The 251,174-nt window shown below is 39.5% G+C and overlaps 3 protein-coding genes and 1 pseudogene across 4 annotated transcripts; 3 read left to right on the top strand and 1 right to left on the bottom strand.

The window, feature by feature from the left end:
* Positions 1–48,084: 48,084 nt before the first annotated feature.
* On the bottom strand, positions 48,085–190,487 carry LOC127647837 (tumor necrosis factor receptor superfamily member 16-like). Of its 2 annotated transcripts, XR_007971108.1 has the most exons (7): positions 190,245–190,487; positions 184,101–184,263; positions 162,774–163,136; positions 151,671–151,902; positions 149,183–149,385; positions 135,218–139,802; positions 48,085–48,465 (listed from the first exon to the last, which is right to left on the bottom strand). XR_007971108.1 is itself a non-coding variant. In XM_052132327.1 (6 exons), the coding sequence occupies exons 1-6, from the start codon at positions 190,278–190,280 to the stop codon at positions 139,750–139,752; spliced, it is 1,050 nt and encodes a 349-aa protein (XP_051988287.1). In that variant the 5' UTR covers positions 190,281–190,487; the 3' UTR covers positions 132,971–139,749. The 2 variants fall into 2 exon arrangements, 1 of the variants encoding a protein (XP_051988287.1); XM_052132327.1 differs by lacking the exon at positions 48,085–48,465 and having other exon boundaries at positions 132,971–139,802.
* A 30,238-nt stretch (positions 190,488–220,725) lies between these two features.
* Positions 220,726–226,180, top strand: LOC127647840 (migration and invasion enhancer 1-like; annotated as a pseudogene).
* A 669-nt stretch (positions 226,181–226,849) lies between these two features.
* On the top strand, positions 226,850–231,774 carry selenow2b (selenoprotein W, 2b). Its single transcript, XM_052132330.1, has 4 exons — positions 226,850–227,009; positions 227,592–227,689; positions 227,827–227,903; positions 230,176–231,774. Exons 1-4 carry the CDS (start codon positions 226,981–226,983, stop codon positions 230,254–230,256), a joined length of 285 nt encoding a protein of 94 aa, XP_051988290.1. The 5' UTR covers positions 226,850–226,980; the 3' UTR covers positions 230,257–231,774.
* Positions 231,775–235,566: 3,792 nt separating this feature from the next.
* Positions 235,567–247,481, top strand: LOC127647833 (band 3 anion exchange protein-like). The gene is made up of 20 exons (XM_052132318.1): positions 235,567–235,596; positions 235,733–235,788; positions 236,696–236,793; positions 236,908–236,954; positions 237,079–237,244; positions 237,918–238,053; positions 238,223–238,292; positions 238,562–238,604; positions 239,883–240,067; positions 240,268–240,469; positions 241,400–241,603; positions 242,300–242,448; positions 243,207–243,401; positions 243,528–243,776; positions 243,980–244,069; positions 244,291–244,457; positions 245,744–245,985; positions 246,115–246,284; positions 246,839–247,012; positions 247,380–247,481. Exons 1-20 carry the CDS (start codon positions 235,567–235,569, stop codon positions 247,431–247,433), a joined length of 2,727 nt encoding a protein of 908 aa, XP_051988278.1. The 3' UTR covers positions 247,434–247,481.
* Positions 247,482–251,174: the final 3,693 nt, after the last annotated feature.

The raw sequence follows: 251,174 nt of genomic DNA, 5'->3' as shown, positions 1-251,174 counted from the left end.
AGGTTCTTAGGATCTGTGCAGTTACTTTATTAAGGTTCCATTGGAACTATTTAAGTGGTTTAGAAAAGGTTTTGTCAGTGCAAAGCTGTAAGATTTTCTCTTCAGAGCTGAGTGGTCGCTATTTCATTGAGAAATAAACAAGCTGAATTCTCACGGCTTCCATTCACCTCTGCTGGATTCTGACTGCGCATTACAGCGGCTTCTCCCCCTCTCTGCACTGGTGCACTGCAGATATCGCTCCTGGGCGCTTCAGCAGAACAAACTAAATGTGTATATTCTAAAAGAGTATAATTCCTACAAGAGTATATTCTAAAAGAGTAGCACACATGGAAACTTATTTTTAAAGATGGATCTATTTAAAGATGCCTTTCCATCTGTGTGTTATTCCTGGTTGCGTTCGTTATCTCTTGCCTTCTGATGGCCGCGATCATTGTCTTTCATGCCTGGGCGCTGCCCAAGCGGAGACATCGTTCGTGGATGTGTCATGTTCTGGCAGTGAGAATGGCAAAATTGCGGTCGCGGCTTGCCTTCGTAAGAAAGCAAGCCACCCCAGTGGCTCCCCGCCTTGATCCTTCTACCTACGGGTTTGAGGCCAGTGCAGCTAGCACTGGGGGCAATTTGGGGCCCTCAATGGGACAACCTCTGCCGGGTAAATCTCCACGGACCTCCCATTCTCCAGCCCACTCATTTGCCCCGATCAGGCTTCCGGATGAGTGCGCTGGCTCATCTCAGAGTGAGTTTGATCTCTTGTCCCGGGCCAGCGAAGCTGATGAGCTCTCGAGCGCAGCATCAGAGAGCGGGCTCGTCCAGACGGATGCAAAAGCCTCTGCTGGGCTTCCCCTTTCTGGTGAGATCACCCAGTCACACGCTGATGCTAAAATGACAGACAGCAGACACAGATGTTGAGCGGACACAGAGGTCCCGTTCAAGATGCTGATGCAGCACGCATTCTAGCGAGCATCTGACATCAAGATTGGTTTGCGGTGGTAGACCTGAAGGATGCTTCATGCCGCTTGCCATCGAAGGTCAGGTGTACCAGTTAAAGATCCTCCCTTTCGGCCTGTGCCTGTCCGTTCGTGTCCTGAGATGGGCATGGGGCCACGGGACATATGGCATGGCTATCCGTGGGCCCACCCAGACTTGGTTCTCGGACCTCACGATCCTTGCATCAGCCCCCCCCCTCCCCCCCCCCCCGGAAAATTCCCCTGAGGAAGGACCTTCTTTTCAGGGATGGGGCACCATCTGGCACCCACAATCAGACCTCTGGAATCTCCACGTCTGACCCCTGGACGGGACGCAGAAGACCTTATTGGCCTACCACCCGCCATGGTAGACATGATCACTCAGATTAGGGCTCCCTCTATGAGGCGCCTGTATGCCTTGAAGTGGCGTCTGTATGCTAACTGGTGTTCTTCCCAACACGAAGACCCCCAGAGATGCACAGTCAGATTGGTGCTTTTCTTCCTGCTGGAGAGGCTGGAGGGGCAGCTGTCCCCCTCCACCTTGAAGGTGTATGTAGCCCTTATAGCCGTACACCATGACACAGTGGACGATAAGTCATTAAGGAAGCATGACATGATCATCAGGTTCCTGAGAGGCGCCTGGAGATTAAATGCTCAGTCCCTTATGGGACCCCTCTGTAGTCCTTCAAGGCCCATGGGGAGCACCTTTTGAGCCCTTAGAGTCAGCAGAGCTTAAGGCACTCTCTTTAAAGACTGCCCTCCTGACGGCACTCAATTCCATCAAAGGGGTAGGTGACCTGCAAGCGTTCTCTGTCAGCGAAACATGCCTGGAGTTCAGTCTGGGCTACTCTCACATGATCCTGAGACCCCGATCAGGCTATATGCCCAATGTTCCCACGACCCCATTCAGGGATCAGGTGGTGAACCTGAGGAGGAGGCAGACCCTGCCTTGACGTTGCTGAGTCCGGTGTGCGCTTTACGCATCTGTTTGGATCCCACGTAGATCTTTAGAGTCTCTGAGCAGCTCTTTGTCTGCTTTGGCGGAATGGAAGTGCTGTCTCCAAGCAGAGAATCGCCCACTGGATCATTGATGCCATAGCTATGGCACACCACGCCCAGCACATGCCGCCTCCCGCAGGGTTACGAGGCCATTTTATCAGGAGTGTGGCATACTCCTGGGCCCTGACCAGTGGCGCCTCTCTAACAGACATTTGCAGAGCAGCGGCCTGGGCAACACCCAACACTCTTGCAAGGTTCTACAATCTCTGGGTTGAGCCGGTTTCATCCTGTGTCTTAGCAGGAATGAACGGGTGAGTTCAGGACAGTCTGCCGGGTGTATCGCTTGCACATATTGCCTTTCACCTCTACTGAGCTGAAAACGTGCGCTGTTTACTCCCAGTAGTGTTCACAAGAAGTGTTCCCTGGATGACTTCCTCCTAGCCCTGTGGCAGACGAGTTTGAAGAGAAACTTGCTGCTGACTCAGTACCTGTGCTAACTAAGCCCTATACTGGGGTAGGTGCTCAGCATATTCTGGTTCCCTATAGGTAACCACATGCAACTTATATCTTCCGCTAAGTCATTTCCCTGTTGGTAAACTGTGTCTTCCTTAGGCCAAGGCCCCTCTGCCCCAGTAACCATGTTTGTAGAAACTCCTCCCCATTGGGTAGGACCTACCATGGGACTTCTTCACATGACAGACAGGGATCAGGGATCAGGTGGTGAACCTGAGGAGGAGGCAGACCCTGCCTTGACGTTGCTGAGTCCGGTGTGCGCTTTACGCATCTGTTTGGATCCCACGTAGATCTTTAGAGTACTGGTGGTCCCAGCCAGTTTACAAATTTTCTAACTTTTCAAGGAGAAAAACGAAAAGAAAAAAAAAGATGGAAAATGTACGACTGGGCTTGCCTGCCCCATTCTTTCTTTGGGCAGTTGACTTGTCCCCGAAGGACTGTTCGACACTCATTACAGCATTGGGGGAGATTACATGTCAGCCTGTTGTGCTGGCTACGAGGTACACAGTATTCTGCCCGTCTCACACCGCCAGTTCACGTAACACAGTCCAGCTAGTTGTGGCATTATTGTAGGGGACCCTAGTGTCCCTTCATTGACACAACGTCGAGTGAGCGACAGATAGGGAATGTCCTGGTTACTTCCATCCATCAGGGAAGTTAAGGAAGTAACCAGGACGTTTCTTTGGCTTTGTTTCTAGATGCTGGTGTAAAGGTCTTTGTTTTGTAACAGTTTTTTGATTATAGTCATTTGGAAAACAGAGTTAACAACTTGACATTCTCATTTTCCAGTCTTTCTTTCACCTTTTTTCAATCTGCAATTTTTCAGCTAGTGCTTGAACCTTCTCTTATTTGATCTCACACTACAATCTATCCATCTCACACTTCTGCAGATGGTGTTGAATTTGTTTGAGTAAAATTGCAGACCATCCATCTTTCATGGTGTTAGTCCTTAAACGCTGCTTTTTTTCCATAAGACCTTTTGATGTCAGCCAAGGCTCATAATCCATTCTCTGTGTGCTCAATGCAGTATTTTGATTTTGTATTTTTAAATATTCATTCAGATTATCCATCATCTGATCAATGGTCAAATTTGGAGGTTCTGTCCTATGCTTTAATATTGTTGTCCTCAGTCCTGAACCGTAACCATTGTTTTCTGTAGACTCAGCCATGGCAATAAAGGAGATGTGAACAGAAGGACATTAGAGACATTCAAGGTGCTTATTCAGCTATTTATTTGACGGATCAAACTGAGATACACAGACAATTCAAACATATATTTCCAAAATACAAAATTGTCATGTCCTGTATCAACTACGTCTAGTGAGCTCTTAATTTTCCAACAGCTCAAGATGTTATTCTCATTTTATATTTTTAGCCTATGTTTATTGTTCAGTTCTAATTCAGCAGTTAAGAAAACAAATGAACCACATTTAGGCTATTGTGCTTATCTGCTCACTTGTGAGAAATCACACTTATCAATACTTTCTGAATCCTAGTTCAGAAGGCTAAATAACTTGTTTCAGACTCTTTCTGTTTCTCTCAGCAGAAGTGCATGTGAACTTTAATTTGCAACAATTTTTGCTAATCTTCTTAACTGAAATTCACTTAAATTCAAGCCTAAACTTGACAGTGTTAACCTAATTAGCTTCTACAAACTCTGAAAGACTGGACCAAATTGTTAACAATTCCTACAGACTCCAAATAATGGACTAAGGTTAAAATAAACAGTTACTTTAATAAGCTCCTACAATCCTTAAATAAAGGACCAAATTGTTCTCTTTAAAAATTCCTACAGATTCCAAGGAAAGGACTAAGCTTAAAATCAACAATATTACTTTTATAAGCTCCAACAATCCTTAAAGAAAGGACCAAATCGTTCTTTTTAACAATTCCTACAGACTCCAAGGAATGGACTAAGCTCAAAATGAACAGTGTGTAGGGTATTTAGGGTTTGATGAATTTAAAAGCGATCAGTTACAGTGCCCACATTCTCACACCAATACATGTAGTGAATTTGGTATGATAAATGTACACTGCATGGGTTAAAGTGGTGTGTACCTTACCATTATTTGAAAGGGAAACAGTATGTATGAGCTAGGAATTAAATTAAAATATCCTTATTCTACATTACTATGTAAGGAAATTTATAATGGAATCAGTCACGTTGGACAACCATTATAAATTAGATAAATTACAAATAACTAGATTATTTGTCTGAATAACAATTCTCCTCCATTAAAATCGTAATATGAGGTCTCGTTGTATCAGCTCACAATTTCTACTGTAGGGAATTAGCTTTAATTCCCAGATGCAGTTGCAGGAGAAAGTCTTGATGGTTCCTCGATTCAATGGTGTTCAAGTTACATTAAAACTTGACATTAAAATGGCTTATGGAAAGACACAGCGTTTAAGTACTAATCAATTTCTTCTGCATTGAATGAAGAAGTTATGATGAACTGTGGTGTTCAATGACTCTATGGTCAAAGATGTTACACATGGCTTGAGGTGTTGAGGCCTGCCGACCTCGTGAGTCAGACCAATGAGAAATGTGCAATTTACAAGCGGGAAATGTTCCTTGTTTGGAAGCTGACTCATTTGCATGATTGGGGTAAGCTGTTCATTTGTGCCCTTTTATTCTCTGATTAATATAGCAAGCATACAATGCATGCTATCAGGATTTGAAATATCCCACTTTGCAGTGTGTCAAAAGGATTCATTTAATAGAAAACACTAATTGTACATTATCTGGTAGTTCTGTCATAAGACATGCATAGAACAGTATACAGTACAAAAAACACTATGCGAGACAGTAATGATAATATACACAATGTCCTGGGGATATACATGTTAATTAATGGAACAGTTTGTCTATAAATGAATGAAGAAAAGTCTGTTGTTGTTCTGACGTGTCTCTAGGCTTTTAGTCCATTTCTTATGGGGGTAAGATTGCTCTTGCATGCAGCTAACCCCCGCTTGGAATGTACTGTGGTCTGCTATTTTGCTGATAACGATCTCTGGGGGACCAGACAACACTGCTCGGTTAGACCTTTGCTTGTTACAATCTTGAGACATCTATTGGCTTATTCATTAAATGATGAATAAATGTGTGTCTGATTGATCCAGATGCTACAATTGTTACATTTATAAGCTCCTATAATCCTTAAAGAAAGGACTTAATCAATATTTTTAACAATTCCTACAGACTCCAAGGACAATACCAAGCTCAAAATTAACAGTATTACATTGTATATCATGACAACTTTACATAAAGTTACAGGTCTGCTTACTTAAGTGTGTTCTTTACGAGAGCCATTAAGTTTCACTCACCAAATTAAGATCTATTTGATAGAGTCCAGGTGTTACAAATATATTGTCCACAGTCTCAGTTTTGTTGATCTTCAACTTGAAACATCTGTAGACTCTCCAAGGTTTTTCTATTCACTTGATGAGTTGCAGTTGATCAGTTCTCTTCTTATTTGTGTCTTTTGTTGTAGTTTCTTCCTATCAATCTCTCCTGGCTGGCTTGCCAAATTGTTAGATCTTCTTGTATTTGGCTGACATGAAATCAGGTGTCTTGCCAATGTATCAGAGTTGTTCTAATAAATAAAGAAGAGTAAGCCATACCAAGTGCTTGTGGGGGAAAGAGTTTATTGATGTAACAATGTGTATATATATTAAAATACACATAGACTTTAATATTTCAGGATTAAAGCATGGCAAGTCAGTGATGCAATATTATTAAAAATCCAAGGGCACTTCTCATAAAGAGTAGGGGTGAAACCCCGGTGTCCTGGCAAAAATTCCCTGCTTTGGCCCTTATCTATCATGGCCCCCTAATAGTCTCCATCTCTGAATTGGCTACATCACTCTACTCTCCTCTCCACTATCTCCAGTGGCTGGTGTGTGGTGGGCGTTCTGGTGCACTATGGCTGCCGTCGCATCATCCAGGTTGATTCTGCACACTGTTGAGGAGATTCCCCCTATACTATATGAAGTGCTTTGAGTGCCTAGAAAAGCGCTATATAAATGTAAGGAATTTATATTATTACTATTGTGTTGAACTTGCATATGTAGAGAGAGTGAACATCTGATAGTTTAGATTTTTCATTTGATATTCCGACCCGGCCCCGCCTTCCTGGCCCTGGGAGGAGACAGGAGGGGAAGACAACAACAACAACAAAAAAACGAAATAGGCGAGGGAAAAGGCCAACACGGTGCGAAAGAGAGAGAGAGGAGAGAGAGAAAAAGCTCCAGGCGGTCGGGGTATCCAGTCCCCACTTGCCCCGCGGACGGTGGCCGCTCCCTGCATCCGGGCGGTCAGGCTACTCTGTCACCGGGCAGATGGCAGCGGCGCTCACCTGGGTGGACGGCAGTGTCGAGGACTCTGCAACGGGCATCCCTCCTCCTTCCCGGGCTTTCGGCACCAGTGTAAAAGGTTCAAAGAGGACACGAAGACAAGCCATTCCACTCAGGAAAGGTTCTTTTAATGTCCACTCAGTAGTGCTCACAACATTCTGTAACACAAAACTTCTCATAAACATATGTCAGGTAACTAAACAGTTCTCTCGACTCTTTGGACCACACCAACACTAGACTGACGTGTCTCTCTCTCTCGACTGGAGGCTCTGTGTCTGCTTTTTATGCCGCTCTCCTCGTGCTCACTGGAATTAGAGACAGGTGTTAATTTAGCTTAGGTGTAAGCGACCATACCGCTTTCCTCTCCCGGACGGGCGCTTGACCACGCCCCCACTGCCACAGTTAGTTAACCTAAGAAAGATAATTCTGATTTAATTTACAGTACTCACCCTCATGTTGTCTCAGTACCCATTCACCTTCATTGCTTCATTTTTCCATTCAATGAAAGTGAATGGTGACTGAGTATGCCATTCTGTCATCTCCTTTTGTGTTCTATAAAAGATAGAAAGTCATACAGGTTTGGAATAACCTGAGGGTGAGTACATGATGACATATTCTTCATTTTTGGGTGAACTATCCATTTAAAGCAGTGTGGTAGGCTAAGCACAGTGTAACAGAGGTCATTGTGCTCTTGCAGACTTTTCATAGAGAACAATATCATTGCTTACAGAGCTGAATTAAGTCATTTTTATTTGTGTAGCACTGTAAGGCTAGGTGCCAACCCAGCACATGCCCACATGGAAAAACAACACTCAAACTCTCTCACAAATTAGACCTACACCTAAGAAAACAAAAGGCATCACTGTGTGAAAAACCCAGCTTATCAAGCATTGTCCACCTGAGACATCCTGCCATCCACATTCTGCCCCACAAACTCCAGCTGTTCTCTCTCCCCCTGGTTACCCCCACAAGGCACACACAGACACACAAGATATATATGTGAAAATGTAACAAAGAAAACCAAGAAAACAAAGAATGTAACTAGGCATGTTTGATATCATTTAAGAGTTCTCTGTGCGACTGGTATAGTGTCTTTTTCATAGGTTTGTAAAACTTAATGACAACAAAGTTATAAGGTCTTTGCCAATTACTGAATAATTCTGGAGGTCTATCCCCCTCCTTGAAGGTTAAACCCCAGGAAGCCAAGAACCCATTCGCCCCCAAATTCTCATTGTTCAAAGGATAATAGTATTTGGTACACAATGTGTATTCTGTCTGGATATTTAAGGAAAGCTGGCCCAGAACTCAGGGTTCTCTGTAGTCAGATGATACCACACCTCAATGTGTGTAACTTTAATATAGGAATCTGCATTCAGATCTCCCATGCTTTGCAATTACATGTAGTTTTCTCAACTGCCAGATATGTTCTTTGACTTGTTTCTGTAACTTATGTTTTAAATCCTACCTTGCAAATAAATTGTTACTATTTGATTTATTCTGTATTCCTCCGAAATCATTTATATCAATACTGGGTCTTTAAAATAGGAGAAACCGCTCTGGAGGAACCGAGCAGGAGAATACCATTTTAAGAATCATTTATATAATAACTGAAGCTTTAATGTAGGAGGAAGCCACTTATAGACTATCAGTTTGAATCTCATTAGAAACTGATCAAAATGTAAATGAATAAAAGAGGATTCAGAATAATCAATAACTAAAAAGATTAAAATAAAAGAATGATCAGAAAGTAATTAGAGCCTAAATCTAAATTAGAGGTCAATTTAAAATTGGAGTCAGATTAATATAAAATTTGAGTCAGATAAAATGAATAATGGAATGAATTTGTAAAGTGTAAATTAAAAATAATTGCTTTACTTCAGCGCTCAGAAAAGACAGAACAATGCAGAGACCTTCAAGAGGCAAATCTATCTATTTTTAGCAGTTTGCCTGCATTCTTACAAGCGCCTTTCACAACACACATCGTTTCAAAGCAGCTTTACAGAAAATCATACATTAACAGAAAATGAAACTGTAATATCTAAAATGTCTTAGAGTCATCATTGTGTAGTTTGATAAAATACGATTATGAATTGTGTGTTGTGAATAATAATTGTATTTAGAAACCAAGTGAGCAAGCCGAAGGCGACTGTGGCAAGGAACACAAAACTCCAAAAGATGTTGGTTAATGGAGAAAAATAACCTTGGGAGAAACCAGGCTCACTGTGGGGCCAGTTCTCCTCTGGCTAACATCATGAATATAATGCCAATATTACTTAATTATGTATTGTAATATTTAGTGTTTGTTCATGTATTTCATGTTTTGTTTTTTTTGGTAAGATTAGTTACTGTTCATGTCATGTGTTCCGTAGTCATGTGATTTCTGTTTTCCTCCATGTTCATTTGTCTTGTGTTCATTGGTTTATTGTTTAATTATCTTGTGATCAGTTCTGTCTTTTCATTGGTTAACACGTCTTGTTCTCCCATGTCATGTATTTAAGCCTCATGTTCGCCATTATCCATTGTGAAGTATTGGTTGTGAATGTAGTTGTTTAAGTCAAGTCAAGTCAAGTCAAGCCATGTTCATGTTTAGTTCATGTATGCAGTTAGGGTTTTCACATATATAAATAAACTGCACTTGGGTTCTCCATCTTCACATTCATCTTTGTCATTGCCAACACCAACAGCTACGTTTCATGTATAGTGTAAGTCATGGTTTAAAATTATGAAGGGTAAGTGTTTAAACAAAGATTTTGTATGAACCGTAAGATTTACTAATATCTCTGAAGTATATCCTGGATTAACTGCAAAGGTTCACATAGATGCATTGTCCTGTGTTAGATGGCTGATGAAGGGTTTTGTTGGAAATTAATTGATAGTCTACGCATTCCATTATAAGAGTGTAGTCCATCATTAGACCGAGGTGATGCAGGCAGAGATCAGTGAGGTGCATCGCAGTTCAACCAACCGGTAATTTCGGTGAAGTCTATCCTAAATTCAAGGTTCAGGCAATGGCATATGATGTATTCCATGTCTTATGGTTGGAGTTGGCATCAGTTCATCCTCTGAAGTCCATCGTAATAGACTGAAGTGATGTTTGGCATTTAGTCATCATCACTCAGAGACACATAGCAGTGGAGTCCAACATGAAGCAGGAATGGAGCTGGATCCAGCTGGTTCTGGAGACCTCAGGATAGGAGTCCAGAGATTGAGACAGGGATACAAATAAAATAATATTGGCATATATGCATTACATTTATTGCAGAGTTCATGATCAGTGTTTCTGGTTCCAGCAGACCTAACTAAAGCAGCCTAATTGTGAGTTGAAGGATAAATTAGATGTATGCCAGGCTAAATAGATGAGTCTTTAGTCCAGATTTAAACTAATTGAGTGTGTCTGCATCTTAAACAGTGTTAAGAAGACTACCTCATAGTTCCTTTTCTGTCACTCACTCAACATTGTGTCGATGTAGTGACACTAGGGGTTGCCCTTGGGAGCCCCAGATACCTCTGATCTTTGAGAAAAGGCCAATGGGACTATGCATGCCACTTCCCCAGACATACAGGTATAAAAGGAGCTGGAATGAAACCACTCATTCAGTCTTTTTCTTCGGAGCAGAGCGGTTGTGTTTCAGCGAGCTGAATCTCTCCGCCGATCCATTCACCTTTACATATGCTGTTCGATTTATGCCACATTACAGTGGCTAAACCCCCTCTTGCACTGGTTGAGTGCAGAGAATGCCCCTTCAGCAGCCTAAAAGTGGATATTCATCCTCTAAAAGAGTAGCACTCATGGTGAGCGTGAGATGCTTTTCCATTTGTGTATATTTCCTGGTTGTGTTTGTTACTTCTCTAATTCCCATGACTGCGATTGCTGCTTCACGTGCTGGACACTGTCCACACATGGACAGCATTCATGGACGGGTCATGTTCTCACTGCGAGAGCATGATAATGGCAATGTTGGGGTCATGGCTTTCCCCAGGGAAAGCCACCCCAGCGTGTTTGAGGCCACGTCGGTTAGCAATGGGAGCGATTTGGGAATTTCAATGGGTGCCGCTCCATTGGGAAACCCCCCACAGACCTCCCATTCCCCAGTATGCTCATTTTCCCCAGCTAGTTCTGTGATGGGACCACCAGCAACGGAGAGCAGGCTGGTTCAGTCTGATGCCATGCTGGAGTGGAATCCTCCACTTACCCCTGAACCCTAGCGGCTCGATGACTGATTCTAAGGCTCCAAGCACCGCTCACAGACGTGCCCTGCCCCTCTACCTTTCTTCTCGAAAGTGCAAGATGAGCTCAAGCGATCGCGGTGGGCACCTTTTACTGCCCGTACCTGGTCTCGGAGCTTCTCTGCTCTCACTATCCTCAATGGTGGGGCTGCCAGGGGGTTCTCAGCGAATCCCCAGGTGGATAAGGCGATCGTGGTGCACCTGAACTCACACATAGAGCTTTATAAGCTCCGAGCAGCTCTTTGTCTGCTTTGGTGGACAGCGGAAAGGAAGCACTGTTTCCAAACAGAGGATCGCCCACTGGGTAATTGATCCCATCGCTATGGCATATTATGCCCAGGACATGCTGCCCCTCGCGGGGCTGGGTGCCCACTCTACCAGGGGTGTAGCAGCCTCCTGGGCTCTGACCAATGTCGCCTCTTTAGCAGAAATTAGTAGCAGGCTGGGAAACACTTAACACCTTTGTGAGGTTTTACAACCTCCTGGTTGAGCCGGTTTCATCCTGTGTGTTGTCAGGTATGAACAGGTAAGTTCTGGGACAGCTGGCCGGGTGTACTGCTTGCATATAGCACCTTTCCCCTCCCTTGAGGTGAAGACTTGTGCTTTTTCTCCCAGTCGCGTTCACAAAGGTGTGGACCCTGAATGTCCTTTCTCCTTAGCCCTGTGGCTGACGAGTTTTCGGAGAAACTCCACATGAGATGATTCCAACAGGGTTCGGTAAAACCATGTGATGTATTTCCACTCAAATGCCATCCCCTTTCCAGGAGGGGACATTCCCCGATGCAGACCCTATATGGCCCCTATATGAATGATTTTGTTCCTTTTGTGGAGAAAAAAGAGAAGAGGTCATGGCTGGGTCAGCCGGTCCTTATTTTTTGAGCAGCTGACTTGTCCCTGATGTGCAGGGGACCATTTGATGCCTACAAGAGCATTGGGGGAGGTTACATGACAGCCGGGTTCACTGGCTACGAGGCACACAGTGGTCTGCCAGTCTTGCACAGCCAGTCCACGTAACACAGTTCAGTTAGTCATGGCATTTTAAATAGGGACCCCTAGTGTCACTTCATCGACACAACTTTGAGTGAGTTACTGAATGGGAATGTCTCGGTCTCTCGGGAATGAGACGTTGTGCCCCTCCTGCCACAACACTAAACTACCTTCTGAAATGGCTGGGACCTTGTTTCGGCTCCTCAGCACAATGCCTGAATGAGTGGTTCATTCCAGTTCCTTTTAATACCCATATGTCCAGGGGAGTGGCATGCAAATTCCACTCGACAATTTCCATTGGCCTTTTCTCAAAGATCAGAGGTGTCTGGGCTCCCAAGGGTGACATCTAGTGTCAGTACATCGACACAACGTCTCATTCCCTCCATCAGGGAATGGAGGTTATGACAGTAACCGAGACATTTAGGAGCCAAATATGAAAAAGATCTACCTCCTTTTGTGGATTTTGATATTCTAAGAACTATTAACAGGCCATATTTTTTCGATCGTAATGATTGTAATAGAATATAGCATGGTTGAAGGTGACTTAATTACCGCAGAGCTAGACCATTCAAATCTTTGTACATATTTAACAGAATTGTAAAATGTATATGAAATTTAACAGGTAGCCAATGTAACAATGATAAAATGGGGCTAATATTATAATATTTATTGGTTCTAGTCAGCACTCTAGCTGCTGCATTTTGAACCAATTGAAATCTATTTATTGATCTTGCTGGACATCCTCTCAGAAATGCATTACAATAATCCTGTCTTGAGGTCATGAACGCATTAATTCATTTTTCGGCATCAGCAACAGAAAGCGTGTGTTGTAAATTAGCAATATTTCTTAAGTGTTATTGACAGATTCGACAGATGATCCTCAAAGGATTTGAGAATGACTAATTGTTATACTGACTTTCTCTTAAGATCTTTCACCATGAGTTTCACATACTATTTCAGACTTCTCTATTAATTGTTGCCTCTTCCAGTTATCTATCCAACAGATCATTGTTTTGGGCATTTGACTCACTGGAATGCTTAGATTCAGGTTTGGCAGAAGACAAAAATCATAGACAAAAAAGGGTACAATTGCACATCAATTAGTTTTCTGATATGTAGAATGCTGTTCAGATTTGTTAAAACCCAAGAGATACAAAATTCTTAAATTAATAATAATTTTACATTAGCTTTTTCAGTTGATTGGCCTATATACTATTCAGGATACATCATTGAAATTGTTTAAACAATTACACAGTCATTTTCACATCTCCACTTATCAGTCTTTCTGATGAAGACTGATGAATGATTTTAGTAATGACTATATTGTACTTCTAGATCAGTCCAGACAGTTTTGTCTTCTGCTAGTGGTGGGATGGGAAAATATAGCTTTAGGGATCAACTTTAAAAGGTGTGATGTGCATATAAAATCTCAGTGACGACTACCAGTTCCCTATTAATCAAAGAATCCCCCAGATGGCAGATGATGAACAACCCATCTAGCATGATTACACTAATTTATTTCACCATTAGAGGACGTAATTTAATAATGAAAATGTATCAGCTTTCTCCTCTTGGTCCATTATGCAACCCTTCCCTATCTTTCCTTGGCAGTTAAATTTTTTTGCTTTACTAAGCCTCCAGGTTTTCTTTTAATTCTTGAACTTTTTCAGCATTCTTATATCCCTGCCCTCTTCTGCCTTCCCTTTGGATCAAATATCCAATATAGGAAAAGGGTTAAATTGTTATGTGTTAAATGATTAATATAGAACATTTTATTTTCCACTAAAGACTTTCAAATGAACAAAAGTTTTAAAACAACATGGCTCCAATCTTTCTATTCATCAAGTTCCACAGCAACTCTGAGTGAGGCCCAAGAGTAATGACAACGATAACGTCTCCAATCAGTGCACGTATGTGTGAGAATAAGGAACTTTATTTACACAATCAGTACCCTTCTTCTCCTATTACCCACTGAGAACTTCTGGGCATCTATCTGAGAGACTGATTATCCATCTGAGAAGGTGTCCTCACCTCATGGTACCCCGCTTTGAATTCACCCGCATGGGATATGAACTTTGTTGCACCTCTGTGGCAAAGAAGGTTCAAGCTTTCTCAACCTTTGCCCACAAGTGAGATGGCTGTATATATACATTGATCAGCCACAAAATTAAAACCACCTGCCACATATTGTGTAGGTCCCCCTGTTGCCGCCAACCCACTTCTCAAAATAGCATTCTGAGATGCTATTCTTCTCACCACAGTTGTACAGATTGGATATAATTTTCTTTTCTCCCCTTTTCGTCCCAATTTGGAATGCCCAATTCCCAATGTGCTCTACTCCTAGAGGCGTAGTGAGCGTAGGACAAATCTCAGTTACCTCTGTGTCTGATGAACACCAATCCATGCATCTTATCACGTGGCTTGTTGAATGTGTTAACGGGAGACCTAGCACATGTGGAGGCTTCATGCTATTCTCTGCGGCATCCATGCACAACTCGCCACGAGCCCCACCGAGAGCAAGACCCACATTATTACGACCACGAAGAGGTTAACTCAACGTGACTCTACCCACCCTAGCAATGGGGCCAATAGGTTGCTTAGAAAGCCTGACTGAAGTCACTCAACATGCCCTGGATTCAAACTTGCGACTCCAGGTGTCAGCGTCTTTACTTGCTGAGCTACCCAGGCCCCCTAGAGCAGTTATCTGCATTACCATAGACTTTGTCAATTCCAACCAGTCTGGCCATTCTCTTTTGACCTCTTTCATTAACAAGGCATTTCCATAAACAGAACTGTCCCTCACTGGATGTTTTTTTTATTTTTGGCACCATTCTGAGTAAATACTAGAGACTACTGTGTGTGAAAATCCCAGGAGATCAGCATATACAGAAATACTCAAACCAGCACGTCTGACACCAACAATCATCCATGCGATTATCTAATCAGCCAATCGTGTGGCAGCAGTGCAATGCATAAAATCATGCCGATATGGGTCAGGATCTTCAGTTAATGTTCACATCAATCATCAGAATGGGGGGGAAAATTGTGATCTCAGTGAATTGGATTGTGGCATGATTGTTAGTGCCAGATGGGACAGTCTCTAGTCTCATGGGTTTCCAAACAGTCTCTAGAATTAACACAGAATATTGCCACAAAAAAAACATCCAGTGAGTGGTAGTTCTGTGGATGGAAATGCCTTGCTGATTGATGAGAGAGGTCAACAGAGAACGGCCAGACTAGTTCAAACTGACAGAGTCTACAGTAACTCAGATAACCTCTCTGTACAACTGTGGTGAGAAGAATAGCATCTCATAATTCTATGCTGAGATGCGGGTTGGGGTCGGTGTGTATATCTATATGAATAGTTTGGTGTGTATATCTATATGAATCCTTGCACCTATGATGTATTACTTGCAATTAATCCCTGCTGTGTGCCTCAGTATTCACAGTTTGATAAATTACATACAAGAAGTAAAAAAAAATGGTCTTGCTTAAATATTATTTCATAGCTTTAAGAGCATATCAACTAAGCCCTAATGCATCCAAAATTGTCAAAATTGACTAGAAAATTTGCAAATATGTCAAGATTTTCGCTGTTATTTGTTGATTTTCTATTTAGCACTTAAGCCCTCAACATCTGATACATAAGCTGCTTTCAAACACTTTGAAAAATGAAAGCCAACCATTCTGCTTCTTTTGATTGCATTGGAGTCATTGTGAATTAATCACACCATTGAATATACTTTGTACACACAGGCACTCAGCCACACACTGTTGGCTTCATATATCCACATTATTCCATTCATTCACTTCAAAGAATCACATAATTTCAAAGCAAAATAAAGCAACTTGCAGTGAACATTAAACATCTAAACCACTCACAGATTCTGTAGGCCAGCAGGTACTGTAACTCTCACACATTTGTTTATTTTCCCGCCTTAATCGCAATGGCAGCCATCTAGAGATCTGTTTGTTTTTATGGCACGTGAAATGAAAGGAACAAAAGTCCTTGACTCCAGAATTGGCGTCTGCTGAGACAGAAGAGAAATGAAAAGAAAAACCAATAGTGAAACTTGCTGGTGAAGATTGATATGGTACTGCTGAAGCTGGGTGGCCTGGGAGGCTTCAGAGGAACAGGACATCGAGTGAGTTCTTTTTGCAGATAGAGAGGAGATGTGTTTTCTAGACCTTGTTGAAGCACTAAAGAGTTTGTGTAGTTACTGAGCTAACTTTGCTCCTGGTGCTGGTGTGGGACTTGCACAGTCCCTTGATGATCTCCAGACGTGTGCTCTTAGGGAAATTACATCCGAAGTAAACTGTTTATCACGTCTCACAGGATTTTGTTGGAAAAGAAAACAATCTTAAATAACTGTGAACAGACAGAAGCAATGGACAACCATAAGCATCAGATTGGATAGTCAGACACACACATACTTGACATTAACTTTTTGGCTCACCGGCCACTATGGCTAGTGGTGTTTCAAAGTCACTGGCCACTCATCATTTTTATTAGCCAAAATTCCCCTCATCACAAAAACCCATTAAGGTAACAGGAAACTGTAACTGTAATGCATTTGTTTGGACATTTTATTTGAAGTGGAATGATTTGAGTTTAGCAGAATACATGCCTAATGATTTTGTTCAGACATTTATTTATTTTATCGAGAATAATATGAGCTTAGTAGAAAACAGACCTAATAAAGGCCTTTATTCTAAATTGTACTTGCCTTTATGAAAGTTTACAATTGCTCTTCCATTGTTGAACAGTGGCATTTCTAATAATGCCATTACCACTGGTATTACCATGGACGCCATGGTTAGGTCAGTGCAATAAATCAAGTAGAGTATTTATTATAAAAAAACTAAAAGAGTAAACACATTTGGAAAACTTTAAGTACAACTTTCAGGAATGTAATAAATCTTAAAGATTTGCCCAAATATATTTAGGCTAATACAAATCTATACCAGTTACCAGTTAGTTGTTACTGCAGTAAAAAAATATGTGGTTGCCAGAAATTCACTGTAAAAAATATGGTAGCCATGCTTCAGGCTTTACGGGATGTAAATTTGATGCCTGTATTTTTTAGGGTGCATTAAAGTTTATATTATTAAATTATATACATTTGATACTTTAACCTTCTTAAACTGTAAAAATCTGCTTTTCATTTTATAATGTATTGTTACACATCATAGTATTTACAGAATGGCACATGATAACAAGAAGTTCATCAGTAGTTGCCTTTCCAAAAGCAATGACCAATAAACAAGTAGAGACTGTGCTCAGTGTCACTCACACAAACCCTAAACACCATCAGGATAACATGTGTGAAATTAAAATAATGTAATACATATTAACTAAACTACAACAAATATAACACAGAACACCCCAATGTAGATAAGTGATATTAAAAATAATAAGAAACAACTATTCCCATAAAATATAATGAAATGTGATGGGTAACGCACTGAATTTTGGGAATGCCTGATTATTGTTTTTATTTTTTGTAATGTAAATATAACAATAATTTACTATAAAAGTACATACCATTAATTAAATGGTAAAATCATACTTTTTACATTGTACTGTAAAATTACATGTATTGTCTTTTTAAATATATTATAATTTTTTACTGAATATTTTAAGGTAACTGCCCGTTTACCATTTAAAATGTTTTACTGTAGTATTTTTACAGTTTTTACCATTAATATTAAAATATTTTTTACAGCGTATGGTTTTGTTCAACAAGCACCATTTAAGCACAAGGAACAACTTTCCTGTTATATACAGTTTCCCCTTCTGTCACTCACTTGACATTGTGTCGAATGTAGTGACACAAGGGGTCTTTCTTGAGAGCCTCATGTACCTCTGAACTTGAGAAAAGGCCAATGAGAAATTGGCAGACAGAATTTGCATGTCCCGCCCCCGGATATATGGGTATAAACGGAAGCGGGTGTGCGTCTGTCAGTCAGATTTTTTCAAGCAAGCTGAAGTTACTACTGTTCCACTCACCTCTATTGGCAAAGCACTACTGTTGGATCTATGGCACGTTACCCGTGGCTTTCTCCCTTTCTGCGCGCTGTGCAGTCCATGCCCCTGGGCTCTTCGACAGCGCTTCTAGAGTATTTTCCCTCTAAAAGAGTTTGTTTTCACTCACAAAAAGAGCAATACACAGCATGCGTTGAAAGTCCTTTTCAGGACGCGTCTTTTTAAAGATGCCTTTCCGCCTCTGTGTATTTCCTGGATGTGGTCAATATCTGTCCAAGATTGACGGTCATAGACGCTACCTCATGTGCCTGGGTAGCTGTCACACTGAGGCAGCGTTTGTGGATGGTTCATGTACTCACTGCGAGAACATGACCATGGCAGCATTGTGGTCGCGGCTTTCATTTATCAAAGTGAATGCCACCTCGGCCTCCCCACACGTCGCTCCTTCTTCCCACTGGATTGAGGACGACCCGGCTGGTGATGGAGGCGATTTGGGGATTGTAGCGGGCTCACGGCCAGCCGCGTTCTCCCCTGAGCACCTGGAATTGGATGATGACGTCGACGCAGCATCGGAGAGCATTCAGGCGTCTGACGCAAAGGACTCAACTTGGCTGCCACCTTCGGGTTGGCCCACCCAGTCTGATGCCGACGCGCAGATGGCCGACATGCTTGCCCGGGCTGCCGTGAGCGTGGGCTTGGATTGGAACCCTCTGTCCTCCCCACAGCATTCAAGGCTTGACAACTGGTACCTCTGGTCAGGGTGCCATTCCCAGCCAATCCACACACCCCCACCCCCCTGCTACCTTTTTCCCAGAAGTGTATGAGGAGCTGACGAGGTCGTGGAGGGCACGTTTTACTGCCCGGAACCGACCTACTCACTCATCCGTTCTCACTACCCTTGACAGTGGGGCGGCCCACGGGTACACGGAGGACCCCCAGGTGGACAGAGCGGTTGCAATCCACCTGTGCCCCGAGAATGCTGCCTCCTGGTGGGATCGCCCGGTACTCCCCTACAAGGCCTGTAGGATGATGTCGTCGCTGGCCTCAAAAGCCTACAGCTCCACCGGACATGCCTCTTCCACCATGCATGCTATGGCTCTCCTGCAAGTCCACCAAGCTAAAGCACTTAAAGAACTGCACTTGGGTAGTCCCGACCCCGATGTGCTGAAGGAACTGCGCTCTGCCACCGACCTTGCTCTCAGAGTCACGAAGGTCACAGTGTGGGCACTCGGGCAGGCGAAGGCCTCCCTCATGGTCCAGGAATGCCACCTTTTGCTGAAGATGGTTGAGATAAACGATGTTGACAAGGCCCGCTTTCTCAATGCCCCTGTCTCAATGCTAAAGAGGCAGACGGAGAAATCAAAGCCACGGCGTTGCCCCAGCGCAGCCTGTGCCCCGCCTACCCACCGAGGGCATCCCCCTGTGTCCAAACAACAGGCAGCTCAACGCCCCAGTGTGTGCCATTCTCACGGTGCCCCGGCATCACAATCCTACAGTCCCGGATCCCTGGACGTTCCCTGCCGGGTGCCCGGAGCAAGGTTAGTGCTTTGAGTCTTTTCTCAGCACCCAAGCCTTAGGACATGATTTCGCCTCCCAACGTGTTATTACCTGCTCCCCCAATGCGAATCTCCACCCGGTACATACAAAAATTAAAATTCTATAGCCCAAAAAAAATGCGGTGGGTTGCAGCCAATCTTGGACTTGCGAGTTTTCAACCGGGCTTTACACAAACTCCCGTTCAAAATTCTCTCACAGAAACAGATTTTAACCTGTGTTCGGCATCAAGATTGGTTCACGCAGTAGACCTGAAGGACGCGCCCTTCCACATTCGACATCGACCCATCCTACGGTTCGCGTTCGACGGCCAGGCGTATCAGTACAAGGTCCTCCCCTTCGGCCTGTCCCTGTCCCCTCGCATCGTCACGAAAGTGGGCATCCGCATACTCAACTACCTCGATGACTGGCTCATTCTAGCGCACTCTCGAGAGTTACTATGCCCTCACAGGGACCAGGTACTCAGGCACCTCAGCCATCTAGGGCTTCAGGCCAACTGGGAAAAGAGCAAGCTTGCGTCGGTTCAGAGCACCTCTTTTCTCGGTATGGAGTTAGATTCAATCTAAATGACAACACGCCTCACGAATGAGCGCGTCCAGTCGATGCTCAAGTGCCTCGCTCTCTTCGATCCTGGCACAGCAGTTCCTCTAAAACAGTTCCAGAGGCTACTGGGGCATATGATATCCTCTGCCGCGGTCGCGCCGCTCGGATTGATGCATATGAGACCGCTTCAGCACTGGCTTCAGACTCGAGTCCAGAGATGGGCATGCCGCCATTGCTCATACCATGTTTTAATCACCCCATCCTGCCTTCAGACTTTCAACCCTTGGACAGACCACTGTTTTCTGTGGACTAGAGTCCTCCTACAGCAGGTGTCCAGAAGTGTCGTGGTCACCACAGACGCCTCTCAATGGGGTTGGGGTGCCGTGTGCAATGGGCACTCCTGGATAGGGCCCCGGCTGCATTGGCATCTCTGGGGGTCTTCGCATTGGGAAGAACACAGCTTAGTGATCAGACACCACTTCAGGGCTTACAGACGCCTCGTAGAGGGAGCCCTGGCCTGAGTGATTGTGTCTACCACTGTAGGAGGTAGGCCACTTAAGTCTACCACATCCCATCCAAGGGCCAGACATGGAGGTTCCAGAGGTCTGGTCACAGGTGCCAGATGGTGCCCCGTCCCTGAGAAAGAAGGTCCTTTAGGACACAGCATCAGAAAGCCAATGTCTGGTGGAATGTGCAGCTCATTTAAAAGCTAAAAACAGAAATAACATCATGTCTTTCATAAGCTATCCTATGTTGAGTACTGCATATGGAGATATAAAATATAAACATTACACTACATTGTTTCAAATACAGTAGAAATGATAACAGCTTGCATGCACCTCTATTCCTTCATCTCACACAATAATTATGTTAGAGCATATTTTGTTCATTTTGCTGTCAGTAGGCTGATGTTTTGTGCTTGGCATTTTAAGTGCGGCAGTGGTGGCTCAGTGGTTGAGGCTCAGGGTTACTGACCAGAAGGTCGGGGGTTCAAGCCCCAGCACCACCAAAATGCCACTGTTGGGCCCTTGAGCAAGGCACTTAACTCCAGGTTGCTCCGGGGGGATTGTCCCTGTAATAAGTGCACTGTAAGTCGCTTTGGATAAAAGCGTCTGCCAAATCCATAAATATAAATATAAATTTTAGTCATGTGGTGGTTTGTTTATGATTAAGAGTCTATGTGCTTCTTAAAGATAATGCAGCAGATTAGATACAGTTAAATAAATCTAGATTACAGCAACACTGAGTATGTACTGAATTACATCTGCATACTTCTACAGATCCACCACAAAGTGTCAAGTCTGTTACTAAAACGTTTACCTTCTCCATCAGTGCAAAATTACCAGCAGATCACGCTGTTCCTTGGACTTTTCACAGAGCATGAGTTTCCAAACATAAACACACATACAGTAGAGGGCATGATTATGGAGCTATCACATAACATTAAGATTTAAAGGGAGAAAAAGCACTAAAAAAATACCAGCCAAATATCAGAAGTTATTTGATATATAATATGCTGTTGAGCAGGAACGATTCAATGTAAAATGGCTATTTCAGACAGATAAATACAGTGAACATCAATATATACAGTATCAACTTAATAGTACAGTAAGTAGTTTGTAATATACAACCGTAATGCATATGGGGTATTATTTCCTCTGGGTTGTGATATTTGGTCCTGGTCTGTCCTTGCCTCCACACTGACTCTTTCATGATATCGGATTCAGTTTTAATGTGCTATATTGGCAACACACATAATAACACACATTTGGCAAATAACATAAAATAGTTGCACTGGGCAAAAAAGAACAGTGCAAAATATTAAACTAAACCCTCTCTCTCTTTTTCCAAACCCTCCAGATCTGCTTCATGACTATTTGAGTTATTGGTTATGTCAGCGGTTGCTCTGTTTGGATGTCAATGGCAATGTGGCATATATGATTTCATGAAGCTTATTGACTTTAAAACCCTCAGATGGCACTTATCTGAAAAGTGGTTGACTTTAGGAAGGAAAAGGTCAGGTGATATAACCTTTTAAAATCAGCATTTGGTTGCCATAGACATGTGTGTTCTCATAAGTCAAGCTGTGATCACATCAACCTATCCTACTAAAATCTATTTCTGTCTACCTATCCATGTGAAATGTTAGCATTTCAAACATACACAGACACCCTCTTCTGACCTTTGACCTTTAAACTCTCTCACTTGAGTAGACAGGCTATAGAGGTTTAGTCTCTTGTTAGCTGTGTATACTCAGAACCTATTGACACTGACCATCTGGTTTTGATCAGGAAATATGGCTTTTAACAGTTTAAATAATTGCTCTAGCGTCTAATTTTCTGTCTGGGTTTTTACTCTAACTTTCTCTTTGAGGAGAATGGAGACACCTGTCTCATATGTTGTGCTTGACCTTCAAACCCCTGTTACTTTTACTTGTACCTCTAAGCTCTGAAAGACACACACATGCACACACCTTGCTTTATGATACTGACAAACAAACTGTTAATCTGTAAATTTACCCTGGGTAAGTACATACACAAAAACATAGATGTTTACTATTTATAAAATATTTAATGTGACACCAATTAACAACAAGCTCCAATTTGTATTAACTTTAAACATCTGTGCTAACAATAGATGGCTTAGATTAGATATTGCAAACGTTGAAGAGGTAATTTAGAGAACATTATAAACAGCGCTTTCGATCAGAAAACCTTTTGGAATACATAATGACCCAATGACTCCAATGCAAAACATATAATTATTGGAGTCTAGAAATGCAAAGTATTTCCATCAGTTTCACACAGTTTTTTTTTATTGCCATTAAATAACCCTTAATTAACCTTAATTGACCTGTGATGTCTTTAATTGCCAAAGTCAGATATTTCCTGTAAGTCTTGTGGTGGACTGAGGATGTGGGTGTCTCGTTTCACTGTGACGGCTTGTTTAAATTGGTGAGACTTTAACCTCAATCTATTAATTTAAGAATGCAGGGAATTAAAGCTGCTTTATTGGCTGTTGGTGACATTTTATTTATTTGGACCATTAATAGCAACAAGAATACTCAACTTTTTAGAATCAAATAAACACCACTAATATCCTAAGTCAGGAATCAATTTGAGGATAAGATGGAAGATCAAATGTCAAAAATTAAGACCAGTCCCGCATTGCTATTTTCATGTACAGTATGTATTAAAGAGGACAAACAGGAAATAAATTAGATCTAAACTGAATCAAAATGTAAATAGCAAGCAAACATAATCAAACTAATTGTGTCTCCAAATTTTAATTAAGAAAACGTGCCTTGTTAAATGGGTAGCAAAAGTGATTCTTGTAAGTGGCTGTAGTACAAAAGGGTACAGATGACCCCGGGCCCAAGGCCCATGTGGGCCCATGCAAATGTCTGTGGTTGACATTTAATGGGATCAAACAATTTACTTACTGACTTATATCACCGAAAATAGAGTGTAAATGTATTTACATGATAAATACATTAATTGTTATCATTAAAATACATTTCCCCTTGTAATCTGATTCTGATCCCCATCCCCCTGCTGTTATTGTGGAAATGGTGCGGTCGAAACACCAGGCCAATCAGATGTGCGGGACACAGACGATGTGCATTGTGCAGCTAATGTAAAGCGGGGACTGAGTAGAGAGTCAAAATGCCTCACCATCTATCTAATGAAAAAAAATAAACATAGCAATTTTCCTGCCACGTAGGCAGTAGGGCTGTAACTGTTTCAAGGTTTCACTATATACATCGGTTTTAAAATGGATGGTTATTATACCGTTGAAATCTTCTCATTGACGGTATTGCATGAAGATTAAGACAGATTGTTTTCAGAACTTTTATAAAATCCTAATCAGTTTAATTAAGACAGAATCTGCAACATTTACACATCATCATATAAACTTGTCTAGATAAAATAAATCTTCAAAATGCGCCTTTCTCATGTTGCGTTAGACTGTTACTCAATTTTAAATGTGACATGCTGGTGTCACGAGCGCATCATTCAGACATGTCCGGGCGAGACTGAACCTTTATTTCCGCTGTCTGGAATTACTTGTAAAAGACCCACGAAGCACCATTAATGTTGATGGCTACCCAGTCTGTAAAGTTTACTGCAAAAATGATCGGCTCAGGCGGGAAACACTTCAAACCTTAAGCACTTCCGTGAGCACCATCCCACAGAATTTGCGGAGATGAATGTGTGTGGAAATACCGTACACGGGATAATAAATTATAGCCGTTTCATAAAAACACAAGATTCAATGTAGTTTTACATGATTTGTAATGACTAGTTTAGCTACATTTATGTTTATGCTTTCTGTCACATTCACAAATGCAGTAAATGGATTTAAACCCTCGTTCAACTTTACGATGTGCCAAATTGTTTGTTCTTTTGCAAGTGCAGCGCAATAGCAGGCCAATGTGTTTGATAATATTAATAATATGTTTTATTTGTAAAACATTGTACTAAATAAGGTTTACAAAATGCATGGTTTTGGTGTTCAGGAAATTGACATTGACCATATGAATGCAAGGAATTGACAGTGAAATTTTGGCAGAAATTGTCAGTATTGGACAAAATGCCAATAAATAAACTGCACATGAATAATGTATTTTCAGTAGGTATTGTAGAATTGAACTACATCACAAATGCAACAAATTACTGAATGCATGCAAAAGCATATTTGAAGTGTTAACCTGGGGAATAATCATTACAAATGATTACAATTCAATTTAATAAATAATAAAATAACAATAATAATTATAATCATCTGAATACTTCACATGTTTCCTTTTCTTTTTTTTACCTTGTTGGATTAATAGAGTGCCCTGATGTTCAAGATCAAAAGTTAAACGATTAAAGTTGAAGAAATCCCAAATAAAGTTCAAGAATTGGTTATAACCGAAATATTTATCTGTGTGTTTATCAGAAATAGCCTATTTTATATCAGAATATTGAAATGCTTTTAATATTATCAATGCACATAAATACTGTGAAACCGTAATACCGTGGTAATTTTTGAGACGGTTATCATATACCGTTACACCCCTATTAGGCAGCAAAGATGGTGACAGGTCCACCAGCACTTGACCCACATGTGCACAGTTTGATTGACATCAAACACAGCCCCTTGATGACAGATTTCCCTGCTTTCTTCTCAGCCATTGGATACAATTATTTTATTGACATTTTAGATTTGTTTCCAGTGAGATATTGAGTTTATACAGTGACTTTGCTGTTGTAAACATTACTGTTACTACTCTAGAAACAACATTCTTTAAAATAATAATATAGTTTTAGCAATTATTTTGTAAAAAAAAAAAAAATCATTAACAGTAAGACAACGATCTTTATTAGAATATTTGTTTTTTGTATCCAGGTTGGCAATGAGCATGTACAAGCACTTGGCACAGTTTAGTAAAATACCACCACGCCCTCCCCTCCCCAATTGGGATGGGAGGGCCTAATTTGCAAAATGTTGTCCCCCTGTCCATAAATCCTGATTGAGTCCCTGCATACAATATTGGATCTTCCACATCCAACATTATTCTCATGAAGGGGTCAGCAACCACCAATTCTTCCTTATTGATCCTGAATGCATCAGCATTGATTAATGACTATTGATTTCAGGAAGTGGGAGAGAGCTCAATAAATTAAGTCATGTTGTTTTGGCAGGTGTACAATAGAAGTGGCCTTTATGACAGCTGTGTATTCGAATATGCATGAGTTAGCTCTCTGGACAGACCATTAGTGATTTCTGCTTTACGGTGCATAAAAAACCTGATCATCTAATTATGATCAAAGTAACTTATTGATTGCTTGAGTGGGCTAGAAGAGCAATAAAGGAGTCGCCCCCGCCCCCAATTCTGTCTATTCCACCAGCTAACACTGATTGATTAGGTGAAGTTGAGGCACTCCCTAACTAATGACTAAATTTAGCCCTTTATGGTGGGGCTCACCAGACCAGAGGGCCCCAGTGATTAACCTAAAGACCAAGGCCACTAAGAGCTGTACCAGGAACATGCTGAAGCAGTGGGTGTCTAGAAACTAATATTACACATATTTAATCCATATTTACAAATCAATAATGGCTATTCTGTGTTAAGCACCCAGTCATTATGAAATAATAACAGAGAGTAGAATAGATATTATTATTATTATTCCTAAACTCCAGAAGATGCTCTTATTCTAGTAAATACAGTATATAGCTAACAATAAGTGTAAGAAGTGGGAAAGTCCGCCAAATTTTGTGCTGTTCCTGGATGTGTGTAGCACCAGTCACCGCACACCATTCTGAAGGTTCCCAACATAAGCAATCCTTTCTGCCTGTCGGTCAGTAGTGTGTCTGGATGGGTTTCTTTATCCAGAGGTTAGGCCTAAAGCAATCATCACTGTGTGGCCAATTTAGAGGCTCTGTGTTAAGGCTAAGGAGTCCTGTCTGTCTCCACACTGATGCTAGAGGTCTCCAGGTATCCAGAATTCTTTGTGTTGAGGGAAAAAAGCACCCTAGCAGCTCTTAGATCAGCAGTATTTCTCTGTTTGATCGGAACTCCCGGCACTGACAGATGACTCTGAGACTAGAGCTGCCTGTCAACCCACACTAATCCATTCGTCCAAGTGGAAGAGAGAGGAAGCATTGTGTTTAGAAACTGAGAGAGTATTATGCTGAATACATAACTGTACATTTGTTGGATACATAGCTGTACATTTGTAATTTCTGAAAGTTAGTGAATTTTTCTCCCCAATCATGCGTCTGTCTAATAATTTCATTTGAGTTGGCAGTAAATTTAGCATGGATTGCAACAGATTTCCAGTTAGGGAATCATGAATGTGATGTTGAACTTTTAATGATTATTTATCAAAGCGTTTTATCATAGTATTTAAAACATCATTATTGTACAGTATTGCACAATTACTGTAGGTCTATAGCACTCTGTCATCTACGTGTACATGTATATATATATATATATATATATATATATATATATATATATATATATATATATATCGGTCACTCTTTTAATAGATAACAATTCTTAAATTAGGCTACAGCAAATTATCTGTGATTACTCTAGGCCTCTATGATTACTCTGGGATTACACAATTTATGAAGAATTTGTAACAAATGTCTTTTATCTTCTTTTTGATGTTCAAAGTTGGCTGAAACTGAGATGTTTTATATCTGCAATGTTTGTTACCTCCTACCCTTTAAAATGAGTTACTGTGACTCATAGTCTTAGTCACCCCCATGTTTTAATTAAATCTTCACCACTGCATGGATATTAGACATATGAGAAATTACAGAGCGAAAGCTGGGAGAAATAGAAAGAAAATCAGAGTGTGGCCCTTTGGGGATGAATATGAGTGTTTTTGGAAATTATCCCAGCCAAAGATAATCTGATCTGTCTATTCTCAGTACTGAAATCTTCATATTTCAGGGACAGTGAGAATTCTCCAGCTTTTTGTCCTCAATAACCAAAGAACTATTGTACTTTACACATGATAAAAAGTAAAAAGTTGTGTTATAAAGGAAATTTGCCCACACACATCCGTGTGTGCATGTTCACCTACATGTGTGTACATGTACATTTTTGTGTGTACAAGTCAACTGTGTAATTTTTTCAGCATTCATAGAAAAAAAAGGTTCTACATAGATCTATCGCTCACTTCATATTTGGAACCCATAAAATATGGTTCTATCAAAAACCTATTTAATTCTTTGAACCAGGTAAATAGGTTCTATACAGAACATTTTAGGGGTCCCCAACATGGAATGGTCACATATGTTTTTTGTTTAGTTTTTAACTTTTTTTGTTTAATTGCCAGAAGAATATTTAATGGATATGAGAATTCAATAGTTCATGTACTATCACTAAGAGAGTGAAATAACCATAGAAAAAAACATTTAATTATTATTTAGTCAAGCACGTTAATAGATTGTATTTACAATAACACAGTTCATAATGCAATAGTTAGAAACATTTTATTAAATCTACAGGTTTGTAAAAAAAAAAAAAAGCTAATTAGTAGTAATATTCAAAATCATGAACATTAAATAATTTAACATAAACCATATGTTAAAATTATAAACATAAGTAATATTAGGTACAAAGATCTGAAGGCGGATGCTTAAATGTTTTAAATTAGTTTTGCAGACAAAAATATAATTGTGCCAACATATTAATTTATTTAATTATAAAACTAACATTCAATTAAAAAAAAAAGTTTTTAAAATGTATGACTTGGACCAAATAATAAAGAAAAGCAGCCAATAAGTGCCCATCATAGATGGGAATTCCTTCAAAACTGTTTTAAAAGCATCTCAGGGGCCCGGTTTTTCAAAAGGTTTAATCCGGATAAAATTGATCCGGATTTAGTAATCCTTTTTTTTGCGATCCGTGATCACGTAATCCATCTTACTTTTGAGCCAGTTTTTCAAAGCAACATCGGATTGGATCAATCTGATCCGGATAGGAACTTTTCAGGATCACCAAATCTGGATAACCAGTGCTCAAACAGGATAGGAAATCACAATGTAGAACTATAGATATGTAAAGAGCAACAAGTAGAATAGCCAGTGTGGGGTCAATATAAGTTTATTTTTATTTGAAATGAAAACACACACATTTAAAAAAACTAAAAACAAGAAAAACCCCACCCCATCCTCTTCCAGCAGTCCGGCTCATCTGAGACCTACAACACAAACACTGTACATTGAGGATATTTATAACAAGTTTCAAATATAGATGTATTGAATGAAAAAAAAGACTTAATGTCAAATACTCCACAATAGTTTCAGACTTCCTCATCTGATGTGGAGAGACCAGCTTGTCTGAGCGTAGCCTTTAGGAGGCGGATCTCAAGTCTGGCCTTGGTTTGCTGCAGTTTGGTCAGAGTCAGTTGTTCCTCTGCCAGACGAAGCTGTGCTTCTGCCCTTTCAGTCTCTTTTTGCAGAAGTGCCTTGTAATCATCATCTTTGTTTGATGAAGGGTGCTTCAAGCCTTTCCTCTGAGATCCTGCGGCAACTACCACTGGCTCAACCAATGAGGATCCAGCTTCTTCCACAGGAACAGAGCTGAGATTCAATATAAATACGCTCTCTGGATCAGCCTCAGGAGGAACTGGCAGATTCTCCTCCTCCTCCTCAATCCAAGGCTCGCCATCCCCTACAACACCTTGAATACCATGGAGAGCTTGCGACTTCTCACCTCCAATGATGTCGAGGACCACATCTGTGTAATCTCCCCTCTTAAATGGCTTGTTGCCTGTTTGTGGGTTTTTGGCTTCAGCATTGTCCTTTGTTGCCCTGGCCTTAAGATTCTTCCACCGCAATTTGATTTGGTCTGTGGTCCTCCTCTGGCCAGAAACTATGGCATTAACATTTTCTGTGATTAAAATCCAAACATCATTTTTCTTTTTGTTGGTATCCTTAGCAGAATTAAAACTTCCCACTATTGTTCCATAATGGCACCGGACACCCTCTAGTAGTGCATTGGTTTCAGCAGCAGTGAAGTTACAGCTTCTTGAGTCCATGGTTCCGTTGCTTTACTATAGTGAACATTGTTCATCAATTATAGGCCTTGGGTCCAATTGCCTCAATTGAACACAAGCCAAAACTGATCAGTTGTAATAGGTGTGTTTGAAAAGACCAACTACACAGCCATATAAATCAGCCTTTCTCAGAGGATTCACAGAGAGACAGTGAAATGGCAGGTGTTGTCCACCGCCACCACCACTTTGCCAGGAGAGGGTACCGTCAAAGGGTGTATGTTGAACGTACCAAGCCACTGGAGCAGTACACCACTGAGGAGCAGTATGTCCGGTTTCGCTTTGGGAAGGCTGATATAGAGTACCTTGTGAACCTTCTCAGGCCAAAACTCTTAAGTTCTTAAGAGGCGCTTTGCATGCCTTAACTACCTGAGATCGGAACCACAGAAAGCATGCAACATAACCCTTGCCTGTATTGTCCTGCACAACATCGCTACTAAGCGCAATGTCCCTCTCTGTGCTGACAATGATGCACCTGAGCCCCTTGGAGACCCTAACCAACTTCCTGCATTCTGCCAGAACGAGCAAACAGGACGTGCAACAAGGGACGCAATAGTTAGACACTATTTCTGATTTGGATTTGTTTTGGATTTCAAAAATCAGTGATTGCCATTCTTTGCATTTTTTTGGTTATTCTGTAATCATTGCATGCATCACTAATAAATATTCTAAAAACAAAAATATTTTCGATTGTGATGAATATATATATCAATTAGTGACAGAATAAAATGTATTGTTTTTGGTCAATTTTGACAGCTGTTTGGGGATTATTTTATGAGGCCAAACTCTTTCTATTTTGCTGTAGGCCTATACTGAAAGGCTGAATACGTTAAAGCCTACCTAATCACTGTAGCCTGATGGATGAACAAATAAAATTAAAACCTTATGAATAAATAGGATATCTTGTAAGATACTGCATGATCCAAATATAGTATTATTTGATACATTTTTAAAGTTTTCATTACATTTTGGGCATGAAATCCACGCTGAATCCACCCTTCTGATGGGATCAGTTTAATCCAGATTTTTTTGGATCAAAGTGATCCAAATCCTACAAAAACGTTCTGAAAAACCCAAACTAAAGGTTTGATCCGGATCAAAACCAAGATTGGATTACGTGATCTAATCCGATTATGTAATCCGTTTTTTCTTGTGAAAAACCCATTTTCAAGATTTGATCCAATCCGTTCTCCAAAATCCTAGTGGATTACTTTTGAAAAACCGGGCCAGGGTGATTCCTCAAGAAATTGGTTGAGAAAATGTCAAGAGTACATGTCTGCAAATTCTAGGCAAAGAGTGATTACTTTGAAGATGCTAAAATATAACATAGTTTTGATTTATTTTGGATTTTGTTTAGTCACAACTTAATTCCCATATTTCCATTTATGCGATACCATAGTTTTGATGACTTTACTATTATTCTAAAATGTGAAAAATTATAATAAAGAATAATTGTTTCAAAACTTTTGACCAGTAGTGTGTATACAATTTGTTAAACAATTTTAGCTCTGGGGCAGATAGATTTATGAAAGATGAGCAAGATTAGGTTGGGGTGGGTGTGCTAAGTGAGAGAAGCATTTCATAAACATGTTGATAGTATGCAGAGTTATTAAAAACTGAAAGAAATTACATCTTAAAACTTTTAAGAAGATGAAGAGTGTTGTGTTTTCTCTTTATGAAGATGGTCATACAGCCTCCACTCTACAAGCATATTACCCACGAAGAAAATTCTTGTCCTAGTCCAAATTCTTTTATGGTTGACAGTATGTATGTCCATTCTACCTGATGACTGGTTTGACATGCACCCCCTTACTTCTATATGCAATATTCATAAGCCTACAAACATTTAAGAAAGAAAAATTTCCAGGAACTAAAGCTGTTTGAGCTTCATGTTTGATGGAGCCAATTCATTTATCTTGGTAAATATTTTAAGGTCATTACCAAGAAGAGCAATGGGTTCGTGGAAGGATTGGTTCTGTCCTTGTCTTTTTTTCAAATACAATCAATGCAATATTTGCTGAGTAAAGTGAATCTGGTAATTTATTATTTTCAGTAGAATTGTTGAACAGCCTTAACAGCAGAGGGGCAATTTGAACAGAGAATGTCTTATAAAACTCTATACAGAAGCCATCCGGACTTGCTGCTTTCCATTGGGAAAGCTCTTGATTGCTGTAAGGACTTCCTCTAATTTAATATCTGAATTAAAACTTTCTCTAGCTTTATCACTTATGTTAGGGAGTCCAAGAGTATGGAGAATCATTGTAACACCTGACTCATCCCCTTTATTTTGAGAGGTGTATAAATATACTTGATTTATATCTGTTGGTTTAATGTTGTCTTTTAATAATGGTTCCCAGACTTTGACCTGATGGAATTGATGGCTCTGCTTGGTTGTAAGTTGACAAGCTAGTAAACTGCTGGGTTTGTTTCCTAATGCAAAATTTTTCCACCTAACCTTTAGTAAAAGGTGCTAATTTGACTAGACAAAATGGTGTTATATTCATATTTCAGCTTAATAAGTTTGAACTAGACATGGTGAGTTTAAATCGTTGTTCCAAATCTGAAAGCTGGTTCTCAATTTCAGATGGTCTTTTGTCCCTTTGTTTCTTTAGTTCAGCTTGAAATGCTATAACATGTCCTTTCATGACCACTTTGAAAGCCTCACATATAGTCAAATCCGTCACATCGCCTCTATCATTTAGGGTAAGGTAATCCGTTATATAAGCAGAACATTTCTCTTTAAAATTTCTTTCATTTAACAGTGTAGGGTTAAAACTGCATGCATATGGAGGTCTTTCTATTTCAAAATCCACTGATATAGAAACTGGGCAGTGGTCCAAAATTAAAATAGTATGATATTTAGAAGATAAAATCATTGAGGTCAATTTGGAATCAATAATAAAGTAGTCAATTCTGGTACATGAGTCACGAACCTTTGAAAAAAACGAGTAATCTTTGTCAGTCGGGTGGTGAAGTCTCTACTGAGTTAGAAGATGGGGATGTCGGGGAGTGGCTATCCATAAAATTATCAAGAATACAATTAAAATCTCCCCCTATGATGAGATGAGTAGTGGCTATGTCAGGTTTTATGTTAAAAACAAACAGAAAAAAACGTGGGCCATCAAGGTTGGGAGCATACAGGTTCAGGAATGTAACATGCTTTTCCAAGAAAGTACCAGTCACAATCACATACCTTCCATTAGCATCACTTTTAGTAGATAAATTCTGAAATGGAAAGTTTTTGCATATTAAAATTTGTTGAGAAAGTGGAGTGATACATTTGGCCTACCCACTTGCATCTGAGTCTATGAGCATTATAATGTTTAATGTTAGTTTCTTGCAAAAACATTATGTCTGCATGTAAAGATTTAAAATGGGAAAATACTTTGTATCTTTTAACCATATTATTTAAGCCATGCACATTCCAGCTCAAGATATTCAAATGCTTCTTAAAGGAGCTCATCCATGTACTGCGTTTAACATATGATAGGGTGATCGTAGACATACTGCATATAATTTAAGCATTGTAAGATAAACAGTACAAAAAATACACACAAAAAAAAACATAACACAATAAGAAACTGGCAAAGCATTCCCCCAATAAGATCGCTTCCTCAACAAGCGAATCTCAAAAACCCCCATTCCAACTTCAGGTGATCACTCAAAGCACCGGGAAACAAAAGAAAATGAAAAATAACAGCTAACTTATCTGTAATTCAAAACAGTCACCTGCAGCTAAATACTCACTCTCAGTAAACTTCAGTATTAAAAGAAATACTTTCAACTGCCGAGCAGTTCTTGAATTCTGGATAGCCCAGGTCTATACGACAAACCAAGTCTGAGTATTCATAGTTCGCACAATCTACCCTGCTTTAGATGTGGGCAATTCACTCCTTCCAAGGTGTGCCCCACTGCGCTTCACCGTACCTCATGTTGAGAGGTTGGCAATGTAAGTCTCAGCCTCCTGTGGACACAAGAATATTTTCTTTGTCTTCCCATGAGTGAAGATGAGTCACACAGGGTACAGGAGGCCATATTTTATTCATTTAGCTCTTAACTTCTCCCTTGTACCATCAAACTGCTTGCGTTGGTTGGAAATCTCTGCTGGAAAATCCTGGAAGATGCTAACATGATTTTCACCATAGGAGAGAAGACTCTGGTTGCGGGCAAGATGTAGAATTTCCATTTTTACACCATCATGGTGAATTCTGGCAATTATAATGCACTGCATGTTGCTTCCAGGGGTTCTAACACGGTGCGCACGATCAACTTTTACCCTGCGAGGGAAGTTGGTTTCCCCCAGCGAAGGCAATAGTTCAGATACAAAGCATGTGGAGTTACCTTTCTCGATGTGTTCAGGCAGGCCTTCTATCTTCGTAATCTGTCTTCGAGGTCCTTTAAATCCATTATCTTGGTCTTTAGTGGCATATTTTCCTGTGTTAGAGTAGAACAGATCTGTTCAAGATGAGAAACGCGTCTCTCATAGTCAGTGCTGGCCTCTTCTAGGTCAGCAATACAGGACACGTTAGCAACTAGTGTGGCCTGCACTCCTGCCAAGGAAGCCTCCAGATCATTGAATTGCACATTCATGGATGCGTCCATTTTCCTGACTAGCCGTGAGGATTGCTTAAGGTGAGATCTCATCTTCATCATATGAAATTTGGACAGTTTCAGCGTTCCTGGTCTCAGAAATCAAACTAGCTTGACCGCTAGCATAAAACTCCACTGGGGTTGTGCACAGTGGAGACTCTTCCATGTCTCCAGCAGCTAAAAGTGAAACCTTTTTACCAGCCTTCTTAGATTTAATCATTGTCCAGACCTTAGCGGTTGTTTACAGGAACAAGCAGTGACAAGAACTGACAAGGAGTTTGGTCAAAATAAATTTAAATAACAAAATGAATCAACAAAGTAATGTATGTATTTCTTTTACCAGGGTAACGTCTAAGGCTTTCAGCTCAAATTACTTTTTCATTGAAATTTAAAATTGGATGCTTGCTACGTATCATACACATACGTAGGCTACACGCATGCTCACATAAAGCCATTTTCAGCCTAAAAAAAAGTTTATTCTTAACATAACCCCAAATAACCTTTTTTCCTTAGAGTGTTTTGCAGAATTGCAAACATTTTCATACAGGTTTCCCGAACACTCCTCCATCTTACATTGGTCGCCAAACAAGCAGTCCTGCCCCAAATGCATGCAATTTTTTGCACCAATGTTGCTGTCCGGGCTGGTCAGGTTGCTCACACAAACCTTGGAAAGTTTGAAAGTGACACCTTGTTTATATTCTTCCGAATACTAATACTAGAAAAAACACCTTTTTCAAGTAAGCCTAGTGAAATTGATCTAGTTCAAATTAAGCTACATAAACATTAATTTTAGTTGAAGCCTCAATAAAGTCACCTAACATTTCATTGGACCTTGAGCTCTGAACTTGTAAGGACCTGAGAGATCTCGTTTGAGGTGTTTCACTCATTGAGAGGCAACAGAACATTTCCATTATATATAAAAAAGCATTTTTGACCTCTCTTCTCAAAAGTGAATAAAATTACTCATGAATGGCCCTTCCTTGATGTTCCTTTTCCACCTTTTAAATGGCTTTTTGTTGTGGGTTTTTTTATTCTCTTGTAACTGTTTTTTTTGTTTGACACTATAGAGCCTGTTTCTCCCTGTGCAAGATAACTGCCCCAAGAGAGTATCAACACGATTGGCTGTTTTGGCTAACCTTTGCACTGAAGTTTTATTCTCATTGGCAGCTCAGCATCACCCTGTCTCCCCTTATCGCCCTGTGAGTTTGAGAGAAGAGCCAATCATACTTGGCCCCTATGTTATGATTTTATTAAATACAGACAGACAGACAGACAGAGAGAGAAAGCCGTAGTGATATACTTTTCAGCTGTTGATTGGTTACACATGTTTGGGGTTTGGCTTTGGGAAATAAGGTTGAAGTGAATTGATCCCAAAATTCTGGCTGCTAAACCCTTTCTTCTGGTTTCTCTTTCTATTCTATGCACTTTTTATCTGTTCCTTTCCCCCTCTCTTTCATAAATCTTCAAACCACCAAGACCCACGTTCACACTCTAAAGTACTCCAAAGTAAAGGACTAAATTGGTATAACTTTCATAAGATCCTGTCTCTATGGACCATACTACTGTGCTAACATCTCAATATTTCTACCAGCGAATGCTGCTTCGCCTTGGGCTCTTGGACCTCCCAGGCCCTGGTGTGTAATTTATGAAGCAGTATTTAGACATAGATCAATATCATGTTCTTTATGATGACGTAAAGTTGACCTGTGCTCTGATGAGGAAAGGTAATTTATCAACATTTGTAGGGCAGAAACTTGTTGAACATGGATGTTGGAGTCAGTCAGATGTCTTCTGTCCTCTTCTTCATTGCCAATTTCCTCTAATGCTTTTGATGTGTGTTTACTGTAATTTTGCAGAATAAAAAAACTAAAAACATCAGCCCCCCCGTAACAGAAGAAATTGTGGCTGAATGTGGTGCATAAATAACTTCAGATGAGTTCCCCCGTGTGTGAGGTGTATGAGGTTGCAGGGACAAGAAGAAAAAGGAGTTTGGTGGTTAGTCAGTTTATTTTTCCTAGAGGTGAATGAGAGGCTGAGACCTTGTGTTGAAGATCTGAGGGAAAATCCAATGAATCAGCCAGTACAGCTAAATTAACATAACACACAAACAATGGACCATGCATTTTTCATGGAGACAATTTATCTCACACACGTACACGAATATGCATGCATGCACAGTGCTAGGCTAGAATTGTTTATCATGAACTATGGGTATTTATTTTGGACTTGTGGATTACTAAAATGCTGTCTAAAGGGGGCTAGGTTTATAGCTAGGACATTAATGGCCCCTCTAAATAAAACCAATGCCTCATTTAAGCTTTAGCTCAATGTACTGAGAAATCAAAGTTGTCAAAATGTGTTTTGCAGTTGTCTTTTGGTTATTGTAGGTGTGATTTATTTGTCCTCCTGTCTAACTGCACATTAATTATATGTGAGAAAAAAAAATCAACTTTACACGCCATTTGAACTGGGACTCTTCACTCTCAAAACAAAAATCTTACCTCTAGACCTTAATCCTGATCCTAAGGACCCATAGCACTTTCTACATTACTACTTTCTCCACTTACTACCTGCTTCAAATCATCAGTTTGTTAGAAGAGGCACCCTGAACTGAACTAGGTGTCTTAGATAAGGTAAACATCCAAAATATGCAGTTATATGCATCCCCAATACCAAAGCTGCATCTGAATTCCCGTACTGGCAGAGTATGTACTGGATTTGATGAAGAAAGTACTTCTCTTCAATCAAGTTATTTAGGTATGCAGATATGAATAGAGTCTCTGACATACTTCACACAAGTATGTGGGAATTATCCTGTGACACGAAAGTATGAGGGAGTAAGAACAACTGTTAAAATGGTTTACTTTGGTTTTGCTAACAATTGTATTTCACAAGGAATAACTTTCTTGTTATACATAGCATATAGAGTTCTTCCGCCATTCTAAATTCAGTGTTTTGGATTTGACGTCTCTTCAGCTCCTGTAGCATTATGGAATAGTAAAGAGTCCAGTGGATGCACACTTCAAGTCAAGTCAAGTCAAGTGGTTTTTATTGTCGTTTCAACCATATACAGTTAGTACAGTACACAGCAAAACGAGACAACGTTCCTCCAGGACCATGGTGCTACATAAAAACAACAAAGGACCAACACAGGACCACATGAGACAGCACAATGAAATAAAATACCTATATAAAATACCTATATATACCTATATAAAGTGCACATGCAAACATGTGCAAAGTACGGGACAGTACAACAAATGTCTGACAATGAACAGGACAATAGACACAGTGCAGCGCCGACCAGTACACAGTAGTGCAAAAAGATGACAGTTTCTCAAAACGTAAACATAACATACTATGAGATAGCGTTCTATGCACATAGCAGTTATTGAGGTAGCAGACAGTTATAAAGTGACAGTAATTAAAGTGCAACTCAGGACACATGTGTGTGTGTCAAACCAGTCTCTGAGTATTGAGGAGTCTGATGGCTTGGGGGAAGAAGCTGTTACACAGTCTGGCTGTGAGGGCCCGAATGCTTCGGTACCTCTTGCCAGATGGCAGGAGGGTAAAAAGTTTGTGTGAGGGGTGTGTAGGGTCATCCACATTGCTGGTTGCTTTGCGGATACAGTGTTTTTTGTAAATGTCTTTGATGGAGGGAAGACCCCAATGATCTTCTCAGCTGTCCTCACTATCCTCTGCAGGGCTTTGCGGTCCGAAACGGTGCAAGTCCCAAATCAGGCAGTGATGCAGCTGCTCAGGATGCTCTCAATAGTCCCTCTATGGAATGTAGTGAGGATGGGGGGTGGGAGATGTGCTTTCCTCAGCCTTCGAAGAAAGTAGAGACGCTGCTTTCTTGGTGATAGAGCTGGTGTTGAGGGACCAAGTGAGGTTCTCCGCCAGGTGAACACCAAGGAATTTGGTGCTCTTGACGATCTCCACAGAGGAGCCGTCGATGTTCAGCGGAGTGTGTTCACCTTGTGCTCTCCTAAAGTCAACAACCATCTCTTTTGTTTTGTCGACATATAGGGACAGGTTGTTGGCTCTACACCAGTTCGTCAGCCGCTGAACCTCCTCTCTGTATGCTGACTCGTCGTTCTTGCTGATGAGACCCACCACGGTCGTGTCATTGGCGAACTTGATGATGTGGTTCGAGCTGTGCATTGCTGCACAGTCGTGAGTCAGCAGAGTGAACAGCAGTGGACTGAGCACACAGCCCTGGGGGGCCCCAGTGCTCAGTGTGGTGGTGGTGGAGATGCTGTTCCCGATCTGGACTGACTGAGGTCTCCCAGTCAGGAAGTCCAGGATCCAGTTGCAGAGGGAGGTGTCCAGGCCCAGCAGGTTCAGCTTTCCAATCAGGTGCTGAGGAATGATTGTGTTGAATGCTGAGCTGAAATCTATGAACAGCATTCGAACGTATGAGTCCTTATTGTATAGGTGGGTGAGGGCCAGATGGAGGGTTGTGGCGATGGCATCGTCCGTTGAATGGTTTGGACGATACGCAAACTGCAGTGGGTCTAGTGAGGGGGGCAGCTGGGTCTTAATGTGCCTCATGACGAGCCTCTCGAAGCACTTCATGATGATAGGTGTAAGTGCGACGGGACGGTAGTCGTTGAGGCAGGACACTGAAGACTTCTTTGGCATGGGGATGATGGTGGTGGCCTTGAAGCACGTTGGAACGACGGCGCTGCTCAGAGAGATGTTGAAGATGTCAGTAAGAACATCTGCTAGCTGGTCTGCACATCCTCTGAGCACTCTGCCAGGAATGTTGTCTGGTCCAGCAGCCTTCCGTGGGTTGACTCTACGTAGAGTTTTCCTCACATCTGCCGTGGTAAGACAGAGCACCTGGTCGTTGGGAGGAGGAGTGGTCTTCCTCGCCACAACGTTGTTCTGCACTTCAAACCTAGCGTAGAAGTCGTTCAGCGCATCTGGAAGGGAAGCATCTTTGTCACAGGCAACTGATGTTGTCCTGTAGTTGGTGATGGCCTGGATGCCCTGCCACATGCGCCGCATGTCACCGCTGTCCTGGCAGTGACTGTGGATTCTCTGGGCGTGTATCTGATTGCCCGTGACAGTTTGGCCCTAGCTGTTCTTAGGGCTGCCTTATCGCCTGCTCTGAAGGCGGAGTCTCGGGACCTCAGCAGCGTGCGCACCTCCGCAGTCATCCATGGCTTCTGGTTGGAGCGTGTGATGATGGTCTTGGAGAAAGTGACATCATCAATGCACTTGCTGATGTAGCTGGTCACTGATGCTGTGTATTCCTCCAAGTTGGTAGAATCACCATATGTTGCAGCCTCCCTGAACATGTGCCAGTCAGTACACTCAAAACAGTCCTGAAGAGCAGAGATGGCTCCTGCTGGCCAGGTTTTCACCTGCTTCTGAAGCGGTTTTGTGCGTCTGACAAGCGGTCTGTATGCTGGAATTAACATAACAGAGATGTGGTCTGAGTAGCCGAGGTGGGGCCGATGTTTGTGTAAACAAGATCAAGCACGTTCACCCCTCTCGTTGCAAAGTCCACATACTGATGGAATTTAGGGAGCACTGTCTTGAGATTCGCATGGTTGAAATCTCCGGCGACAATAAACAGTCCGTCGGGGTGAGTGTTCTGCAGTTCGCTCATAGCCCCATACAGTTCACAGAGCGCTTCCTTAGCGTTAGCGCTGGGGGGAATGTAAACTCCGGTTATGTAAACAGTGGTGAATTCTCGTGGTAGATAAAAAGGTCTGCATCTAACAGTCACAAGCTCCAACAGCGATGAACAGTAACTAGAGACTAGCATAGAGTTCTTGCACCATTCCTTGTTGATGTAAACACACAAGCCACCACCGCGAGTCTTACCGCAGAGAGCTGTATTTCTGTCGGCACGAAACGAGGCGAATGGAGGCATCCGGAACTCTGTCACTGAGCCACGTCTCCGTGAAAACAAAGACGCAGCAATCTCTAAACTCACTCTGCGTAGCCTGCTGGAGTCGGATATAGTCCAGTTTATTGTCCAGGGAGCAAACATTTGAGAGCAGGATAGATGGGAGAGCCGGCCGGCTAGGGTTTGTTTTTAGCCTAGCATGGATCCCCGCCCTCTTGCCGCGCTTCCGCTTTCTCGCACACCGCTTACGACGTCCTCTCCCCCGGCCACCGGCATCAGGCGATGCTGAGGACTGGAGGCCTGGTCTCCGCAGCAAGCCGAGTACGCGTAGCGCCTCCTGCAGGTCATCATGCAGCTTGGTTTTTGCATGAGTCTTATATTTTAGTAGTGTCTGGCAATGGTAGACACGAACACCGGTTGCTCCGATGTCCATGTGCTGCAAAAGTCGGGCTTTTTTAACAAAAATAGCACCATTGTGGATCCGGAGTGGCCGCTGCGTGCTACCGCGCCGCCATCTTGGATGTATACTTCAGAATCTCACCGGATGTTGTAGGTTTTTTTAGCGACTGTTTCATGAATACTGAGATTTAGACACAGAGGTGGGACCAAGTCATTGTTTTCCAAGTCACATGTAAGTCTCAAGTCATTGCATTAAAGTCTCGAGTCAAGTCCCAAGTCAAGGCAGGCAGGTCCCAAGTCAAGTCCCAAGTCAAGGCAGGCAAGTCCAAGTCAATTTACAAGCCCTCAACTTTTAGCTTCAAGTCTTAAACAAGTCATTAGTGCGCTTTGCGCAAATTAGTAACAGAGTATTAATTACTATAGTAAATGTATACTAATTTTATCTAGAAGTTTCTAATTTATAATCTCATTTTATCTTCTTTTTTTTTATCGATATCAACCTGTAAAGACCAAAGAGGGTAATAAAGATGATACATGGATCTTATCTTTGGACACACATTAAGGCAAACCAAACTTTTACTCTAAACACGTAGTGAAAGTATGGAGGACAAAACATGCAAAAATAATAAATAAATACATAAATAAATAAATGTAATAATAAGAAAATAAATAAAGGAATAAATGTCTGATAAAACAAATATAATTAGTTTTTAATGAAAGTTATTCCTGAATTTATTTTTGAATGACTTTTTTTCCTTTATTTATTTTCTCTTTTTATTTTTATTCTTTAAAACATTTTTTATTCTTTCATTTGTTTTAGTTTTTTTAATTATTTATTTATGCATTCATTTATTTTTATATTTATTTATTCCCACATGTATTTATTTCTATATTTAAATATTCACACATTTATTTATTTTTGTATTTATTCTTACATTTCTGTCTCTTGTATGATAATGATGTGGGCGGGTCCTGCTTACCATTGGCTTATTGTAAAAACATAAGAGCTTAAGTCAATCCAAGATTTATTGGTTATACTACAATCACAAAATAAATGCGGAGCTGTTTCTTCAACAAATCCACAAAATGAGCAAGTTTCATAAATGATATGATTTAACCTTGTCCTTTTCTTTTTTTTTCTGTGTATATAACTTCATATTTTGATGTCTGCAAATCCATAATATTGTTTTCTGTTGTTTTGATTGTTCATTGTAAAAGAGACAACCATGCTTCATTTCCCTGATCGTTTATGTATGTATACATCTGCAATAAAAAATAAAAAAAATCTATAGCTAGAGTTGCGCGACATGCGAATTAAGTCGATAATCACGCATCAAATAACTATGTTTCATTTAGAGTAGAGGTGCTTATTGATGGTTTAGGAGAGCTGTGTCCGGTATGAATGTCTTAGCACATCCTGGATTGTTAAACTCTCTGCAAAACTTTTCCCTGCATATTCAAAATCTGTGTGAGTTAAAGTGTGCTAATGTGGGACGTCCATCTGCTTCCAATAAGTACTATTGAGCTCTCAACCAATGATGCACTGGAGCTCCGCAAGGACCGCCTCCCTCATTTCCATGTTGCACACAGTAAAGTAGAAATAAATACATGTATAAATATATATGGGAATATATAAATATGGAAATAAATATATGTGGGAATAAATAAATATGCAAAATAAATTAACACAAATAAAAAAATATGCAAAATAAATGAATAAATAACTAAAAGCTAAAAAGAATAAAAATAAAGTTAAAAATTAATATAGAAAATAATAAAAGGAATAAAGTCATACAATAATAAATTCAGGGATAACTTTAATTAAAAACTAATTATATTTGTTTTATCAAGACATTTATTCCTTTATTTATTTTTTTATTATTACATTTATTAATTTATTATTTATGCAGGTTTGGGCCTCCATATGAAAGGACGCTGAACGTGCTGAACTGGTGAATGAAATCTGAAATATTACCAGGCAGTGGCTAATTGCAGACATTTAAGTTGCATATATGAGTTATATACTGTAAAGGGCTGCGAACAGAGTAAATGATCGGTTTTGTGATTTTTAAAGAACCATAACCAATATAATTAAATAAATATAGCTAAACGCATGACAGAGGACCAGTGCGTCCGCAAATGAATAAATGTGTTTACATGCACGTTCTAACCAGTTATGCTCAAAAAGCACCAACATGTGTGTGGTCATGCAGTTCCTTTATCGAGGTCATACAACAGCGTGATAAAACACTGGGTAGATTTAGTCCATTACACCAATTGCTATAACACGTTAAACGCTACTGACCGCAGTAAAACAATAGTTTGCGGTTCGATATGCAGACTTTGTTAGCCTGTAAATCTGCCATGTGCTGCCATAGACATGTATGTTACTGAACCATAGCTGACGTAAATTAGTTAACAACTTACCTCTGTTGTGGATTTTCAGATGCCTCACCAAATTGGACGTTGTCGATGAGGTGTCTGTAATTTTGGAACCACAGGTTCTACATGTTGAAATCCTTCTGTTGCCTTTAACGCTGTATTCAATATATCCCAATTATATAACCTTTGGAATCATTTTTGCTGTGTCCTTGTCCTTAAATGCGCGCCGCGGTCTTTAAACTTGGTCCAGCTTTCGTGGAAGCTGATTGGTGATTGGTTGAATAAGGAGCGTTGACATGCAGATTTGTAAATCAAATTAATCATTTATTTGGGAAATTAATTGTTGATTTACTGCACATTTTTAATTATACAACTCTTATCTTTGGTTTTAAAAAGTATAAGTATTTCCAAGTCAGATGGCTGAAGTCCAAGTCAAGTTGCAAGTCATTGTTGTCAAAGTCTAAGTCCAGTCACAAGTCTTTTTTGATTCTGTCGAGTCGAGTCGCGAGTCATCAAATTAGTGACTCGATTCCGAGTCAAGTCCAAGTCACGCGACTCGAGTCCACACCTCTGTTTAGACATGTACTTAATTGGCATTCTGCTTTTGGCATACATTAAGTGGGGAAGTGGATCCGGGGCAGGATTATGAATAACTGTTATATACAAACTGATTGGGGATGGTGCTTGTCACTAATGAAGCTAAATAGAACAGGGTTGATTTCAGGGAACATGAACTTTCAGATCAACATGTAGATTCTGCATGTGATCATGCTGGCCTTACATTACCCATTCATTTCAATTATGGGGGATATTTTGACCCCTTGTGTGTTTAGTTTTGATATATTTTGGCTAATTTGATCATGTTTTCAGCTACCAGTAGACTAACATGTAGTTCTCTTAGCTGTGTCAAACATCATTTGCCATAATCAAATCCATTCTGCCAAATTTTACCCACAAATAGTGCAGAAAATGTGGGGAAATTGATGTAGATTCCGTCTTGGCCCATATGACAATTTCCAGTCATGTAATGCACAGAATTATAACTGCAAATCAAACCACACATTCATAATGAAAATACCACACAGCATGTAATTCTGTATGTGTCTTTGACAGGGACATGTGGGCACTTTCTTGTAGCAGGTTTAGTCTGATCTTTGGTCAGATGACACAGGTGCTTCAGATTAGTTCTTGACCCATCCATCTCAAAGCCCCATAAAAGACAAACATCAATTTCTTCTAATAATCACACTCTTCCTTTTGAACTGTTGATCTGTCCATCCTTACTTTGATGTGTTTGAAACAGTTGCTGTAGCTTGGGGAAATAGAGAAAGAAATTCCTCATTCCTCTGTGAAGATTAAAAACACTAAATGAGATCAGATCTTGCCTCAAAATGTTGAATCTTACCTTGAGGGGCCAAAAAAAGTGTTCTGTCATTAAATCTACCTCCCCTTCTCCTACTCACATGGCTTTCTACTTATTCTTCCAAGGGATACAAAAGGAGATGTAAGGCATGATGTTACGGACTGACACGCTCATTCACTTTCATTACATCTTTTTTTTTCCCATACAATGAAAGTCAGTCCCTGATATTCTGTCTAACATCTCCCTTTGTGATTCACAGAAGAATAAAAGTCTCACGGGTTTGGATCAACATGAGAATTAATTTTTTTTTTGTGAACTAATCCTTTCATATTAACTTCTCCTATGCTCCCTCTCTTTTTTAGTATTTTATTTCTCTCATAGCTGCTTTCTCATCTTTCTAATTTGGTACAATAAAAGTCCATCTTTCTCTCTCTCTCTCTCTCTCTCTCTCTCTCTCTCTCTCTCTCTCTCTCTGACTCATATGTCTAGAGGATGCCCGCTTATTGAGGGGTAGGTGGCTGCTGGTCTTAGAATAGGGTTTGAGTCATATATTGCTGCTGGCACCCTGTGACAACGGGCACCAGTTCCTCTTCATCACCACATGACAGAGACACAGGCGCTGGGTCAGTTACCATCGGCAACAGCTGTGTGAGCAGCACAGGCTCAGCTGCTTTATCATAATCACAGCAGTTAAGAAACATCAGTGTGCATTCGCTGGTGTGGGTGTCTTTAACAGGTCATGAATGCTACATCATGTGTGTGCTTAAAGGGACACTGCATCCAAAAATGAAAATTCTGTCATCTAGTCATCCTCGTGTTGCTTGAATATGTATGATGATGCTCCCTATAACCATGTGCATTTGTGATCTGTTTATGTTACATGTATCACATAAATCTATCAGAAAGAGACAGATGTTTGAGGACAGATGTACAAGTACACGTCGCAGAGAAAGGGACAGATGTTTGTTTGCTTAATTGTTTGTTGAGTTAAGGCAGATGTTCTTACACAAACACCAAAACACCTATGTTGGTAATCCCCAGTGTAGGTTGAGTTTTATGGTAATTTAATGGCACATTTATTTGAAGTGATGTAAACAGAGTGGCAGGGGAAGTTCTGCTCAATGTCACACTCCTAATGAGCAGTAAGGAGAGGTGACTGTCAATAGCAAATGTCAGCACCATTAATGGGGGCTTCATGTGGAATCAAACACTGTCCTGTTTTAGTTTTCATTTCTTCACACACTCATACAGATAACATACTGTATAATCTTTCACTCCCCATCTTTAATGGACAACTACAAACACAAAAATACATTATTAAGAAATTCCAATTGTTCTGTTGGTATTTATATATGTTTGTGTAAGGCCATGTCCACACTAATACATTTTCATTTGAAAACACATTGATTTTGCTATGTTTCATCCACACTGAAGCATGCTCTTATACTGAAAACAGAGGCAGTGTCCACACTAATACAATTTTGTTTGAAAACCAAACATTGTAGTTTAATATCACGTTTCCATAATTTGAAAAACAATGATGTTAGGAACATGAAAACTGAGTTTTCAGATAAAAAAAACATTTGTGTGGATGTTGCCAGAGACATTTGAAAACACTCTCCGATACCACTTACTTTAGAAAACGACGGTGTTAGGAAGCGGAAACGTTCTGGTTACTTCCGTAACCTCCGTTCCCTAATGGAGGGAACAAGACGTTGTGTCGATGAAGTGACACTAGGGGTCACTCTTGGGAGACTTGTCTGCCTCGGGGGCTAGGAGGAAGTCATCCAGGGAACACATCTTGTGAACACTACTGGGAGTCAACAGCACACATCTTCAGATCATTGGAGGTAAAAGGTGTTATGTGCAAGCGATAAACCCGGCCAAATGTCCCGGACTTACCTGTTCCTTCCTGCTAAGAACACGGGTGAAACTTGCTCAACCCGGAGAACCTTGCAAAGGTTTTGGGTGTTGCCCAGCCCGCTGCTCTGCAAATGTCTGTTAGACATTTGAAAACACTCTCTGGCACCACTTACTTTAGAAAACGATGGTGTTAGGAAGCGGAAACGTCCTGGTTACTTCCGTAACCTCCGTTCCCTAATGGAGGGATCAAGACGTTGTGTCGATGAAGTGATACTAGGGGTCACTCTTGGGAGCCCGAGACACCTCTGATCTTTGATAAAAGGCCAATGGGAATTGGCGAGTAGTATTTGCATGCCACTCCCCCACACATACGGGTATAAAGGAGCTGGCGTGGGAGCCGCTCATTCAGGTTGTGATGAAGAGCCATTCACAAGGTCTCAGCCATTTCAGCGGGTAGTCCAGCATTGTGGCAGGAGGGACACAACGTCTTGTTCCCTCCATGTTCCCACACAATGTCGAGTGACTTAAAGATGGGGAAACTGAGTTTCCAACTAAAAACTTTTTAATGTGTTTTTTTTCCATTCTAGAAGGCAGGATCAATGGTGGAAAAGAGGCTCTTGAATGACGGCTAATTATATTGAAATGTCTAGAATCTAAATCTGAAATGGAATGAAATGAAGCAAAACCAAAAAATACATTAATTAATTTAAAGCACCTGCAACTTTCTTGTTTGTTTATTAAATCTAAAGTGTAATGTTTGCAACACTAGTGAAACAAAATTTATTTATTTAATTCAATTATTGTGTTATTGTGTTGGGCTGGACAGGCCCCTAAAATAAACAGATAAACGTTTGATAGCACCACAGTGTTCACACTTTGTGTTGAATCAGCTTACAAATGGTTTACTTACGGTATATTTGTCTCTGCATATTAATATGAGATATTTTAACTTAAAAAATTGCACACATCAACTTTAAATATTTTGGCTAATTTGATAATGCTTTCAGCTACCAACAGTGATACTTTCAACAATTTCAACCAATTTTATCATATTTAAATCAATTCCATAGATTTCTCCAATAATTAGTACAGAAAATGTGAAATTATACCTTCAGTCATGAGATGTGCACCATTATAACTTTTTATAGTTATAATGAGATTTTTCTTGTTGCAGGCTTAGTCTGATTAAGTAAATAAGTAAAAAATGGTGGCACTCTTTGCTCATGTTTTGACATTCTACAGATGTCTATTTGATAACTACAAAGTCACTGATGGAAAGGCAAGGAGAGAACACAATACATTTCTCTCGCAAAATAAAATCACACTCATAAAAAAAGGGGGAAAGGCCCTTTTATATATGTTTACATTTACATTGATTCATAGGTTTATGTGAGTGGGAATCTAACCGAGAGTAGCTCTGCACTGATGACTGTGCTGTGGTGGCCACTAACCACACTCCGGGTGACCACACCTGGCCATTATCTCCTTCCCTGCGTTCTGAGGCCGGGTGCCTGTGATGGCGGCCTTAATGGTTCTCTCTCTCTCTCTCTCTCTCTCTCTCTCTCTCACACACACACACACACACACACACACACACACACACAAACACATACACACTTAGGCATGTCAGTTTAAGTTCATATCTTCTCCCATCACTGTAGGCCAGGCAGTAATTTCATAAAAGTGGATTTTTAAAAAGATGCTTTTAAGAGAACACCAGTCCGGCCTCTCAACAGGCAGGCTGCAGTTTAAGGTGTGGGTTGTCTACAGTATGAGTGATTAATGGCATGGAGGGGTGCCTTCCTGTAATAATTACCGCCCACACATTCACACACATTCTGCAATATGCATGACCCGTATAGTGCTTAGTGTATTGAGTATCTGTGTGTGTGTGTGTGTGTGTGTGTGTGTGTGTGTGTGTGTGTGTGAGCGTGTATTTATCACTTTGTGGGGACCAAATGTCCCCATAAGGATAGTAAAACCCGAAATTTTTGACCTTGTGGGGACATTTTGTTGGTCCCCATGAGGAAAACAGCTTATAAATCATACTAAATTATGTTTTTTGAAAAGGTAAAAATGCAGAAGGTTTTCTGTGAGGGTTAGGTTTAGGGGTAGGGTTAGGTTTAGGGAATAGAATATAAAGTTTGTACAGAATAAAAACCATTATGTCTATGGAAAGTCCCCATAAAACATGGAAACACAACGTGTGTGTGTGTGTGTGTGTGTGTGTGTGTGTGTGTGTGTGTGAGCGTGTATTTATCACTTTGTGGGGACCAAATGTCCCCATAAGGATAGTAAAACCCGAAATTTTTGACCTTGTGGGGACATTTTGTTGGTCCCTATGAGGAAAACAGCTTATAAATCATACTAAATTATGTTTTTTGAAAATGTAAAAATGCAGAAAGTTTTCTGTGAGGGTTAGGTTTAGGGGTAGGGTTAGGTTTAGGGGATAGAATATAAAGTTTGTACAGTATAAAAACCATTATGTCTATGGAAAGTCCCCATAAAACATGGAAACACAACATGTGTGTGTGTGTGTGTGTGTGTGTGTGTGTGTGTGTGTGTGTGTGTGTGTGTGTGTGTGTGTGTGTGTGTGTGTGTGTGTGTGTTTGGATCAGAAAAATCTGGACTCCAGATGTATGAGCAGCTGGTTATTTAGATCTATTGATCTGTTGATCTCAAACTATCTCTATTACCCGAGTACTTCAGAGTAGCAGTCCCTTTCTCTCCATCTCTCTACTTTTACTCAACTGAACTGTTTGCAACCATGAAATTTCCAATTTGTTCTAATCTTTCTGAAGATTCTTGTGCACTTACATTATGTATTTAAGGTGAAGTTCATAGTACCACTTCTGAAATGTCCAGTTTAGACCAAGTGTGCCGCACAAGCCCTCAAAAGTGAAGCCAAAACGTCTCGATCGCCCCCCCGGTGACTGGTCCTAGTATAGGTCATAAACCCCGCCTCCCCATGTTATTCAACGAGACGTGAGACAATTAAATTACACTTCACAGTGTATCTATTTTTTCCAAAGATAGTTTCTGTCATTTACTGTAGTTTCTGTCACGTTGATGTAATTTCAAGTGTTTGTTTTCAAAATAAGTTTGTTTTTAGTTAGTTATTTGATGCTAGAAAAACGGTGCTGTGACATCATGATTGACAGCTGTGATTGACAGGTTCTCTGAGCGAAGTAGTCACTGAAGCACCAACTGACTTTTTTTCCGGATCTTTGGAGGACTGAGGAGATTGGAGCTTTAAATTTAATATCTAAATTTCTATAATTAATTATTTCACACCGTCATAAGTCAAAAGTCAAAAGTGCAGGGGCGTGTTCTTGGGACTGATTCAGCGAGAGTGAGGGCGGGGCCTTGATTTTGCGGCTTTACTTCCTGCTTACTACTGCGCAGGTCTGGTCCCGAAATCGCAACTGCGCAGACTCTGGCGGGACACTGGCGGCTTCAGTTCTCACCAATGGAAAAGAGCGAAGGGGCGTCGTCCATCTATTTAACAATCTATGTTTTAGACCATGGTAGTCCAGGATGGTTTATGCTGGTCTTCCATATGGATGAGCACAGCCATGATGTCAACCTTCAAAAAATGCTGGTTAAACAGCATAGTCTTTCTAGTGATGCTGGTTCACCAAGAAAGTCTTGCTGGTTAAGTTAGTTTAGAAGCATGGTGGGGACACAACAAACACACATTATACTTTACACTGGTGATCAATAATGCTGTTCTTTTCAACAGGGAAAGAAGTCCAACAGCTTAGGTACCAGGGGTCTTCTCTTGTCCCCTAACTGTGCAGTCAGGGTGAAAGGAGTTGGATGGCTATTCAAGTGAAAAGAGATGACCTACGGAAGTTCTCGAATGATGGGCCACAACCCAAAATGTATGTCGCAGACAGGAGAGATAAACAATACTAAATGAACATAATTAACTGCAACTAACTATATAATTGTGTATCGTTGTGATAGCAAAATAAATAAGCTTATTAACTTTTGAAAAAGAGGTAAATGAGTCCAATCAAAGTAGGCTATTTTGGTGCTAATTCTTTTGCAGATGGCTTAACTTGTCCTCATCCATGAAAACCATGTACAAAACTAAAGTAATAAAAAAGTAAAGCAAAAATATATAAATAAAATGTAATTAAATAAAAATACGACCCAGAATAAAAACATATTAAAGAAAGCATGAAAGAATTTAAATTCATTAAAAATTTAGACATTTGTTTTACATTTGATTTAAAGCAAATGTTTCTTAACTTTTGTAAATTAAACAATTTTGTGTCTTAAAGTAAAATAAATAAATAAATGTTTGAGTCGCCACTAGGGCTGGTAATAAAACAACCTTGATATATATATATATATATATAAAAAGAACTTGATAATGATTATAACCTTTTGAGTAATTATCTATATTTAGCTTATATTCTATCTAGAAGTGTGTGTTGTTAATAATTAATGTGGTTTGGCAAAGTTATACACACAACAACTAACTGAATTACAGTCATGAAATCAGATGGTAAGGAGGAATTAGCTGGCCTGCTCACATAAACTGAAAACTGTTTATGTGACAGTAGGTCTAGGTAGCCACTGGCCAGCTAATTCTTCCTTACCATCTGATTTCATGACTGTAATTCAGAGGCTAGGTAGCCGCTAGCTAGCAAGCTATGTGGCTAATATGGTATCATTGTGTACTGAACAAGACAGCACTGACATAGCAACACAGCTATCGACTGAACACAAGAACATCTTTCGACATCAGCACCATTGCTGTATATTTATGTACTGTTAAAAAAATGTATGATCCATAGTGCAGTCATGTCCGCATCTTTTTGCCACATGCAAGAAAGTCTTTCAGTGAACGTAATGACTTTTATATTTATATTTATATTTATGCATTTGGCAGACACTTTTATCCATAGCGACTTACAGAGCCCTTATTACAGGGACAATCCCCCCGGAGCAACCTGGAGTTAAGTGCCTTGCTCAAGGACACAATGTTGGTGGCTGTGGGGATCGAACCAGCGACCTTCTGATAACCAGTTTAGTGCTTTAGACCACCAGACCACCACCACTCAAAAAGCAGGAAGAAGAATATTGTCAGAAAATTAAAATGAATGTTCATGAGGAGAGTCAAACATACATTTAAGATGATGAAATTGAGGCCACACACCTTCTGTATGTTTAAATCCTAAACAGAGGATACTTCTTGAAATTCAAATTGAAAGGTAGCTTCCACTGAGTTTACTTGTAAACAAAAAAAGTTGTTAACATTCATGCTTGATGTCTAACAAACATATGTAATGCATTTCACACAATGAGGAAAGCCTTTCCATTGAAATGCCTGTGTCTCTGCCCCTACATTTATGTAATAGAGAGTAACAGTTTATTATCTGAGTGTGCATCATAACTTCATTGTATTACAAATGCCCCCAAAAATATTAAAGCATAAAAGATGATAGAGCACAATGTAAAAATAACTCTGTTACTAATGCATTTTCTTCCCTATTAATTGTATTAAATGTATATTGAGATAAATGTCGACATCGGATGATATGAAACATTTTCATAATATTTTTGCCCATATCGCCCAGCCCTGGTCACCACTTAATGTCCAATTAAATACAGTAACTGGGACCTGAAGTAAAAGCAAATGAGAACCATTAAAGCAGGGGTGGGGAACCTTTCCTATTATGGACATTCAAGTATTTACAAGATTATTTGCGGGCCATACAGTTGCTTGCAATTTCTGATTGTGGGTTGAAATTAAAGTATGCACACATTCCAAAAACTATATTTTGCGTTGTTATTGTTTAAAATAATTTTTCATAATTATTATTTCGTATTTTATTTTACAGTTAATGGAATCAAGGCCATTTTTTTATTTTTGCTTTTCAAATGATTTCTCGAATGGCTTTGTGGGCCAGGTGAAATGGTCTTGCGGGCATTATACGGCCCTGAGGCTGGATGTTCCCCACCCTTGACATAAAGGAACACTTTAGAATGTAAGACTTCAAAATAAGTAATAATAATAAAGTTGTTAGTGATACTTGTATGTGCTCCCAGAAATTATTTTTCAAGTCTAATTTCTCATATCAATTCATGGTCATCCAAATTGTATCACTTCTCAGATTTTCAGATTTTTCTGATAATTTTACATGAAGCTATTGCTTTATTGTCCCAAAGGCCAGATTTTTTTCCAGTCACACAGACTAAAAGGTTATGTGAAGTTATATGAGAAACAATACTAATCCAAGCCCTCCCAAAGGGAATTACATGACTCAAAGTGTGTGGCCCAAAGTTCCGAGAAAAAAAACCACTTGGAGGGCAACATGTAAAGAGTAATTTTCTCTAGAGGGTGACGGCACTCACACAATAAACATTAACAGTTCTATCAGTTCTATCAAATTATTAAAAAAACAAGTTTGTACCATTGATTTGATATTGGTCTGTAAACAGCAGAGTGTGGTCGTTGTCCCAGGTGAACAAAAGGTTTAAACAGAGGTGGCTTGACACAAGGGGTTGGCTGTAAATGTCACAATATTCTCATATTCTTGGAAATAAATGTTCACAGATGCTTATGTGAGGGAATTTAGAGGCAGACAAAAGAACCACACCCAAACAGGGGTGCAAAACCTTTTTTGAGGGGGGTATGAGTTTTGAGTTTTTTGGGGAACAGTGTGAAAGGCTCAATGAATATAAAGTGAAGGCCAGAATCTTTATTGAACAGGAATATTTAGGACACGTAATAACAACTTTAATGTTTATGTGCATGTAATTTACAAGGTTGGGTCAATTACTGGAAATATAAATATATGTAAACATATTTTTATTACATTTTGAATATACATATAGTCATGATTAGCTTAGACCAGAGCATCGCCTCTTGTTGGGCACGCCACCCCAGGGGGGCGCTACAGCATGTCAGGGGAGGTGCAGAGAGTGGGAAAATTTTTTATTAAATAATAATAATAATATATATATATATATATATATATATATATATATATATATATATGTGTGTGTCAACCTTTATGTGTCGATTGTCAGGAGATTTTAGCTTATGACAGCATGCGACCTGCTAAACTCCGCAGACACTTTGACATCAAGCATATTGAGGTAGCGGGATAACCTCCTGAGTTTTTCCAAAGAAAACTTTAAGCCTTTCAAGGTCAGAAAAAAGTTGTCTGAGAATTTATCAAATTAAATGTAAAGGCCACTGAAGCTTCGTATCATGCTGCACTGCGTATTTCTATGGCGGGCACAGCATATAACATTGGAGAGATATTGATTCTGCCGGCAGCCAAAGATATGTGTTCCTTGATGGTATAAGAGGCCCACTGTGACTTTGAAAACCCTTGGCTTAGACAATCAAGAATCCAGCTACCAAAATACAGCTTAAGCTTTTTTCAGTTTTCTCGTTAACCTTTCTCTATAAACTGCATATTCTGCATTTTACGTATTTGTGCCCCCAACTAATTGATGTTGAGTGTATTTGTTATTAGTTGTATATTTAAGTGTTGGGATGATCCAGTTTAATGGTGTCTTTATAATATCTCTCTTGTCACAAAGAGTAACAAAGAAAGCTTAAATTGTTGGCATACAATTAACATCTGTTAGTGAGGGTCAGCTATAGCATCAGGCTGGATAATCAATTAGTTCAGTTCAGGGTTTACCTTATAGAAACCAGTGAATCTCATGCTACATTAAACATATGCATTTATTACTGTAGTTTCACATGAAAAGACATGGCTGAGCTCGCTTTGGAAACACCTCAGTTGGTCTTAATTGCAGGTCCTCTTAGGAAGCTCTCAGCACTGTTGTGCTTTTGGGAAATTCAGTACAGATGGTTTCCTCTTAGTTGCTCTAACCCAATCAGACACGCTCCATTTGGATAATTTAGGCAGCCAAACTCAAGTGCAGGACAAAGCTAATTTCACACACCAGCCAATGACAGATGGGGGTGATGTTGAGGTCACAGGAAATCATAGGGTGAGGTGAGCAAAATTAGGTGACCCCCAGTGAGTGATAATTGAATAATTGTGATTGAAACAGTATTCTGAGCAGCGACGGGTAATAAACTATAATACAACCTGGTTTACAAAGGTTGTACAATTTCTGTTCATTTAATATCATCATTGTTACATCATTTTTGGTGTAAAAATTGGCTGTACGTGTGGTCTTGTGTCAGCGCTCAAATAATGCATTCTTAATCATTATTATTATTTAAAATGTACATGTAAAAATTGTTACTTACCTCTTGGGTAAACCACGAGGTTCATGCTTCAAATGTATGCACACCCAGACATGGAGCGAATCATTTGACATACTGTCTTTAAACCAATCAAGGAATGTAACTCCTCTATGGCACTTTGTACAGTTGTTTGACTTCTGTCATGTGCCTGATGGTAACATGTTTGATCTGTACCTAGAGCTGCTCCCTGATGTGCCTTTTCATCCTATGTGGTCTTATACAGTAAATGCAAACACTTACAAGGCATTGCTCAATGCATTTCAAACTTTCTGAAGCATGAAATCTTTAAAGGCATTTGTAAGGAGTGAACCTGCATGTGGTGGTGTCAAAATGAAACGTGTTTACATGTTTAAGTAATGCAAAAACTCTACATTATACATGGTTTCTAGAGGGGATTTTGTTTTACATGAATATCAGAGATTTTTTAAACTGGTCTGTTTGTCATGTTGAAATATTATGCATTGTATCTTAGCACCAGTGTTGGGGAAACTACTTTGAAGCTACAAGCTTGTCAAGTACATTGATCTGGTGAATCTTTTTTATTTATTTTTTTAATGGTTTTTCCTCAACTTTTACATTTTTTTTACATTTACTTTATGTATTTAGCTGATGCTTTTATCCAAAGCAACTTACAGTGCAGTGCATTCATGTACTTTTTTTTTTTTATCACTTTGTGTGTTCCCTGAGAAGCGTACACATGACCCTGTTGTGTTGTAAGTGTCATGCTCTACCAGTTAAGCTACAGGAAAAGGATTCAGTTACTTTCACGTCCCCTAGTTGGATTTTTATTAAAATAAAACAGATTTACTTTTTTTTCTCTTTGTTTTATGAAGGTCTCATTAAAGCTGGCTTGGGGAAATTTTATACCAGGCCTACATTATTTATTTATTTATTTTTCCAAAAGCCTTTTATGTATAAAATTAGCTATTTTAGCCTTGACCAAGACTTTCAACATTACAATACTGTATGACTATCCATTATTAATTATTAAATGTCAAAAAAAAAAAATCATGACCAAACAATTTTGCCCCTAATATACAGTGTGTGTGTATATATATATATATATATATATATATATATATATATATATACATAAGTGTGGTGGTGGGGGCATGGTTGAGCACTGGTTTGTGAATGGAGAGTGAGTTTGAGAGATGAGAGTGGTAAGGATTTACACCTGGAATGAATTATCTCTAACAGCTGTTTTCTATTTCAGTGAGAGCTGGAGAGGGATAAGAGTGAGCCAGACCGCCAGAGAGGGAGAGAGAAAAAGCATGCAGCTGTTTATGTTGGTTATGGTTATGGTTTTGGTGTGCTTGCGATAGACAATGAAGCGTGTTCAATAAAAAAATAAAATAAACAAAAACACACATTGGAATGTTTAAACAGCTCCTGCTTCCTCCTTGCTTTGAGTGACCTAGATCTTGCCTCAATAGGTTAGAAGTTAGTGTACTTTTTAACCAAGCCAACAAAAGTGAAGGTTGAGATAGATAAATATGAGACACTGATATTTGAGAAAAGTAAAGAAAATATGAGGTAAATATCACTTGTAAGCAGAATGTTTTACTGGGTGTCATCACCACTCGAGCTGTAATTCTGAAACTATTATTATTCAAATATAATTGCATTGTGTGCATTTAGGATACATAAAATGTTAGTTATGAAATTAGTCTAAGCAAATCTGCCATTTTATTTAAAAAATGTTTAAAAAAAATGTAATTTTCATCACTGTCATTTCCACCACAGAATTCTGTTAAACATAATGCAGAATTTGAGATGTGGTGGAAATTACACTGGTGGGAATTTCCACTTTCAGAAAAAGAGAGTGATCTCCTGTGGTATATGCACATACAGTAAACAAGTTGGCATGTTGTTTCCAGGAGATCCAGGACCGTAGAACTGGCCACATTTTGACGACTCACTAACAAGCAGCATTTCCAAGCTATCCGGTAGCACTTTTCATCAGCAGTGTGGGAGACCTGGGTTTGGCGTTGAAAACTGAAAGTAATCACATCTGCATGGTCAGTGAGGAGTGTCATTTAAAGGTTGCATTTTTCCCACTTTTACCAACCCCAACATCTCTAAACCTGCAACTCTAAAGCATTAATAATATTAATGAGGGGAAAGATGTTTGTATCGTGGTAGAATATAATTCAGGTGGCAGAAAAGCTGTCTGTTGCAGCTAAAGCATGAGTCTGCCTACCGCTTTTGAACTGAATAATTATGTCAGACGCAAGCATGACTCCCCAAGAAATCCCTACCAAAAATGTATAGTAGTTATATATATATTTTTTATCATTTTTTTTAAACTTAAATGAGTTGTAAGACAAGATCATTATATTATCTGTAATACATTAATGCCTGGCACATCAGTCCACATGTTGAATTCATTTAAGGCATATATGTGTTAATATGCTCCTCTGGATTTTTAAGAAAATATTGTCTGCCACAGAACACTTACATGCCTGTCAACTGAGATTGAAATATTATTCAGGAGCATTTCTTAGAAAAACAATTCTACTTGTCTGTTTTTTTTTCTTTCTTTCTTTACTTGACCTTATGCCCTTATCGTTCCTGGGAGGTATTAGAGCATAAAACCACTTTTGTATGATTTGAAACATGGATACTGAATCCCTCAGTTCTAAAGGTGCATGAATGATTGGAGTGGACATCACTGAAATGTCCGTCCCTCAAACAATCAGCAGGAATGGTGACATGGTTTTACCATGTCTTTTCTCTGGTTTTATCTTCTCTCTGTCAGTTAGAAAGATAGTGCTACCCTGTCTGTATGAGAAAAACAGTACCCGGCTGGGGAAAGAACTGCTTAAACCAGCCATGGATGTTTTACTGGTCTTAGCTGTCTCCCAGCCTGGCCAACTGCCCAAGCCCCCCTCTAAAACTCCTTTAGACCAGCAAATCATCTTCCACTGCTTTAATATGTTTATTTACATTTTATTTTTGTATTTTGTTCTAGCATGGTAGTCCAACGTTAGTCATGATTTTCAGCATATGGGATGCCTCTCCTCTTCTCTGTCCCACATTTATCATTCTCTTTTTCTGTTTTTCCTAAATCCCTTGAACAAATTTGAGCGAGGGTGTCCGTTTACCTTGTAGTTGTGAACAAAATGGAGAGGTCAACAAGGTCAATTTAGAGTTGTTTGCAAACGTACATCCAATCAGAAAGTGAGTCATTGGGCGGAAGCAGGAAGCAGTGGCTAGTTTTTCACCTGAATTTGTTTTTGATGGCTCTGAGAGGAGAAGGATTAGACTGGGAAAGGTTTGTTTGTGTTATGCCTTAAATGTCCTGCTCTCTACAATCAAATAATTAGCTCCTGAGTCTATCAATCTAGACATCAGTCAGCCAGTTGTAGGGTCAACTAAACGAATTACAGCTAAATTGGGCCACCCTTCAGGCTATTTTCTCTGCCAACATCTGTGAGAGGTAAAAGATGAGATTAGACCTTGGGAAGAGCTTGTTTGTTGAATAGAAGAGTCTTGATTAAAACAAGCAAACGGTACAACTACTGTAATTCGTCTCACATAATGCCATAGTGTGCGGGAGAACTTAGCTATTATTTAGCCATTATTTTATCCTAACACAAAGTTGTTTGTTTTACCTAAACTTTTTGGGCACCTGTTCCTGGTTTCATTTCAAGTGTTAATGAGTGATTTCAGGTCTTGAGAGATGGAGTGTGGCTGAAATGTGGAGGTCATGATATATTTCCACACTGTGGAGCTATTATTTCAACATGATTGAGGAGGGGGAAGAAATACTATGAGATAAAGTAGGAGGTCTGGTGTTTATTTGAATGAATATCATCAAGAAAAAATGTAATTGCACCTGTGAACTTCTTTGACTCTCATGAAAGAAATAGTTCAAACAAAAATGTCAATTATAGCATCATTTACTCACCCACATGTTGTTCCAAACCTGTATGACTTAAAACACAAAAGGAGAACATAAGAGGAGGAATTCTGAACAATGTACTGAAAGGAGACTGGAGCTTTCAAGCTTCACAAAGGATATAAATGCACACGCACACACACACACACACACACACACACACACACACACACACACACACATACGCACACACACGCGCACACACACAAATGTTAGTGCAGCTATCATTATGAGTACTCTCAATAGACATAATTTTATACTCTATTAACTATACATTTTATCCCCTAACCCTAAACCTAACCCTCACAAAAAATGTTCTCCATTTTAAACATCTAAACATCGTTTAGTGTGTTTTTTAGAGATTTAAATTATGGGGACACTAGAAATGTCCTCATAAACCAAAATTATAGCATGTTACCCTTGTAATTACCAGTCTGTCACCTAAAAAAAGTCCTCGTAAACAACTTAAACCTGCCCACACACACACACACACCAAAAAAATAGGATTTGTGCTATATTCCAGTTCTTGTATCAAATTATAGCTTTGTGTGAAAAAAAGACAAATGTAAGTCATTATTCTCTGAAAATCTTGTGTGGAGGTCGGCCTGATGGGGCGTGCGAGGGATAAAGGTGGCCGGTGACGACGGTTTGAGAGAGAGAGAATTACGGGCATGTCCGTCATGTGTGTGTTTATGTTTGTGCTTTTTGTTTTGAGTTTAATTAAACATTATTTATATTGACAAACCGGTTCTCGCCTCCTCTTTGCCCATCTGAATCTTAGTGTGTTTATGAGAGAAGTTGCGATGTACAATTTGTGTGTTCTTTTCAAAGCTTGAAACTCCAGTTCCCATTCATTGTATGGAAAAGAATGACCAGTATATTATTCAGAATTTCTCCTTTTGTGTTTAACAGGAGAAAGTAATTCAAACAGGTTTGAAACAACATGTAATTATGTGTCCATCGTTTCATTTACAGAAATCTGTAGTTTGTAATTGCAAGATTATGTACTGTAATCCTGGTCTTCAGATATGACTGATACTGTAGCTCAAGCTCTTTTCAAGTGAATCCAAGCCAAGAGAGCAGAGTGAAAACATTGTAATGTAAGATAATAGCATAATATGATAGAAATATCATTCTGAAGAAAGCATTCCCCAGACATACAGTATACATGATCATGAAACAATAAGCCATCATTCTATACATTAAGCAAATTTTGCATATGCTCTGCAGAGTCTGAGCCCAAAATGTTATTCCTCTAAAGAAGTTTTTTTTTTTTTTGAAGAGAAAACATGGTCCGTATTAAAATCAAATTTTTCATATCTGACAAAAAATGAGGTCACAAGTTAATCAATTCCTCATATGTAGATTTATTGCCAACCCTCACCCTTCCTCTCTTCGTTTTTTTTTTTTCTCTCAATCCATCATACTTTCACTGTACCCTCATGGCTGGCATCTCTCAAATACACCTACTAATGATTTACACAAGACGCTGACACTACAAAATACACATGCTACTTAGTGTGTCTTTGTTTTTACAGGGTTAAATCTTGTAAGTTCTCATCCACTTATACACACACACACACTACAAAAATATCCTGCCTGCTTGTTGAGGGGTATTTCCTTATGGGTGTACAACAACATATCAACCGTATTGGATCCTATAAGATTTAATGTTTCAACAATAGTCCCTAAAGTGTCAGGTACAGTTTCACAGATGGCCACATTTGATTTTACCATAAAGTACAAGCCTCCACAGGTGGGAAAATGTACCCCAGAGGTCCAAATTCTGCATTATACCACACCGAGTCTTTAATGGCTCTCAAGGATTAAAGTTTAGTTTAGTTTTGTTTAGTTTAGTTTAAAAACCTGTCATTTTGAAGTCTTGTTACATAGATGTGGATGTCACATTTTTATTTTTGTAATCTTGAAATCATCAGTTACGTATTTCAGCAAAAACCTCATCTTTTTGGGGAGGTATGTCAGGAAGGAATGGATATTATGAACAGAGATTTGGGTTTTGAAATTCCGATCCATTTCTTTAATGGCCTTATTCCGGAGAGCACCCTAACTCATCCTAATGGAGTTTCAAAAGGGAGCCCTCTTGCAGTAATCTTAGTCTTGTGGTAACTGATGGATTTAGGCTGTCATCACATCTGCACAGACCGAAAAGAGCCGTGTGGTTTTGAGGGAACATTATGGTCCCCCTGTGATTATGAGAAATGAGGTAGAGGTGATCTGTGTCCTTTAAGAATGGAAAATACACACTCTGAAAATGCACAATGCTTCTCTTCTCTAAAGGTAGGGGGAGACCAAGAGTGTTGTCACAAGATGATGGTTGTAGCACCATCAGTTAAACCAATTAGAAATTAGCTACAGAGGTGAAATCACATCCATGCATGCCCACCACCCTCCTGGGTTGACAAGATCATTTGTAAGATTATGAAAAATATAAAGAATTTACAGAACAAAATAGATGGCACAACAATTATTTTGAAAAATCTAATTTGATTACCACTATAATTTAATGCTCAAATTCAAAAACGTCCATGTTTCTATAAGTGTAACAACCCAAACTGGTAATGGGATCAGTTGTAAGAACAGCATTTTTTGTATTCAACACAAATTTATAGTGTTGAATTTGTAGCCAATAAATGTGGAAATATTTTATCAAAGTTTGAGGCACATACCAAGAAAAAAACAAAATAAAAACCCCATTGAGCTACAACGCTTCCCAGTCACCCGTACAAACACAGCAAACATGAAAATTCCAGTTAATTTAAAGAAGTAGATTAACATATTTCTGTTTTCTACTATGTCTCTTACATTTTTCTGTCAATAGCTTTCAAAGGAACTCATATTCCAAAAGACGTTGCTGACATGTCTTTGTAACTGTTCACCCGTAGACCAAAATGCAGAGAAGGCAAATCTAATTGCTATTGATCAACATCATGCAGCCACTACCGTTTATTATGTTTTCTTAGTCTTGCTGTTGATTTGTGCTGAGGTTCTTTGTCTCCTTGACCCACTGTCATCCCCAAAGAGTCCATCATTCAGACTTTGGAAAAAGAGACCACTGCAGAGTAGAGATAGAGAGAGAACTTTTGATGGATGAGCCGAGAGAGAAAAGTGAAGGAGCTTATGTTTTTATAGATGCTGTGGAGCATCCACACACATCTGCTGGAGAGCATGTGGATCATGTGTCCCTGTTTGGCTGGAAGTCTGCTCTCTGTTGAAGAACTGTGACACATTTTTGAGGGTTTTGTGGGTCACTTAAGATATTAGTGCTGGATACTTAAATGTCAGCTGGTACCATTCTGCTAAAACTATTGCCACTGTTGTTGAAGTAACCCTCACCCTCTGCTGTGACCCCTCTATTAGCCTGTGGGCAGTTTGATGTGACTGTGGAGAGGTTTGAAATATACTGACGCAATTCTGCGAATATGTATTGATCATAGAGGCCCTGTTCCAAAAGCTCGGCAGCATCCTAACTGAAATGTAACCTTGTAAGTGACTGATTTTGAACACTTGATATAGGCAGCAACTTCCTCATTGATTTCAGTAGAGTTTGGAATTAGCATGTTGCTAATCTTATGATACAATATTGTAAAAAATAAAACAGAAAATAAATGTTACACACAGATATTGTGACTAAAAATATTTCTTTTATTTTAGTGATTTGTGTTTATTTATTTGTTTGTTTGTTTGTTTGTTAGTATGTGTTGAATTAATTCAAATCTTCAATTTAATCAACACCTCGTCCAACATCTTTTTGTTTTTTTTATTTATTTGAGCTCATTGGACTACATTATGAATTGACTATTCCTGCAAAAGTATAGATGCAATGTTGCTTAAGAATTTGGCTAAAAGAAGGTATCTTAAAAGGCAGCATAATGTTGACTACCTTTTCAACGTCTTTGCATCAAGAGTGATTTATAATCAGTGCTGCATAGGAATGGATTACATGTGATCTGGATTATGTATCAAATTACAAAAATCAAGTACAAGTAAATTAAATTTAATTTGTAAATACTCATAATCGGACTACTGTTACTTGTTAATAGATTACATGATTACATATTAACAAGGCAAAGGCAGTAAATTGTAAATTATTTATTGATCATCCTAATTCTTGTACATTTTTTATTCTAAATCTTCACACCGCTGATATATGTTCAATAAATCCAAAGTATTTTCAGAAGAGAGGGGGAGGGTTGTGTGTATTGCAATCAGAACTGATCCTCGCTAATAGCCAGCTAAGTGAAGGTGGAGCGGTCAACCTCAGCATTTAACCACTAGATCTTTAGAGATAATTTCATTTTTAAGTTTCATTTATAAACTGTGCCTTCAAATTATTAATATCCTGTCAACTGCGAAGGATTCTACATCAAATCTAAAGAAGTGTTTAGATGTACTGTATGTTTGCATGTTTTTTTAACTTTACATTGCAAATCTAACCAACTCAAACTCATTCTTTCAATTATTATTTGAATTATCACTCTATGTGTAATATAACCATGTGTCACAGAGTCTTTGTTATGGTTTTGTCCATGAAACGCATCAAAATGCACGAATACACGTCATTTCACATTCAATTGTATTAGCGCCCTAAAGGTATTTTTAGTTTCTTAAATTGCTTTTGTAGTCAGCTTCAAAAGTGTATTTGAATACACTTTTGGTGTAGTGATAACTTGCTGATTCGCAAATATAACTGGTCTGATCTTTTACCACTGGATGCCGTTTGTAAATGGCGAAATTGCATGACCACATTTGTGTTAACGTGCCCCGGGGTCCTGTCCATAATTTTAGAAACTCCAATAACAAATGCCTGTTAAACTGAAACATATTTGAATCTGTCATTGATGGAGGGCTTAGGCCTCTGTAGGTTTTGGAAAAGAGCTAGTTTTCATGACTGAAATGTTCCTCAGACTGCATAATATAGTGAAGAATGGACATGAATAATAATTTTCTCTTAAACATGTGTAAACAAAGGATGATCTAACAATATTTTTCTAAGTTGACACTTTCTTTACTTAAAATTCAAATGGACGCTGTGTACTGAACCCTTGCAATGAACCATACAAATTTTCTGCAACATACACCTGCATTTAGGCATTGTAAGTTGTCATGCATCATTACAAATTTTCTGAAAGTACATATATTAGGAAAGAGTGATCTGGACCACATATTTCCCACAATAAAACGTTTTTTCGCCTTGATCTTCTCAAATGGTATCCTCTAATTAAAGGAGACAAGAGGTGTTGTGTGATTTATTTATTTTCAAGATTTGAGCTGGTTTCCAACACTTCCTTCCCTGATGGGATTTTATATCAACATGACATCAACATATTTCTCGAGGTTGGCAGGTGGTTGACATTGCATGTGCACAGACTCTGTGCTATGTTAACATGGCAATGGAATGGGATTAAATTAGTGGTTTTATTACTTTTACTTAAAGGAAATTAAAAGAAGTGACCTCTAGAGTGAAAGTTTGGCTCTGTTCATTTTTTTATTCTTTGCCTTGTTTGCCATGTGACAAATGTAAACTTAGATATGAAAGATACAGAGAGAGTGGTCTATACATCTCTGTATAGATCAACTTAAGCATGAGATCCACAAATTTAGTTCTGAAAATGTCTAGAAAAGAGAAAAAACATTATTTATTACCATAGACCTGGACCAATGTAATTTGTTTTTGCGACATTCCCACAATGTTGCCATAAAACAGCGGTATGATTTATTTTTATTTTTTTATATTATCAATTTTAACATTATTGGGAGCTCGTCCAGGATCTGAACCCAGGACCTCTTGCACTTAAATCATACCCTTATACCACTGCAATAAGCAAATTCTAACATGCACAAACACAATAGCACCAGCACTAAAATAATTTTCAACATCTGTGCAATTGGTTATTAATATCCTGGACAAGCCCCCAATAATGTTAAGATCCCTGATGGATTAGACAATCCTTGTTTGCCTCTGAAAAAATTATTACATTTTGATAAAAGACAAAAATTTCCACTGATGCTGACACCGATGCTGTCACTGGCAATTGCGGTTTGAAGCTCAGTTTAGAAAAAAAATGGTCTGGTTTCACTGGAGGTTTTGAGTTCTGAAAGTTACAATATTTTCATAGTACAATGAACTCTATTATCTGAAAAGATCAAGGATAATTTGATTTCTCATTATGTGACCCCTTTAAAAACAGGACAATAGATCTTTTGTATACTTCAAATGAGGATCACAGCTGACACACCATACACATCTAATCAGAAAAGCTCAAACGATTTATCACAACGAGGGTTATTCTGCTGTCAGAATACTCTTGACTCTTGAGGACCGCTGTGGTCCCGATGGGTTAAATGGAGGGAGAGAGAAGATGTACTTTTACTAGAGTGACTACAAGATGTCAAACCGCAGATATCTCTGACACGACAGTAATGCATGCCAGGGGCAAAATGTCATTCAGCATTTCATTTTGCAGAGACTTCTTTCTCTTCAGACTGCATTAGTGGACAGTACAACTTTTAGTTGAAATATCAAATGGAGACTGCATTCAAACAAATGAAAAAGTGAAAGGCTCATGTGATTGGCATTTTCGCCTCAGGGACCCTCCCTTTCTGGAGACAAATTAGATTTTGGTCATTTAATGTCCTCATCTTCTCTATCTCTTTCCATCCCTTTTGTTTCTTTTCCTAAGAAACAAAAGGATCTGGCTCGGCTGGATTCATATCAGCGATAATAAGCCATTAGAGGAATAAAAAACAAATAATGGTTTGAAACAAATTTTGTTCTTTTGAGGAAGCAGAGAATTAAGTGCAAATTATGTTTCAGTCCTGGGTTAATTTATATTGCATCTAGCAGTCCATGCTAAGAGCATGCTGTGCTGGTCAGGGTGGTCTGATCTCTTGTTTGTTTCTTTTTTGTATGTGTATTGTGGTAACTGGTCATGACCAGGATGATCTGATGATAGGGTGCACCAGGAATTTCTGTGTGTGGTATTCGGTTTGTTGGCTGGTTATTTAAACTATCCTAAATATGTATCTGCAACTCATACTAGTGAAAACTAGGCACCTCATCTTTCCAGTCAACCCTGCTGTTGAGCACAACATCACTGATCAGCTAGGTTCATCTACAATAACACTTTCCAAAATGGTCAGAAATCTAGTGGTAACTATTGTCAACAAACTTAATTTTGCCGACCACATCTCAAAGACTTTAGATTTATAGGTATGTTTATATGCTGACTTAAAATTATTCTATTAAGATGGATTCACGTCACATCACGATCTGGTGTTTGTTGAAGCAAGGGCAGAGAAGTGTAGATCATGCTGAGAGGGGATTCATGTGTATATGTCTAAATGCCCACTGTGTCGCCAGAAGAAATATTTTTCTTCTTGTGTTACAGAAATAAACACAACACATAATAATATATATATATATATATATATATATATATATATATATATATATATATATATATATATATATATATATACATATATATGCAGCTTGGAAAATTCAAGAAAAATATGTTAAATCTTTAGACAATTGGAGGTGCACCTGTGGATTTATTTTAAGGCCTGCCTTCAAAGTCAGTGCCTCTTTGCTTGACTTCATCAAAAGGAAATCAGCCAAGACCTCAGAAAAAAAACTGTGGACCTCCACAATACTGGTTCATCCTTGGGAGTAATTTCCATATGCCCAAAGTTACCACGTTTTTCTGTACAAACAATAGTATGCAAGTATAAACCACGCAGCCATCATATCGCCGATATGATGGAAAGAGATGCGTTATGTCTCCTCGAGATGAACGTATTTTGGTGCGAAAAGTGTAAATCAATCACAAAACAACAGCAAAGGACCTTGTAAAGATTATGGAGGAAACAGGTAGATAAGTATCTATATCCACAGTAAAACGAGTCCTATATTGACATCACCTGAAAGGCTGCTCAGCAAAGGAGAAACAACATGGGGAACAAAATTTTTTTGGAGAAATGTCCTCTGGTCTAATGAAACAAAAAGTTAACTGTTTGGCCATAATGACCATCGTAGGAAAAAGGCAGAGGCTGCAAGCCGAAGAACACCATCCCAACTGTGAAGCATGAGGGTGGCAGAATCATGTTGTGGGGGTGCTTTGCAGCAGGAGGGACTGTTGCACTTTGCAAAATAGATGGACATCAGCCAGGAAGTTAAAGCTTGGTCGCAAATTGGTCTTCCAAATGGATAATGACCCTAAGCATACTTCCAAAATTGTGGCAAAATGGCTTAAGGACAACAAAGTCAAGGTATTGGTGTGGCCAGTGATGTAAAGTAATGAATTACAACTACTCACGTTACTGTAATTTAGTAATTTTTCACAGAAATTGTACTTTAAGTAATTTAAATATTGTTGATTTTTCCTTTTAATTGAGTACATTTTAAGTACTGTAACTGTACTTTTAATGCACTATTTTCCCACCGTCTGTGTTTGCAACTTCCCTGTCCTGATTTTATTTGTATCTATCAACATGATTGGCTCAAACACATTTTCAACACCTGAACAGCACGGCCACACCTGAAAAGGCCAATTGCCTGACTGTGTCGTGTTAGTTTAACTTGCTCAAGCCAGATATCATCATTAATCCTGCCTCTAATTTGAAGAAACATATCAAGGTAAATTTCATATTTATTCTTACTAGATTCTCTGTCGAAAATGTAGCCTGTAATTTAGCTATCTATCACTGAGATTATTGGGTTGATTTGAGAGATTAAGGCAATGTTATCAATAGGGCTGGGTGATAAAACAATCTTGATGTTTATCTGAAAAAGGGAGATGTCCTCGATATCGATGATAAACTTTTGAGTAATTTTTTATACTTGGTGTTCTACATCTAGAACAGGGGTGTTCACTACATCGATCACAATAGCAAGGCAACCACTGGTTGATCTACAGTAGATACAATTTATAAGATTGACTTTTTATTTCCTGATGTCTGTAGCTGCGTGCTGTTTGATTGACAGATGGTAATCTGTCTATGTGCTTATGCGGATACCTGCCTAAATGATCAAATACTCTTTATAATTACGCCAATGCCCGTCTTGGTGAGGCATTAGTGTAAACACAGTCGGTTTTCTCTAAAGTGAATGTAAACAATGAGACAAAATGCTTATTTGTATCAAAATGTCAGACTTGAAGTGTACATGTATGCAAATTGAGCACTGTCTAGTATGTATGTCATATAAAGGCTATTAATCAAACAACAAAATCAAGGAAACAAGAAAACCATACACTACTTTTGCTTGAATTGAGTAGCTTTAAAAGTATTAATGTAATAGAATAATAGTGAAATTTGTAATAACAATATTTTTTTAATAATATTGTTAGTTTTTTTTAATAATACTGACCCATGAAGTAGCGATTTTGTTATTTGTATAATAAATTACCAGGAAATTAAAGATGATAAAATAATTATGCTTAGCTATTATCATGTTTTTTCTAATGCCTGATAGAAAAGTATCAACATTTGCAGAGCAATACTTCAGGTAGAATATTCCACCGGTCACAAACTTAAGAAAATTGTGCATCATGCATCAGAATGAGAACACAAATATTTCTGGACTTAAAAGATACAAGAACTAAATCAATGTTGAACATTGTATCTCAAAAGGAGGACAATATGCACCCCCACATGAGCTACTTAAAGAAATAGTTCACTCAAAAATTAAAATTCTCTTATCATTTACTCACCCTCATGCCATCCCAGATGCGTTTGACTTTCTTTTATCGGTAGAATACAAATTAAGATTTTTAGAAGAATATTTCAGATCTGTAGGTCCATACAATTCAAGTGAATGGATGCCAAAATGTTGATTCTCAAAAAAGCACATAAAGAAATGAAATGAAAGAAATTACCTAACCCTAAAAGCTGAATTAAATAATTCTCTCTAGTATTATTCTGACAATTCACATTCTTAAATTAAAGTAGTGATCCTAACTGACCAAAGACAGACGGTGATTAAATGTCAGGAATTGTGGAAAAATTTTGAGTTTAAATGTGTTTGGCTAAGGTGTGTGTACAATTCTGACTTCAACTATACTGTATGTTATGATTTTAAAATACAACAAAGTTTTGTCTTTCCCTTTAGAGGCTTGGACTTTGTTCCTGTGAGACATTACAGTTGTGTATCATTTCCTGATGCCCTCCTCGGGCTGAAGGACAGAGAATGGCCCTCACACAGCAGAGAGTTGGCATCTCCTGCACATGTAACAAAGACATCTGGCAGAGGCACAAAATGAATATTTAGTCTCAGTAATGGATCTAAGCCGTGATATAATAGTGCACTGCAGCTATTGACCTGATACTCCTTCTCTTGCACCCCTCTTCTTTTCCCTCTCGGAGGCAACGGTGCATTCAGATGCTACTGCAACCTGATCCACCCTGACTTCTATTGACCCTGATGTGCAGACATCTCTTTTCTTTTCTCTCCCCTCCTGTCCTTCACTCCTTTCTTCCATGTTGCTCGTGTTTCAGCAGAAGTATGGAGGGCCTATTGATCCCATCCCTTTAAGTGTTGCCATAAATTTCACCCTCATTATGAAGAGTGACCTAGGTTCCCTCCCTTTCCTCATCATTCATGTCAAATGCTAAGATTGCCCAGCTAGCATCCATGTAAGCCCATCTCACACTCTTCCCCACCTCTCGCTCGTACTTGATAACCATGGTGTATGTAGCTGCAAGTGCCTTTGAGTGCCTTTAGGAGCTGGATTGGGTTTTCTTTAATGTAGTTATGATCGTATGCCGCATTTGTTTTTTTTTTCACCGCTAATGCTGTTAGCCATTGCCGGAGTGGCATTGCGCACTACTCGGCAGAGGCTTCCGAGAGTTTATGGAGGGTGAGGGGAGGAATAAGAGCTGATTTATAACTGAGATAGCTCAACATATTGATAAAGAGAGCAAGGAATATAACAGAAATGGACTTTAAGTATTTTCACATTTGAGCTGGTTGGCATTTTGCCTAGCTGAAATGACCGCAATAGTTGGTCACTGTGTTTTGGGCGCTGGTCCCCAGCATGGGATGCTGGTGCCAAGGATTCTTGACAAAACCACCCTGGACCAGCATGGAAATTTATGATGGGTCTAAGATGGTTTTTTTTTTTTCAGCAGGGTGGATATACTCTAACAAATATCTGTTGTTATGCCAAACTCGTATCAATAAAGTTGTATAACCTGCATGTTAGCTAATTGAACAAAGCATGCTTAAATGTGATATGAACTGCTTGAAAGCTAATGCACTGTCCTCAGAAAACTTTTAAATTGATTATCCATTAAAATATACTGGATGTATCTGATTACCAGATTACCAGTTATGTGCTTAGACCACTACACCACCACCACTTCCATCTCTATGTTAACGTTACCTAGAGTTGCAGTTTGTTGTTGCTGTTCAATAGCAGAAGAGAAGCTATTACTGTCTGAGGCAAGGCTCTAGTGAGCATGCATAAATGTCACATTCTTTGGATTTTCCAGGCAATATAGGAGTTTACCTCACTGTAGTTTCCTGTAATTCTGCTTTCCAAATCTGGTAATGTAAAATGGGTAAATTAATGCAATACGGTTAATGTATTGCAGTCAGCTTTAACTCTGTTTTAAAAATCATGTATATCACAAATGTTTTCACTGTTACTTGTAAGGACTTGCAGTTATGAAGACCATAATAATAATTATGCCAAAAAAATAAAAGTATTTGTGATAATAATTTGGTTACACTTTCATACTTATTTACTTTTATACAGTTTTACTTAGACTTTTCAAATTTTTGTATGTGTTTTTGATAATCCAGCAGTGATGATCTGAATGGTAATGTAATTATGGATACAGAAGTCTGGACATGTGGGATATATGAAAGCTTCAGCATTGGTTAAACCCTTTGAGACACTCCTTACACTGACACACACACACACACACACACACACACACACACACACACACACACACACACACACACACACATATTTCATCAAGCAGTTAGCTGATTAAAGGTGCCTCCCTCCTGTTTACGTTTGTAAATTAAATGAATACAGCAGGGCTGCATTCAAATGCACTTTAAAATAGTGACCCCATGGCCTCATGGGAGTTGTAGTTAATTATATATCTGATTTATAGTGCATGTTCAAGAGATCAAAACATATATTTTTTGCACCTTGGCAGAATGCAAGTACAAAATGGAAATCCTAGTGCAGCATTTTGAAAATCTTGCATTTAATTAGTCCACCTAAGATGTTTCTGTGTAGGGATGAAAAGACACACCTGCCGGCTCACTGAAAAGCATTAGCACAGCTCTCGTAGACTAAACACACCTCTCAGGTTTCATTAAGCATTCCCTAATAACTTATTTAAAATTCCTGCCTGGCATAGCATTCCAGAGAGCTGTAAACATTTATAGTCAAGCTATTGTCTGAGAGGTGCAGATCATTTTTATTGGACACCGTGGCTTTGTTAATGACCAGCTGTCACAGTTTCACGTCGAAAAAGTAGATTTTGAGGTTTTTATGCAGTCTATTCTGAATTTAATGTTTGCCAATCATGATATGCTGTTTTAGCCCATGAATGCTTTAGTTAAACATTATCTGTAACTGAACAGACCCCTTAAATTCCAATCCAAATGTATTTTTAGTGATAACATATAAACCTTTGATCACAAATTCCCTGTAAAGTATACACTACCCACAATCCCGTAGCAAGATGCCTTGGATCAGAAATGTTGCTATGAACATGAAGACGAGTATCATGGCAAGCTGGGTTGTGCTGAGTTTTTGTTCGATTAGCTAGCTACCTAGCTTTCTACATTCTTCATATTAATATACAATATTATAATAATATGATAATACGAGGACACAACCTATATTGATCCCTTTCACATAAATCATGAGTAAAACTTCAGATTATCAGACTATTATTTTAGGGGTTAGGTGCTATTTTATGGCAATGCTATTTTATGACATCAAATAACTTTTTATTTGACACAAGAGTGCTGCGCTTGCAACACAAATGACCCATGAGCATGCGTGTCGAAATGCGCACCACAAAGTGAAGTGGTTACTATATGAGTAAATCATGACCTTACCTATTAAAGCTGAGGTACCAAAAATGGATCCAAGGTATAAAAAATAAAGGGACAACAAATGGCCATCCACTGCAGCCACAGCCATAATTTCATTAAGGCCTCTATATTGTCCCCTCCATCTGTTTTCTTTTGCAACAACACGGAGCTCAGGGCAAGGGGAAATGTCAAAGCATTTATTCACCAGCTTTTAGTGTGTGTGTGTGTGTGTGCGCGCGTGCGTGTGTGTGTGTGTGTGTGTGTGTGTGTGTGTATGTGTCCGTCCACCCTCCATGTCTAGCAAACATGCCACAATTGTCTCTTTACTAGACAGTGCCTCTCTTCACTGAAAATTCCCCTTAATTTGTGAGGTCAGGAGCGAGGGAGTGAGTTGGACAGTTCACCGTTGAGAAAGAATGAACAGAAGAATGACTGGAAGGATAGAGCCCAATGCCGTAATGTAAGACAGAAAGCTTATTGGTATTTGATGCGCCCAGGTGGCTAGGAGAGACATATAAAGAAAGTAAGACAAAAAGGGCAAGAAAATATGAGGTGGGAGACAGAGATTGTTGGCTACTGATTCCCAAACAGTGTTAAGGTGATGTGTGTATTTTCTTTGCCTCTAATGACACCAAATTTCGAGTTGCAAAAATGGTGACTTCTTTTTTGAACAGTTTTTCCAAGTCAAGTCTAGTCAAGTAAATTTTATTTGTATAGCACCTTTCACAACACACATCATTTCAAAGCAGCTTTACAGAAGATCAGCATTAACAGACGATAACACTGTAATGTCTATAAAGTCGATGAATCATCATTGTGCAATTTAGATAAAATACGATTCTTAATCGTGTTTAAAAATAATTAAATAATAATTGTATTAATAACCCCAGTGAGTAAGCTGTAGGCGACTGTGGCAAGGAACACAAAACTCCATAAGATGTTGATTAATGGAGAAAAATAACCTTGGGAGAAACCAAACTCACTGTGGGGGCCAGTTCCCCTCTGGCTAACATTATGAATGTAATGTAAATATTACTTATGTATAGTTAAAATCATGGTTTAAAATGATTAAACTAAGTAAGGGTTAAGGGTCAGTGTTTAAACATCGATTTTGTTTGAACTGTAAGATTAATGACTAATGTCTTTGAAGTCCATCCTGGATTAATTGCAGAAGTTCACATAGATGCAATTGTCCTTGTTAATTGGCTGATGAAGGCTTTTGTTGGCAATTGTTAGTCTATGCATTCCATTTCAAAATCGTAGTCCATCAATAGACCGAGGTGATGCAGGTTGGAGTTGGCATCAGTTCATCCTCTGAAGTCCATCATAATAGACTGAAGTAATGTTTGGCTGGCACCGACTGCATTTAGTCATCATCATTCAGCAACATGTAGCAGTGGAGTCCAACATGAAGCAGGAATGGTGCTGGATCCAGCCGGTTCTGGTGACCTCAGGATAGGAGTCCCGAGGTTGAGACAGGGAAACAAATAAAAAGATGTAAGCATAGATGCCATTAAATTTTTTGCAGAGTTAGAGATCATGATCACGGTTTCTGGTTCCGGCAGACCCAGTTAAAGCAGCCTAATTGTGGGTTGGAGGATAAATTAGGTGTATGCCTGTCGAAATAGATGAGTCTTTAGTCTAGACTTAAACTGAGAGAGTGTGTCTGCATCTCGAACAGTGTTTGGGAGACTATTCCATAGTTTAGGAGCCAAATATGAAAAGTATCTACCCCCTTTTGTGGATTTTGATATTCTAGGAACTACAGTATTAACAGGCCAGAATTTTGTGATCTTAATGAACGTGATGGTCCGGGTATCTGACGCGAAAGACACCTTGGGCTGCCACCTTCGGGCCAGCATGGCCAGCGGAAAGGAAACGCTGTCTCCAAACAGAGGCTTTCCCACTGGGTAGTCGACGCCATTTCATTGGCCTATCACACCCAGGCCGTGCCCCCCTTGCGGGTCCGAGCTCACTCCACAAGGAGTGTTGCGTCCTCATGGGCACTGGCCAGGGGTACCTCCCTGGCAGACATTTGTAGACCTTTGCGAGATATTACAATCTCAGGGTTGAGTCAGTTTCATCCTGTGTTTTCACCAGTAGAACTCGGTAACACGCTGATGGTCTGGCCGGGTGAATCGCTTGCATATAGCGCCCTTTCCCTTGGTTGAAGTAAAATTGTGTGTCTTTTTTCCCAGGAGATTCCACTCCTCGAATCCCTGGTCGATTCCTCCCTAGCCCTCATGGGTCCGCAGTTCAGCAGAGGAACTTGCCGACCCAATCCACTGCGGGTACTCAATCTACGCTGTACTGGAATAGGTGCTCCACAGGATGAGGACTCCTACTCGGACTCCCCCTTTGTGTATTCTCCGCGATACGGTCCCCTTACAAAGCGGACCCGTGTTTTCCTTAGGCAGTTCCGGCTGCCCTCCCGTCGCCATGTTGTAGCAACTCCCCCTCGCTGGGGCTGGATCTACCACCGCGCAACTCCCACGTGTAGCCTAAAAACACATGTGATGTATTCACCACTTTACCTTCCCGCCGGGTAGGTGTGGTCTCTGCAGGGTCTTTTCCCCCTGAAAGAATAGGAAATTGGGTAAGACCCCCTTCCCTCGATGCATGTAAGGGCCCCAGCCATCTATTGCTCTATGCGAGAAAAATAGAGAGAAAAGAGGCCCAGCCAGGCTTGGCCCGTTCCCAGGTTGGCAAGCGTCGCCTTGTTCCCCTGTCTAGGGTAACCAGAAGGACTCCAACGACTTTTTTGGGGCATTGGGGAAGGGTACATGCAGTCTGATACAGCCGGTCGTCTTGGCACATGAAACACCTGCCCGCTCCTGTGTCAGCAGAACACGTACATGGCTCAGCGCATGGCGTGATTTAAATTGGACCCCTAGTGTCACTTCTTCGACACAGAGTCGAAGAGAGCGACAGACGGGGAACGTCTAGATGGAGAGAATGAGACATTGTGTCTTCCCGGCCACATCGCTGAGCCGAGCCGCTGTAGTGGCCGGACCATTTCTGGCTCCTCAGAAAAATCCTTAATGAACTCTAGTATCTAGTATGTCCGGGGCGGGGTATGCAAATACTAGCTGCCAACTTATCATTGGCCTTTTTTCATAGATCAGATGTATATTTGGTGCTGAAGAGAGACCCCTAGTGTTGCTTCTCTGACACAACGTCTTGTTCCCTCCATCAGGGAACGGAGGTTACATTCGTAACCTAGACGTTACTTGTTGTGTCTGTTTTTCACCCACATTATTGATTTTGTTTAAAGTGACTTAATTAATAATAATGCTATATATAATGATATCTAATGTAATATGAATTAAAAGGAACACATCAGAATTGTGTCTTATTGATGGGACTGTGTAGGTACATAACAAAGACAAAAATGGTTGGGAAACACTAGTGTATGCAATGGGGGGGCGATATAAAGAAAGAAAAGGAACACACACATACATGCCTCCTTACTCTCTATGGCCCATAGTAAATTTAACAGAGGTTTTTATAGCCCCCAATCCTTTGGGCGATGTCAGCCCTTCAAAAGACTGATTTTATTTTATATAATATTCCTCTTAGAACTGGGCAGGGCAATTATGACCAGCCTTTCACACATAATAAATGCAGACAGGCAGATGTTTAGTGCTAACTACAGCCAACAAACACACCTCTTGCAATCTCCCACTCAGTCTCTATTTCTGTGCTGTGTTCATCACAGACTCTGCTGCAGGCGCTCCCATCCTACAAGTGTCTTGAAAGGCCTGGGGTTGAAATATTGGGTTGAATAGACTTTGTCTATTCATATATCATATATTTGATCTAATTCGGAGTTACAGTTTTCTACCTGGTGTAAATAGCATCTGCTACACGGTGCAGCTATTTGCACCCTAATAGTCTGGTGAAACCACAGAAATATACGTCAAACTAGACAATAGGTGTCACTGCAGTGACTTGGGGTGTAAAGACGGTGTGAAATGTGTAGTGTTGTCCCAGCGACCCTGGTTTTATTCTGCCTTTTGTTTTAAATAGATAAAAATGTATATCAATGTTGATTTCGTTGAAGTGATTTGGTCATTGTGAATGTCGAGGAGTGCAGAGAAGGGTTTGATCCAGAGGCGGGGTCTGTCGATCGCACTAATTTCTGCGGCTCGGAGTGTGTAGATTGCATCCCTGTATTACTAGAGTAATATTGTAGTAACCATGTTTGTTTGGCAGAAACCATTGTTTTAATGCAATTAACCATGATGTTACTAATATGTTAATATAATAACCATGGTTATTTTGTGGTTACTGTAAATTTAAAACAAAATCTTTATGCATTTGTAAACCATACTTCTCTTCTGGTCACGTGATCTCCTGGGACAAGGAGCACCCTAGAGCACCTCTAATACAACAGATAAATGCCATTAAGGAACATGGACGGGATGAAAAGGTCTAAGCCTGAAATTAGAGACAAGACAATGTCTGCTGACAGAGACTCCATTGATAAGCACATGATCAGTTGCTATAGTGGCAACACAGAATGCAATTTAAGTTTTGCCGTGTCAACCCCGGTCACAAAACGCTCCTTCAAAAATTCCAGAACTGTATCGACAGGGCAGTGAACTGGATTTTCACTTCGCACTGTACACCAAGAAGCAAAAATACGCAACTTGAATGTATAGATCCTCCTTGGTGATGGAGCTCTAGCATTTAGAATGGTATCAAACACCAGTGGGGGATAGCCCATCATTCAAAAGAGCACCCTGTTGAAGGGCCACACCCATAACTTCCAATAGTCCGGCGTATTGTGCCAAAGGTCACTTCCCTAAAGACTTGCCGTCCACTGTGTCGTGTTGTGCAGCTATGGCAGCTACGAACACCTTCAAGGTGGAGGGGGACAGCCGTCCCTCCAACTTCTCCTGCAGAAAGGAAAGCACTCAGCCGACTGCACATTTCTGGGGGTCTTTGTGTCAAGAAGAACACCACTTAGCGAACCGACGCCACTTCAAGGCATACAGGTGCCTCATAGTGGGGGCCCTAGCATGAGTGATGGTGTCTACCATGGCAGATGGTAGGCCACTGAGGTCTTCCGCATCCCGTCCAGGGGCCAGACATGGAGGTTCCAGAGGTCTGGTTGTGGGTACCAGAAGATCCTTCCTCAGGGAAATTTGCCAGGGAGGGGCTGAAGCGAGGGGCATGAGGTCCGAGAACCAAGTCTGGGTGAGGTAGTAGGGAGCCACTAGGGTGACCTGCTCCTCGTCCTCCCTAACCTTGCACAGGGCCTGTGTTATTAGGCTCACTGGGGGGAAGGCATACTTGCGTAGTCCAGGAGGCCAGTTGTGTGCCAACGCGTCTATGCCGACGGCGCCGGTCAGTGCGTACCAGAGCAGGCAATGTGTGGAGTCTCCACTCTCCTTTGCGGGTGACCTGTTGTGACAGTGCGTCCACCGTGGTGTTGTGGTAATCCAAGATGTGAGTGGCTCACAGCGATTTGAGGTGCTGCTGACTCCAGAGGAGGAGACGGTGGGCAAGTTGTGACATGCGAGGGGAGCGTAACCCACCTTGGGTTAATAAGAGGTTGAATTTGCCCTTGGGTGGCTTGCTTTCTTACGAAAGTGAGCCACGACTGCAACATTACCATTGCAATGAGGACATGATGCATCCACGAAAGATGTCACGGTGTGGGCAGCGCCCAGGCATGAAAGACAGCAATCGTGGCCTACAGAAGGTGAGAGGTATCGACCGCAACCAGGAATAAAACACAATCGAAAAGGCATCTTTAAAAAGATGTGTCTTGAAAAAGACGTTCTGATGTGTGCCGTTATTTTAGAATATACTCTTTGTGAGGGAAAATGGTCTTTTAGAATATACTCTTAAGATCTGCTGAAGCGCCCAGGGGTGATCTCTGCAGTGCACCCATGTAGAGAGGGGAGAAAGCCACTGTAATGCGCAGAGAGGATCCAGCAGAGGTGAGGGATGAAATCGTTTGACTCAGCTTGAACCATCGACCGTTCTGCCCCGAAGAGAAAATCTAATGAGCGGTATGCATATCCCCTCCTTTTATACCCATATGTCCGGGGGAGAGGCATGCAAATATCACTGGCCAGTTCCCATTGGCCTTTGTCTCAGGCTCTCAAGAGTGACCCCCTAGTGTCACTACATTGATACAATGTTGAATGAGAGTGACAGATAGAATAGATATTTTATGCAATATTTTAATATTGCTTTTGTATCTCCGTAAAATGTGTAATTTCTCCATTAAACAGTTTAACCATGAATAGAACTTGCTTTAAATAAATGTGAAGGAAAACACTCACTCATTTATTCATTCTCATTATGGTGAATGCTACAGAATAGCGAACAATTTCAGACTGTGCTGAAGGGAACTAACCAGTTTATTACAGTCACCTCTGATTGGTCAGTGACACGCAGCAGCCATGAAAAACATTATCTTTCGCAGTGTGTGCCACAAAAAGTCCTGCATGAAAAAGCTATTTAATTCTCATGAACAGGCTTGACAAATGGAGGTGTCTCTGTTTAGCCACCTGGCTCCTCTTTCCCTATCCCAAAATGAATAGGGAACTCACTGTTACCAAATCCCTTGTTACTGCCTTTACATGCTTTCACAAATCAGGCTCTATCTAATACTAGTGAATTTGCATGAACCCAGACTGCGTGTTTGCTGGAAACAGCTATTAAAAGAGAGGAGTACTATTTTTCACCTTCCCAAATCATGGACTTAATAAGGGTTGGCAGGAAAACAAACTGCTGTGAAAAAAATTCACAAATCAGACTGGTCAAGATGAGAGTGGTTTCAGTTCCCTGTCTGTCACTCACTCGACTTTGTATCGATGTAGTGACACTAGGGGTTCGCTCTTGAGAGCCCCAATCACCTTTATTCAGAAAAGACCAATGAAAATTGCTGAGTGGAATTTGCATGCCGCTTTCCACCCCGGACATAAGGGTATAAAAGCAGATGGTGTGCAGCACTCATTCAGACTTGTTCTTCGGAGCCGAGAGCATTTGTGTGTTTGTCTCGTCACCTTCCTGTCTTCACATATCAAGGTGCATATTAGCGGTCACCCTCGCACGGTCGAGGGTTGTGCTTCCCCTGGGCGATTCGGCGAGTGTAAAAGAGTATAATCTAAAAGAGTATGTTTCCTCTAAAAGAGCTTAATTGGCATCTTTTTAAAGTGCATTTATGCCCGCAGGGTACAGCCACCTGGAGGATCCGACCAAGGCTCCCTTCCAAAGTTTCTTAGGCATTAGTTGCAAAGACTTACAATGCCATGGCTATCCGGCACATCCACCAGGCCAAGGCACTTAAAGATCTGGACGAGGGTAGGACCTTATGGTTTATGCAAGAACAACACACCACGATCGACCTCGCCCTACGGGCAACGAAAGTCACTGCGCACGCTTGGGCTAAACGATGTCCACCTTGGAGGTCCAAGAGTGGCACCTTTGGCTCAACCTTGAGGAGATGTGTGACGCCGAGATGTTTTGCTTTGTCTATGTGCCCATCTCCCAAGGGGGGCTCTTTGGCAACAATGTTGAGGACTTTGTCCATCAGTTCTCGATGGTGAAGAAACAGACGGAGGCCACACATTCTGCTTCAGCACGACTCAGCCGACTACAGGCCTCCGAAATCCCATGCCCCATCTGCCTCTCGCCAGGGCCATCCTGCTGCCCGTATGCCAAACTCTGAGAAGAAGATCTTCCCACAGGAAGGCGGCACCACCTGCCCATCAACCGGCCACCAAGAACCCCAGACTTGCTTCAGCACCTTGACCAACTGGGCTTCAGGTCAACTGGGAAAAGAGCAGGCTATCCCCTGCGCAGTGTATCTCTTTTCTCAGTATGGAGTTGGACTCGGTCACCATGATGGCATGCTTTATGAACGAGCCTGCACAGTCGTTGCTAACTGCTAGAAAACCTTCAGACAGAAGAAAAAATTTCAGAGGCTCCTGGGGCACATGGCATCCTCGGTGGTGATACTTCCCCTTGGGGTGATGCATATGAGACCACTCCAGCACTGGCTACAGACTCAAGTCCCGAGGTGGGCATAGCGCTACGGCACCCAGCGTGTGACTATCATGCCACGGTGCCGCCAAACTTTCAGCCCTTGGTCAGATCTGCCATTTTTATGCGCGGGGTAGTCAGTTCCCTTAGAGCAGGTCTCTAGGTGCGTCGTGTACTCTTACGTCACATGTCGCAACTCGCCCACCACCACCTCCTTTGTAGCAATGAAGTCCCTGTGAGCCACTCACCTCCCAGGTGTCCTCAACCATGCTCCCCTTGGCGTGGATGCCTTGGTGCACTGCTGGCCTTGGGGGCTGTGCAAGTACACATTTCCCCCAGTGAGCCTCGTTGCACAAACATGGTGCAGGGAGGATGGCCAGCAAGTCCTGATGGTACCGCAGTACTAGCCCAAATGGTATTGGTTCTCAGACCTGATGCTCCTGAAAGTAGCCCCTCCGCAGGGCATTCCCCTGAGACAGGACCTTCTCACTTAGGAGCAGGGCATGCTCCGGCACCCACGGCCAGACCTCTAACCACCACGTCTGGCTCCTGGATGGGACGGTGATAGACATGATCACTCAGGCCAGTGCCCCCTCTTCGAGGAGGCTGTACACACTGAAGTGGCGTCTCTTTGCAAACTGCTCCTAGCAGCTCTTTGTCTGATTTAGAGGACATCAGAAGGGGAAAGCTGTCTCCAAACAGTGGTTGGCCCATTGGATTGTGGATTCCATCTCCTTGGCTTACCAATCACAAGACATGCTGTGCCCCTTGGGAGTCCAGCCACACTCCACTAGAGGTGTTGCATCCTCCTGGGCACTAGCGAAGGGCGACTCTCTAACAGACATATGCACAGCAACAAGTTTCAGTTTGGTTGGGCAGCCAGTCGGTTGCTTGCATTTGAGCCTTTCCCCTTTGAAGGGGATTGCATTTTGTTGTCTTTGTACTTGTACTCTGCAAAATGAAAATAAAGTTAAATCTAATCAAAAAAAAATTACGTTGATAATGTGTGCTATCATGTCCACAACAGTTCCCCGTAACTGGTGAACACTGGCTGCCTCTTTCATTTCTTAAGCACTATTCGTGATGAACTTGCCGGAGGAGTAACGCCGCCAGGCCCAGTACTCGTGGTATGCCCCTTTTCAGGTGAGCCTGCGCTCTTGTGCTCAGTGCTCCATACATGGTGATTCCGTCTCGATAATCCTGTATGATTTGTTTCCACTGTTCGGTTTCCCCTCAGGTGGACCCTGTGTTACGCCCTTACTAGGGAGTAACAATGAAGGAGGAAGAAACGTTTACGGCGGTTACAATACTCTCTTTATTTTATACATTCATCATGACATAGACTGTCTCTCAAGCTCTCGCAATACGCCGCAACGCCGATCAACATCTCGGTCCTGGCCAGGGATCGATGTGACAGAATGGAACGCCCGTGAGGACGCCAAACAGGAAGCTTTTATTGACAGGCACCCCTGTGCACCGGTGCACCCAATCCACCTGATTACTCCCTCAGCTCCGCAGCGCACCTGTAGGAGGAGCAAAACACACCCAGACACGGCAAAAACCACAATACTAAGTATACAGCCGTAACACTCCCCCCCTTAAGAAAAGGAAACTAATATGTTTCTGCCAACAACAAGCATTCATAACCGCACTAACAAATATAATTTAAGTATAGGCCTATACATACACAATAACAACAACATTCCTTACCCCCGTGAATAAAGTAATAAATAGAAAAAACAAACCTGTTAACTCTTCATCCAAGGCACAACCTAAGAAATGTTCTACAAGGGTGCCCTAGACAATGCATCGGCCACTATATTTTCTGAGCCCTTCAAATGCCTAACATCTAAATGAAAGGGCTGAAGAAAGAGGCACCAACGCATCAGCCGTTGATTTGGATTTTTAAGAGAATGTAAAAATGTAAGCGGATTATGATCACTATAAACTATTACCGCTGAACTGTTCCCACCTACATACACTTCAAAATGTTGGAGTGCTAAAATTAACGCAAGGGCCTCCTTTTCAATTGTGGAGTAGTTCCTTTGATGACTATTGAACTTCCGCGAGAAAAAACAAACCGGCCGCTCAATACCCGCATCATCCTCTTGAATTAACACCGCCCCTGCTCCCTCTTTACTGGCATCTACCTGAATTTTAAAAGTTTTCTGCAGCTGAGGTGCCATTAGGACAGGTGTCGTAGTTAACAACGATTTTACTGCTTCAAAGGCATTCTGACAAGACTCAGACCAAACAAACAAAGCTTTGCCTTTCAATAGGTCCGTTAAAGGAGCAACAACCGTAGAAAAATTCCTACAAAAACAGCGGTAGAACCCCACCAGACCTAGAAAGCTCATTAACTCCTTTTTAGTGTTCGGAACAGGATATTCATCTATTGCTCTCACCTTCTCCCTCACTGGACGCACCTGTCCTTGCCCCACTACCTTACCGAGATACGTAACTGTCGCTCCTGAAAATTCGCACTTAGCAAGATTCAGTGTAAGATGTGCTTGAGAAAGACGGACCAAAAGTAACCGTAAACGCTTAAGATGTTCTGACCATGTATCACTTACCACGATCGTATCATCCAAATAAACAGTCACGCCTTTCAATCCCGCAATTACTCTATTCATCATTCTTTGAAACGTCGCCGGTGCGTTTCGAAGACCGAAGCTCATAACCCGGTAAGAAAATAATCCGTTAGGTGTTATAAACGAGGAAACTTCGCGCGCACGCTCTGTCAACGGAATCTGCCAATAGCCTTTAAGTAAATCTAATTTTGTCACAAATTTCGCGGCACCGACCTGATCGACACAGTCCTCCATTCTCGGCAGAGGAAAGGAGTCTGGTCTTGTAACAGAATTCAGTTTCCTGTAATCTGTGCAAAAACGGAACGTACCATCAGACTTTTTTACCAGCAAACACGGCGAAGACCAGCTGGAAAATGAAGGCTCGGCTAATCCGTTATCCAGCAAATACTGGACTTCCTTCTCTAAAACCTCTCGCTTATTCAGTGGAACCCTGTAAGAACGCTGACGGATAGGAGCAGCCTCGCCCACCTCTATATCATGCTCTAACTGTGTCGTTTGGGTTGGAACATCCGAAAACAGCTCCGGGAACTCAGAAAGCAAACTAATCAATTCTCGACTTTGCGTCTTGTCTAAATGTTTAAGATTAGAAGACATATTTTTCAACGTTTCAGAATTATTTAAACGACCCAGTAACACGCCGTCATCAGGAGACTCTAATTCGTCCACAGACATACTCATCATGACCTGTGGAGCACCTGACTGAGGGGAGCTGTCCACTAGCACCACAGGCGCCACTGGCACTGAGACTGGTCGGTTTCGCTGATAATAAGGCTTAAGGTGATTTACGTGACAGACTTGGGATCTTTTCCTTCGATCTGGCGTAAGAATCGTGTAATTATCCATGGCCCCACAATGTATTATCTCATACGGCCCAGTATATTTAGCTTGGAAAGGGGAATCTATTACAGGCAGAAGCGCGATGACCTGATCTCCTACACTAAATTTCCAATGTTCAGTGTAACGGTCAAACAACTTTTTCATTTTCCCTTGAGTTCTATTTAGACCTTTCCCAGCTAACTCCCCAGCTAAGGAAAGCCGACGACGAAAACCCAGCACGTACTCTGAAAAATGTATCGGTGGTTCTGACTCAATCCATTGATCACGTAAAACAGCTAATAATCCACGTACTTTATGTGCAAAAACCAGCTCGTTAGGGCTAAACCCAATACTCTGCTGGGTGACTTCCCTGGCTGCTAACATCAACCATGGAAGACCCTCTTCCCAGTCCCGCTGCATTTCCAAACAGTAGGCTCTCAATAGTGATTTTAACGTGGAATGAAAACGTTCGAGTGCCCCTTGACTCTGGGCGTGATACACTGTTGACAAATTGTGTTTAATACCCAGCTCGAACAACACCTCCGCAAACAATTTCGAAGTAAAATTACTTCCTCGGTCCGATTGGATAATTTTCGGTAACCCAAAAATAGACACGAACTGAGTGGTGAGCGCCTTCACAATCGATTTTGTATTTATCAAGCGCAACGGGTACGCAGCTGGATAACGCGTAACTTGACACATCACGGTCAACAGGTACTCACTTCCAGCTTTCGAACGAGGAAGAGGACCGACGCAATCAATAATAAGGTGTTCAAACGGTTGACATACAACCAGAATTGGACGCAGAGGAGCCGGTTTTAACGACTGGTTCGGTTTGCAGGTAAGTTGACAAGTATGACAGGTCTTAATAAAACTGGCAACGTCCTTTTTAATACGAGGCCAGTAAAAGTAACGCAGAATTCTGTCATACGTTTTCTGTACCCCAGCATAACCGGCGAGCTGATCGTGAGCCATTTTCAACACTAACGAACAAAACTTTACTGGTATCACGACTTGAATGACAGAATCTCCCATACCATCAACAGCATGCGGGGACCACTTTCTCAGTAGAACATTCTGTTCAATAAAATAGCCTTGCGCTCTATCACGAATTTCGGTGCCGTCAACAACCTGTTCAAATTGTGGTTTTAATGTCTCATCATTCTGCTGTTCTGAAGATAACTCTTCCCGAGAAACCACAATGGGATAATCACTCAAAACGAAACAGGCTTCAGCGTCACTGATTTTACCTTCAACCCTTGGTTGAGCACAAGAACGAGTCACTGCACATGCGACGAACACTTCTGGATACTGTCGCGCACTGTCATCCGGACCACCAGTACAGGACGGTGCCTCAGTCACAACCAGAGAGGGCGATTGATTAACCCAAACGCGTCCGCCGGCTAAGTTATTTCCGAGAATCAGTGAAACACCATCAACAGGTAGAATAGGGCGTATACCTAGATCAACTACTCCATGCACTAGTTCACAGGTTAAATCAACTTTATGCAGGGGTACGGATAATGTATTAAGCCCAATGCCACGAATCAAAAGCGAGCTACCAGTGTGCGACTCAGTTGAAAAGGGCAACACCGACTCCAAAATAAACGACTCGGATGACCCCGTGTCCCGGAGAATCTTTACTGCTACTTTCTCAACACCACCTGGAAGCGACACAAAACCATTAGAAATAAATGGTTCAAATAACTGCTGGTGATTCTCTACATTCTTGGGTGCTACCACTGGTATTCCTTCCAAAGTACCGGCCTGATTTACAGAAACTGAAGTAGCCAGGACAGCAGGCTTCGCAGAATGGGCGTGTCTAACACATTTTGACTTAAGCACTGGACAATTTGACTTCCAATGTCCTTTACCCAGACAGTAGTTACAGCTATCAACGTCACTTAAATTTTTTTTTCTTAAAAAACGCCTGGCTGTACCCACAGGGACAACGGAAAAATTTCCCGTGTATGAACCTGATGTTGATTGAATTCATTAACACGGGGCTTATGAATAAGTTCCCAGTCATCAACCAGCAGTGCAGCTTCTGACGCAGTTTTAAGCTGACGCTCCGCCACATAAGTGGCTATCATCTCGGGAAGTGTATTTCTGTATTGTTCAAATAAAATCAACTCTCTCAGCTTATCCACTGTTGTACTATCTGCCGCTGTACACCACCGATCAAACTGCACGGTCAACTCTCTTACGAATTCAACATTTGTTTCATTCACCTTTCGCTGTAACGTACGGAACTTTTGTCGATAACTCTCTGGCACACGCTCATTAATTTTTAACACTGCCTTAATGGCTTCATAATTCTGGCTGTCAGCATCAGATAGCGTAGAATAGGCTTGTTGGTCTTTATCTGTTAAAACGCATTGAAGTAACATAGCACGTTCAACATCACTCCATTTATACGCTACTGCGACTCGCTCAAATAGGAGAAAAAAAATCTCCACCTCAGCCTCATTAAACGGCGGTACTAATCGTAAATTATGAGCCACACTCAATTTAGTCGAATCCGTATCAAAACCTCCCATTGGCTTACCTTCTTCGTGTAATTCTAGTCGACGCCTTTCAATCTGTAAACGCTGTTGCTCTACCTGTTGCCGGCTCTCCTCCAATTCTAACTCCAAACGTACCTTGTCACATTCCAAGCGACGCTTCTCACACTCAATATCACGTTGTATCATCAACAACTCTTTCTGTTGCTCAAATGAAAGTGTGCTTAAAGCAGACAACGGAAGAGTAGTTGGAACAGGCGTACTTACGGCAGGCAACGCAGCTGACCCCGGTAATTTAGATTTTTTTCTCAAGATTTCAAGGTCACACAGCGCAGTCTCAATGATTAACTTAATTCCGTCCTTTGACCTTTTTTGATTATACGTTAGCTCGATTTTATAATGCGCAGCTAGCTCCAGCAATTGCTCTTTGGTCATTTCCTCTAACAATTCCTTGTTTGAGAAAATGTTTCAATCACATCGGTAGCCATAATTAACAATAATCACGCTTACAAAACGCTCGCTTAACAAATATCAAAGTGGTTTTTTTTTTTTTTTTTTTTTTTTTTTTTACATGACAAATCAGAATTTATTTAAAGAAACTAAATCATCCAATTAAACTAACTCAACCCTAGTCTTCAGTTGGCCCAAGACCGGGTACTTACGCACTAAATCCCGCAAGTTTGGGAAGACGACCAATTGCCGAGTCGCCCCCCAAACCTCGGATGTGCCCCCGAGACAACTGCTCTAAGCCCCAAGCCAACCAAAAATAACAAACTAAAATAAAAAACTACGTGCCCAAAGACACGCACTGAACCTACCCGGAAGGTTTGTTCTTCAAATACCCCCAACAAATTATGTTCTAGAACCTAACTAATTAATGAAGCGTTCCAATTTTTCAATTCACAAATAATCGGATAATATACAAATATTCAAATATCAATTCAAAATTATCCTACCTTTTACCCTCCTTCAAAACAACGTTCTCTTTTTTTTTTTTTTTTTAAATCATTCGCACGAATCCAAACACCAATTTAGCTGGACGAGCCCCCAATTGTTACGCCCTTACTAGGGAGTAACAATGAAGGAGGAAGAAACGTTTACGGCGGTTACAATACTCTCTTTATTTTATACATTCTTCATGACAAAGACTGTCTCTCAAGCTCTCGCAATACGCCGCAACGCCGATCAACATCTCGGTCCTGGCCAGGGGTCGATGTGACAGAATGGAACGCCCGTGAGGACGCCAAACAGGAAGCTTTTATTGACAGGCACCCCTGTGCACCGGTGCACCCAATCCACCTGATTACTCCCTCAGCTCCGCAGCGCACCTGTAGGAGGAGCAAAACACACCCAGACACGGCAAAAACCACAATACAAAGTATACAGCCGTAACACCTTGTGTTTCCCTTCAACAGAGCTTCGCTATGCCTCAGCCACTGTTGCTGTGTACCCTCTCCATAGATAGATTTCAAATGTGAACTTCCCCGTATGTCTGGGGCGGAGTGTGACATGCAAATTCTATTCACCAATTTTAATTAGCGTTTTCTGAATAAAGCAAAAAAGATTGGGGTTCTTAAGAGCGAACCCCTAGTGTCACTACATCAGGGAACAGAGGTTACATCTGTAACTAAGAAATTTTCTAGGTTTCAACTTTGGAGCTATTTGGATTAGAAAATTAAAAGTGGTAAAATTTAAATAACTGATTGCAGAAAGGAGGATGATGTCATCCGAATTCACAAATCATTAAGATAAAATGCAGTATTAATTCCATGTCTACCGCAGAGCATGGCAAATTTGTAGCCAAATGAAGTCTGAATTTCAATCCGCAAATTATCTTTACTGTGGCCTTTACATGCTACTAATAGACAGTTTGTACTTTTATGACCCTGCTGAGCCTGCTCCATTAATACTTGCATCGTATCTACCTGCACATGACATTTCATCTGTAATCACTGGTTTCAGATTTCACCATGCATCATTTTTAGGTAGAGAATCGTAATCGAATCGAATTGTTGTCTGAGCGAATCATCACACCCCTAGTTCGCTCCCCAGAGCAAGCTGTAGGGGGAAACTGAACCATACTCTGGTTGTCGGTCATTCGACTCATCCCGATACTGACCGAAGGGCAAATAGGGGAGAAACAGATACATTTATAAGATCTAATTTCGTTCACTGAATGGGTGCTTACCCTTCGTTACACAGCAAGTCATCAGGCTCATGTGTAGACACAAATTTATTGTACACTTATTTATATTACGTGTGCCCCAAGACCCTTGGTCATGGAGGCAGGAGCAAGCTGAAAATATTCCATGCTCATTCACTAGCTCAAATTACAGAGGAAACTGAGCTTAATTGGTGTACTGAAAAACAAGTTAGACACTAATTCGGAGGAAACAACGTGTAGTACTTGCTTTTGCACACTGGATAGTAATTTTGTTTAGAGTGCTCAACATAATAATTTTTTTATGGTATTCACACAAAACGTGGGGGAAGCCTTTGCTAACCTTGATTCATTGAAGGAGGCACAAAGTCCATTTTCTATCACCTTCACAAACAAAAGCATCGCCTTGACCAACTCGTTTCCCAGCACGAGACTTGGAGGTCATCGAGGGAAAGTCCAAACATTGCTAGTGAACTCAAAGGCATTCCTTTTTGCAATGTGCTTGGTTGAACTGCATAGTGTACATTTAACTGCTGTCTGAAAAGAGTGATATCCATGCCGCCATCGAAAAAACGAGCAGAGATAGCACGTGTCTCTTTTCTTGCCAGAACGCCTGCGTGATCCATGAAACAGGTGAAAGAAAAAAAAGTGAGTTAAAATACCTTGCATCTCCTGAAAGAATAATGGCACTGAAGAAGCACTCTGCGCATTGGTTCGCCATCACTCAGATGAGGAATATTCTCTTAATCCAGCCCCCTTGTTCTGTGGCCATGCATGAGTTCATCCTCTCTGCAGTTTGTATCAAATGGGGAGGGGAGAGAGAGAGAGGCAGAGGCCACGCTTCCATTGTATTCTTGGCATTCTCCAAGAATGACACAGAAAAATCCAATAGGGACAAAGAGACCCATTTTATTTCCTCACCTCCCAACAACAACTCTCTTACAGGGTTTTTTAATAGTGAATACTCATGGTGTGTATGGTCTTTTGTGTGCATTGTTCATAAAAAAAATGGCCACCGAACTAGGCCCCAGTGTATGTCCGATGAGACTAGGGCGACAAACACAAGGAGGATTCCAGTGTCCATTCGCACTCCTATCCTCTCAGGCACCAAGTCAAAAACCCAAATGTCTCCAGCACATGGCACAAATCTGGAGGCCATAGAACTGGAACAAGTGGGGATAATACTTTGTTTTGAGAAATTGCGAGCCTCGACAAAGTGCTGTTGTCCTCGTCGGTCCCTTGTAATGTTTGGAAAAAAACACAATGAAATTGCTCTGATATTTACGCCGTGGCAATGATGTCCTTACGTGTTTTTCACTCAAAAGGGAGAAAAATAATCCTTGCTTCAACGTGAGTTGCTAGAAACTAACATGGAATTAGACAGTTTGTACACTGAAGAACAGAAAATCAGACTCAATGTTATGAAAGCACGCTCCTTTATGAAGCCTGCGACATAGCTCCCTATGGGGCATCGATTGAGCGCCATCAACCAATAAACTGGTGTGATTGTATAAGGGCTTCAGACCATGTGACACTCGGACTGTGTCACATAGCAATCATTCGCAGATGCCGTGTTCGGTGGTCAAGTTCTCCGAAAGGGAACCATGTTAGTCAAAGAAGGTCATTTTAACAGGGAGAGGTTTGCCTTTGCCTAGTCTAGTTCTGGGAGTTAAGTTCTTTGGCTGTGGTTTGAGAAGGCTCATCTGGATAGGATTACAGTATATAAACAAAGGTAACAATGATGGTGAATCTAAGGCCCATTTCGATAATGTATGTGTATGTGAATAATGACAAGCATACCTGACTTGAGATGAAGAACACCAGGTAAGAACCTCTGCAAACATAAGTGGGACAATTTATAACTCAACACATCTGCAAATCAACAGCCCCTATCCCATAATTTATACATTGAAATGCACACTCTACACTAACACCTGCTAGCCTAAAAGGAGATCAAGGGTTCTTGCATTGTTCAAAGAGGAAGACCAAGACTAAAGAGCAAAGCTCATAGACAGATGGTAGATGGGTTTCTTTCCAATCTATGCACATTACAGAGTCCCACCTGTTGTGCATATATGCTCACACCCAAACACGCACAAAGAGAAATGTCATGGTAATCAATGGCTTCAGCTATCAAGCAACAGGTGCAAGGTCTTGACCCCTGATAAACACAAATGGACAAACACACACACACACATTGAGTCCTAACAAGACTCCTAATTGTGACCCATGATGTCACAAACTATCTGCAATTCTAAAATGTGTAATCGTCTAATTATTTCATTATGTCAAAGAATGTAATCACAGCTAAAGGGCAATTTTTGGCATGACAGGCAATGTTTTTTAATGTCATATTGTAAATCAGTGTGTTTTTTCTTGTTCTTCCATGAAAACGTCTAGGTTACGTATGTAACCTCCGTTCCCCGATGGAGGGAACGAGACGTTGTGTCAGAGAAGTGACACTAGGGGTCTCTCTTGAGCGCTGATTTTCACCTCTGGACTATGAAAAAAGGCCAATGAGAGTTGGCAACCAGTATTTACATGTCCCGCCCCCGGACATACGGGTATTTAAGCGGCGCAAATACGGGAGTTCATTCAGGATTTTTCTGAGGAGAAAAAGACCCTGCGGAGGCCACGCCTACCCGAGAGGGGAGGCAAGTTTAAGTGGCAAAACCATCAGAGGCCTGCTTAGGGCCTGTGTGGAAAAGTTGGTGCGGTGGTGGATCCAACCTCATAGAGGGGGGAACATACAGCACGGCAACCAAGGCAGCCATGACTGCCTAAGGGAAACACGGGGGTCCGCTCGCCAGAGGGACAGAACCGTGGTGTTACACATAGGGGGAGTCCTAAGGAGGCCTTACCTGTGTAGCACCTATACCAGTACAGGGTAGCTTGCGGTACCCGCAGTGGCTTGGGTCAGCGAGTTCCTCCGCTGAACTGCGACCCACGAGGGCTAGGGAGGAATCGACCAGTGTCCCAAACCTGAGATCTCCTGGGAATGAAGGCGCACTGTTTCCCCTGGTTAGGGGGAAGGGCACTAGGTGCAAGCGATTCACCCGGTCAGATCGTGGGCGTGCTACCGAGTTCTACGGGCTCGGTACCTGAGAAAACACTGGACGATACTGACTCAACTCGGAGATTGTAGAATCTCGCAAAAGTGTTAGGTGTTGCCCAGCCCGCTGCTCTACAAATGTCTGCTAGGGCAGTGCCCCTAGCCAGTGCCAATGAGGATGCAACACTCCTGGTGGAGTGAGCTCGGACCTGCAAGGGGGGGCACGACCTGGGTGTGTAGCTCTAGGCAGTTGATGTGCCAGCGTAGCGGGCCTCGGTTCCACCGGCCTGCGGCAGCGTGCCCGTTGCATACGGTGCCCCAACCCAATTTGGAGGTGTCGGTTGTGACCAGAACACTTCGGGACACCTGCTGCAAGGGTACTCCTGCCCTTAGAAAGCAGAGGTCTGTCCAGGGTTTGAAGGTTTGGCGGCAGGCAGAGGTAACTTTTATGTTGTGCGTGCCGTGGCGCCATGCTCGTCTTGGGACTCGAGTCCGGAGCCAGTGCTGAAGTGGTCTCTTATGCATCAACCCCAGCGGCGCGGCCGCCGCGGAGGATGCCATATGCCCCAGGAGCTGTTGGAAACATTTTAGCGGGACCATGGCACCTGGCTTGAAGGAAGCGAGGCATTTCAGCACTGACTGAGCACGCTCGTTGGAGAGACGTGCTGTCATTGGGACTGAGTCTAACTCCAGACCGAGAAAAGAGATGCTCTGGACCGGGGAGAGCTTGCTCTTTTCCCAGTTGACCTGAAACCCCAAACGGCTGAGGTGGCTGAGCACCTGGTCTCTGTGTGTGCATAGTAACTCTCGGGAGTGGGCCAGTATGAGCCAGTCGTCGAGGTAATTGAGTATGCGTATGCCGGCTTCTCGGAGCGGGGCAAGAGCTGCCTCTGCGACTTTCATGAAGACGCGAGGGGACAGAGACAGGCCGAAGGGGAGGACATTGTACTGATACGCCTGGCCGTCGAACGCGAACCTTAGGAAGGGTCGATGTCGAGGGCGAATTGAGACGTGGAAGTACGCATCCTTCAGGTCTACCGCTGCGAACCAATCTAGATGCCGGACGCCAGATAGAATTTGATTGTGGGTAAGCATTTTGAACGGGAGTTTGGACAAGGTCCGACTGAAAACTCGCAGGTCCAAGATCGGTCGTAAGCTGCCACCTTTCTTGGGTACAACGAAGTAAGGGCTGTAGAAACCCTTCTTCGTTTCGGTTGGAGGGACAGGCTCTATCGCGTCCTTTAATAGAAGGGAGGCGATTTCTTCGCGCAGGGAATGAGCATGTTGGCTGTGTACTGCGGAAAAATGTACGCCCACGAAGGGGGGCGGAGACCTGGCAAACTGAATTGCGTAACCGAGTCGAATAGTCCGGACGGGTGGGCAGTGAAAGCCACGCCTCTAAACTCCGTGCTAGGGGCACCAAGGGGACGGGTTTTTTGGACGTACCCGGCGGGGCTTCGCAGCAGTGCGGAACAGGTAACGCGGCGTCGGGAGGCAACGTGGCGTCCCGAGGCTCTGGTGCTGTGAATAAACTCAAAGCACTTACCTTGCGCCACGCATCCGGCAGGGGGCGGGTTCGTGACTGAGGAGGAGGTCTGATGCTGGCGTCCTCTGGACTCGTCTGAACCGGCTGGCAGGGAAACAGTCGTAGGGCTGAAAGCGGGGACACCGCGTCCATGGAGCCGGGACTGTTGAGGCCTGAAAGCAGAGTGCCCTGAGAACGGCATTTGCGGGCCAGGTGACCCCAGAGACAACAAGGAAATAGCTCTATAGAGTGTAAAGAATTTAACAAAAAATTCTCCTCCTGGCCCTCCACCGGGGAACAGAGTGGTCTTACCAGCTCCGGAGCTAACGTCTCGGTCTCTGGGTCTGTCATCTCAGGAGCGCCTGGGAGCCTTCTGGGTCCTCAAGGGGGTCCGTGAGACGATGGGCGTCCAACTTCTGCGGGGAGCTCAACGCTGGGGCTGAGAGCTGGGCCCACTCACTTGTTAGTTGAGGCGGAGCACCACTTTCTTTCTTTCTTGAAAGCCGCAGGAGGATGCCCTCGGCGAGCAGACAGGGCATGGCCCCTGGCGGCAGGTTTGCGGCAGGGCAGGATGCTTTTTTTGCTTGAAAATAGCCTTCGTCTGTTTCTTCACCACTGAGGACTGCTGGGTGAAGTCGTCAAATGGTGTCGCCGAATGGACGGAGCTGGGAGATGGGGGCGTTTGAGAAAGCGTGCTTTGTCTGCCTCCCGTACTGCCTGTCCATCGTTGCGTTTCTGGACCACGGAGTGGCCATCGCCTGTTTGAGTGCAGTTCCTGCAGCACGTCAAGAACAGGACCACACAAGTGCAGATTTTGAAGTGCCCTGGCCCGGTGGACTTGCAGGAGGGGGCCATGGCGTGCAGGGGGGAGCGGTCTGGGACCGTTCTACCACCAAGGGTAGCGAGAGCGGAGGAGCGAGGAAGCTCTGGGCTTGCTCAGCTCGTCATGCACGTCCGGGAAGGAATCCGGGGGGGGGGGGTGCGGCTGTGAGCGGCGCACATGCCCGCGGAACCAATTAAGCCCGGGGAAGCATAGCGGACCTTCTTGCGTCAGGCTCAGACTGGGCGGAGACCCGAAGGTATCCAATGCCGGGGAGCTCGATGGACCAGACGGTAGGCTGTTAAGCGGACCGCACTAATCCCGAGCTCAGGGGAAGCAGGCAAGCGTGCCGGGGAGGTGGGAGGTTTTCAAGGGGATTTACCCGGCGAAAGCGTCCCGTTATTCTCCCCAGATCATTCTCCATCGCCCGCGGCACCTGCCTCAATCCCGTAGGAAGGAGGCGAGGCGCGGGGGGCGGCTGAAATGGCTTTTTCTCACTACAAGAAAAAGCCTACGACCGCAATGCTGTCATTGCTATGTTCTCGTACTGAAAACGCTGCCTGCGTGTGATCGCAACCCAGGAATGCAAGGCAGTTTTTATGGCCGTCAGAGGTGGGGAGAATCAACGCATCCAGAAACTACACAAAGGCGGAAAATTGTCTTTAAAAAGACGCGTCCTGAGAAGGACGTTCAACGTCGCTGTGTTTTGCTCTTTTAGAGCGAAATTCACTCTTTTAGAATAACTCTTTCGAGTTGTCTGTGCTGTCGAAGCGCCCAGGGGCAAGAATGCACAGCCGTGCACGAATGAGAAAGCCGCTGTTATGTGCCGTCAGATCTAACAGCATGCAGAGCATCAGAGGATTAAACAGGAACTGGGTGTGTAACTCGCAGCAGACTGCATGCACGACCATCGGCTCTGAAGAAATTTTCTGAATGAACTCCCGCATTTGCGCCTCTTAAATACCCGTATGTCCGGGGGCGGGACATGCAAATACTGGTTGCCAACTCTCATTGGCCTTTTTTCATAGTCCAGAGGTGAATATCAGCGCTCAAGAGAGACCCCTAGTGTCGCTTCTCTGACACAACGTGGAGAGAGCGACAGAAGGGGAACATTGAAACATCCTTAAAACAAGATGCATTTATTGAGAAGCAAAATCTATTTGTTAAACTCTGTATTAAATCTATTTGTCAAGTATTCCCAAGTATCTGTGCAGCACCATTGCATCTAATGCAAATGACCTGCAGAGTCATTTAAATTAATTTGTAACTCTACTCACCTCTAAGGTCATTTACACATTATGCTGCATGTCAGGGTTTGGAAAAATGTATTAATTAATTATTATCATTATTATTATTTATTTCTTTTTTCAGTTAAACACTAATGCTATTCCAAAGCAATATCAAGACTATAATGTGTGTGGGAAGGGCTGCATTTACAGAAACAGATAAAGCATGGATTGCCTGACTATACCTTTCATTGATATGTTTACCTGTATTGCTTGCATTAAAAGGAGATAATATAGCATGGGACTAGAAACAGTCCCTCTCACAAATATTACACTGCTTTCAGCTGCGTGGCCATATATCATATACTGTCCTAACTCTTTAACGCACATTTCTATGTACATATTTTAATAATTCAGCCTGGCATGAGTTTAAGTGCTCCTGTGGCCTTGGATTGAGGCCTTTGTGTGTGATAATTAGGTCAGGCACTTATCTGAATGACCAGGCAAGCTTTATGCTTTGTTTTTTGATCCATCAAGGCCCATCCGGTGCATTAAGTTATAGATGGATGACTACTCCTTTATGTGGTGTATAAAATAGCTTAGCTAGAGAATAAGAGAGAGATGTGCTCTCTGTGAGGTATGGGGTTTCAGAACAGACCACAGCACACTTCAAAATAACTCTCAGGCTGCTCAGCAAAAGATAAAGAGAGACTAAACGTCCCATGAGGCAAAAACAGGTCGAACCGGTTATTTGACACACAGTCGTCATTATGTGGCATAAAGTGTTAAAATAATTAAGTTACAGAATTGAAAAAAAAATAAGTTTCATGTTTCATTTATGTGGAGTTGAGCTGACAGCAAAGAATTAATTTCAGCTACAGTATGCATTTTCGAGATTATGACATTACAATGGATACAATGGCACTGATGGGTGTCCTCTAAATGTGAGAAAAAGTTGTGTAATTTCTTTGGCACGAAATGAAAATGGCAAAAATACTGTTTTCAAACACTGTATTTCAAAAATTCAGCTTGACTGTCTAATAAATTGAGAAGTTTCAAATTTTCTGTCAGATTGCAACAAAAGGATCCAAATGCAAAGGTAACTCAAATCAAAGTCTTTTAATTGTCAACAACAAAGGAAGTCAATAGTGGATAACACAGAACTGGAACTCAAATGATGCTCCCCAGGAAGACAGCTACACAGAGGATACTTTGTCAGGAGAGGAAACGTGGAGCAGAAAGTTCACTTGAACAGAAGGTACTGGTCCTTGTAGAAAGTAGCTGGAGCAGAGAAGCCTTGTAGAACTCACCACAGCAGATAACAGGAAACACTAAGACGAGCGCAGCTACACATGACAAGACGTGGTGAGTATCTGCTGACAGATGAGAGAGCATTACACAAAACATAACACACACAATAATCCGACACAGAACAGAGAGAGCAAACACCAGAAGTAGACAGAGTAATCAGACAAGACTAGAAACAGGTGTCACTGCAAATCAGCGCGAGCGCTGATTGAGATGATCAACAGGTGATGACAGAGTGCAAACATGTAAGTGTGTGTGTGCTGGTGTGTGAGTGAGATGAGTGTGTGAATGAGTGTGTGTAGTGAGAGAGAAACAACCCAGATCCTGACATTTTCATACAACAGGTCAATGCTGACAGCCTCTCAGTTTTTGGAGGTTTTAGGTACAGTACTACAAAAGTTTTAGGTACTTGGGAAAAATGTTGCATAGTGAGGATGTCTTCAAAAATAATGGCATAAATTGTTTTCATTTATCAATTAATGTCATACAAAGTCCAGTTAACATAATAAAAAAGCTAAAATCAATATTCGGTGTGGCCACCTTTGCCTTTAAAACAGCCCCAATTCTCCTAGATACACCTGGACACAGTTTTTCTTGGTTGTTGGCAGATAAGATGATCTTAGCTTCTTGGAGAATTTGCCACAGTGATTTTATCTATTATTTCCTATTGACACACTAAATTTCCTATTGACACACTAAAGCTGAAAATATAAATAACCATATTAAGACAAATGTTTTTGTGAAGTATCTTATGTGCCTAAAACTTTTGCACAGTACTGTGTGTGTGTGTGTGTGTGTGTGTGTGTGTGTGTGTGTGTGTGTGTGTGTGTATGTATATATATATATATATATAGAGAGAGAGAGAGAGAGAGAGAGAGAGAGAGAGTGATGGATGGATAGATAAAATACAACATAGAAGCTTGATTAAAATAAGTTTGTTTTACCTCTATGGTGACAAATATGAAAAATCTGCATAGAATCTGAATTTAATTTTAGCCCTCAGTAACTGCAGTATTGATTTCAACTGTGTGTACAAAGACTGTCAGAACAGGAGTACTGGTATTGGATCCGTCTTTGCCTTACATTTCCTAATTAGAGCAATTTTATAAACAGTGGGTCTTAATTCTTAATCATCAGAGTACAACAGCTAATTTTTAAGGTGTAAATTGTAGAAAAGCCATCCCCTGAAGATCTGTAGTGCTCTTCAAGTTTGTTGTTTCTTGACTGAAATGTAGTTAGGCAAAATAAATGTTGTTGGTTGAAGAAGGGATCATCATTACCCTTGATCCAATTAAATACTGTATTGAGGGAGCTGACATTATGAGAAACAGTCTCCAATAGTCTATTAGTTTCCACAATTACACAAGCCACTTCAGACTAGAAACAAACTCCTTGATTGGACAAATGAATCGATGGTCTGCTTCGTTGTCAATTCGTTTACTGTTGATCCGTTTACTCTTGTCTCTCGAGGTCAGCGGTAGGGTAATGCATTGTAAATATTTACTGCATATATGATGACTGTCTTATGTTATTGAGTCTGACAGCTGTTTACAGGAAGTAAGCTTTGAAGCATTGAAACAACATAGCCAAGGAGACCTAAAAAGTAGAACACAGACTTAATGTAATGCCAAACCAGAATGATAAGTGCCTTTAGCTAAACTCAAGAAACAAAACTTTAATGTGAGGTTTAGAAGAAATATAAATGGATATATAAATATAAATAAGATATATAAATGTAGGCAAGTGGAGAAATTTTATGTAGTTTAACTCTAGTCATAAATTGATGTGGCCCCTTTAAGAGTTTTGCATTACCTGCTTTACAGTACTCTCTCATGTAGAGACGTGAAAACAAATGTTATGCAAGAGAGCTCTTGGGTTTTTTTCATCGTTTGATATTTCTTTGGGATGCATATGGATTGCATGTGTGGAGTTTGACCACGTTTGGCATACATGCAAGGAACTGGCCTCTATCATTCCTGTGTCACATTTTCATAATTCCTTATATTTCAGTTTCTGAATTTTCTTTATTTATTTTTTATATATATATTCAATATACAGTATATATATATATATATATATATATATATATATATATATATATATATATATACTGTTTTCTTTTCAGCTCTTTTTTTTCCACACAGCTGACAGAATAAAACCACAAAAATATATTTTTGTATCCTGTGTTGTTTCTTTACAACCACTGGCTACATTAATCAGATGACAGAGACAGGAAGAGAAAAATATACCCAAAAGTTTGGTACCACAAAGTCCCAATGCTAGTCCTATATGCCTAAATCTGGAAAGGAATGTTGTTCCACGACCAACAAGGAAATAGATCCATGAGCATGTCCTGCACAGCAAAATCTAAGCTTTGTCTCAACATTAAATGATGTTGGACTTGACTTAGATCTGAAAAGTCACCAGAGTACTTTGAGGCAGAGCAATATTTTGAAAGCTAACATTTAAAAACTACACACTTCAACAGAATGTATGCCACTGACATACAGTACTGTGCAAATGTTTTAGGCACATAAGATGCTTCACAAAAACATTTGTCTTTTGATGTTTATTTATGTTTGTGTCAACAGAAAACTCCCAAACATTTCTTTGGCAAATAGAATAGAATAGAACAGAAGAACAGGGAGCCCTGCATCAGATGGCATTATCACCACAGAGCCCCCACTGAATACTGAGTCAATCTGAGATTACAAGAAGAGACAGAAGCATTTGAGAGAACCTAAATATATAGAAGAACTGTGGCAAATTCTCCAAGAATCTTGGAACATCCTGTCTGCCAACAACCAAGAAAAACTGTGTCCAGGTGTTCCTAGGGGAATTGGGGCTGTTATGAAGGCAAAGGTGGCCAAATATTGACTGAACGTTTTTATATTTACTGGACTTTGTATGACGTTAATTTATAAATGAAAACAATTTATGGCATTATTTTTGAAGACATCCTCACTATGCAACATTTTTCTCAAGTGCCTAAATCTTTTGCACAACATTGTACCTAAAAACGACCAAAAACTGGGAGGCTGTCAGCATTGACCTGCTGTATGAAACTTTGAAACTTCTCACTTTATTAGGCAGTCAATTTTTTAAATAGCCTACATAAAAACACTTCAGCTTTCAAATAGGACAGTAAAGTTTTAATTTACTGTTGTTAAAAAAAAAATTCTGCTTATTTGTAATACACTTTGAATTTCAATCTTGTATCAAAGGTGATCAATAATTGAAAAAGCTTTTTTATTATTATTATTTTTCATGGGTTTGGCAGCACAAGGGTCATCAGGTATTCGTTATTGATTGCCTGGTGGTCTCTAATGGAACTGTGGTTCATTGCTTTGAGTTTAGAAATGCTCAGATTAGTGTTACTTATAAAACTCTGGAGACAGCGATTATACTGCAAATATACACAAAAACTCATATACACACATACATTTGTGATGTTTGTGGTTTTTATATTGGAATCATTTATTGAAACACAGTATAAATCAAACTCACATTGTCATTATGTCAGTTACCTTAGTGGTGATTTGTTGTCTGCATGCCAGTGTCTGTGCAATACAGTGGTACTATAATGATGTTTGGTAGAGTAATACACATGTAATTAGGTTGAGAGGCATGTAGTAAAATGTGTGCATGTGAGTGACAGTGATGTGTGGTGTGTTAACAACATTTTGTTTGTGTGTGTGTGTGTGTGTGTGTGTGTGTGTGTGTGTGGTTTTAAGGGGTTTTTATTAGTGCTAGAGTACAGGTCTTTCTTTCTGGCAACCTGGTTCTGATTCTCAGTAATTCAACACAGAGACATACTCGTCTACTGTACAGAGGAAGCTTTGACTCTCTCAACCCGTTTTTTCCTCAAACATACAAATGTCACTCAGATGTCATACATGTCTCTGTCTATGTATCTATGCCTCTGTCAAGTCATAACATCCAGTGATCCACATCACATGTTTTCATTTCAGCACATATTTTTCTTGTCTGAAAACAATTTAGAATTCAAAAGGGAAATTGTTCCAGTCACCTACCAATAAAAACCTTTAGGGCCTATTTACACTTGGCCACTTCATGTGTTTTTACTGATCGGATTGCTATCCGATTAAAAAAGCTCATTCCATTTACCTTTGGTAAATTTGTCATTCCATTTATCAGTGTGTATCTGTCAAATAGATATAAATCCGATCTTGAATTCCCATGCTATATGCAAATAAAACAGATTTCACTTCTGTGATTATGCTACTTCCGGGCAGTGAATTTAAAAGATGTACTATATTATTTGATTCCAAGTGACTCCAGCACGCATATATCTGTGTATGGGCATGTTGTGTGTTTTTCCCCTTGGGGCTTGTCGTAGGTAAGACGCATCATACACGTCTGCTGCGCTCATTGTCAGTGTTTCGTTTCAGTTTCATCAGTGATCTGCATCAAATAAATTAGGAAACAAGTACTGTCTCTCCTACAACACATTCATTTCTTTCTTTATTATATTTACTGCTTGACCTAGCCCTATGCAAATATTCGGTGGCAGCTGTTATGTTTCAAATTGTTTCTATGCTGATGCAGCACTGTTGGGGTGGAGCAGGTTTACATATGTGGCTTGAACAGCCAGATGCATTTACACTTGTCCAATTTTCATCTGGAATGCATCTCAAACCACCTCCTGAAGTTGTTTGAGAGATCGGATTGCAATATGTCTCAAATGCATTTCGGAGGACATTTACACCTGTATTTTTTTTTTATTTTTTTTTTTATCGGATTGCTATCCAATCACTGAAAACGCATGAAGTGGCCAAGTGTAAACAGGCCCTTAGATCTTAGGAGGTATTTACACTTGGACACTTCATGTGTTTTTGCTGATCGGATTGCTATCCTATAACGAAAAGACCAAGTTTAAATGCCTTCCAAGATTGATTTGAGATTAATATAATTCTGATCACTCAAACCACCTCCACAAAGCACCTAACAGCTGCAACTGAGTACTTGCATAGGGATCTCGTCGCACAATTCATAATAACAATACATTTTTTCTTCAATTATTTGATGCAGATCACTGAAAAAAAACTGAAACTAAACACTGAAAATGTGCACAGCTGGCGTGCATGACATTTTAACTGCAAGAAGTCTCAAAGGGAATAATACAGGGCACGCGCACAAACACAGATATTTGTTTTCAAGTAAATACCACCATAGAGTTTTATATGATGCAATTAAGTTATAATATCAGTATTATAATTATTTAATTATATTTTGTTGGATATTTCTTTCCTTTTTTTATGTTTAACCCCTTAAAAATTTTAATTGCAAAAGATAATACAACCTTAATGTCTCAAGAATATAATAATTCCCAGTCTTTTTAATTTTCAATTCATAAGTTGCACATCTGACCACAGCAATAAAATACAGTAGTAAGTATTCCACATGTTCTTAGTGCATCATCACTTTCTACTGCAGCTTTTTGAATTTATGTTGTCATTAATGACATACAAAGGACAGTCGTATAGTATGAAGGCCGGTTTATACTTCTGTGTTAAACCTATGGTGTAGGGAAGCTTCCACGTAGTGACCAACGCGGTGGTTTGCGTGTGTTGATGTTCTGTGAGTACACAGCCAAAATGCTAGTGTATTGAGAGATATTGCCTTAATTTCTGAAATAATTATATATTTAAAAAATAAACAAAAGAAATGTAATTTGAGGATTCAAAAGTATTCAATTATAGCAGTGTTGATCAATGTATCTGAATATGCTGAGATTTACTGTAGGTACATATCATTTATCATGCATTTTTATCATAGAGAGAAAATAACAGTCTGTCAATAATAATAAATATGTTGGCATACTTTTTTTTCATACTCTATGTTGAAAAAAAAAACAAATCTTCAAATGAATTTTTATAATTTTGAAAACAACTTGACCAGCACAAAATGGGTGTTGTTTTAAAGCTTAGGCAACTGACATGATAATGCATATATTCAATATAACCAACTCGGAACAGGTGCTTTTTAATTTGCTGACAAATAAGAAGTGTTCTGTTTTCATAACTTGTGAACACATGATTACTTTACTGAACACCATACTGTCAAACATTCAGTATGTTCAAAACATCACACAGATCATTGTGTGCGCTAACAATCTTGTGATGTAGGGGCGTATACATTTTACTTGACATTATTATCTTTACTTAAATAAAAGTATTTGGGGAGCCCCTAAAGTCTACTTTTAATTTCTTATGGGGGGTCCCGGATCAGTTCAAGCACAGCTTGTAAATTCATGAAACATAACAGAATATAAAAACAGCAGATTTTCCCGATTAAAACAATGCTCCCAAGTCTAAATACCAGTGGCAAATTCTCAGGGCCTGCAAAGCCTTCTCTTCCGGCCTTGCATGCAAAATAAATAAATCATTTTCATCCTTTTATTCTCAATCACCTTATAGCTTATGTATTTTAATCGCTTTCCACTCTTAATTAATCTACAAAAAAATAGAGAAAAACAAAAAGTTTATCCAGTCAGAATTTATTCTTGAAGCTTACAAGTAAAGTGTGGCAACTGTTTCACAAATCGCATACCCAAAGCAGAACGTGAGTCTGAGCTCCACTCCATCAGGCCTTCAGAATTTCCACAGAATCCTTCAACAGTGCAAATGAATGGGCAACTTAAGTCAGATTGACAGATTCATCAGCCAATCAGTTTTATTTATTTGTTATTGGTGGGTGTGATCTTTAGGATATGTCCTGGTCGAGGCCTTCTAACTGGCCTTGAGTGATGCAATCACGCTTTAAGTAATGTACATAATTTGAAAGCGAGCGCAAGATCTTGCTGATGAGTTAGTTGTCATCGCTGCTGTTATTGCCATTGATAAATAGATCCTTGTGGATTTACAAACACGAGATGTTCTGCGTGATTGTGCAATTGATTAGTTTATTAAACAGGAAAGGAGGGTTGATTTTCACTTCAAGTAAATTGGTAAGTGCTGTTTGCATTGTTATAGCAACATCATGAGTTTTCTAAGTGTAAATTAGGCTGCTGTGCTGTGCAGTGTCGGATCAATTTTTGAAAAGTAGTGCTGCATTTAATTCAACATGGAAAGTCTGATTACAATTTCCTAATTGGAAAAGTGCAATGGAATTCATCTTGAAGTCATAATTACAACTTGTAGACCAGTGCAGAAATTCTCAACACCGAGGTGCAGGGGCATGATGTCAGACAAACATGCTGACACTCAGGGAGATATGCAAAGTAAGTGAAAAATATTCCCTTTATTAAGTAATATCGATAAATGAGTTCATTTCCACATTACATGATATTAAAGCTTGTTTAACAAAAGCCTGCAGAAACAGGTGTATAAAACATTATAATCTCTTTTGATAGTTGTACAACTGAAGCACAAATGCAAGTGTTGCAGCATTGTTTATCAGAACCCCTGCTAAGCTATCAGGAGTATTGCAGTTTTGTTTCCTTAAATGTCATCTTCCGAATATTGGGGAATGGAATGAAATTATGGTCGGAGATATCAAGAAGGAATATCCCACATCCAACTTGAATGGAAATGAAATGTGTACCCTGACAAAATCGCAAATATTATTAGATAGATTTTTCCAGATATTATAGACCTCCTTTGTAGATTCATATGAAAAAATATGATTTTTGAATTTCTGTTCAGGAGACATTCATTTCATTAAACCATCCATCCATCTTAAACCGCTTATCCGAAGTCATGTCACAGGGGCAGCAGCTCCAGCAGGCACCAAACTTCCCTATCTCGAGCCACATTAACCAGCTCTGACTGAACCCAAGGCGTTCTCAGGCCAGTGTGGAGATGTAATCTCTCCACCTAGTCCTGGGTCTTCCCGAGGCCTCATGCCAGCTGGATGTGCCTGAAACATTTCCCTAGGGAGGCACCCAAGGGGGCATCCTTACCAGATGCCCAAACCACCTCAACTGGCTCCTTTCAACGCAAAGGAGCAGCGGCTCTACTCCAAGCTCCTCACGGATGACTGAGCTCCTCATCCTATCTCTAGGAAGAAGCCTGCCACCCTTCTGAGGAAACCCATTTCGACTGCTTGTATTTGCGACCTAGTTCTTTTGGTCATGACCCAGCCTTCATGACCATAAGTGAGGGTAGGAATGAAAATTGACCGGTAAATCGAGAGCTTTGCCTTCTGGCTCAGCTCTCTTTTCGTGATAACGTTGCGATAGAACGAGTGCAATACCACCCCCTATTCTCCAGCCAATCTCCCACTCCATTGTCCCCTCACTCGTGAACAAGACCAGAGGTACTTGAACTCACTTGGGGCAATACATCATTCCTTTCCCGGGGTATGCACTCCTTCAGGTTCCTGCTGAGAACCATGGCCTCAGATTTAGAGGTGCTAATCCTCATCCCAGCCGCTTCACACTCGACTGCCAAGCGATCCAGTGAGAGCTGAAGGTCATGGGCCAGTGAAGACACGAAGACCACATCATCTGCAAAAAGCAGCGCTGAGATCCCCAGCCCACTGAACCGCGCCCCATCCCCACCCCGACTATGCCTCGATATCCAGTCCATGAATATCACAAACAGGATTGGTGACAAAGCGCAGCCCTGGGGGAGACCAACCCCCACATGGAACAAACTCGACTTTGTGACGAGGACCCGGACACAGCTCTTGCTTTGTATGTAGAGGGATTGGATCGCTCTAAGAAGGGACCCCCCCCCCCCACCCTGTACTCCTGCAGCATATCCCACAGTTTCACCCATGGGACCTGGTCATATGCCTTCTCCAGATCCACAAAACACATGCAGACCGGATGGGCATACTCCCAGGCCCCCTCCAGGATCCTTGCGAGAGTAAAGATCTGGTCCATCAGTCCACGGCCAGGACGGAAACCGTATTTTTCCTCTTCAATCCGAGGTTTGACAATCGGCCAAACCCTCCTCTCCAGCACCTTGGAGTAAACTTTACCAGGGAGGCTGAGAAGTGTGATGTCCCTGTAGTTGGCACACACTCTCTGGTCCCCCTTTTTGAAGAGGGGAACCACCACCCCATTCTGCCACTTCTTGGGCACTGTCTCAGACTTCCAAGCAATGTTGAAGGGGCGTGTCATCCATGACACCCCCTCCACATCCAAAGCTTTCAGCATTTCTGGTTGGATCTCGTCAATCCCCAGGGCTATGCCACTGCAGAGATGTTTGACTACCTCAGTGACCTCCCCCAGGGAAATTGAATCCTCCGGCTCTGCGTCTAGCATAGAGGGCGTGTTGTGATTTAGGAGTTCTTCAAAATGTTCCTTCCACCGTCCCGGTTGAGGTCAACAGCGTCCCATCTTTGCTGTATACAGCTTGGATGGTTCCCCAATTCCCCCTCCTAAGGTGGCAGACGGTTTTCTAGAAGAATTTTGTTGCGGACCGAAAGTCCTTCTCCATGGCTTCTCCGAACTTTTCCCACACTGACATGTGGAATGTGGCTGTGGTGGAGGTCATGCATAAAAGGGTAAATAATAATTATAATAATATTAACAATTAGAAGGAAACAAAGTTTTTTATAGCATTTTCTGCAATTTTGTTGCATACAAATTTACTGTAAGTACTTTGAAGCATATTTTAGCTAAATATATAAACATACACAAGCATATAAGAGTTTTTTCTCTCTCTCTTTTTCTGGAATAATTGAATAATGTCCTGCACTTGCTATCATCAGCTAGCAGCAGGAAGGCATGATAAATAATGAGCAGGCTGTAGGTTAATGTTTAGTTAGCACAATACAGTATGAGGATTACTGTGAGGTTTGGATGGAAGGCTGATCTGAGGTGAAGAGATTCTTATCTTGGCTTAGTGACTTTGGCTGATGTCTTATTTTAAGGTTTACACTGGAAAATACACAAACACAAGTTTTATTAAAGTGAAAAATAATGGTTTTGGTCAGGCTATAGTGAGGCTGAAATACAAGTGATAATCTTTATAGAAATCAACAGTTCTAATTCATCATCGATTCCAATTTAGATTGTGACCACATATTCTACACAAATTACACACTCAGTTTTAGTCTGTTAGTTTTAGTCTTGTGTGAAACTACTGTAAATAATTGCAAATAATGGATTTTTAATTAGGACTGTTCCAAAAGGGAGCATTGCATGTATCATTTGCAGAGAAGGCAATCCCAGAATGCACTGCAGTAAAATCCATCCAAAATGGCAGATGCAGCAATTAAAATATACTCAGTATCAAAATTAGGGGAAAAACATTTTCTAATATAATTAAAAATGTATTACTTTACCAATTATTTCTATTCCATGTATAGATATGCTTGGATTAAATTATCACAATGTTATCTAAGCAGCATGATATGATTTACAGTATATTGAAATCAACTGCTACTCGAGTCTTGTGCACTTTTGTAACCTTCAGGTGAAGTGGAAAATATCATTAATATGTGTTCCAAGCACATGAATGATCAAGCGAATACATATTTACAATAAGGAAATGTGGAATTCTAGATGAGACTGGAGTTGTGATGTTGAAAGGGGCGTATTGTCATGAAAGATGATGCAAAGCAAAGATTTTGAAAGTTATTAAAATATCAGTGATTTATTTAAATAATATAAATGTATTAAATGAATGCTTATAATCAACTAATGTAAAATTAACCACACATGCTCCATTGTTTATTTAATGCAAATGAATTAATAATTTGTAAGATTCCATGCATTAATAAACAATATAGGTTATGTATTGGCTGATCCACTGTTGTTTGAATTATTCAGGTTTTTATTTTTTATTCTGACTTTTATGCCTGACATATCGTAATAATGAATGCCCAACTTGGTCATATGTGTTTCCCAGGTGCAGCTGAAGGCAGCATCTGTTCAAGGCGATCTTTATGTACTGTATGAGGCACATTGTTGCAGCCTATGTAGAGAGGTCCAAATCAGTTACTTATGAGCCTAAATTTGAAATCGGATGCTGTTGTAGACAGGCAGCTCATTAGGTTTTGGAACACCACTGAAACATGGCCATTGAGATTACACATATCTTTACTGCATTACCACGGCCTCTTGTTACAGCCTTGAACATCACCTCTTGGCTGCACTGTCAAACCTTGTTAACATATTAACAGTTCGTTAACTTTCACGCTTTGTTAATGCAGTTCATAAATGTGTGGGTTTGGTCCGCAGTTGTGTTTAGCGCCTTGAAGGGTAGGTCTGACGTTATGTCCAGATGGGGATCTTTAGGTTTCACAGGCCTGTGTTGTAGGAGCAGCCCAAGGGGCACAGGGGTGGAAGCACCAAGCTCCAGTAACATGTTAGCAAAACAGCAGCTGAAAATAGACGAGGCCTATAACTCTCACAGATGTGACGATAGCCAGTTAAAGGGAAACGTCTCACAAGAGACAGAGAGTGGAATGGCAAGAAAACTAAACGAGTGGTTGTAAAGTTGACAGAGACTGAAGAGAAAGATCATATGAAAAGTATAGACTGGTAATTGGTTTAACATTGTGTTCTAAGCATAATATTTCTATATTTAATATGCAACAGACATTCATTCTCAAGTACATTTTTAAGATTATAATTAGTATTATATGTTTCTGCTTTATATATGCTAGACACTTCAACATAAAAATAATTAATATATGTATCGGTTGAAAATAAAAAATCTCTTATAGAGATAGGATAGAATAATCGCAGCAAAGGAAAGCTTAAATAGGACAACCAAACATTGCATTGTGGAAATAGCACACAATAATACAGATTACATTGATTCTCTCCCTTCTTTCTCTTTCCCACACCTTGCCTTGTATTACTAGCTGTCAGACACTTTCCCAGACTGGTGCTGATTGATGACCTCATCAGGGAATTAACATGACACTCTCAATGTGAAGTTTTCAAACTGTGCCAAACTTATAGTCCTTCTATTTCAGACAGGCCCCATGTCTCCTTGTGAATTTTTTATCCCATCTCTTTCCTTTTCCTTGCCTCCTGTGTCTCCTACTATCTTTTAACCACACTCTGTACCTTTAAAGTATTAAAATAGTGCTCTGTTAATATTTCAGTATTTTATCTCATAATGTCATTCATTATCCCACATTTGCATTGTTTTAAACAGATTTTATAACCATTTTAACCCTTTAAATGTTGTCTAAACCATTATTTTAAGATGAAATATTTTTCCATATAGTATTTCTAGTGAAACAGTGAGGGTTCAGATTTAAGGTCTATACTTGTAATCAACATATTTTATTTTACTGCAACAAATATGTGAAAGGAATAGTTGACCCAAAAATGTAAATGCTGTTGTTATTTATTCACCCTAATGTCACTCCAAACATGGACTTTCTGCCTTGAAACGCAAAAGGAGAAATGATTAGATGTACTGGCCACTCTTTTACATAAAGTGAACTGTAGGGGATTCACAATTATTAAATTTGACTGATAATTTGACATCAATTATGATGATGAATTTTCTATTTTGGGGCTACCAATACTGTCTAAGCAACTGTTGCCCCGCTGCCATTACTCTGATACACGTTTGCTATTTTCCAATGACAGCCTGTGGAAGTAATGTGTGTTTGAGTACATTTAAGTGGGATTATATATCAAAACAATAAAAATAAGACACCTTGTTGCCGGTCATTTGAAGAAGTGACACAAGCAAACCAGGATACTCGCAGTGTTTTTCTATCTTTTTTAAAACAATCTTAAATAAATCTGGAGAAGAACATTTTATGGATTCAACTGTGTCAGCCCTCGTTCCCAAATGTACATACATCATTTGCAACAACGGGGGGGGGGGGTTGTCTCTTTTGGGCTGACTGCGAACCGTGGTGCGACAGAGAGAGAGAGTGTTTACCAATTTTGCATTCACACATTTGTAAATATTTTATATTATATTTTTTAATGAGAAAAACAATATATTAGTTATATTATAATATAATATAATTAGGGCTGTCAATTGATTAAAAATTGTAATCGAATTAATTACATTAGATTACATTACAAGAGATCGCCATAACCTCCTTGGTCCGTATCAGGAAAGTCATAAAGATTGAACTTACTATACCATGGGAAGAGGGACTGGAGGCAGCCTATGAGAGGAAAAAGTTAAAATATGCTGATCTGGCCGCAGAGTGCAGGAAAAATGGATGGAGGGCTACCACTTACCCTGTGGAGGTCGGGTTTCAAGGGTTTATTGGAACATCAGTGCAGTACCTGTTGAAAAACATTGGTATCTTTGGATTAGCATTGAAGAAGTCTCTGAAGGAAATGGCAGAAGAAGCAGGAAAAGGGAGCTTCTGGCTATGGTTAAAAAGGAAGGATGAAAAGTGGGGTGTGCAGAAGCGAGAAAGTAGGAATAGGGAACATTTGTGATATGTGGTGAGGTAGCATGTAGAAGAGGGAAGGGGTGGTGAGGAATTATTGTAGTTGTATATTGAACCCCGGTTGTATGGTATGTCTAGACAAGAAAGCAGGGATGTCTTGATGGGAAATCAAGAATGAAAGGCACTCGAAATGATCCGGTGTCCAGCTGTGGGGGGAGGCAAGTTGTCATCCTGACCACGACCCACCCACCAGGAGATGTTCCGGGATTAATGGGGCAAAACATCCATGATAGGTGGCTACCGGCTGATGACACTGTAGCTGGTCAACTGAAGGCACCGGCGGAGGTGCAACAGGCAGTAATGCCCAGCATGTTTAGACATCTACCTGTGCATCTGCACTAATTTCAACACTTTCACACATTACATTATTTGAACGCTCATAGATTAAACACACAACCCCTTATTTCTAAGGAAGCAGAACCTTTGAGAATTTGTTTCATCATTTTATCGCTCCACAGAAATAAAATAAGTGTGCATGTGTATGAGCACTCTATGACCAGAAATATTTGCCATAACACAATCATTTAAAGTGAACAACTTGCTATCACTATCAAAGCTTATATTTGTTCATTTATATTTTCGCGGGAGTTTGCCGCAAACCCCTGCTGACTGTGCGTGCATCAGAACACTTGATAAGCACTTCATGTGCTCTTCCAGACAGGAGCTGCTCTGGTTGAGATCTGTGGTGCAGCTGAGTGATGCTCGGAGTTCAAGACACAAATGAATTTAATGAAGGCGTTTAAATATTTGCTTAAAATTCCATTATTTGGGCATTTAAAAAGGTGTTTGGAATTTGAAGTGCACAATAATCACGATTATCTCAAATAACCGCAGTTAGATCAAATATCCACGATCGGACGATTATTTAATAATCGCATCAGGCCTAGTAAACAGGGTTTCAGCCTCTTGAGTTCCAAAAACGGCACCATAAAAGTAGTTAATTATTTACTGATTCTCCTCCCATCCACCAGATCTCAGAAATAGACTACAAAAGTCGCAAATACTACAAAAATGCATTGATGCCATTTGATGCAATTTGCGAGTGTAAAATAGGCTATATTATGCTTTATAAACAGTATATAGAGGTAATTATAAGAACTCTGAATGAAAGTTTATGAGGTTTCTCTTCCTTGTTCATTCCAATGGATCTACTTGTGTACAAGATAGTCTTTTCCCACCATATTCCATTTCCTAACACCTGTCTTTCTTTATATTCACTCTCTCTTTCCCATACACACACAAGAACATGTGGTGGGCAGATTGTGTGTATCATCTCAGATGAATGTAAGAGTAAAATAATGTACTAAGTATAATAAAAGATGGTGTGATTTGACTTCTGACCTTTTTACCTTCACATTTAATAGACAAGTGCGAATTCACTGTATTAACACCTTTTCTCAATAATAATTATTAGCCCAAAATGTACTTTTTTAGCAACAACAGGACTTAAAGTCACTATATTCAACAGTTGAGATTAAGATTTGAATTACACAGATGGACACTAACCTTTATTAATTTTTATAGAATCTTTCATTCTATGCATGATGCAGGACTGGTCTAGAGAAGAAATGCACATTACACTTTGATTTCTTCTTGTATGAAACAAATGGTATTTTTATTACTTTTGTATGGACATACATTTTGATCACAAAGACTTTTCTGCTAAAAATCTGCTATTATTATAATTATTTTATTATTTTACATAAACCCATCCTTAAATGGCAAGGAAAAGCAAAATAAACTGTGATTATTCAGTCAGGCTGACCCTTCCTATACTGTAGTAGGCGGTTCATGGCCACAATAAGATGCATTGGGGACCAGACTTTAGGTAGAATGTCAAAGGTGTGGCTGTGCGAGACTACACTACATGCAGTATAAATGGCAGATGATATGAGGTTGAGGTTGTGATGCAATGATTTCTCTGAGCTCTGCCAAAGAGCATGAGAGGTTTTCTTTTTATCTACTTCAAATATATTGCAGGGTATCGATTATACTCCCATTAGAAACATTTATTTTATCAGTCATATGATGTTAAGGGAAACAGAATGGTTACATATTTCCTTTCCTAGTAAAGTGATTGTATATAACATGACTGTTGAGAAATTTCTCTGTTCATGTTTACATGCCGTTTGATTGTAGTTAATTTAAACCTAAGCTAAATTGCCTTTACATTTCTTTTACAACACAACTTGTTAATGAGCCAACATTTGCGAAATTGCTGCTGTACATTGTCTTTTTCCAAACAATAAAAGCTTGTTGTGTATACCGTGTCGTTCTGAGCTATAGGCAGAATTATGCTGTAAACATACTGTGTATGTAGGTTTAATTGACTGCAGCCCTCACTGGGTTGTGCTGATGTTGATGATGCAGGGCTTTTTTATAGAGACTCGCTGATGACATTTAGGAAGGAGTGTGAGCTATGGGGTTTCATGAAAGCTATAGTGTACTGTTACCAAAATGCATTCTGAGTTTCAAAATAGTGAATACTGTCACAGCCGGGGCATCAGGGTTTGGCTGGTTAGCTTCAGCAGTTAGTCTCTCCTGGGAGATGCAGTAACAACAATATTGCACAGACAAAAAAAACAAAAAAATTCCATTGACACAATTTTTATTTTATTTTTTGCAGGCAACATATAAATCCATAAATCCTAAATATTTCATTATATTCTAGTAGATATTTCACATTTTCTGGAGGGCTTTTAAAAGTGTGACATTGACTTGTTTAGTCCCACACCAAACTCACGCCAATGGTTGAGCAAATTCTGTTATGTCCAGCCCAATCAGGCCACTCAAAAATAAATAAATTAAATTAAATGCTATTGGGTTTTGTGCAATTCCTGTCTCTCTTTTCTGTCCTGTCATGTAATTGCATTAAACAGCCCATAAATGAATTAAATGCTTTTTGTGCTGTTAAAGAATAGGTAAATGGAAATACACTTTAATACAAGCATTAAACTGAAACACTACAAACTGAATTAGTTTCTTCTGAATTAAGCTCTGATCTTGGCCCTATTGATATCCAGCCGTCCTTTTGGATCTCATGAAGTGCCACTAAATTGAGCTCGCCCTCCCCAAACTCATGCCATTGGTTGAACCAGTGCTGTTATGTTTGGCACAGCCAGGCCATTAAAATTAAACAGACTGCAATTCTGTTTTGTGCGATTCTTGCATCCCTTTACTATCTTGTCGTTTGAATGCATAAAAAACATAAATTAAATAAAAGGTTCCTGCTTTGTTAGATAAATGGAAATAAACTATAATGAATGCATGAAATTGAAACATCATGGTTCTCCTAAATTAGGCTATGATAGTGGCATTTAGTGAATTATCTAATGCACTTTATTTCAAACGCCCTATTGATATTCAGCTGTCCTTGTGGAGCATGTGAAGTGCCACCAATATGTTGGTTTTAAATTTGTTTAATGGCACTTGTAAATGTCGCTGCTCTTGTATGAGCCCTGTGTCACAGACTGTGAAGGAGGTGTTTTTGTCCTCTGTGACAGCTCAAGGACCTGTGGGAGCTCATTTTTAACTATTCATAAAACAATACACACGGAGTCTACTGCAATTAGAAAGCACTAAATAGACTTCAATAGCACTTACAGGGTCATGGACTCACTCTAAAGAGAACAAATCAGATGGGTACTCTGTTTATTGTGTTTCATTTTTCTTTTAAATGTCATCTCTAAATAATGCAGACATTTAAATTAAGGTGCATCATCATAAGTACACCATTATTTTAATTTCGACAGCATTGTGGTTGTGCTGTGTTCCCTGTGCTCTCCTGCTTGTGATATGAGCGTTCGTCTACAAAAAATCAGCACTCAGTAGAGACTCAGAGGGTTTTGTGATCAATTAAAGAGAACCCCTATCACATTTACATTTACATAATGGATAATTCACTTTAGGTACAGATCGCTTTCAGACAGAAAAAATGAGTAGAATTGTCGTTAGAAAGTGGTGGTTCTGTTAAAGGAATAATTCACCTAAAAATGAAAATGATGTCTGTGGCATTATTTACTCACCCTTACTTTTTTCGAAACCCGTTTGACATTCTTGTTGTCGTGAAACACAAAAGGTTATTTTTTAAAATAATAATCAGGTTTCTCTTTTCCACATAATGAAAGTTAACAGGAGCTATGGCTGCCCAGCCCCGGAATGACAAAAAGCAGCATAAAAGTGTCATGAATGTGGTCCGTATCAGTTGTGCACTATATTTCATTCTTTTGAAGCTACTGATATAATCTGTTAGTCATCTCTACCCTGTGTTCAACAAAAAAAAGAAAGTCATATAGTTTGGGAATTATATCAGGGTGAGTAAATGATGATAGATTTTTCATTTGTCGGTGAACTACTCCTTTTAATACAAAGCAATTAAAATGTTTATTACAGTATAATTATAAAGTGCTTCAAAGCTGAGCACAGCATTTTTCAACAATTTATTAATCTTTATCCACTTAAAGGGTAAGTTCACCCAACAGTTAAAACTGTTTCAGTATTTACTCACCCTCATGAAATTTCAGGTGTGTATGACTTTCTATCTTCACCAAAACACATTTGAAGAAAACTTGAAAAATATCTAAGCTCAGTAGGTCCTTAAAATGCAAGTGGATGGTGATCAGACTTTTGAAGCTCCAAAAATCATAATTGTCATCTGTACGACACAGGCTGTGAAATAAATGTCTACTAAAATGACATGATCACTTCTGGTGCAAAAAAAGATCAATATTTAAGTACTTTTTAACTATAATCCATCGCTTCTGGTCAGCAGAAGTATGCGCGTGTGACATAATCGTGTTGGCACGTTCACACGAGAACTGACACACATGCGTCATGGCTGGAAGAGCAGCTCTGTTTACAAGTGAGAAGGAAGAATACTGTACAGAAGCTTAGTTGGTTTTGGTTTAGATCTGTATTTTATCTCACAATGGTGCATTTGTGTGCTCATCCTCGATGGCTCAACTGAGTGGAGAACATGAGATTACCTTAACATGGCAATACGAATGCGTCATACTAGAGACCATGTGAACTCAGCACTCTATTGAATGCGTATACTGCTGCTGACCGGAAGAAATGGTTTATAAAAAAGTTCTTAAATATTGATCTTATTCACACCAAAAGCAATCGTATTACTTTAGAAGACATTCATTTAACCGCTGGAGTTGTATGGATGAAGTTTATGCTGACTGTCTGTGATTCTTGGAGCTTCATAGGTCTTAAAACCATCAGCTTGCATTTTAGTGAGTAAATGATGAGTGAATTGTCATGTTTTGGAACATCCCTTTGAACTATCCCTTTAAAGTACAGACCCATTAAAAAACATATTTTGTTGATAATTTCTGTTAGATAAGGCTGCGTAATTTTGTATTTAAAAAAAACGTTAATATTTTTATGAAAATCAAAATTAAAGTTATTATCTTCCATTGAGTGTGTTTACATCTTCACCAATATATTGATAACTTCCAAAAATCAGCTTTTTTAAAGAAATCTGAAACACAAGAAAACAGTTTACATAAGACTTGAAATTATAGGGTTATTCTTTGCTTTTAATATAAAAGTGTAAACAGGGATGCACACAACACTTTCACACATTGTATAAGCCGTAACATGTGTTTACATGCAACGCAAATTAAGTTAATAAACGTAAGTTCGGGAGGAGCATGCCCATCTAACCTTCCAATTAATTAACAGTATATATAAAGCAACCTCTTACCTTGTCATAATGCCAGTTCTCCCAGCATGGACCTTTCCACAATGGCACCATGTCTGACATACTGGAAGTCCAGCTCTTTCCTTCGGATGATGAACTCTCGAATCCGCCAGATTCATCGCAAACCACACCGGTTTCTCCCTCCTTCATTCAAGGATCACATTCACCAGCCAAACTTACAGGACGACTAACTCATCTCATACCATCCCAGCACAACAAAGACTGCTCAAGATGACCACGCTCCCCGCCTCCTTCGTGATCTCCTCAAAATACAATCGCTCCTCATGTGCCTACATTGCAAACACCATCAACATCGCAATCATGTCTTTCTCCAACCGAAACACTTTCAATTCCTCCCATGGCAAATTGCTCCATTAATGACCTTCATCAAGCCCTCTGTAATCATCCATTTCACATGAAGAGCCACTTAAGTGCAACTATATAAGCTTTATTCATAAACAAACGAAACATGTTTCACACAGTCTTTCAAGAAATCTTTACATGGAATCCAAGTAAACCAAGTGCCTCTCTACATCTTCTTAAGCCCCAACTTAACTCTTCATCAGCCGGTAGGAGTCGAAGTAGCTGCCAGCGATTCCTTATCCACCACTCTAACCGGCCGGCAGACTACAGCGGCCACATGCAATAGTTCTGCCCCCACTTTGTCACTAACAATCATATTCAGCCCTCTCTTCTGTTCCCCCGTTCTATTTAAATCCATGCGTTTCCAAGGCAGACTTAAATCCAACATCATCCTCACAAATAGCTTTCACTAATTTCATTCCTTCTACCACATCAAACCAACCAACCCCAAGAGCAGGACGAAGCACGAGGCTACCTCCTTCTTTTCCCTCTCTTCCTGTTCTATCTGTTAATGCAAACCAAACCGTCCACGGAGCGGACCAGAGTGTGAGGCTACCTCCGCAAATGGTCCCGCCCCCTTCTTTTCCACCTCACTCTTTTCCTTCTGTTACTGCTAACCAAAGCATCAATGAGCTGACCTTTCGATGAGGCTTCCTCAGCAAATTATTCCCTCAAGGAATCCTATCGCTCTCTGAACTGTGGACCTATTACTATTAACCTTAAAAACGTTAAAGAGAAGTGAACTTTTTCACATCAGCCCGATTGGAATAGCTACAAGAAAAGTTTCTGGGGAGAAACGTCTAATCATAGATCTCTCCACCCCCCACAGCAGCCCTCATCCGAGCATTAACAGTCTCATTCCTCTTGACGAATTTTCCCTTCACTACCACAACATAGACCAAATGATGGGGCGGCTGTGGCTCAGGTGGCAGAGCGAGTCGGCTGCCAACCGCAGTGTTGGTGGTTCGATTCTCAGCCCACACGACTCCACATGCCGAAGTGTCATTGGGCAAGGCACTGAACCCCAAATTGCTCCCAATGGCAGGCTAGCACCTCGCATGGCAGCTCTGCCGCCATTGGTGTGTGAATGTGTGTATGTGAATCGGTGATTAGGACACAATGTAAAGCACTTTGGTAACCTCTAAGGTTAAAAAAGTGCTATATAAGTGCAGACCAATTACCAAAATATTTTTTTAAAAACACCGGTTACGGAGCCTGGTTAGAAAAAGTGGACATAACCTCAGCCTTTAAAATCATGCCCATTCACCCACATTTTTGCCATCTGTTCGGAATTCGTTGGTGGGAAAAAAGTTATTTTTCAGTCCACTTGACATTTGGCTGCAACCTTTGGATTGATTTACAATATGCAGCACTTTGCTGGATTTTGCCAAAAAAAATCTCCTCCTTGACGATTTTCTCACCATTTCCCCAAGAGTCCATCTGTCCTTGGAAAAAAACAGCAGGCCCGTCTACATCTCTAGATTTCATCTGCATTATCCTTGACTCCTCAAAATTCCAAGCTTCCTTTCCCAAAGACAAAACAGATAGGATAATTGCTATTGCCTCACAACTTCTGGAATCAACACATTGTAGCAAAGGTGACCTACTCTCACTGCTGGGCCACTTAAACGTTGCCATCCAGATAGTGCCCCAAGGACGCCCTTTTAAATCCCACTTACTGTCTCTCGCCTCTTGTCCCAGGCCTTGACGATCATCTGTCCCTAAGCTCCTCCTGCTGTGCTGATCTAAATCTTTGGATCATGATTCTCTAACAATGGAATGGGCTGATTTTCTTCTACATTGACATCCTGTCATGCCCCTCTGATATCCCCCTCTTTACTGAGCCGCTCCCTTTGTGGGTTTCGGAGGTTATTACAAAGGACACTGGTTCGCTTCAACTTGGCCTCCCAAGTTCCTTTTTCCCACCCCCTCTGCCAATTCCTCAGCCCTATACAGGCTTTACCCCAATGTCATCACTGCTCATTTATGAGGGCAAGAATGGTCCTCTAAGAGCATCATATTCCATTGCGACAATATGCCCACCAACCAATGCGTCAACAAATGCCATTCAAAAATCATACCCCATTTGAGATTACTTATTTGGTTATCAGCATGTAGTCAATTCATCATTGAAGCTGAAAACATTCCAGGTCATAAAAAACAAATTTCTGATGCTTTGTCTTGTTCTCCTTTTCAGAAATTCTAAGCATTGGCCCCAGATGCAGACCAGACTCCAATCCCAGAACCTCCCAATTCAGAGTAAATATTCCTGGAACTCATAATTTAAACTTCTGAATTCCCTAACCTTAGACTCCATCATTAATGCTGTTTCCCCTCTCAAATCATACTGGACTGCATGGGGAGCATTTGAGCAATTCCACCTGGCCTACAATCATCCTTTTCCTGAATTTTTCTAAATCTCAAAATTCTCATTCATCACTTACTTAAGCCAAGTGAAATCTATCCAACCCGGTACCATCAGAGTTTACCTTAGTGGCATCCAATTTTTCTTCAAATCAATTTTTGGCCAGCAATGCCCTGCTATAATAAATCTGCAGATCTCCTTCCAAATCAAAGGAATTAAAAATATTAAACCAGCTCGACCTGACTCGAGACAGCCCATAACAATTGATATCCTTGCAAAATGAATGACTTTCCTTCGTTCTGGACAATTCCCCCCTGACACCGCAAGAACACTAGACACCATGTTCATCCTAGTGTTCTTTGGATTCCTCAGAATTTCCAAACTAACCACTAATTCCAAATTTGATCCAGCCATCCATACAACTTTCTCCAACCTCCAAATATTAGACCATGATACAATCCGCTTTGTCAAATGTAGTAGAACTGATCAATTGAAAATGGGCTATTTTGTCAACATTTTCAATTTGTCTACCCCAATCCATCCATATCAATTCTTGTCCATCTTCTTGTCTTTCAGAAGTACCCAAATATCCTCTCCTCAAGCCCCCCTTTTCATAAACAAAAAACATAGCCCAGTATCAAGACACTGGTTCCAGAAAAACCTAAAATATGTCCTCACCCACTCTATGGGTTTTCCAGTCCATATGTTTTCCTCACTCTCCTTCCATATCAGAGCTGCAACCACTGCTGCACAGAAAGGTTTTCCGGATCACCAAATTAAACATTTTGGGAGATGGTCCTCAAATGCCTTCAATTCATACATCAGAACTGACCTTGCAGACCAAACAAACACACCTAGGCCTCACCTCCTTTTAAGTAATATATAATTATGCTTCCAAATCATGTTTTCACACAGGCCAAAACATAAACAGAAATTCCAGCCCAGAATGGAAACTTCAAAGTAGAATATACTGGCTGTAGGTAGCATTGTTATTGGAGAAGCCAGTATTTCAACTTAGCATGTTTCCTGATTCTCTAATGACATTTCAATCATAGTCATTTTATGATTTATTACAGTAAAAAATTACATATAGCACCTTTAAACCAGTTAAATAAACATAGCTCAAGAATAGATGATTTGACCAATCCATATTCTTTCGTTTCACATGAATAAGCCTTTCTTTCAAACAGCTACAGCCAATGATTGGCACAAATAAAAGTATTATGAGATGAATAATAACTTGCCATAAATTTACATATCTCATATAAATATTGATTATGTCAGCAGGGACAATGCAACTCCAGCTGAATAGAACAGTTTAAGCAAAGCTGACCATACACATTGAATTTAAGGCAGAAATGGAAGTGTAACGTAGTGCACCGTAGTTCTAGCGGGAAGACTAGCAGCTGTACATCATCACTTCATTAGCGGGGTAATTCCTAGCCAATCGCATGGAAGCCATTGCTTTATAAGTCTGCTCACAATCTATCACATTGCTGTTTCAGTGCGCTAAAACACAGGCAACCTCCGCCACCCCACCACCACCAGCTGAGCCCTGTCCCGCACGGGGTAGGCTCCTCGCCCCTGCCTCCTATCTCCGGCAGGATATGACGGTTCCGGGCACAACTTCCTCGGACCGCCGGACGGGGCCTACGCCAAAGAGAGAGACATTACCTTGTTTTACATTTATCAAATAAATGGCATCTTAAACCTCACTCAAGCCTGCGTGTCTTCCCGATAGAACAGGTATGCCAAGATCAGACCTTATCAAGGGGGAGATTGGAAAGGAATACCTCTGCTTCCACACAGCACACATTCTCCCATCAAAAAAGCCCTGTGAAGTCATACTTTATGCCAATGTCTCCTAGACTACACTACATGTTCGTGATTTCTAAAACTTGCACTTAAGCACTTTAATCTGCTTTAAGATGCTCTCTTCTTTCTTTCTTTCTTTCTTTCTTTCTTTCTTTCTTTCTTTCTTTCTTTCTTTGTCTTACTGTAAGACCTGTAAAACTTTCTAACTTAAAGCATTTAAAAGTATTTAAAATTTTCAAACAAGGTATTGTCAAACCATCATTACAGTTTGTCTCAACAAACTTTATGTATCTAGTTTAATTAGTACTTTTGTACCACACAAAATATCTTCTTTTTTAATGAAGCCATTTAACTATTAAGTTATTTTTTGTAATGTGGGGCACATTTTCAATTGTAGCAATGAATAGTATAATAAATGTTTTTAAAACCTTTTTAAACTTATTTTCTTTAAATGAATGACATCTTAAGTAAGCATATGTTGGTTAAATTCAATAAATACTAATTTTGAAATATCAGTAAAAATATAACCATTATTGTTAAGTTTACTTTTCAAAATCAGCAAAGATTTCACATCAAAAAGATGAGTGCATCACAATGAAGGTAGACATTTAAGAAATTATATTACATGGTCTTCTACTTCCAAGAGCATGGAATCTTTCACCAGGAGGCAGAAGAAATCTACCGCATTGCATACAACAAGGTTTTCAGCTAAGTTTAGATCATGTTGATGATGTAGAATGTATCAAATATGATATGCATCATAGGGTTAAAGAGTGGCTCAACATTTTTTTAAATTTGAAACAGTAATGCAAAAGGTTTCTATAACAGGGATGGGGGCCCACATAATTACAGGGCCCTTTTTAGGGGGTCTTGTATAAGCTGTGGGACCCACATATTCAAGCGTATATTAAACATTTGTTTTCAAAGTTGATAGGCTACGAGACCGTACAGCCCAGCTTTCCAATTTGTGCAAGCATGTTAAATGCTTGTGGAGGTGCATTAGGTCCCAATGCAAGATAACTGAAATAGCCAATGAAAAACAACGCTTTTAGAATAAATGCGCCACGGGCCACATAAAACCATGTGGAGGGCCGGATCCGGCCAGCGGGCCTTAAGTTGCCCAGGTCTGGTATACATTATAAAAATTGTATTGTATATTCTGGCTCAACCAACAGCATTTGTTCCATAATTTTGATTACCACAAAAATGTTTCTCCCTTTTCTTTAATAAAGGAAAGATATGAGTTACAGTGAGGCACTTACAATGGAAGTGAATGGGGCCAATCCATAAACATTAAAATTCTTCCTTTGCAAGTGCCTCAATGTAACTTTTAAAAGAAAAGGAGGGATGGGTCAAAATTATTTATTTATTTTTGTTGTAGGTTCTCATTGTAACACAGATTCTGTTAATTAAGTTTAACTTGTATTCAACTCTGAATATTCCTTTAAGTTTCCAAAAACCTTTTCGGGCTGCTGTTGATCTATGTTTAATTTTAATGATTTGGTTGATTATTTTATCCAAAGCAACTTACAGTGTATTCAAGTTTTATATTTTCTCAGTGTGTTTTCCCTAGGAATGGGGCCCATGACCATGGCGAATCAATATTGATAATACATTCATATCTACAGTATATCTATATCATCTATTTCTATATCTAGATGATGAATATATCGATTAGACTGATCTATATATATATATATATATATATATATATATATATATATATATATAGTTATACATATATTCCTCTGTGTCTTTACAGAGATGAAGAGAAGCCAAGAAACAGTGTGTTTGAGTGTGTTCATCATGTGCTAGGCGGTGCTTACTCGAACAGATGGTGGAATCGTGTCATAGCAATCCCTTTTTAAATGTCCGCCAGTGGAATGCTATGTCTGAGACAATGACAGAGTAATAGCCTGCTGTGTGTGTGTGTGGCCATCTGAGTGTGGGTGGGCAGAGACTATGTTAGCATGCAGGTTCTGTATTAGTTTATGCAGCTCTGCTAACATGCTGTAAGTGTGATACAAATAGAGGGATAGTGATGAACTGTATGTATTTCCCTCCATCTGTCTCTTTTTTTCCACACACTCTCTCCTTGTTCTTTCACTTTTCAACTCATGTCTTCTCTTTCTTCAGATGGTGGTCCTGACCCATTTCTCTTGAGGGGCAGCAGGTGGGTGTGTGTGTGTGTGTGTGTGTGTGTGTGTGTGAAAGAGATTTTGGGTATTGATTTGTAGATGTGTTAATGGTGAGTTGAATTTCTTGTCTCTATTCCAAAGAATAGAGGTGAATTTCATGCAACCATAATTTCATGCAATACCAGTGAGCCAATTTTAACTCACGTTATAAATGCTTAAAAAATGTCATGCTCCAGAATCAAATTTACAAGTATAGAGATTAAAAGGTGTTGTGTATTCATTACTGTAATGTCTTTACTTATGTCAATTTCCTGATAATTTTAATGTAAAAAGAATGGTGCTACTGCGAGTGATGTCTTACCCAGTGTTCTGCGGGTCTTCATGCGCACCCAGTGCATTGTTTGATACTTCTGATTTCTCTGTTGTTTATCACTTTATGGAATATTTAAACTTAAATTCATCCTAAAGCTTTATAATGTATGATTAATCAACCTATGCATATATATATATATATATATATATATATATATATATATATATATATATGTATACATGTCACGAACCCCGCTCCCTCGTTCCGCCCCCTCGAGCTTCCTCACTCGTTTTGCTCCCTCGGGCTTCCACGCCCGTTTTGCTCGCTCGAGCTTGCACGCTCGTTTTTGCTCCTACGAGCTCACATGCTCGTACACTATCTCCCCCTCGGGCTCACATGCCCGCTCCCAATCGCCAGAACATTATGTACACCTGCACTCGTCTCAATCACTCCTTTATTCGTTACACCTGCACCGCTCGTTAGTTCCCCTATTTATATCACAGCACATTCGTTTCACACCCGTTGGTTATTGTATTTAGTTTCCCGTGTCTTTGCCCCCCGCTAGTCTCGTCTAGTTCTGAACTCCTCTAGTTTACCCCTTAGCCTGCCAGCTCTTGTGTTCCCCTAGCTCCCCTGTTTAGTGTTACTCGTTGTTCTCTTTCTGATTAAAGATCCAAGATGGCGGCGCGGTAGCACGCAGCGGCCACTCCGGATCCACAATGGTGCTATTTTTGTTAAAAAAGCCCGACTTTTGCAACACATGGACATCGGAGCAACCAGTGTTCGTGTCTACCATCGCCAGACACTACTCAAATATAAGACTCATGCAAAAACCAAGCTGCATGATGACCTTCAGGAGGCGCTACGCGTACTCGGCTTGCTGCGGAGACCAGGCCTCCAGCCCTCGGCGTCGCCTGATGCCGGTGGCCGGGGAGAGGACGTCGTAAGCGGTGTGCGAGAAAGCGGAAGCGCGGAAAGAGGGCGGGGGTCCATGCTAGGCTAAAAACAAACCCTAGCCGGCCGGCTCTCCCGTCTATCCTGCTCTCAAATGTTTGCTCCCTGGACAATAAACTGGACTATATCCGACTCCAGCAGGCTACGCAGCGTGAGTTTAGAGACTGCTGCGTCTTTGTTTTCACGGAGACGTGGCTCAGCGACAGAGTTCCGGATGCCGCCATTCAGCTAGACGGGCTCGCCTCGTTTCGTGCCGACAGAAATACAGCTCTCTGCGGTAAGACTCGCGGTGGTGGCTTGTGTGTTTACATCAACACGGAATGGTGCAAGAACTCTATGCTAGTCTCTAGTTACTGTTCATCGCTGTTGGAGCTTGTGACTGTTAGATGCAGACCTTTTTATCTACCACGGGAATTCACCACTGTTTGCATAACCAGAGTTTACATTCCCCCCAGCGCTAAGGCTAAGGAAGCGCTCTGTGAACTGTATGGGGCTATGAGCGAACTGCAGAACGCTCACCCCGACGGACTGTTTATTGTCGCCGGAGATTTCAACCATGCAAATCTCAAGACAGTGCTCCCTAAATTCCATCAGTATGTGGACTTTGCAACGAGAGGGGCGAACGCGCTTGATCTTGTTTACACAAACATCCCAGGCGCGTACCGGGCGGAGCCCCGCCCCCACCTCGGCTACTCAGACCACATCTCTGTTATGTAAATTCCAGCATACAGACCGCTCGTCAGACGCACAAAACCGCTTCAGAAGCAGGTGAAAACCTGGCCAGCAGGAGCCATCTCTGCTCTTCAGGACTGTTTTGAGTGTACTGACTGGCACATGTTCAGGGAGGCTGCAACATATGGCGATTCTACCAACTTGGAGGAATACACAGCATCAGTGACCAGCTACATCAGCAAGTGCATTGATGATGTCACTTTCTCCAAGACCATCACCACACGCTCCAACCAGAAGCCGTGGATGACTGCGGAGGTGCGCACGCTGCTGAGGTCCCGAGACTCCGCCTTCAGAGCAGGCGATAAGGCAGCCCTAAGAACAGCTAGGGCCAAACTGTCACGGGCAATCAGAGAGGCAAAGCGCGCACACGCCCAGAGAATCCACAGTCACTTCCAGGACAGCGGTGACACGCGGCGCATGTGGCAGGGCATCCAGGCCATCACCAACTACCTGACAACATCAGACAAAGATGCCTCCCTTCCAGATGCGCTGAACGACTTCTACGCTCGGTTTGAAGTGCAGAACGACATGATGGCGAGGAAGTCCACCCCTCCTCCTAACGACCAGGTGCTCTGTCTTACCACGGCAGATGTGAGGAAAACTCTACGTAGAGTCAACCCACGGAAGGCTGCTGGACCAGACAACATTCCTGGCAGAGTGCTCAGAGGATGTGCAGACCAGCTAGCAGATGTTCTTACCGACATCTTCAACATCTCTCTGAGCAGCGCCGTTGTTCCAACGTGCTTCAAGGCCACCACCATCATCCCCATGCCAAAGAAGTCTTCAGTGTCCTGCCTCAACGACTACCGTCCCGTCGCACTTACACCCATCATCATGAAGTGCTTCGAGAGGCTCGTCATGAGGCAGATTAAGACCTAGCTGCCCCCTCACTAGACCCACTGCAGTTTGCGTATCGTTCAAACCGTTCAACGGACGATGCCATCACCACAACCCTCCATCTGGCCCTCACCCACCTAGACAATAAGGACTCATACGTTCGAATGCTGTTCATAGATTTCAGCTCAGCATTCAACACAATCATTCCCCAGCACCTGATTGGAAAGCTGAACCTGCTGGGCCTGGACACCTCCCTCTGCAACTGGATCCTGGACTTCCTGACTGGGAGACCTCAGTCAGTCCGGATCGGGAACAGCATCTCCACCACCACCACACTGAGCACTGGGGCCCCCCAGGGCTGTGTGCTCAGTCCACTGCTGTTCACTCTGCTGACTCACGACTGTGCAGCAATGCACAGCTCGAATCACATCATCAAGTTCGCCGATGACACGACCGTGGTGGGTCTCATCAGCAAGAACAACGAGTCAGCATACAGAGAGGAGGTGCAGCGGCTGACGAACTGGTGTAGAGCCAACAACCTGTCCCTGAATGTCGACAAAACAAAAGAGATGGTTGTTGACTTTAGGAGAGCACAAGGTGAACACACTCCGCTGAACATCGACGGCTCCTCTGTGGAGATCGTCAAGAGCACCAAATTCCTTGGTGTTCACCTGGCGGAGAACCTCACCTGGTCCCTCAACACCAGCTCTATCACCAAGAAAGCCCAGCAGCGTCTCTACTTTCTTCGAAGGCTGAGGAAAGCACATCTCCCAACCCCCATCCTCACTACATTCTATAGAGGGACTATTGAGAGCATCCTGAGCAGCTGCATCACTGCCTGGTTTGGGACTTGCCCCGTTTCGGACCGCAAAACCCTGCAGAGGATAGTGAGGACAGCTGAGAAGATCATTGGGGTCTCTCTTCCCTCCATCAAAGACATTTACAAAAAACACTGTATCCGCAAAGCAACCAGCATTGTGGACGACCCCACACACCCCTCACACAAACTCTTTACCCTCCTCCCGTCTGGCAAGAGGTACCGAAGCATTCGGGCCCTCACGGCCAGACTGTGTAACAGCTTCTTCCCCCAAGCCATCAGACTTCTCAATACTCAGAGACTGGTTTGACACACACGTGTCCTGAGTTGCACTTTAATAACTGTCACTTTATAACTGTCTGCTACCTCAATAACTGCTATGTGCATAGAACATTATCTCATAGTATGTTATGTTTACATTTTTAGAAACTGTCATCTTTTTGCACTACTGAGTACTGGTCGGCGCTGCACTGTCTATTGTCCTGTTCATTGTCAGTAATTTGTTGTACTGTCCTGTACTTTTTGCACATGTTTGCACGTGCACTTTATATAGGTATATATAGGTAGTTTATATAGGTATTTTATTTCGTTGTGTAGTCTCATGTGGTCCTATGTTGGTCCTTTGTTGTTTTTATGTAGCACCATGGTCCTGGAGGAACGTTGTCTCGTTTTGCTGTGTACTGTACTAACTGTATATGGTTGAAACGACAATAAAAACCACTTGACTTGACTTGACTTGACTTGATTACCCCGGCTTTGACCCCACGCTTTCCTCGACCTCTCTCATTGGATTTGCCCCTTGTTTATATCTTGATTCCCTGGCTTTTGACCTATCGCTCACCCTGACCATTCTTCATCTGGATTTTCCTTGCTGTACTTTTGCCTGCCTGCAATAAAACGCAGTTTTGACTTACATTGTGACTGTCTCTTCTTGTACGGGTTACAATATATATGTATATATATATATATATGCATGCATGTTTTTAAATACTACTTTTATAAAAATATATATTTTATTTTGTTATGATTTAGATAATTGATTATTCTCTTTTATTTTGTTTAAGTTGCGAGTCGTTTAAAACGTGGAGCTGATTGGTTTGACATCCTCTTAATTTTCAAAGCGGTGACTGCCTGGGAGGCAGGAAACCAGGTTATCCGGGAGATCGGAGCAGAGATTCTTGGAACGGATTGATTGAGTTGGGGGAGAAAAGATGGATTTCTGAGAAAGTCAGGCAATGTTCATGAACTGGATGCACTTTAATACTTTACATACATTTTATTTTTTATATGTCAGTGCTCACATTGTGACAGTAATTGACTGTGAATTTACTGGAGCAGTTTTGCTGCATGTCAGAAGTTTTTGGAATGTGTTGCTAAGCAAGTTTAAGCTAGTTTAAGTTTTTATATAAGTAAATATAATGCTTATGTGCTCCTTTCCCCTTGTGATAGTGTTAAACTGACAATTTTATAAATGTTTAAGACCAACTGTTATTTGCTTTACATAAAGTTCACTATGGGTTAATTGCCACCCACCTGGCTTTATTCAATAAGTTAATTAAACTTACTTCTAATTGTTTTTAAAAAAGTATATTGAACTTATTTTTTTTTTAGTAAAACTGTAATAAATAGCATATGTACATTTTATATTAGTTACATTAAAGTGTAATAAAAAATACTTACGTTTAATGAAGGTTATGTTTGCATAACTGCACATAAAGTTCAGTAAATGGTCATCAGACTATATTACATGATGTGCATTTATGATGATGTAATACTGAAGCGTTAGGTGCTCATTAATTAATGACATGCAGAAGTAGGAAACTCTTTAATAAATTCTTCAAAATTGTCTACTTAAAAAAACACTTTATAGGTTGCTAATGATGGTAGCTCATTACAAAAATGTTCACAGTTGTCCACTTTACATTAAGGTACATTTTCATAGCTTATTAATGTTAGTAAGTCATTAATTAATGGTTTACAGTTGTTCCCTTTACATTAAAGTACACATTTATACCTTATTAATTTTAGCAAGTCATAAATGAATGGTTGGTATGTCATTAGTTGATTTTCACAGGTGTTCACTTTACAATAAGGTACACGTAAATAGCTTATTAATGTTAGTAAGTTTATTAATTAGTGTTGAGGTACTCGAGTTTGGACTCAGACTTGAGTCTGACAAAAAAATAACGTAGCATAGGATGACCATACATCCTCTTTTTCCCCAGACATGTCCTCTTTTTCAGACCTGAAAAAAGCATCCAGCTGAGATTTCAAAATTTCCTCTAAATGTCCAGGATTTGGTTTTGTCTTCATATTGATGTGCTCTCTACAGTTAGTACTATCATACATTCTGTGTATTTGATACTGTGCATCAGTTTTCGCATGTATATGTCCTTACGTGGGATTATTCTGGCTGAGAGCAGCACCGCACAGCACAATCTCTGTGTGTTACCTGTAAAGCTGGCACTTGTGTTTAAATGGCAAAAAAGTCTGAAAATACAATGAAGAACACAAGTGAGGGGAGTTATTATCCTATTATCCATACTGAATTATAATGTGAAAAGAACGAATAAAACATTTGATCTTAACTTTAGGGAAGTAGGCTACACATGGACACAGCTGGAGGACTGAAAAGTGTGACGTGTAGTAGAAAACAAATCTGATCTTTTCTGTGGGCATTATTAAATGTTTAAATATTACAATTTATTAAATGTATTGAACATATGAAATATATGTAATTAATTACATTACATGTATTTCACCCGTAATTTTAGATAAAACTAAACAAATTGAAAATGAGCAGAAAAAACTAAATAAAAGTTTGAAATAGTAATAACTCTGGTTGTAATGACTAACGCAGCTTTCACTTTCTTTAGTCTATGTATGAGTGGAGGGGAAAAGCAACAAATAACTGAAATGTCAACAGAATGCAATAAGCACAGTTTTTAGTTGTGAAGATTAAAATAAGTTTAAAATATTGATGTTGAGTTTAAGATTACAATTTGTATTCAGATTCATGAACAAATTCATTCTGACTCAACTCAGACTCGGCCTGTTACGGACTTGGTCTTGAGTCCGTCTCGGCCCATGTTGGACTCGGACTCAATTGTTTAAAGACTCGGTCTTAACTCAGACTCGACTAAGGTGGACTTGAACCCAACACTATTATTATTATTGATACGTCATTAATAAATGGTTCACAGGTGTCCACTTTACATTAAGGTACATTTTCCCCAGCTTGTGTTGGTAAGTCATTAATACAATGAATGTATTATACATTTTTCCTGTGGATGAGCATGAAGACCTGAAAGGTGTTTGGCTGAGGCATTCTTTTATCACCAACTTGACAAGCAAAGTGACATGAGTCAAGATATTAGAGTAATGCGTATATTAACATCACCTTTTATTCTCCCAATTATAGTCTATTTTTGCCGTATCATGACATAAACAATGAATTATGACCTTTCATGATATTAATTAAAATAAGAATGAATAGGATATTTGGCAGGTATTGCGTGAAATTCACCCTTTTTATTCATGTTGTTATAACTGCACATAAATTATTTATAACATATTTGTAGATGAGTTATTAGTCATTAATAAACCCTGTAAAGTGTTACCTATTATTTTCTCTACTTTCTTCTTCCCTTATCCGTTATCCAACCCTACACACACACACACACACACACGCAATCGCACTCACACACACACACACTTTTCCCTCATTGATAATGGCAATAGTTTGTCTGAGTGTGTCTGTGCCCTTGTCTGTGACATATATCTTGTCTATGAGACCAAGTGCTCAAGATTCAGTGATGACATTCTTTGCTTGTCAAAATGAACGTAATTCAACATCAGTAATGTCCCTTTTTATGACAACATTTAATCTTTTAATCTCTTTGTCTCCTGTATTTTTTGCTGTCTCATGGTGCCTATTACGTTTATGAAGGTTAAGGACAAGAATGGGATTAATTATTCTAATAGTGACTACATTTTGCTGTCGTAAAGGGTTTGCTTGGCTAAACTAATTAAAAGTGAATGCAGTGACAGTGTAGCTTATCTCTTACAACCTGCTGCTCATCACTGTCTATAAGCCTGCTGACAACTATCAGTGGGTAAAGCCTCTGATGTAGAGGATTTGTAAAGGCCTCATTCTCGTACAAGCATTGTACTGTCAAGCGATTATCACAAGCAGTGGTGATGTGGTTGAGTAGATGGTGTGTGAGTATGTGGTTATTAAAGCTGGGAAATTTAACTTGTTCATTTCTGCGATTAATATTTTTTGCTAAACGTGTTAAAACATTATTCATTTGTGCTATTGTGCTATTAATGCAGTAACATTTTCTATTCTTCCTTTATGTCACGCGATTGGAGAAAGGTGCCCGGAGTTGTCCTGAGTTGTCCCCAACACCTTTGTGCAATTGGCGAAACTTCAATGATGTTTTCCCCAATTTCTGTTGCAAAAATATATATATATATTGTCAGTAGGTACACACATAACTGAACAGAGCAGTGAACACTTAATCATTACACTCGAGGTATGTCCCAGGCATAATATAAATTGCACCAACAAATGCATTTTTTGACAAAACTAAAATTTTAGGACAAAAAAGTAACTCTCCACAATTACACTTCACAATTTCTTAATGCATAAGGTAGCCAACAAGTGGCCAACTTACATAGGAAGTCTTTCAATACTGTTTAAAAGCATCCGCAGAGGATATCTTATGAAGTTGATGGAGAGAAGAGTATGTTAAGCTGGTATCAAGACAAATGGTGCTACTTTGACAACATGATTACACGGCTCGTCGGCATGTTGTTTCCATGAGTTACAGTAACCTAGAATCAGCCACATTATGCTGACTCACTGACAAGCGGCATCTCCTATTAGACATTTTTGCATCAGCTCCAGTGTGTTTACTCTCCCTTGTGCTGCGACCAGAAGTGCATTGCGTCAGAAGCAAGGGGGACCCTGTTTTGGATCCCGCATTGAAACAAAAAAGTAATTGTGTTTGTTTAATCAGTGACGAGTGCCATTTTGAGGTTGCATTTTTCCCACAAACATTACATTTTGACTCTCATGGTTAGGTTTAGGTTTGTGGTTCAGTTGGGGGGAGGGGGGGTTAAAGTTGATAAAGTATGCATTCCTCTTCACTGCCGGTACAGCTGAAAAGGCACCCCTCCTGGTGAAATGAACACTAGAGGCGCTACAACTGTGTTGTGTTCACTTTCACTCAAATCATGAATTAAATGGCTGATTATGACTTTATAAATACTTGTTTTTCTTTCAGTTACTCAGACTCTGCTATTTTATGACATCGACACACATTTTTCTTTTGATAAATGATATATTTGATATAATACTTGTATTACAGACCCACCTACATACAGTATATACACTTATTCCAACATAAATAGCTTGTGTGGTAGCTCACCTGACAGAGCTTTGGGCTCAGGATTGGAGAACTGTGGTTCAAATCCAGCCATGAACTCAAGCTGACATGTGACACAGCAGAGTCATAAATGCAGCACAAAATGATTTGCATTTCCACTAACAGTATTAACACTAATGGTTTAGACATTGATTAGGTAAGGATGTATTTTTAACGTCTCATTTATATTTTAAAACACTATTGGTTAAGTTCTGGAAAACGTTCTAGGTTAGGGAGGTACGTTTTAAAAACATCCATCTAAAATTCACCTTAAAACCTAATTTACTTGCTTTTGGTGCCCCCAGCTGGACATTTCACTGGAAAAATGCAGCCAAAAATGTTATACAGCACATAGATTTTGAATTGCAAAAATCTTGTCATGTTCACATACATTTAATGAGTAAAATTACATTTAAAGTCAAACTGAGCTCATACGTGCCTAATAACACTTATTGCTATGGCTACTGGGGGCAGTGTTTCACATTTCGTTAATCACAGATATATTTTAGCTACGCAAAACTCAACCTACTGTTTCCGACTTTACTTTTGAGATCAGTCTGACTTTGTAGATGCCGAAATATAACATTTGAATGTTTTGACTTTTTTTTTAAATGTTTGGTCACTAAATAATCCCCATAATTCCCCTGGTGTTACTCCATAGTTTTGATGACTTTTACTATTATTTTAAATTGTTGAAAATAATAATAATAAAGAATGAATATGTGTGTTCAAACTTTGACTGGTAGTTTAAGACAACATCCATGTGTGAAGGTAACTCAATCTCATAAAATTCGCTTTAATGCATACGATTTGGGTCACACGAAAACTTACAACTTTTAGACCAATTTAGACCAAACATATTCTTACCTTGGATCATTGTAAACACTGATATTTCCTTTTTTCCATGTAACACAATACATGGCAAACCTAACAAGAACTTATAACACCTTACCCTGACCCTAAACATCAAAAAAGCCTTGTTTTGTGACACAGATGAAAGATAAACATCTGGGTTTTGAATGTGTGTTTGTGAGATTTTGAGATACTTCTGGGTTTTGAACGTGCGATCGTGAGATTTTTCAAAATTTTAACACCTGACCCAAACCCCATACTTACCCCTAAATCATAAAGTAGAACACCTTACCCTGTTTTTAATTGGAAAATAAATGTTGTGTACCACAGAAAAAAAGGAGATTAGGGTTTAGATGATGGAAACAAGGAAAGCATATGTGACTGGTTGTTGTAAAAGTCGTACATTGTGATGAGGCAGGCAAGGAATAAGGATCTAAATGCAGCTTTATTAAACTGAAAAACAAACAAGTTAACTTGGAGCAAAAGGAAAAGCAAAACACTGGGAACGGAGCACAGAACATGAAACCAAAACATGCTAGAACTGACACAGAAAACAGGGAAACCAAGGGCTTAAATACACAAGGGAACAAACAAGGGAACGAGGAACACCTGGGGAAACAATCAGGGAATGAGAAATAATCAGGGAGAACCAATCAAGGAATTAAACTACAAAAGTACTACAAAACTAACAGGAAACAGGAACTAAACAAGATTTTAAACATAAAAGTACAAAAACAAAAGACAACAGTCCCTCGGATGACCCTTCACCCTCTCGTATGAATTACTGTGAATTGTGATAAGACTGTGTTAATAAGAATTGGTATGTACCCACAATTTACAAAAGGAACAGTTCTTTTTTTTAAATCTTTGTAATAAAAAGTGTTTCATTGGTTTTCAGAGTAAATTCGAGCAGCGTTACTATTGCAGTGTGTCAAAGACTGGTTCTAATGAAGCATATGGATGTGCTTTACTCTGTGGTTTGGCAAATACTTGGTCCAAACATATTTTGTGGTCTGTGCTTTTCTGCCCACTCCCCACTTTTTCTGCATTTTTGACAGAATTAAAAACATGTTCTCACATCCCATAGACATGAAGTGATATATATATTTGGAAATGTGACAGGCAAGTCAATCAGTTAATGGCTGTGCATCTGGCATTGTTTCTATTTATTTGCTGCCTGTACATTAAAAGAACAACACAAGATTGAAATTCCAATATATGCTGCAAAAAGCCAATAAAGTGCTGCTGTGCAATTCTTCATGCTTGCTAAACATTCACCGCACAGAAAATGTCATATTCTTTTACACATGGAATCTGATGCACTGCCCGTGTTGTTACTGGGATGCAGATCTTAAGGGATTTATTTTGGTTCATTTATAATGGCTAGGTCTGGATTTGGGGCTAATATTGCCCAAGAAGCCTCTTAGGGGCATATAGAGGTTGAACCACTAAATGTTAATCATGGATTCCTGGAGCTTGGTGTCTACCTGATTCATGTTTCCCAGGGTATTCACATGACAAATCAAAACAAAGTCTTAAAATTTCATTATAGATATTTTCCCTTGAGAAATAGTCATGCTCACCCTGTAGTCAGAACATTGGATGCTATAAGGTTCTCTTTCAATAGTATATCCCTTCTGGAACCATCAGAATTTAGATGAGAAACAAAGTTTGGGCACTTGTCCGCTGGTCAGGCTGGAAAAAACAGTTTAATTATCTTAAACCAGCCAAGACCAGCAAACCAGGCTGGTTTAAGCTTTATTTATTTATCTATTTATTTTCAGCAGGGCATTTATTATTTTTGCAATTCCATTTTTTGTTGATAGTGACACAGAAATGATGTAATTCAGCTTTAAATGATGGAAAGCAGACCATGTCTTTGCAGTCATATTTGGTTTTTATTTAATAGAATTCTAAATGCTTTCAGCTCTTGTTTACATTAATTGTACTGACATAAATCCAGGAAACAATTTACACAATGCATTGTACAGCATGGATTATGTACAGATAACATTCAGCTCTATAGAAGGGATTGGCTGAACAAGGGAAGTTAGTTTTCAAAATCATGTATGTGGATATTCTTCCCAACATCTCTTAAATGTGATATAGTCTCTATCATGACTAATAGTAATGTACAATCACTTTCCATCCATATCAACACATTTGTAAAACACATCTATCAAATATTGCCACTTTTTAAGCTAATAGTTTTGTAAATTAGACAGAGTTAAATGCATAGAATGATCCGATGTGCATTAAAAGTGACATTATATGATATATTTAGTGTTTTTTGGGGGGGTCATATATTCCCCTAATGGTACTGGTGTAATATACAGTATGTCTATTTAAATTTTAGGCAGTTCTCGAAAACACAGAGCGATTGATAATATTCACCTGGATGTATGGATAATGATGACTTGTAATTATAACATCAACATTTTCTCACCAAGATAGAATAACAAAATGAAAATTAATAATAAAAAACTATCACATACGATTAACACAGAGCACACAGGAAAAATAGTGAAATAATACATGAAATCAAACTTTTTAAACATACGTAACTCAAAGACACCTGATATAGTCCACAGGCACTTTTTGGTGATCAACACTATTTGAGTGTTAATATTCAATCCTTTTTAAGTGCTACGAAAGTAAGTGGTCTCTATAAAATACTGCAATTTGAAATGAAAAGGAAAAAAATACTCTGTTAAAATAAAAAAATAAAACATTTAAAAAAAATGTACTAAAGTAGAAATGAAGAAAGAATGGGAGAAAAGAGTGAAGAATTTATTTAGCATGTGACTATATTGCTAACAAAATTTGTGTTTTAATTAAATTTTCTGGCTGACAATAAAGCTAGTATTAATAAAGCTGCTGTTATTTATGGAGACGTTGGCACAATCCAGGGAACTGAATCAAGAACCAATCCTTTCTCTTTTTGAATCGATGCTCACTGATTGATTATTTGATGCCCTATAGATGCCAATCTCAAATTGTGGGGGTTAAATGATAAATGGCTCACCCTCATACAATTTATCAGAACACATTAGAACAAACAATCATTTGACCATTCTATGAAAATATAGTCACATTTCCAATATATATTATTTATAAGTACACCACCCCACCCCCTGAGAAGCATCAATCACTGCGATTTCTTTCGTATTGCTGTGACAACACCTCTCTATTTGACGTTTGCCAACTTTTCTGCTCTGTGTTAAGAAACAAGCATGGGATAGAGACAACCCAATCTTTTCTTGGCACATTCCCACAGATAGAGAGTGAGAAAGTGAAAGAGAACTTATCTTGATCTCATCAGGTTCTTTCAAGTAGTCTAATCTCAGAGCAAACATCAGTGAGGTGCCCCACAAGAGATGTTGAACCCATAAAACACATTACACACTAGCATGCAAGCAACACCAGAAGCCAATGATATGCTTCACAGCATGGTTTAATGGAAAGCAAAGTGCCAGGGGAGATGCACGCTACTAAAGTGTTATAAAAGGTGATGAAGCTGACAAGCTTTCTTCCAAAAAGCCGGAGGCAAACTTATTCCACAGACCCATACATCAAACCAGAAGCTAATGCATGACTTCTAGTAGGCACTATAATAGTGGCTTAAGCCACAAACAGCTCTGTGGACAGGAATAATGAAGAATAAATGTATTCTTAAATGAAAGATTTGTCAGATGAAAAAGTGATTTCTTGTAGATGTATAATTAATATTGAACAGTGGTTCTCTACTGGTGTGTCGCAACCAAAAACATTTTATTGAACCCAGTAAGGTTGGACGGTGAGTCCCAGAATGGAGATGCAGAGCTCTAGGGAAAGAAAGCTGATCAGGACAGCACCCCAGGAGAGTGAACTGAGCATGGGGAAGAGAAACTGAAAGCTTCAGGGGTAATTACGACCTGCCTGACAGGAATGTCTCACTAATGCCTCTCATGTTTATTCCAGAGCCTGGCAGTAAGCACATTAGGAATGCAAAGAAAGACAGTCCATTAGTTGCTGTGTGTGTGTGTGTGTGTGTGTGTGTGTGTGTGTGTGTGTGTGTGTGTGTGTGAGCGTGTATTTATCACTTTGTGGGGACCAAATGTCCCCATAAGGATAGTAAAACCCGAAATTTTTGACCTTGTGGGGACATTTTGTCGGTCCCCATGAGGAAAACAGCTTATAAATCATACTAAATTATGTTTTTTGAAAATGTAAAAATGCAGAATGTTTTCTGTGAGGGTTAGGTTTAGGGGTTGGGTTAGGTTTAGGGGATAGAATATAAAGTTTGTACAGTATAAAAACCATTATGTCTATGGAAAGTCCCCATAAAACATGGAAACACAACATGAGTGTGTGTGTGTGTGTGTGTGTGTGTGTGCGTGTGTGCGTGTGTGCGTGCGTGTGTTTGTTTGCATGCGCACACTGTGAAATCCCTCGGCGTTAGGTCCCTAGTGTCTGTTTACTAGCGTAATATCCTAGTGAATGGACAGAAAACAGGAAGTAATTAAGTAATTTTAGTGGCTCAGGCTTTTAGTTGACATGTTTGTGAGTCCAAATTAATCAACATTTAGAAAATGTGGTAAAATTTGCTTTGGCAAGTAAATCACCAGAGGCTGGTAGATTTATAAGGAACTACAACATAATATCTTATGTCTGAAAGAATGATTGTCTCACCCTTGTTGATCTAAGTGACATAAGCGATTCATATTAAAGACATACAAACTTTTACTACAGGAAATCTGTTACGACTTCTGTCTTTTCTTCTTTTGGTCCCACTGAATTAGGTGTGTTTAACTACAATTTACTAGCATTAAAGTACATACAAAAATTTACACTGCCTTGTGATCTGGGATTGCTTCAATTAGTCAAGCCTAGGCTCAGCAACATTATGCCGCAATAAAATTAAGTCAGCTAACTACCTGAATGTACTGAATGACCAGGTTAACCCATCAATGAATTTTTTTCTTCCCTGACGCATGGGCATATTCCAGGACGACAAAGCCCAGATCCTTTGGGCTTAAATTGTGAAAGAATGGTTCAGGGAGCATGAGGAATCATTTTCACACATGAATTGACCACAACAGACTCCTGACCTTAACTCCATTGAAAGTCTTTGGGATGTGCTAGAGACGACTTTAGGAGTGCTTCTACTCTCCCATCATCAATAAAAAATCTTGGCCAAAAATGTATGCAACTCTGGATGGAAATAAATGTTGTGACATTGCATAAGGTTGTCGAGACAATGCTACAATGAATGTGCACTGTAATCAAAGATAAAGGCAGTCCAATGAAATATTAGAGTATGCAATTTTTGTTTGGGCCAGGCAGTGTATTTATTGTGTAACCACATGTTTTTTTTTTTTTGCTAAATTCTCACAAGATTCAAATTTTCTGTTACTGAGGTTGAGGTGCGGGTAAGTTTAGGTGTAGGGGTGGGGTTTACGGTAAAGATTGGGTTAGGGGTAAGGTTAACAGTGTCCATTTATACATGCACTTAAAAAAAAAACTGTTTATTCTAGGTTTTGCAGAAACCGCTTTCTTTATCCCTAACACATATCCCGTAACATCCCGTAAAGAGAATACAACTTAATGTGCCCATGTAAACACATAAGCAGCATTGTAACATGCATGAACAGACCATCAAAACAAGCGTCATAGGATGGAGCCCAACAAAAAGTCAAAACAGTTGAAAGAATAAAATATGTCTTGGAGTAAAGTGGAAAAGGCACATACACAGTAAACTATACACAATAATACACACAAATGTAAAATATGGGCTGTCTCTAACGTTTGCGTATGTATGCTCATACATTGGTGGAATCACGGATGGAAAACCCCACTATTGCAGCGCAATTCCCTTGCAGGTTGCGATAACAAAAATAAGATAAGATAAGATAACAAACACAGCAACCTCTTTGGAATATCTGGATATGAAGCATAGCAACGGACAATAAAATAGTGAAGTCCTATTCAGATGCCATGTTTATTATTTGCACAAGTGCACAAGGAAGTTATGTTGCAGTAAAGACAGCTGCTTCAAGCCGCATGTCTATGGGAGTAAAGAGAAAGCCGCTAAAACAGCTCATCTAAACGCATGCACCAATTCTGAGCCTCAAGCAGCTTTCTCACAATAAACCGTTTTCTGGTGTCCATGTAAACATGGTCAGTGTAAATATAGATGTAATTAAATGCATGTACTTTAAATGTTAGTACAATGCAACAACACATACAGTATGTATGTCATAAGTACATTCTATCAAATGATTAAGAACACAGGCTAGTAGTTAAAACACCTCATATAAAGTGGGTCCCAACTCTTTTTAGTTTTACTTTAATGGAAAATGTAATTTATAGAAGTTTTAAAAATTTTTTGGTTCTCAAAAAGCCCATGTTGCAACACCTATGTGGAATATTCCTCGCATAAAGCCACTGAAACTAATTTACTCGATTGCAACATAATCATAATTACAACAGTGTCGTTTCTCAGAGAGATGGTGACTAGCTTGTATATGATGCTGCGAGTGACTTAATGACCAGCGCTGTTTGTCGCTAATATGCAAGGGGAAAAATAATAATACAGTTGTCATGAAAACAAAAGATATCTATATTTCATAATACAGAATTGCAGTTTAATTGCCAGTAAGAAATGTTTTATGGACGGTACATTTTCTCTATTTACTCTACATTGGCAGGTGTTACAAAAAGTTAATTTTGGACACCGCTAGTATGATTAGACAAATTTACTTCAATGCAAATCTCACTAACACTCCTTTCTTCTGTTAAGACGATGACAAGTCTGCCCTGAAATATGTCCAGTTTGGGTCAGTGACATAACCTGATGGCACGGCTCACTCTATTCTGCAGATTCTCATAACATACAGCACGCAGTGAACATGACCACTTCCAGCATTTGACAGCTGATATGGCGTTGTAATTCAAACCAAATTATGGCATCTGATGCACATACTGTACACCACATGTCCGGCCCTTAGCTTTATGGAATGAATCATTTAGCCAAGACTGAACTGAACAGAGACTGTAAGAGTTAGTGACAAAAAGAAAGAAAACCAAGAGAGGATGAATCATCAAGAACCAGAGATGTCGATGGACTTTGATCATTCCAGTGGTGGTGAAAAAAAAAAAAAAAAAGTTTAAAATATAATGGGTAAATCCAAGTAAATCCAAAATCAAACATCAGGAATGGCCCATTTGTTCTTCCTGATGTTTTTGTGACTAAGGTTGGAAATCAAGAACTGGTTCTGCATAAGATCCCGTCTCGATCACTGTATGGCTAAATAAATAGTTTATAATAATAGTTGTGAGTTGTGAGCTTGTGGGATGAATTTAATGCGATGAGAGAGAAAGACTGTGTGCCGCTGTTTGCGAACAACAACAAACATAAAGCATGCCCAGTGAAGTCTAATGCATGAATAAATGACTTTTATGGGCTGGTTCTTTTAAATGAAACTTATGACTATTTGTTTGTGTACTTCAGGCTTGTGAAACTTAAATCAGCATAAATAATGTCTGGTTTGTCAAATGACAGTGATTAGTTATAGTTTCAGATATGATATAATATACCAGTAAGATTTGCTACAAAAATTTTTTGTATTTGATTAGTACTTTTGTTCAGAATATAGTTCTGAAAGACCATTGAATCGTTAATGGAATCATTTAAGAACTGGAATATAAATTAGGACAAACCAAATTTCTGAATTAACGGTGGGACAAAAACATGGTGGTTACATGTAGGAGTACATGACAGCTTTCAAATAGTTATTTAACTCTTTCAGGTTCTTTCAGTTTTTGTCTGTTTGTCCCAGTCTATCTCAGTATTTCAGTTTTGGTTCCTCTTTGCATTTTGAATCAGGTTTTTAAAAATAGAACATCTAGGCAATGAGCAGAGGAAGCCAGGGAATATGACACGCTATGTGTGTGTTTGTGAGGTTTAATAGAGAAAGGGCTGTCACAGAGAGTGTTAAAGAAAAGAAAGGAAAGGAGAGCTATGTTTAGATCTGAGTCATTATATTAGTAAAGGTCAGCAAATGTCACAGTCGTGAGTTGTTGCCTATAAACGGCAACAACCGGGTCAAATTCAGATGAAAAAAGAGCTTTGATGTTAGAGACAAAATCTATTAATACTTCAAAGATAAGGCAAAAAAGAAAACCATATTGAATCAGGCAGAAAGCCCCAAATGGAGGAACAGTGGTGCGGTTGCTAATTTGCGTGATAACCTTGAAACCCTTGTCCGCCGTCCAGTCGTGAAGAGATTCAAATTTCATGTCATGAGGTTACGTCAAACATTTGAGAAACCCAGTTTGAAACATTCACAGTTTGTTGAGGTTTGAACTGGGTATTCGCTATACATTATGCTGCGAACTTGCTTTGGGCTAATGGGCTTACATTTATTTAAAGTAGCTACTTTAGGCCATAGTCTGATTGTTGATGTTAAGACAGGTCCATTCACGCTGATGACCCAACACATCAGCAAACTGTTCATGCTGGGTTCAGAAGTATTCAAAGTCTCAGCCTCCCTTGCCAAACACCCATCATGGCTTCACTCCTCCATTCTCCTTCGTGATCTTCTGCACCCTTTGTTCCCTTTACTCCAAATTTTCACTCCTCCTTCATCGTCATAATGATGACGTAACGCCCTGTTCCTCACTCATTAGGCCTGAGGTGGGGGGGAGTCAGGCTGAGCCCCCCCATCCACTCTCACCACTAGAGACAAAAAGAGAAAAAGACTTTAGTATTTCATGTTTGAAGTATTGTTTGGTAGCAGAGTTTTGCTTCCTATTTACATTCCACAATAACAGGGTGTACCATCTGAATAGGTTATTCAAAAGTACAGGACAAGAAGTGGGCTTGTGGGGCTTAAAGGGATAGTTCACCCAAAATTTCTCTCATTATTTACTCACCCTCATGATATCCCAGTTGTGTATGACTTTTTCTTCACCAGAACACATTTGAAGAAAAATAGAAAAATATCTCAGCTCAGTAGGTCCTTAAAATGCAAGTGATTGGAGATTTCTCCTTTGAAGCTCCAAAAATCAAAGACAGTCATCATAAACGTCATCCATACGATAGCAGGAGTTAAATTTATGTCTTCTAAAGCGATACGATCACAAGAACACATTTGAAGAAAAATAGAAAAATATCTCAGCTCAGTAGGTCCTTAAAATGCAAGTAAATTGAGATTTCTCATTTGAAGTTGCAGAAATCGCAGACAATCAGAATAAACGTCACAGATAAGACACCAGCAGTTAAATTTATGTATTCTAAAATGATACAATCACTTTTGGTTTGAAAAAAGATATTTAAGTACTTTTTAACTTAATTAACATAATCCAATTTGAGGGTAAGGTTCACAAGAGGGTGGAGTCCGAGCGGTCTCTTGTAGATACAGATCTAAACCAAAACCAAACAAATTACTCTACAGAATTCCTCCTCACATGTATACAGCGCTGATCTTCCGGCTATGTCGCACATGCTTCAGTTCTCGAGTGTTTCAAATGGCAATGCAATTACGTCACATGCGCATACAGCTTTTATAGTTAAAATAGTATTTAAATATTTATCTTTTTCACACCAAAAGCAATCTTGTCACTAGAAGACATTCATTTAAAATACATACATTTATGCTGACTGTCTGTGATTTTTGGAGCTTCAAAAGTGTAATCTCCATTCATTTGCATTTTAAGGATCTACTGAGCTGAGATATTTATAAAAAAATAAAAAAATAATTTTTCAAATGTGTTCTGGTGAAGAAAGAAAGTCATACATGCCTGGACAAGGGTGAGTAAATGATGAGAGAATATTCATTTTTGGGTGAATTATCCCTTTAAACAGAGATATTATTATGGGATGAGACTGTCCACTCGTATCCTGGGGGGAATCGTAATGGTACATATGGTGGCTATTGTCTCATCTTAAAGATAAAAGAACCATTCAGATTTTTTATTTTTTAATTAGCTTGTGTTCACTAAAAAGTTTACATGCCTGGTAATTGTTGTCACTTTTAAACCCAATAAGAGCTGTTCTATACTTCAGACATAGTCATGAAGGCCAGATTTTTGATTATCAGAAAAAGTTATTAAATATTATTATTGCAATATTGGCATAGTGTAGCTTATTCTGTGACAGTGTTCTGCAGACTACACTGAAGAAATGTAACCTGTTTTTTTACATCATGCTCAAAGTTTCCCTTCATCCAAAAGTAATAAGTACCAATTGTTTCATATCAATAACTCAGAATATACAGTTAAGCTTGTTAAATTTGTTGACTTTAAAACACATACTCTGGCCTTTTGTGCATTGCGCAATTATTATGGAATGTTGGCATGAACTTTGCAAACTTAAAAAAGGAGAAATCTTAAGCCAACTTCAGGTCAGAAACACTTTTGCTTTGTGTTGAATTTCAATAACAACATGAGAATTAAAGTTTATTTTTGACTTACTAAGCATGTCCAAAGATCAGATGTCTCCAAGCCATTTTCAATAAACAATGTTTCTTTAATTTATTTTCTGTTCTTTACAGACTGCTGTGAATTAAAACCTAAATATTAACTTAAATCAAACCAGGCCGTATTCTCCCGCATTTCTAGCCCCATGTCGGAGCATGCATACTGCCCACCAGGTCACATTCGTGACCCAAATTTTTATCACGGGCATCTGTTCATCCCACCTACTGCACATACAAATTCTCATAAGTCTTGCAGTAATTTCTTACAGCAAATATAAAATTAAAAAGTTAAAATTGTTTTCAAGAGATTTAATAGAAATTAATAAATATAATTTTATAAAAAAAAGTCATTTGGGACAAAATAAAAAAAAATAAAAAAATAACTAAAGCAAAGTTTTTACATAAGTAACATGCAGCTTCCATTTTATCCACTCAAAGGCAAACAGGCCCCCCTGGAGCTCTGAGCACCCTGATCCCCTCTGCCAGCCCTAACTGCAATCACTACTACATTCAGCCTGAGACACAAATGCTTCATTTTCCCACTAACTCTTCAATCTGTTGTCAATTGTGGGCTGCCATGGAAACAGTTCCGGAATGCTTCAAGTAGGCTTTTAGTTCTGAGGTACCGCTTTGTGTCTGGACCAATTCAGAGCTGTGCCATTTTGTGCAATAAAAAAAGAAAAAAAAGAAAAAAGAAAACTTTTTTTTTTTCTTGTCATGACATCATAGCTGCCTGCAGAGACGATTCTAGCCACACCCACCCACTGGATAAAACAAAAGTGTACTGCATAATTAGACAGCAACGTTTAGGTCCAAATTTTGTGTATTCGCTTGTACAGTTGAGAGGTGCCAAGGACAGTCAATGGAAAAGCTGGGATTTGAACCAAATAAAGTAGACTATGCATAGCATTAACATACATTTAAAGCAGGCTACTTAGAAGTCCTGAAAAACATGTTTTAGTTCATCTTAATCTTAATCATGCCAAATTGTCTTATAGTAATTTGTTTTAAAAATATTAACATTTGCTTACTAGAGTTTTTGCACTTAAGTGCATTTTTAAAGGAATGCTCCAGGTTAAATACAACTCAAACTTTCTATGGCATGCTGTTGATTATCACAGGAAAAAAAGTCTTGACTCTCAGATTTTAAAAACAAGCTGAAACTGTGTTTATAGTAATGCATTTTACAATGTAAGTCTATGGGGTGAGGCATGCCACTGGAATAAGTATCGAAACATTTTGAAAGTATAGCTACAATATTTAAATATTACATGTTTACATGATACCAATGTGATAAAATTGCTAACCAACCATGTTTGTTAGATTGCTCCTATCATTGATATTTAAAGTCAGTAAACTTTTCGGATGATGCATGCATGGATACCAGAATGAGATGTTTTGGAACTATCCGCAAAGTACTGTTGACAAAGTGCGAAATCTACCCATAGGAATCATGTCAGTAATGCATAACCACAAGTGCATCTGCTATAGTACCACCACTAAAAGGACAACAAACAACATCTTTACTGCTCAGATAATACATTTAACTGAACAATTAATATAAAGTATTTAAAGTAGGATTAAGTGCTTTAGAAATGGCAAGCTGCACATTTCTGCTTTTAAACCCTCTAAAATTCTTTGCCACATTGACTTCCACCATGTTACTGTAAATGCCAATATAGTCAACTTATTGTCAGTGGTAATTGACAGCATGCCTCAGATCGTGTTGATGGCACTTAACTTGGATTAAGCAGAACAGAAAAAGTCTCTCATGAGAAGGTCCTTATTGACCTTTATTGGGGAGGAGTGCACACTTTCTATCATTCCATGGATGAAAATATTACACTCTTCATCCCTTGGGGGTTGTCCTACATTTTCATGTATCCTCAGCGGGGGATGGAGTATTTTGAAATCACATTATTTTGGCCTGCCGAGGATAGTTCTGATCAAGCCGTACCATTGAGCAGAGAAAGAAACATATGGAGGGTGAGTGAGAAAATGGCATATCTCCTACTACTGTGGTTACGGTTCAGCGATAACTGCACACAATATGGAAAAGGCACATAAACAATTGACAATGTCTCTGTCACTTTCACTTTTTGTAAAGACAAAAACTCCCACATATGGGAAAAAACTCTAATGTGAATAGTAATGTGAATTACTCAAATGTGAATAGTAAGAAGGGCAGAGAAAATAAAGCAAAAGTGAAAGAGAGGGTGAGATATTAAATCAGTAATTAGTCCAGCAATTTGCATCAGTTTGACCTATTCAGGCCGATTTGCAGAACAGGTGCTAACATCATGTGGGCATTATCACACTAATGGTAATCAACCAATCATAGTGACACTTGAGGCGTTGCCTCCTCTAATGTGACTTTTTGAATGTATTTCACTGCCTCATTCTAAAATTTGTGGTGTCGCTGATGGACAGTGTTCCTTGAGTTAATACATATTTTGCACTCTATTTGATCTCATATTTCATTTTATTTGCCTTATTTTATATTTGTTCTGTTGGTTAATTTGGCATCATGATTTTTTGTGGAGGCACTGTCTTCCTTGCCTTCTTGGATAGAACAACATGATTACACAGGAAATCGACATATTGCTTCCGAAAGTTAAAGTACCCTAAAATCATCCCTGTTAAGACGAATTACTGACTAAGTGTCATCCCCCATCAGAATTTTTTGTTTGTTTGTATGTGTTTTTGTTTCAGGTATGATCTCTTTTCCGTCTTGCACGAGTAACCTACGAGACACGGGTCCTGGTCCCATGGGAACCATGAAGTAGTTCACTTAAGCATTGGAGAGTGCGATTCAGAGGTTGCATTTTCACTCTGAAATAAAATTGGGCTTATACTCCACTGATGGTTAGGGTTGGGGTTTCGGTTAGGGCATATAATTAATAAAGTGTGCATACTCGTTGACTATATAACAACATTTACAACCAAAAAATAGGACTGTCGATTTAATGTTTAAATTTAGTGTGATTATTTATAAAAAAAGAAATTATGCGCTAAAAACATTTACGCAATTAATCATGTATGTAAATTCCGCAATATAAGTACAGATTTTCCTACCATACGATCAGTTCAAGCTCAATTGTCAACTGTAGGTAAGCAATTTTTGTATTGTCTAATCAATGCTTTATTCATCCTCAATAATGCAATTTTTTCAAACTGAATTTAAACCCATATAATAGATTTATTATATGCCCTACATATTATATTTATAAATATTTGAATTATTATTCATTATGTTTATGAATTATCTTTATTTGGGTGCCTTTCTCAGCTAAAAATGATGTATGTGATTAATTAATTGGCATGTCATGTAATTAATGCGATTACAAATTGTAATCGATTGACAGCCTTACTATAAATACAAATGGTTTTTTTGCGCCACTTTGTGGACTTTTCACTCATAATCATGAGTTGCTCACACATTTAAAGGGATAGTTTATAGTTTTGATCTGTATGACTTTATTTGTGACAAAAAAATCTTTATTTGTGTTCCGTAGAAGAAAGAATGTCAAACACATCTTAGATGGCATGAGGGTGAGTAAATGATGAGAGAATTTAAATTTGTTGGTGAACTGACCCTTTAACAACACTTCCAGCATAGGCCACTGTGGGCAGTGATTAATTTTTCGATAAGCACGCACCGATTTCAGTAGCAAAACTTTTGACTGCTGTTGCCAAATTTAAAGTGTAATCAGGATGAAAATGCCCAACATGACAATGGCAGAAATGTAAAGAGAGGAAAAAAAAGAGAGAAGGGAGAGCATAAGCAAGAAAAAGAGAAAAAAAATAAGCTGACGTTCTGCAATGAGATGCTCGTTGGGAACGCCTCCTAAACAACAGACAGTGGATATTTGTCACCCCTAATTGACAGCAACGGACAAGTGAGACCAATGACTCCAAATAAAGCAAGAAGCAGATACAGTATGTACAGACAAGAACTGATGATTTTACAGCTTTAATATTGAACATATTCACTGGTCTCTTGAGTGATTTAACAAGATTGCCCCATTAGCCATCCAGCTATTCCATCCTAAAAATACAAAAACACACATCCTGGCCTGGGCCTCTGTGAGGTGTTGAGTTGAGGGTCTGCATCACATTCCTGACACTCTGTGTTTTTATGTTTTCTTTACAAAGGTTGCATCTCCTCCCCTCCAAAACACATCAACATTCACCACCTATCTTCTATAATGCATTGCTTTTCCCTCACAAGCACATGATAAGCCTCATTTCCAAACCCCAAGACTGCCTGTTCTTCTCCCTAGTCCAAATGGCGACTGGTACTCAGTAGTCTAGCCATTACTTAAACACTGTGTGCGTATATGCCTATAGGTTGATTTGTTGATTTATTTACTTGGAAATTCTTTATACTTCTTTTATATAAAGTTTATAATAATAAAAACGCTCTCCTCTCCCAGGACAAGTCAGCAAATCCGATGTCAGCAGCAAACCTACAATATGATTGGCAGGCAGAAAGGTCAGATTCTTTTTGGCTGTTTAGAGACTTAAACTGTCACAGTGACAGGTGTGATTTCTCACGACACTTATTTCAATGATATCTGTCAGGTGGCAGGGACATATTCAGCATGGTATTACAAAACCATCGCTTACAGCAGCTTTACTCTGTGTCCATGAAAAAGATCCAAAGTGAAGTTAACATAATGCCCTTGGCCCAAAGAACCATTTACAATAAATGCAAATGAAAATGCTGCTATTTATTTATTCATTAAGAAGGTGCATTTATCCTGAGTGATTCACTCAGGCCAGTACTCATTTTCTCTCTCTCTCTCTCTCTCTCTCTCTCTCTCTCTCTCTCTCTCACACACACACACACACACACAGATAGAGAGAGAGAGAGAGAGAGAGAGAGAGAGAGAAACACAGGACTAATATTAAGGACAAAACATTTAATATTTGGCATTTTTATATTTGATTAACAGTTCTCTGACTGTTGATTTTTGCAATTTGAGTCCGAATTTTTACCACCACCCACTTACACAGGAAGAGACTGCTTGACCCACTTGTAAAACAAACAACTACAGTTTGCTTTGTTTTTTGTAAACATGTCATTTAGGGACAGGTATAAATTAAATTGATATACTGCAATAATAGACCATCTTCCAAAAAAACTCATCCCAATAATGGCTTTCCAGTCTCCGCAAACAGTTGTTCAGATGAAACTAAAATAGAATGTGTAGAATTTTTGTCAAAAGTAAAAAGTCTGACTATTTCAGACAAAGATATACAGTACAGTTATCTATATCTAGTTCAGTGGCTACTAAGTGCCTTAAACCAAACTCCATATAATGGTCTTAGCTTCCATTCTTATAAAAAGGTAATTAATAATGTATGATATAATTTGCCATCCTATAGATCCTTTTCTCTAAAGCTCAGCTTGCGATTTTCTAATTGGAGCTTTTCTGATTTTGGCATTGGCGTTCCAGCTTTGTGTGCCTTACTTAATTTCATAATTGTATATTGCTTATGAACTTTGAAAATGCTTGTGTAGCTCATTAGTGGTTGGTCATTCAAAAGGTTATACCAAGCATTCTCTTATTGGATAACAATTAATGTGCTGCTTCTAATTGGGTAAAGACAACTCATCACACACAATTTTACACTTCAATTATAGATTTCGCCCCATTATTTAGGCTCTAGATTTATTTCTGATTTCAAGGTGCAATGTGAACAAAATTACACTCTATTTGTTTTGTTGCCATGTGTTGCCCAACACAGCAACATTGGCTCAAAAAATTGTGTAAGTTTAAGGTGGGACTATCTGTTTTCCGAACAATGGAGGAGTGTTTGGTAAATCTGTTTGGAAACAATACTGATCATTTTTACATTTCTGTTTGGTGCAGTTAGTGACATACTGTACCTTTAAATGCATTCTCTGTGCTGAATCGACTGAATACTTTCCCTTGACTGCATATGTAAAAGCACTTTTTTGTATGTTTAGTGCTCTTCAAACTGAGATTTCAAACACTGTAGCAGGTTAAGTCAACCTGCCCACTTTTGTTTATCCCATTATCCTGCCCCAATGGCGTCAGTCACTTGTGAGGGTACTACAAAACTGTAATCTCTGTTTCATGGCTTTTTAAATATTATTGAACAGCACACTGGCGTCACACAGATTTCTCAGGAATGTATGAAAGCACTTCTTTGGTTTATTTTTAAAGTTTGTGTGAGTGTGTGTCTATGGGTGTGAGTGTGTGTGCACGTGTTCTCGACTTGTGTGTTCCTTTCAAGATCTGAATGATAAAACAGTTCAGTCATGTCTACACCAAGCCTTACATGGAAATGACAAGTGTATAAGATAGTGAGGTGTAAAAGGAAGATATGAGAGTGAAGTCAAGTCATTTTTATTTGTATAGTGCTTATCATAACACACATTGTTTCAAAGCAGCTTTACAGGAAATCATGCATTATCAAAAAAATTTAAACTATAATATCTGAGGGGGGAGAGAGAGAGAGAGAGAGAGAGAGAGAGAGAGAGAGAGAGAGAGAGAGAGAGATATGGATGAATACAAATGATCTACATATGAGGAGTGAGAAGTAATGGAGGACTGCATTGTTAGTGACCAGCCACACCGATGTTTCATCCTGGGTTGAGCACCATCCAAAATTGAATTTAGAATGCTTTTTAGATTCCAATTAACTTTGAATTGACGTCAAACTGTGGTAGAAAATACTATGCAGAGTTGTCATTCTAATTTGAATTGAAGGAAGTAGATTAACGTGGAATGTGATTCACAGAAATTTGTCTAACTGCTGTAAGTTTAGTTTTTAATAATATATGGGGTATTTCCAGAAATATTACAGTAGTTATTATTGATCGTTTACATTTTTCTTTAATATGCCCAACCATTTGCACTTATGCGTTTTAGAGATGCATATATCAAAAGAGACTTACATTACCTTCAAGATATACAGTTATATCAGTTTGTGTGTTCCCTGGAAATCAAACCCATTACCATGGCATTGCTAGCATCATGCTCTACCAGTTGAGCTAAACCTGAACACCATATCAACATTAGTTTATAATGCCATTTTAAATGCCACCTAAGAAAATGTATATTTAAATGTATAGATTTAATTATGTTTAATAAAATAACTTGTGGACTATAGTTGAAGAACCCTCGAATTCCCAGAATATTCTAATTTACACATTATATTCTATAATCAATATATACAAATTTAGAAAACTTTATTTTGTGTGTGGAAACAAAAATAAGACGGAAAATGACACTTTGTTTAATGAAGCGTCTGAATGTACAAATTCACTTTAATACTGTATAATACTATAATACTATAATATAATATAGCCAATGATTCTTACTTGAGAGAGAGCGAGAGTGGACATTTTAGTAGAGAGTGTTTGATTGTTACATTTAGTTAAATTTGTTTTAAAGATGAAGTGTCAGAGTGACCTAACTAGGCTGGACATAACAACATTTGGGATGAGGCTACCTGTTTGTCCAAGCGATGTCCAAGAAACTTGTCAAACACAATACTCAGAATTTCTTATTTTTCAGTTCAGTTTGGTTCTAGTAATGATGCAGGAATTGCACAATTCAACTTTAAGAATTTTCCCAGATGTGTCTTTATCCAATGAGCTTACCGATCTGCTCTGCCGCATGCAGCTGTGTGTGGGCCTGTGCCTGTATCTGTGTCTGCGACTGCGCTTGCTGCTCCTGCAGACTCTGGCTGTCCACTGAGATACCACTGTCACTGTGCAGCTTCTCTCCCTCGGGAGACGGCGTCTGATTGGCTGTCGCTGCTCGATTATTAGCTGCCTGTTTATTCTGCTTGTAGCTATTCAACCTAAGAGACACACACAGAAATGCATGCAGTACAAATACAATTAATGATTGCATTTAATTAAAGTATTATAAGTTTTCCATTTTAACAACAAACACATTTGGTTGGTTGGCCAAGTGGACAAGAATATTGTTTAGGCGTAGAGTTAGGGTTAGTCTGTAGAAAATAACTTAATCTAACACAGAAGTTTATGATAAGTCCAAATTGAGTGTGTGTGTGTGTGAGCGTGTATTTATCACTTTGTGGGGACCAAATGTCCCCATAAGGATAGTAAAACCCAAAATTTTTGACCTTGTGGGGACATTTTGTCAGTCCCCAAGAGGAAAACAGCTTATAAATCATACTAAATTATGTTTTTTGAAAATGTAAAAATGCAGAATGTTTTCTGTGAGGGTTAGGTTTAGGGGTAGGGTTAGGTTTAGGGGATAGAATATAAAGTTTGTACAGTATAAAAACCATTATGTCTATGGAGAGTCCCCATAAAACATGGAAACACTACGTGTGTGTGTGTGTGTGTGTGCGCGCGCGTGCGCGTGCGTGCGCGTTACTGATAACCAATAAGAAATATCTCTGCAGGTCAATCATTTTGCACATTCAAGACATTGGATAGGCTGACTTTAATTTATGGGCAGGATTTTGAAGAGATGCCTTTTGGTTGAAATTTGTAAAATGGCGAAGCCAGAAAAATGGCTGAAATCGTCAATGACACCTTAAAAGGTGCACTCATGGGGTGGCTGTTGCTCGGGTGGTAGAGCAGGTTGTCCACTAATCGCAGGGTTGGTGGTTCCCGGCCCACACAACTCCACATACCGAAATGTTCTTGGGCAAGACATTGAACCCCAAGTTGCTCCCAATGGGAGGCTAGTGCCTTGCATTAGTCGCCTCACAATCAGCCGCATTCTCCCTTGAGCCCCTGGACTTGGATGATGACATCGCCGCTGCATCGGAGAGCGTCCAGGCATCTGAAGCAGAAGACTCTACTGGGCTGACGCCTTCGGGCCAGCCCGCCCAGTCTGAGGTGGACGCACAGATGGCCGACAAGCTTGCCCGGGCTGCCGTGAGCGTGGGCTGTGACTGGAACCTGCGGTCCTCCCCACAGCCTTCGCGGCTTGATGACTGGTACCTTGGGCAGCCCCGCTGCCCCGGCCGCCGTGCTTGTAGAGTCCCCCCTCATTAGGCTGGACCAACCACCACGCCATTTCCCACGTACGGCTTCACAACCCTCGAGGTTTATTTGCCACATGTTACCTCCCCCTAGACTGGGCAGGATGTGGCCTCCGCAGGGTCTTCTCCCCCTGAAAGAATAGGACCGGGAAAGACTGCCTTCCCCGACGCATTTCATAGCGTTAAGATAGCCCCAAACGCTTCACATCCTATGTGAGAGACATAGTGAGAGAGAATGCCGCGGCTGCTGGGCTTGCTCCCATGCTAGCCCCTAAGGGGTGCGGGGAACCTAAGGTCTGTATGTGATGTCTCTTTTGGGGCGTTGGGGAGGACTACGTGCAGCCGACACAATTGCCTCTAGCACGCAGTAGCCTGCTTGCACCTGTCTCGACAGTTCACGTAACACTGTCAGTGCGTGGCGTTTTTATATGGGACCCCCTTGTGTCACTTCATTCGACACAACATCGAGTGAGTGACAGAAGGGGAACGTCATGGTTACTGTTGTAACCTCTGTTCCCCGAGGGAAGGAACAAGATGTAATGTAAATGGCTGTATCTTATTTTCGGCTACTCAGTGCAAAATCCTGACTGGTACTCACTGCCCCGCTTCCCTTTATACCCGTATATCCGGGGCGGGGCGTGCAAATTCTATCTGCCAACTTGACATTGGCCTTTTCTCAGGTTCAGAGGTATGTTTGGCGTCCCAGGAAGACCCCTTGTTTCACTTCATTCGACACAACGTCTCGTTCCTTCCCTCAGGGAACGGAGGTTACAACAGTAACCATGATGTTATTTTTGCAATTTTGTTTCATGGCAAAGAAATTACATACTTCAGCTTTAAATGTCAACGAGGCCGTAATCCACGGTTTATTTATTTTTTTCACCTTTTGAATGATGAATCACATCAGTCTCCCTACACTCTCAAACTACTTACAAGCTGCGTAAATCTGAATGTTAAGCAATTCACTTAAAGCATATTAAATTGTATACTTATAATGAATGACTTTCAGTCAGTAGTTTTACAATGTACCATCCTTTACAATGAAATAAAGTAACTTAAGAACAGAGTCTTGTGTTTGTTAAGCTTTGCCCTTACATTTTTTTACTTTTGCATTATTCACTCACCTCTTAAAGATGATATATGCCAAAAGGCCAACCACAACTGCTGCCAGGATGGAGCAGTATATTGGGATCAGGTTCTCATTGAGGCCACTGCTGATGAAGTGAGGGGAGCTGGGTTTGGGTGTGGTGGTGTCCCCTCCAGGGCTGGGGCTCCACAAATCATCCAGATCACTGAAAGGTGGATTAGAATCACTCAGAGAGGCAGTGGTGGAAGGATAGGTGGGGGCAAATGGATCTAGAATAAAGAAAGAGAAAGACAGCAAGTACATAAGTTTCAAGTACATTGAGCAACTCTTATACAACAGTTAGTTCTGGCCCTCTGATCTGATTAGACATGGAGTGTTCAAAGAGTACTGATATTTAGTATAACAGCTCTGGGACACTTCACAGTTTGTATCACTCCGCTTGCCTGTGTTCCTGATAGACTGTGTATTGCTGTGTCTAAATAGAATCCTCACTCTTATTATATGTATACACAGTAGTTCAATGGTAATGGAATAATGAAGTGAACCTTATGGGACAGTCACTTGAAGCTGTGAAACTGACCAATAGCTGTCTGGATGGTGTTATGATATATTGCCCTTTGCACCCACTTACAGCACTGTCTTTTTATCTGTCTTCCTCTCTGTACTGATTTGATGCATAATTTATACAGAGACAGAGTGTGTTTTCGAAAGTCTCTGTTAGAAAAAAAAAGCATTAGTGTGGTTCTTTCTCAAGAAAAGATTAAAGAATGTTGTGGAGCTCATTATGAATAATTTCTTTCATGGCTGTAAAAAATGGACTGGACAGGAGGTCTTGATTTTACCATGAATATCTAGAATATTTTATATCCTCATCAAAACAAAGATTTCAGAATGTCAGTATGCATGACTGATTGACTAACAATGAAACCATAAGCTTCGGTTTGAAACTTTCACAACACATGATGTAAAAGAAGCTACAGCAATAGGAGGAAATACAGCTGAAGGTGCTGTTTATAAAAATAGCAACCAATAGTCCTGATTTACACGGATGACATGTTCAGGATTTAAAAACTGCTTTGGAAGCAGGAAGCTCACCTTTGATTTGGTGAATGTGAACCAGTGTTGAAAAATGCATTGCTTTTGCTTCTGTTTATAGTCTCTGAAGTGGCTCTAAAATATGAGTCGTGTTTGAATAATCAAGTCATAATGAAAGTAATTTTGGCATGGGCTATTTAACAGCTAATTAAGAAAGATTGTTTCCTAACATGGTTTGCAGACAGGGTTGGATAATTATGCAAATACACATTTACCTAAATGTATCTAAATTATCTAAATATAATATCATAGACGTTATTTGTTTTTATAAAAAGCTAATTCAAAATATGATAGATTATCCCTAATTCAAACCCTTACTAATGCTACTACTAAGGAAACTTCTTAGAATAAAATAAAAAATTATATTGACTTTATTTATGAATCATTTAAACAAATGAGGACATTTTCAAATGTACCTAAATTAGGTTTTGTCAGATTTAGCTCACTTTTGTGGACAAAACTATAGCTAACACACACACACACACACACACACACACAAAATATCTCCTTATCTTTGGAATAGTTTTCAAACATGTGGGCATCTGAAGACTTGTGCAGGCAGTCCTCTTTATTTTTTCTTTCTTTATCAGTACCTTTCACTTGCTGTCTCTCCCTTAGTACACATCAGTCTTTTCAAGCCCCCCCCCCCCACACACACACACTCTTCCCTCTTTCTGGAAGGAAACGTTCACTCTCAAATTCTGGTTTATTTTATATATTCTGATTGAGTGTGCAACAACAGTTAAAAGATTTCTGAAAGCAGACTCTTTTTCTTTTTCTGTCTCTTTGAATTAGAGAAAGGGTATGTGAAATCAAGATATATGGATGTGTTTTCAGCCTGACCGAACTTAAAACCTGAGTGTAAATGAGTCCTCACTTTTATTGGGCTGAGATGGCAAAACGCAGCCAAGCCAGAGGTTAACAATTTTAAATTCTTCTCTTTTATTTCAGCCATTTTCTTTCTTAACCGGGCATTTCAGGATGACATGCCAAGTGTAAAGTGCTTATTAACCCTCAGCAGGGCACCTTCATTAATGAGGAGTCTTTATTCTCAGCCTCTCACAGTTCTGTTTTTTGGAATGGATTTAAATGCTGATCTGGCAACCCATTTAAAATGTATTATAATAGTTCTCTTTATCTAACTGAAAACACTCTTGAAAGACTGCATTTGTCACACACACATCAACCCTTATTCTCTCCTCGTATGAGTGTGTGTGTGTGTGTGTGTGTGTGTGTGTGTGTGTGTGTGTGTGTGTGTGTGTGTGTGTGTGTGTTAGAGTGTGCAACAGACAGACAGGAAGGAGGCGATAAGAGCCTGATGGGTGTGTGTGTGTGTGTGTGTGTGTGTGTGTGTGTGTGTGTGTGTGTGTGTGTGTGTGTGTGTGTGTGTGTGTGTGTGTGTGTGTACAGATGAATGCGGCTAAATGAACAGAGGCTTTGCAGTTAAGTGCTCTGATTATCTGCATTAATTACACTAACAGGAGGCATTAAAACATGCATACACATAAACTGTAAACACAAGCATACACATTATTACTCTGTCTTAAACAGGGATGTGTGTTTTAAACGATATATAAAAATACTTTTTTGAGACCATTTGATTAGCCCATTGCTGTGTGTATACATGCATGTGTTTATGTATGTGTCTGTGATGTTATGTTTACATCATAAGCGAACAATGTGACAAATCTAGAACATTCCCGCTATAATTAACAAAGCCGTCCACGTAGTTGATGAGCAACTCTAGAAAACTTCAATGTTCCTGATATGATATGATATGACATATGATACAAAAAAGCCATCCACACTGCGAACGAGTGACTCGACAAAACTAGAATGTTACCAATATAATCAACAAATTGTCTACACTGAGAACGTGCAACTCGACAAAACTAGATTATTCCCAATGTATTCAACAAAGCTGCATACACTGCAAACGAGCGACTTGACAAACTACAACATTTCTGGTATTATCAATAAGCTTTCAAAACTCCGAACGAGCAATTTGACAAAACTTTAACGTGTCCGTTATAGTCAACAAAGCCATTCACACGGCGAATAAGCTACTCTATAAAACTAGATTGTTCCCTTTATAATTAATGAAGATGTCTATACTGCAAACAAAGGGACTCAAGATGACAAAAATTCTGAATGTTCTGATTACGTTTAAGAAAATCACAAAGAAACGAATTAAACACGTTAACTTTGGCCCTACTTAATACATTTTGTGTTCATGATATACAATCACCGACCATTTTATTAGGAACACCTGTACACCTACTTATTCATGCAATTACCTACAGGTATCAGACAATCTTGTGGCAGCAGTGCAGTGCATAAAATACTACAGATATGGGTCATGAGCTTCAGTTAATGTTCACATCAACCATCAGAATGGGGAAAAATTAGTATCTCAGTAATTTCGACCGTGAATTGATTGTTGGTGCCAGATGGGCTGGTTTGAGTATTTCTGTGACTGCTGATCTCCTGGGATGTTTACGCACAACAGTCTCTAGAGTTTACTCAGAATTGTGCCAAAAACAAAAAAACATCCAGTGAGCGGCAGTTTTGCAGATGGAAATGCCTTGTTGATGAGAGAGGTAAATGGAGAATGGCCTGACTGGTTTGACAGAAAGGCTACAGTAACTCAGATAACCTCTCATTACAATTGCAGTGAGTAGAATAATATCTCAAAATGCACAACTGGCACCAAAAATCATGCCATGGTTGAAATCACTGAGATCACATTATTCTCCATTCTGATGGTTGATGTTCAAGAGAGACCCGTACCTGCATGACTTTATGCATTGCACTGCTGCCACACAATTGGCTAATTAGATAATCACATGAATAAACAGATGTAGAGGTGTACCTAAATTGATCATTGAGTGTAATAAATCCATTGAAAAACTTTAAAGTGGAGCTTTGGTGATGATGACGATTTTGCTTTTGAGTGAACCTGGGGTGGGGTTTCTTTCTTTAGGGACCGGCCGATTGAAAACCTGGAGTGGATTTGGAGCGGAGTGAACAGAATGCTTTGAGCAGAGAGAGGAAATTGCTGTTGTACCCACTCCACTCACCCACTCTGCTGTGCATCTGTGTGTATCAGTGAGAGTGTGTGATGTGATAGCTGTGATAGAGGTCACAAATTGAAACCCGAGTGTAAGAAACTCCAGCAGTCTTATTGATCCAACAAAGGAAAGAGCCCAGCACACACTCTCTCTCTCTCTCTTTACACACACACACACACACACACACACACACACACACACACGCACAGACACATGCCACTTAAATCTGTATTTGGCTGCAGGAAGTGATTCACCATGCTGCATGGACCACCAGTAAGGAGAGACTTGTCATTCTGTCATGTGTGCCAGTGACTCCAACTGTGGTCATTTTTATGAAAGAGCTTGCTTTTAATAAGTCCCTCTCATCAAAGGGCACATAGATGACTGGCCCACAGAGAGATAGACATGAAAGGGTCAGAAATACACAGACAGAGAGCGAGATGGCAAGAAAGAGGCTGTAAAGGTCACATATAAGGTCATTTTAAGGATGATGATGTGGCACTCACAGAGGGTGGTCTCTGGCTGGTGTGTGTGTGTGTGTGTGTGTGTGTGTGTGTGTGTGTGTGTGTGTGTGTGTGTGTGTGTGTGTGTGTGTGTGTGTGTGTAGGTTTGGGTGGATTACGGGGACCATTTTTAGGGTACAAACTGGTAATTACAAGTGTATTATAATATAAATGTGGCTTATGGGGACATTTCTAGTGTTCCCATAATTCAAAATGCTAAACTATGTTTTTTTTTTTTTTTTCAAATGTAAAAATGCAGAATGTTTTTTGTGAGGGTTAGGTTTAAGGGTAGGGGTAGTGTTAGGGAATATAATCTATAGTTCATATAGCATAAAAATCATTATGTCTATGTCAGAAGGATAGCCTCACCAACATGTGTGTGTGTGTGCACGCGTGCACGTGTGTGTGTGTGTGATGCTGCAGAACAAGGATTCTCTGTGCTAACTAAGCATACAAAAATGTTATTGAATGTTATAGTGAGAGTGGAAACATGTAGGTACATCCAACGCTTCTGCAACAGTTGTCAGATCAAGGCAAAAAGCATTAACATATAGCTAAATAAAGTAGATCTGCACACAAAAAAAAAACAAAAGTTTCAATCTAAATGATTTTCGTCAGGCCTGATGATGATGATTTTCATCATGGCAAACAGGCCTGATGAAAATCATTGCTGTTAATCAATAAAAGGGAATAATATAACAGTATGCGGATCTACTTTTTTTGGTTAATGTTATAATGGCAAACAATAGCCAGAACACTAAGCATTAAAAAAATATTTTTGCAGGTTGTTAAGTTTACTTAACTAAAGCAGTACAATTCTTAAACTTTTTGTCACAACTTGATTTAATTGCGTTCTATCCAATTAATTAAATCCAATGTGTAAAATGTAGCTTTGCTTACTCTATTTGAGTTAGGACTACGTGAATACATTTTGTAGCATTGATGAAACTGAGCATGCGATTTCCATTTCCAAGCTTGCTTTGCATGGGACTGGATGGGGTGAACAAATGTTGAAATATAAGGTGCTTTCCAAACCGCACATTCTACACTATTCTATAGTGCGAGTAGTATGTTAATACTGAAAATACAGCAAAAAGAAGTGTGTTTTAAGTACCCGGATGGTGCACTTTTTCAACCGTCAAAACACAGTGTGGAATGTTGGACACTTCATGCACTTAGCGCAAGTGGCTTGCCGTACATAGTGGAAGGGGCAGAGTTACCTAACTGCACTGCTGGTCTTACAAAACAATTGTAAATAATGAAGAATGTAGCAGTTAGCAAAACTTACAAATGTGAGTTGAGTGCTTTACCATCACCCCACACGGAGTGAATATATACATTGTTTAAGGTACAAGAATTGAACTGAGGATGGCTAACACGCTAAAGCTAGCAGCAACACATCGCATGCAATTGAAACGTCACTTCCATCGGCTGTTAAACGGCAAACTCTTCCAAATGTTAAGTGTGTTAATTTCTCATTTCTTCTGTGTGGTAAAAAACATTAAGTGTTCCATTTGGGAAAATACTACACTTTAAAAACTCAGACACTACATTGCTGAGTGCACAGTATATAGTTCCCCTTCTGTCACTCACTCGACACTGTGTCAATGATACCTGGCGGATCACCCGGCGCTCCCCTACAGAGCCTGTAGGACTACGTCGTCTCCGGCGAACAAAGCCTACAGTGCCTGCATGTCATGGCCATTCTGCAGGTACACCAGGCCAGGAATGCCACCTGTGGTCCAGGAATGCCACCTGTGTCTGAATCTGGTCGAGATGAGGGATGCCGACAAAGCTCGCTATCTCAACGCCCCCATCTCCCAGATTGGACTTTTCGACGACACGTTCGGGACTTTGCCCAGCAGTTCTCGGCAGTTAAGAAGCAGACGGAGGCCATCCAGCACATCTTTCCCCAGCGCGGCTCAAGATCCTGCCGCCGGGATCCACAAGCGCCGTTGTCACAGCCACCGGACACCGAGCACCCGCAGCCAGGGCCCAGTAAACATGGCCTCCCCGCCTTCGCACACCCGGCTGCCCACCTATGGCCCACCAGTTGTGACGAGTCTCGAGGACGGCCCAAGAGGCTCTCCTCCTCAGACGCAGACAGTTTCACTGTCCTTACACTTGCTCACCTGGCATTTAATAGGCCCAATGATTAATAAAGTAAATCAGAAATTTGTAGGACCATTCTCCCCAGAAGTATAACTCTGTGGCTCTATCAAAACCGTTGGCTCAACCAATAGCGTCTGTTTGATTCCGGAGGATCTGTTTTTCGACCAAAGGCAGAGGGGTGAGTTGTCAGGAAGCATGTTCGAAAACATTCTTCTTTCATTTTGCTTTTAGTTTTTTTGGTGATGCTAGTGGCAAAGAAATTATACACAGCACCTTTACGTTAGTATCATCACTACTTTTAGTTAGTTACTCCTCAACACTGCCAATAGATCTTAGTTCTTTTCCCATTTTGTCTCCTTTATCCGTACTCTTGAGATATTTTGTCTCTCCTGCGCTCTTCTCTCCTTTCCTCTCAGGACAGAAGTTGATGAGATCAAAGGCATATGTGTGCTGGAGCTGCTGCCAATGAAGCTGAACGAATGTGTGCGAAAGTGTGTGTAAGTGACAACACTTGCAGATGCTTTATGATTTAAGGGTTCCATCTGCACATATATCTCTCATCTTCTTGTGGCACACACACATTACATTAGGCACACTGCGAGTCAATAAACTGCTGTTCATCCACCCATTTTCAGGACATGGATAAGCAGAACACTCTACGCTTTAACCAACATTCCCTCAAAACACTGGCGACATTGTCACTGATGGCCCAATCAAAATTCAGCTAAAAGTCCTTAATAGTTAAGTCTGACTTTTCTCTGTGTTAATATACTTCTCAAATCTCCAATCACATTGCAAGGCTATAACTACTAATCAAAAGTTTAGATGTTCTGAAGTTATGTTTCTCATGATCCTGCTTACATGACTGAAATAAATTCTGCCTTGGTATGAACTTTAAAAAAATATATTTTTTAACAAAAATTATATTTTGAAATGGATAAGATGGACTAAAGCAGACAATAAGGGGCCAACTTTTTAGGCATCCCAGTTGGATACCTCATGAAGCTGGTTGAGAAAATGCCAAGATTGTAGACTTGTAATCCATACAAAGGGTGGCTACTTTAAAGAATCTGAAATATAAGATCTATGTATAAGATAAAATATATTGAACTCTGTGTAGTGTACTTCAGAGAATTACAGTCTCTCACGTGACAAATGCACATCACTGACTGAAATAAAATCTGCCCTTCACACTCCAGACACACTCTTTCTCACAATCTCAAAAACACACACAATGTGCTGACACCAAAACTCAAAATAACACAATGTGCTGACACCAAAACCCAAACTAACACATCCACAAAAGCTTCCACAGCAGCAGAAGGCATAATGGCCCTCATACACACACACACACACAGCCCGAGGCATTAGACATCAGATGGACCCACCGTTCAAGTGGTAGCATACTAATCCAATGACACGCCATATTACATGCCCTCTCCAGCCATGGAAACAGTGCTTCCTCTGTGTGTGTGTGTGTGTGTGTGTGTGTGTGTGTGTGTGTGTGTGTGTGTGTGTGTGTGTGTGTGTGTGTGTGTGTGTGTGTGTGTGTGTGTGAGTGTGTTAATTAGGTACAAAAAAGGGCTATCATTTCACTTGCTTTCTACTGAGGGCACAGCGTTCCTTAGCTCACCACTGATAGGATGCAACTGTTAAGGCTAGTTCTCACTGCCTCTACAAACACCAACACCCATCGGTTGTTGAGCGGTTGTTGGGTTTTATTAGATCAATGTTGTCTATGCTTGTTGGTGTTTTAAAGAGATCAAGAAATCATAGGCATTTCAGAGCTCGCTCCCGTGAGCGACGATCGCAATATTTGAATTATCAAAGACGCGATTTGAGAGAAATGCTGACGCGTCGCCGATGTCAGCGAGATATCTACTGTCAGTGATTTTATTAGAATAGGAAACAGCAAAATGTCCCTCTGTGACAGCTCTGGGCTCTGTAAAGAGCAAAAAAAGAATGGGAACTGTTATTTATCAAAAAGCCAGAGGACTTTTTAGTATTTGGTTTTAATGACATTAGGTATGAAGAAAGGGGGCATTCTAATTCAGTGGTAAAGTCTGGTGGAAGTTAGTAAACATGGCTTATAGCGCATTTAACCAAGCTCTAACAGAGATCTGTTTCTCAAATGTAGGGGCATCTTTTTTTTAGGTGGGGGGTTAATGAAAAGAATAGATTTTGATGGAGAACGTAACACCAAATCTAGAATAAATCATGTTAACCAAATGGTGTGCATGTGTTAAGCGTGTGTTTTTGCGTGTGTCAGTAGGTTTAACCTTTTTGACTATTGTGACCTCTATAACTACAGGGCCATGCATAGAACATCAACACTTTAACCACTAAACTGCAAGGCCACTAGCAGAAAATGCGGACACATGTGGAAATGTGTTGATGCATGTGTATTTATCAGTTTTTTTTTAATCATTTTTTTAAGGCACTTATAATTGGCAAAGTTTAAACTCTTTCTTTAGCGCAGCGGTTGACTGCTGTCCTTCCATTCAGGACGAATTAGCATTTACAACTCAAATGCGATATGGTCACATGTTTTTTCGACCACATTCGTATGTGGTTTTTAAGATCTGATCACAAAACATTTTTGACCCCGGTTGGACCTGTATTTAGTGCTGACCACATGTGATCAAATCACCTGAAAAGCATCCTAAAACCAGATGTAAAGGGGTCTAAAGGAACGATTTCCTTAAAGATGATGTGTGTACTTTTGTAAAAAAAAACTTTTGTATACCATCTTAAAGTGGCACTATGTAAGCTTTTTTGGGTTAAAAATGAACAAATTGCCATTATTGAGTACATAAACAATCAGGGTTCAAAACAATGTCCTTACTTTACCCCTATTCACAACGGTAAGCCTATAAAACTGATTTGTATTTTGAGCTGTCGAGTTCGATTTAGCATGAAATCACTGCCTTATGACGTTCATCTTTGCGTCATTACGTCATGTCCGCACACACAGGAAGGAAGTGCCGGCTGTCTCGTGTTCCAGCTGGAGAAACAAACTACACTGTTCAGCTCTGTTCACACTCACAGTTCAGGACAGCATTGCACCAGTCTAGATGGATGTTTATCTGTTATCCATTTGGCGAAGTTGTTTACCTGCTATAATGCTTGGATATGTTTTCTGGTAGGGTTGTTGAAGCTAATATTACTTGTCATGCTTTTATGAATTGAACATTACTCGTGTGTTAACGGATCTATGTTGTCCGGTGAAGTTACTGTGACATGTTTAATATGTATAACTTCTGAAATTGACTTCTTGTAATTGTTATATATTGAATATTTAAGCATATTATTTTTATGTTTAATAAAGTATATTTTATCCTCATCATTACTGAATCCTCATTTTATATTAAAATGTGATGGTGTTATTGTTTGCATTGCATGGACATGTTATTGTAATAACTGAGGCTGGAAAATATAGTATAAAAAAAATAAAGTCTTCTATTGAACTTGTATCAGTCATATCATGAGTTGAACCTCTTAAACTTTAAAGAAGATAAAACACTTGAATAATCATATTAAGATCTACTTAAGAGAGGAGAGTAAATATGTAAATAAGAGTGTTTTTTATCTTCATCAAAGCAAATCATATTTCCGTTTCAAATGTTTAATCGTATAACGTAATATCAACATGAAAATTGCAGGTTTTGACTCCGGCTCCAGCCATGATCACGCACAGTCAATGTCCAGGTGGCTCAATTTGGGAGATTCATTCACCAGACTGACATAATGTATTTTTTCACAAATTGCTTGCAATTTTAAGTTTCAACCACAGATGTCAATAGAGAGCACAAAGTTATGTATTTCAGCTTTAAAATGCAGTCAACTAATCCATTTGTATGTTGATTTCACCTAAAATTGCAACACTGTGGCTTTGTGCCGCTATCAAAACAATGTCTGAGTGGCCCTTCCAGCCTGACACAGAAACATTAGCTCAACCAATGGTGTAAGGTTGGGGTGGAACTATATGTGTGTACAACTAATGAAAAATGGGGATAGCTTTATGTTTAAAAGTGATTAATTTTGCAATTACGTTTGGTGACGCTAGTGGCACAGATATAGCACTTGTGTGTAATATTTTGTACGTCTATATGACTATTTTTCATTGAAGAACATTTCTTACTCTTCTAATAAAAGTTTTCCCCTGCTGGCATCTACAGGAGCATCCCTACAGTCCTTGTGCTAAAATACTAATGGTCAGACCTCTCATGGAAACACCTGCATTCTGTTTCATTCGTTGTTCCGTGTCTAGGTTTTTTAACATGTTCTGTGCGAACAGACACTTAGAATGTATGTTTGCCATTTTTTGGTTAGATGTGTGTGTTTGTGTGATTCTCTCACCATGACAGATTGCGTCTACATAGGGTGTGCAATTTCTGATCAGAGTCTCTGTCTGCACCTCGCAGATGGTGCAGGGTAGGCAGGGGTCCAGGGAGCTCTCCTGATCCGAGAAGGTGTCATCTATACACTCCTCACAGATCGTGTCGTGGTCGTAGTCGCAGCGCATCATCACCCCCTGACCGCGCGGACACACAGTGCAGGGCTCACACTGGCTCGACAGAACATTTAGGAAATAGCCATAGTTGCACACGCACACAGCATCATTAGAGTCAGTACAGGGCGTCTGCATACGCATGAGACCTGTGCATTCATGGCATGTCTGGCACCTCTCTGTGTGACTGTAGAGCACAGAGAACGTCTCACCTGGAGAAACAAAGAAATAATCAGAATGGCAAAATAATTTCAACCTGCCAAAAAAAGTTATACGGCTTTGATAAAACAAGAGACTGAGTAAATGATGACAGAATCTTAATTTTTGAGTGAACTGTGCTTTTGGAGTAACTGACAAATGGTAAGGAAGGGACTAGTTAAAATAAAGAGGACAAAAATTACTAATGAAGGAAAGGAATCAAAGCACAGACAAACACAGAGAGAAGAAAAAAATGAAAAATGGTTTCTATTAAAATAACATCTTAAAGCCAGCTTAAGATGTTTTTTTAAGGTCTTAGCTGGTCTCTCAGCTTTTTTAGGCTAGAGGGTTATTAGCTTATTGGGCAGGTATACCAGCTAGACCAGCTAGAACCAACTACTGTAAGCTTAGTTTGATTTAAGCTGTGTTTTTCAGCATGGGAATAGGAGGGCTGTGCTTTAGACATCGGTAAAAAGGTTAACGACATTGACTGGATTGTGTTATAGAGGTCTGTGTTTGTGTGTGTGTGCTCTTTTATTTATCTGTATTTGGCACTGATTCCAGAGTACAGTCAAAACAAGTCATTGCAGGGATTACTGTATACACACTGAATCTGAATCTTATTTGAATTGCTCTTGGCTCAAAACTAATGCTCAAAACCTTCCAGATTTTATAATTACTGTGTAGTCCACAGGTGAGATGGCGAAAATCGAATGAATGCGTTCATGACCTCAAGACTAGACTATGTAATGTATTACTGCCAGGAGGTCCTGCAAGTTCAATAAATAAACTTCAGTTGGTTCAAAATTGTTAGCAGCCAGAGTGCTGTCTAGAACCAAGAAATATGATCATAATAGCCCATTTTATCATCGTTACATTGGCTATCTGTTCAATTTCGTGTTCATTTTAAAATTCTGTTAAATACGTACAAAGCTTTGAATGGTCTAGCTCCAGAGTACTTAAGTGACCGTCTATTATGCTATATTCCGTCATGTTTATTACCATGTAGAGTCCCTGTAGCTTTACTGGTAAAGCATGGCACTAGCAACACCAAGGTCATGGGTTTAGTTCCCAAGGAACACACAAACTGATAAAAATTAATACTTTGAATGCACTGTAAGTTGCTTTGGATAAAAGCGTCTACCAAATGCATTGATGTAAATGGTACAAGGTTTGGCTGGTTGACATGTGTAGTTAGCCCCTGCTGGTAGATGCCATAACTACACCATTATATGGGCAACATATTATTTCTCCATTGGTTGCCATTAAAGGTGGCCATGAATCGTGATAAAATTACATTTTGGCAAGCAACACATAAATAGCTACATTTTCATTATATTTCAGTAGATGTTGTGCCAGTACTTGTTTTGTAGGGCTCTTAAAATCATATAATGGACTTATATTTTCCCCTGTCTGCTGCCCAAGTTTGTCAGGACTTGTCATGTACTTTCTGGGCTGCCATTGAATGAGATAGGAATGCTGAGGGATAGCTTTTAAAATTGCCCTTTTTTTTCACCTGTAGTTTATCGACTGTATGGAAAGGCGAGAGAGGACAGGAAATGATGGAGAGAAGAGGAGGGAACAGGATCAGCAAATGACATAAGCCAGATTCGACTTTGCATCACCATTTTGAACTCCAGCTCAAAGTCTCTGAGCATATGCTCCTCTAGTCATGGCTCCAACTTGTTATTTTATAGTGAATTTAATAGGACTTTTGTCTTTTTGTCTTTGCTTTTTTTCTCTGATTTGTCTTTTTTTCCTTCCAAGAACTTTTACTAGGTTTGGAATGGAATAGGCCTAATGCTTTTTTAATACTGAATACTTTGCAATATTGTATAGTATGTATATTACTTTTATTGTAAAAAAAAATTGCATTTGCAACAGTAAACAATAATCATCAATAATGGCTGAGTTCGGAATGGCATAATACCATAGTAATCATACTATTTCTGCCAGATATAGCTATGGCAGAATTAATGTGAGTAGTAATGTGACAATGTTTCAAACAGCATGCTATTCTGTTAACATGTGATCTCAGTATGTTTGTCCCAAGTGTCATCCAATTCAGTGTTTCCCAAACTTTTTTCTGCCACGGGCACGGCACACTTTTTAAGACTAAAAAATTTTACGGCACACCATTATCCCACATAGGCTAACCCCGTCGTCAATATTGTACCTTTTCAAGGACTTGTCCATATTTTTATCATTGTCTGTAATTTTGATGGACAGGGTTGTAAATATTCCATCATAATCTATTATTACCTGTCATTTTAATGTTCATATTTTAATGATAATAAGACATTTAATAGCTTTTATTTTTGTTCACATTTTCATTTTTAATCATGAACTTACAGGACGAATATATAGTAGATTCTACATTTATTTATTTATGAAGAAAACAGATGAACAACAGAGACACCACACGAAGCAGATGAATGCTTTTTTCCCCCACAGTGACAGCGGAGGCAACTAAAACACGACATATGAACAACGCAATATTACAAAAAAACTAATCCGATTAAAATGTGAACAAAACACATAAAATATGAACTGAACAGAACTCAATCAACAAGTCAAATCTTCCTCCTGGTCCGCATCGACTTGTGTGCTCGCCTGTGCGTAATCAAACGCATCAAGGGAGACTGATGTAATTGTCTTTAGACGACTTCTCGTGGCAGTTTAATAGTTCTGGAGGCTGAACTCGGCGTCAAGTGCCGCATTGTCCTCCACATGACAAGAGTTGGGAAAGAGGGGCAATTTTATGAGTTTGCCATGTAAAAAGCGGGAAGTGTGCACAGTAAACATTGAAAACATGTATTTGGAAGAGAGAAAAAGCTTGCAGTTGCTTTGATAGTAGAAAGTAATAAAATGACTCATTTATGTTTAGGTCAAAGTGTTTTCTTGGTGAATTTAAATTAGTTCAGTAACTGGGGTCTCTGATATTCGGAAGGGATAAGGTATTATTTCATTAAAAGAAATTATGAGACATTCAATGACTCTTCACAAATTTGGACAGTTTTTTTATATTTCTTGTTGCTCTCAAAGACATTATTGGTGAAGCAAAAATGTGAGTGTGAAAAACACTTTGGTGTAAAGTCACTTTATAGACTTCAATGTATTCTGCAGCGCTGATGCAAGTCAAGTGAAAGTCCCTTAACGTGTATAAATATCACTCACTTCTGCACATTAATCATTGCTCTTCACAATCACAAAAGTGACCGATTATGGTTTCAAAACGGCGAAATTCTCCAAAAGGTGAGGAGTTTAGATCCCAGATTTTTTAATTTTTTATGCATTTATTTATTTGGTGGAATTTTATAATTTTCCACGGCACACCTGACAGCCTTTCACGGCACACTAGTGTGCCGCGGCACAGTGGTTGGGAAACACTGATTCAATTAGCTTCTCAGAAATCAAAATGTACATTTTCTGTGAAAATGTCTTGACTCTTAGTAATAATTCATACAATGATCAAAAAGAGATGTTAAAATTTGCGGCTGATATTACTTCTGGATCATCAATCAAACAAGAAATGCAAATGTTATTCAACTGCTTTGTCGGATACAATATTCCAGCATTTTTCACTTTGTCAAATGAAGTAGGTAATCCAGGTATTCTGTGTATACAGAAAATGTGCATGCTGTGCACAGGATACACACTATCTGCAGCTATATGGTAGTATGTTACTTTGACTTACCGGTAGCTCTTGAAAATGTATCTCTTAATAAATAAAAATGCTCTGTTTGGGTTTACAGTAGATCTTTTCTCAAGATGTTGTCCTTTGAGAGAGTTTGAGCTGCCATAGGAAAATAAAACATTAATTTCACATGCATTTTAGAATATATTTGGAATATTATATAGAAAGCTATAAATTATTCAGTAGGTTTGTTTGTGGTGAGTTCCGGTGAACTCGGGTTTGGGAAACAGAATGTGTTAAACAGGCATTTTTGATAACATGAAGTTTGAAGGGTTTAAAATTCACTCCCTTGATTATTTTTTTTAACAGAAGAGGAGTTAGCAAGCAGTAGTGTAGTCTAGGGCATATGCAGACATATGCCGTATGCCCACCTATCTTTCTTAGGATTTGACATATGCCTACCTAAAATAAGTGGATATGTATGGCCGCCAGAACAACGAGTAGGCTTTTGACTTAGAACTTTTTTAATCTACTAATTAACACTTTTCAAAACTCCCTTGGTTCTTAGATTGTTCTCGTGAGAAACAGACTCCAGTAATCTCACACGTATCTCCTAAACAATGTCTCAATCTGTGCTAATATTCACTAAAAACAGTCAAAGATTTCAATCACATTCACAATCTTCAGGCAAAATATCTTTTAGTATGTCACTGTCAATTGTCCCATATGGGTCTATTATTATTTCTTCTAAGGAATTATAGTAGAAGAAAGTGGCGAGAAAGCTGATAGATTAATTAGAGTTCTCACAATCATAGAAAACCTGGAAATATAAAGGGATTTTGAATTGTAATTTCAAAGCCTGGAAAAATCAAGCAAATTAAATCTTAAAACCTTATGGAAATTGCATTAGTGAATATGCTGTAAATGTACTTGTCAGCCTGATCTCATTAAAATTATGTTACCGTGGCAAAATTTTTACCAAACAAAATTACGTGCTTTATTACACGTTTTGCTGCAGTTTCCCAGTAAAATGTCCAGCGGGCCTATACAGCAACAACGACTTGTATTCCCTTTCACATAAATCAAGTAAAAAGGCTGATTATCAGTTCATAAACTCTTACCTTTCAACCTGTTTCTCACACAATGCTATCTTATGATATCAAAACACTCTTCCTAGAGCAAGACTTGTAAGGCGATACATTTTAACATCTGCATTACATAACCAAATACATTTACAAGCTTGTTCGAAGTAATCAAACTGTGCAGTAGCTCAACTGATCAAGCATTGTGTTTTTGATGCAAAGGACTAGAGTACAAGTCCTGAGGAGCAACACATGAGCTATAAATGTCATAGAAACACCACAAAATGATGTGGTTGCTTCAGCTATTGTGTTTTTCATCTTACATTTGCTTTATATGACACACCTAAGTTTATGTTTAGGGTAGGGAGATAGGTTTTGTTTATTTACAGTAACATTCGATAGAGCATTAACCTTAAAAACCTCATCTGTCTAGAAGAAAATTGAACTTGATTGTAGCGCCACAAAGTGGACATTTCACCACGGAACTGCCACCATACATGTAAGAAACCACATAACATATTTAAACAAACACAGAGAGACATCTAAATAAACAAACACAGAGAGAGAGAGAGAGAGAGAGAGAGAGAGAGAGAGAGAGAGAGAGAGTGAGTGAGTGAGTGAGTGAGTGAGTGAGTGAGTGAGTGAGGTTATTTAAACAGCAAAAAGAGTCAGGGGATCCAATAAAGAGAGAGAGAGAGAGAGAGAGAGAGAGAGAGAGAGAGAGAGAGAGAGAGAGAGAGAGAAACACAGGATTCTGTGGAAAACAGCTGATGAATAAAAGGAGAACAGCAGGACACTGTTAGAGCTCCATGGAAATTTTCAATATAATTGTCATTTTAAGACCATTTTATGCCACTGTTATAATGATAATATAATAGCACAATAAAGCAAGTACACCCTTTCAAAGAGCAATTAACTTTTAATTCTTAATAATATTCAGTCATTGGAATTGGAACGTCAAAAGAAGACCCCTCTCAATCTCCCAAAAAAACTGGATAGGATGGTTATGTTTTAGATGAGCTTTTAGGTTAGTTGTATTGCCACTTTTCGTTGTTACTGTTTTTAAACAAAATCGACATACCGGCTTGTTCACGTTAATGGGCTCTCCACTCTCATTCGGCATAGAGCCAAAAATGTTCCCACACCGGAGCTGTGGAATGCGGCTTTGAAACCAAGTCCATTTGGACTTATTCTGCCAAACTTTCTGGTTGGAATGATGCAGTCATCGGGAAAAACACCTATTAGCCTCGAGTAACATGTTATCTTCACCTGCCACTGTCCGTTCTGTGTGTGTGGAAGAGCTGCCTGAGCCCATCTTGTATTACCATATATAGCCTACATAAAAATGAATGGTTATTTGTTTTATTTTTGTAGTATAATGTGCTTTTCTGAGTAAAGTGAATTTGTTTTCCTACTTAGAAATATAAATTGAAATGATTTGATATCACGGAAAAAGGCACCACCGACAGCAGTAAAAGGCACAAAAAAAAGACATTTGATTTAATTAAGGGACACAGTTGTCCAGCATCTGTATTTTCACAAAGTTTAATTGCATAAATGATATTGAAAAGTATAGCCTATATACAGTATATAGCCTATATATTTCTACAGAAATCTGTTCCATGGATGTTCTGCTAAATTTATTGGAAGAAATAAAAATTGATACAAAAAGATTGTTGACACATAAGCATAGAGCTTAAAAACAGTTGTGGCCCAGATAAATTGGTCTTGAAGAATTTGATGCGATGTGTTTGAATTTGAGTTTGTATTAAAAGCTCTTTTGATTGCTAAATGAGACTTTGGAATCTTGGCTAATCTGAGCACAACATGAGACATTAAACAAGTGAGACACTTTGATGGAAAAACTCAAAGTTGGAGACACAATTGAGATATTAAAGTTATCACATTTGTGATTTCTCTTTCCTACAGGGAGACAAAAATCTGAATGTGACCCATAAGCAGGGGCGGAGTACTGAAAAATCATACTCAAGTAGAAGTACTGTTTGTTCCCAAAAGATTTCGTGTGAGTAGAGTAAAAGTAGCTGTCCTAAAAACTACTCAAGTAAGAGTAAAAAGTAGCTCATTTAAAAGTACTCATGAGTAGTGATTATTGAGTACCGAGTTGCAAATCATATGCCTCATTATAATAAACACTGTATGTCAACTTTTAAAATACATCTCTTATCTATAATAAACACTACATGAATCATGAAATCATATAAAATCATGAATGAGACATGATAACAGAAATGAAAAGATTAAAAAGTTATTTTCAATACACTGATCACCATTTTAAATCGTAATGTATGAAACAATAACATTAAAATCAGTTTATGTGTATTTCCGTTAATGCCGACAGAGCGTTAATTGTTGTGTGTAAAACATGTTCAAACAATGCAAGGAATGCAAAAAAATGCTAAATAAGCAGGTCATGTCCTGCACAATAGAGGAGGCAGAGCAGGCATGGGAAAAGTTGTTTGGTACAGGGGCAACATGAGGGGCTCATTTGGTCCATACAATAAAAGTGAATTGGTGCTAAAATATTGAAGCTCCACAAATTCAATTAAATTACAACTCTAGCCACGGCTTTAGACGAGGCGACCCCTCTGGTAGAGTGAGCCCTGATACCTACTGACGAAGCTTGACCGCGTGCCTCGTAGGCCAGGGCAATAGTGCTCCTTACCCAATGCGACATAGTCTGCTTGGTGGTGGCCGCCCCCCTGTTGCGGCCCCCATGGCAAACAAATAGATGCCCTGACTTACGCCCCTGGCTAGTGTGGTGGACATAAGTCTGAAGGGCATGGACTGGACAAAGTCTGTGAAGTCTTTCCTGCACCGGCGTTGTAAACGGTGGGGAGCAGAAGGCTTCGAGAGTGACGAGAAAGGAAACTTAGGCAGGTAGTCAGGATGAGGGTGAAAAATTGCTTTAGACATTCCTGGTGTAAAATCTAAGCAGGCTGGCAAGACAGACAGAGCCTGTAGATCCCCAATTCTTTTTAGAGAAGTAATTGCCATAAGAAAAACTATCTTGAGAGTCAGAAGTTTATCAGACGCTGACTCTAGAGGTTCGAAGGGGGTCTCAACCAGACCCTCAAGGACTATTGCTAAGTCCCATGAAGGGATCCTGGTCCTAGCAGGAGGTCTCAGTTGCATGGCTCCATGAAGGAAGCGAGCGAGCAGAGGATGTCTCCCCAATGGCACCCCGTCAATCAAGGGGTGGCAAGCCGATAGAGTGGCCACGTAAACCCTGAGAGTGGTGGGGCATGTGCCTGCTGACAATTTTTCCTGCAGAAAGTCCAGAACTGAAGCAATCTGGCAGTTAACTGGATCTGCATTATGTGCACTGCACCATCTTTCAAAGACACCCCATTTCTTGGCGTAACTTCTTCTAGTAGAGGGAGCCCTAGCACTTAGAATGGTCTCGATAACTTCAGGTGAAAGCCCAGTGTCCCTCAGTTGGTACCATTCAGGGGCCAAACATAAAGGTTCAACAGCTCGGGCTGGGGATTAAATATTGTCCCCTGCACCTGAGACAGAAGATCCCTCCTGTCCGGAATCGCCCAAGGTGAGCCGTCGAGGAGAGACATTATCTCCGAGAACCATACCCTATTCGAGAGAGCTCGTCATGGAGGTCATCAATGAAAGGAAGGGACTGATGAGGCGTTCCCTTCCTTTGGCCACCAGACAGAAATCTGTTCTCCAACTTGGAGCATTTGGGGGTCTCTTGTTCGCGTGGCCAGTCTAATTGAAGCCTGGCCACTGCACGAGTAATCACCTCGAGTATTTCCGCCGATAATTTATTATCATGCCCAGAATGCTCGGAGGTGGGTAACCCGAAGTCCGCAGACTCAAGAGATTCATGGTCCCCCTCATGAACTGAAGAGGCGCTGGAGCGCACTTCAGGATCACAGGAAGGATCAGCTTGATCTGGGGTGAGAGCGAGTGACAGGGACAGACCCGTCTCTCGCTCCTCAGCCAGATCCATATGATAGCCCCACGATGGAAGTGTCGGCGCTGACTCTCGGAAGTAAGCAAGACGAGTACGAAGCATTTTGACTGAGAACAGATTGCAATGCTCGCAGAAAAGAGAAAGGTTACTGCGCACTGCCTAACAAAATCTAACTCCTAACAGAGGAATGTAGAAAGTTTCTGAAAGGCTCATGAAGCACACACATACAGAGTGATCTGAAGACAAAAGATCTGACGATGCACCTGTGACGCATCTATTTATAGTCCTGCTACAGGTGTATCCAATGATGTCACCAGCAGAGGCTATAAATTCTAGTTAATTTCATTGATGTGTTGCACACATATTTACAGCTAGTCACACCTAAAGTTGTTCACAAAGCACTAAGTCAGCGCACCATCAAAGTGTAGCTTTTTGACAGGGAACACAAAACTCCATAAAATGTTGGTTAATGGGAGAAAAATAACCTTGGGAGAAACCAGACTCACTGTGGGGGCCAGTTCTCCTCTCGATAACATTATGAATATAATGACGTTATTACTTATGTATAGTTCAGGTCATGGTTTAAAATTATTAAACTAAGTAAGTGTTAAGGGTCAGTGTTTAAACATAGATAGACTCAAACACAAATCACATAAATCAGCATAAAAGTAGTCTAATCCATGTGCCTCCAGCGGTTTAATCTATGTCTTCAGGAGTGATATGATAGATGTGGTGATAAACAGATCAATATTTAATTCATTTTTTACTATTAATTCTCCTCCCTGCTCAGTCAATTTATAGATTTAAATATTGATCTTTTTCTCTCCAACACCTGTCATACCAATTCTGAAGTCATGGATTAAACCACTGGAGTTGTATGTATTACTTTTATGATGCTTTTATGTGCTTTTTGGAGTTTCAACATTTTTGGCACCCCTTCACTGAAATATTCTTCTAAAAATCTTAATTTGTGTTCTGAAGAAAGAAAGCCATAGACAGATGTCATGATGGTGAGTAAATTATAAGAGAATTTTCAATTATTTCTTTAAGTAGCACATGGGGGGTCACATTGTCCTCCTTTTGAGATACAATGTTCAACATTGATTTAGTTCTTGTATCTTTTAAGCCCAGAAATATTTGTGTTCTCATTCTAATGCATGATGCACAATTTTCTGAAATTTGTGACTGGTGGAATATTCTGCTGAAGTATTGCTCTGTAAATGTTGATACTTTTCTATCAGGCATTAGAAAAAGCATGATAGAGGCTAAGCATAATTATAAATAATTTTATCTCTAATTTCCTGGTAAATTATTATACCAATTAACACACTCTCTACATCAGGGGTCAGTGTTTAAAAAAAATATTATTATTAAAAATGTCACTGTTTTATTCTATTACATTAATACTTTTAAAGCTACTCAAGTTATTCAGCCAAAAGCAGAGAGTGTTTTTCTCGTTTCCTTGTATTGTATTTATTCCTTTATATGACATAGCCTACTAGACAGTGCTCAGTTCGGTTTCATGTACACTTTAAGTCAAACATTTTGATGCAATACGTTTTTTGTCCCACTGTTTAAATTCACTTTAGACCAAGATTGGCTGAATTATAAAGTGTATATGATCATTTAGGCGTGTAACCGCATTCATGCTCAAACAGTGGCCGCTGTCAATCAAACAGCGCACAGCTACAGACACAAGGAAATAAAAAGTCAATCTTTTATATTTCATCTAGATCAACCAACCAGTGGTGCTCTTGCTATCACTATTGATGTAATAAACACCCCTGTTCTAGATGTAGAACATAGGCTAAATATAGAAAACTACTTAAAAGTTTGATCGAGGACATCTCTCTTTTTCCAATAAACATCTAGATAATTTTATCGCACAGCCCTATTGATAACATTGCATTAATATCTCACAGCAGCCCAGTAATATCAGTGATAGAATCTACATTATAGACACACAGAATCTAGTAAGCAGAAATATTAAATTTACCTCAATATGTTTCTTCAAATTAGAGGCAGGATTAATGCTGATATCTGGCTTGAGCAAGTTAAACTCACATGACACGATCAAGCAATTGGCCTTTTCACTGCGAAAAGCCCTTTCAGGTGCTGCTGTGATGTTCAGGTGTTGAACTGTGCTTGAGGCATTCTCCACAGTTGGTCTGATGGTCTCCAGATCTGCAGCTGCTATTCAAGTTTCTTATGCGGGATTTGATTTGACAGGAGTCACTCTCCCAGATCAAAATAAAATCAGGACAAGGAAGTAGCAAACAATGACGGTGGGAATATAGTGCAGTAAAAGTAGTTACAGAACTTAAAATATACTCAAGTACAAGTAAAAGTATAAAAAAAGGTAGACTACTTAAAAAAGTAAAATTCTTGGGAATGTTAACTAAAGTAGTTAATTACAGTAACGTGAGTATTTGTAATTTGTTACTTTACACCCCTGCCCATAAGTAGGATCTGAATAAGGAAGAAGAGGAAACTGCATCACAGCAGAATGTTGACATTGATCTGGTGCATATTAATATATTGTTTTACCAATATTTCAGGTCACATTTTCAGCCAGATGTGAAAAGATTTGAAGCTGGGCATGCATATCTGTTCACGCCTATAGTTGGCCTAGGGGTGAGGTGTTCACCTTATGCCTAACTTTGGACAGAAGCTCTCCTTGATGTCTAATTAACAGTGAATAACACTTGACATTCTGCTCTTGTCATGTTTGCTCTTGTTTCACAGGTAATGTGAAAGCTAATGTCTTGGTTACCTGATTCATGGCATTTGAGATGTACAAAACAACTTCTCAAACATGCTGATCCATCTATCTTTCCACAAACCAGTCAGCAATAACAAAGATACCGCTACTATTTATTAGGATATGTCCTCTAGGATGATAAATTCATCTTTGTCAATTAAAGTGTTTTAATGCTGTGGGTACAAAATGCTCTTAAACACCTTAAATTTAATGTACTACCACCCTGTAAAACCTTCCTTTATACACACAAACACACACGTTTGCTTCTAAATGGGGCCATCCCATAGACTTCTATAGTTTTTATATAAAGCTAAACTAACCTTACCCACATCATAACCCTAAACAATTTTTGTTTTTACAGTATAAACATATATACTTTTAACAGTATATTTAATTTATTCATGGTCAAAGGGAGATTTTGTCAGATTAAGCTAACTTTTTTTGGACTTACATGCTCTGTAAATTATGTTTATTCTAAGAGCTAAGCATAGACTGGTCTCTAATGGTCTATGGGAAGACAGGGTAAACACATGGATAATGTGTTGACATGTGAATTGACACTTTCACAGCTCACCCTGGCCTTTCATGCCAGGGTGAGCTCTGAAAGAGTCAACTTCCTCAAACATCCCTTTCAACTCATCTGTTTGTTATCTCTCTATTACTCTTTTCTTTCTCTCTCTCTCTCTCTCTCTCTCTCTCTCTCTCTCTCTCTCTCTCTCTCTCTCTCTCTTCCCTTTCTCCTTCATTAATTATTAATGAAAAGATATGACCTCATTCTGTGGCGGAGATTTCAAAGGTCAATCCATTTGTCGCCCAACTGTAAGAAACATTCAATTTCTTCCAACTTCCAGGGTTACATTTATCTATGGAATATTTCTACAGTATATATACTTCCAAAAATGAACAATCCTAATATAGATGGTCAGAAAACAGAATAATGATGTGGATAAAACTCACTAAAATGCTGCCTTCAGAATTCTACCCAAAAATCAGTAATTACAAAATGGATGTAGCCTTTGTGACATGTTGAAGACCATTTTGCAGCTACATTGCCTATAGGTACTGCATACAAATGCACAGAGATTTATTAATTGATTTTAGATTTTTGGCCAGTTGTATATTTGAAATGTAAAAAATATTCTGGGGATATATTTCATATTAAGGATACATTTATTGAAAAGATGTTCCTTTATATAGGCTACTATACTATGCTTGTTATGATTCTATCCTGATCCCTCCACATGTTTTATTATTTTTTTCTGAATTATCTTATTTTCCAGGCTGATCTCACAGTGAAATCAGAAAGAGTAGGTTGATTTTTCTTTATGTAAAATCGGTCTGTGATTACCAAAATTTTAAACACTGCCCCCAGTGGCCAAAGCGGTAAGTGTGAGCTCAAGGGAAAGGTGCATTGTCCACGGAGGGGCACCAAAAACGAGTTGTGAAGTGAGTTGTTTTCAGCTGTACAGGGTGTACAAACCCCAAACCTAAACCTCATCTGTGGAGTAAAATGTAATGTTACAGGAGAAAATGAAACATCTGAATCTCGTCAATGATTAAGTGAACGTGATTCCTAGTTCCTGGTTTTATTGTGGGATCCAAACCTGGGTCTCTTACGCTGCTGACGCAACGTGCTTCAAGTCACAAGGAAGGTAAACATACTGGAGCCGTTGCAAAAATGTCTGAACATAGATGCCACTTGTCAGTGAGTCACCATAATGTGGCCGATCCTAGGGTACAGCAACTCTCGGAAACAACATGCCGGCCATTTTTGTGATCATGTTGTATTTTCACTTATTTTGGTGAGGCAAGTCAATTATTTTGAGGTTGTTTTTTCAGACTAGGTCACTTGTTTCTCTTGCAAAATCTGGCAACATTGCAACTGATGTATCAACCACCCTTAACACAGAGTACACTTATTTACAAAAGAAAGTTATTAACCTTTCTTACATTTCGCTCTCACCAGTTACTATTTGGAAAGGAGGCTGTGAAATGCAGGAATGAAAAAATGCTGTTTATGCACAGAACACACCAAAATGAAAAACATTTTATTTTCAATCCATGGTTTTATGCACTACAATTAGCTGGAAAGAAATATTGGCTGATATAATCATTCAAACATTTCCATTTTACTTTAGCGCATAAAATAAAAAATGTGCCTCTGAACTGCCGCAAGTAGTCGCAAGTTCGAATCCATGGCGTGCTGAGTGACTCTAGTCAGGCTTCCTAAGCAACCAATTGGCCCAGTTGCTAGAGTGGGTAGAGTCACGTTGGGTTAACCTCCTCGTGGTCGCTATAATGTGTGGTTCTCGCACTTGGTGGGGCGTGTGGTGAGTTCTGCTGTGGAGAATAGCATGAGCCTCCACACGTGCTATGTCTCCGCGGTAAAGCGCTCAACAAGCCACATGATAAGATGCGCGGATTGACGTCTCAGATGCAGGGGAAACTGAGATTTATCCTTCGCAACCCGGATTGAGTCACTACGCCACCACGAGGACTTAGAGTGCATTGGGAATTGGGCATACAAAATTGGGGAGAAAAGGGGAGAACCCCAACACAAGAAATATGAAGCCTGTGTTAGGACCGTTTGGTTACGTATGTAACCTCCGTTCCCCGAGGGAGGGAACGACACGTTGTGTCGGAGAAGTGACACTAGGGGTCTCTCTTGAGCGCTGATATTCACCTCTGACCTATTGAAAAGGGCCAATGGGAGTTGGCAGTCAGTATTTGCATACCCCGCCCCCGGACATACGGGTATTTAGGCGGGGCAAATACGGAAGTTTAGTCAGGATTTTTCTGAGGAGCCGGAATGGTCCGGCCACAACAGTGGCTCGGTTCAGTGACATGGCGGAGGAAAGACACAACATGTCGTTCCCTCCCTCGGGAGCGGAGGTTACATCGTAACCAAGCGTTCCCCTTCTGTCGCTCTCTCCACGTTGTGTCGGAGAAGCGACACTAGAGGACCCATTCCAATCTTGCCATGTGCTGAACCATGTACGTGAACCGCCCGATACAGAGGCGGGCAGGGATTTCATCCAGTGCAGCGCATCGTCTGTACCTGGCTGCACGTACCCTTCCCCAATGCCCCATAAGAACATCGGAGTCCTTCTAGTTACCCTGGGAGGGAACAAGGCGATGTTTGCCAACATGGGAGCGGGCCAGCCTGGCTGGGCCTCTTTTCTCTCTATGTTTCTCGCATAGAGCAATCACGGCCGGGGCCCTTACACGCATATAGGGAAGGGATCTTACCCAGACCCTCGCGGAGACCACACCTGCCCTTTTTCTTGGGGAGGAAAAGTGGTAGACACGTCACTACGGCCGTCTTAGGGCTCGTGTGGAAAGTATGGTGCGGTGGTAGATCCAGCCTCGAAAGGGGAGTTGCTACAGCAGGGCTGACGGGGCAGCTGTAACTGCCTAAGGGAGACACGGGGTCCTTCGTAGGGGACAGAACCGTGGAATTACACACAGGGGAGTCCGAGCAGGAGGCCTTACCTGTGGAGCACCTATACCAGTACAGGGTAGCCATCAGGGTACCCGCGGTGGCTGGGTTGGCGAGTTCCTCCACTGAACCGCTGGACCCAGAGGGCTGGGGAGGAATCGACCAGGGGCCCGACTTCGGAGTGGAGCGCCCTGGGAAGAAGGCGCACTACTTTACCTTGGCGTCAGGAAAAGGGCTGGGTGCAAGCGATCCACCCGGCCGGTCGGTCTCACGTGTTACCGAGTTCTCACGGGCTCGGACCTGACAAAACACGAGGCGCTAACCGACTCAATCGCGGAGGTTGTAAAACCTCACAAAGGTGTTGGGTGTTGCCCAACCAGCGGCTCTACAGATGTCTGCTAGGGAGGTGCCCTTGGCCAGTGCCCACGAGGATGCAACACCCCTTGTTGAGTGAGCTCGGACCGCAAGGGTAGGTGCACGGACTGGGTGTGATAAGCCAGTGTGATGGCGTCGACAACCCAGTGGGTGAGCCTCTGTTTGGAGGCGGCATTCCCTTTCTGCCGTCCCCAAAGCAGACAAAGAGCTGCTCAGAGCGTCTAGTGCTCTGTGTGCGGTCCAGGTAAATGCGTGGGGTGCGCACTGGACACAGCAACGAAAGGGCTGGGTCTGCCTCCTCCGGGAAGCGCTTGCAGGTTCACTACCTGATCTCGGAATGGTGTGGTAGGAACCTTGGGCACATAGCCCGGTCGGTGGTCTTAGGATCACAGGCGTATCTGCCGGACCGAACTCCAGGCAAGTGTAGCTGACAGAGAACGCTTGCAGGTCCCGACCCTCTTGATGGAGGCGGCGCGATCAGCAGGGCCGTCTTAAGAGAGAGGGCCCTGAGTCCAACTGATTCGAGCGGCTCGAAGGGAGGTCTCTGGAGTCCTGCCAAGACTACCGAGAGATCCCAGGAGGGAACTAGGCCTGGCCGGGAGGGATTCAACCTCCAGACGCCTCTCAGGAACCTGAGGATCAGGTCGTGCTTACCCAAAGACTTGCCGTCTACAGGATGCGTGGTGGGTGGCGATAGCGGCAACATACACCTACATCCGAGTGGGCCGTGAGGCGAGCTGCTATCGCCGCGAGCGTGGACGGAGACCAGCGAGCGTGTCGGGGAACGGGAGGTTCGAGGGGGGTTAACTGCACCCGCTGCCGCCCCCAAATCGCCCCCAGCGCCAACCGCACCGTCCTCAATCCCGTGGGAAGAAGGAGCAATGCGGGGTGCAGCTGGGGTGGCTTGCTTTCTGTTGAAGGCAAGCCGCGACCGCAACGTGGTCATGGTCATGTTCTCACAGTGAGAACATGAACCATCCTAACGCCGCCTCGGTGTGATCGCGCCCAAACACACGAGACAGCGCCTGTGGCCGTCTGAAGCGGAGAGCACTCTACCGCATCCAGGAACGACACAGGGGCGGAAAGGCATCTTGAAAAAGACGCGTCCTTAAAAGGACATTCAACGCCGCTGTGTTTGCTCTTTTAGAGGAAATTACTCTTTTAGTAAAAACTCTTTTAATACACAGTGTGTGTATGTGTCTGCGCAGTCGAAGCACTCAGGGGCAACAATGCACGCCGTGCAATGAGAAGGAGAAAGCCGCTGTTGTGCGCCATCAAGATCCAACAGCATGCAGATCATCAGAGGAAAACAGGAACGTTTGAGTGGTGTGTAACTCGCAGCAAACTGCACACAGACCATCAGCTCCAAAGAAATTTTCTGACTAAACTTCCGTATTTGCCCCGCTTAAATACCCGTATGTCCGGGGGCGGGGTATGCAAATACTGACTGCCAACTCCCATTGGCCCTTTTCAATAGGTCAGAGGTGAATATCGGCACTCAAGAGAGACCCCTAGTGTCGCTTCTCCGATACAACGTGGAGAGAGCGACAGAAGAGGAACATTCAGTTTTTTCTAGTGTGACATTATTTTTATGTCAGTTAACCATATTTTCCCAACAAAAATTTTACCGCAATGGGTCTGGACATTTTACTTATGACATTATTTTCAATGGTGATCCTAATTAGATTCTAATCACTCTAATACAAACCCTTTTTACTGTATTACATTTTAAAACTTCAGCTACATCAACATAAATTTGAAGGCAGTAAAACAAACACTACAATAGTGTATAAATACTTTATGAGAAAGGGGTAAATTGTAATGAAAATATTTTCACAATGCAAAAAATCTTTACTTGTCCTAAAGTAGTTTCCATTTTATTTTATAATGTATGCAATTTCTTCTTTCTTTCTTTTGATTTTCGGATGAAATATGACCTGGGCAGGTCTTGACAGGTTCCATGAGATTTGCCAGATCATGTATATGTTGAACATCATGAGGTAGGTTGCTGACCTTCGCTGATTACGATAAGAACAATGTCTGACGGTGTTTATGTTTTGTGTTTACTGTAATATCCTCATCCCTGAGTGGGCCACCTGCAATCTGATCTCTGTTTTCCCTTGTTTATGAGTTTATTTCAAACATTTCCTCTTTGTAGTGAGCAAAAAACTGTTATGACGTTTGTACTTAGCTTTTGCATGGTCCATGTTTAAAAGAGATGGAGCGAATGCCTGGCAGGTGATCACATGGATACACCTGATTGATAATAAACACATAAACTGCAAGTGCCCACCCGCACACACATGCTCTGCTGATTGTGTGTTTGTTTATATAACAAAATGGCTTATTTTAAATTGATAACACGATGGTTGGCATAATCAGGTGGTTAAACGGGAAAAAGTCTCAAGCTGCCTTGTGCAGTGTGTCTTATTGTGATGTCATTAGCCAAAGTCTGGGCCTTTTTATCCCTTCGAAAATACCAACAAATCAACCAGGTGCACAAAATCTTTTTATATTTTATTTCTAAGCTGGTTTTCTGCTTGGCTGTCACTTGCTGGAGGAGAATTGTAACTATGGATGTTTGCCTATTTTTTGCTGGCACATTTTAAAAGATTTTGTAAAGCAACTTAATACAGAATGGATGGAGGAAAATGTCTATTGCGTAATGCACGTATTCACCTATAATCACAACCACATCAGTGTATCAGTGTTCTGTTTTCACAATTTAGTTGTTCTTTATACATAACAGCTGCTTCTTTTTTTATACAGTCAACGTAATAAATCAAAGCTGCTTGGAATGGTAGAACGGCTGCAAAGACTAATAAAAACAGTGATGGCTCCAGTTCTGAATTCTGCTTAAATGTTCAGTTGCATTAACCAGTCTCTATTGGGTGACTAAAAGCTATATTAGACCATCTGGATAAGTTAGAGTATATGATGTTGCCTGTGCTTAAATGCATCATTATCTAATGCTGTTATTTCCCAAATCCCCATCAGTCATTTGTCAGCTCTGTCTAAAACAGCACTCTACTTCTAGCGCTGCTCCTACAATACATACATATATTACTACCACAATATGTACATTGCACAGATTAACCTTTTTATATATATATATATATATATATATATATATATATATATATATATATATATATATATATATATATAATTATAATTATTATTAATATTGTATTTTATTAATGACTTATTTCATGATAAACTATACAGGGCACATTTCACCACAAAATCAAAGAATTAAAATTAGCCATTTTAACGTTTTATTCTTTTTTGATGTATTTCACATTATTTTCAATGGTGATTCACTTTAGATTCGTATTACAGTAATAATACAGTATTTTCATTTATTATATTAAACTAAAAACACTGGGATACAATGGGGTTTACGTTTAAATCAGCATGGAATTAAATCATTACAACAAATACTACCAAAACATATACTTTACAATTGAAATAACATTATTTAACATAATTATATAGCAATATTTTCTCCCCCATTACAGTCATAAGAAATGGGCGTTTAATTGTCTTGAAAATGTCACAGTGCAAAATAATTGTACTAAAAATAAGCATTTTCTTTTAGAGGTGAAATATAAGTGGGATGTGTCGATTCACCAGTACGTTTTTACTAGGAATCAAACTCATGACCATGGCATTGCTGACACCATTCTCTACCAATTAAAAAAACAGATCAAGAGCCATCCGTGAGCTATCAGGCTGTTCTAGAGTCAGGATTAAGAAGCCATCTTCATTAATTATTCAAATTGTTCAATGGAAGGTCCCACATTATATTTGGTGTCTTTAACTACTATGCACTTATGCATTTGATAAAATGCACTTATTGTGTGCAAATGTGTAGTCGCATTTAATTACATTTGTAGTTACACTGTTAACCTTACCCCTAACCCAACCCTTACCCTAAAACCTAACTCTAACCCACTCCCTCCTGAACCTACTTGTACCTCAACCTCAGTTCCAGCCAATGTGAATCTTATGAGAAATGTAGTTACATAATAAATACATTGCATTTTATGTACAAAGTATTTCAAGACACCTAATATTAAGTGTGACCCAATGGAAAGTAGTGTCAGTCAGTGTATGTGTGTACTGTATGTGTGTCTGTAAAAAAAAGACGTTGGCCTGACTTGTGATGAAATGGCGGGTAGGACAGTAGCTGAGATGGTGAGAGGTTTGTGTCATTCAGTTTGCCATGAAAGTGTGTGTGTGAGGAAAGAAGTAAGGAAGAAGTGAGAACAACATACAGCTAAATATTGCAATGGTTGCTGATGTATGCTTGTGTCTAGACTGTGTAAGGGATGAGGGGGGCGATGATGCATGAAAGAGGCGTTGTGTCTATTCCGCACGATAAAAGGGAACAGAGGACAAGCACAAAGATCAAAAAATTAGTTTTTAAGAGTAAACATGAAGCACAGTTTTTGTTGATTCTGTTGTTGTTTTTGACACTAAAAAATTCATGCGGACAACTTTTCTAATACACGATTCACCCTGTTTATTTTTATCCCTAACCCATTGAAAAAACAAAATGCACCCAGTTAGGTTATTGAAGTTAAGTGTCCTGTCCTGAAATATAAGACATCCTCTATTTCAGGCATGTCGTCCTAAGAGCTTCTGAGAGCTGAAGAGGACCAGTCATTAAACTTACTGTGAGCCAAAAGTAGGATAGAGAGCCCCTTTCGGAAACACTCACAACAAAAAGCAAGAACTGCTATAGAACAAGTGAAAAAACTCTCTTGTCATTTTCTAATGGGTCAGTGGACAGTTTCTAAATGTGTTGTGGTAAATGGAAAGTGTTCTTTATTTTTAATACTGTAGTTCTGATGTTTTATTTTTAATGGTTGTGGTCAGGGGCATAAGAATGATTTGAAAAGTGCGTGGGAGAGGACACATTATAAACCTTATCAGCCTGGCTCTTGAATATTAATTAGATGTATTTATGTTCAGCCAGTAGTCATAACTGATTTGCTGAATGGAAAGTGGGCACTTCTAGCCATGTTAGGATGTTCGCCTGCCAATTTTACATTTTGCGCAGACTTTTGTTTGGTCTTAAAGCTCTAATTTTTCTTGGCCAGCTTCAGTTTTTTATTCTTAAGAGTGACGAAGCAAATCAAAGCTCATAAAATATCTTGATCATTGCCCAAAAAATAGAAGGAACAAATGAAGTGGAGGGATATGCCCCCCCATATAAAACAGTTGCAGCACCCCTGGATATGGTAAAGAGGACTTGTGAATAAGTATTTGGGTGTCTGTCGATTTCTCTCTCTCTCTCTTGCTATTTCTGGTTTTCAGTATAACTTCTTAGAAGCTATGAAGCAGATATGAGAACATTTGGCTCAAATTAAAGCATAAAACACACAAACGGGAGCTCCCATACCATAACCAGATAATTGCTAAATTACTCTCAGGTTTCAGGCTGCTCCTTGCTTATGTTTGTGTTTGAGAAAGAATGAGAGAGAGAGAGAGAGAGAGAGAGAGAGAGAGAGAGAGAGAGAGTATAATTGTGTTAATAAGTATATGTGTGAAAGCTGGTGTTTTTGATGGTGTGAAGATTTGAGTGTGCTTGTGAAATTTTGTATGTACCCCCGTGTGTCTGGACCTTCATACATGTGGGAGGCTATGAGTCTTGTGAGGCTATGAGTTTGCATGTGTATGTGCACGGATTTGTTCTTATGTGCGTGTCTATTAGAGGCTAAACTTACTGTCTAAGCATTGAACGCACTCAGTCTGGGTGGCCCCACACTCCTTGACCACCCCATCTCCTGGTGGACACTGTATACAGCATTCCCCACTGTTCGTGTACTGGCCCGATTCACACTCCTCCTCTACGGCCCGCTCCAGTTTAGAGCTAAACACAAGACCCAGCTAAGAAAGAAAGAAAGAAAGAAAATTACATGACATCATTATTCATTTATGGCATCTCTCTTGGGGCCCACAGAGAGTCCTCTATGACCCTTAAGCCCTGGACATATTTTGATGTTAATACATTCATTACAGTTCTTGCAAGGCAACACTGTATTTAATTTTTTCTTAATTCATCTTTTACTTCTCCGCAATGTGTGCTGCAATTAATTCAGCTCGAACTGCTTGGCATATTCAATTTTAATTATATTTATAAAGATTTTAAGCTCTTATATAAATGTTTTGGATAATTTCTTAGGTGTCTTAGACGAATGTCTAAGGTGTGCTATTTTAGGTCAACATAAACTCTATACTATTTTAAAGAAATGTAAGAATAAAGTTTATAAATAATGTTAAAAACAAGACGCGTGCTGAGTGTCATGCCAACAGAAATGCAGCTCTGATGAGACATTTTATTGGCATAGAACCAAAGCATAACACCTAAGCCTACCCAACATGATCACAAGGAATATCGCCATGTTGTTTCCAAAAGTTAATGTATCCTGAAATCAACCCCATTCATGTGAATTACTGAACCAGGAAGTAATCACCTTTAGATAAGCAATGGTGAGCATGTCAGAATTCTAATATTTATTATTATTTTTATTTTTGTTTTTATTATTGTTATTATTAATAACAACAACCCAGCTGGTGGCACCCTTGGTGACTGCCTAGTGCACCTTTTTCTAAAAATGGGCCAGCTTTTGTTGTCTCACTATGGATATTTCATCCCACAGCTGCCAAGTGCCAATATGTTCAAAAACACTTCCAGCTTTGGCCACTGGGGGCAGTGGTTAAAATTTTGGTAAGCACAGACCAATTTCAGCCGAAGAATTTTGAAACTACTGTTGACAAATTAATATTGTGATCAGTTTGGCTGACCCTAAACAAATCAAAGTACTGTTATTTACATCTGTGCATTTGGAAGATGCTTTTATCCAAAAATATTTTTGTGCATTCATTAGTATGTGTATTCCTTAGGAATCGATCCCATGACCTTGACGTGCTAGCACCATGCTCTGCTGCTTGAGCTACAGGAACTCAATATTTCCTTCAGGAAATACAAATCTTTCTCTTGCATAAATATGGAAAGATTGCACAAAGATAAATCATGTTAGAAACGTTACATCTTAATTGCTCCGCTTAGCCTCCTTTTGCATAGTCTTTGAACTCATTCTGTCCATGTTTGATGCACATGGTGACCACATTTAGTTAACAGCTGCATCCATATATTGTGCTGATTGCACCGCACTGGTGTGTCCAAATGCTGCTGTGTTTAACAAGATAAGATGGGTGGTTGGAGTTCTACATATGTCGATAGTATGTCCAGCTGCATCTCTCGTACTGTCACAAGTACGATAACACATACTTATCACATTGAGGTCTCACAGAGCGGGGTCTTACATACAAACCCTCTCTACCCAAGACATCTATTAACCTTACCCTGACTATACACACACACACACACACACACACACACACACACACACACACACACAAACTCGTCCACTTATCATATGTGTAATAATTTAAATGCATATGTGACGAGGAGGAGGGTGGGGCCGGGCCGTGAGTGTGCATCCCGTCCCCAAATTGGGCTAATCAACCGATGATAGGGATAAAGACGAACCAGATGTAGCAGTTCGGTAGAGAGAGAGCCACACGCAGCTGCCAATTGTGTGTTTATGTTTGTGTCTTTTGGTTTAAATTAAATATTACCAAGATGGTTCATTGGTGCTGAAACCCAGGAAGGAGGAGGGATACGCTGTCATGGAGTCCTCGCCACTGCCGTCTGCCCAAAGGAACATACGCGGCCATCCGCTGAGGGACGGAGGAGTCACTGCCGGCCACCTGGAGCGGTGGAGCCACTGCCAGGGGGATAGGGACACGCCAGAACACGGAGGGGCATTCCATCCACCAGGGGTCGGAGGACTCACTGCTGTCCACCCAGGGAGGAGCATCTGTTGTATGCCAAAGGGTGGAGGAGTGGTCGAGGACCAGGCGACGGCATGTCTGGGAACCGGCTAACTATTATTTTTTCTCTCTCTCATTTCTCACACTGTCACTCCGCCTCGCTCTTTAACTCTCCCCTTTTCCCTCCCCTTGTCTCCTTGTAAAGAAGCAGAAATTACTTGGAGAAAAGTGTAACACTTCAGCAAAATAAAAGCACTATTCCCTGAATTAAATAAATACAGAACTAACAAAACAAAAACAAATAATTCTTTAACACGTTTCTTAACGCGTTTTTTTTTTCTTTACATTTATCATGCATTTTCTTTACCACTTTATTTTAATTTCTATTTTATTTTTAATAAATGTACTTTAAATGTCTGTAAACTTCTTTAGTTATGATTCACACTACTAAAAAAATAAATTATAAGTATAAGTATTTTTGGGACATTTTAATCCAAATCAGCAGATACAGTTGGATACAATTACAGAATGTTTGTCATGTTTGTGCATTTTCCATAGGGAACTTGCAAGCGCGATATATTATCAGCCTATATCAACTTTCCAAATTAGGTTAAGAGGAGAAAGATGTATTATAACCCACCTTTTTTCCCCCCAAATGTGAATGGAGAAGTTTGTTATTTTTTGGGCCACAAGTCAACACTGAATATTTGCTACGATGTGTATCGTACAGTCTGATATAATGTTGCACAGTGTTCTATGGCGAGATCAATGTGTTCATATCGTACAGTCTGACAAGCAACAATCTTAAAGGACTGTAAGAATCCTACAGTGTATAGTGGGCTTAATATAGCTGTGAATAGAAGCACAGATTCATTATTTAACCTAGGTGGATTCCAGAGTGTTTCAAAAGACATTCATAAACAAGCGTGCACACACACGGTAATTAAACTCCCTGCACATTTTTCTCATTGCATTCATTAATGAATTAGCATACTCTCTCAATCTCTCTCTGTCTCTCTCTCTGTTTCCCTCGCTCTACCTCTCTCTTTCACACACACATCCTTTAATAGAAATCATAGTAGGCCTACATTACAAGGTTTTTTTAGATATGAAACAATAACACACAATTTAGGCAGGTCAACACCATCTTAACTTGCCATATTCAAAGTAATGAGGGAAACCCCACTGATAACATCCACATTTTCACCTCACATTCCACATTTTATCCATCTTCCTCACTCATCCCTCTCTCTTGTCTCTGTGCCCTTTCCACCCTCCTCCTCCTCCCCTCATCCACATCCTCTCTCGTTTTCATTCAGAAACAGATGCACCGGTACAGCGGCCAACTCGCCCCCTAATTTACTCTCTCTCTCTCTCTCTCTCTCTCTCTCTCTCTAACACTCTCTCTCTTCTTCAAACCCTGGCTGTCTTCCTTTCTCTTTTTTCCTCACTCAATTTGCATTCGCTTGAGTAAGCGTGCCACTGAGTTAACTTGGCAGGCTTTAATGGACTTGCCAGTATAAATGCCCAATGCTTAACACATCTGAGTGTGTGTGTGTGTGTGTGTGTGTGTGTGTGTGTGTGTGTGTGTGTGTGTGTGTGTGTGTGTGTGTGTGTGTGTGTGTTCAATTAAGTGTAAGCTTTGCAACAAGGCCTTACCACTGTGTGCCGTTAAGTGATTTGCACCTATCCGTAAAACACTGTTATGCACCCCATCCAGTTGACAATCAAATGAACTGCTCTCCTCTCTATAAATTGCCAGACATCTAAATATGCATACTTCCCTAATGCAAAGTATGGCAAAAGCAGTATGTCAATTAGGAAGTCTCTGAATCCTCAGTACTCATTAAACAGAGCGCAACCACTATCCACAGTTTTCCTGACCAACCACTGGGTGACGCAGTAATGATTGTGATTGCTGTTGAACTGTTTTCTGGTCGCTATAAGAAGTAATGCAAAAACTACCGAAATGAGCAATCCAGATGGAGAGCAACAACCATATTAAGTGTTAGTTGGAGTAAAAATGAGTTTAGACTCAACTTGTGCAGTTGTTGGTTGTCATAACATATCAAGGTTGTTAATGGTATCAACGTAACTTACATCAATCCTTCGTTACATCTACACACTCAGGTGAGTGTAAAGTATCACACTATACTTTTTATTGAGCCATTTTTACAAATGTACAAAACATCACATTATCCACTGTGAGTGAAAACACTGGAGACAGGAAAATGAAAACAGCCTTCCGTTATGAATTGTGGGAAACTTTTGTTTTCAGGAAAAAGCTCACAGGAGCTGAAAAACAGGACAAGATATCATATTCATAATGCTGAATTTAAAAAAAACAGTGGAGAACTGTAAGTTGGTCAGCTCTTTTTAACTGCAAGTGCTAAAAATACACCAAGAAAGTTGTTCCTTGTGGTTAAATTGTACTGGTTTATCAAAACCAAAGTAAATCATTTCCGCCATTGTTGTTGTTAATATAATATATATAGGTCAGTGGACGATGCCCACGTTCACGAATGAAGTACACGTATGTCTGTGAATGTACTTTATTAACGGTCGAGAAGTTATCAAATGCAGTATAAACTCTAACAGCACACAAATCACCAGGGCACATAGAGACTGCTGAGCTTGAATACAAGGAAAGATGAAGCCTCTACAAGTCATCACCTATTTAACCACCAATTAGGTTGTTTCTGGCCCCTTCAGATCGCAGTAGGCACTGAGTATCACAGTGCCATCAGGCAGCTGTCAGCTCGCGGCTCCAGACGGAGCACTGCTGGCTCATGTGTCTATGGAGATTCTTCACAGACTCTGTGCACCTGGATCAAATTCAATTGCCAACGCCGTTTGCCATTTTGCAAATCAGATCACTGAAAAGAGGTCACGGCGTAATTGTGTTTAGTCAAGAGCGTCTGCATGTTTAAATTGATTTGGTCCATGTTACACGAGACTGGAGGTGGGGCGGGTCACGAAGGGCTCATGGTGCAGGGGACCCTGAGGGTCACATCCTCACGCACTTTCGGTGCGTCTCCCTGGGCATAAGGCACATCATGGCAAGTTTCCAGTGAAATACCACAGTTAATTTCAACAATATGTAATACATTTATATTGGCAACCACTGTCATCAATAAATGAACAAATAAATAGCCTACAAAACAAATGACAGAAAGATTCTGAAAGCTTCTTAAAAAGTTTGAAACTGATCACATAATGATGTATTATGGTTTTGTATAAGAAGCCTAACAATAATGGTATTTTGACCCAAAAATATTTTTTTTACCATTTACCATTATTTTAGTGTAGTGTTCATGTGAATGTGTATAAATGAGAAATGACAAGCTACTAATTAATATGTAATTATTTTGTGAACTGCTTAAACTTACACACTGTGACTACTTTAGTAGACTTATTAATAATAGGCCTATATAGTAAATACTAAATAAATACTAAGAAGAAATTTAGTCATTCAAATGCTATGTTGCATGGTAAAATTTGGTAGGAATTATGATGAATCTTGCACATTGACCATGACATGATATAGTCTGTTTACACTCACAAAACGTCATAACTAAACTGCAATTTTAATTAAGCCGGTCTAACTGGAATTCAACAAGCTTGAAAATAGTATGTTCAGTTATGGCAGCGCATATCTTGGGGCACAAAGTTGGTTATAGTTGTGTTCACAATTCTGTGAATTGATTTATAAGAGTAATAGATTAATGTAAATAAAATTGTAATAGACGAAAAAGTTAAAGTAACGCAAAATAAACGTGACACCTGTTCTCCACAAACCGGGCAGCTGAGATTAGTCATCACTTCCACCCGACCGAATACTGAAAACAAGTTCTGTTGTATCCGCAGGCGCACCACAGATCCGCATTACGATTAACGAAGCATCGCGCACGCTGAACCGGTTCACCTGGTGTATATTCACCTGCATGCTCACAGAAATCCAGCAAGAACAGTGATTGATCACATTAGATGTCTAATCAGAACTGGAATGCAAACATCCCATCGAGACTTACCGCTCCACAAATCAAGATCCACACCAAGGTGTCCATGTCTGATATTTTTCTTCCCTCTTAAAGTGTAAGTGTGTAAGTGTAAGTCATGAAGTGAAGATCAGCACTCCGACAGTTCATAGTAAGTCCATGTGGGTGCTCCTTTCGTTCATAGCTGATGGTTGGGACCTTAGGATTCGGCAGGTGATCTCCGATGCGCGCCTGGACTGTCCTGTATACTGTCCTTCACTCCGCACTCAGCGCTGTCCGGCAGTGCACTGCGGAGGAGAGAGTCGTGCACGCAGGGATGAGGGGGCACGAATGCTTGCCAACTCCACCCCCACCCCACCCCCATCAGCACCCCTCTCTCTCTCTCTCTCTCTCTCTCTCTCTCTCTCTCTCTCGCTCTCCCTTTCTATATCTTCCTTTCTATATCTCTATCTCCAAGAGGATATACAGGCAGTAGACTGAACAGGCTGGTTTGATTTAATCCAACTTAGACTAGTTCTTTTTTTCTTTTCTTTTCTTTTCTTCTCTTTTCTTTTCTTTTCTTCTCTTCTCTTTTCTTTCTTTTTTCTGCAATATGCCAGTATATATGCAATGGCACACTACCACCTAACACACTGTATTTTCATGATTAAATATTACATGTATTAAAGAGTAAAGCAAATTTTACAGCAAAAGCCCTTTTAAAATTATTTAAAAATAAATAAGGAAATAAATCATTTGAGTGAATGAGTGGAATGGGCATGACGTCACGGGACTGGTGTAATCAAACAGACGCCACAGGAGGGCGACTGCAGCTAGTGAGTCACCGCCGCGCGCGTGTGAGAAATGAGGCGTGATAATGCCACAGACGGTGAAGTGCCAGGGATGAGGGGTTTTTACGATTTTTTCCTTTTTCACTTCCATTCTTCCGAAATTCTTTCTGGTCTATGTTTATGAAAAATGTATTTGGCATTTTAAATGCCATGTGTGTACATGAGTGTTTATAAAGGTAGACACCAACCCTTCTCTTTATGTTCTGTACAGCTCAGTTCTGTTCAATCAGCACATATCAACCCAACTCGCTCTGTTATAAAATACTGTTGTGACTTTTAAAATGTGGTCAAAATGGCTTTTCACTCTATTTAGCTCTCTAAACAGGACAACCATGTTCTTAGGACATGTGTACTGTAGCTTATGAGAGCTGTGCAATTCAATTCTGTGCATGTAGGCCTATTTATGCATAAATAATGTTAGTCTGTGAAGTTTTACATTTCTGACAGAAAGTGCTGAGGATGAGAAGCGATGATCTTTTGTGCTGATATAAGCTTATAGGGTAACCTAGATCTGTAACATCAGCTCACCAATCCATTAAAGCAGTGCAGGACATTTCTTAAAGTGGTCTGCCAATAGTAAGACTCACAAAGACTGCTGACTGGCATCAACTGACGTCTTAAGATCAAATGACACTGGAATAAGGCTTTTGGAACTGATGATCTATTTCACTGATGGGAATTTATGACAATTCTAAGGATTCCAGATATCTCTAAATCAGATATTAAAGGGATAGTTGAGAGTTGAATGACAATTCAGTTATTCAGTGTCAGATCAAGTTTTGAAAAGTAACCGCAAAATTTGAATCGCAGATATTATTAGAGAGCTTTTTCTTGGTATTAGACCTCCTTGGTTCTGGCTTTCATGTGTGGACCTGTTTTTAAAATGTCAATTGGTATTATTAGTTGATAGCCAAGAAATGTATGACTGCACTCGGTGTCTTATTTATTGTGAAACTGTGTTTTCTTAATGGTATGAATTGCACTGAAGGCCTAGACTTAAATGTACGAGCCACGGCTGCATTCAACTTTCATGCATCTTTTTTTGTTCTTTTATATTCAGTGAAACTGAACGGTGAGGCGCACCTTCTGCCAAGCATATTTTGTGTTAAATAGAAAAAAAAGAAAGGTCTTTTGGTCTTTTATCTGATATGCATACACTTTTGTTTCAAATACATTTTCTTTAGTCTTGTAATCCATCTCGGAGCTGGTTGGTTCTGATTACCAACCAGCTTTTTATTAAAGAAGCTTTTGAAATCCCTATGAAAAAAAATCATGGGGAAAATACTTTTAACAAATGGACTGTAACAAATGGGCTGCATTGTTGCAATCTATAGTCAAGTGGTTTTTATTCCAATCCAATTGGAATGCATTAAGTCATCTTCCTTATAGTGTCAATCAGCAGCTCTGCATGTATTTTAGCATCTGTCAGGCTGTAGATAGTGAGTGTACTGAAATCTTATGGTGTGTGTTACATTAGGTCTGGGATCATATAGCCGGTCGGAAGCTGTTCTTCATTGATCCATTCGTCTATCAATAAGCCCATATCCTACATTCTCAAAGGCGACACTCCCCCTCAACTTGCACGCACAGTCTTGAATTAACTCACTCCCTGAAATGAAGGCATACCAGAAAGAGCTTCATGATCGATGGATAACGGGCGAGTAGTCAGGAAAGATCAGCCTCTTTTTTTTTTACCAATTAAATTAATTCAGCCTGGATAATTAATCCAGACAGGATAAAATGAAATCTGCCTGGATAAATTGATGTTCCATTGAGTTACATTGGTTAGAGATGTATTTAAATGTCATTAATGTTGCATTCATTAGGCTGCTATGGAAAATGTTAATACTTTATAATTACTCTAATTCATAAACTAATACATACATAATAGTCAATAAACTTTTAAGCATTGTATAGCTAATATGAGTGGAGTAATGTTCAAGTTAACACGTTATCTTGTATTACCATATAGAGCCTACATAAAACTTAATGCTTGTTTGTTTTATTTGTGTACAATAATGTGCTTTTCTGTGTATAGTGAAATTGATTTCCTGCTTAGAAATATAAATTAATATGATCTGATACCACAATAAAAAAGGCACCAATGACAGCAGTAAAAGGCTGGAAAAAATTACATCTGAAATAATTACAGGATAACTCCGTTAGCATATGTGAATAGCATCAAAAACTAGCATGGGTGCAAAAACATATAGTATTTTCACAAAGTTTAATTGCATAAGTTAAATTTAAATGTCTCTGTGTGTGTGTGTGTGTGTGTGTGTGTGTATATATATATATATATATATATATATATATACACTACTGATCAAATGTTTTGAAATACACTAATTTCTCACATTTTAGAATAATAGTAAAGTCACCAAACTATGGAATAACATAAATGGAAATATGGGAATTATGTTGTGACTAAACAAAATCCAAAATAAATAAAAACTGTGTTATATTTTAGCATCTTCAAAGTAGTCACCCTTTGCCTAGAATTTGCAGACATGTACTCTTGACATTTTCTCAACCAACATCTTGAGGAATCACCCTGAGGTGCTTTTTAAACAGTACTGAAAGAGTTCCCATCTATGTTGGGCACTTAATGGCAGGAATGCTTTTGCATCAGACGCTGGAAATATCTCGCCCCTTACTGAAACGGAACATATCATTGTTTAGCAAATACCCAATCACGTCTGAAATGAACATTCTGATTGGTGGATGCTTAGTCGGACTGTCTGTCTTGCCAGTGCCGTCAGTTGCACTCCCGCAGCTCAATGCACATTTAGAGAGAATCTCTGTACACTTTGAAAAAATATATATAGTACTGTGCAGGTTTTAGGCACTTGTATATTGCATTGTGAGGATGTCTTCAAAAATAATGCCATAAACAGATTTCACTGTTGCAATCATACAAAGTCCAGGAAACATAAAAAAGCTAAATCAATATTCGGTGTGACCACCTTTGCCTTCAAAACAGCACTGATTCTAGGTACACCTGGTACACAGTTTTTTGGTTGTTGGCCAATAGGATGTTCCAAGCTTCTTGGCCACAGTCCTTATATCTATTTCGGCTGTCTAAGTTGCTTCGTCTCTTTATGTAATCTCAGACTGACACAATGTTCAGTGGGGGGATTTGTGGGGGACATGACATCTGTTGCAGGGCTCCCTGTTCTTCTATTCTAATCTTTTCTATTTGCAAAATAATGTTTGGGAGTCTAAAATTAATTTTTCCTATTGACACAATAAAGCTGAAGATATAGCTTTAGTAGAACCTCTAGAATCTCCACGTCTGGCCCCTGGACGGGACGCGGAAGACTTAAGCGGTCTACCACCTGCAGTTGTAGACACGATCAACCAAGCCAGAGCTCCCTCTACCAGGCAGATTTTCGCCCTCAAGTGGCGTCTGTTCGCAAATTGGTGCTCTTCCAGATCTGAAGACCCATAGAGATGCGCAGTTCAGTCAATGCTTTCATTCCAGCAGGAGAGGCTGGAGGGGAGGCTGTTCCCCAGGGCCTTTTTCCCCTGAAAGAATAGGAACGGAAAAGGATGCCTTCCCCGACGCATCTATAGTGTTAAGATAACACCAGCCGCTTTTTAACTTTATGACGAGAAACATAGAGACAGAGAAAAGGCTGGCTCCCATACAGGTCATGTCGCTGTTCCTGTACAGGTACTGAAAACCTAAGAGCGGTCACTAAAATCGGCACAACGTCTCATTCCTTCCATCTGGGAACGGAAGTTACAACAGTAACCATAACGTTATTTAAGGCTGGCATATGCAAAATCCTAAAAAAGATTGGTGGGCATACGGCATATACCTGCATATGACCCAGACTGCACTACTGCTTAAGAATTATTCATATCACATGGTCCTCTTTCATATGCGGTCCTAATTCTGATCTGCAGCCATAGTGTGAAACATCAGATTAAAATTTGTTTCTTTAAAGGAATATTTCACCCATAAATGAAAATGCTGTCATTATTATGCACTGAAAATCTTCCCTCCTTTGTTTTTTATTTGTTTTTTTTGTATGCTCACTATCAGTGATTTATGTCATTATTAGAGCTTGACAGAACCCACCTGAACCAGTTCACCCTGTCCACTTCCATTATATAATAAACAACAGGAAGTTTTTTTGTTTTGTTTTGTTTTTTCCTTTTTTGTTCCATGGAAGAGAGAATGTCATGCAGGTTGGAACAAATTGAGGGTGAGTAAATTACACTGGTAACTATAATATTATAACTACTAAATATTCCTTTAATCTCATCACAGTTCAGTATTATTGTTGTGTGCTAGAGTTACTTGAGAGCAGAAGCAGGAGGAGTCATTGGAGAGACAATGAAATAGCAGATTTAATTGACATAATGGGAGATGTTTCAGCTCAAGGGAAATGCGAGGGAACGTATTGCAGCCGAGAAGTGTTAGCAGATTTGCAATTACTTGATGGACTGTCTTACAAATATAATAAGATGTTTTCTTTGTTGTTATGCACATATTGATTTTGCAAATGGTTGCACGCAGGTCCTTTCAGGGTAGCGGTCTGTTCTGATGACAGATATGGGTCACTTACAAACATGAATTTGAACAGTCAAAGCAAATGTCAAACATTTTGGGATCATCACCAGTATTATTTATTATATATATAGTTACAGAGTAGTTTTGCTCCACTTTAGGATTCAATAGCATTTCGGATGTCAATGCAGTGTAAATATGTGCACCCTGGAATTGATTTTCATTGGTATTTTTACCTGTATGAGGGCATTTATTTCTAACCAGATAAAAGCCGACAATGGTATCCATTTATATTAAATACTTAAATTGAATCAATTAATTTAAATTCTCAGTTTCAAAAAGGGCTTAATCAAATCACATCAAAAGAAGCTGTAATAAATGCACATATATAATATTACAATAAATAGTCTTCTAAAATGCATTTTAAATATTTACCTAGTTCCTTTGTTAGATTATGTTCTGTAGCTCCCTGCTGTCCACAGTCACAGTATATTTTGTTGTAATGACTTTTTATCAAAGACCACTACATAGTTGCCACACATTCATCAACACTTGCCACTAATATAATAATGAGAAATCTTGTAAAAATCTAGTTAAAAAAGTGTATATATATATATGTATATATATATATATATACATATATATATATATATATATATATATATATATATATATATATATATATATATATATAAAATATTAATTACTTAAAAAAATTGGTATTACAATACTTTTCTTGCTCCTTGATTGCACGAGTGTACATAACTTTAAAGTTTCAAAATATGTTTTCAACCATTTCAAGGTAATATATATAGATACAGTAGATAGATAGATAGATAGATAGATAGATAGATAGATAGATAGATAGATAGATAGATAGATAGATAGATAGATAGATAGATAGATAGATAGATAGATAGATAGATAGATAGATAGATAGATCGATCAATGGGTTAAACCACTTAGAATTCATAAATCAGACAAATCAGAAATTGACATGCATGTTCATCATAGTACAGGTGTTTTAAAGTAAATGTTTTGTGTGAATTGGATTTGTAATGCATTTTTGTCAAACTCAATTTATCTAGACCAAAATCATGAGCATCACATCATTGACCTAATTCAGATAACCAGTTATAGGTAATTACAGTGTCTGCACAAAACCCATAACTTGCGGAATTCACTATTTTATTTTTTTTACCCACATTTAAAAAAAAAAAAAATACTTTATTTTTCCCCCGACCCCTGGTTAATATCTGAACCTGGTCTCATCTGATTACAACTTCTTGCTCACCATCCCTTTACAAAATGCTGCATGTGAAGGTTGAAGCATAATGAAGCTGCTGAGTGCTCATTTAGTTCAAACTCTGCATGCCAATCTATATTTGGAGTAGGGAAGGAGCGGGTAATATTAAAATAAATCAGCTGACACTGTCTGTAAGCAACATCATGACTGTTATTGCCTTGTGTATACCAGAATTCCTGAATGTTTAACACTCCTAGCGCACACAGTACAAAGCGTTGGTGTATTAACTCAGATGAAGACTCTCCAGGCTGCATAAAAATGCCTCCAGCATCCCCATTGCGGCCTGTTACAAATAATCCACACTACAGATGTTGAGTTCCACCCGGAACACTATGCCTCTTTGATTCCATCCATATGATGTATCTTAAGCATGCCGACTCTATGAAGCCATTTGCTTTCCAGTTACTGCAAACCTGTACCGCATGGGTCACCAGCAGCTACATATGGTGGCCATATCTTATTGTGCAAGTCCCTTGGGGAGAGACAAACCAACATTTATTAAAACATTGGTAAAGGGGTGTTCACAATGACAGTGATTAAATTGCGGGAGGTTGCCAAGTCTGTAGGCCAACTCTTGGTTACTGATAGGTGTTAATACATGACTACAGTATACTGTAGCACATATGCAGTATCTGTATCAGCCGGCTCATCTCTGTCTGCATTCCTATTGGTAGTTGCAGCATTCCGACTCTGCTCATTTGCATAAAGTTGAACTCTTTTGAACTTTCCATTGTAACTAGATTTTTATGGGGTTTTTTTCGCACAAATTGTTTTGACATAGGATATTGTGATATTGTACTTGCCACCACAATGCACAGGTGTTGTGGTTGGTTGCCAATGTGTTCCTAAATGGTTGCTGAGTGGTTTTTAGCATGCTGCTATGCAGTTGTGGTCTTCTGGTTGGTTGCTGAGGTATTGTGGATGGTTGCTGTAGCAAAGCTCTTAGTTTGGGCAATGGAGGAGTCAAGAGGCAATGAAGCAGATTCAAGGTCAGTTGTTTTAATGTTCAACTTTGACGGTAACAGTCAATACAAACTAAATGGTTCACAAAATAATGGGCAAAACACTCTGTGTTTTGCTGTAGGTTTGTCGGTCACTCTCTCTTTCCCTCTGATGCTCTGGCATGCATTTTAGATCTCACTCCGCCATCACTATAATGAGAGACAGGTGTTAGAAATAATTATGAACAAGGTGACGAGCCTTACCGCTCTTTCTCTCCCGCAGACTGACACATGACCATGCCCCCCATGCCACAGTTGCTTATTGACCCACTCCCACCCCCAAGTCTCTATGATATTCTGGTACCAGTAATCTGTCCTTCATTTTAAGACAATGGGAACTTTTGGCCTGTTTTATCATCCGCCATGAAAAACAATTAAATACCATTGCTTAGAAAAGTAATTGTGCACCTCTCTGTGCAGGGCAAGATACATGCATACATACAGCATTTTGCAAAGACAGAGTCATTAATTAATCGTAATTAAAGTTTTATATGGTAAGGTTTTTTTTTTTTATTACGAGTATTAGGAATAGTGATTAATGAATGACTTCCTGTTGCTCTGTCTTTGCAAATTGCTGTCAATGTGAATGCCCCCTTAAGTGTGCAAGAGAAGTGGTACTATTAATTGAAGCGAGAGAGAGAGAGAGAGAGAGAGAGAGAGAGAGAGAGAATGTGCATGTGAGCTCTCATATGTGTGCATTTAAACCTGCCACATAAGAGAACGAACCTCACCTGCAATTGGTTACTGAAAAGGAATTACACTTGATGAATATACCTTCTTTCACAAACTCTGAGTGCATGTGTATCTGAGAGGAATCTAGCCAAGCTGTAGGAGAGAGGGAGAGTATCTTAAATACACATACATTTCTGTCTCTTTGATCCTAACTGTTTATCATGCTGTCATTTTCTAGGCCCCCTCACTATGTCTGAATCATTGTATTGCTCTCAAAGAATGAAAACAGAGAAGAATGGAAGGAAAGAAAACAGGAGAAGAACAGAGAACCATCAAAGTCACATCACTGATATGTGGTCTTCATGTGGTCTTCAGCAGACCAGTTGAGCTGTCACACATTACAGTGGGGTCCAAAAGTCTGAGAGCACACTGAATAGCTTAGAATCAAAATGTAGATTAATAGATACACATATTTCTCCCATTCATACAAAAATGTTGCCAGGGGTACAAAGAGTGTGAGTAGATCTGAAATGGGGTACAAAGATGTCAAAAGTTTGGGAATTAATAAAATAATTACATTTGTTTTATTGACCATGTTAGCGCCTTGTCATATGTCCTTGCTTCAATTAAAGCACACAAGGTGCTCTATGGAACATTCCAAAATAATGCTGGAATAACATGGATCATCAAGTTTTGCACAAACTTGTGGAATCCATGCCTGCTAGAGTCAAGGCCGGATTTACCACTGGGCCTGGGGGCCACCGACCTGTAGGGGTCCTCCAAGACCCCACTAACTGTGTGGCCTCATCCTTTTTTTTCTTCTTTAAATTAAATTAAAATATATTTTATTAATGAGTGTGTGTATGTGTGTTAACAATAATTTATTTGCACACAAAAAAGGTTCATCATCAGTTTTTTGGCTGTGTCTGATGACGACAATGAGTTAGGTTACCGCGGAAATTGTTGATAGCGGCAAGACTGGCGGTAGAAGATAGTGTGAAAAAAAGAGAATTGAGGACATCGAAAAAACAAACAACATGGATAAAAAAACGGTGGAGCAGTGGAGCCACAAAACGGAAAGCTAAAAGGGAGAAGGATAGCAGAGAGGATTTAATTAGGAGAAATATTCCAACCATCTCCACTTTTTTCAAAAGTAGGCTCGACACAAATAAAGAGCCTGGCGGTGCCTGCGGTGATGCTAGCGAAGAGGAGTTTAGCACAACTTCCAGCCTTGCTATTTCAGCTGAACCTGAGCATCAGCACCAGCACGACAAGACAGAGAACCACTGCCCGGCTGGACTGAAAGACACCTGTTCAAGAGCCCCTCCAACACCGCAGTCTCCGAAGCAGGCGCTTTGGAAGCTGCTGAAGGCGGCAGAGACCCGGCGGTGACGGGTAGGTTAACGTACATTACCAGTTTGACAGCCTCAAAATGTAGGTCTATCTATTACTTTCCCCCTTATTAAAAACCCTGATTATTATAGATGCCCGGATCGGAAGCCTTCCGAATCTTCGTGCACCGACCCACCTAAATAAATATTTTTTCTGATTTAGCTAGAGTCCAGCACCCGCATTATAATAAGTTGCTTTTTAAATCATGTAACATTGTTGTATTAATGTTGACTGTTCATTTTTATTACCAGATATGCGGTCTAGGCTTATCAATGCATAATATGTGGGAGTCATTCTCTAGTTCAGGGTACTTTCACGTAATATTTCACATAATATTTTAAAAGTAGCCTATATCTTTCATCTTTTTCTGTTAGTTCACTGCAGAGAAGTATCGCTTTGTTGTTTTTAATATTTTTAGAACCTTCCGCTAATTAACCCTCTGGGGTCGATGGACGCGCTGGCGCCTCCTGCTGGATTTTTTCGTCATTACAGCGGAAACAACATAAAATTCTCCATCATTTTGGGCATACAGATAAGTGTAAGACATCATTAGAGACTATAAAGGGTCTACTTTTATGTGTGTACACTCACAATAACAACCAAACCTTGTGCTTTTGTAAAATATAGAAAATAAAAAGGGTGAGCTATCAGATGTCTCTGTCTCCACAAGCATATTTCTGAAAATTTCTGGGAGGGGGGCCTCCAAGATTTTGTGCCCAGGGTCCTCTGCTTTCTAAATCTTAAATCTTGCCTGGCTTGAGTGCATGTATTTATTAAAGCAAAAGGGGGGCATACCAGGTATTCACCATGTACCATATTGTTCCTTTCAACTTTTCAGTCAAATTGCTATGCTGATAATATATATGTGTAATGGGGGGAAACTGAATTAAATAAGAAAAACATTCAGACTTCTGGAGCTTATTGTGGATGTTCTACATCTTTGCAAGTCATGCATGTGCATACTGTTTATTTGTGTGTGTGTCTCAACTGGTTGGTCTGTTGTGATAGGATCGAGGGCAGCAGGGAAAAAACAATGCTAAATGGCAATACAAATAGCAAGTAAGCATATTATATTGTTTGTAATATAGGGTTTCCACGGGCCTTAAAAAGATCTTAAAAAGTCTTAATTTGCCATAAAAGTATTAAAATATGGCCATATAAAAGGTCATGGCATTATATGTTGTATGATGGATTGTTTTCTTGTTGCAGGATTGTTTTCTTGTTGCGTTTAAGTAGGGTGACCAGATGTCCCGTTTTGAAGAAGTGTCTCCCGACAATTCTATAAACATTGTAATTATGTCCTGTTTTCAGCTGATAGGCTCACTGGTTTTTTTCTACTTACATCAGTCTGGATGCAAGCACTAGGCCAAAGTGTTTTCAATATGCAGTCCAGCTGAACACGCTTAGCATGCATTCTTGCATCGCTGTAGCACTAAAAACCTCTATACTCAAGGAGACAATATTGTTACATTTAAAAGTCTGTGCCATTAAACTAGATGTGTTATTCAGGTATGTTTCTTTAAATATATTGACTTATACTTCCTCAGAAATATTCACTTCAAAATGTTGCTCCACCATGATAGTAGTGGGCACACTAATGTCCACTGGCATGTTTTAAAATGCAACAACGTACATAATCGAGCTTGCATAACTAGAAGTATGCATTCACATACTTGGTAGAGATTGTTTCGGCCTTTATGGGTTGCATTTTAAGTTCCTCAAATAACTGAATAGGAGTCCTGAAGAAAAACTGGTTGTACACTGTGGTAGAAGGCAACATGTTGTAAACATTGCAAGGAAAGTAGAGAGCTTTGAGTCTCAGTCGTGCTAAGGATTGTACTGTTTGTTCTCGGGTTACTGTATATCGGTTCAGTTTATTGCTATGATTCATTATCTTCAACTTTTCTCAGTTGTTTATGTCAAATTATTCTGCCTTTGCTTGATGATTGGATAAAGATTTTTATTGCAGACTCCATGAAATCTTATTCCATGACTGAATGTTCATGCATGACATGTAGCCTAATAATTCTTAGAATCAGACATTTCTTTTGTGTTCCAGACCATTTACTCTCAATTTGAGCCATAAGGAGAATACACCAAAGCACACACATAGAAATAATCACACATCCCATGCGAGCACTGAAGCATGTAGTATGGAGAGTTTTTTACTAGGATACATTTTCAATCAATTCAGATTGCAGCGAGTCAGAGAGGCAGCATCAAACACACTGGCCGCTTTACAAGGGTGCATAAATGCTATGGCTGCAATATTTATGATTACTCTTACGTTGAATCAGCACACCTATAGCACAACTATGTTAGGATATAATATAAAGGGTGAAATTTCATTTAACCTCTGGGAAGATGTGTTCTTTGTATTGCTCACTTTATGCACATAAAAGGCTTTCCATAGACCTCGGCTGTTTTATATTATATGTTTTTAACCTTGTTGCATCTTCATTTCAGGTTTTACTATGCTTTTAGTTCTATAATGTTAGTTCATGTTAGTTCTATAATTTTTTATGTAATTGTTTTTTATCAGTATTTATTAGTTTTAACTGAGATCCATAAATGCTGTAAAAAATATTGTTCATTGTTAGTTAACTAATGTTATCAAATGGAACCTTATTGTAAAGCATTAGTTCAGTATAAAAACAATAGAATTCTATGTTGTGTTAAGTAGATATATAAACATGTGTTTTTGTGAGTTGGTAGCAGTTCATCCTCTGTGAAGTCTATCATAATAGATTGAAGTGAGTTGCAGACAGTGATCAAGTGATCACCCTTTACTGTTTGTTTGGCACAGGCTGCAGTTAGTAGTCATTGCTCAGTGACACATAGCAGTGGGAGTGGACATCAGGCTGGACTGAAAGCTGGATCTAGTAGGCTCTGGTAACCTCAGGCTATGTATCCCAAAACAAAAAGTATAATATTATTGTAGATGCCATTCACTTTAAAGCAGAGTTTTAGAATATGAGAAATGTTGCTGGTTCCAGCAGACAAGACTCATGCAGCATAACTATGAGTTGAGGGATAACTTAGGCGTATGCCTGGCTGAAGAGATGAGACTTTTGTCAAGACTTAAACTAAGGGAGTGTTTCTGAGACCCGAGAAATGCTAGGAAGGCTATTCCATAGTTTTAGAGCTAGATAGGAAAAGGATCTACCTCCTTTTGTGGATTTTGATATACGGGGTACTATCAAAAGGCTGGAATTTTGCGATTATAGTGAATGTGTGATGGATTTTAGCACGATAGAGGTTGCATAAGTAACTGAACCACTCAAAGCTTTGTAAGTAACAAGCAGAATTTTTACATTTATACAAAACTTATAGCCAATGTAGTGAAGATAAAATTGGGCTGATATGACTGTATTTATTTGTTGTAGTCAGCACTCTAGCTGCTGATTTTTGAACCAACTGAAGCTTATTTACTGAACCTGTGGGACCATCCTTCCAATAAAGCACTCATTTAAATTAATGTATTCATCCGATTTAAGCCAGGTTTTTGTCAAACAGAGCGAATGTATCAGTGAATTGATTACTATTATCAATTCAATCAATAAACTAAACTAATAAACTTATGTGTGGTTATTTGTGGTTGTGAAAGAGAAATGTATGGGTAAACCTCATGACATTTTGGACACATGTATGAAAGGAGAGAGGTCAGGCATATTGTAGTTGAGGTTAGAAGATAAAGGGTCAAAGTTCACACTCATAATGTTTAAACAGCTGATATGCAACGTAACTAATTATTTCACTTTCTTTTACCATCTCGTACCTTTGTTGCTGCCTTTCTTTGCACTTCAAGTTCATTTGTGAACCTCATTTCTTTCATATACGTGACTCCAATTTCCATCATTATGTGTTGGAGCCCATATGCACGTGTCTGTTTATTTGTGCAAATATGCATGTGTGTGCATGTGTGTGGTCTCTGCTGGTGGGTGTGTTCGTGCCTGTGGTCTTCGTACCCCATACTGGTGGAACAGAACATGCACCCGCTCTCTGCCCTGCATTTACACACACCATTAAATCAATCCGTCACATGACTATAGCAGATTATTCCATTGCATGGCAAAACAATACTTTTGCAAGATGACGTGTTTCATAGATCATTCTGAGAAAACTCTGCCATTTGTGCTCCCATGATAACTTGCTACTGATATAATTAACAGGAAAAGTCACATACTTGGTCACATTTGTTAATGTTAATGTGCAATTCAGAAAAGAAAACAAAAACTGTTGAATTCATTGAAATATCAGCCCAATGTCAACCCTAACCCGCATCCCAATCATCACCATTTAGTTTAATTGTAATCAATTATATAAAATATAAAAGCTGTTGACTTCTATCTATATTTAGATTTTTTTTATCCCTCATTTCTTTTTCAACTCGGTTATACTATGACATTTCAGCCTTAAAAACAATAGTTTGATCTTTCTGATATATTTAATGGATTCATCATATCTATTATAAATGAGTAACATTTATCAGTATTTCATCATGTTTACACACACACACACCCAACCCTTAATGACTCCACTGATAACATGCAAAAAGACTATACAGTATAATTTGTTTGATGGTGCACTATATGGTGTCTAATGGTAAAACATCACCCTTTCTACATTTAAGAAATCTAGAACTTATAGCAACTACAAAGGATAGAGTCGAGAGCATCTGTCTCGAGAAAAGAAGAGAAGAGGCTAATTATTTCTCTTAGGTTTTGAAGGTACTTATTTTGAGGTCAGTTTGAGGCCAGTTCACAGAAACTCACACCGTGTCAGGACTAAAGTGGTGGCCGCCCATATCAAATATCCATCAGAGTTCATCTGACACTGTTTGTTTCCTTCCCTCTTCCTTTCTTCCTTCCTTCCTCCAATAACACCCGATCTGATCTGTCGCTCTATTCTTTTATGTCCCTCCACCCTTTTCTTTCCATTCTAACAGAGTGAACATTGTAATTTAGGAAACCTGGTATCAGATGCTTTGATAGGGCTACCTCCTCAAGATTACTCCAGAAAGACATTCTCTAGAGAGCTTATCTGAGTAGGCTAATCGAGTCATTACTTGAAGCAAACTTTTACATGTTAATGGGCTTTCCAAATATCAACAGGCCAATTAGTTTACATCAGCCCTTTTTAATGGATATATTCATGAGGCAGTTTAATATGGTCAAACTTTATGTAATACAAATGGATGTTTCCATATGCTTACAAGAGCAACTTTCAAACTCAATCGATTTTCTTTCCTTTTTATCTAACTTCGCAACACAATGTTTAAGCAAATTAACTGGATTAGACACACGGCACTGAGGCATATCTCTCCAGAATCTAGAGTCTGGATTATAATATGTGGTTATCTGTTTCAGAAGTTTCAAAGTAAAGAGTACAGTAGGTTTTTTTAAGGTTGTCTGGAAGTGTGGCCTGTTTCACTGGTGCATTCAAAGCTCATGTAACCTTGAAGGAGCATAATTCCACTCAGCCATCATGCTCTAGTGGATGCTAATGTGCTGGAAATCCTTACTTTGCATGTATGTCTGTGTTTTGACATGTAAATTTTGAATACATCCTCTCTGATGTCTGAACTGCCATATGCATCCAGCATTGCAGAGAAATCTATAGCTGGCATACCTGCCGCACTTAAAGTAAGTGCAGTAGCTGAGTCAATCTTTATGTTTGAATTGTTTTCTTTTCATGTCATTGTTTACCAAAGTATGCAATACTCTAGAGCGTTTTCGAAAATGTCTCCATTTTTGGTTGAGGAAAGTGCTGTTTCAGTGTGGATGAGAGGCACAAACAAAGTAAAATCAATGTGATTTTAACCAAAACTTAGTGTGGATATTGAAACTGACCTTCAAGTTTATCTTGCAATTTTATAGAGCTGCTTAAACAAACCACAGATTGTAGACAAGGACACTTTAAAACCAGAACGCTCAGAAATGCTCTGTAATCAAATGTGTTTTGCATCATATTTATGATGAAATAGGTCGTGATAAATGTGTGTGTGTGTGGGGGGGGCTACACAAAAGTTGAAACAATCTCTTCACAGCTAACTTGGTCTTTTGAAAAGTTGTAGTACAGTTTTTTAAAGCATTGGTCAATTCTGAAGTCACTTCTTTAAAACTATTCATACAGTCTGCATTACCAACATTCATTTTAGCCAAACAGTTAATCTCACCTCCACAACTCACTCAAATCACCAAAACACTTCATACATGTCTCAAAATAAGCTTGTTCGAACATAACACTGGCAATAATTCTCACTCAGAAAGCATCCATTTTCACTCAGAACACACCGACCTAAAAAACTAACAACAGGGAGTATTACATAAATGATGAACTTTTATCTTTGAAGTTTTAATGATTTTTCACATAAATCAGTATATCATTATACAATAACAATAACACCTTTTCACTGTATTGAATGTGCTAAAATATATGTGACAAGAATGAATAAGAATTACAGCAATTTACTTCAATATCCTTTATTCCTTCTAAATCTTTGCATATATTAATTTAGGTCGACTGCAGAGGATCGTGCGGGAGAGAGAGATAGTTTACGGACATGTCCGTCATATGTGTGTGTTTGTCTTTTGTTTAAGTTGGTAATTAAAATATTATTTACATTGTCAAGCCGGTTCTCGCCTCCTTTCCATTGATCCCTTTATACCTCAGAGGCTTGATTAGCCTAATACGGGACCGGGTGTGTATGATTACGACCCGGCCCGCCCTCCGCCCTGCCACAAGTATATACTGTAATACTGTACAATAGTACACAGAAAAAGGATACGCACATTTGTATGCATACAGTAAATGTATTTTTGCAGCAATGTGTTACATCGCAAACATTCCATGTCATAGATATTTATGGATACTCACCCAATGAAAGAATGTTTAGAAGTTTTTAGAAGAATATGACAAATTCACTGAGAATCAACTCATCAGTTTTTATCAGGGGGTGGACGGGCCATAGGGAGAACCGGTACTTTACAGAATCAGAATCAGCTTTATTTCCAAATATGCTTACACATACAAGGACTGTCTTGGTGACAGGAGATTCAAAGCACAACAATACAAAACAGCAACAAGACATAGATAATACAGTTTTTCTCAGTCAATTTTATACATTTCTCGAAACTATAATCAGTGCTCTTTCACTGCATAACATCAAAACTACAGATGTGTTCTCTATTGAATTCATAACATTTTCAGATAGACACACAACTCTATAATTGAAATAACACATTTATCATAAAAATCCACAAGAGAAAGAAATGTTTCCATCTGTTTTGTAGTTGTTCTAGTTGTTCCTGTTCCTGGAGGATGATGAAGTTTACTGTAAAAAACAAACTAACACAAAAAACAACAACAACAAAAAAATAAATAGCAGTCATGCTAAATTGTATGTACCCAAGGCAGCACTATAAGCACAGATGGTACAGTAGTTGTGGACATGCAGAGGAATGGCATTTCTCCCTCTTATTTTTTGTTGAACTTGAAGTCACTGTAGATCTGCTCACATTAGGCCGAACACTTTGTGTGTCTCAGACAGACTGTGATTCATAATATGATAAATTAGAGGAACTATCAGATCATTTGAGCCTCTTCTGTGCCTTCTTTACTCTTCCACCCTGCTGTCCTCTTTCTCTCTGCTCACCATCTTTACACCATCTCCATTTGGTCTTTCCTCAACTCTTTCAATGCAGTGCTTGACCCTGAAAGAGTTGAGAAAACCTTCCCCTTTTCTTATCTCTTCTTCCTCCTGTTTTCGCTTCCTTTACCCACTCTACCTCTTCTCATTTTGCACCTCGTCTTCTTATTGTTCTTCCTCTTCTTTTTATTCCTCATTGTTTGTTTGCTCTGAATTTCCATATTTGACCACTTTTATAGAGAGCAAAGTCATGAGAGTTGTGTGAAAAATTTAGTAAATTGCATTTTCTTTGCTGTGTGCATTATTACAGTTTTTCTCAAATGCTAAAACACAAAAGCCAATCCTCTAAACCAAATGACCAGTTGTCTAAACACATTTACTAAATCTAGCCATCATTTTCCAATATCATAAACACATTTCACATGAAGACACAATTCACAAAACACAATCCTCCGTTCTCATAAATCTTAACACATTTTTCCTTGCTAAAACACAAGTTGCAAAAGAACTCTGCTCATATTCTCAAATGAAAGCTCATGTGATGCAAAATGCTTGCCACAGTCAGCAATATTTGAACACAATGAACACACCTGGCGTCATTCATTACACACAACGACTCAAAATTGAAGACACTTGTTGCTAATGCTGTGACCACATGTATAAAAGCAAGTTCAGAGTGCACAGTTTGCTGAAGATTCCAAACAAACACAATGGATGAAGGCAGAGTCAGGGGAAGAGGAATTCGAGTCAGAGGAGGGAGAAGAGCTGGCCATGGAAGAAGAGGAGGAGGCCAACGAGGGAGAGGAGGAGGCCAACAAGGGAGAGGAGAAGGTCCAGGAGGGAGAGCAAGACAACCTCGCACCATCATTACAGAAGAGATGCGAGCAACAGTCATTGACCATGTCATTGTGCATGGCATGACAATGGCTGGAGCAGGACTAAGAGTCCGTCCAAACCTGAGTAGGTTCACCGTGGCCACCATTATCAGGGCATTCAGACAACACAACAGGTATTGTACTCTATTGCTTTTCTTTGTCACAATACAATTTGTATTCAATCTGTGAAAGTAGTCTATTGGTTTCAAATCAGTTGTTACTGTATTGTAAAACATGTCAATTGACAACACATGTTTCTTTCTTTAGAGTTGAAAGAATGCCACATAGAGGTGGGAGGGTTGCCATATTTACAGCGGCACAAGAAACCCTCATTGTGGATATGGTTCGTGAGAACAACCTCATCAGACTCCGGGAGATCAGAGACAAAGTCATTGCCGATAATGTCAACTTTGAGAGCATTGATGATGTCAGCTTGGCCACAATAGACCGAGTTCTCCGGCGCCAAAAGATACGGATGAAACAGGTCTATAGGGTTCCCTTTGAGCGCAACTCTGCGCGACACAAAGACCTACGTTACGAGTATGTGCAAGTAAGTATACATCCATGTTCACAGTACAGTTAGTGGACATACTGTGTTGCTCAGTGGCCTACATTACTTCTGGACAATACTGTGCTACCTGACTGACTGTTGTTCTGAACACCTGTGCACTTTCAAATTTTCACAGAGGATATTACAGTTGGACGCGATGGCCAGACCTCATGAGTACCTCTTCCTGGATGAGGCTGGCTTCAATCTGCAGAAACGAAGGCAAAGAGGCCGTAACATCATTGGCCAAAGAGCCATCACTGAGGTTCCTGGCCAACGGGGGGGTAATATTACTCTTTGTGCGGCCATGGGTTTGGAGGGGCTTGTCCACCGGCATGCTGTCCTTGGGTCTTACAACACCCAACGTCTCCTCACCTTCCTAGAGGAGCTAAAAGACATCCTCCTGGACCGCCAACAACACCATCCTGGGCCCGCACATCACATTTATGTGATCATTTGGGACAATGTACGCTTCCACAGAACAAACCAAATCAGAGAGTGGTTCACCACCAACAGTAACCACTTTTTAAACGTCTGTCTGCCACCCTACTCCCCTTTCCTGAACCCTATAGAGGAGTTCTTCTCATCGTGGAGATGGAAGGTTTATGACAGACAACCATACACTAGAGAGAACCTCCTAAGGGCAATGGAGCTGGCCTGTGTTGACATCCCAGTGGAGGCCTTCCAAGGATGGATTCGCCATTCCAGGGCGTTTTTCCTGCGGTGCCTGGCAAGAGACAATATAGCCTGCGACGTGGATGAGGTGATGTGGCCCGATGCAGCTCAGCGACATGATGCCGCACAGTGATTGTGGTGTGTGTGTGTGTGTGTGTGTGTGTGTGTGTGGTGTGAATAAAGTAAATAAAAAAACTTCACACCCTGATCATGTTTTCAAGAGTACTGTTGTGTGCAATAGATTCTGTTTTTGCATTAAGTTGTGTTACAGTAGTGTACATGCAGAATTTACTATAGATTTATACTCTTCATATGAAACTCACAAATCTAAATGCCTAATCCTCTGCAGAGATCTAAGAAGATCCATTACTGTAAAATTTCTAAAAATATGCATTGGCAGTTATGAAACAAAGAACCTTCTCACAAATTGAGCATTGTGTTTTCAATTGTTTTGCTGTAGTGTGTAATGTGTATAGTGTTTACATTTTTGAAAGCTTCGAGCTGCTCTTTTGGTGTGAAAGTTTGAGTTTTGAAGTGAGATGTTGTTGTTGTTGTGTTTATGTAGCTTTAGAAAAGGGTGTTGTGTTTAGAAATTGGGGAACATGGAGGAAACGTTTGTGAAATGTGTTTTAGCATTTGAGAAAAACTGTAACACAGCAGACATCAATATGAAGGCATTTGACAACCAGTTATGTGCATTTGAGTGTATGATTTTAATTTAGTTGTTTGTATTAACTGTTTTAAAAGCATGAATTTTAGATCAGAGAAATTTGCATGTAGTGTTTCGAAAAAATGAGGAAAATCAAGAAAAATCTGTTTAGGACAATTACAAAGTGTTCAGATGGCTGTGTTAACTGTATTGAGAGTAGTCACCTGAGTTTAGAGAAATGTGTAAAATTGATTGAGAAAAACTGTAACAGTTATGGAAACACTGTGATAGCATTTGAAGACATCTACTGCACATAACCCTAGTTTTGCAGGTGGTGGAGAATGAATGAGAAAAGAATTAATGGATTTTGGAGAATGTGGTCATTGAATGCATTTTGTGTGAAGGCTATGAAAAATTATACACATACACTTCTGTTTCACTGACTGTGTGGAGAGTTTTGACAATGTGACTATTAACCGATGCTTGTTAGCAATTAAAAAAAGTTAGTGATAGCATAGATCGAGATAGCAAAATAGTACAAGTTGGCTCCTAAAAAAACTACAAATTTTACTCCCATTGAGAAATATAAATAAACAATGTACGAAATTTCCTAAGTTGAACCCCAAACCTAGTAACCATAAACCTACCCAAACACTAAACCAAACCATTTTAGAAAAATCTATTTGTGTACCACGGAAGAAAGGAAAACATATGGGTTTGGAATGAGACTAGGGAGGCATATTACAGGCTATTTACATAAATCAGCCATTTGTATTGCTGAAATAAATATGATAATGAGTAACCAAATTTTTGACTTGTTGAATAGGAGGATGATTTGATGCCTGTATTTTATTGATTTGAAATTTTGATTGTTGATTGGTTGGTTTCTATGGGGGAAAAAATCAAGTCGTAGAATAACTTTAAATTTCGGCATCAGATATAAATTATTACGACATATATGAGAATATGTTGGTGACTGATCTAGGTTATTTAAACAGCAAAAGAGTCAGAGGATCCAACTAGTACACACAGGGAAAGCACAAAACAGCCTTTTATTGTGTACCAGAGAGAGAGAGAGAGAGAGAGAGAGAGAGTGAGAGTGTGTGTGTGTGTGTGTGTGTGTGTGTGTGTGTGTGTGTGTTATATCTTTCCCACTATAGCTAATTAGATTTGCTGACTCTAATTCCCTCTGTGCTCCAGGTATAGAGCAGTCAGCCAGCAATAAAGAACACAATCTCTAACACAATCAATAGAACTTCCAAAAGTGGATGATTATATTGTAAACAAAGTGGCCAGCAGGATAGAACACCCTGAGGTGTAATAAGACATGCCTACTTTAAGAAGCATATGGCGCAAATGCATAGATTCATCTACACGTGCATCTTCTGAATATGAATAAGAGGTTGGTTCATTGAGTTCAGAGGTTTTTCTACAATAGGCAATAATGATGCCTGGTTACAGTGACAAACACATGGCATTTTACTGTCTGTGTCAGTTATGGCTGCACAGAACTGTGTTTTGAAGTTAGTATGCCCTTTTATTTTGAATGCACACATGCTTATCTGTTTTTGTTCAATCTGGAAATATTTGCTAATAATTTTCATATGAATTATAACAGAAAACAGGACATATTGCACTGATTAAATCTTAAAAGTATCCAAATGTCAACTTGATGTTTAACAATAGTAACTGAAAATAGTCCCTCTCCATGGAACACAAAAGACATGTTATTACAGGCAGAATGTTAAGGACTGATAACTTCAGTCGATATTCACTTTAATTGCATCCGTTTTTCCAGCCCACGAAAGTGAATGACTGAGGCTAACATTCTGCCGAACGTTTCTTAAAAAAAAATGTATATGTTTTGGGAATCATATGAGGGTGAGTAGATAATGACAGAATTATTTTTTTTTTTTGAAGAACTAACCCTTTGATTACAACTAAATCAAAACTAGTATTATTCCAATTTTAACCTCTGGCCTCCTTAACCACCTTTCAAATCTGTTGAGCTGAAACAGATTGTTCTGATTTTCAAATCAGTGACTGCAGCTCAAAGTGTTAAGCCTTAATCAAAACAGTGCTGGAAGGATTACGGAAGGCCTTAACCATGATCCACCCTTCATGTCGAGTCACTCGAAAACTCAGTCTAGTCTCTGCCAATCCACCTCCTCTAACCACCCATAATTGCTTCCTGACCTTTGCCCTGGCAGCCTGGCTTTGACCTGTCACGTCCTGTTCTGGTTCTCTGGGGTTGTCTAGTTGCAAGATCAGGAAGGGGGACCCCTGAGAACCAGACATCCTAAAATGGGTCCCAGTGATCTGTTAGGTTTAGCTGGGTGAGATGTATGGCCGCTGTGGTGCACTGTGGACAGAGAGAGGCATGATAAGAGGGGGGACATGCTGGGAATATGCAGACTGCAGGTGGTTTATGTGCAGTCCGGAGGGTTCATGATTGTGGGAAAAGTATGAGAAAAAGGGGCTACGTCTGTGAAAGCCCCTCTAGAGACAGAACCGGTAGGTTTAAAGGTGCATAAATGGGACAGGAGACACCAGTATAGACAATAACACACACACACACACACACACACACACAGGCACGCACATACTATTTCTGTAATATTTTATAATAAGTTTGAATATGTTAAGATTATTAAATGCAAAAAACAATATAAAGTTGGGACGTTTGAGTGTTTACCAATGGTGAAACATCACCATTTTTTCTAAGTCTTGAATGGTCTTTTGACAAGTCTTGAATGATCTTTGCTCTTGAAGGACTAGACTGTTTTTGGAGGCTTTTGGATAATATGACATGATTGCATAACCTGTGTAATATCTCCTGTTTCACATCGCCTTGTTATTTTAATCTGTCAAATTGTTATTAGTTTTAAATTGCCAATCTCATCTTTTTGGGAGGATGTTGCAATCGTCTAAGTTAAAAATGACTGTACATTAAAATTCACAAGGGAAAACATCAAATAATATGTAGATGTAGTGCTTTCAGTATAGCCAATGGTGAATATAATTTACAATTTTACAGTCCTTTTTGTTTTTATTAGCATTTTTCATACTGTCCCAACTTTTTAGGAATTAGGGTTTACAAATAGACAAACATGAAAAAGTTTATGCTGAAAAGAATATATACTATTTTCCAATGGGGTGAGAAAAATCAACTTGATTCAAAGGGAAAACAAATGTATCTTTCTATTGTCAAATCTATATTGTCCAAATTTGCATTACATTATTTCTTCCATGGAACACAAAATGAGACATTATAGATGCAGCTTGTTAGCCTCTGTTAGCCCATATTGCATCTTTTTTAATCTACAATGAAAGTGAATGGTGACTGAGTCTAACATTTTGTTTGACATCTCCTTTTGTGATCCCATGAAGAAATAAAGTGATATGAGGGTAAGTAAATCATCTATTCCTTTACTATCTTATGTCATTTTGCTTATCAAGATGTTTTTAGGAAAACAAGACAGAAATACTGATATATATATATATATATATTTAATATATATATAATTTGTATATATTAAACTTATATATTTATATATATTTTGATATACATTTTCGTCATGCAGGTTTGGAGGGCCATAAATGGGACAGGAGTACACACAATCACACACACAATTTTTCAGTAAGTGTGGCTGGCCTCTGAGTTGGGTCTCCCCAGTGGATTGTGGCACAGGAGCGCAGACAGGAAGTTGAGGATGGATGATCCTTTTTTGCCAGAGGTCTAAATCATCCCTGTTCTCTCTCTCTCTCTATTCTTTCTCTCTCCTCTCTCCTTCTCTTTTTCCACCTGGAAAAACGGCATTGAGAGAAATGTGATACTCAGGGATGGGTGGGATATTGGAGGGGGGGTGTAGTTGCCTGAGCTGTTTTACGCTGTTACCCTAATGGAGACAGATGTGGACTAGAATCATCTTCTCAACTGGATAGAAAGAAGGAATGACTGAAAGAGAGTGAGAGTTCTTGCCAAGCTGATCATCAGTTCTGATGAGGTTCGAGGGGTAGTGAATGTGAATATGAGACAAAATGACGAGGGAGAAATAGGGAGAGATGGAAAACTTGTGGAGGACTTATATCTGTGCAGCAAAAATACATTTTCTTAATTAGCAGTTTGTCTTTTTTACTGTACAAAAATATATAAACATCCCTAAAATGATATGCATTTGTTTGAGAAACAAAGTTGCATCAGATATTAAGACTTCATTTCAGAGAATATTTTTATTTTTCAGTTTATTTTTTCTCACACCTTTGACAAATTCTTGTTGTTTTATCCTTGTTTTAAGCTTAAACCTAGCTAATTTTGTTAGATATATGCCTAAATATATATATATATATATATATATATATATATGTTAACCACATGATCCACACAATTTCTGTCCTTTTATTTCAAGTCCTTAAATGTAATATATTTATTAAATGTATCTATTCTCATCTGAATAATAAGGATTTTACCTATGAAATCAATTAAATAATACAACTAGGCCTACAATAGAATATTAAGAAAGAATGTTTAATTAAATGAAATAATTAAAGCACTGATACAACTGAAATATTGAATCCTTTTTGCCCCACATTTCAAGGGAAGTTTTGCTTTTTTATTTAACCTTTTGATTTAAAAAAGTGTTTACCTTTTTATTTAAACGGTTTTTTAATCTCAAAAATGTCAAACATTCTTTCTTTTTTGACAAAATTAATAAATATGTGCATTTTTTTATTTGATGTATATACAGTGTACATATAATTTTTATGGAGGGGTGTTAGTGCAAAACATTACAATACTGCTTTTTTTCAGTATTTTACATTATTCAGTTGTCAAATATTTCTGAAAATGACCACTGTCCATAGCAACCATGGATACATCGCTGTGCTTGTGTTTTGTTGCTCTGTGGTCTCTACAAGCTATAAGACAATTTGAAATCAAATAAATATTTCATGGCCACGTATTTATGGAAATGGTCTGCACTTAACCTTAGAGGTTACCAAAGTGCTTTACACTGTGTCCCATTCGCATACACATTCATACACCAATGGTGGCAGATCTGCCATGCAAGTCGCTAGCCTACCATTGGGAGCAACTTGGGGTTCAGTGGTCAGTGGAGTCATGTGGGCCAGGAATCAAACCGCCAGCCCCGCAATTAGCAGCTGACCTGCAATTGGGTAGATATGTATTTGGTAGTTAGCCATGAAATAAGCAGGATACAGCTAGTTGGTCCTTATCTCTTATTTAAACTATACTCTGATGTGAGACAGACAATTTATCTGTCAAAACCATTGCAGTGTGTTGTCAATATAAAGTCCTATATGACATCATTATAATGAGCCCATAATGGTAATGTGGCTCCAAATCACTGTGTCTCATTTAAAACCCACCTGGCTCTTTATAACAAAAGGCTATATAAGCAAATCAGTGGACTATTCTGTGAAAATGACTTCAGGGGTGAGTCATCGGGCCATCAGTTGTATTCAATCTTAACAACAATTGGGGCCCAATTTGTCAAATGCTTTAGCCTGTTACTACATGTTTTACACATGCAGCGAAGAAGCAAATGATTGGCCCATATTTGAGATCCCATGGCAATCAGGAATTCTTCTGATGTCTTTGCCCCATCAAGAATGTTTTGCAAGTCATTCAAGAGTTTTTATATGTGTTATAAGCAGGATCTTTGATTAAATTAACAGAGCCCAGAACAAAATGGGTGGCCCTCCCTCCCCAGGCTCAATGATTAGGATATACATTAGAGGACCTTAGAAAGTCACCCTCATCACAGGGCCTGGGATAGCCTTCCTAGTTGGTAGGAGGAACAAGTTACAATACATTTTTTGTGTAATCAATATTAATGATTATTATCGGTATAATCAGTAAGTCCTTTTTAATATAAATTCTCCTCCCTGCCCAGTAGGTGGCCATATGAACAAAGAATGTAATATATATATATATATATATATATATATATATATATATATATATATATATATATATGTGTTTTTCACCCACACCCATCATATAGCTTCTGAAGGTATGGATTAAAGAACCGGAGTTGTATGTATTACTTTTGTGCTGCCTTTATGTGATTTTTACTTCAAAGTTCCGGCCACCATTCGCTTGCATTGAATGCGCCAACAGAGCTGAAATATTCTTCTAAAAACATAATCTGCTTTCTGCAGAAGAAAGTCATATAGGCCTACATCTGGGAGAGCATGAGGGTGAGTAAATGATGAGAGAATTTTCATTTTTGGGTGAACTATCCCTTTAATCCTGTGTACGGTTTGCTATTCACAGCCATGGCCGTAACTACCATGGAGGACACCGAGGTCATGTCCTCTGTATTTTTTTCTTTTTTTGTAATTTAATTGGGAAGTGAAAATAGCAGACGAGACAATTATCCTTGCATCAACGGAAAGTCACGTGACATGTACTTGCAGATACCGCTGTCATGTCAAAACGAAAATAGTCGGTTGTAGCAGAGTGTTCCCTAAACTAATAAAAGAACGCAACGCAGTGTCTCGCACAGCTCATATAAACTCTCACATAAACTTCAAATTGAACTTCAAATTGAAGTTTATGTGAGCTGTGCGCAACCCTGCATTGCGTTATCCCAAAAGAGTCCTGCAAAGGTGGGATGCTTCTGGCCACAGAAGAATAGTTACTTGTTTTGATAAAAGGTGAGACTGAATTACTGAATATGAGGTGCCCCTAGGGACATTATTCAGAATTACCATGCACATACACATATGAAACTAAATTCATTCACATACTATACTGAAATGCTCACACACACACAAGTGAAAAGCTCTCACACACCCAACTGAAACGCGCTCACACACACAACTGAAATTATTACGCTCACACACACGCAACTGAAACGCGCTCACACACACAACTGAAACGCTCTCACACACACAACTGAAATTATTACGCTCTCACACACACACAAGTGAAACGCTCTCACACACACAACTGAAACGCTCTCACACACGCAACCGAAACGCTCTCACACACGCAACTGAAACGCACTCACACACACAACTGAAACGCTCTCACACACACACAACTGAAACGCTCTCACACACGCAACTGAAATGCTCTCACACACACAACTGAAACGCTGTCACACACGCAACTGAAATGCTCTCACACACACAACTGAAACGCTCTCACACACAACTAAAATTATTATGTTCTCACACACACACAACTGAAAAGCATTTCAGTTGAAACGGAAGGTGGTTAAAGTCCCCACTCCAGTCCAGTTGGTGGCAGTAGTGCACCTCTAAGCTGGTTGGCAATAACAATAAAATCGAAGATAAAGAAGTAAAAAAGAAAAAAAGCGCGGGTGCACAAAACAGTTCTTTCGCCAGTCGCCACCTGCTCACCAGTAAAGAAGCCTAACCGAAGTAGCGAACTAAACAACATATTGACCTCAACGGACCATCTGGGCAGCGTCAAGTGAACAGTTGCAGTTACAAAAGGGAGGCTTCCCTTTCATCAGAAAGAAACCAAAGAATCCACTCTAGGAAGTAGGCCTACATGTACTTTTGCAGACTTTGAATCAGCCTACTTCATCTACAATGTATGTTCATCTGATCCTCTTTGTTTGGACCTGCAGTTGACAATGCATCGCTGCTACGCTGGCGGGAAGGGAAGAGCGACCCTAGGTGATCGTCCATCGACGTGTCCACACTTGGAGTTGCAACGGTCGGCTGCTGCCCGATTGTTGTGGCATTTGACAGTGTTCTGATGGTCTCCGCTGAAGCCAATATGGTGTTCAGCAAGCCCGCTGCATCGACTAATGTTCTTTGCTGTTGTTGGGAAGACATTGGTGTAGCGCAATTGGCGGGCGAACTAACGGTCAACAGTCGCTTATGTTGTGGAAGGCACGGTTTTCTACTATGCTTTCTTTCAACAGCTTCTAGTTATTCGTCTTGAGGTGCACTACTGCCACCAACTGGAGTGGAGTGGGTACTTTAACCACCTTCCGTTTCAACTGAAATGTGCTTCCGTTTCAACTGAAATGTGCTTCCGTTTCAACTGAAATGCTTGCATACAACATACTGAAATGCTTGCATACAACATACTGAAATGCTTTTCAGTTGTGTGTGTGAGAGTGTAATCATTTTAGTTGTATGTATGAGAGCATTTCACTTGTGTGTGTGAGAGCGCGTTTCAGTTGTGTGTGTGAGTGCGTTTCAGTTGCGTGTGTGAGAGCATTTCAGCTGCATGTGTGTGAGCATTTCAGTTGTGTGTGTGAGAGCATTTCAGTTGTGTGTGTGTGTGTGAGCATTTCAGTTGTGTGTGTGAGAGCGTTTCAGTTGTGTTTGTAAAAGCATTTCATTTGTATGTGTGTGAGCATTTCACTATAGTATGTGAATGAATTTGGTTTCATATGTGTATGTGAGAGGAAAAGTACATGTATGTGCATGGTAATTCTGAATAATGTCCCTAGGGGCACCTCATAACTGAAAGCTAAACATTTACATTTACATTTATTCATTTGGCAGACGCTTTTATCCAAAGCGACTTACAAAAGAGGAAAAACATCAGCGAATTATCTTAAGGGAGACAGTGGTACAAAAAGTGCAATATTACAAAGTTTCACCATCATCAGAATAGTATACAAAACAGATTTAAGTGCAACAAGATATGTAAATTATATATATATATATTTTTTTTTAGTGACCGGTTAAGTGCTTTTGGAAAAGATGTGTTTTTAGCCGTTTTTTGAAGATAGAGAGTGAGTTAGCTTCCCGGATTGAGTTGGGAAGGTCATTCCACCACCGTGGTATGATGAAACTGAAAGTACGAAAAGTGTTTTGGTGCCTCTTTGTTTTGGTACGACAAGGCGACGTTCCTTAGCCGACCGCAGGCTTCTGGTGGGAACGTAGCTCTGCATAAATGTTTTTAGGTATGCTGGAGCAGACCCAGTGACTGTTTTTTATGCCAGCATCAGGGCCTTGAATTTAGTACGTGCATGAACCGGCAGCCAGTGGAGAGAGACAAAGAGTGGTGTAACATGTGCTCTCTTAGGTTCATTAAAGACCAGACGTGCTGCTGCATTCTGGATCATTTGGAGAGGCCTAATAGCACATGCAGGAAGGCCTACAATGAGAGCGTTACAGTAGTCCAGTCTAGTTATGACAAGTAACTGAACGAGCAGTTGTGTGGCATGTACAGAGAGGAAGGGTCTTATCTTCCTGATATTGTAGAGTGTAAATCTACATGATCTTGCAGTCTTTGAAATGTGGTCTGTGAAATTTAGCTCATCACCAATGGTTACCCCTAGATTTCTGAGCGTTTTGGAAGGTGAAACTGTAGTTGAAACCAGCTGCACGGTGATGTTGTGTTCAACAGCAGCGTTGGTTGGAAAGACAAGGAGTTCGGTCTTGGCTGGGTTGAGTTGAAGGTGGTGTTCCTTCATCCAGGCTGAGATGTCTGCCAGACAGGCAGCGATTCGAGCAGTCACTGTGGTGTCGTTGGGCTGGAAAGACAAGTAGATTTGCATGTCATCAGCATAGCAGTGGTAAGAGAAACCATGTGACTGGATGATGGGTCCCAGTGATGTTGTGTATATGGAGAAGAGAAGTGGCCCAAGCACTGATCCCTGAGGTACCCCAGTAAGTAACTGATGTGGCTTGGATACCTCCCCTCTCCAGGCTACCTCAAAGGACCTTTCTGAGAGATAAGAGTTGAACCAGTCAAGCACAGTTCCAGTTCCAAAGGTATTCTTTATTATTTTATGTATTGTATGTATGCATTGCATTACAGGTGTTGTATCAACAGTTGAGTCAACTGAACTGATAATGGAAATATTTTTCTATCAATTACAGTTAGTGGTGAGAACCCAAGTCCATTTCAGAGGATGCATACACACTAATATAGTATATTATATAATATAATTTAGTGTACACTACAAATGGATCTCCACCGTTTCAGAGGTTGCACAAGAAGCCACGACTACCTATAGGTTACATTTCAACAGTTCACACCCAGATACAGGAAAAACACACACACACACACACACACACACACACACACACACACACACACACACACACACGGTGCACAGTTTGCACATGTTGTTATTGAAAATAAATGTGTTGTCATCCAAACTTATTTCTCAAGTGTTTGTTTTTTTTACCTCGGTATTTGAAAAATCCTGGTTACGGCCTTGTTCACAGCTAAGTTTTCCAAGTAGAACATTTAAACGAGCATTGGTTCTAAAATCGCCTCGATATAAGTGTTACCAACAAGGTCATGAGAGATTTCATTCAATTAATTTTCAGATCTGTACCTCATGCACGGACTTTCAGTCAAGTTAACGCCTGCTGCCATCGTGTGGCTGTTGTGCTCCCCTGTAATTTCCGCAATGCCTCTTCCAGATGATAGTGGGCGCAAGAGGTTAGTGTTAGACAAGCTCGGCCTCTCTAAGGACGCATCAGGGGGACACGGAAGTGAAGCGCACGGAGTGACGCAGCTAAGACGGAGCGAAGGCTAAGCAAATATGGGTGTGCAAATAAAAGTTGAATATTGGTGAGTGATGTAGCATAGAGATCTATATAAATTATCCATGATTTAATGTGTTTTATCTTGCTTTGGGAGAATGTTTAACAGGAATGTTATAGATTGACCTGCTCGAATAGGTTGCTAGCCACGCTGTTTGTTATTTAGGGTGACCAGATTTGGCATGTATCACATTCCATATGTCATAAAACAAAATAGAATTTACACAATGGATCCTGTTCAAAAGGTTACATTCCATTGATTCTCAATATGGTGTGTTGCTTTCTAAATGATCATTGACTGTTTGTGTAATAATTGTTCATGACCCTGCTTTGTCCTGAGCAGTGAAGATGTCCAATCCCCCAAATACTGTACATTCTTTGGTTTCCCAGCATCTTCTGCACATTTGAGTTCTTCACAGCCGTGGCTTATGTTATTGACATCCAGCTTTTGACACTTAGGACAATTGATGGACACATACACAACTTTTTTACAAAAGATGCAAACATTCACTGATGCTCAAGAAGGCAGCAAAAGAGCCAAAGAGATGCAAACTTTTAACAGGATGATTTGCATATATTAGAGTAATTTTTGTTTTGTAATGTAGCTTTTGAAGGTCAGAACTACATGTAAATATGATATTTTATCTTATATATTTGTATACATTATGTATATTTGTATACATTCTAAAAGGGGTGTGCAAACGTCTGCTCTTAACTGTATACATGGTTTGTGAAAAAGTATATTTTATTTTATATGTTGTTTTCCACTATTTAACCACATTTTAACTTTTTTAATGGTCAGATTCCATGTAGCTTATCCTATCCATATAATTTTACATTGCATGTGTAATTATGAATTGTCTTGTCATATCAGGTACTCATTTTAACAAAACATTCACAACATTGGAACCTAATATTCAAAATACAATCCCCACTTCTCATCATCCGAGTGCTTGTACTATGTAAAAAGTGCAGTGTAGCTGTCTAAATGGGACATTGTCTGATTTACCTCTGTGCTCGTGGGGAAATAAACATTCACAGTGACAGCAAAACCCATCGCTTACATTTTCACGTATCGCAGGAAGAAATGGATCTGCTTCTTTCAGCTCATTGTTGAAAACGCATTTTTATTTGGCCATTTCTAACTTGCGCTGTCTGGCAGGACAACAAAGAGTGCAAGCGCATGACGTCATTGCCATGGTAATCAGATGCATTTCAGCTGATTGAAAGTATTGTCAAATCAACGTGTGACACATCGAAATTGCTGCTCCTCTCTGCAAACGATACCAGAGACAACAGCTAGAAGGATAATGAGGATATTTAATTTAAGAAGAAAAAAAATCAGTGAGCTTACCTGCTGAAACCAGGGCAAAATAAAAAAAAAAATTAGAGAATTGTCAGGACACCAGGAACACCTCTTCTAACATCTAGTCACCCTATTGTAACTATCAAAACATCTGTAATGAGGTTCGGGAAACTGAGCGGGATTTGAACCGGGCTCTCCGGCAATGAGGAGGCTAAAGACTACAGCCTCTGTTGTCAGTTGCTGGTGCACCTTTTGAGGCCAGTGGAGTGAGGTGTTACACGCACTGCACAGCTATCACATACCAGCTGGCTCACGTTACACTCACCCACCTAAACCTCACTCCCATCCGGGTCACGGCACCACTGTAACCGGTCCTGCTTGACCCACTGCGAGTGGGATTTTAAACCAGGGTCTCCGCCATGGGAGGCGGACACACTGAGCAGTGTCAGTCACTAGTGCGCATCTTGAGGTCAGGGGAGTGAGGTTTACACATACCGCACAGCTATCACATACCAGATGGCTCCTGTTACACACATTTGTTTATTATGCTTTATATTTTTACACGGGCAGTCAGCAATGTGCCATGTAAGTCTCGTACAAAATTTTATAAGAATTAGTAATTTAGTAATATAAAGATCTGAGCTGGTAACCCAAAAGTTTAAACCCCAAACTGATTGATCCATAAACTGGATCGCTTCTCATCTCCTCCTTGTGCCTGTGAGATTTCTCCAGTGGGACTGTCTCTGTAGTAAGTGTGCTGGAAGTCACAGATACAGAGCATGTGATAAACAACAGGCATATTTTGATTAGAGAGTACCTGGCATCGGGTAAATTGTAGTCATGGGGTTTAGTCACTTGTAACTTTAGCCCACTCCTGCTGAAAAGACCAGTTTAACTAGTACTGTCAGCTCACGCCTCCTCTTCACTCTTGTGTGTTGCAGTGGTGGATGAGGGTATGAGCCCCGCTTTCAGGAGCTCAAGCAGGTCGTCACTGCTGAGTTCACTGATGCGGATGTGACTGGCTTTGTCGGCCGGCAGGGTAAGTGGCCATAAATCTGCAAGAGAATTTAAATTTAATGCAAAAATATATGAAAGATATGAAACATAAGGATATTGCTGGTGATATGTGCCCACAGATGTCATTTTTCACTTCCAGTACAAAATGCCACTGTGTGTTTTCTCCCTCCATCACAGGGACCTTTGAGATTGAGATCAATGGACAACTGGTCTTCTCAAAGCTAGAAACCAGTGGCTTCCCCTATGAGAATGATGTGAGTAAACCATCTCCCCTTAAAGTGAAATTTGAGTAATCTGTCATTAACATGTTGCAAACCTGCATGACTTAATTTCTTCTGTGGAACACAAAAGATGATGTTAGGCATAATGATTCGTAATTCACTTTAATTTTATGGGAAATATGCAATAAAAGTGAAAGGTCCCTAACATTTTGCCTAACATCTAATTTTGTGGAATGTTGGGACTAACAGCCGCAGTCACCGTCATACCTGCAAACTCAAGTATGTTACGTGGAGAGTTAGTAATTACATTGCTTTTTAACGTGTTTCTATTAATGTGGTATTCCATGTTTTTCAATTAAAAAAAAGACACAATAAATTATAATACCACATTATACAGTACACTGTTTGAAAGTGCATTGCTAATATTATTAGCTATTTCATATATAGTTATAGTTAAATTAAAAAAATATTAGTCTAGATCATAAAAAAAAAAAAAAAAAAGCATTTCATTGAATGCCACACTGTCAAACATATTTTGCAATTATTTATTTAATATTTAATTATCAGAATGGTGGCTGAAGCTGTCTTTCCTACTAACATCTCCTTTTGTGTTCCGCAGAATAAATAAAGTTATTTGGTTTTAGAACAAAAATGAGGGTGATGATCAGGGACTAAAAAAGGTTGAAGGAACGGAAACGAACAAATTTTTTACAGAGCGTAACCGAAAACAGGAACAAAGTGATTTTCAATTGTTCCGGAGTGAAAACGTTCTATTTAAATGTTGGTAAACAGATATAACTGGTTATTTTAAATTCAATAATTTTTTCAAGAAACAGAAGGCCAAAGGGAAAAGTTTTGGAACAACACTACTTCTTGTTGTGTGAAAACAATTAAACGCGTTCTTTGATCCTGAAGGAAACTGCTGCATCACACATTTCTTTGTAATTTGTAAAGAAAATTCCTGTTGTGGATGTCGCAATCTCTGAATGAAGACCTTTTGAACAACTATGTATAATTACTACGTATACTGTACATGCACTGCTAATCCAGATACAAGGAAAAAAATACATTCTAAAAGGTAAAAAGTACATTTCTCAGTTGTTTTCAAGTCTTCACTGAACTATTGTTAGATATGATGCATTAATACAGATTTGATGCTGCTGGGATTTGACTGTGAAGCAGATAATTAAAATTACACCTAACTGTTAATTAACTGTATGCTTTTTATAACCATCCATAACACAGGGGAAAAAATTATTTGCTTATTTTATTTAACTTCTGAACCAGAACAAAAACATATTTATTTTGCTCAGAATAAACCAAAATTACCTGGTGATGATAATAGAATTCTATTCTTTCAACAATATAATAATAATGAAATGATTAGAGGTGATTTTATGCATGTATGTCTTAATTTGTGTCTCCTTTTCTCTCCTCCACTAGATTATGTATGCCATCCAAAGAGCCCATGATGGCGAGCCGGTGGAGAAGATCACCAAGAGCCAGCCTCCATGTGTCATCCTCTAACAACTCATAACCCTTCACTTTTACTTTATTTACTGTTCCTGCACATGATCTGTTTTCATGAAAATGCAAGACTTAGACTCAATAAGCAAATTATATAAATATAGAGAGAGTCTAAAGAGAGAGGTCTGGTGCAGGATCCTTAAACGTCACCTCATCTTTGCTCCTTCTGTCTGGTTGCTGGACATAAATGATTACCGTAACTTTAAAGTTGGTGATTACGGTATGAGGCCTGCAGTCCATGCAGCCTTAAAGCAGGGGGAGAAAGATGGGGGGGAAGTTAAGGAGGAAGCCAATAGTGAGGTTAATATCTGTATAGTGAGTTCCTGTTTTGATAGTCACATTGCCTAATGGGGTCACTCTTATTCTATTTATTTGTTACCTTTTCATGTTTGGGGGTTCGTAATAAAGAATAAATGCAAATTGTGTAATGATAATGCTAAAATACTATAAACAGTTGCTGTAAGAAGGGAATGTTCAGTTCACCTGCAGAAATATGCAGAGATCTTTCTGGAGGTGTCACATCAGACTTGAAGTTTTAAGGGGCCTCTTGTGTTTACTTGTCATTTATGTCCACCATCCACATTTCAGCATGAAGAGATCTCATCTAATAAAAAATGTGAATATCTGGAATGTTTGTTTAAAGTACTGTAGGGAATATACTGCTGAAACTGATTTCATAACGCTCAGGCTACTGGCAAACATTTTTATGCAGTAGTTTTGTGTGTTTTGTCTTTATTATAGTGTTAGCTAATTTTTCAGTGACTTTGAGCCATGGCCACACAGTTACCACATTTGTTTACTCTTTGCAGAATCTACTTACTACTGAAGTCTTTGTGAATACTTTCTATGACACACATACTGTATATTTAATGAAAGGATGCACCTTCAATCAGTTCTGACTTCAGATTTTGTTAAAGTACATAGTTATAAACTTGGCATGGAGCAACATTATGTGTTCATGTGAAATTATTTGGAATATGATCTATCAAAAGGATTTTAAATGATAATAAAATAAGAATAATGTTAATTATTGCGATCTCCTAAAATTGCAATTGAGGATTTTAGTCCGCAGTTATTTTATTGGGGTCATAAACCAAAACTAGTTTAATTTAGAAATACAGTGGGGTGTGAGTTATTGCTAGTGGATGAAAGGACAGTGATGTTTAGCTCCTTGTTTAATATGATCAAGATTTTTTTTTTTTCTTCAATTTGTTGTTGACCGTAAACAATACATGTATTGTGCAAATACACTCTGAATTATGGTTTTCTCCTGATCTCAAAGATGTTTAAAATAATATGCATACAGAAATCTGGCCAAATTTTGTCAGATATATCTAAATGACTTGAAAATTCTCTCATCATTTACTCACCCACAAGCCATCCCAGATGTTTATGACTTTCTTTATTCTGATGAACACAAATTAAGATTTTTAGTAGAATATCTCAGCTCAGTAGGTCCATACAATGCAAGTGAATGGTGACCAAAATGTTGAAGCTCCAAAAAGCACATAAAGTCATCACAAAAGTAATCCATCTGACTTTGTTGGATTAATCCATGTTATCAGAAGCAATGTGTCCTTTTTTTACTATAAATGTCCAATTTTACTTCCACATTCTTCTATTGTTTTTGGTGATTCACATTCTTTGTTCATATCACCCCCTACTGGACAGGGAGGATAATTTATATTTAAAAAGGCCTTAATATTATATTATATTGATCACAATTATATCACTTCTTAGAGAATTTTCATTTTCGGATTAACAATAACTTTAATACATTTATTTATTAATATTAAATATTACTTCAAGCAAGATACATAGTTCTCATGCAGCCATCATCATGTAGCCTACTTTGATATGGGCCTAATCGTGGAAAGGTTAAATTTTTGCAATGTCACTGACGATTTAATTGTTGCATCTCTGTAGGCGTGTCGTCAAACAGGTGGAGATGAGCAGGTGTAGCACCTGACACAGATGTCTCAAGTGAGGAGGGTGCGGCACTGTTGTTTAGTCTCTTCGAGCAACCAGGTAACCTTCACGGGTCAGAATCTAAGACGCGAATCATGGGGGTCAAGATAAAAGTCGAATACTGGTAAGATGCAGCAGCCAAATTAATTCATGTGTCTTTATTGGTGTTGACTATTTTAAGCATGTTTTGATGCGGATTAATTGATTTGGGGGGAAATTATTAAAATATGGCCTTGTCTCAAAACATGAGCCTTGTTAAACAACACATTTGGCCATCATAGACGCATTCCTAGTCTGTGTCAGGTGCCCAAAATGTTGATATGTTAGGTAGCTGACTCCGAACACGACAACAAATAACGTCTGACCGTGTCAGATTAAAATGGAACGTCGTCTACTTTAAAACCACTGATATATATATAGAGAGCGAGAGAGAGATATAGATCAGTGTTTACCTGCGTTTTGGAAAGAACGCGTTCTGTTTGAACTACCCCAATAATACACTAAAATGCTGTCCAGGGAGGGAGCACACTAGGTTTTGAGACATGGCCTATTTCTGGTGTAGAGTTGGCGTATGCGTTGTGGGGAAACCGGTTTTAAACAAATTCACCAAAAAGCTTGTTACATGCATTTGAAACAACTTTTAAATTAGCCTATTTTACACAACAACAAACAAAAAAAATATTCAAATTCGTGTGTCCTAAATTAGTGGCGGATGAGGGTACGCGCCCCGCTTCGAAGAGCTGAAGCGGAAAATAGGCGCGAAGTTTCCTGATGTGGAGGTGTCTGGCTTCGTGGGCAAGAGAGGTTGAGTACAAACTGTCTTTCTGACTGTCCATGTCTGCTCAATTTACACCAGTGCATGTGCTGTATAAAAGTTAGATAACAACACTATCTGTGGTCAATGTCTAGGTTAATAACACTTTATTTGTCCTCTCCTATAGGGAGCTTTGAGATTGAGATCAATGGACATTTGGTCTTCTCAAAGTTAGAAACGGGTGGTTTCCCTTATGAGGATGATGTAAGTATTAGAAAGTATTCATTTTTGTTGTAGTGTGGCTTTGTTTTTGGTAAAGCCCATGTCAGTCAGTTTAAGTCTTGCCTAATCTTTGGACTTAATGTGTCTTGTGTTAAATAACATTTATAACATGCAACAATACCTTTTTAAAATGTGGTGTAAGTTATTTAATTGGAATACTCATAAAATATCCCCACTACCAAATAGATATCATTGGAAAACTGTGCTCTGAGAATTCACACGTCTCTCTGTGACCGCTCTGTTAACACAATTTTTACAGAAAAGCTTACTGCCTGTGTACATTCAAGTTTGATGACAAGTCTTTAGAGGGCGGGATTTTTGGAGAGGGGAATGTAACTGTACGTTCACACCAGAAGCGGCGAGAGCGTCAAAATTCGCTCTGGCTGCCCTGCCTTCGACGCTCAAGGACGCTCGTGGACGCTCTGACGTAGTTGAAATAGGTGGCAACGTTTGTTCAGAATGCTTTGTTTTGTGAACTATATTTAAAGGGGCCGCAATTTAAACATCCAGACATGTCGACCATTTACTTTTTGCCGACCGATCACAAGTGGCGTATATCCTCATGAACTCTTTAAAATGTGAAAATAAGAAATCGATCGATGGCAGAAAGAAATTAAAATTTATAGTTGTTTGTTATCAAAATAAAATACATTTGTAATAATAACTGTGGTCTTGGTCATATATTACAGGGAAACCCGTCACGGCAATAATTCGTTTCTCCATTTTATCTTCGGAACGATTGTTTGGTGGGAACCAAAGTTTACACGGTTGTGTTCTCGACTTCGCTAGAGCGGAGCACTTCTATATTCCAATAGGTTGCCGCCGAACTGCGTCACCGCTCATTACCATAATGTTGACTGCACTTGAACTTCCATCTGACGCCCATGCCGCCCAAGACTTGCCGCGCCACTTCTCGCCGCCGAGAGACGCTGGCTGTCATTGAAAATGAATGACTTCCGGTCGATTTGACGCTCTCGCCGCCTCTGGTGTGAACGTATGGTAAGGGTGCGTCTCAATCAGCTCCTAGCCCAGTAGTCTGGGCACTGATCAAGGGCTGCCACTCACAAAATCGTTCCAGTGCCACGTTCGTCCCCTTCAAATGCCCATAATGCACTGTAAAAACCAGGGAACATCGTTGCTCACTATACGTGTTTTCCAAACATCATTTCTGTAGCCTTACAGGGCACTGAGATAAGGGAACGCCACTCAAATGGTTGTTCCAAACGAAAGTAAGAAATTATATAAAAAATTCACACAAAGGGCCCTTTCACAAGACTGTTTTCGAAGGATAAGTTTATACAGTAATGTCATGCTCCCTTTCAGAGTGCCCATGTCAAAAGCTCTGTCCTTCGGAGTGAGTAGGGCATAAGGGTGTTCACTTTCAAGTTGGAATTCACTCTATGTTCTCTAACTGGAAATGTCGTCATGTCTTCTGAATACTTTTAAGTCCTTAAAAGACAAACACAAGTGTAAAACTATGAAGCCTTTATTTGTTGTGTGTAATGCCTTTCATCCATAATGACCGTGAAAGAGAAACAAGGAGGTTAAAAATGCACTCCTATATATTTATTTCTTTGTCATTTATCTTTCATAATGACGCTGTATCTTTGAATATCAAATGTTGCTGATTAATACCATCTGTTCTGTAATGCATAAGCTCGTAATTGTGTCGCAGGTAAAAGTCATAAGTGTCACAAAGCTCCATGGATGAACACCCTTGCAGTGCCCAAGTCAGTGTTTAGTATAATACACTAAGAGCTAAGAGGTGACTGAGACACACATAGCACCTTTAAAGCTAATGTTTTGAATATTTTACATATTTGCCATGCACTGCTATACAGCACTGTACTGTATATAGTTTGGGAGTGGCTCAGTGGGGAGAAGCTCTGTCGCCTCACAGCAAGAAGGTCCTCCGTTCAAGTCCCGGCTCACCCTGGGCCTTTCTGTGTAGAGTTGCATGTTTTCCACATGTTCGCGTGGGTTTCCTCCAGTTGTTCCGATTTCCCCCACAGTCCAAAGACATGCAGATTAACTGAATTGGAGACTCTAAATTGCCTGTAGTTATAAGTGAAAGTGTGATTTGTGTTTGTCTGTGTTATCCTTTTGATGGAGTGGCCACCTGTCCAGGGTGTTTCCAGAGATCAAGCTCTCCCGTGACCCTGCATAAGACGAGTGGCTATAGAAAATGGATGTATGAATGTATTTTGTTTGATTCTTTTCAAATTCATAATTTTCCTTTTTCCAATCCTCTTAGGTCATGGCGGCTGTCCTTAAGGCTCAAGATGGCAAGCCTGAAAAAATCACCAGAAAACGTAAAGAGTGCATCATCCTCTAATGCATTGACCTCTGATCCACATTTACCATCTGAGTGGAGATGAGATGGCATCTTCTGTCTTCTCCACATCTCTTGCAGTTAATGTTTGATTTTAAGCTCTTCAGTTGTCTCCTGTATCACTCTGCTCACACAGAGGTTTTTGGACATAAATGATTACCGTAACTGAAAGGTCAAATGTTATGGTTTGAGGCTTAAGTCCAGTAAACTCTAAACCTGAAGTAGAGTAATAAGGAAGGCAAGTGAATAGTAAATAAGTTTTATTTGATTTCCAGCTTTCCTGCTAGAATATTCATTTTCTTCTTCATGAAATATCTTTCTATGTCTAGTATAACTTGAAATTCCACCTGAATTGGTGATTTAATTTATATTGTATATGTCAAAATATTGACTCTGTAAAGTAATATTAGAATTATAGAACAAGTGAAAAAGTATGGGGACAGATATTGGTAGATGTAGATTTATTGGGGACAGTTGAAACTTTATTTTGATTTAACTGACTTGGAAGTATTTGGCTGATCATTTTAGATGCCCATTATACATTTATTCCTGTGGTCTCCTGTTAAAATGCATACTTTCTGAAAATATTTGCACAATTGTGTTTTTTATTTTTTTTATTTCTCTAAGATGTGTTAATTGTAAAGTATATAAAGGAATATTCTGGGTTCAATACTAGTTCAGCTCAGTTGCTGTCATGACAGCATTTGTGGCATAATGTTGAGTTCTACAAAAAGTAATTTTGACTTATAAATGCACACATCTGGGTTACAAGAGGCACTTACAATGGAAGTAAATGGGGCCAATCCACAAAGGCTAAAATACTCACTGTTTCAAAAATATATAAGTCTTGAGCAATATACATGCTAACATGGTTTTACTGTGATAAAATCACTCACAAACCTTATCTGTTTAAAGTTATAGCCAATTTTACAACTTCATTGCCATGATAACATAATGCCATTAACCCTCAAATGACTGTAAAAACTCTCAAAGGACTTTACAGCTCAATTAACACAGGTTTTAGTGGAAGAATTAATGTTAGTGCATTAATAAAAATTATAAGCTTCACATTTCTGCATTTTAAACTCTCCAAAATTTGGCCCCATTCAATGCCATTGTCAGTGCCTCACTGTAACTTCAAACTTTGCTGCTTCTTTTTAAGGAAGGAAGGGACAAGTCAAACTTTTGTGGTAATCAGACTTGTGCCATGAATGCTGTTGACTGAGCTTAACTTGTATTGGACCTGGAATATTCCTTTAAACATCTGAGATATCTTTAGGCTTCATATTCAATACCATAAAAGCTGTGATAAAATGGTTCAAATCTGATAATATTATTTTGCATTAAATAATCTTCTTGGTGCAGTAGTGTCTTTTGATGGCTCCTTTTATTGAAAGCCTTACAGATTGTAAACTGTACTCACCAGCAGTAGAGGGCACTTCTCTTCACAACTACAGTAGACAAAGGTGGAACTGTTTAAAAGTTGCGATCAATAATGAATAAATAAAATACTCTATATGATGCAAATAATAATGCAAATGTGAGTGATAATTATGACCAGCAATCAGATGCAATGGAAAAAACAATTCACAAGAATAAGAAGTCAGGTAATATGTACCATAAATATTTAGTGTGGTGTATGAGGTCCAGACTGGTAGGGCATCAACATCAGAGTCATTATGACACATCTGCCTTTGTAAGCCAAGACACAAATTAATATTTACCGTCTCATCCGTATAGGAGTGTTTAAAGTTCAGTCTCTTAGTTCATGACCGCATATAACAGTTACTGAATCTGCAATGTCATAAAGGTGCTTACATGTGTATTAAGGCAAATATATGATAGAATATGTTGCTAATTTTTGTTCAGAGTGAACCTAGTTCCCATCACTACATTGTAATGTTCAAAAGTTACAGTTCTTCAAATGGGCACAGAGCAGAATGTTTCTACTGGTGTGGTTATCACAGAGCATTCAAACTAGTGTGTTTTACCATAAAATGCCAGAGACTTCACCATGGACACACATACACACTGTGTGCCTGACAATATAATATAGTACACTGCATAAACATTGGGCAATTATTTCAGACTTCCCAAGAGCATGAATACTAAGAGTCAATTCAATGCCCAGTTAGCTGGTATATATATATAAAATCAAAAACCAAACCAAAATATTTGTCGGACTGTGACCAAATTTCAGATTTTATGAGGCATTACATGATTTAGTAAAGATTCTCAATTAAATCGTTGTTAGCGCATATAATAACACCCCCACTAAACAGCTTTATAAAATAAACAACAACGATTCATATTCAACATTTGTCATAGTTCGAGACAATTAAGACACAAAAATCTGCTTTAGCATTCACACTCAAAATGAAACAAACTATACAAAGAAACATCCCTCTAGACTTTCTAGACTGGCTCAGTCATTATGTAACAGGGCACCTGGGTTCATTTGCTGCTCATAGGTCCATATAATGCCTCTCTCTGGAGATGTTGTTATTCCATCCATTAATAGGTCTCATAACTGCAAGACTGAACATCAATTACTCTTTTATCCCTGAAACAATGTCTCTAGGCATGTAAACGCTGACATCATTTATGTGTGATAATGGGCTGTAATCATTGCCGTATGTCCCCAGTGAAAAAGTGTGCTAAACCACCTGCCATACAGGTGTTCACTCTTCCCGATGGATTATTTTTGAATTCTTGTTTTGAATTAACATTAAGTAATTTAAAACACACCAGGCTATATATGTGTTGTGAATATGTTGATGCAAGTATGTGCAATTTTTCTTTTGCCTTCTGTTTATTCTGCATCTGTGACTTCTCTCTTTTTTTAAGTTCGTCATGTTACTTGTCATATAGCTGTATACGTATTTTCATCCAAGGCAGCATACTAATCGTAGAGAGAGGTCTCTCAGAGCAACCTGTCTTGCTAAAAAGCTCTGTGGTAATGGACCAAAAGTGGGATGTCAGAAGTCCTCCATTTCTGGATCTCTGTCACTTGGGAATTAAACTTCAATGATGGCAACCTAAGAACCTTGCTTCCATGTTCAGGTGATGTATCTCATCTAGGTTGACAATTACAAATGAAACTCTAACTTGTCATCCTTACATTTAATATTGTTTTTGATGTAAAATATGGGAAATTTTATGATATGGTGTTTATGATATCATAAGATATACATTGCATGGATTGTGTCTGAAAGCTAATCATGTAAACATTTGCTTGTGGTGTTAAGAGGATATGAGGATGTGGCAGGAAGTTTTAGGATGGCAGAAGCACATTATGCACTGATCAACAGTGGTTATGTTCAGAATGGGATACCAGCTTACTACTTGCACAATACTGTTGAGTATACATTATACTGTTTATATATACTGTTTATATATATATATATATATATATATATATATATATATATATATATATAAACAGTAGGTGTTAAATATTCCCAACAGTAGCCCCCCTATTTGGTTATCATCTTGGAAATATGGATATATTGCATTTTCAATTCAATTTTGTGTAAAATGCCTTAAGAAATCAAGAAAGCTTTCTGAAAGAAATTGTGGCTGTAATTACTAGAGTTTATTCATCACACTGGAAATGGAAGGTCAACTCCCATGGGATGGTATATATTTATGGGATACAGTACTCATCACAGGATGTCTGGGAGGCACTGAGCTCTGATTGTATCCTGCACGTTTTGGCAAATGTAGGAGGTAATCCAGGTAATCTATGTGCAGACAGAAAATGTGCACACTGTGCACAGCAAAAATACTATATACTGTCACATTTACTCTCAGTCAGGACACTAAATGTGGATGAGATTTTGGGCCTTCCAGAAGTCTGTTCATAAAGTAACCACTCTGAACGTACAATGTAAACAGCAAAAACACACCTGATTACTGTTTTACTTTATGAAAGGGAAAAATCATGAAGCCGTAAAGGACTTGAAGACTCTCATAGGCTGAGCAGGGAGCTGAAGGGCAGTGCTGCAGTGTTTCCATGACTCAGCAGAAAAAGATGACATATCAAACTGATGTGAGGCCTGTTGAGGGGGAAACACCTTCATGCACCCCCAGCCATCATATTAAGACTTTAGGGAATCCCTAGCATCGACACAGCTTGACGTCAGAATGCAAGATGTTGTTACTGATTAATTTACGCTGCTTGAGATTAGCTTCATATTATATAATGAGCTAAAACCAAATACTACTGTCTCTTTCTCCCTCTATGTGTCCTATCTTGGCCTTGGTCCATAATAAATGTTTCCTATGAGTAACATAATGGTTGGATTATGTTCATATATGCTTTTAGCAGATGTGTACTTGCCAAGTGTAGCCTGTAGTCGACATAAACTGATGTGTTTTGGATCAGTCTTGAATTAGGCGATCAAAATGTGTACGAGTGAGTGTTTCTTCAATTTCGGGTACTCACTGTGGACTATTAGAAAGTAAAATCTTGTAAATAATTTGTTTTATTATTATTATTATCAGTGTTTATTACAGGAGATTTGATGTCATGTTTCATGAAAATGCCAACCACAGTGTCATTTCCACCACAGTTCAAATTACATTTAATAGAATACTGTGGTGGAAATGACAGTGGTGGGAATAGCTTTTTTTACATTTTTGAAAAACTTGTCCTACTATTTTTGCCTTGCTAAGCCAAATTTCATAGCTAACAATTTATGTATCCTGAATACACACAATTAAATTATATTTTAAATAGTTGTGAAGTTCTCTTGAAATGGTCTAGTGTTCGAACCATTGTAGACAGGCAACGCTAAGACTTTTCAAACTTTTCTGATCTTCTCTATCAGCCTCGGTCAAGGAGGTCAGTGAGAGCTGAATATTCCTTATAATACAGTTGACATTCAGTCTTCTAATAATTGTCTAGGTTGACTGTCTTCTGCTTCTGACCAAAAGCCAGTGGATCATGAAAGAATATATTTGTAAAAAATATTTTAGTTATATATGCTATTGAATATATACTGTAATTACTTTGCAAAATCATTCTGAAGAAAAATTTAAAAGATTGGCATGAGTAAAGTCCTACTGGTAAAACCTAAAAAGTACTGTTGATATTCGTTGTCTGTGTTGACTAGGTGACACTTTAATGAAGGGGAATACATGAATGAACAATAATCACAGCCTTTAAATGACTAGAGATGTAAAGTGCTTATATACCGTATTTAGCAGTGTTATTTTGTTTCTCTCGCTTTCCCTCTTGTCTCTCATTTGTGAATGAAGGTTATGTGTGAGATTTTCTGAAAGTTCTGGGACAGAGAGAAAACAGCTCAGATGATGGAAGCCGTTGTGTCATTTAAAAGGGTAAGGAGAACATCTCATTTAAAATAGAGCAGTTGGCATGCAATGGATCATTTGATTTATGCATGATATCACCAGTGCAGTAAAAAAAAAGTATGTGTCTGTCTCTCTCTCTCTCTCTCTTTCTCTCTTTCTGTAGGAAAATGACATGTTCTATGAGGACGGCGAGTCATCTCTACCCTCTCCATTTAGTTTGTGAGTATAATATGCAAATAAAATTTAATCTGGCTCTCTGAAGCAGCTACGATTGAGGGGTAAATCTCTTGAAGATGTGTCAGTTTTACATTTTCAGAAAAACAATAAGAAATTGCATATTTGCTTAAAGAAAATTAAGACAACTTTTAGGACCATGAAGTTTTGTACACTACACTGTTACTTTATTGTCATCACAACTAACCACATTTTCCCACACATTTTTTTCATTAGCGTAATGCATTGTTTGTTTTTTCACATTATGGTAAGATTTGGGGAAAATCGAATTTCTTATTTCTTCATTATGGTTTTGGGGTCAAGATATGTTTTTTACAGGTTTTTGTGATTCACCTTTAAGCACCACCTGAGGGGTTTCAAAATGACACTAATGAATTAGACTTTAATAATATCTTAAGAACTGACTGTACAAAATTCTTGTTTATTAGTTCTAAGTCAGTATTTATTCATTCATTCATATTATCATTTACTTTTGAGAGAATCCAAACCCCACTAAAGATGCCCTTTAGAAGCAGAAGAAGACAGTGTTAATCACTCAAATCTCATATTATTATCAGAAATGATTATATGAAGTTGGGGTGGTAATGAAATGTACAATTGTGCCCTATGCTCTGTCTCAAAATAAACAACAGTGGAAAATTAAACACAATCAAGTTAGGTTTACAGAAAGTAAAGCTATAAACTGTCACCCTCTTGAGGCCAAGATTCAGGGCAGCGGGAGTTTTTTGTATCTTGTATCAGGGTTTTTTGTATCTTGCTTGAGTCGCTTTGTAAGACGATGGAGATCAGTCTGGCCTATGGTGCATAAACTCTGGTGAGTGTGTTAAGCTGGGACCTCTGTGGCTTTTCCCTACTGTGTGTTGTAGTGTGTGCTCTTTTTCGCCCTCTGTAGGATGCCTGAGGGACACAAAGGCAGCTATGATTTAGAACAAATGAGGCAACAGGAAGAGGAGCAGAATCAGAGTTTCACCTTCACCAGTGACTTGGAGGGTGTGTTGACTACACATTCAAGCATATACATGAATTTAAACACTAAAATATATACATATATTCCTGGTTCACCTCTACCACTCTCTCACAAGTCCTCCACTTTCCCCATTTCAGCTGCTCGAAATACCAACACCAATGCCATCAAGAGAGGAGATGCAGAGGTAAATCATTTACCCCCGACCACACTCCCCACCCCCCAACACACACTCAAAGAAACACAGAGGGGCTTACACTGTCTAATTACTTTATAAAACCCTTAACAAAAATTCTGTTTATCCACATCAGGCATACGTTGAGTTGAATGAGCTTCGGGGGGAGGTATGGCAGGAAATGGGACGCTGGGTGGGTTATGAGGAGAACTTCAGCCCTGCCACAGGACAATGGGGTTCCTCCCAGATTTCCTATCTCACATTCAAAAGCCTCATTCAACTCCGCAAAGTCATGAGCACAGGTGAGACATAGAGTGACACCTTTTATGTTTTATTTAAGGGAAAATTGTAGAGAAGACTGGAAACAATGGGGAGAGGAAATGAACAGGAAATGGCATAATTTGAACCTGTGTCACATGCATAGGTGCCATAAGCAGAGTACGTGCATTGACCACTAGACCATGGCTTCAACAGAGTAACATGTTTGATAGTGGCCCATATGTTGGAGCGGTGGCTTTTGTGGTCAGGACGAGTACTCTGACATATTGAGTTGTGGTCTCAAGAAAGATTCGGGTTAGAATCAGGTCTGAGTCATGTTCCCATCCTGTACTTTTCTCTCTGCCCTTGATATACTGTCTCTCTCTCTACTTGTCTATCAATACAAATATGGCAAAAATAATAATAAACATTTTTAAATATAAAAAATTATAAATATAAATGTATAATTTAATTTTGTCAAATTTAGTGACTGGATCTAGAAAAACACTTCAGGCAATCCTAGGCTCTCTTACTTATTTGGAATGACCGTTTTGGCCTTTTAACAATAATTAATGGGAGAAATGTATGAACTGTCAAAGTGAACATGTGTAGCAGATGATGATATCACTTTAAGAAGGTTTTAGGAGACTTACTGTTGAGACCTACCAACTAGTATTCACACTGGCTATACTTGTTTTTCATGCTAAATGTAACTAGGAGTGGTGCTGTTGGATGTTGATGACAGCAGTTTATCAAGCATTGCTCAGAAGATGGTGGAACAACTTCTGCTCAAAAAAGAGATCCGGCCCACTGACCGCGATGCTCTTGTGGCAATACTGCAACGTAAGCGCAGGTGGGACATGTATTGGTTGACCATTATTTACTATTATTTTTCTACTATTTTTATCTATGTCAGTATCAAAGTTGTGGTGATAATTTTCTGTATTTTCCTAGTAATTGATGGATGGAACTCACAAAGCCCTGTTAAAAGCTGTATGACTTATTTTTGCTCTGCTTCACAGTCAGTTAGAGCCCACTTCTTCCCCTAGTTCAGGAGACATAGAGATGCAGACATTCTCAGTCACCAAACAGGTATCCATCCATCTATTAAGTCATCCATCCATCCATATCCATAAGGTTTTAGACTGTAGATTTTACATCAAGCATGAGGCCATGTCCACACACTAACACGTTTTCGATTGAAAACTAATTTTTTTTTTATTACCTACCTTTCAAAAGTATGTGCATTGTTTGTTTGTTTTTCCTTTTTTTTAATTCAGGTTTGGTGTAAATAGACTGTAGTTTTGCATTAGTATGGTGCTACTAGTCTCTACTGATCTTATGACTGTTCTGTTCCTCAGCGAGACATGGTTGATCGTGTAGAGGCCTCTGTTGTTCTGTCAGGTGAGAGCACATTCATTTTTCATTCAGTTAAATCATAGTGTGCCATTTTTACTGCTAAAAAAAACAAAACACTTTAAATCCAGCCTAAGCTGATTTGCAGATCTTGGAAGGTTTCTCATCATGATCAAGTTGGTCTAGTTTGCTAGTTTCAGAGGGGTTTGGGCCATTTCTAATCTGGTCAGGATAAGAAACCAGCTGGTGGGCAAGCTAAATCAGCTGAACATCAGCTTGTGTGGACTGGTAGACCTGCTATAGGCCAACTTGACAAGGCCATGAGACCATCTGGAAACCAACTTGGCCAGGCTGTGTGACCAGCTGAAGACCAGCTTGACCAGGCTGGGAGACCACTTGAGGAACAGCTTGGTCAGGCTGAGAGACCAGCTAGGTCAACTTGGTCAGGCCTGAAGAACAGCTGAAAAGCAACGTTGCCAGGTTGTGAGACTAAACAAACTTGCTGAAGGCCAGCTTGGCCAGGCATGAAGATCAGCAGCAGACCAACTTGACGAGGCTGGGGAGACTAGCTAGATCAGCTGAAAACCAGCTTGGCCAGGCTGGGTGACTAGCTGAAGACCAACTTGGCCAGGCTGGGAGACCAGCTAGACCAGTTGAAGACCAGCTTGGTCAGGCTTGAAGACCAGCTGAAAACCAACTTTGTCAGTGTAAGAACTCCACGTTCGGAGATGGAAGGGAGGAGATGGAGAGCAATGATGCGGTCAAGTAAGGCTCTTTATTTCTCTGCCTTCAACACTGCGTGCACTCTTCTCAGAGCTTTTCTCGGTTCAATCAGATCAGTATCACACAAACTTCGTAAACATTAAGTTCAGCTTCACAGTACGTATAAACTTCAATATAAACTCTTCAGCTTCACAATAAATATTTAATAAGACACGCCAGTCACTGGTCACTCACGATCTCTCTCTCCCTTTCTGATGGTGGCGTGGCTGTTTATATGCCACTCTCCCCATGCTCACTGGAGACAGGTGTTAGACATAATTTAGCTCAAGTGTAAGCGCCCTTACCGGGGGACGCTTGACCACGCCCCCACTGCCACAGTCAGGCTGAAAGACCAAATAAACTAGCTGAAGACCAACTTGGCCAGGCTTGAAGATCAGCTGCAGACCAACTTGGCCATGCTGAGAAACCAGCTAGACCAGTTAAAGACCAGATTAAACAAGCTAAGAACAGTAAACCAGCTCAGGCTTAACATCAGGGTTAAAATCCAGTACTTTTAATGCTCTTGTCTCTTCACTACTTCTCTTCTCTTCTCTCTCTCTCAAGGTGTGGTGGAAAACCTTCAGAAACCAGTAGTAGCATTTGCACGTCTGCAGAATTCAGTGGTGATGGAAGGAGTTTTAGAAGCTCCAATTCCTGTTCGCTTTGTCTTCTTCCTGGTGGGCCCCAGCCACAGCGGTCTGGACTACCATGAGAGTGGCCGGGCCATGGCAGCACTGATGGCTGACTGGGTAAGGAGGGAAAAAAGAGAAAGTATAAGCAAAACAATTAGTAGAAAAAACAACAAGAGTAAATAGAGTAAAAAGTAAATAGTGACTGAATGTTACAATGAAATTAAATGAATCAAATAAGAAGGTTGACTCCACCTTTCATATCTGATGAAAGACCTGACAGATGTCTCATAACATCTCCATCCTGCGTATGCTTATAGGTATTCACTCTGGAAGCTTACTTGGCCACAAATGAGAAGGATCTGACCAATGCCATGGCAGACTTCATGGACTGCAGCATTGTGATACCGCCGACAGAAATCCAGGATGAGGCGATGCTCAAGCCCATAATTAATTTTCAAAAGAAGATTCTACGTGAAAGGGTCCGCCCATATGATACCAGACTCATTGTTGGGGGCAAAGGTCAGGCTTCATTGAATGACAAGGTGTTGATATGGGTTTGTCACTTTGATGTTGATCAGATTTAAGTTCACAGTTGAAATTGACAGACTATGTAATGGTCATGGCTCAGAATTGGAGTTGTGTGGCTTTTAGTCCATGTCTGTTAGCTGTGAGTTCATTTAAATTCAAGTTTACTATCAAGTGTACCAATTTGACCAAATTAACTATCAGTAGACATACACATTGAAAATGTGCAGTCTTTCTTTTCTGGGAAAATGGACCAAAAGTATTGATGACTCATCTTGAGCTCAGGGGTGCATACAATAAAATGCTCTCTAAAATGAGCATTTACCCTTCCCACTGAATACATTTTTAAATGTCTCTGACCGTTGCGCAGTATCTCTCAGAGTCTTGCACAGGAGCGCCACGTTTTTAGATGCTGTATCAGGTTAAAATGAACTTCAACTTGCCGTCTTGAGATACCTTCGTCTAGCTTTTTTAGCGTAAGAATGTGTCCTGTCTGAAAGGCCCCTAAGTATGCTTTTTCTATTTTAATAACAGAATATCAGAAATGTACCAATATGCTGTCTACATTTATTTATGATGACATAATTTTTATATGTAACAGAGTGGTGGCGGCGTAGTGGGCTAAGGCACATAACTGGTAATCCGAAGGTTGCTGGTTTAATCCCCACAGCCACCACCATTGTGTCCTTGAGCAAGGCACTTAACTCCAGGTTGCTTCGGGGGGGGAATCGTACCTATAATAAGTGCACTGTAAGTCACTTTGGATAAAAGTGTCTGCCAAATGCATAAATGTAAATGTAGATATGTAGCTTTCAGAGAACTAGGTATTGTCCTACACATCCACCTAGGCTGCAGATTTCTGTATCCTGGTCTTATCTTTTGAATGGCATTCAATGTATTTATTGTGCCTATTTGATTATTTAGCACCAACTGGACCTGAGAAGCCACGGGAGGATCCCCTGGCCCGTACCGGCTATCCATTTGGTGGTATGATCAAAGACATAAAGCGCCGCTACAAGCATTACCTTAGCGACTTCAAAGATGCATTAGACCCTCAGGTGCTGTCTGCTATCATCTTCATCTATTTTGCTGCCCTTTCTCCTGCCATTACCTTTGGAGGACTGCTTGGTGAGTACATTATCTGCAGAAATCAACTAATCACACCATTCTGAGACATCTGGTCCACATTCCAGCTCATTTTGGCCAAGAACCACCCATTTAGACAGGAAGAGACAGTCTGACCGACATGTACAGTAAGCATGACCAGTATGTTTTGTTTTTAATGTGCTGGTTATAAAGTTTAGCTGAAATAGATTATACAACTTTAAATAGACTTTTGTGGGAAAAAAATATTTCGGCAGTCTAGAATTAAACAGAAATCATAGACATTATTTCACAGACACAACTCAGCAAACAAAGAAGAATATAGAAATATGCACATGCATATCTAGATAAGTTGCTACTAAGTGCCTCAAACAAAACTCTGAAGATCAAAGATTTCATGCCTGCCAAACTTTGACAAATCCAGTTATTCGATTTTCCTTGAATCAAACCGTACCTTGTAAACACAACTTAGTTTCGATGTGTATTTGTTTTTTACGTGCTCCTACCCTAGTTGCGTAAAGCCAGCCAATCAGTTTGGAAATGGCAAACAAAAATTATGCCTGCCATTTATGCCAGATACTATTGATTAGAACATCCAATGCTTGCAAAACTATTTCTGCCTGACAGAGAACTTGCCTTCCCAGCAAATTGGCAGCAAAGAAAATCCAAGGAAACTATTAACGTCTTTTATTTGACCTTTGTTCCATGTCTATGTATTAGCGGATAAGACGGAGCACATGATTGGGGTCTCGGAGATGATGGTTGCGACCTGCGTGCAAGGTGTCATCTTTTGTCTGTTTGCGGCTCAGCCGGTTCTCATAATTGGGTTTACTGGCCCATTGATGGTGTTTGAGGAAGCCTTCTTTCAGGTAATGCTTTTTCATTAAGAAATGTGATTTAAAGGAATAGTTCACACTAAAATGAAACTCTGTAATTATTTACTCATCCTTATGTCCAAACTCAAATGCTGTTCTTTTTCTGTTGAACACAAAAAGATCTATAAGAATCTACGTTTGCACAATTATTTTACATGCAACAGCAGTTAATGGTGAACACATCCATTAAGTGGCAAAAAAGACAAAAATCATTAACAGACCAAAATGTACATCTGAATTCACTGAAAATCTCTGAAATTTTCATTCATGTCAAACCATATCTGAAGCATATAAAGGTGCCATATTTGAATAGACATACATTTATGAGATTTGAGAGCTATAGTAGATATATAATGGAGTGCAAGATTTTCAGTGAATTTTGACTTAAGTTTTAGTCTGTTCCTCTCACAAAGCTATTGGACGTCTTCATAAGACTTGGAATATAGTGCATGAGTTGTAAGGACTGCATTTATTGTACTGTATTTTTGTCCTTTTTATGAACTACTGAGTAACTACTCAAAACTAGTTAGAACTACAGAAAATGTAAAAGACTCATTTTGTGTTCCACAGAAAAAATGTACAGTATACATGTTGGTCTGTCATGAGAGTGAGTAAATAATGACAGAATATTTTTTTAATTTTTGGGTGAACTATTCCTTCAATGAGCTAGATTTAGACTGGTTATAGACTTTCTTGGCCACCCAAACCCTCAAGTCTTTCTCTCATAATCAATCTTTATCTCCCCAAACTAGTTCTGCAAGTCTCATGACTTTGAGTACATCGTGGGTCGTGTCTGGGTTGGCATGTGGTTGATCGTCATTGTGGTGGTGATTATGGCAGTGGAGGGGAGCTTCCTTGTCCGCTTCATCTCACGCTTCACCCAAGAGATCTTCTCCATCTTGATCTCTCTCATTTTCATCTATGAGACCTTTGCCAAGCTCATGAGGGTATAAAGGCCTCCACATACACACACATAAACACACACCCAAAGATGAATTACAGTATAGCAGTTTGGCCTCAAACTCTCCCATTGTTTTTTTTTTTACCCTGTACTCCTTGTTTATATCCCTCAGATTTTCCAAACGCATCCTTTGACTCTGAACTATGAACACTTGAATAATTCCTTGGAAGACCCCTTCCATCCTGTCAAAAGGCATGTCAATTACACGCGACTTCCTGATGGCAATGTTACAGAGATTCATGAAGAAACAGAAAGGGCCTACCCCAACACTGCCTTGCTCTCAATGTGCCTTATGTTTGGCTGTTTCTTCATTGCATACTATCTGCGTGGGTTTAAAACTGGAGTCTTCTTCCCTGGCCCAGTGAGTATGCCCTGTTCTACCTTGTAGCGTCTTTTATTTCAAAACTCTGAGGCTGAGTACTGCAACAACTGTTTTTTTCATACAAGTAAATAATGATATTCAAAGTAATACTACAGTAAATTTGTATTCTGAAAAAAAAAGCTAATATTTTACTCTTGAGGCCATGTTACTTATGTTGTTGTTGAAACGCTGTACATCACCAGATCCGTAGAATGATTGGAGATTTTGGTGTTCCCATCGCCATCTTCTTCATGATCGCTGTGGATATCAGCATCAAGGATGCCTACACACAGGTTAGAAAGACAACCACTGTTCAGAGACTGTTTTGCTTTAAACAGTCCCTATTGAAGTCATTTGAACATAAAATGACTAATGTTCTGGACCATAAATGAAAATGCTAATTCATTATAACATCTTTATGTAATAACAGATAGTTAGTTTAGATAATAACAAATATAGTTCCATTCATGCATCTCATGGTAATTGTGTGTGCGTGTGTGTGTGTTTTTCCCAGAAACTGGTGGTTCCAAAAGGGCTGACTGTGTCCAACACTTCTGCAAGAGGCTGGATCATTAACCCATTGGGTGAGAAGAAGGATTTCCCAGTCTGGATGATGTTCGCCTGCGTTGTTCCTGCCATATTGGTCTTTATCCTTATTTTCCTTGAGTCCCAGATCACTATGTGAGTGCCTCATTCATAAGAATACAACAGAGCAAGTTTAAATTAATTGATAGCTGTGTGTAGACACGTACGCTAGAATTCTCCTTCTCAAGAACTCCAACATAAAGAAAATGAATAGCAAGAAAATACAGCAAGATGAAAGTCCATGCAAGGCACATGCATCCTATGGTACAAGGATTCTGGAAACTAAATACAATGAGTTTTGAGAGTCCACATTGAAAACAAAAAGTAATTTAAACCAGGGAATATACAAAGGGAAAATTTAAAAACACAGAAACATCATGACCTGCACCGAATAATAAATATTTAAGAATCTGCATTATTTCTAGATCATCAGTCAAATCACTAAAGCACATATTTTACTTTGAACATGCTAACTCCTTAAAATTAAAGGTCCAATTAATTTGCTTCCATTGAAGCACATAATAACATGGATCATCAAGTTTTGCACAAAAATGTGTAGTCCATGCCAGATTGAATGCTTGCTGTCATTCAAGCAAAAGGGGAACATACGAAAATTGTGTCAATTTTTCAATTTAACTTGCTAATGCTGATTAAACAATTTTAATGCGTCAAAAAAAAGTAGAAAAAAAGTGTTTAATTTGAAAACAAGATGACTCATCTTTTGAACCCCGCTGTTTGCAGGGCTGGAAATAAAGAGGTACTCAGGGGATGAAGTCCAGGGAGTGAATTTAGAGGGGGGATGTAGTTCCAGTCCAAACCAATGCGATCACATGCCCAAATGTTGTTAGGGAATGTTCTAGAAACCTGACATCAACCCCATTCTGCTGAGTTACTGAAAAACGGCATCTCTCATCAGACATTTTTAAATCAGTTCAAGTACGTTTACCTTCTCTTGTGGTGCAACTGAGTGTGCATTGGGTCAGCAGCTTCACAGACCTGAGTTTGTGTATGCTACTGTGTTGAAACCAGGAAGGAGTCACATTCACATAATCAATTACTTATTTATCAATTATTTACTCCACTACTAAGATTACATATTTACTTTGGGGGGTTGGGGGGTAGAGTTAATAAAATATACAGTACATTCTTCTTCACTGTATTACATCATTTACATAAACTTAAAAAAACTCACTTTTGGCACCCCTCTGTGGACATTTCACCCAGAAACTGGTTCACACGTGCCCGTACATTCACTCACACACACGCACACACACACACACGCACAAAATCTCAGCTATTTCCACCACTGACTGTTTGTAATTTCATTGGTAGTCATAATTTATGCCATTGCTTTAACATTCCAACTTTTTTCATCTGTCCAGTCTGATTGTGAGTAAGCCTGAGAGAAAAATGAAGAAGGGCTCTGGTTTCCATCTGGATCTGCTCCTTTTAGTGTTCTTGGGAGGAGTTGGGTCGATCTTTGGTGTCCCCTGGCTTAGTGCTGCCACAGTGAGATCTGTCACCCATGCCAACGCCCTGACTGTCATGACAAAAGGTCCCCGACCACAGATTGAACGGGTGATAGAACAGAGGGTCAGTGGAATTCTGGTGGCTGTAATGATTGGTGAGTTCCAAGTTCTCTTTCTGTTGTAATGACACTGAATTAATGTGTAAAGATAAAGCTTCAGATAAAGCTTTTTATTACCATATAAAAAAAGTGGAAATATACTGAACAAACATACTTTGCCCGCAGGGGTCTCCATTCTCATGGAGCCCATCCTGAAGATGATACCCATGACAGCTCTGTTTGGGATCTTCCTTTATATGGGTATCACTTCACTAAATGGCATACAGCTTTGGGACCGTATGCTTCTCCTAATTATGCCGAAAAAGCACCATCCATCTGTCCCATATGTCACTCGGGTAAGATTGTGCATTTATAAACACATATCTACACCACATGGCCGAATGTATCCCGACAGGAACCCTTCCAACTACGCCCAATTACTAGCAGATACATAAAATCAATCATACAGCCATGCAGTCATTTTCAGCAGAATGGGGCGTACCGAAGAGCTCAGTTACTTTTTAATGTGGTAAGAACAAAACTCCCACTGAACACATTTGAGATTAAATGGAATGCCGATTGCAATTCAGGTCCAATTGACGAACAACAGTGCCTGATCTCACTGATGCTCTTGTGTGTCTGAATGAGAGGAAATTGCTGCACCCATGTTCCAACATCTTTTAGAAAGGATTCCAAGAGGAGTCCTGTTAGATAATAGAGTAGCAAAAGGAAGACCAACTCCCTATTAATGCACATGGGTTTTAAATTAAATGTTCAACAAGCATATTTGGGTGTGGGTGTTTAGGTGTCTTCATAATTTTGGCCATGTGGTCTGTGTGTGTGTGTGTGTTTGTGTGTCTATCAATCTACTGTAGATAATATGGATCTCTGTCCCTCTGTTTCTCTACAGGTGCCAACTATGCGTATGCACCTATACACTCTGATTCAGGTCATGTGTTTGGCGATTCTGTGGGCAGTGAAATCTAGTAAATTTTCGCTTGCTCTACCCTTTGTATTAATCCTCACAATCCCTCTTCGAATGTTCATGACCGGCCACGTCTTTACTGTGATGGAGATGAAATGTGTAAGTATCTTTTTCGATAGGCCTAAGACCGCTATGCATTTTCCTCTATGTAATTCCCAATGTTGTACATACATTATATTTTATGCTGAGGTTTATTAACATGCTTAATCAAATGAATGTTTGTTAATAAGTCAATACAAAACTAAAGCAAATGTATGTACATTTATCCATCAATTAAATGTAGATTTTTTTTTTATTGATATTAATATACTGACAAAAATATTCTAAAACTTAACCCTAGAATTTTGTCATGCTGTCCTTCACTGTATATATAGTACACATTATCAAAGTAATTTTATTTTGTTTACTTTCTGGTTTACTGTGTGTTGTGGCTGCCTATGATATGTAATTTGTTCTCCTGTTGCAGCTGGATGCAGATGATGCAAATGTGAAATTTGCGAAAAATGACGAGGACGACTAAAATAACCCCTAAACAAACTTGGACATCTTCCCCGATTCTTGATTCGAAGACACTTTGAATTCTCCTGTGTGCTTTACATAAGAATATTTTGCTTATATATTTTTAACTGTAGTACATTTTAATCCTACCTTGTATAAACAGGTTTGTTAGAATTATGTCTTTATACTCAAAAAAGCTTTAAAATGTAAATAATGCACACTTAAAATTCACAAACTGTTCATAGATAATCTGTTATCACAATCTTCTTTCTTACTTTTTTCAGGGACCGTTGTGCTTTATATTGGTGTGGTTGTGTGCATGATAAGATTTAATTATTATTATTATACATCTTTATGCATCCTGGTGTTTGTTTATTTAATGTATTCCGGGGTTCATCCCAATATGCACGTGTGTCACACTGTCACATCTGTGAAGTATGTCATCTACGTACCAGCTTGAATGTAAATCTCATCCTGTTTGAACAGGTGATGCCTATGCCAGATGTGCCCTTATATTTATTAGAATTTTAATGGTTGACATTTTTCTGTGACATCATACCTGAAAATATAATAGACTTACAAATGCAGAATGTTAGCACAATTTACTATTGCAATAATTCAATTAGCCTTTTTCACATGAATCTGTAACTATGTCACCGCAGGGAAAATCTACTTCTGCTATGAATGCGGCCATTACTTGAATATACATTTGTGTGGAATAACGCTGCTTACCTCTTTTGTCTGGTCTGTTTTCCAATTAGTCACAATATAATGTAAACAGAAATTATTTATCATATTTTCAAAACTGATTCGGTGCCTCTTCAGTCTCTTGAGTTTATATGTTGAACTATAAACCGGGAAAATGCCCAGTATGCCAGATTACCAGTCCAGCCCTGAGTTCAGCCATATATGTATGCATATATATATGTATATCTGGTCTCCTTGAAAACAATCAGAGACAATGATAACTGACAATAATTAGCCGCTCTATCTGAATCATCATGGCAAAAGGATCTGCGGATGTTTAATTCTCCTATAATATAGGACCTATATATAGCCTCTCCATGATTTGAAATAAAGCACCCAGAACTGTCACATAACTAACTTGTATGGGTAAAAAGAAAAGAAAGGAGGCCGTTCATCAATATGCGCACGCCGAGGCCAGTTATAGTCTTCAGCTGGGGAATACCTGCAAGATGGATGAAGCTGAGCTACAATGTGTACAATTGTACTGGGAATATTACCGCTATCTTCTATATCAGTCTCCATGTTGTTAACCTGTCATGTCCACACGTGCAGCTGATCAGATCGGGAGCGGCATCAAGACAAGCGCTATGAACTCCATTTCTCTTCTTTATTCAACCTTTGGTGGATTTACAACGTATCTAACTATAGCATTTGCAATACTTTATTTCAATGCAAATTCGAATTAATCGGAAAAATCTGAAGGAAAAAAAAAAACCCCCGCCCAGCCCTACCTACAACGTATTACGATATAAACAATTAAAAGTAACCATTGTTATTCTATGGGTCTGTTAAATGCTTGGTTCTGATTGGTTCACGGATCTGAGGTGTTCAATTATTTTTCAAGTACGCACGGCTATAAAGTAGTTCCAGGTCTTGACCGCATAACTGTTCCATATCACTTCGCCAAATTAATTCAGTTATTTCCAAGAGCCCTACAGGCTACCACAACAAAATAACCAATTAAAACAAAAACATTGGTTAAAGTAAATCGGGTCAAAAAATGTTTAAAAAGAGCCCTTGCGCTCCCTCGTCTCCCCTGCACTTACACACACTCACACACACACAAGCACTGAGACTGGAGTTGCGACTGAGAAAAAGAGCTGCACCCCCGCGACTTGATCAATACAACAATTTATATTATCCGATATAACTTTTAATGTTTCAATATATTTCGCCCTAATCAGCCTCACATAACTGTAGTGGAAAGCACCGCGCTAACCCGCTTCCGCCCTTTCACTTACACACAGACACAGAGAGAAGCAGCGCATCCTCCGTTGCTAGTTCTGACATGACATAGCAAGGAAGGCTTGAGATGTATCAAAGCTAGATACACCTGATCAATACACAGGGTTGGGACGGTTACTTTTGAAATGTATTCCACTACAGATTACAGAATACATGCTGTAAAATGTCATTTGTAACGTATTCCATTAGATTACTCAAGGTCAGTAATGTAATCTAAATACTTTGGATTACTTCTTCAGCACTGGTAGATTTTTTTAATTGTTTTGACTATAAAATCTCTACCAGTACAGAAAGACAAAATACACATGTTAAAAATACATTTTCTGAAAAAAAAAAATATATCTTATGCAGTGTTGTTTGTCAATTTGATTGATCTTGTTTTAAGGATTTTTTATATATATTTTTACAGGAAAACAATACAAAAATTATTATCAAGAATATGATTTTTGCCCTAATATCAAAGGTTTCTTGATTTAAAAAATATGATCGTGTCTGGTAACATGTGCATGTAAAATGGCTAGAAATAGCATTTTGGCTTAGTGTAAACCTTGTATAATTTATAAACCTATTTATATCTATTTCTTCTACTTCAAACTCACTCCTCTGTCTGCTCGTATGAATGTAACCCATCATAAGAAAGTGTTTCACCACTGTTCAAATGCACTTTGGATCGCATCATTTAATGTTTTCCATCTGAAAGGACTAAATATAAAATGCAAAGTAATCCCTTCAGTAATCAAAATACTTTTTTTTGAATGTAACTGTATTCTAATTATGAATGATTTCAATTGCAACTGTAGTGAAATTTAGTTACATATTCCCTTTACATGTATTTTCGTTACTCCCCAACTCTGTCATACAACAACAGTTTATATATTAACTGAAAAATCTTTGTGAAAAACCCTCACACTCCCCCTCTCACACACTCAATCCCACACTCATGGACACACATTATACGCATAACACACACATTTAAGGCCCAAACAGAGTCGTCATGTCAGCGCACTCCTGCATCTCAGATGAAAAAATAGTTACGGTTTACAACAGGAATATGGCGACACGCATCTTGGTGATTTTTAAGCGATGTTGCTTCTGATGAGAGCTGCAGCAAAAAAGGTAATCCCAAAAATCGAGATACCTAATCTTCTGAGTTTCTCTCTTTCGAGCCCTCAAATAAGAACTCACACGCACATGCACAAACGCACTACCAAATTACTCCAGTAAAGCAACGCAATCCTCTGTTGCTAGTTCTAATGTAACGTTTTCTAATTAGCGATGAAGGATCCGGCTGTATTAAAGCAAGACGCTGAATCCGTGGTGGAAGAAAGTAGTTCCACTCACAAGAGCGTTTTAGGGATGAAAAACGACTCGGTTACTAACGTAACCTCGGTTCCCTGAGAGGAGGGAACGAGTATAGGAGAGACCTCTCGATAGGGAACAGACAATGTCTCGAGACAAAACCCTGAAATGATAATTGTGTTATTAGCGGAATAATTGACTCCGGCCCGTTGAATTGTTTAAAAATAATGCACAATCCACTGCATGTAGTAACCGCATTACCACCTCGGGTGTGCATTATTTAAAACAAATTAACGAGCCGGAGTAAATTATTCCTTATTATATTTCATCAAGACTACATCATCTTCACCAACAGTTTATCTTTAGTGATATCTTGACATAAATGTTCTATATGGCTTAATGATTTTGAACTGCTCTGCAACAACTGAAAACACTCACAAGGCCCCGTGTGCTTGGGAGAAAATACAACAGT

Source organism: Xyrauchen texanus, chromosome 8 (assembly GCF_025860055.1).
Source record: "Xyrauchen texanus isolate HMW12.3.18 chromosome 8, RBS_HiC_50CHRs, whole genome shotgun sequence".
Taxonomy (NCBI): domain Eukaryota; kingdom Metazoa; phylum Chordata; class Actinopteri; order Cypriniformes; family Catostomidae; genus Xyrauchen; species Xyrauchen texanus.
The sequence above is the reverse complement of the archived record's forward strand: the minus strand, read 5'-3'. Positions and strand labels throughout refer to the sequence as shown.

What these genes read in the sequence shown, in the direction of transcription:
- LOC127647833 (XM_052132318.1), top strand. Translation starts at nt 235,567, where the DNA reads ATGATGGAAGCCGTTGTGTCATTTAAAAGG. An exon ending in CCGTTGTGTCATTTAAAAGG is followed by an intron (nt 235,597 to 235,732) that starts GTAAGGAGAACA and finishes CTCTTTCTGTAG; the next exon opens with GAAAATGACATGTTCTATGA. An exon ending in TACCTTTGGAGGACTGCTTG is followed by an intron (nt 241,604 to 242,299) that starts GTGAGTACATTA and finishes TCTATGTATTAG; the next exon opens with CGGATAAGACGGAGCACATG.
- LOC127647837 (XM_052132327.1), bottom strand. Translation starts at nt 190,280, where the DNA reads ATGGACACCTTGGTGTGGATCTTGATTTGTGGAGCG. An exon ending in GTGCGTTCAATGCTTAGACA is followed by an intron (nt 163,137 to 184,100) that starts GTAAGTTTAGCC and finishes TTGTTTCTCCAG; the next exon opens with GTGAGACGTTCTCTGTGCTC. An exon ending in GCATATATCATCTTTAAGAG is followed by an intron (nt 149,386 to 151,670) that starts GTGAGTGAATAA and finishes TGTGTCTCTTAG; the next exon opens with GTTGAATAGCTACAAGCAGA.